At 37.5% G+C, this 288,358-nt stretch overlaps 18 protein-coding genes and 1 long non-coding RNA gene across 30 annotated transcripts; 8 read left to right on the top strand and 11 right to left on the bottom strand.

The window, feature by feature from the left end:
* Nucleotides 1-48,154: 48,154 nt before the first annotated feature.
* On the top strand, nucleotides 48,155-54,678 carry cmss1 (cms1 ribosomal small subunit homolog). The gene is made up of 9 exons (XM_065251734.1): nucleotides 48,155-48,271; nucleotides 48,721-48,854; nucleotides 50,854-50,931; nucleotides 51,156-51,291; nucleotides 51,376-51,435; nucleotides 51,577-51,679; nucleotides 51,772-51,920; nucleotides 52,006-52,094; nucleotides 54,427-54,678. Exons 1-9 carry the CDS (start codon nucleotides 48,223-48,225, stop codon nucleotides 54,508-54,510), a joined length of 882 nt encoding a protein of 293 aa, XP_065107806.1. The 5' UTR covers nucleotides 48,155-48,222; the 3' UTR covers nucleotides 54,511-54,678.
* Nucleotides 54,679-54,814: 136 nt separating this feature from the next.
* tmem30c (transmembrane protein 30C) lies at nucleotides 54,815-60,209 on the top strand. The gene is made up of 7 exons (XM_065251727.2): nucleotides 54,815-55,334; nucleotides 56,029-56,145; nucleotides 57,428-57,535; nucleotides 57,709-57,799; nucleotides 57,882-58,031; nucleotides 58,109-58,321; nucleotides 58,576-60,209. Exons 1-7 carry the CDS (start codon nucleotides 55,137-55,139, stop codon nucleotides 58,761-58,763), a joined length of 1,065 nt encoding a protein of 354 aa, XP_065107799.1. The 5' UTR covers nucleotides 54,815-55,136; the 3' UTR covers nucleotides 58,764-60,209.
* Nucleotides 60,210-62,561: 2,352 nt separating this feature from the next.
* dcbld2 (discoidin, CUB and LCCL domain containing 2) lies at nucleotides 62,562-82,407 on the bottom strand. Of its 2 annotated transcripts, XM_065251710.2 has the most exons (15): nucleotides 82,112-82,407; nucleotides 79,836-80,060; nucleotides 79,054-79,191; nucleotides 74,465-74,516; nucleotides 74,320-74,392; nucleotides 68,548-68,681; nucleotides 67,904-67,944; nucleotides 66,439-66,654; nucleotides 66,188-66,312; nucleotides 65,684-65,831; nucleotides 65,483-65,605; nucleotides 65,300-65,393; nucleotides 65,037-65,083; nucleotides 64,833-64,946; nucleotides 62,562-64,741 (listed from the first exon to the last, which is right to left on the bottom strand). In XM_065251710.2, exons 1-15 carry the CDS (start codon nucleotides 82,215-82,217, stop codon nucleotides 64,368-64,370), a joined length of 2,010 nt encoding a protein of 669 aa, XP_065107782.1. In that variant the 5' UTR covers nucleotides 82,218-82,407; the 3' UTR covers nucleotides 62,562-64,367. The 2 variants fall into 2 exon arrangements, with proteins under 2 accessions (XP_065107782.1, XP_065107781.1); XM_065251709.2 differs by having other exon boundaries at nucleotides 65,483-65,831.
* A 20,638-nt stretch (nucleotides 82,408-103,045) lies between these two features.
* Nucleotides 103,046-105,489, top strand: col8a1a (collagen, type VIII, alpha 1a). The gene is made up of 2 exons (XM_065251708.1): nucleotides 103,046-103,256; nucleotides 103,447-105,489. Exons 1-2 carry the CDS (start codon nucleotides 103,046-103,048, stop codon nucleotides 105,369-105,371), a joined length of 2,136 nt encoding a protein of 711 aa, XP_065107780.1. The 3' UTR covers nucleotides 105,372-105,489.
* A 1,306-nt stretch (nucleotides 105,490-106,795) lies between these two features.
* On the top strand, nucleotides 106,796-108,516 carry jagn1a (jagunal homolog 1a). Its single transcript, XM_065251743.2, has 3 exons — nucleotides 106,796-107,193; nucleotides 107,569-107,676; nucleotides 107,758-108,516. The coding sequence occupies exons 2-3, from the start codon at nucleotides 107,588-107,590 to the stop codon at nucleotides 108,218-108,220; spliced, it is 552 nt and encodes a 183-aa protein (XP_065107815.1). The 5' UTR covers nucleotides 106,796-107,193; nucleotides 107,569-107,587; the 3' UTR covers nucleotides 108,221-108,516.
* A 406-nt stretch (nucleotides 108,517-108,922) lies between these two features.
* Nucleotides 108,923-123,424, top strand: tfg (trafficking from ER to golgi regulator). Of its 3 annotated transcripts, none has more exons than XM_065251726.1 (8): nucleotides 108,923-109,077; nucleotides 110,950-111,137; nucleotides 111,226-111,309; nucleotides 115,593-115,739; nucleotides 115,987-116,106; nucleotides 117,517-117,675; nucleotides 121,244-121,327; nucleotides 122,551-123,424. In XM_065251726.1, exons 2-8 carry the CDS (start codon nucleotides 110,954-110,956, stop codon nucleotides 122,895-122,897), a joined length of 1,125 nt encoding a protein of 374 aa, XP_065107798.1. In that variant the 5' UTR covers nucleotides 108,923-109,077; nucleotides 110,950-110,953; the 3' UTR covers nucleotides 122,898-123,424. The 3 variants fall into 3 exon arrangements, with proteins under 3 accessions (XP_065107798.1, XP_065107796.1, XP_065107797.1); XM_065251724.1 differs by having other exon boundaries at nucleotides 115,957-116,106; XM_065251725.1 differs by having other exon boundaries at nucleotides 108,954-109,077; nucleotides 110,953-111,137; nucleotides 115,957-116,106.
* Nucleotide 123,425: 1 nt separating this feature from the next.
* Nucleotides 123,426-155,824, bottom strand: abi3bpa (ABI family, member 3 (NESH) binding protein a). Of its 3 annotated transcripts, XM_065251699.2 has the most exons (20): nucleotides 155,456-155,824; nucleotides 150,147-150,320; nucleotides 150,005-150,073; nucleotides 149,522-149,654; nucleotides 146,410-146,591; nucleotides 145,934-145,983; nucleotides 145,642-145,711; nucleotides 144,102-144,993; nucleotides 141,110-141,252; nucleotides 138,828-138,896; nucleotides 135,600-135,641; nucleotides 135,352-135,456; nucleotides 135,026-135,115; nucleotides 134,657-134,866; nucleotides 134,295-134,400; nucleotides 132,029-132,108; nucleotides 131,164-131,193; nucleotides 125,744-125,902; nucleotides 125,531-125,653; nucleotides 123,426-125,450 (listed from the first exon to the last, which is right to left on the bottom strand). In XM_065251699.2, the coding sequence occupies exons 1-20, from the start codon at nucleotides 155,520-155,522 to the stop codon at nucleotides 125,335-125,337; spliced, it is 2,910 nt and encodes a 969-aa protein (XP_065107771.1). In that variant the 5' UTR covers nucleotides 155,523-155,824; the 3' UTR covers nucleotides 123,426-125,334. The 3 variants fall into 3 exon arrangements, with proteins under 3 accessions (XP_065107771.1, XP_065107769.1, XP_065107770.1); XM_065251697.1 differs by lacking the exons at nucleotides 144,102-144,993; nucleotides 145,642-145,711; nucleotides 145,934-145,983; ... (3 more) ...; nucleotides 150,147-150,320; nucleotides 155,456-155,824 and adding exons at nucleotides 141,683-141,739; nucleotides 141,910-144,095 and having other exon boundaries at nucleotides 141,110-141,256; XM_065251698.1 differs by lacking the exons at nucleotides 144,102-144,993; nucleotides 145,642-145,711; nucleotides 145,934-145,983; ... (3 more) ...; nucleotides 150,147-150,320; nucleotides 155,456-155,824 and adding an exon at nucleotides 141,910-144,095 and having other exon boundaries at nucleotides 141,110-141,256.
* Nucleotides 155,825-162,864: 7,040 nt separating this feature from the next.
* On the bottom strand, nucleotides 162,865-178,839 carry impg2a (interphotoreceptor matrix proteoglycan 2a). 2 transcript variants are annotated; one of them, XM_065251694.1, is made up of 20 exons: nucleotides 178,135-178,839; nucleotides 177,826-178,050; nucleotides 175,943-176,109; nucleotides 175,767-175,792; nucleotides 175,614-175,640; nucleotides 175,463-175,503; nucleotides 175,156-175,271; nucleotides 173,970-174,131; nucleotides 173,653-173,711; nucleotides 169,709-169,729; nucleotides 168,814-169,004; nucleotides 168,581-168,630; nucleotides 168,335-168,497; nucleotides 167,226-168,232; nucleotides 166,912-167,131; nucleotides 166,558-166,768; nucleotides 166,296-166,484; nucleotides 164,424-164,625; nucleotides 164,200-164,279; nucleotides 162,865-164,108 (listed from the first exon to the last, which is right to left on the bottom strand). In XM_065251694.1, exons 1-20 carry the CDS (start codon nucleotides 178,211-178,213, stop codon nucleotides 164,045-164,047), a joined length of 3,300 nt encoding a protein of 1,099 aa, XP_065107766.1. In that variant the 5' UTR covers nucleotides 178,214-178,839; the 3' UTR covers nucleotides 162,865-164,044. The 2 variants fall into 2 exon arrangements, with proteins under 2 accessions (XP_065107766.1, XP_073668124.1); XM_073812023.1 differs by having other exon boundaries at nucleotides 164,424-164,622.
* Nucleotides 178,840-181,341: 2,502 nt separating this feature from the next.
* On the bottom strand, nucleotides 181,342-191,012 carry LOC135733283 (sentrin-specific protease 7). 2 transcript variants are annotated; one of them, XM_065251696.2, is made up of 21 exons: nucleotides 190,901-191,012; nucleotides 190,473-190,572; nucleotides 190,268-190,360; nucleotides 189,790-189,893; nucleotides 187,779-188,514; nucleotides 187,431-187,686; nucleotides 186,981-187,165; nucleotides 186,738-186,815; nucleotides 186,591-186,624; nucleotides 186,299-186,496; nucleotides 185,894-186,138; nucleotides 184,734-184,873; nucleotides 184,479-184,595; nucleotides 184,215-184,334; nucleotides 184,006-184,098; nucleotides 183,366-183,529; nucleotides 183,235-183,275; nucleotides 183,055-183,098; nucleotides 182,878-182,946; nucleotides 182,626-182,776; nucleotides 181,342-182,520 (listed from the first exon to the last, which is right to left on the bottom strand). In XM_065251696.2, exons 2-21 carry the CDS (start codon nucleotides 190,569-190,571, stop codon nucleotides 182,359-182,361), a joined length of 3,129 nt encoding a protein of 1,042 aa, XP_065107768.1. In that variant the 5' UTR covers nucleotide 190,572; nucleotides 190,901-191,012; the 3' UTR covers nucleotides 181,342-182,358. The 2 variants fall into 2 exon arrangements, with proteins under 2 accessions (XP_065107768.1, XP_065107767.1); XM_065251695.2 differs by having other exon boundaries at nucleotides 181,343-182,520; nucleotides 190,262-190,360.
* A 927-nt stretch (nucleotides 191,013-191,939) lies between these two features.
* LOC135733308 (uncharacterized) lies at nucleotides 191,940-193,446 on the bottom strand. Its single transcript, XR_010526933.2, has 3 exons — nucleotides 193,278-193,446; nucleotides 192,872-192,964; nucleotides 191,940-192,554 (listed from the first exon to the last, which is right to left on the bottom strand). It is a non-coding gene; the product is annotated as an uncharacterized lncRNA (long non-coding RNA).
* A 926-nt stretch (nucleotides 193,447-194,372) lies between these two features.
* On the bottom strand, nucleotides 194,373-200,185 carry LOC135733298 (cyclic AMP receptor-like protein A). Its single transcript, XM_065251729.2, has 13 exons — nucleotides 200,012-200,185; nucleotides 198,525-198,577; nucleotides 198,383-198,437; nucleotides 197,869-197,925; nucleotides 197,727-197,787; nucleotides 197,532-197,619; nucleotides 197,353-197,442; nucleotides 197,231-197,269; nucleotides 196,270-196,348; nucleotides 195,761-195,808; nucleotides 195,585-195,667; nucleotides 195,368-195,509; nucleotides 194,373-195,023 (listed from the first exon to the last, which is right to left on the bottom strand). Exons 1-13 carry the CDS (start codon nucleotides 200,096-200,098, stop codon nucleotides 194,847-194,849), a joined length of 1,059 nt encoding a protein of 352 aa, XP_065107801.1. The 5' UTR covers nucleotides 200,099-200,185; the 3' UTR covers nucleotides 194,373-194,846.
* A 2,078-nt stretch (nucleotides 200,186-202,263) lies between these two features.
* mid1ip1a (MID1 interacting protein 1a) lies at nucleotides 202,264-203,514 on the bottom strand. The gene has a single exon (XM_065251744.2). It carries the CDS (start codon nucleotides 203,419-203,421, stop codon nucleotides 202,960-202,962), a length of 462 nt encoding a protein of 153 aa, XP_065107816.1. The 5' UTR covers nucleotides 203,422-203,514; the 3' UTR covers nucleotides 202,264-202,959.
* A 9,766-nt stretch (nucleotides 203,515-213,280) lies between these two features.
* srpx (sushi-repeat containing protein X-linked) lies at nucleotides 213,281-224,033 on the top strand. The gene is made up of 10 exons (XM_065251717.1): nucleotides 213,281-213,437; nucleotides 217,412-217,459; nucleotides 219,076-219,267; nucleotides 219,755-219,931; nucleotides 220,014-220,140; nucleotides 220,544-220,665; nucleotides 221,123-221,302; nucleotides 222,404-222,537; nucleotides 222,988-223,109; nucleotides 223,399-224,033. The coding sequence occupies exons 1-10, from the start codon at nucleotides 213,371-213,373 to the stop codon at nucleotides 223,574-223,576; spliced, it is 1,347 nt and encodes a 448-aa protein (XP_065107789.1). The 5' UTR covers nucleotides 213,281-213,370; the 3' UTR covers nucleotides 223,577-224,033.
* Nucleotides 224,034-224,250: 217 nt separating this feature from the next.
* On the bottom strand, nucleotides 224,251-248,203 carry sytl5 (synaptotagmin-like 5). 4 transcript variants are annotated; one of them, XM_065251704.1, is made up of 17 exons: nucleotides 248,076-248,203; nucleotides 241,657-241,977; nucleotides 240,319-240,528; nucleotides 239,896-240,011; nucleotides 236,483-236,600; nucleotides 236,036-236,138; nucleotides 235,813-235,942; nucleotides 235,265-235,365; nucleotides 234,898-234,975; nucleotides 233,429-233,494; nucleotides 233,093-233,346; nucleotides 231,665-231,767; nucleotides 231,423-231,584; nucleotides 231,225-231,333; nucleotides 228,637-228,766; nucleotides 228,354-228,562; nucleotides 224,251-227,121 (listed from the first exon to the last, which is right to left on the bottom strand). In XM_065251704.1, the coding sequence occupies exons 2-17, from the start codon at nucleotides 241,779-241,781 to the stop codon at nucleotides 226,979-226,981; spliced, it is 2,157 nt and encodes a 718-aa protein (XP_065107776.1). In that variant the 5' UTR covers nucleotides 241,782-241,977; nucleotides 248,076-248,203; the 3' UTR covers nucleotides 224,251-226,978. The 4 variants fall into 4 exon arrangements, with proteins under 4 accessions (XP_065107776.1, XP_065107778.1, XP_065107777.1 ...); XM_065251706.1 differs by having other exon boundaries at nucleotides 233,093-233,271; XM_065251705.1 differs by lacking the exon at nucleotides 248,076-248,203 and adding an exon at nucleotides 248,002-248,075.
* A 1,862-nt stretch (nucleotides 248,204-250,065) lies between these two features.
* Nucleotides 250,066-252,307, bottom strand: asb11 (ankyrin repeat and SOCS box containing 11). The gene is made up of 7 exons (XM_065251735.1): nucleotides 252,122-252,307; nucleotides 251,838-251,917; nucleotides 251,369-251,476; nucleotides 251,114-251,264; nucleotides 250,892-251,026; nucleotides 250,395-250,580; nucleotides 250,066-250,310 (listed from the first exon to the last, which is right to left on the bottom strand). The coding sequence occupies exons 1-7, from the start codon at nucleotides 252,216-252,218 to the stop codon at nucleotides 250,186-250,188; spliced, it is 882 nt and encodes a 293-aa protein (XP_065107807.1). The 5' UTR covers nucleotides 252,219-252,307; the 3' UTR covers nucleotides 250,066-250,185.
* A 1,285-nt stretch (nucleotides 252,308-253,592) lies between these two features.
* piga (phosphatidylinositol glycan anchor biosynthesis, class A) lies at nucleotides 253,593-258,424 on the bottom strand. The gene is made up of 7 exons (XM_065251713.2): nucleotides 258,266-258,424; nucleotides 257,439-257,775; nucleotides 256,881-257,313; nucleotides 256,008-256,140; nucleotides 255,782-255,914; nucleotides 254,884-255,090; nucleotides 253,593-254,628 (listed from the first exon to the last, which is right to left on the bottom strand). The coding sequence occupies exons 2-7, from the start codon at nucleotides 257,733-257,735 to the stop codon at nucleotides 254,368-254,370; spliced, it is 1,464 nt and encodes a 487-aa protein (XP_065107785.1). The 5' UTR covers nucleotides 257,736-257,775; nucleotides 258,266-258,424; the 3' UTR covers nucleotides 253,593-254,367.
* Nucleotides 258,425-261,815: 3,391 nt separating this feature from the next.
* On the top strand, nucleotides 261,816-265,998 carry LOC135733294 (uncharacterized). Of its 2 annotated transcripts, none has more exons than XM_065251719.1 (11): nucleotides 261,816-261,969; nucleotides 262,251-262,375; nucleotides 262,512-262,556; nucleotides 262,650-262,754; nucleotides 262,854-262,985; nucleotides 263,083-263,187; nucleotides 263,558-263,686; nucleotides 264,035-264,086; nucleotides 264,806-264,829; nucleotides 264,931-264,957; nucleotides 265,103-265,998. In XM_065251719.1, the coding sequence occupies exons 1-11, from the start codon at nucleotides 261,954-261,956 to the stop codon at nucleotides 265,633-265,635; spliced, it is 1,293 nt and encodes a 430-aa protein (XP_065107791.1). In that variant the 5' UTR covers nucleotides 261,816-261,953; the 3' UTR covers nucleotides 265,636-265,998. The 2 variants fall into 2 exon arrangements, with proteins under 2 accessions (XP_065107791.1, XP_073668029.1); XM_073811928.1 differs by having other exon boundaries at nucleotides 264,032-264,086.
* A 3,710-nt stretch (nucleotides 265,999-269,708) lies between these two features.
* Nucleotides 269,709-274,011, top strand: LOC135733305 (uncharacterized). The gene is made up of 9 exons (XM_065251742.2): nucleotides 269,709-269,943; nucleotides 270,075-270,184; nucleotides 270,301-270,348; nucleotides 270,502-270,576; nucleotides 270,769-270,888; nucleotides 271,556-271,675; nucleotides 271,973-272,101; nucleotides 272,475-272,528; nucleotides 273,018-274,011. The coding sequence occupies exons 1-9, from the start codon at nucleotides 269,913-269,915 to the stop codon at nucleotides 273,054-273,056; spliced, it is 726 nt and encodes a 241-aa protein (XP_065107814.1). The 5' UTR covers nucleotides 269,709-269,912; the 3' UTR covers nucleotides 273,057-274,011.
* A 144-nt stretch (nucleotides 274,012-274,155) lies between these two features.
* On the bottom strand, nucleotides 274,156-277,715 carry gja8a (gap junction protein alpha 8 paralog a). The gene has a single exon (XM_065251712.2). The coding sequence runs from the start codon at nucleotides 277,713-277,715 to the stop codon at nucleotides 275,661-275,663; it is 2,055 nt and encodes a 684-aa protein (XP_065107784.1). The 3' UTR covers nucleotides 274,156-275,660.
* Nucleotides 277,716-288,358: the final 10,643 nt, after the last annotated feature.

Here is a 288,358-nt window from a genome sequence, read left to right as displayed (position 1 = left end):
TGAAGCTAGCATGATTAGCATGAAGCTAGCATGATTAGCATGAAGCTAGCATGATGCTAGCATGATTAGCATGAAGCTAGCATGATGCTAGCATGATTAGCATGAAACTAGCATGATTCTAGCATGATTAGCATGAAGCTAGCATGATGCTAGCATGATTAGCATGAAGCTAGCATGAAACTAGCAAGATTAGCATGAAGCTAGCATGAAGCTAGCACGAGGCTTGCATGATTAACATGAAGTTAGCATGAGAATAGCATGATTAGCATGAAGCTAGCATGATTTAACGTGAAGCTAGCATGATTAGCATGATGCTAGCATGATTAGCATTAAGCTAGCACTATTTAGCGTGCAGCTAACAAGATTTAACATGAAGTTAGCATGATTTAGCATGAAGTTAGCAAGATTTATTATGAAATTAGCATAAAGCTAGCATGAAACTAGCATGAAGCTAGTATGACTTAGCATGGAGCTAGCATGAAGCTAACATGACCCAAAGACCCAACCCCCATGTCTCTAAGATGTTCAGATCCAGAGATATAAGGCTTTGTTTATTATGTTGCTAGGGTGCTCAAATTGGTTGCTAGGGGCGTGGTTTAATACCTCAGTAGGAATCCTAAGAGACTGATTGGATGCCTGAGTAAAATGAGCCCACCCCTATGTCTCTATGACACTCTGGTGTAAAGATATCCATCTGGGCTTTTTATAATGGTAGTCTATGGGAGATGTTGCTAGGGTACCCAAAATTGTTGCTAGGGGCGTGGCTAAATAGCTTTGGGGCGATCCTAAGAGACTGATTGGATGACTGAGTAAAATGAGCCCACCCCCATGTCTCTACGACACTCTAAAGTAAAGATATTCCATCTGGGACGCTTTTATTCCCTTATATGGGCATGTTTCCTGCCCCATTATAAGTCAATGGGAAATTTTGGGGGCCTCTTACACCCCAGGGGTATAGCTTACACCCCATTGTGATGTATGTTCTTACAGAGCCTGTCAGCCACCTTAAATGTGGTAAGCCACAAGTTTCTACAAGTTTCTCACTCACAGCTATGACCCGTCAAAGTTTGTCTCAATGTTAAGTCAATGGAAATTTTGGGGTGTTCGAGACCCCCGTTTAGGAATTCGGAAGGTCCCATCAGTTAGAAAAGATATAGCACACTAAGTCAGACCAGTCTGAAGGTCTGTGGAAAATTTGGTGCATGTAGCTTGAAAGCCCTAGGACGAGTTAGTTGCCGAAATTTTGGGGGGAGAAAAAGAATAATAATAATAATAATAAGTTTAATAGCAATAACAATATATTGGCTTTTTCAAAGCCAACATAATAATAATATCTTTGAGGAATAGTAATAGTGATGCTTTGCATAAATGCAAGCACCACTAACTAGATAGGTACATTTCCTGAAGAAAATGTGAGTGGTGCTTGCCGTGGCAAGTTTCGGGGACAATTTATGATTATACTCCAAGCCAAAGGTAAAATGGTCCAACCCCCATGTCTCTACGATGTTCTGATGCGAAGATATAAGGCTTTGTTTATTCCGTTGCTAGGGTGTTCATATTTGGTTGCTAGGGGCGTGGCTTAACACCTCTTGGCATTAACTAGTGATTACCCTTCGAGTCACGAGTAAAACGGTCCAACCCCCGTGTCTCTACGATGTTCTGATGCAGAGATATAAGGCTTTGTTTATTCCGTTGCTAGGGTGCTCAAATTTGGTTGCTAGGGGCGTGGCTTGGGAGTGGCCAATGATTTGGCCAGTGATTACACCCCGAGTCACAAGTAATACGGTCCAACCCCCGTGTCTCTACGATGTTCTGATGTGGAGATATAAGGCTTTGTTTATTCCGTTGCTAGGTGTTCATATTTGGTTGCTAGGGGCGTGGCTTAACACCTCTTGGCTTCCACTAGTGATTACCCTTCGAGTCACGAGTAAAACGGTCCAACCCCCGTGTCTCTACGATGTTCTGATGCGACGTTATAAGGCTTTGTTTATTTGGTTGCTAAGGTGTTCATATTTGGTTGCTAGGGGCGTGGCTTAACACCTCTTGGCATTAACTAGTGATTACCCTTCGAGTCACGAGTAAAACGGTCCAACCCCCGTGTCTCTACGATGTTCTGATGCAGAGATATAAGGCTTTGTTTATTCCGTTGCTAGGGTGCTCAAATTTGGTTGCTAGGGGCGTGGCTTGGGAGTTGCCAATGATGTGCCCAATTGTTACACCCCTAGTCACAAGTAAACCGGTCCAACCCCCGTGTCTCTACGATGTTCTGATGCCGAGATATAACTGTTTGAATTTTATGTTGCTAGGGTGCTCAAAAGTGGTTGCTAGGGGCGTGGCTTAGTTTGTCTTTAAGGATCCTAAGATACTGATTGGATACCTAAGTAAAATGAGCCCACCCCCATGTCTCTATGACACTGTGCTGCAAAGATATCCACCTGGGCATTTTATAATGGCAGTCTATGGGAGATGTTGCTAGGGTGCCCAAAACGGTTGCTAGGGTAACCTTACACCCCATTGTGGGGGACGTCCTGACAGAGTCTAGCACCCTCTTCAATTTTAGTAACCCACATGTTTCTATGAAATCCTCACTTGGACCTGTGACCTGTCAATTTTTTTTGGCAATGTTAGTCTATGGGATTTTCGCCCCATTGACTTTCCATTAGGGCACTTTTGGGCACCTCTTACACCCCAGGGGTACAACTTACACCCCAATGTGATCCATGTTCTTACAGAGCCTACCACCCTCTTCAAATGCTGTAACCCACATTTTTCTACAAAATCCTAGAGTGGAGCTATGACCTGCCAAAGTTCGACGCAATGTAAAGTCAATGGGACGTTTTCGGGAGGTTTTTCGCGCCCCTTTCGGAAATCCTGCACCCGATCGCTTATAAAAGTCATAGCACACCTCTCCTCAATAATCCGGTCGATTTGAGCCCTCTTTCATGGCACTACGCCAAACCGTGCGAGACGAGTTACGCGCCGAAAAAGTGTCCAGAAAAAGAAGAATAATAACTAGATAGGTACATTTCCTGAAGAAAATGTGAGTGGTGCTTGCCGTGGCAAATTTCAGGGGACAATTTATGATTATACTCCAAGCCAAAAGTAAAACGGTCCAACCCCCGTGTCTCTACGATGTTCTGATGCAGAGATATAAGGCTTTGTTTACTCTGTTGCTAGGGTACTGTATTTGGTTGCTAGGGAAAAAATTGGCATCCACTAGTGATTACACTCCGAGATACGAGTCAAACGGTCCAACCCCCGTGTCTCTGCGATGTTCTGATGTGGAGATAAAAGGCTTTGTTTACTCTGTTGCTAGGGTAATGTATTTGGTTGCTAGGGAGAAAATTGGCATCCACTAGTGATTACACTCCGAGTCACGAGTCAAGCGGTCCAAACCCCGTGTCTCTACGATGTTCTGATGCGGAGATATAAGGCTTTGTTTACTCTGTTGCTAGGGTACTGTATTTGGTTGCTAGGGAAAAAAATGGCATCCACTAGTGATTACCCTCCGAGTCACGAGTCAAACGGTCCAACCCCCGTGTCTCTACGATGTTCTGATACGGAGATATAAGGCTTTGTTTACTCTGTTGCTAGGGTACTGTATTTGGTTGCTAGGGAAAAAAATTGCATCCACTAGTGATTACCCTCCGAGTCATGAGTCAAACGGTCCAACCCCCGTGTCTCTACGATGTTCTGATGCGGAGATATAAGGCTTTGTTTACTCTGTTGCTAGGGTACTGTATTTGGTTGCTAGGGAAAAAAATGGCATCCACTAGTGATTACCCTCCGAGTCACGAGTCAAACGGTCCAAACCCCATGTCTCTACGATGTTCTGATGCGGAGATATAAGGCTTTGTTTACTCTGTTGCTAGGGTACTGTATTTGGTTGCTAGGGAAAAAAATGGCATCCACTAGTGATTACCCTCCGAGTCACGAGTCAAACGGTCCAACCCCCATGTCTCTACGATGTTCTGATGTGGAGATATAAGGCTTTGTTTACTCTGTTGCTAGGGTACTGTATTTGGTTGCTAGGGGCGTGGCTTGGGAGTGGCCAATGATGTGCCCAGTGATTACACTCTGAGTCACAAGTAAAACGGTCCAACCCCCGTGTCTCTACGATGTTCTGATGTGGAGATATAAGGCTTTGTTTACTCTGTTGCTAGGGTACTGTATTTGGTTGCTAGGGGCGTGGCTTGGGAGTGGCCAATTATGTGCCCAGTGATTACACTCCGAGTCACAAGTAAAATGGTCCAACCCCCGTGTCTCTACGATGTTCTGATGTGGAGATATAAGGCTTTGTTTACTCTGTTGCTAGGGTACTGTATTTGGTTGCTAGGGGCGTGGCTTGGGAGTGGCCAATTATGTGCCCAGTGATTACACTCCGAGTCACAAGTAAAATGGTCCAACCCCCGTGTCTCTACGATGTTCTGATGCGGAGATATAAGGCTTTGTTTACTCTGTTGCTAGGGTACTGTATTTGGTTGCTAGGGGCGTGGCTTGGGAGTGGCCAATGATGTGCCCAGTGATTACACTCCGAGTCACAAGTAAAACGGTCCAAACCCCGTGTCTCTACGATGTTCTGATGCGGAGATATAAGGCTTTGTTTATTCGGTTGCTAGGGTGCTCAAATTTGGTTGCTAGGGGCGTGGCTCGGGAGTGGCCAATGATGTGCCCAATTGTTACACCCCTAGTCACAAGTAAAACGGTCCAACCCCCGTGTCTCTACGATGTTCTGATGCCGAGATATAACTGTTTGTATTTTATGTTGCTAGGGTGCTCAAAAGTGGTTGCTAGGGGCGTGGCTTAGTAAGTCTGTAAGGATCCTGAGAGACTGATTGGATGCCTGAGTAAAATGAGCCCACCCCCATGTCTCTATGACACTGTGGTGCAAAGATATCCATCCGGGCATTTTATAATGGCAGTCTATGGTATAGGTTGCTAGGGTGCCCAAAATGGTTGCTATGGTAACCTTACACCCCATTGTGGGGGACGTCCTGACAGAGTCTAGCACCCTCTTCAAATTTAGTAACCCACATGTTTCTATGAAATCCTGGCTCGGACCTATGACCCGTCAAAATTTTTGCAATGGTAAGTCTATGGGATTTTGCCCCATTGACTTTTCATTGGGGCACTTTTGGGCACCTCTTACACCCCAGGGGTACAACTTACACCCCATTGTGATCCATGTTCTTACAGAGCCTACCACCCTCTTCAAATGTTGTAACCCACAAGTTTCTACAAAATCCTCGAGCGGAGCTATGACTCGTCAAAGTTGGGCGCAATGTTAAGTCAATGGGATTTTTTGGGTGGTTTTTCGCCCCCCTTTCAGAAATCCTGCACCCGATCGCTTATAAAAGTCATAGCACACCTCTCCTCAATAAGCCGGTCGATTTGAGCCCTAATTTATGGGTCTACGACAAAGCGTGCGGGACGAGTTACGCGCCGAAAAAGTGTCCAGAAAAAGAAGAATAATAATAATAATAACTAGATAGGTACATTTCCTGAAGAAAATGTGAGTGGTGCTTGCCGTGGCAAAATTCTGGGGAACATATATGATTATACTCCAAGCCAAAAGTAAAACAATCCAACTCCCGTGCCTCTACGATGTTCTGATGCGAAGATATTAGGCTTTGTTTACTCTGTTGCTAGGGTACCGTATTTGGTTGCTAGGGAAAAAATTGGCATCCCGTAGTGATTACACTCTGAGTCACGAGTCAAACGGTCCAACCCTCGTGTCTCTACGATGTTCTGATGCGGAGATATAAGGCTTTGTTTACTCTGTTGCTAGGGTACTGTATTTGGTTGCTAGGGAAAAAATTGCCATCCCATAGTGATTACACTCTGAGTCACGAGTCAAACGGTCCAACCCCCGTGTGTCTACGATGATCTAATGCAGAGATATAAGGCTTTGTTTACTCTGTTGCTAGGGTACTGTATTTGGTTGCTAGGGAAAAAATTGGCATCCACTAGTGATTACACTCTGAGTCACGAGTCAAACGGTCCAACCCCCGTGTCTCTACGATGTTCTGATGCTGAGATATAAGGCTTTGTTTACTCTGTTGCTAGGGTACTGTATTTGGTTGCTAGGGAAAAAATTTGCATCCCATAGTGATTACACTCTGAGTCACGAGTCAAACGGTCCAACCCCCGTGTCTCTACGATGTTCTGATGCTGAGATACAAGGCTTTGTTTACTCTGTTGCTAGGGTACTGTATTTGGTTGCTAGGGGCGGGGCTTGGGAGTGGCCAATGATGTGACCAGTTGCTACACTCCGAGTCACAAGTAAAACGGTCCAACCCCCATGTTTCTACGATGTTCTGATGCGAAGATATAAGGCTTTGTTTACTCTGTTGCTAGGGTACTGTATTTGGTTGCTAGGGGCGGGGCTTGGGAGTGGCCAATGATGTGACCAGTTGCTACACTCCGAGTCACAAGTAAAACGGTCCAACCCCCGTGTTTCTACGATGTTCTGATGCGAAGATATAAGGCTTTGTTTACTCTGTTGCTAGGGTACTGTATTTGGTTGCTAGGGGCGGGGTTTGGGAGTGGCCAATGATGTGACCAGTTGCTACACTCCGAGTCACAAGTAAAACGGTCCAACCCCCGTGTTTCTACGATGTTCTGATGCGAAGATATAAGGCTTTGTTTACTCTGTTGCTAGGGTGCTCACATTTGGTTGCTAGGGGCGTGGCTTGGGAGTGGCCAATGATGTGGCCAGTGATTACCCTCCGAGTCACGAGTAAAATGATCCAACCCCCGTTATTCTACGATGTTCTGATGCCTAGATATAACTGTTTGAATTTTATGTTGCTAGGGTGCTTAAAAGTGGTTGCTAGGGGCGTGGCTTAATAGCTCTGGGACTATCCTGATAAATTGATTGGATGTCTGAGTAAAATGAGCCCACCCCCATGTCTCTACGACACTGTGCTGCAAAGATATCCATCTGGGCATTTTATAATGGCAGTCTATGGGAGATGTTGCTAGGGTGCTCAAAAGTGGTTGCTAGGGGCGTGGCTTAATAACTCTGAGATGATCCTGAGAGACTGATTGGATGCCCGAGTAAAATGAGCCCACCCATTTATCTCTACGACACTGTAAAGCAAAGATATCCCATCTGGAACGATTTTATTCCCTTATATGGGCATGTTTCCTGCCCCATTATAAGTCAATGGGAAATTTCGGGTGCCTCTTACACTCCAGAGGTACAACTCACACCCCAATGTAATGTATGTTCTTACAGAGCCTACCACCCTCTTCAAATGTTATAACCCACATGTTTCTACAAAATCCTCGAGCGGTGCTATGACCCGTGAAAGTTCGGCCCAATGTTAAGTCAATGGGATTTTTCGGGTGGTTTTTCGCCCCCCTTTCGGAAATCCTGCACCCGATCTCTTATAAAAGTCATAGCACACCTCTCCTCAATAAACCGGTCAATTTGTGCCCTCTTTCGTGTATCTACAACAAAACGTGCGGGACGAGTTACGCGCCGAAAAAGTGTGCAGACATAAGAATAAGATATAATAAGTATGAGCAATAATAATAGTGATGCCTTGCATAAATGCAAGCACCACTAATAACTAGATAGGTACATTTCCTGAAGAAAATGTGAGTGGTGCTTGCCGTGGCAAATTTCGGGGGACAATATATGATTATACTTCAAGCCAAAAGTAAAACAATTCAACCCACATGTCTCTACGATATTCTGATGCGAAGATATAAGGCTTTGTTTATTCGGTTGCTAGGGTACTGTATTTGGTTGCTAGGGAGAAAATTGGCATCCACTAGTGATTACACTCCGAGTCACGAGTCAAACGGTCCAACCCCCGTGTCTCTACGATGTTCTGATGCCGAGATATAAGGCTTTGTTTACTCTGTTGCTAGGGTACTGTATTTGGTTGCTAGGGAAAAAAATGGCATCCACTAGTGATTACCCTCCGAGTCACGAGTCAAACGGTCCAAACCCCGTGTCTCTACGATGTTCTGATGCGGAGATATAAGGCTTTGTTTACTCTGTTGCTAGGGTACTGTATTTGGTTGCTAGGGAAAAAAATTTGATCCACTAGTGATTACCCTCCGAGTCATGAGTCAAACGGTCCAAACCCCGTGTCTCTACGATGTTCTGATGCGGAGATATAAGGCTTTGTTTACTCTGTTGCTAGGGTACTGTATTTGGTTGCTAGGGAAAAAAATGGCATCCACTAGTGATTACCCTCCGAGTCATGAGTCAAACGGTCCAACCCCCATGTCTCTACGATGTTCTGATGTGGAGATATAAGGCTTTGTTTACTCTGTTGCTAGGGTACTGTATTTGGTTGCTAGGGGCGTGGCTTGGGAGTGGCCAATTATGTGCCCAGTGATTACACTCCGAGTCACAAGTAAAACGGTCCAACCCCCGTGTCTCTACGATGTTCTGATGCGGAGATATAAGGCTTTGTTTACTCTGTTGCTAGGGTACTGTATTTGGTTGCTAGGGGCGTGGCTTGGGAGTGGCCAATTATGTGCCCAGTGATTACACTCCGAGTCACAAGTAAAACGGTCCAACCCCCGTGTCTCTACGATGTTCTGATGCGGAGATATAAGGCTTTGTTTACTCTGTTGCTAGGGTACTGTATTTGGTTGCTAAGGGCGTGGCTTGGGAGTGGCCAATGATGTGCCCAGTGATTACACTCCGAGTCACAAGTAAAACGGTCCAAACCCCGTGTCTCTACGATGTTCTGATGCGGAGATATAAGGCTTTGTTTACTCTGTTGCTAGGGTACTGTATTTGGTTGCTAGGGAAAAAAATGGCATCCACTAGTGATTACCCTCCGAGTCATGAGTCAAACGGTCCAACCCCCATGTCTCTACGATGTTCTGATGTGGAGATATAAGGCCTTGTTTACTCTGTTGCTAGGGTACTGTATTTGGTTGCTAGGGGCGTGGCTTGAGAGTGGCCAATGATGTGCCCAGTGATTACACTCCGAGTCACAAGTAAAACGGTCCAACCCCCGTGTCTCTACGATGTTCTGATGCGGAGATATAAGGCTTTGTTTACTCTGTTGCTAGGGTACTGTATTTGGTTGCTAGGGGCGTGGCTTGGGAGTGGCCAATTATGTGCCCAGTGATTACACTCCGAGTCACAAGTAAAACGGTCCAACCCCCGTGTCTCTACGATGTTCTGATGCGGAGATATAAGGCTTTGTTTACTCTGTTGCTAGGGTACTGTATTTGGTTGCTAGGGGCGTGGCTTGGGAGTGGCCAATGATGTGCCCAGTGATTACACTCCGAGTCACAAGTAAAACGGTCCAAACCCCGTGTCTCTACGATGTTCTGATGCGGAGATATAAGGCTTTGTTTATTCGGTTGCTAGGGTGCTCAAATTTGGTTGCTAGGGGCGTGGCTTGGGAGTGGCCAATGATGTGCCCAATTGTTACACCCCTAGTCACAAGTAAAACGGTCCAACCCCCGTGTCTCTACGATGTTCTGATGCCGAGATATAACTGTTTGTATTTTATGTTGCTAGGGTGCTCAAAAGTGGTTGCTAGGGGCGTGGCTTAGTAAGTCTGTAAGGATCCTGAGAGACTGATTGGATGCCTGAGTAAAATGAGCCCACCCCCATGTCTCTATGACACTGTGGTGCAAAGATATCCATCCAGGCATTTTATAATGGCAGTCTATGGTATAGGTTGCTAGGGTGCCCAAAATGGTTGCTATGGTAACCTTACACCCCATTGTGGGGGACGTCCTGACAGAGTCTAGCACCCTCTTCAAATTTAGTAACCCACATGTTTCTATGAAATCCTGGCTCGGACCTATGACCCGTCAAAATTTTTGCAATGGTAAGTCTATGGGATTTTGCCCCATTGACTTTTCATTGGGGCACTTTTGGGCACCTCTTACACCCCAGGGGTACAACTTACACCCCATTGTGATCCATGTTCTTAAAGAGCCTACCACCCTCTTCAAATGTTATAACCCACATGTTTCTACAAAATCCTCGAGTGGAGCTATGACTCGTCAAAGTTGGGCGCAATGTTAAGTCAATGGGATTTTTTGGGTGGTTTTTCGCCCCCCTTTCGGAAATCCTGCACCCGATCGCTTATAAAAGTCATAGCAGTCCTCTCCTCAATAAGCCGGTCGTTTTGAGCCCTAATTTATGGGTCTACGACAAAGCGTGCGGGACGAGTTACGCGCCAAAAAAGTGTCCAGAAAAAGAAGAATAATAATAATAACTAGATAGGTACATTTCCTGAAGAAAATGTGAAGTGGTGCTTGCCGTGGCAAATTTCGGGGGACAATATATGATTATACTCCAAGCCAAAAGTAAAACAATTCAACCCACATGTCTCTACGATATTCTGATGCGAAGATATAAGGCTTTGTTTATTCGGTTGCTAGGGTACTGTATTTGGTTGCTAGGGAGAAAATTGGCATCCACTAGTGATTACACTCCGAGTCACGAGTCAAACGGTCAAACCCCCGTGTCTCTACGATGTTCTGATGCGGAGATATAAGGCTTTGTTTACTCTGTTGCTAGGGTACTGTATTTGGTTGCTAGGGAAAAAATTGGCATCCACTAGTGATTACACTCCGAGATACGAGTCAAACGGTCCAACCCCCGTGTCTCTGCGATGTTCTGATGTGGAGATAAAAGGCTTTGTTTACTCTGTTGCTAGGGTAATGTATTTGGTTGCTAGGGAGAAAATTGGCATCCACTAGTGATTACACTCCGAGTCACGAGTCAAACGGTCCAAACCCCGTGTCTCTACGATGTTCTGATGCGGAGATATAAGGGCTTGTTTACTCTGTTGCTAGGGTACTGTATTTGGTTGCTAGGGAAAAAATGGCATCCACTAGTGATTACCCTCCGAGTCATGAGTCAAACGGTCCAACCCCCGTGTCTCTACGATGTTCTGATGCGGAGATATAAGGCTTTGTTTACTCTGTTGCTAGGGTACTGTATTTGGTTGCTAAGGAAAAAAATGGCATCCACTAGTGATTACCCTCCGAGTCACGACTCAAACGATCCAACCCCCGTGTCTCTACGATGTTCTGATGCGGAGATATAAGGCTTTGTTTACTCTGTTGCTAGGGTACTGTATTTGGTTGCTAGGGAAAAAATGGCATCCACTAGTGATTACTCTCCGAGTCACGAGTCAAACGGTCCAAACCCCGTGTCTCTACGATGTTCTGATGCGGAGATATAAGGCTTTGTTTACTCTGTTGCTAGGGTACTGTATTTGGTTGCTAGGGAAAAAAATGGCATCCACTAGTGATTACCCTCCGAGTCACGAGTCAAACGGTCCAACCCCCGTGTCTCTACGATGTTCTGATGCGGAGATATAAGGCTCTGTTTACTCTGTTGCTAGGGTACTGTATTTGGTTGCTAGGGAAAAAAATTGCATCCACTAGTGATTACCCTCTGAGTCACGAGTCAAACGGTCCAACCCCCGTGTCTCTACGATGTTCTGATGCGGAGATATAAGGCTTTGTTTACTCTGTTGCTAGGGTACTGTATTTGGTTGCTAGGGAAAAAAATGGCATCCACTAGTGATTACCCTCCGAGTCACGAGTCAAACGGTCCAACCCCCATGTCTCTACGATGTTCTGATGCGGAGATATAAGGCTTTGTTTACTCTGTTGCTAGGGTACTGTATTTGGTTGCTAGGGAAAAAAATTGCATCCACTAGTGATTACCCTCTGAGTCACGAGTCAAACGGTCCAACCCCCGTGTCTCTACGATGTTCTGATGCGGAGATATAAGGCTTTGTTTACTCTGTTGCTAGGGTACTGTATTTGGTTGCTAGGGGAAAAATGGCATCCACTAGTGATTACCCTCCGATTCACGAGTCAAACGGTCCAAACCCCATGTCTCTACGATGTTCTGATGCGGAGATATAAGGCTTTGTTTACTCTGTTGCTAGGGTACTGTATTTGGTTGCTAGGGAAAAAAATGGCATCCCATAATGATTACACTCTGAGTCACGAGTCAAACGGTCCAACCCCCGTGTCTCTACGATGTTCTGATGCGGAGATATAAGGCTTTGTTTACTCTGTTGCTAGGGTACTGTATTTGGTTGCTAGGGAAAAAATTGGCATCCCATAATGATTACACTCTGAGTCACTAGTCAAACGGTCCAACCCCCGTGTCTCTACGATGTTCTGATGCGGAGATATAAGGCTTTGTTTACTCTGTTGCTAGGGTACTGTATTTGGTTGCTAGGGAAAAAATTGGCATCCCATAATGATTACACTCCGAGTCACGAGTCAAACGGTCCAACCCCCGTGTCTCTACGATGTTCTGAAGCGGAGATATAAGGCTTTGTTTACTCTGTTGCTAGGGTACTGTATTTGGTTGCTAGGGAAAAAATTGGCATCCCATAATGATTACACTCTGAGTCACTAGTCAAACGGTCCAACCCCCGTGTCTCTACGATGTTCTGGTGCGGAGATATAAGGCTTTGTTTACTCTGTTGCTAGGGTACTGTATTTGGTTGCTAGGGAAAAAATTGGCATCCCATAATGATTACACTCTGAGTCACTAGTCAAACGGTCCAACCCCCGTGTCTCTACGATGTTCTGGTGCGGAGATATAAGGCTTTGTTTACTCTGTTGCTAGGGTACTGTATTTGGTTGCTAGGGAAAAAAATGGCATCCCATAATGATTACACTCCGAGTCACAAGTCAAAAGGTCCAACCCCCGTGTCTCTACGATGTTCTGGTGCGGAGATATAAGGCTTTGTTTACTCTGTTGCTAGGGTACTGTATTTGGTTGCTAGGGAAAAAATTGGCATCCCATAATGATTACACTCTGAGTCATGAGTAAAACGGTCCAACCCCCGTGTCTCTACGATGTTCTGATGCGGAGATATAAGGCTTTGTTTACTCTGTTGCTAGGGTACTGTATTTGGTTGCTAGGGAAAAAATTGGCATCCCATAATGATTACACTCTGAGTCATGAGTAAAACGGTCCAACCCCCGTGTCTCTACGACATTGTAAAGCGAAGATATCCCATCTGGAACTTTTTTATTCCCTTATATGGGCATGTTTCCTGCCCCATTATAAGTCAATGGGCATTTTCGGGTGCCTCTTACACCCCAGGGGTACAGCTTACACCCCTATGTGATGTATGTTCTTACAGAGTCCATCACCCTCTTCAAATGTTGTAACCTACATGTTTCTACAAAATCCTCAAGCGGAGCTATGACCCGTCAAAGTTCGGCCCAATGTTAAGTCAATGGGATTTTTCGGGTGGTTTTTCGCCCCCCTTTCGAAAATCCTGCACCCGATCTCTTATAAAAGTCATAGCACACCTCTCCTTAATAATCCGGTCGATTTGAGCCCTCTTTCATGGGACTGTGGCAAACCGTGCGGGACGAGTTACGCGCCGAAAAATGTGCAGACATAAGAATAAGATATAACTAGATAGAAAAGTTTGTTGACAAACTTTATGTTGGCTTGACAAAGCGTAGCCTGAACGTTTAAAACGGTTTGATAGAAGTTTAGTTTAGTAGGCTACCTGGCTGTTAGTATGTTTAAGTATGAAGCTAGGCTGATTTAGCATGATGGTAACATGATTAGCATGAAGCTAGAATGATGCTAGCATGATTAGCATGAAGCTAGCATGATTCTAGCATGAGTAACATGAAGCTAACATGATGTTAGCAGGATTAGCATGAAGCTAGCATGATGTTAGCATGATTAGCATGAAGCTAGCATGATGCTAGCATGATTAGCATGAAGTTAACATGAAGCTAGCATGATGCTAACATGAATTAGCATGACGTTAGCATGATGCTAATATGAATTAGCATGAAGCTAGCATGATGCTAACATGAATTAGCATGAAGCTAGCATGATTAGCATGAATTAGCATGAAGCTAGCATGATGCTAACATGAATTAGCATGAAGCTAGCATGATGCTAACATGAATTAGCATGAAGCTAGCATGATGCTAACATGAATTAGCATGAAGCTAGCATGATGCTAACATGAATTAGCATGAAGCTAGCATGATGCTAACATGAATTAGCATGAAGCTAGCATGATGCTAACATGAATTAGCATGAAGCTAGCATGATGCTAACATGAATTAGCATGAAGCTAGCATGATGCTAACATGAATTAGCATGAAGCTAGCGTGATGCTAGCATGATTAGCATGAAGCTAGCATGATGCTAGCATGATTAGCATGAAGCTAGCACGATGCTAGCATGATTAGCATGAAGCTAACATGAATTAGCATGAAGGTAGCATGACGCTAACATGAATTAGCATGAAGCTAGCACGACGCTAACATGAATTAGCATGAAGCTAGCACGACGCTAACATGAATTAGCATGAAGCTAGCACGACGCTAACATGAATTAGCATGAAGCTAGCACGACGCTAACATGATTTACCATGAAGTTAGCAAGATTTATTATGAAATTAGCATAAAGCTAGCATGAAGCTAGTATGACTTAGCATGAAGCTAGCATGAAGCTAACATGAGCAAAAGACCCAACCCCTGTGTCTCTATGATGTTCGGATCCAGAGATATAAGGCTTTGTTTATTATGTTGCTAGGGTGCTTATATTTGGTTGCTAGGGGCGTGGCTTAATAGCTCAATAAGAATCCTAAGAGACTGATTGGATGCCTTAGTAAAATAAGCCCACCCCCATGTCTCTATGACACTGTGCTGCAAAGATATCCATCTGGGCTTTTCATAATGGTAGTCTATGGGAGATGTTGCTAGGGTACCCAAAATTGTTGCTAGGGGCGTGGCTTAATAGCTCTGGGGTGATCCTAAGGGACTGATTGGATGCTTGAGTAAAATGAGCCCACCCCCATGTCTCTAAGACACTCTAAAGTGAAGATATTCCATCTGGGACGCTTTTATTCCCTTTTATGGGCATGTTTCCTGCCCCATTATAAGTCAATGGGAAATTTTGGGGGCCTCTTACACCCCAGGGGTACAGCTTACACCCCATTGTGAGGTATGTTCTTACACAGCCTGTCAGCCTCCTTAAATGTGGTAAGCCACAAGTTTCTACAAGTTTCTCACTCGCAGCTATGACCCGTCAAAGTTTGTCCAATGTTAAGTCAATGGGACTTTCGGAATTTTGATGTCCCGTTTTAGGAATTCTATAAGTCGGATCCCTTTGAAAAGATATAGCCCGCTTCGTCAGACCAGTTTGAATGTCCGTGGAAAATTTGGTGGATGTAGCTTGAAAGCTGTAGGACGAGTTAGCTGCAGAAAAATAGTCTCAGAAGAATAATAATAATAATAATAATAATAAGTTTAAATGCAATATCAGTATGTTGGCTTTGTCAAGCCAACATAATAATAAGTTTAAATGCAATATCAGTATGTTGGCTTTGTCAAGCCAACATAATAAGCTTAGATCGAAGAACAGTATGTTGGCTTTGTCAAGCCAACATAATAATAATAACTAGATAGGTACATTTCCTGAAGAAAATGTGAAGTGGTGCTTGCCGTGGCAAATTTCGGGGGACAATACATGATTATACTCCAAGCCAAAAGTAAAACAATTCAACCCACATGTCTCTACGATATTCTGATGTGAAGATATAAGGCTTTGTTTATTCGGTTGCTAGGGTACTGTATTTGGTTGCTAGGGAGAAAATTGGCATCCACTAGTGATTACACTCCGAGTCACGAGTCAATCGGTCAAACCCCCGTGTCTCTACGATGTTCTGATGCGGAGATATAAGGCTTTGTTTACTCTGTTGCTAGGGTACTGTATTTGGTTGCTAGGGAAAAAAATGACATCCACTAGTGATTACCCTCCGAGTCACGAGTCAAACGGTCCAAACCCCGTGTCTCTACAATGTTCTGATGCGGAGATATAAGGCTTTGTTTACTCTGTTGCTAGGGTACTGTATTTGGTTGCTAGGGAAAAAAATGGCATCCACTAGTGATTACCCTCCGAGTCACGAGTCAAACGGTCCAACCCCCGTGTCTCTACGATGTTCTGATGCGGAGATATAAGGCTTTGTTTACTCTGTTGCTAGGGTACTGTATTTGGTTGCTAGGGAAAAAAATTGCATCCACTAGTGATTACCCTCCGAGTCATGAGTCAAACGGTCCAACCCCCGTGTCTCTACGATGTTCTGATGCGGAGATATAAGGCTTTGTTTACTCTGTTGCTAGGGTACTGTATTTGGTTGCTAGGGGCGTGGCTTGGGAGTGGCCAATGATGTGCCCAGTGATTACATTCCAAGTCACAAGTAAAACGGTCCAACCCCCGTGTCTCTACGATGTTCTGATGCGGAGATATAAGGCTTTGTTTACTCTGTTGCTAGGGTACTGTATTTGGTTGCTAGGGGCGTGGCTTGGGAGTGGCCAATGATGTGCCCAGTGATTACACTCCGAGTCACAAGTAAAACGGTCCAGCCCCCGTGTCTCTACGATGTTCTGATGCGGAGATATAAGGCTTTGTTAACTCTGTTGCTAGGGTACTGTATTTGGTTGCTAGGGGCGTGGCTTGGGAGTGGCCAATGATGTGCCCAGTGATTACACTCCGAGTCACAAGTAAAACGGTCCAACCCCCGTGTCTCTACGATGTTCTGATGCGGAGATATAAGGCTTTGTTTACTCTGTTGCTAGGGTACTGTATTTGGTTGCTAGGGGCGTGGCTTGGGAGTGGCCAATGATGTGCCCAGTGATTACACTCCGAGTCACAAGTAAAACGGTCCAAACCCCGTGTCTCTACGATGTTCTGATGCGGAGATATAAGGCTTTGTTTATTCGGTTGCTAGGGTGCTCAAATTTGGTTGCTAGGGGCGTGGCTTGGAAGTGGCCAATGATGTGCCCAATTGTTACACCCCTAGTCACAAGTAAAACGGTCCAACCCCCGTGTCTCTACGATGTTCTGATGCCGAGATATAACTGTTTGTATTTTATGTTGCTAGGGTGCTCAAAAGTGGTTGCTAGGGGCGTGGCTTAGTACGTCTGTAAGGATCCTGAGAGACTGATTGGATGCCTGAGTAAAATGAGCCCACCCCCATGTCTCTATGACACTGTGGTGCAAAGATATCCATCCGGGCATTTTATAATGGCAGTCTATGGTATTGGTTGCTAGGGTGCCCAAAATGGTTGCTATGGTAACCTTACACCCCATTGTGGAGGACGTCCTGACAGAGTCTAGCACCCTCTTCAAATTTAGTAACCCACATGTTTCTATGAAATCCTGGCTCGGACCTATGACCCGTCAAAATTTTTGCAATGGTAAGTCTATGGGATTTTGCCCCATTGACTTTTCATTGGGGCACTTTTGGGCACCTCTTACACCCCAGGGGTACAACTTACACCCCATTGTGATCCATGTTCTTACAGAGCCTACCACCCTCTTCAAATGTTGTAACCCACATGTTTCTACAAAATCCTCGAGCGGAGCTATGACTCGTCAAAGTTGGGCGCAATGTAAAGTCAATGGGACGTTTTCGGGAGGTTTTTCGCGCCCCTTTCGGAAATCATGCACCCGATCGCTTATAAAAGTCATAGCACACCTCTCCTCAATAATCCGGTCGATTTGAGCCCTTATTTATGGGTCTACGACAAAGCGTGCGGGACGAGTTACGCGCCGAAAAAGTGTCCAGAAAAAGAAGAATAATAATAACTAGATAGGTACATTTCCTGAAGAAAATGTGAGTGGTGCTTGCCGTGGCAAAATTCTGGGGAACATATATGATTATACTCCAAGCCAAAAGTTAAACGATCCAACTCCCATGTCTGTACGATGTTCTGATGTGGAGATATAAGGCTGTGTTTATCCGGTTGCTAGGGTACTGTATTTGGTTGCTAGGGAAAAAATTGGCATCCACTAGTGATTACCCTCCGAGTCATGAGTCAAACGGTCCAACCCCCATGTCTCTACGATGTTCTGATGTGGAGATATAAGGCTTTGTTTACTCTGTTGCTAGGGTACTGTATTTGGTTGCTAGGGGCGTGGCTTGGGAGTGGCCAATGATGTGCCCAGTGATTACACTCCGAGTCACAAGTAAAACGGTCCAACCCCCGTGTCTCTACGATGTTCTGATGCGGAGATATAAGGCTTTGTTTACTCTGTTGCTAGGGTACTGTATTTGTTGCTAGGGGCGTGGCTTGGGAGTGGCCAATTATGTGCCCAGTGATTACACTCCGAGTCACAAGTAAAACGGTCCAACCCCCGTGTCTCTACGATGTTCTGATGCGGAGATATAAGGCTTTGTTTACTCTGTTGCTAGGGTACTGTATTTGGTTGCTAGGGGCGTGGCTTGGGAGTGGCCAATGATGTGCCCAGTGATTACACTCCGAGTCACAAGTAAAACGGTCCAAACCCCGTGTCTCTACGATGTTCTGATGCCGAGATATAAGGCTTTGTTTATTCGGTTGCTAGGGTGCTCAAATTTGGTTGCTAGGGGCGTGGCTTGGGAGTGGCCAATGATGTGCCCAATTGTTACACCCCTAGTCACAAGTAAAACGGTCCAACCCCTGTGTCTCTACGATGTTCTGATGCCGAGATATAACTGTTTGTATTTTATGTTGCTAGGGTGCTCAAAAGTGGTTGCTAGGGGCGTGGCTTAGTAAGTCTGTAAGGATCCTGAGAGACTGATTGGATGCCTGAGTAAAATGAGCCCACCCCCATGTCTCTATGACACTGTGGTGCAAAGATATCCATCCGGGCATTTTATAATGGCAGTCTATGGTATAGGTTGCTAGGGTGCCCAAAATGGTTGCTATGGTAACCTTACACCCCATTGTGGGGGACGTCCTGACAGAGTCTAGCACCCTCTTCAAATTTAGTAACCCACATGTTTCTATGAAATCCTGGCTCGGACCTATGACCCGTCAAAATTTTTGCAATGGTAAGTCTATGGGATTTTGCCCCATTGACTTTTCATTGGGGCACTTTTGGGCACCTCTTACACCCCAGGGGTACAACTTACACCCCATTGTGATCCATGTTCTTACAGAGCCTACCACCCTCTTCAAGTGTTGTAACCCACATGTTTCTACAAAATCCTCGAGCGGAGCTATGACTCGTCAAAGTTGGGCGCAATGTTAAGTCAATGGGATTTTTTGGGTGGTTTTTCGCCCCCCTTTCGGAAATCCTGCACCCGATCGCTTATAAAAGTCATAGCACACCTCTCCTCAATAAGCCGGTCGATTTGAGCCCTAATTTATGGGTCTACGACAAAGCGTGCGGGACGAGTTACGCGCCGAAAAAGTGTCCAGAAAAAGAAGAATAATAATAATAATAATAATAATAATAATAATAAGTATGCAAGATAGTAATAGTGATGCCTTGCATAAATGCAAGCACCACTAATAATATCTTTGAGGAATAGTAATAGTGATGCTTTGCATAAATGCAAGCACCACTAATAAGTATGCAAGATGGTAATAGTGATGCTTTGCATAAATGCAAGCACCACTAATAACTAGATAGGTACATTTCCTGAAGAAAATGTGAAGTGGTGCTTGCCGTGGCAAATTTCGGGGGACAATATATGATTATACTCCAAGCCAAAAGTAAAACAATTCAACCCACATGTCTCTACGATATTCTGATGCGAAGATATAAGGCTTTGTTTATTCGGTTGCTAGGGTACTGTATTTGGTTGCTAGGGAGAAAATTGGCATCCACTAGTGATTACACTCCGAGTCACGAGTCAAACGGTCAAACCCCCGTGTCTCTACGATGTTCTGATGCGGAGATATAAGTCTTTGTTTACTCTGTTGCTAGGGTACTGTATTTGGTTGCTAGGGAAAAAATTGGCATCCACTAGTGATTACACTCCGAGATACGAGTCAAACGGTCCAACCCCCGTGTCTCTGCGATGTTCTGATGTGGAGATAAAAGGCTTTGTTTACTCTGTTGCTAGGGTAATGTATTTGGTTGCTAGGGAGAAAATTGGCATCCACTAGTGATTACACTCCGAGTCACGAGTCAAACGGTCCAAACCCCGTGTCTCTACGATGTTCTGATGCGGAGATATAAGGGTTTGTTTACTCTGTTGCTAGGGTACTGTATTTGGTTGCTAGGGAAAAAAATGGCATCCACTAGTGATTACCCTCCGAGTCACGAGTCAAACGGTCCAAACCCCATGTCTCTACGATGTTCTGATGCGGAGATATAAGGCTTTGTTTACTCTGTTGCTAGGGTACTGTATTTGGTTGCTAGGGAAAAAAATGGCATGCACTAGTGATTACCCTCCGAGTCATGAGTCAAACGGTCCAACCCCCATGTCTCTACGATGTTCTGATGTGGAGATATAAGGCTTTGTTTACTCTGTTGCTAGGGTACTGTATTTGGTTGCTAGGGAAAAAAATGGCATCCACTAGTGATTACCCTCCGAGTCACGAGTCAAACGGTCCAAACCCCATGTCTCTACGATGTTCTGATGCGGAGATATAAGGCTTTGTTTACTCTGTTGCTAGGGTACTGTATTTGGTTGCTAGGGAAAAAAATGGCATGCACTAGTGATTACCCTCCGAGTCATGAGTCAAACGGTCCAACCCCCATGTCTCTACGATGTTCTGATGTGGAGATATAAGGCTTTGTTTACTCTGTTGCTAGGGTACTGTATTTGGTTGCTAGGGTCGTGGCTTGGGAGTGGCCAATGATGTGCCCAGTGATTACACTCTGAGTCACAAGTAAAACGGTCCAACCCCCGTGTCTCTACGATGTTCTGATGCGGAGATATAAGGCTTTGTTTACTCTGTTGCTAGGGTACTGTATTTGGTGGCTAGGGGCGTGGCTTGGGAGTGGCCAATTATGTGCCCAGTGATTACACTCCGAGTCACAAGTAAAACGGTCCAACCCCCGTGTCTCTACGATGTTCTGATGCGGAGATATAAGGCTTTGTTTACTCTGTTGCTAGGGTACTGTATTTGGTTGCTAGGGGCGTGGCTTGGGAGTGGCCAATGATGTGCCCAGTGATTACACTCCGAGTCACAAGTAAAACGGTCCAACCCCCGTGTCTCTACGATGTTCTGATGCGGAGAAATAAGGATTTGTTTATTCGGTTGCTAGGGTGCTCCAATTTGGTTGCTAGGGGCGTGGCTTGGGAGTGGCCAATGATGCGGCCAGTGATTACCCTCCGAGTCACGAGTAAAACGGTCCAACCCCCGTGATTCTACGATGTTCTGATGCAGAGATATAAGGCTTTGTTTATTCGGTTGCTAGGGTGCTCATATTTGGTTGTTAGGGGCGTGGCTTGGGAGTGGCCAATGATGTCGCAAGTTATTACGCTCTGAGTCACAAGTAAAATGGTCCAACCCCACTGTCTCTACGATGTTCTGATGCGGAGAAATAAGGATTTGTTTATTCGGTTGCTAGGGTGCTCCAATTTGGTTGCTAGGGGCGTGGCTTGGGAGTGGCCATTGATGCGGCCAGTGATTACCCTCCGAGTCATGAGTAAAACGGTCCAACCCCCATGATTCCACGATGTTCTGATGTCGAGATATAACTGTTTGAATTTTATGTTGCTAGGGTGCTTAAAAGTGGTTGCTAGGGGCGTGGCTTAATAGCTCTGGGACTATCCTGATAAATTGATTGGATGTCTGAGTAAAATGAGCCCACCCCCATGTCTCTACGACATTGTAAAGCGAAGATATCCCATCTGGAACTTTTTTATTCCCTTATATGGGCATGTTTCCTGCCCCATTATAAGTCAATGGGAATTTTCGGGTGCCTCTTACACCCCAGGGGTGCAGCTTACACCCCAATGTGATGTATGTTCTTACAGAGTCTATCACCCTCTTCAAATGTTGTAACCTACATGTTTCTACAAAATCCTCAAACGGAGCTATGACCCGTCAAAGTTCGGCCCAATGTTAAGTCAATGGGATTTTTCGGTTGGTTTTTCGCCCCCCTTTCGAAAATCCTGCACCCAATCGCTTATAAAAGTCATAGCACACCTATCCTTAATAATCCGGTCGATTTGAGCCCTCTTTCATGGGACTGTGGCAAACCGTGCGGGACGAGTTACGCGCCGAAAAAGTGTGCAGACATAAGAATAAGATATAATAATAATAACTAGATAGGTACATTTCCTGAAGAAAATGTGAAGTGGTGCTTGCCGTGGCAAATTTCGGGGGACAATGTATGATTATACTCCAAGCCAAAAGTAAAACAATTCAACCCACATGTCTCTACGTTATTCTGATGCGAAGATATAAGGCTTTGTTTATTCGGTTGCTAGGGTACTGTATTTGGTTGCTAGGGAGAAAATTGGCATCCACTAGTGATTACACTCCGAGTCACGAGTCAAACGGTCAAACCCTCGTGTCTCTACGATGTTCTGATGCGGAGATATAAGGCTTTGTTTACTCTGTTGCTAGGGTACTGTATTTGGTTGCTAGGGAAAAAATTGGCATCCACTAGTGATTACACTCCGAGATACGAGTCAAACGGTCCAACCCCCGTGTCTCTGCGATGTTCTGATGTGGAGATAAAAGGCTTTGTTTACTCTGTTGCTAGGGTAATGTATTTGGTTGCTAGGGAGAAAATTGGCATCCACTAGTGATTACCCTCCGAGTCATGAGTCAAACGGTCCAACCCCCGTGTCTCTACGATGTTCTGATGCAGAGATATAAGGCTTTGTTTACTCGGTTGCTAGGGTACTGTGTTTGGTTGCTAAGGAAAAAAATGGCATCCACTAGTGATTACCCTCCGAGTCATGAGTCAAACGGTCCAACCCCCGTGTCTCTATGATGTTCTGATGTGGAGATATAAGGCTTTGTTTACTCTGTTGCTAGGGTACTGTATTTGGTTGCTAGGGGCGTGGCTTGGGAGTGGCCAATGATGTGCCCAGTGATTACACTCCGAGTCACAAGTAAAACGGTCCAACCCCCGTGTCTCTACGATGTTCTGATGCGGAGATATAAGGCTTTGTTTACTCTGTTGCTAAGGTACTGTATTTGGTTGCTAGGGGCGTGGCTTGGGAGTGGCCAATTATGTGCCCAGTGATTACACTCCGAGTCACAAGTAAAACGGTCCAACCCCCGTGTCTCTACGATGTTCTGATGCGGCGATATAAGGCTTTGTTTACTCTGTTGCTAGGGTACTGTATTTGGTTGCTAGGGGCGTGGCTTGGGAGTGGCCAATGATGTGCCCAGTGATTACACTCCGAGTCACAAGTAAAACGGTCCAAACCCCGTGTCTCTACGATGTTCTGATGCGGAGATATAAGGCTTTGTTTATTCGGTTGCTAGGGTGCTCAAATTTGGTTGCTAGGGGCGTGGCTTGGGAGTGGCCAATGATGTGCCCAATTGTTACACCCCTAGTCACAAATAAAACGGTCCAACCCCCGTGTCTCTACGATGTTCTGAAGCCGAGATATAACTGTTTGTATTTTATGTTGCTAGGGTGCTCAAAAGTGGTTGCTAGGGGCGTGGCTTAGTAAGTCTGTAAGGATCCTGAGAGACTGATTGGATGCCTGAGTAAAATGAGCCCACCCCCATGTCTCTATGACACTGTGGTGCAAAGATATCCATCCGGGCATTTTATAATGGCAGTCTATGGTATAGGTTGCTAGGGTGCCCAAAATGGTTGCTATGGTAACCTTACACCCCATTGTGGGGGACGTCCTGACAGAGTCTAGCACCCTCTTCAAATTTAGTAACCCACATGTTTCTATGAAATCCTGGCTCGGACCTATGACCCGTCAAAATTTTTGCAATGGTAAGTCTATGGGATTTTGCCCCATTGACTTTTCATTGGGGCACTTTTGGGCACCTCTTACACCCCAGGGGTACAACTTACACCCCATTGTGATCCATGTTCTTACAGAGCCTACCACCCTCTTCAAATGTTGTAACCCACATGTTTCTACAAAATCCTCGAGCGGAGCTATGACTCGTCAAAGTTGGGCGCAATGTTAAGTCAATGGGATTTTTTGGGTGGTTTTTCGCCCCCCTTTCGGAAATCCTGCACCCGATCGCTTATAAAAGTCATAGCACACCTCTCCTCAATAAGCCGGTCGATTTGAGCCCTAATTTATGGGTCTACGACAAAGCGTGCGGGACGAGTTACGCGCCGAAAAAGTGTCCAGAAAAAGAAGAATAATAATAATAATAATAATAAGTATGCAAGATAGTAATAGTGATGCTTTGCATAAATGCAAGCACCACTAACTAGATAGGTACATTTCCTGAAGAAAATGTGAAGTGGTGCTTGCCGTGGCAAAATTCTCGGGACAATATATGATATTCTCCAACCCAAAAGTAAAACGGTCCAACCCCTGTGTCTCTACGATGTTTTGATGCAGAGATAAAAGGCTTTGTTTATTCGGTTGCTAGGGTACTGTATTTGGTTGCTAGGGAAAAAATTGGCATCCACTAGTGATTACACTCCGAGTCACGAGTCAAACGGTCCAACCCCCGTGTCTCTACGATGTTCTGATGCGGAGATATAAGGCTTTGTTTACTCTGTTGCTAGGGTACTGTATTTGGTTGCTAGGGAAAAAATTGGCATCCCATAATGATTACACTCTGAGTCACGAGTCAAACGGTCCAACCCCCGTGTCTCTACGATGTTCTGATGCGGAGATATAAGGCTTTGTTTACTCTGTTGCTAGGGTACTGTATTTGGTTGCTAGGGAAAAAATTGGCATCCCATAATGATTACACTCCGAGTCACGAGTCAAACGGTCCAACCCCCGTGTCTCTACGATGTTCTGATGCAGAGATATAAGGCTTTGTTTACTCTGTTGCTAGGGTACTGTATTTGGTTGCTAGGGAAAAAATTGGCATCCCATAATGATTACACTCCGAGTCACGAGTCAAATGGTCCAACCCCCGTGTCTCTACAATGTTCTGATGCGGAGATATAAGGCTTTGTTTACTCTGTTGCTAGGGTACTGTATTTGGTTGCTAGGGAAAAAATTGGCATCCCATAATGATTACACTCCGAGTCACGAGTCAAACGGTCCAACCCCCGTGTCTCTACGATGTTCTGATGCAGAGATATAAGGCTTTGTTTACTCTGTTGCTAGGGTACTGTATTTGGTTGCTAGGGAAAAAATTGACATCCCATAATGATTACACTCCGAGTCACGAGTCAAACGGTCCAACCCCCGTGTCTCTACGATGTTCTGATGCGGAGATATAAGGCTTTGTTTACTCTGTTGCTAGGGTACTGTATTTGGTTGCTAGGGAAAAAATTGGCATCCCATAATGATTACACTCGGAGTCACGAGTCAAACGGTCCAACCCCCGTGTCTCTACGATGTTCTGATGCAGAGATATAAGGCTTTGTTTACTCTGTTGCTAGGGTACTGTATTTGGTTGCTAGGGAAAAAATTGACATCCCATAATGATTACACTCCGAGTCACGAGTCAAACGGTCCAACCCCGTGTCTCTACGATGTTCTGATGCAGAGATATAAGGCTTTGTTTACTCTGTTGCTAGGGTACTGTATTTGGTTGCTAGGGAAAAAATTGGCATCCCATAATGATTACACTTCGAGTCACGAGTCAAATGGTCCAACCCCCGTGTCTCTACGATGTTCTGATGCGGAGATATAAGGCTTTGTTTACTCTGTTGCTAGGGTACTGTATTTGGTTGCTAGGGAAAAAATTGGCATCCCATAATGATTACACTCCGAGTCACGAGTCAAACGGTCCAACCCCCGTGTCTCTACGATGTTCTGATGCGGAGATATAAGGCTTTGTTTACTCTGTTGCTAGGGTACTGTATTTGGTTGCTAGGGAAAAAATTGGCATCCCATAATGATTACACTCTGAGTCACGAGTCAAACGGTCCAACCCCCGTGTCTCTACGATGTTCTGATGCTGAGATATAAGGCTTTGTTTACTCTGTTGCTAGGGTACTGTATTTGGTTGCTAGGGAAAAAATTGGCATCCCATAATGATTACACTCCGAGTCACGAGTCAAACGGTCCAACCCCCGTGTCTCTATGATGTTCTGATGCGGAGATATAACTGTTTGAATTTTATGTTGCTAGGGTGCTCAAAAGTGGTTGCTAGGGGCGTGGCTTAATACCTATGTAAAGGTGCGTTCCATTCGACCGTAAGTGGACTGCGAAGTGGACTTCACAGGGTATTCCGCCATCTTAAGTGAGATTCCAATCCGAAGGGAGCGAACATGTTCAGTTCGAAGGGCACTGCGCACGGCATAGGGAATCAGGGAACATCGATACATCACTTCACAGGAAGTGGAGAGCGATAATCACCCAACTGTCATTGCGCGCATCACGTGATCACCCGTCGGAACGGTCAGACCGCTATGCAATTATATGACAAGCGTTTAAAAAATATATACACATAGTTAACCAAAGTTTAAAGTTTACTTTCATATTTGCATGACAGTTACAGCAGGGCTTCAATTCTGTTAATAGTCAAGTAATAGCAGCAATAGTCAATTAAAGGGTATAATAAACATACGTTTTTCATTACGTAGTACTCAATGTTTTTTTTATTGTATAGTGTACATATTTGAAATGTGATAGTAAATAAAAATTAAAATATGAATGTAGTCCTATATATATTTATGTTATATCAATCTGCGCGACCCCGTCGTTGACTTTCTTTGATGACGTTTGCAGGCCGTTCCAAATGAGCAGTTATTGTCCGTGAAGTCCACTTCAACTGATATACCGTGCTCAGGGAGTAGGGAGCAGTGAACACTCCGCAGGGACCCTGTCGAATGGAACGCACCTTATGAATCCTGAGAGACTGATTGGATGTCTGAGTAAAATGAGCCCACCCCCGTCTCTATGACACTGTGGTGCAAAGATATCCATCTGGGCATTTTATAATGGCAGTCTATGGGAGATGTTGCTAGGGTGCCCAAAATTGTTGCTAGGGGCGTGGCTTAATAGATCTGAGATGATCCTGAGAGACTGATTGGATGCCCGAGTAAAATGAGCCCACCCACTTATCTCTACAACACTGTAAAGCAAAGATATCCCATCTGGAACAATTTTATTCCCTTATATGGGCGTGTTCCCTGCCCCATTAAAAGTCAATGGGAAATTTTGGGTGCCTCCTACACCCCAGGGGGACAACTTACACCCCAATGTTATGTATGTTGTTACAGAGTCTACCACCCTCTTCAAATGTTGTAACCCACATGTTTCTACAAAATCCTTGAGCGGAGCTATGACTCGTCAAAGTTCGGCCCAATGTTAAGTCAATGGGATTTTTCGGGTGATTTTTTGCCCCCCTTTCGGAAACCCTGCACCCGATCACTTATAAAAGATATAGCCACCATCTCCTCAACAAGCCGGTTGATTTGAGCCCTCTTTCATGGGTCTGCGACAAACCGTGCGGGACGAGTTACGCGCCGAAATTTTGTCCAGAAATAAGAATAAAAATAACTAGATAGTAAAGTTTGAAGACAAACTTTATGTTGGCTTGAGAAAGCGTAGCCTGAACGTTTAAAACGGTTTGACATAAGTTTAGTTTAGTAGGCTATCTGGCTGTTAGTATATTTAAGTATGAAGGTAGCATGATTTACCATGAAGCTAGCATGATGTTAGCATGATTAGCATGAAGCTAGCATGATGCTAGCATGATTAGAATGAAGCTAGCTTGATGCTAGCATGATTAGCATGAAGCTAGCATGATAAGCATGAAGCTAGCATGATGCTAGCATGATTAGCATGAAGCTAGCATGATGCTAGCATAATTAGCATGAAGCTAGCATGATTAGCATGAAGCTAGTATGATGCTAGCATGATTAGCATGAAGCTAGCATGATGCTAGCATGATTAGCATGAAGCTAGCATGATGCTAGCATGATTTGCATGAAGCTAGCATGATGCTAGCATGATTAGCATGAAGCTAGCATGATGCTAGCATGATTAGCATGAAGCTAGCTTGATGCTAGCATGATTAGCATGAAGTTAGCATGATGCTAGCATGATTAGCATGAAGCTAGCATGATGCTAGTATGATTAGCATGAAGCTAGCATGATGCTAGCATGATTAGCATGAAGCTAGCATGATGTTAGCATGATTAGCATGAAGCTAGCATGAAGCTAGCATGATTAGCATGAAGTTAGCATGAAGCTAGCATGATGCTAGCATGATTAGCATGAAGCTAGCATGATGCTAGCATGATTAGCATGAAGCTAGCATGATGTTAGCATGATTAGCATGAAGCTAGCATGAAGTTAGCATGATTAGCATGAAGCTAGCATGAAGTTAGCATGATTAGCATGAAGCTAGCATGAAGCTAGCATGATTAGCAAGAAGCTAGCATGAAGCTAGCATGATTAGCAAGAAGCTAGCATGAAGCTAACATTTATTGCGTTGCTAAGGTACTAAGTTTGGTTGCTAGGGAGAAAATTGGCATCCCATAATGATCACCCTTCAAGCCACAAGTTAAACGGTCCAACCCCCGTGTCTCTACAATGTTCTGAAGCGGAGATATAAGGCTTTGTTTATTCCGTTGCTAGGGTACTAAGTTTGGTTGCTAGGGAGAAAATTGGCATCCCATAATGATCACACTTCAAGCCACAAGTAAAACGGTCCAACCCCCGTGTCTCTATGATGTTCTGAAGCGGAGATATAAGGCTTTGTTTATTCCGTTGCTAGGGTACTAAGTTTGGTTGCTAGGGAAAAAATTGGCATCCCATAATGATTACACTTCAAGCCACAAGAAAAACGGTCCAACCCCTGTGTCTCTACGATGTTCAGATCCAGAGATATAAGGCTTTGTTTATTATGTTGCTAGGGTCTTCATATTTTGTTGCTAGGGCGTGGCTTAATACCTCAATAAGAATCCTAAGAGACTGATTGGATGCCTGAGTAAAATGAGCCCACCCCTATGTCTCTATGACACTCTGGTGCAAAGATATCCATCTGGGCTTTTTATAATGGTAGTCTATGGGAGATGTTGCTAGGGTACCCAAAATTGTTGCTAGGGGCGTGGCTTAATATCTCTGGGGTGATCCTAAGAGACTGATTGGATGCTTGAGTAAAATGAGCCCACCCCCATGTCTCTAAGACACTCTAAAGTGAAGATATTCCATCTGGGACGCTTTTTTCCCCTTTTATGGGCATATTTCCTGCCCCATTATAAGTCAATGGGAAAATTTGGGGGCCTCTTACACCCCAGGGGTACAGCTTACACCCCATTGTGAGGTATGTTCTTACACAGCCTGTCAGCCTCCTTAAATGTGGTAAGCCACAAGTTTCTACAAGTTTCTCACTCGCAGCTTTGACCCGTCAAAGTTTGTCTCAATGTTAAGTCAATGGAAATTTTGGGGTGTTTCAGCGCCCCGTTTAGGAATTCGGAAGGTCCCATCAGTTAGAAAAGATATAGCACACCTCGTCAGATCAGACCGAAAGTCTGTCCAAAGTTTGATGGCTGTAGCTTGAAAGCTCTAGGACGAGTTAGAGTTAGAAATTTTAGTCTCAGAAGAAAAAGAATAATAATAATAACTAGATAGGTACATTTCCTGAAGAAAATGTGAGTGGTGCTTGCCGTGGCAAATTTCGGGGGACAATATATGATTATACTCCAAGCCAAAAGTAAAACAATTCAACCCACATGTCTCTACGATATTCTGATGCGAAGATATAAGGCTTTGTTTATTCGGTTGCTAGGGTACTGTATTTGGTTGCTAGGGAGAAAATTGGCATCCACTAGTAATTACACTCCGAGTCACGAGTCAAACGGTCAAACCCCCGTGTCTCTACGATGTTCTGATGCGGAGATATAAGGCTTTGTTTACTCTGTTGCTAGGGTACTGTATTTGGTTGCTAGGGAAAAAATTGGCATCCACTAGTGATTACACTCCGAGATACGAGTCAAGCGGTCCAACCCCCGTGTCTCTGCGATGTTCTGATGTGGAGATAAAAGGCTTTGTTTACTCTGTTGCTAGGGTACTGTATTTGGTTGCTAGGGAGAAAATTGGCATCCACTAGTGATTACACTCCGAGTCATGAGTCAAACGGTCCAAACCCCGTGTCTCTACGATGTTCTGATGCGGAGATATAAGGGTTTGTTTACTCTGTTGCTAGGGTACTGTATTTGGTTGCTAGGGAAAAAATGGCATCCACTAGTGATTACCCTCCGAGTCATGAGTCAAACGGTCCAACCCCCGTGTTTCTACGATGTTCTGATGCGGAGATATAAGGCTTTGTTTACTCTGTTGCTAGGGTACTGTATTTTGTTGCTAAGGAAAAAAATGGCATCCACTAGTGATTACACTCTCAGTCATGAGTCAAACGGTCCAACCCCCGTGTCTCTACGATGTTCTGATGCGGAGATATAAGGCTTTGTTTACTCTGTTGCTAGGGTACTGTATTTGGTTGCTAGGGAAAAAAATGGCATCCACTAGTGATTACCCTCCGAGTCATGAGTCAGACGGTCCAAACCCCATGTCTCTACGATGTTCTGATGCGGAGATATAAGGCTTTGTTTACTCTGTTGCTAGGGTACTGTATTTGGTTGCTAGGGAAAAAAATGGCATCCACTAGTGATTACCCTCCGAGTCATGAGTCAAACGGTCCAACCCCCATGTCTCTACGATGTTCTGATGTGGAGATATAAGGCTTTGTTTACTCTGTTGCTAGGGTACTGTATTTGGTTGCTAGGGGCGTGGCTTGGGAGTGGCCAATTATGTGCCCAGTGATTACACTCCGAGTCACAAGTAAAACGGTCCAACCCCCGTGTCTCTACGATGTTCTGATGCGGAGATATAAGGCTTTGTTTACTCTGTTGCTAGGGTACTGTATTTGGTTGCTAGGGGCGTGGCTTGGGAGTGGCCAATGATGTGCCCAGTGATTACACTCCGAGTCACAAGTAAAATGGTCCAAACCCCGTGTCTCTACGATGTTCTGATGCGGAGATATAAGGCTTTGTTTATTCGGTTGCTAGGGTGCTCAAATTTGGTTGCTAGGGGCGTGGCTTGGGAGTGGCCAATGATGTGCCCAATTGTTACACCCCTAGTCACAAGTAAAACGGTCCAACCCCCGTGTCTCTACGATGTTCTGATGCCGAGATATAACTGTTTGTATTTTATGTTGCTAGGGTGCTCAAAAGTGGTTGCTAGGGGCGTGGCTTAGTAAGTCTGTAAGGATCCTGAGAGACTGATTGGATGCCTGAGTAAAATGAGCCCACCCCCATGTCTCTATGACACTGTGGTGCAAAGATATCCATCCAGGCATTTTATAATGGCAGTCTATGGTATAGGTTGCTAGGGTGCCCAAAATGGTTGCTATGGTAACCTTACACCCCATTGTGGGGGACGTCCTGACAGAGTCTTGCACCCTCTTCAAATGTAGTAACCCACATGTTTCTATGAAATCCTGGCTCGGACCTATGACCCGTCAAAATTTTTGCAATGGTAAGTCTATGGGATTTTGCCCCATTGACTTTTCATTGGGGCACTTTTGGGCACCTCTTACACCCCAGGGGTACAACTTACACCCCATTGTGATCCATGTTCTTAAAGAGCCTACCACCCTCTTCAAATGTTATAACCCACATGTTTCTACAAAATCCTCGAGCGGAGCTATGACTCGTCAAAGTTGGGCGCAATGTTAAGTCAATGGGATTTTTTGGGTGGTTTTTCGCCCCCCTTTCGGAAATCCTGCACCCGATCGCTTATAAAAGTCATAGCAGTCTTCTCCTCAATAAGCCGGTCGATTTGAGCCCTAATTTATGGGTCTACGACAAAGCGTGCGGGACGAGTTACGCGCCAAAAAAGTGTCCAGAAAAAGAAGAATAATAATAATAACTAGATAGGTACATTTCCTGAAGAAAATGTGAGTGGTGCTTGCCGTGGCAAAATTCTGGGGAACATATATGATTATACTCCAAGCCAAAAGTTAAACGATCCAACTCCCATGTCTGTACGATGTTCTGATGTGGAGATATAAGGCTGTGTTTATCCGGTTGCTAGGGTACTGTATTTGGTTGCTAGGGAAAAAATTGGCATCCACTAGTGATTACCCTCCGAGTCATGAGTCAAACGGTCCAACCCCCATGTCTCTACGATGTTCTGATGTGGAGATATAAGGCTTTGTTTACTCTGTTGCTAGGGTACTGTATTTGGTTGCTAGGGGCGTGGCTTGGGAGTGGCCAATGATGTGCCCAGTGATTACACTCCGAGTCACAAGTAAAACGGTCCAACCCCCGTGTCTCTACGATGTTCTGATGCGGAGATATAAGGCTTTGTTTACTCTGTTGCTAGGGTACTGTATTTGGTTGCTAGGGGCGTGGCTTGGGAGTGGCCAATTATGTGCCCAGTGATTACACTCCGAGTCACAAGTAAAACGGTCCAACCCCCGTGTCTCTACGATGTTCTGATGCGGAGATATAAGGCTTTGTTTACTCTGTTGCTAGGGTACTGTATTTGGTTGCTAGGGGCGTGGCTTGGGAGTGGCCAATGATGTGCCCAGTGATTACACTCCGAGTCACAAGTAAAACGGTTCAAACCCCGTGTCTCTACGATGTTCTGATGCGGAGATATAAGGCTTTGTTTATTCGGTTGCTAGGGTGCTCAAATTTGGTTGCTAGGGGCGTGGCTTGGGAGTGGCCAATGATGTGCCCAATTGTTACACCCCTAGTCACAAGTAAAACGGTCCAACCCCTGTGTCTCTACGATGTTCTGATGCCGAGATATAACTGTTTGTATTTTATGTTGCTAGGGTGCTCAAAAGTGGTTGCTAGGGGCGTGGCTTAGTAAGTCTGTAAGGATCCTGAGAGACTGATTGGATGCCTGAGTAAAATGAGCCCACCCCCATGTCTCTATGACACTGTGGTGCAAAGATATCCATCCGGGCATTTTATAATGGCAGTCTATGGTATAGGTTGCTAGGGTGCCCAAAATGGTTGCTATGGTAACCTTACACCCCATTGTGGGGGACGTCCTGACAGAGTCTAGCACCCTCTTCAAATTTAGTAACCCACATGTTTCTATGAAATCCTGGCTCGGACCTATGACCCGTCAAAATTTTTGCAATGGTAAGTCTATGGGATTTTGCCCCATTGACTTTTCATTGGGGCACTTTTGGGCACCTCTTACACCCCAGGGGTACAACTTACACCCCATTGTGATCCATGTTCTTACAGAGCCTACCACCCTCTTCAAGTGTTGTAACCCACATGTTTCTACAAAATCCTCGAGCGGAGCTATGACTCGTCAAAGTTGGGCGCAATGTTAAGTCAATGGGATTTTTTGGGTGGTTTTTCGCCCCCCTTTCGGAAATCCTGCACCCGTTCGCTTATAAAAGTCATAGCACACCTCTCCTCAATAAGCCGGTCGATTTGAGCCCTAATTTATGGGTCTACGACAAAGCGTGCGGGACGAGTTACGCGCCGAAAAAGTGTCCAGAAAAAGAAGAATAATAATAATAATAATAATAATAATAATAATAAGTATGCAAGATAGTAATAGTGATGCCTTGCATAAATGCAAGCACCACTAATAAGTATGCAAGATAGTAATAGTGATGCTTTGCATAAATGCAAGCACCACTAATAATAATAATAATAATAATAAGTTTAAGTGCAACAACAGTATGTTGGCTTTCTCAAGCCAACATAATAATAATATCCCTGAGCAATAGTAATAGTGATGCCTTGCATAAATGCAAGCACCACTAATAATAAGTATGAGCAATAATAATAGTGATGCCTTGCATAAATGCAAGCACCACTAATAATAATATCCCTGAGCAATAGTAATAGTGATGCTTTGCATAAATGCAAGCACCACTAATAATAATAAGCTTAGATCGAAGAACAGTATGTTGGCTTTCTCAAGCCAACATAATAATGGCTAGTGTGGTGGCAGTGATATATGTAAAGTTACAGTATACCGACATCCATCGGCATAATTTTGTAAAGAAAGAGGAAGAAAATAGTCGCATGAATTAATGTAAATGCCTTCATTTCGCAATAGCTTTTCTATAGTGATTAAGTTTAGCACAAATCTAACCAGCCTATAGACATTAATGATAGACAAACAAATTGACAGGGAGATGGAGCAATTTGAAATGTTACATACCTGTTAAAATGTTCTACATTTAATTTTATCAAATTTTTCTGATTCAAGTTCAACTTCCTGTGGAATGTGTCCTAACCTGAATTAAAAGGGAATTAATCCTCAAATTTTAAATCGTCAGAAAGTAAAGCACAGTCTCCTGGTACTGTGTGTGATTTTATATTATCCTAAAGTAATTAATCAAACTTAAGACACAGCTTCAAAACAATTATGTCTAAACCTGATTACCCATTAGCAAAGATGGCAATATTCTAATCCCATATATACTTCAAGGTGGCTGTATCAGCTGAGCACCTGCCATTTAGATGAATGGGAATGCAAACGGAAAGCTTTGTCAGGTATTATAGACCTTCTTGCTCAAACCCAACAGATTGGAGAAACATATGGAGCTATGAAAAAATCCAGTCAGTCAGTCAGTCAGTCAGTTTGTCAGTCACTTCACTTTATCCAGGTTTAGTTCTGCTCTGTGACTATTTTAAATCCTGCAAATACATGCAAAATATTCACCTGATTGTTATGACAGTGACATCCTCACATAATCTTAAAAATTCAGAGCAGCTTGCGGCTTACAAAATGGTCCTATAACACTACTCAACAAATTTCACTCATATATGTTATATCATAATTCTCTCATTTTTGTGTCATTCTACACATGTATTATGGATTTTCTTCCTCCTAAGACAGAATAAGATGTTAAACAGAATGTCTATGTTGTTCTTTTTAATATGTTGAAGTTAAATGAGACTTAATGGTGCATTGTGTAACTTTTAAAAGGATCTCTTGACAAAAATGCAATATAATATACATATCTATATTATCAGTGGTGTATAAAGACCTTACATAATGAACTGTATTGTTTTTATTACCTTAAAATGAGCCGTTTTTAGCTCCATACACCGCGGGTCCCCTTACATGGAATTCGCCATCATGTTTCTAAAGTAGCCCTAAATGGACAAACTGTTCTACAGAGAGAGTTCCGTCTCTACGTAGTCTGAGACAATAGTCCCTTTCACACATACAGTCTTTACTGGTAATTTACTGGTAAATTGCAGTTAACAGGTCATGTGTGAACAGAACCTTTCAGGTAAATCAGTGCTGCCAATTTACCAGAAAGAGAGGTTGTAAGATTACCAGTAATTTACTGGTAAGCGCTATGTGTGAACACAAAATATAGATTAACGGCATTTAGAACGTACGACATCAGACCGCGCTGACCGTTTCGGGCCAATCATAACGTTTTAATACAGATGATTCGTTTACCCCCGCACTGTTTACGAACGTTGTTACAAACATGCTGCTTGAAAGTCGAGCACACCTGAAGTTTACATCCAAATTTTTTCCCCAAAGTTGTTTAAAACAGCTTACCATCTTCTTGCCGAACCGCCGACATCCTTAGTATGCCCTCTGTAAAGCCTAAAGTGCAAACAGTACTGTTGTTTAAGACGCAGTTTTGGTTTTACGTTGCTTAATGTTGTTTGGTCACGAGCAACTTTGTGACCGCCAGCGTTTACCACAGACGTGAAAGCAACAAAATACAGACCGTGGATATGAACGACGTGGATTGTTATCAAATAAAACACTGAGCTCGCCACGCCCCACAGGTAACTTCTGCTTTCTCAACAAATTTACCATTTTTTTGATACTGATGTGTGAATGATGTCTAACTGCGTGTGTGAACAGCACATTTTTGCATTTACTGCTAAATTCATTCTGGTAAATTCATGGTAATTTACCAGAATTACTGTCTGAAAGAGGCTATTGACATGTTTGTCCTGTGACAACTACCATATGCGTTTTGAAATTGAGGGGTGAGCTGTTGGTGTCGCAATTTTACCACTAGATGAAATTTACACACACCACCTTTAAGGTGACACATTTCTGGATTTTCACAAAGTTTTTGTACTGTCATCAGAGGATCTATTAATGTTTGAGTTTCTATTCTACAGAATATGTAAAAGATAACATACAGTTGCTATCAGAATAAATACCGACTGTGATCGGGGCCCTGACATGATCTTCAGCGAAAGGGCTTCTATCACCCTGAAGGGATTATTTTTGTAATAACGGCTGGGTGGCTGTTTGTCATCCTGCTTGTTACACAGCTGCTTGCCACAAGTAAATATAGATACCCAAAATACATATATCTCTTGATATATTTTATAAGCTTATTTGTAAGAAATGGCAAACTCCTGCAAGGAAAACCTTTTTTCCTAGCAGCTTTAAAGACACACTATGTAGAATTTCACTACTAGAGGTCGCATTTTCAAAACAATAACAAAGGCGAAACTGTTATGAAGGAGAGTTGTACAATTCACCATCCAGAGACATATGGAATTCGTTGATCAAGTTACCAGATGAGGTAATGAATAAATGTTTTATTATACTGTAAAAATGCTGGTTCAACTTAAAAAGTAAATTACCTGGTTGCGGTAAAATTGTTAGTTAATTAAACTATTTTTACACAGGTTTTTTTAAGTTAACAAATTTTTTTTTGTTGAATTAACTCAAAATTTCAAGGCAACAAGATAATTTACATTTTTTAAGTTGAACCAACAAATAATTTTAACAGTACGTTTGATCACATTATTTTATGGCATCGTAATGAATTAGGTACAAGCACAACAGCTGCATGCTAGATGCTGTATAATCTCCACTTTGTCCACACGTGTTGCCATAGCTTCTAGAAGCGGAAACCGAGAATAGCGCAGATACTTCTTTAATGGGCAACAATGACAAGCAATTATTTAAAATAGGAATTTCTATGGACTAACACCTGTAAGTACACAACTGCGTTAAAAATATATCACACTGTGCAAGTGGTTTTTGGTTATTAAATTAAAAAAAATCTGGAATATTTTAGCCTTAAGCCAAGACACATTAAAGTTCAAATAAGATGAAAATCTAATTTATTCTATTAATATTTATACTGAATTTATTTGAATGTGTTAAATTTGCACCTTTCAAGATGACTCGCAGTACCCAGGTGAGGCTGTTTTATTAGTTTCAAGGAGTTATTATTTGGGAATAACAAACTTCAGACATTCGCCCTTGGCCAATAAGAATCAAGTATTCCAGAGCATTGTATAAGTATAGATAATATATAGAAAGGCATTTGATTACCACACTTTTCCATTAAGGTACCATAATTTTAATATGACGTGCATTCATAATGTGTGTAATGGTAAGCCCTGACCTGATACTAAATACAACACATTTACTGTCTTGTAGTACTTTGCGGTTTAGGTTTGATGGGTAATCTTCCTGCAGATCCTCCCTGTGGTACAATTACACTTGGGACTCATTAAAATTAGATGTACTATTATTGTACTGCCTGTTATACGATGTCGCATGCTGGGATCAAGCCAAGGTTTCCGACTCTCTGCACATGCATACGCAACGTATGCACGTCAATGTACGCAAACGCACTTAAACACGCCTGCACACAGACAGGGCTGCAGCTGTGCTTACTTGCTGGATAAAAATCCCCCTGCGAAATGGGCGCTTTTGCACATGACATAGTGTTAGAGGGAAGAGGTTTGGAACAGGGATTGATTTTTGAATTGAAGAGTACAGCGGTGGCTATGCATCATCATCTCCCACCTCTTTCTCTATCTCCCCACCTCTCTGTCTTCCCTGATGTCGGCGTTTAGCGTGTACGTGCGTGTGTTTGAATTGCGTCTCTAGCAGAGAAGCTCAGAGGGAAAGTGGGTCACACTCGACTCGCCTCAAGACTATGACCAGATCTGCCATACACGCGCTTAAACACAGCGCAACGCACCTACACACAAAAATCCACCTTCACATACAGTAAAAAGCACATCATATTGCCCATAATCCTCTAGAGAGGGGATCTCGGTACATCACTGGGAGCCTTGAGTTATTTGAGTGGACAGTTCACCATTCAAAAGAGTAAATTACCCTGCAGCTTTTAAAGGGAGAATAGGACCCAGTTTGTGTGGACTTACCTCTCTCTCTCCTTCTCAACCCCTCCTTATATCAACTGGGTGGATTAAACCAGTGTCTCTTTCATCCTCATTTGGCAGTATGAGCTCTTCTCTGACTCATGCTCTGCCTGGGTTCTGCTGAGCTGTTGGGTATGTAAAATGTGTGCAGGCGAGAGAGCTGCATCACCTGGGAATATAAAAATATACCACATTGTCACTCTATTTTACAGCATTTACCACGTTTAGGACATTTTAATACAGCCATTATATAGTACAGAAATATACACTGAATATAAAAAGAAGCTTTTGACAGGCAAGAAAAATCTCAAATTAGATCTCTAACATAACATCCCAGTTGTTTCTCCTACTGTAGATAGCATTGAGATTACAAAATTGTAAATATAGAGCAAATGGAGATTTTGCTTGGGTCTTCTGCTTCTCAGATATCTTGCCTGGGAAAAGTCCTTGTAATCTCAAATGCCTACAGCTCCAGATAAGATCGCAACAATGTTATAAATTGTGCTCAGATGTGCCAAGATACAACGATCCGAGATTTCAATATAAACACAAATGTGTGACCCTATATGTGAAAAAGTGTCATAATCTAGTTTTGAGTTTAGAAGCATAAATTTTTGACATGGCCTTTCTCTGTCTGTATTTAAAATATTAAGGTTATATTTTCTCAGAATGTCCTTTACATTATGCATGATGATTTTATGTAGACAGTAAACGGTTTACTGTGGTATACTGCAAACGGTAAATCACAAATAAGCTGGGTTTTCATTGGCAAGGTCACATATTTCTTATGTAATAAAGTCTAAGATGACAATATCAGTGCTATACTATAATCCACATAAATTGTATAGCTCAAAGCTATATTACTACTTTATGCAAATCATTTTCAGAGAAACATGTGTGGAAGTTAATACCTATAAATTAAACACAACTGAGATCTCCAATAAAAACTAAAGTGTCAAGTTTTTGATATAAATACACTTTCTCCTGTCAAGTAGCCTATTTATAGACTGAGTTTCTTTATAAAGTATAAACACTATAACTTCAAGGTGCTACCATAACATTGATCCATTTATTTTAATAATAAAGTTTTCCCTTGGGTTTTCAAGAATGGAATATTTTAGCTACTGATAAATCCTTCCTTATATATCCTCACGTGCAAAATGTTTTTATTTTTGTGTTCTTTAGTTTATTTCTAATCATTAATTTACATCATAATTTTATTATCATTAATTTAGTGATTATTTATTATTAGTATAAATTTCATTATTTGATCATTAATTAATATAATTATATTATGGTTTATTAATTTATTCATTCATTTATTATAATTCTATATTTTATGTCTTATTAATTTTTCCTTGCTTATGTATTTTTATTGTCGTTCAATATCATGTTTGTGGGGTTTTATGAGCTGTTTGTCTGTATGAATAGAGATAGATAAGGGGAATGTTTATGGAAGCCCAAGGTTTATGGGATGTTACTGTTATGCAGTTTTGGTATAACAATGCATGCTGAATTTACACTGAGGAGATGAAGTTTGAACATTGAGACATATGCAACTGAGATTTATGTTCAATAAACTCTGTTCTTTTTACAATCATAACTTCGTATCCGGCTTGTGCTGTTCTCTAGCTTTAATCGATCAACCTCTTGACTGACAGAAGACTGTTACTGTTAAATGCTAATTTTGGTCTGCTGAGTAACTGTTATTTTCTGGTGGGATCTGATCCTAAATATTGTCTGGCGTGGAGACCTGATCTAAAACTACTCTACAAAGAAACATGGTTATTTTTGCCCTTTTTATGTTCAAAGTAGTTTTAGGGCTGAGTAATGATTCAGATGTTCCAGATCGATTCGATTTCGATTCACAAGCTATCAAGTCGATCCGATTTTCGATTCTCTGTTCGGTTTTTGCTTCGGATTCTCGGGACGATTTTTATACTCGGTTTCTTGATTCAACTCAATGAATATAGATTTAATACAAATACTATATTTATAAAAAAGAACAGTGAACAGAAATTTACAAGTGGGTAATTAATTAAAAGAAATTAAAAGCCACAACACTACCCAGCAAACATAGGTCGGACGGCAACGTCGCCTCCCCGGCCAAAAGTAGCACAAATGTTGTAATTGGTCCAAAATCAATGTTGTCTCCCCGTCCAAAAATAGTCGTGGCTGAACGGCACAAATGCACAACATGTCCTAAAATGCATTTATATACGCTTGTATACATTTGTATATGTCTATATTTGTCTGAGGTTGCGTGTTATTCAAAATTTTATGTATGGGTTTTATGTATTTACGTCCAGAAGAGGACATTTTTAGACGTGCACGGACCGTGCAGAAAAGACGTGTGATTCATGGTCAGATGACGTCAAAGACGTCGGTTGGATTTTCATTTTGGAACTAATTTTCAAGACGGGACGTGACGGAGGGACGTATTTCAATGGTAATCGGACGTCCAAATGTTTGCTGGGTATCGTCATCGTCTTTCTTGAAAAATCTAAAATGCTTCCATACCTCTGATTTTTTATGTGAAGCTGGCATCAATGTCGACGAAGCACCTGAAACGGCTATTTTAAGCGCTGAATGAATGAAGGACAGGATCTCGCTCCTTGGTAACAACGCGCAAGGCAAAAAAGAGGGTGACATCTAGTGGAAAAGATTAGTAATTAGATTAACGTTAATCTTACGTTCAATGTTTGCAGAAATAAATATGAAAAATACAAAAGATTTGTGGCCTTTGAGAATCGATTTTGAATAGAGCCCGACCGATATATCGACAGACCAATATTATCGCCCGATATTAGGCATTTCCAAACTATCGGTATCAGCATTCATAATGGCCAATAAATTAATATTTTTTTAAAAAATGGACGAAACAGCCTTCAATCATGTCACGAGTGTTGCCGTTTGTCCACCAGAGGGCATTCTACAACCTCCCTGTTGGCAACACTCGTCACACATCCTGCAACCTGACTGCCAGAGTCGGGCAGAGAGAACAACGGTTAAGTGAGTTCATGGTGAGTCACTAGACAATAAAGGAAACAAGTTTCTTTTTAAAATGCATTATCATATTATTTTAGTTAAAACTCATAAATAACTACAAAAAAACTCATGTCAGGGAAATCTGTTAATGTTCAGTTGCGCGTTTCTGAAATAAAAATATATATATATATATTTCGGCCGATATATCGGAATATCGGATTTTAAAGCCATCAAACATTTGTATATGTATCGGCCTTCAAAAGTCTTTATCGGTCGGGCTCTAATTTTGAATCGACCACATAAAAAAACGACTAATCGAAAAATCTATTTTTTTGCCCAGCCCTATTAAACATGTCAAAATAAAATCAACATGGCATGGTTGGTAAAGTCAAATGTTACGGTGATATTTAGATCAGACTTGTTATGTCATCACTCTCACATGCCTACCTATATAGCGGCAGGTACATTTAAAATAATAAAATGTAATTGAATTATGCACGCCATTCTTGCACAACTATTGCATATAGCACTAGTGTCAAGACTAGTGGTGTATGTTTGGCCTTATGCTTAATTAACATTAAATATAAACATTGTGCGTGTTGGTATGAATATTTCCACACCGTAGAGTGCATTGGCCTGGACTAATGAACTACTCTATGTGAGACAGCAGGAGAGAGACGCCATACTCAGTGAATAATTTGTTTATTGATTGCAGCATTTAAATGCAGTATCGATGAAGAGGAATTCACTCTAATGGAAAGGAATGCTTGCCGTATTAAAGACTTACTGCATCTGGAGGAATGCAGAACTGACGAATTTTAATGAATAACGCTTGGAGTGCTTTGGAGAGAAATAGAAAAATAAAGAAAGACGCAGAATACCTAGCCAGTAATTAGCTTAACCAGTACGATTCTTCTGTCTATCTTTGTTGAAGACTGATTCATTAGACAGGACCAATGCCTAACACCAACCAGCAAAAATTCATTCAGTTTTAATGGGGCTTTAGTAAATACTGTATACAATACTGTGCAGAACTCTATCTATATAAGTTTAAATGATCATCTATATAAATTTTTTGCCCTTTTTATAAAGATACAAATAGAAAATGCAGGAAATATGTACATAAAATGTAAAAAAAAAAAAAATGGCTTTTTGTGACAGGTCTAGAGCTCCACGTAGTGTCCCTTGAAATTAAGCACATCTTGAACTCTTTTTTAAAAAGTCTTCAAGTCATTAGATTAGAATCAGAAATTAGGGTGTCATTAAGGTTTAAGACAGCCTGCAGGTTTTTGCTCAAGTGTAAAGAGAGGTCACACTAAATACTTTACACTTTAGCTTATAATTTTATACATGCATTACATATGGTCACTATACGATTGCAAAAACAACAAATCTAATGTTGGCGTGATGGCTAAGACTTTTGCACAGTACTGTACGTCACCGTATGTCATTGTTTTTCCCGCCATCTCTCCCAGTATACCAACAACTGTCTTTCAACCAGCTGCAACTTCACCCTAACAGCCCATTTCAGAGACATCTCTGCCCTCGTATGTATGAAACATGGTGACCAAACATGGCAGCATGTGTCACTGTGGGCGTAACAATCCCGTGCGAGTAACACGCAAGACAACGGAGGCGTTTTCATCGGCCTTTCCCAGCTAAATACTATACGTTATATTTGAATAGAGTTCAAGATCGGCTAAAATGCATTCAAACAGATGTCACGGTGTTGTAGGCGCAAAGCTTTGCTAAATGATGTATGCACTTCAAGCTACTTTCCTTCACTCGGTCTGTTTGAATGCAGGCTTTATAAATGATTTAATGCTCTACGCTCTCTGCTTGATCCGCAAGCCTCTTTCTTACGCACAAAAGATTATATATTACACATACTATGTAATTTATAGATGGTACGTTCACTGCTACTGTATATTAGGTGCAAGAAAAAGTAAAGAGAGGGGCCTGTCGTGCCGTCTAGCGTACCAAGAGATTTGGCTATCATCATTTACAGTTTACTCTGTAGTCATAAGGGTGGAAAGATAGGGGAAACCTCACGGGTCTGTCAAAGAATATGAGGCTGCAGATATTCAATTTAATAGTGAGTTTATGAGTTCCCGCATTTCCGTAGAAACGACTGCCATGGTAGCAGCGAAAGAAGAATCGGTGACAACCTTTCTTTCTATCTCTTCCTGATATCAGATGAGAGGCACAAGAGAAGGAAAGAGCGAAAGAGAGAGAGAGAAAGAATGGGAGCGTGGGTAGAGTCCCATGCTGCCACAGTAGGGGTAAATTATCCATAATCAGGGCATCAGTGTGGATGGGTCCATCGGAACCTAACACTTATACCCCATAATCAGCGCCTCTGTGTCAACCAATCGCTTATAGCCACACAAATTGCCACTATTTGAGCTCCCACACAGCCTATATTACAGATGCGTTTGAGTGTGTGTCCATCTAAGCATAGCAGAGAGGTCGAATTCTTAGAAAAAAAGGATGGGGAAAATAACAGAAGATGATTAGGAAAGAACGATTAGATTGTTGCCTTTCAAAGCCCAGTTAAATCACCTTCCTTCTTTCAGATGGCGACCCGGCAAATTGCCCTCTAATCTTCGAATCATGATCGCAGCGAGGAGGACCCGCAGTGACAACGACAACTCGAAAAATGCAGTCGAGGGTCTGCGAGTGCATCTCGAAATGAATTATGGCTTTTGTTTCATACTCTTCTGCAGTGCTCAAATCTCCAGCCACAATAAACTCTTATCATTTCCAAGTGAGAAGCTCTGACCTGAATTTGTCAGCACTGCATTTTGAGTAAGGACTCTCAGTTCTAAACGTAAACCGCATCCTTTTGTGATGTGCTTAAACTAGAGCTCTCGATACTCTGTTATGCACTCCGTGACCTATTCCTGTTATTTCTCTATGCTCTCTCTGCTTGAGACTTTCCTAACTAACTAATTGTGCTTCTCATTAACTTACATATGGTCTGCATATATAAAAGATACACAATACATAATAGATAATGCCATGCTGATATTAAATAGGCCATTGCAATGCAAGCCATCAAACACATATTCTAACACAGATTGGTGCCATAATAAGGGATGCACTGAATGAGATGCCTTAATGGGGATAAGGGCTTGTTTTGGGCACAGACACATGATAATAGAGATACTGTAGAACAAGCATTCTCAAGAGTACACGTTAGTTTAACCGGTAAATTAGTATAAACGTGATGGTGAAGGTAATAAGCTATTCTCCATTAGCTTTAAGGCTATAAGCGACCCTGTCTGTGAAATTCAGGGTAGTCTTATAATCTGTGAGATTAGGAGCATCAAAGTTTGATTTAAATAATTGACTTCACATTGATTTTAAACTTTGACATGGCCTTACTCTGTCAATACTGAGGACAAGGTTTTATTTTCAGAGAAAGTCCTTTACATTATGTAGGATGATTTTAGTTAATAACAAATTAAAGAATGAAAGCTGGCTTTTCACAGACTGGGTCACAAATTAGAACAACCTCTGCAGGGGCAGAAGGACAAAATGGCACTTTTATCTTTTGTAACAGACACTGATACAGATTTGAATGCATAACACATCAGTCAATCAAAAATTCTTAAACATTAATATTACTAAATATTATTTACTTTAATTTTTTTAAACAAAATAATGAGAAAAAGGAAGGTAATTATGTGGAAATTATGTTTCATATTGTTGATATTTAAGACATAGTTTTTATAGATAAAAACAGGCTTTTATGGTTTACCCCAAATGAACAGCTTTTGCTATAACCACCATAGCTTAACCATGTTATTTATCCGTGAAAATGGTAAAGCAATGGTAATCAATGCAAAAAAATATGTCTTTACTTTTTACTATAATAAAATTAATGTATAATAAAAAATATAAAAGAAAATATACCACAAACTTCAATGTGTCAGTAAATAAAAATACGAATAGGCCTGCTCACTGGAGTCGTTGTTTAGGACCTGATGACGTGCTAAACCATATTGTTGAATTGACTTGGATAAAAAATCAATTGTTTTTGTTTAAAATACAGTAGCAATCGACTTTTAGGGGCGGTTTCCCTGACAGGGTTTATATTATTCCAAGAGTAAACCTTAGTTATATTACGAAATATAAAAAAAAACATTTTTTTACAAACATACCTTACAAAAAGATTACTTGTGTGCATCTTGAAACAAAACGATGGCGCTGGTCTATTTTAATATCCGTGCAAGCCGATTTTAGGACAATTTTAGTCTTGGGCTAACGTTACACTTGAGCCCTTTCCAGGAAACCGCCACTTAACTTACTACATAATTAATTAAGATTACGTGCCACATTTGCTTCACTTTTAAATACACATTTACAGGTTTCTTATTACCTGTCATGCAGCACATGCTGAAACGCGGTTAACACACTGCAGCATGCTGTTTAGTCATGTTAAGGAAATTAGATGCATCGACCTTCAGCTTCGCCGCCAAAACCTCACGTGTTCAAGACAGTTAATGTGCCGCCCGCTGCCCACACTGGTCAGCGTATGACATCAGAGTGCCGCGAGAGTACTTTTAAATCAGCGCTTTTAAATGACTCTCGCGATACTTGCGAACTGTCAGAAGCTCATCGGCAGCGCCGCTTTATCACGCATCTTTCAACTATTTTTACAAGTTGGTTAATAATAATTTATATTATATTGTGGTACAATGGTAGTACTTAATCAGGTTTTTAGCAAACTGGAATGTATCTAACACGGTTGCATCCTACCCCATTGTCATAAAATGCATTAACAATTACAAAATGATAAAATAAATAACTTTTTGTTATATTCTAACATTTCTGTTATCAAGTAATTGTAAAAAAAAGTACAAAGTTAAAATTACGCACTAATATTACAGTTAAAGCACTGCAACTTTGTCAATTCATTTTAGGAACCATATAACAAAAAAAATCATTAAAAATATGTAATTTTTCATAATTAATGTAATTGTAACATTTTCTTGGCTTAAACATTAATATTATTTACATAGCCTATATACCTCATGAAGGCTAAATTACAATACATTTATTTGATTTATCTTATTAGTCTAATTGTTTAATAACAAATTAATTATTTATATTTTATATATTTTGTTTGTGTACATTGATATTTTAGTTTTGTCTTGTCTTTTATCTTTTTTCAAAATAAACAGATTAGGAAATACTAAGAAGGTGAAGGTCTAACTTATTGAAATTTAAATTAGTGAGAGAGGAGAGTGGACTAGAGGTTGCTAAAGACCCAAGTTAATATGCGTTAAATGGTTAAGGGTTGAGTGTAACTCCACAAGGGCTAATTGATAAACTTTCACAATTGTACCCTTGATGAAAGCATTCACCATAGGAGTACACCAGAGGGACTAAATTTACTATACGCCCTGCAGGTAACTATGGATCAAAGCGTTAGCCAAATGACTAATCCTGATGTAGTAACAAGTTGCAGTTTAAAGAATTGATTTGACCACTACATTGAGTTCCCCTGGGTCTAACAGTGTGCTTCAATAACATAGAAAATCACTGCAGCGATCACTGCAATGAAGCCCATAATGCAGTGAATGCATTCCACACTCCATCAGTCTTTTGACCATCACGGCTTGAATCCAACACAGCTTCACAGTCTATTTCGGAGCATGTTGCCATGACGAGAACCTGCTTGTTACTAAGGATTACTTAGGGAGAAAAGAGAAAAGAGAAAAAAGAAAGAAAGAAAGAAAGAAAGAAAGAAAGAAAGAAAGAAAGAAAGAAAGAAAGAAAGAAAGAAAGAAAGAAAGAAAGAAAAAGAAAGAAAAAAGAAAGAAAGAAAGAAAGAAAGAAAGAAAGAAAGAGTGGATAAATACAATGAGAGGAAAGATGTAATTAGAGCAAAATTAGAACACTTAGTCTTTCTATTCCTTGGTGTGCATAAGTGTGCATGTTAATGTATGTTTAAAGGTTGCACTCGAAAGTGCAAGAATCTAAAATATTTCTCCTCATTTCATGGATCAAGCTGAAATTGCGTAATGTTAACTCAAACAAAATAGATCTGCAAATTCTGCACTCAGGTTTTTGACAGAACTTGGTCTAGATTGTAAAATTCTGTAAATTCTTACTGGAAATCAGATCAACAGCATTGAAACAAACTAGAAGGCATCATCTGCCCAGCTGACATTGAACTCCTCAGTAATGATACATGACTTTACAGATTTTCTCTTCAAATCTTTTCCCTCTTCTGTCAACCACAAGTGAGTGTGAGAAAAACTAGGAGAAAACAGGCTGTGAAGATGCTTTCAGTGCTCAATGCTGAAGGGAAACAGAGATTTTTAATTCATGCTAGTAATGAATAAATAATTGCTTGTGAGTTTCTGTGTGTGTTTGTACAGAAGACAGGAGAAATTATAGAGTAAGAGATGACTGTAAAACAAGTATGCCTATGAAGCAAAATTAGAACGAACAAAAAATACATGAACATGAACTCACTAACACATATATGTTAGCATAGTAACCATATCATAGAGTTATTATTTTCATCATATGATGATGTTTACAACAACCCTTTCTCTAATCAAAACCTAACCCTTTAGAAAAATCTCTTGACATTGGATTTACAGCACCATATTGTTTGTCAAATTTATGAGTATTAAAACACTAAGGGCTACTTACTCTCTCTCTCTCTCTCTCTCTCTCTCTCTCTCTCTCTCTCTCTCTCTCTCTCTCTCTCTCTCTCTCTCTCTCTCTCTCTCACACACACACACACACACACACACACACACACACACACACACACACACACACACACACACACACACACACACACACACACACACACACACACACACACACACACACACACACACACACACACACACACAGCAGTTATAATAAAGATAAGCCTTATTATAATTTTATGGAACTTTGTGCCACCTAGTGGTTAAGAGTTACTTCATTTAAATATTTAAATATGTAAAAAAATAATTCCTAATTTATCAGTTACTATACATTACATAAGCTACTTTTAGTCATATTAAATATCTCACGTTTTCCTAAATGTAAGCAGAAAATGAAGAATAAATATAAATATTTTAGTAGTATTTAGTTTTGCATTAGTATGAATTATCGGTTTCTTTTTAGTTTAAAACTAAATGAAAGAGTTTTTTTCAAAAACCGTCTTGCTTGACAGCACATTTATTAATTTATTTTTAAGGAGTTGTTCTTGTACCCGCAGATTCACGTGAAATTTCTTCTAACGCGAATCTGCCGCGCTGAACGTACAAACATGTTATTGCTGTTGTGGTGTTTGAGAAATGGCTGATGATTTAGGAGACGAGTGGTGGACTCAGGGCGACAATTCCGGTAACAATATTAAACATGTCCATTTATACCTTACTGGTAATGTGAACTATACTATGAGTAATGTTAGCTGTGTCATGTATTCTATGTAAAACTACCTGAATTACTCTGTCAATGCATTCCGTAACTACAGCTCTCCTTAATAGGATTTTAGTTGCTCTTTTAAGTCCAGATTAAACTTACAAGATGCGTCGCTTCATAAATGAACACTAGTTACTTTTAACCTGCAACTTTGTGGCATATTGGCTAAACTAATCTTTAGTGAAACAACCTGAGCAAACACGTGTTTGCGCTCTTCGCAGAGCATCATGGGAAATGTAGTCTCATCATTATTCTTAGTTATTATTTCGCTTTAGTTCTAGTAATAATGTTATGGACATCGTGAATGTTATGGACAACATGAATGTGTAACGTACAGTGTTATTTTAACACGTTGCTGTTTTTCCACTAAGGTCCTTCAGAGGTAGAAGAGGACACACAGCCCTCTACAGAGGAGCAGCAGATTAAACCCACATCAAATAAAAGAAAGAGCGAGAAACCGATTCAAGAAAACACAAAGATAAAGAAAAGAAAGGAAACTGTTCAGGTAATACATTTACAGACTGTGATGGGGAAATATGTGACTTATCAAGTCCTACTTGACAGCCATTTAAACATGATTGTTAGTTACTGGTTAGTTGCACCAGGTACTAAGGGTAGAGAGACATTCATTTGAGAGGACACTTGGACCAGAATCTGTGTTGTGCAGCATGATTCATCAATATGTTTTTGTTTATTCTCCCATAAAAGATTTCCATTGTAAAAGTTTTTTTTTTTTTTTACTAAATATGTATTTTCCGCTATTAATAGCATACCAAAATATAGATAGCTTTAAAGAGGATATATCATGAAAATCTGACTTGTGCAATAATTGGGTCCCCAGTGCTTCTTTCAACCTAGAAAATGTGAAAAAGAACAACCCAGGAACTTAGTTTTGGCAAGCATGTGAAAAAATAGGACATTGAAGTCTGGCTCCCCTTGTGATGTCAGAAGGGGATCTGATTATAATAGTACCGCTCCTTAGTCTGCACTATCCAACCACGGCACTGCCATTTAGTGCAGAGATCAGCTCATTTATATTTAAAAAGACACACCCCAAACTGGCACATTTTTGCTCACACCTACAGAGTGGCAATTTTATAATAAATTATCTATATGATATTTTGAACTAGAACTTCACATACGTACTCTGGGGCCACCAAAGATTTAGTTTACATCTTAAAAAAAGTCTCGTGAAATGTACCCTTTAAAGGTGACATAGATTGATTGAACCGAGTATTTATCCTTGTTCTGTGATGTGACATGTAGACAAAAATTTTTTTGTTTGGGTCTGTAATGCCTTAGAAGCTTCCTAAAAACCTCTCTCAGATAGCTCTATTAGGGTGGAGGGTTTTAAACAAGTGGTTTTGTACCTATTTGGCTCCACCTACTGGCTTAACTTGCAATCTCATTACTGATTGGCTGACTTTTCTGCCACTCTAAAAATGTAGCCAATTATTTTAAAGTGGAGGGGCAGTAAGATGCCTGTGATGTCATAAGCATCAGTTTATCAGATTGGGCCGTTTTCTGTCTGACATTTCTAAAAGAGGAATTTCTATGAGACTAAGATGTTTAGCATGTTTAGCACTTTTTGTATGTTTGTAAATGCGGGTAGACTACCATTATTCAACAAAGACAAGGTAAAAATGTTTTTTTTCATTCTCTGTCCCCTTTAAAGCTATCTGCCGTTTACTGAAACTAAATGCAAATCTGCAACTGTGATTTCATTCAGTCTTCTAATGTGTAGAAATCTGACTTGAGCAAGTCTCTTTTCCCACATGGGGAATTGGGGTGTATTAGGAGCATTACAAGACACACAGTGCCCACAGTAAAATAGACAAAATATGCTGGTTTAAATATTACTTGCACAACCTGTAAACAGACTGGTTTGGATGCAACATGTACACCAATTTTACAAATCAATCTGTACAAATTAAACACACATGTGCAGTTGAACATTGATAAAAACACTATGGAACAGAGCCAAGAATGTGAAGTTATTGTACATATGTTGAAGGAAAGACTACAGTATATTAACTTCTAAATGAAATGGATGTTTGATAGAAACTTTAGATTATGTGAGGTAGGAGAGGTGAACAGTATAAAACAGGCAAAGGGTCCTAGCTCCTATGGTGGTGAGTTAATAAGACATCTGCACAAGGTAGATGTGTTAATAGAAGAAGATATGAATGATCTCTTCTCTATCGTTCTATGTTGCACCGGACCGGATCAGTCGATTACTGAATGTGCTTTTCATTCCACCAAGCATGTCATGAAGGGTTTGTGAGGTGTTGACCATGATGGTGAGCAGTTTGGCAATAATTCCCCTCTCTGCCACAGCCTTGAGCATGTCCAAAACCATTCCAATGACAGAGCCTGCCTTCCTGTTGGCCTCTCAAACTTTAAATATGTTTTTCCAACAGTAAAATGTTTTTGAGATGTGTCTTGAGCAAAAACAAAGCATGGCATCTTTAAGTAAAGAGTGTCATACCTGTACTTCTCTGCAGAAAGAATGTTTCATCACACAGGAGACAACAGAGGAAAAGGGTGATAAAGAAACCATCACAAAAAAGAAGAGGCGAAAGGTAAGAAAATGTATGATTGATTATCTTTTAATATATGTGTTGAAAAAATAAGCTCAAATTAATGCGCTGCTTCATTATTGTTTGTTTACTTGAAATAAAAGCCATAATGCTGGAAAGCTTTTTTTGGATTAAATTATAATAGAGGATGAAGTAAAATCTACCCTTTTTAGTTACTGTCTCCACTTCTGATCCTTTAATAACATGCAACCCTTCCATTTGTTTAGAAGAAGAAAACTATCACCGATGTCTTGTCGAGCTCAAAACCTGTGCCTGGATCTCCAGCTGACATTAAGACTCTTCTGAGTAGTCACTATAGCCAGACCCGCTCTGTTATTGAGCAAGAGGACCTGACTCTACCGGGTGAGACAATTAATGTGTGTTTGTGTCTGCATTTGTCTGAGTCTTTATAATGAGTTTAATGTTGTTTGTGCTGTTCTATTTCAGACTCCTGTTTTCTTAGCAGTAATGACCTCACACATAGTCTATCTTCGTACCTTAAGGAAGGTAAAATAGCTCCTAAATCTCATTTTATGAATCGAAATGCCATAGTAATATTGGATGCATTTATATATTTCTATATTATTATATCTTGCAGCAGTGGTCACTATCCTGATACTGTATATATAACTTGTTTTTTTATTACAGTCTGTCCAAAGTGGGCTAAATTACAGAAGCAGCACACCCAGACGGGTTCCATCATGTTGCTCATTGTTTGTGGATCTGCTCTCAGAACCATTGATCTCATTAAGTGAGTTTAGGCCCTTGGTTGCTAAGCTTTCAATAATGCAGAGTTTGTCAATCTCATATCATGTGTTAAATATTTCTCTCTTTGTGTTAAAGGCAGCTAGTTGCATTTAAAGGACAAGCTAAAGTGCTAAAGTTGTTTGCGAGACACATCAAACTGGACGATCATATCAAATTCTTAGCTAAAGGTGTGACCCATATCGGTGTTGGAACTCCAGGGAGAGTCGCTGCTCTGTTAGAGAAAGGTTAGCATGATTTACATTTCTTTTTAAATATGTAATCGTGTCATTTGAACAATTACAAGACTGCAGCTTGATCTTTGTCCTCTAGAGGGTCTGAAAGTGCAGGGATTACGATATCTGATATTGGACTGGAACTTTCGAGATCAGAAGCAAAGGAGAATGGTGGATGTACCAGAGGTAACATTAAAGGAAACACCACAGTTTTTCAATATTTTACTATGTTCTTACCTCAACTTTGACGAATTAATACATATCTTTTTTTTTCAATGCATGCACTTAATCTTTGTACAGCACATTGTGAATGTGTTAGCATTTAGCATAGCCCCATTTATTCCTTAGGATCCAAACAGGGATGAATTTAGAAGCCACCAAACACTTCCATGTTTTCCCTATTTAAAGACTGTTACAAGAGTAGTTACACGAGTAAGTATGGTGGAACAAAATAAAATGAGGCGAATTTTTAAGCGGATAAAAATAAGAAATAAATTGTATGGCGGAAGAGCACTTAGTTTGCAGCACTTCGACCTCGGCGGGCAGTAACATCATCAATCGTGACTACTCCCCCTCTCGCTCAAACTTCCTTCAATATTACTGCGCTTGAGGTTGAAGTCCCTAAAACTCACCACGTCAAACTCAAACAGTCTTTAAGTAGGGAAAACATGGAAGTGTTTGGTGGCTTCTAAATTCATCCCTGTTAGGATCCTAAGTAATGAATGGGCAGGGGCGTCAGTTTGTGTTGAAAAGTGGTGGGGACAAAAAATCAGATGAAAAAACATTACAGCAGGACGGGAAAAATATTGAATAACGGCGCATCAAAAATGGGCATAGGTCAACAACACAAAAATACTCAACAATGTCGACTGCACAAGTAACAGTCCCTGCAACACCACTTTAACCGAACAGTGCCAAAGCACCATACTGTAGATAACAGCAGCACGTTAAGTCAATGATTACTATGAAATTCATTACATATGTAAAAGAAAACACACCATAAGCACACAACGCAGCATATGTGACCCTGGACCACAAAACGTACATTGCAAAAATTATTTTCAAGAAAAAATTTTCTTTGTATTTTTGCCTTGTTTTCAGTAAAAATATCTAAAAATTCTTAAATTAAGATGCTTTTTCTTGAAAAATAAGAAAATAAGTCTAGTTTTTAGATGAAAAATACCAAATTTAAGTGATTTTGTGCATAAAACAAGCAAATAAATCTGCCAATGGGGTAAGCAAAAAACACTAAATTCGCGAATTGGCAGATTTTTTTGCTTGTTTAATACACAAAATCACTTAAATTTGATATTTTTGGTCTAAAAACTAGATTTTTGCACATCAAGAAAAAGCATCTTAATTTAAGAAATTTTTAGATATTTTACTAAAAAAATTTCTTACTTAGTATTTTGTCTTGTTTTCAGTAGAAATATCTTAAAAATTCTTAAATCAAGACGCAATTTCTTCATGAGCAAAATGACTTAAGAAAATAAGTCTAGTTTCTAGACAAAAACTATACAATTTAAGTGAATTTGTGCTTAAAACAAGCAAAAATATCTGCCAATGGGGTGATATTTTCTTATGTCATTTTGCTCATCAAGAAAAGCATCTTGATTTAAGAATTTTTAGATATTTTTACTGAAAACAAGATAAAAATACTAAGTAAGAAAGTCATTTTTGCAGTGTAAGTCGCACAGGTATTGTTTGATTTGTCAGAAAATTTTAACCAAATGCTTTCAAAAAGTGGTGGGGACAAAATCAGCCATTTCAAAAAGTGGTGGGGACATGTCCCCAGTGTAAATGACACCTATGTGAATGGGGCTAAGCTACATAGTAAAACATATTGTAAAATATTGAAAAACTGTGGTATTTTCCTGTAACATGTGCTCTAAAGATGCTCATAAATTTGTTTATAATGACAACTTTACTCTAAGGATTGCCTATGACACACACATATTTAGCGATTAATCAGAAAAAAATCTAATAAAAATCTAACTAAAATATTGCTGATGATAACATGCAAAAAACTAATTTGATCATTTTAATATAGTCACATATATTAATCTCCACAGTGACATGGTTAATGGCCTCATAAAGTAGTTTGACGAATGCAGGTTTTTGCTGTTTAAATATTTTCTCGCGAAGCGGGAAGATGGGGCAGGACATATTGGAGTGCTTGTCCTTTTTTTAAACAGCCAATAAACTTTAATTTACATCACAGCCCTGCAAAGCGTGATTTAGTACTTGCTGTGGCTACAGTAGTCGGTGGCAGGTGGTATTGGGGGAGCATTTCTCTCTCTAGAGACCAAGTATTTAAATGTGTATATTCCCTGCATACAAGATCGTAAATACTTTTGGGTGATTTTCTAGGAAGAGACATTTTAGGAGCACAGGAGTATATCTCACCTCAAATAGATATTCAGTAACTGACAGAAAATGCTTAGGATTTCAGAACGATCTGTATCAGATTAATGTTAAACAATGCATACTGTATATCTGTTTTGTGTTTTTTTTTCAGGTGAAAAAAGACTTATTGAAAATGATGGACCTTGGTGTAGTACAAAGCTGCAGAGAAGGAGCGGTTAAAATAGGACTGTTTTGAGCAGATCGTCTGTCTGTGGTTACTTTCACATTTATGTCATTGTGCTTGTTTGATGTGTATTTGATGTAACTATTGCAACATGTTTTGTGTTATATGTCAGCTGCAGGAGAGAATAATATGATGCCTTCATAATTGTTCTTTTTTTATAAATAAACCCATTTGATTGGACACCTGATTGGTCAATGTGTTTGTCTAGTCCACCAGGAACCCCTCCCACGTAATGCATGATGGACTTTCTCTACTTATTTCGGGAGATTCTGCTTATTGCAGCATCCTGTTACACCACACACAAACTAAAGCACAGAGCACACACACGTTCACTTAGACGTTGCTCCCACACATTACAGCAGCGTCCAGGAATGAGGACACACTTAGTTTTGGAGAAAAGGACTATGTGAAGCACTTAAGAGCTGCAAAGCAGGAAGAACAGCTTTATGTGTGTATGAGTTAAAGTGGTTTTAGTTAATAAGTAACAGTCAACTCGGGTTCAAAGGTTCAGTCGCATGGGATGCTGGGAAAACTTCCTTCGGTGGCAGAGATACAATAAGAACTCCCTGACTGCCATTTTTAAGCGTTCTTAGCTGAATTTCTGCTATTATCTGTTTTAAAAGTTAGAAGTATCTGAAATGGGAAAGAAGCAGGCACATACAGGGCCGCTGTCTAGACGTCCGGATAATTCAGCGTTTAAGCAGCAAAGGTTACCAGCTTGGTCTCCGTCTCTCACAGCACAGACTGTCCTGCCAACTTTCTACATTTTATCTCTGGTGTGTTTGCTACTGGGAATCTGGCTTCTCATCACAGTTGAGAATACGTACCAGCTGAAGGTTAGACATGCTTTTTATCATGGATGTCAATAGGTTTAATCAATAGGTGCAAGACGGGTGAACAAGCAGATCAGGAAGTTGACCAGTCAGGTTTTGTTCCGTTTATGTAAACACTCAAAAGACGCAACCCCCCCAAAAAATTTTATCAGTATGTGTGATCCCTAGGTTCGAACCTATGAGCTTTTTAGCACTGTTAACACAATGCTCTACCACTGCGCACAATGTGGTTGTATTTTGCATTCAGTGTTTTGAAATTTTACCAACAATTTTGTGGTCGAGGGCCACATATGAATGTATAAAAATGTGATGTTTATTCTATTCATTAAGATGATCTTTTTTTGCAAAAGCACATAAATTCTCAAGTGCCACACTTCAGAAAATAAAGCAAATACCTTATTTCATAATAGCTCTTCTATTCATAATTTTACATTTACAATCTAATGCATTCAATAGAATCACATATTTTTATCTATATGTTAATTTTCTGGGAAAATATACATTGAACGTTACTCTATTGTAGTTGCATAAATATATCTGAACTTGGATTTGCGTATAATAGTTTCATGTAAGGAATTTACAGCAATGCAAAATCCAGTCATCAAGGTCTTTAACATAAGAAAGTCAATGAATAGAAGAAAGAATGTTTATATGACATTATCTGCTCAAACTGTTTATTTGTCTTTCTGCTTTACAGGTGGACTACACAAATGCTGGGTCGTGTAAGCAATGCTTTGAGTTACGAAAAAATGCCACCAATGCCAGGACCACCTGCGAGTGCTCAGTCAACTTCAGTGTTCCACATTTCTTTAAGGTGTGTTTAAGTGGGTCTGATTGAAATGTTTAATATACCATATTGAGGAGCAAATAACATTCAACAAATACAGTTACGTCTGCAGCTTTTGCACACTGTCAGAAAAAAAACAGTTAAAAAGGGTCCCTAGCTGTCACTTGGGCAGTAGCATTTCAATAAAGAGTTCAAATAAGTAATTACAAAGGCACATATTAGTACCAAATGTATACATATCTGTACCTAAGTGGGACATATTAGGACTTTTTTAAACAACCCCAAAATGCCCTCCACTTCAAGTGGACTGCTTTACAGATGGTAATACATTAACAATTATTTAACATTAAAGAACAATCTTCACCTTTAAAGGAAAACACCACCGTTTTTCAATATTTTCCTATGTGCTTACCTCAACTTAGATGAATTAATATATACCTATCTTTATTCAATGCGTGCATTTAATCTTTGTACAGCGCGTTCTGAATTTGTTAGCATTTAGCCTAGCCCCATTCATTCCTTAGGATCCAAACAGGGATGAATTTAGAAGCCACCAAACACTTCCATGTTTTCCCTATTTAAAGACTGTTACATGAGTAGTTACACGAGTAAGTATGGTGGCACAAAACAAAACGTGGCGGATAAAAAAATGACAACTATATTGTATGGCGGAAGAGCACTTAGGTTGCAGTACTTCGACCTCAGGCGCAGTAATATTGACAGAAGTTTGAGTGAGAGGGGGAGTAGACAGGTCGCCATACAATATAGTTCTCATTTTTTATCTGATTAAAAAATTGCCACGTTTTATTTTGTGCCACCATACTTACTTGTGTAACTATGTAACCGTCTTTAAATAGGGAAAACATGGAAGTGTTTGGTGGCTTTTTAATTCATCCCTGTTTGGATCCTAAGGAATGAATGGGGCTAGGCTAAATGCTAACACATTTACGACGCGCTGTACAAAGATTAAGTGCACGCATTAAAAGAAGATAGGTGTGTATTAATTTGTCTAAGTTGAGGTAAGAACATCGTAAAATATTATAAAAAGTTGGCGTTATCCTTTAAGGGTCGCTTTAAAAGATGTGCCTCTTTCTCAAATTATTAGGCCTACTTGCTTGTTGGTACTTGTCTCTGGTTTCAAGTCAAAATCAACTTTTTATTAAGAATTAAGATTGTGGATCAAAGGCACAGACAAGATATTCAGATACCTAAAAAAATGAGAAACCATGTGTTCCTCATAATTTGTCCTCAGCTTGTACCCTTTCAGCATGATGTAGTACTATGTCAGATAGCGTATTGTCTCCCTCAGGGTGATGTATTCTTTTACTACGGTCTGAGAAACTTTCATCAGAACCTGCGGAGGTACATGGACTCCCGTGACGATGCACAGATGGTGGGGAGGAAAAAAAACGTGAAGGTGCTCGACGTCTCTTTCACAACCCCTTCTGTTTTCACCCTCTTTCACGCTCGCTCTCTTTCTCATCCCTCCCACTCGCTGATTAAAATAACGTCTGTCTATTTGATCTCTCACTATGCTTCACATTAGTAGTGCTATTATCACATCCAAGATGTTGCTACTTTTTTCCACAGACACCGAGTTCGTACTGCGCTCCATTCGATTACGATGCAAACGGAGTACCCATTGCCCCCTGTGGCGCTGTGGCCAACAGCATGTTCAATGGTGAGATGCATCTGTTGGCGTTATGCTAATAAGCTGTTTTACTTGCTGGTTGTGTTTGCTTATTCATTGTTTTCTCTTTTAGACTCATTTTTAGTGATGTATCATCCTACTAATGGACTGGCAGTGCCGGTTCCACTCTATAGGAAGGGCATCAATTGGTACACAGACAAAAACGTGAAATTTCGTAACCCTCCAACCAACGACACATTTACACTTCAACAGGCCTTTGAAGGTACGCATGATGCTCAACACATGCACATAAAGTGTGCGTGCGTGTTTGCCTAACTGTTCTCTTTCTTTTGTTCTCAGGCACGACTCAACCTTTATTCTGGCAGCGGCCTGTCTATGAGCTGGACCTAAGTGACCCCTTTAATAATGGCTTCATAAATGATGATCTGATTGTATGGATGAGAGAGGCAGCCTTCCCTAATTTTAAAAAGCTTTATGGGGTTCTCAATCGTGTTCACAGTCCGTTTACTGAAGGCCTGCCTGCTGGCAACTACAGCATCTCTATCAATTACAGTATCCTTTGCTTATGGACGGCAATATTGGAAGGCTTACAGTTTGGTGATGGAACATCTGGTGCAGATGTAAACTCACATAATCAATGCAATTACAGCTGTTAAAAAGCAAGAATTAATATATTGTGTGAAGATTTATGCTTAAACGTAAAGTGTGCAGTTTCTGCACCACTGGTTTTACCAAACTATACTATTACTGTATTCATTTTATTTCCACTTTATTTCAAACCACTGATGCCTTAACAGAAACTCCAGATTTTCCTGTTGAGTACTTCAGAGGTCGAAAGGAGCTTGTGGTCTCCATGGTGTCCTGGTATGGGGGGCCGAATTACTTTCTGCCCATAGCATACCTAGTGACCAGTGGACTGACCCTGGTGGCAGCTATCTTACTCACAACGGTGTATGTTAAAGTAGGCAAAAAAGGCAAGAACATGGAGGAATAATTTACAAGGAAAATGCATGTCAAAGTGAGTGGTAATGACAGACTGTACAGAAAAGACTCTTTAACTGAGATGTTAAATGGAGTTGATTGCAGGGTATTTTATTTTAAGGTTTACATATCAGCCTTACACACCATTAAGTTTGGATATTTAACTGTAATTGTTTGCAAAATCTGATGACCAAATCTTATGAAGTGCTACATTTACATGTATTCACTAAGAAGATGCTTTTATACTATCCAAAGTGGCTTACAAATGAGAGAGCATTTAACACTGTTTGATAATACTCAATACAATGCAACTTTCATTTTCAGTGTGACAAAAAAACCCTAAAGGTAACACTATATTCCACAGTATTCCAGCAGGGGGCATCTTTGACAATATATCAAACACTGATTTGAATACACAAACACCAGTAGGCTTTATGCCCAGCTGCACTACTTCCTGCACTACCTTCAGCCAGCTGCTTGTTTCCTGTCTTCCATTATTGGACAAACTGATTCATCCAGGATTAATCAGTTTGTTTGTGACTACTGAGGTCAGGCACACCTGGATTAATCAGTTTGTCCAATAATGGCAGACAGGAAATAAGGAGCTGGCTGAAGTTCAGAAAGTAGTGCAGCTGGGCATAAAGCCTATTCCCTATTAAACACAGTTTTTGATTATTTCACAGTTTACACTGCAATGCTATTTTAATTTAAATGTCAATTTAAAAGAAAATGTTGTATTAGAATGTATTAGTTTACATGCTTTGGTCATATACATTGTTCTGCAACACTCCAAATAGTTTACATTAGTTGGCCAGTGACAAAGGGTACCTATAACACGCTTGTCATCAGTCATGTACTCATATTCACAGTTTCTGCTACACAACAGAAAATCAGGAACATTTTCAAACTGTATAAATTTCTTTGTTCTGATGAATAAAAGGAAGATATTTTGTCAGGTTTGGAGCACCATTTACTTAAATAGAAGGATAAAAATACTATGAAAGTCAATGGTGTTTCAAAACTCTTTGGTTACAAATTGGCTCAAACTATCTTTGATTGTGTTCAGCAGAACAAATAACTTTTAAAAGGGCGAGTCAACCTTTAACCTCCTAAGACCCGAGTTTCGGTTTGTCTTTTTTTCAGATTTCTTCCAGCTATTTGGGGTTAGGAAGAACCATTTAATATAATAACCAAATATTTTTCTTTGAACACGAAGCCGTGTAATTGTCCATGTTTCTGTACAACAGGTTCCAGTTACACTTAAGTATTGTGGTGCAAACAACAAAAATGTGTCTTAGGAGGTTAATCTTAGGTCTATCAAGCTGACACTTAATTCAAAACAGTTTTATACATAGCACTTATCTTGTCATGATCTTATATTAAATTAAAAAGATACAAATTTAATCTGTTTTTTGTACGGTATGTGTGCCAAAAAGTGAATAAAAGTGAATTAAAAACACATTGTTTTTGACATTTGTATTTCAATTTGAAATATTAATGACATTTATTCGTCAGCTACCAAAATATATAGAGATATTCAACTGCAGTTATAATATGCTTTGACATAAGGAAATGTATTTTTATGTGCAGTATCAATTTGATACAGTTAAAAAATAACATTGCTGTATAAGTTAGAGTCAGCATGTGTATTCATTATTTTTATAAAAGGGAAAATCTTACTTTATCCATGTTTAAGTGCTATAATTGGGTCCCCAGTGCTTCTATCAACCTAGAAAATGTGAAAAAGATCAATCCAGTAACTTTGTTTTTGTAAACCATTCTCTGCAAGCATGTGAAAAAAAGGGGTCATTGAAATCTGGCTCTCCTGTGATGTCAGAGGGGGATAATAACGCCGCTTAATCTGCACTATTCAACCACGACACTGCCATTTAATGCAGAGATCAACACATTTGCATTTAAAAGGACATACCCAGAACGGCACATTTTTGCTCACACCTACAAAGTGGCAATTTTAACATGCTATAATAAATTACCTATATTGTATTTTGAGCTAAAACTTAATATACGTACACTGGAGACACCAAAGATTTATTTGACATCATAAAAAAGTCTTGTGAAATGTCCCTTTAACATTTTATTTTTTAATAAAACTTCAATTTAACATTTTAAAACAGTATTTCTATACAATCTACAGTACCAGTCATCCTTAGGAACAGATGTACAGTGACAGGCAGACACAACACACAAACACAGGCTTGTGGATACAGTGCACATAAACACATTACATACATAACTCTGATAAGCAGACATGCACATACACTGAATCAATTATACTTTTAAACTCACAATGACACATACACACATCCATAGTGCCTGTATACACACTAATGAGACAGTATTGTGAACATTATTATGACATTCACAGCTACTAGGCTACACGTAAACTAATGCAAGTACCGAAAAATGACTTGAGTGACATATGACGTGATAGTGTGGTAAATAACAGTGTACATTTTCAAATCTGACTTTGAACATGCAACATCCTGTGCAACATTTGGTCTGATAATATTAGTTAAAATGCAGAGTACACTTCGATTAAATTATACATCAGGTTGTTTGGTCTTCAAGTCAACAATCCAAAACAAAAAATACCCTTACAAGATATATAAAGACAACTTGGCACTGAATAAATCTTGTTATAGGCAAGAATGTTGGCATACTTTAACCTTTGGCCACAAAAGGGTTGCATTTGGCAAGGTTTCCATTAAGACAGTGCAACTATGGAAGCAGTGCATGCTTGATAGATTTACCTCAACGTGTTAGTGGTTTGGAAGTATTCAAAACAAGTCACATCAGCAGGAAATAAATGGATTGCAGCGTGAGGCTTTTGATGTGAAACCCGAAAAATGCTTGGCATGAATTCATATGCAGGAAAATGGACAATGAATGAAGCACCATTGTTGTACCATTGTTATCAGAAGAAAGACCTGTCAAGACTTATATGCTGGATAAAAAATTGTCAGTTTTGATCACTAGCCAGGTTTCAATGGTCAATATTTTACCTTATTTCTACTTAACTGACAGGGTACATACTAAAAAGAGATTTTCTGTTCCAAAACATTTGAGTTACGTTCTAAAATACCTTTGTAAGACATAATGGGGCATTTTCCGGACAAGGTTTAAAATAACAATGATACTGATATATGTTAAAATATCATATAGCAGCTCAAACATGCATTTTAGTCTGGGACTAGGATAAGCCCTGTCCGGGAAACTGCCTTAAAGGGACACTCCACTTTTTTGAAAATTTGCTCATTTTCCAGCTCCCCTAGAGTTAAACATTTGATTCTTACCATTTTGGAATCCATTCAGCCGATCTTGGGGTCTCGCACTACCACTTTTAGCATAGCTTAGCACAGTCCATTGTATCTGATTAGACCATTAGCATTGTGCTAAAAAATAACCAAAGTTTCAATATTTTCCTATTTAAATCTTGAATCTTCTGTAGTTACATCGTGTACCAAGACCGACGGAAAATTAAAAGCTGCGATTTTCTAGGCAGATATGGCTAGGAACTATAATCTCAAACTGGCGTAATAATCAGTTACATGTTACATCAGCAAAGTCACTGATTATTACGCCACAATGAGAATATAGTTCCTAGCCATATCTGCCTAAAAAATCTTAACTTTTAATTTTCCGTCGGTCTTAGTACACGATGTAACTACAGAAGAGTCAAGTTTTAAATAGGAAAACTATCGAAACTCTTTGGTTATTTTTTGCGTGATGCTAATGGTCTAATCAGATTCAACGGATTATGCTAAGCTATGCTAAAAATGCTAGCGCCAGACCCCGAGATCGGCTGAACGGATTCCAAAACGGTAAGAATCAAATGTTTAACTCAAGGGGAGCTGTAAAAGAGCATATTTTCAGAAAAAGTGGAGTGTCCCTTTAATTAGTTGTTCTTAATACACGGATTGATCCAGAACTTACCTAAGGCCAGGCTCACACTACAGGACTCATAAAACCCTGGCTGATAATAAAATCTGGTCGGAGCACACACATACGGAGAATCCGATTTTCTTCTCTTAAAACTTGAACATGCTCATGCTACCAGATTTGAAAATCCTATATTTTATATCATTATTAAGATTATCGTGCCAGAGGAATCGCTTCATGCCCCCTTCACGATGTATACGAATGTAGACTGTGACACATTTGTTATTACTCACCACCAAACTCAGTTTCTCCTCAGTACTTGTTTTTGACGGATGTGATATGTTTTCATGGATGCATTATTCAGGCACTTGCGCTGTTTTCACACTTCACCATCTACGCTGACTACCGGACACGAACAGCCGCTTGTTTGGCAGACGCTGTTTCAAAAAGGTCTGTCATTGTGCAGCATGCGAAAGTAATACACTAACAAATTTGGTGTTAAATAGCACTAAAAGCTCATAATCATAGGGGAACCATTTTAGTCCTATATAGCATTTATGAAGAACCAACCAGGGGATATAGCACCACTATAGCACCAGATATGGTTCTATATAGCACAATATGGTTCTACACAGCTATTACATAGGTGCTATATAGCATTTAACCCTGGAGAACCCACAGGTCAAATTTGGCCAATTTTTATTTATGCTAAGAGAAGGGTTATTGGGTTCTCCAGGGTTAAAATGGTTCCCCTATGTTTAAGAGACAGTGAACCACTCGTGTAGAAACACGAAATGGAATTGAAATAATATGGTCTTCAAATGAGCCAAGTGGAATAGATTTGAGAAAGGTCTTGTCCCACTTACAAATAATGGTTCTGACACACATGTGGTAATCTGAGCCTAACATTGAAACCGATCTAGGTCTTGTACCAGATTTTCTCGGGAAGGTAAAATCAGGGTAAATTTGTGCCAAAAATCCTGTATTGTGAGTCTGGCTTTAGATCATTACCCTTGGACAAAAGTTTAGGCAGCATCACATTAATCAAAAGGCACTCCCAGAATGCATTGCCATGAGCTTGAAAAAACACCCAATATGTGCATGATGCCAGAGAAACAGCGATAATATACACAATAAAAAAGTACCAAAACTATCAACTGTGTCCAGAATTTTTTTGCACTTCTGAGTTTGTGTGCCATATGCTGTTGTGTTCCCCCAAAAGCGATGTAGGTTTTAGAACATAGCTAAAAAACCCAGCACGGGCTACTTTTGGGCAAAGGCGACATAACTACATCAAAACAGAAAACAATAAAAGTGCAAAATGACCAGTGTAACAGAATGTTATCTAAGAAAGTTCTGTGTGAGGGTGTCTATGTTGAAAAAGGAAGAATGTGCCTCGCGATGAGCTGTGTCGACGAATTCGTCACGGCCCTCAGAAAAATATACACAGATTTGTAAGGACTCACAGTTTGATAGCAGAGTCACACATATGCACTCACACACACATCAGACATACATTTAGACACAAAACACAGTAGTGTAACAAGATCTCTGCTGTTCTCACTCTCCTGACTTTCCTGTGTGTTATTTCAGTGATAGGACTTGCACGGCGTACAATTTGAGACAAACGCACACATTCTGATCTGCATTTTTCTTTTAAGGTAGTGTACAGCTGAGGGTTTCTAAAAGGGTTCATTCACCCTAGGCCACGGATAGGTCAGTCTACTTTCTGACATGGTGCATTGTGGGTATTCTGGGGCACCTGGTATAACTGTCCCTCCGTGGGCGTGGCTTGATCAGATGTGTTTTTGGGTGTGTCATATAAGGAATTTGCTGATTGGCTGCTGTCTGTCCGAGCGAGTAATCCCCGCCCTCTGAATGGCAGTGTGCCTCCTGACAGGTGGTTCGCCCTGTCAATCATGATTGGTGTGGCGTATTCAGCGCCAGAGGCAGGAAGAGGCTCAGCATAAGCATGATAATGTTCTGGGGGAATAGGTGCATCGTACTCTGGGTCATCACCCTCTTCGGGTTTAAAGGTTGACCTTTGTCCCAAAGATGCCATGGTACCACTGGCAAGTGGTTGGGCGTATTCTGTTTGAAAGACCAGCAAATTTTGAATGAAAATTTGTTATAAAAACACAAATCTCTTTTTAAATGTATGTATGTGTGTGTGTGTGTGTACCTGCAGGCTCCACCCGTGGTCTTTGGTGACCCACTCCTGCTGTTGAACTATAACGAACACAATCATCTCCATCCAGCTTAGAGGGCAACAACTGTTTCATACTCTTCCACCACACTGAAACACACATGCACACACATTTATTGAGTCATGTAGGTATAAATGCATTACAGCAAATGAATATGGAGTATGCCAGAACAGACGCACCTGTGCGTTCCCAGTGTGGAAGGTCATACGTTGCCTCTGGGCTTTTTCTGTAGGTTTCAATGCAAATGATGAATAAAATATGAGAAGACAATACTGCCTTTTGCGATTAAATATTTTCACATTTTTATTTGATCTCAGTTGTGATGTTCACAAAATTGAGTGTTTGGTATCACCTTGCAAGGCATTGAATATTAAAATGTACTGTAAATAGACAGAATGCTGATTATTTAACTTAAAAGGAGAAGTTGTTTTAGCATACTGACCTGTTCTTCCACAACCACGAGCACAATATTACTAAAACTGGGGTTGTTAGAACTACCACCAGTACGGGCACCAAAACCGCCACGAGAGCCACCTCTGCAAAATTCACAAAGGACATTAATAACATTAATCTAGAGTTAGACTAGATTCAAATTTAAAATTTATTGAATGAAGAAAATTCTCACCATCGTGAGGAGGCATGGTGGTGTTTCGGATGTTGGGCGTACGTGTCGTCCTCTCCTGTAGGGGGGGCACTGTGCTTTTCCAGTGGGGTGGAGGAGGGGCTGGGTGAAATGTTCTTGGCCTCGCTGACCAATAGAAACAAACATGTATAAACTGATTGGACAATTGGATAACATCGCTCACTGCTTTCCGATTAATCTCACCTGCAGGTGGTTGACAGCCCAGCAGCTCCATTTTAAGGGCAATCCTCTGGTGCCACTGGGTGGGGCATATTCGAAGAATCCGCGCTTCGATCGGAGGAATAAAATTGTTCCGCACTTCCTGTAAATAGTGGGTGTTGCCTTGGAAAATCTGTGATGGAGAACACAAGGACACGTTACCTTGACAACAAAGAAAATCTGGCCTCAGGCCAAGGTCTGTCTTATTTACGACCAATCAATGCGCTTCTTGTTAAGTTCCCTGACAACTGATGGACATTCATTATTAATGACCTTAGAGTGCACTTAAATTTCAGAGTCCTTAAATTTAAGGATTGCAAAAGCATTTTTTGCTGAAAGACCGCAATGAGGTCATTCTGCAGTAGTTCCAACACCAGCAGCGTCTGACCTCAACCGCTGCCCTCCATTCAGACACACATACATATACATTCACACAAGAGCAGAATGGCGAGGAAAACAAAGTAACATAATGTGAACAATCATCTATACCTTGTTTTTATCTGATCCCGCTTCTTTATAGGCGTTCCACTGCTGTCCATCATGACTGAAAAACACTTCATAAGCCGACACGTAAAACTGATTTTCTATGAGGGTGGAGCCAGTGGTGGTAATACCTGAAAACAGATTAGACTGAGTAATAAATAAAGACACATGCACGCAGGCACACACTCAGGCACGCACGCACACACACACACACACACACACACACACACACACACACACACACACACACACAGTACCTGTTATTCGTTTCTCTTTCTTTAGGTCAACTTGAATCCATTCTTTCAAATCGCTGTTGGCTGCTGCCCATGGACGTCCCGGAATTTTAAGGCGGGCCCCTGTAGGTCCCCATACAGTGGGTTCCTTCCCATGACCACCCCATTCCCATGAGGAGGAGGCAGTGATCTGAGAGTCACTGACCACCCTTGACTCCAAACCTAAAGTACCGTAACAACCTTACAAAGAATAGAATAAGGTTTCTATTAATGCAAAATCAACCAATAGGATTCCCACACCTTAGTTAACTTCAAATTCATTGACCTTTCAAGGACTTTCCAGGTCCAATACCCTCAAATTCAAGGACTAAATGTTACATTGTTACAGTTCCCTTTCGAGGGAACTCGCGCTACGTCACTGTGGTGCAACCCAGTCTCACCCCATGTCGTCAATATTTGACGACACTTGACCATTCGTCAATATGTGACGCGGAGGGTATACCTTTCGCGTCATTTTTTGACGAACTGGGGACTTCAATACTATTACGTCCGTTGCATTCTCTTCTCCTATTTTCTTACCAATTTCGCGTCGGTTTAGGGTTAGATTTACATAATGACATCCCTACCCAAACCCCAACGCCAGGTGACAACTGTTTCTAACCCCAACGCCAGGTGACAACTGTTTAATTTCGCGTACACTGTTTAATTTCGCGTACACTGTTTAATTTTGCGTAATCTAACCCTAAACCGACGCGAAAATGGTAAGAAAATAGGAGAAGAGAATGCAACGGACGTAATAGTATTGAAGTCCCCAGTTCGTCAAAGGTATACCCTCCGCGTCACATATTGACGAATGGTCAAGTGTCGTCAAATATTGACGACATGGGGTGAGACTGTGTTATGTGGTGACACTTTGGGGACGCCTCCAAGGGTAAGTGCGTCTGAATGTGTATATCAAGTTCAACAAATGGTGAGGCTTAATGACAAAGATAGGGTGAAATATTATGAAATTTATAATATGAAATATATATATGAAATATGGCCAAAGACGACATTACAAGGACGCAGAAAGTATGGCAATTAGACGCAGCACACACGTAACCCGAAACGTTTTCGTTTGTCAAACACAACTATGCAAAAAAGCATTTAGGTATGAATCAACATTTTCATACAGAAGATATAAGCATTTAAAGCGAACAGTTTAGCACGCGTGCTTAAAAAGTCTAGAATTTTTATGATATTATCCTACACTACACAGGGAATTATATGGATTTTTTTCTAGAAAACTTCTTGCATAAAATAGATTCAAGCACTTTCAATGACCTGTATCTATGTATGTATATTTTCAAAAACTTCCCAGGGCCTTGAATTGCCCCCCCCACCTGGTTCACAAACTTTCAAGGATTTCAAGGACCCGTAGAAACCCTGAACCAACTAATACTGGAAAAAAATACACAATTTAAGTTTGATTTAGTGCTGATTTACTCACCGCTCGTCTTGAAAGTAAAAAGGCTGGGGGAGAGATTGCCACTAAAAGAGGAAGAAAGACACACAGCTATCAATCTGTCAACCAATTAATCAATTTGTAGTCTAAGACAAAAACAACCAAATGAAACATAAACTGTGTGTTAGGCAGCAAAAGAAAAAGTTTGTAAATGTAATTCTGCATCATTTGTCATGCCACATTCTTCAACAGAGGCAATAAAAAACCTGATGATGCGATATTTGTTTTCTGTGCTACGTTGTGCATTAGTACTGCTTAATAATGCAACATCGTTGCTGTGTAAAAATCTATGTACGGAAGAATAAACATTTTACAATACAGTGTGAAAATACATACAAAACAAATATAATCAGATGACCAATCAAATTCAAATATTACAATGCCATCATCATCATCACATAGTTTTTGAACAAAAAAGGCTCTAACAATGTACATTATAGGGTGATTTTTAAACTTGTTATATGTAAGAGTTTATTTATAGACAAAACAGTTTCAGTGCCAATGTTACATTTAAATTGAAAAAAATTGTAGAAAAAGAGTGAAAAAGGTGGGTTGGATGCTCTGTAGTACTATAATCAAATACAATTTCCCATGAAGAAATGAGGCAAGAATGCAAATGTGTTACTCACGGCACAGATGTCACATTGTTGGCCAGTGAGCTTTCATAATGTGGGATGCCTTTACTGCTGACCACACTGATTTGCCCCCCCAGAGTGTTGGAGACCACACCCGCATGAACTCCGGCCAGACAGAGCGGAGAAGACTGCGAGAAAGACAGAGATACCATGAGACAGCTGACATTGACTCACTTACAGTACATCAAAACCACAAGCTGTGACATGGCAAGATGAGGTCACATCCTGGAAGCCATATCGCAGACAGGGGTATCATTTTTGCCACTTTGATACAGAATACTTGATGATTCGTGAGTGGAACTTCAGCCAGTTTAAACTTAGTTACACAAACACACATACAGAGTTCAACACAGAACACAAAAGAAAAGAAGGATAAAATAAAGCAATAGTTGTTAGGCATGCCGCGAAGCATTTAAGCTGTTATAAAATGCACTGTAACACCACTGCTTCGCGTGATGTATTGCTTTTATAAAACGGTTACTTCATATGCATAGCAGGATTTCATAAAATAAAACACAGCAAATAAGTTGTAATTATATTAGTACAAATATTACTCTTCCACCAAACAAAGTAGTTTCTCAGCATAGATATGTATAAAGGCTAGATGTCTTACGGCCGAGTCCCTAACGGCATCACTAGGTGGCCATCTTACCACAGGGTGCTCGCTCACTCATAGCATTGAGTTTAATGGTGCAGGTACTTTAAAATGACAATAACTTGCTCAATTTTCTACCGATTTTCAACGTTATTAACGTGGCTATAATTCTGAATGATTTAACATGTTTCATGAATTTTTATTTATTTTTAGTATAGGTATGCAGTCTCGTAGGTACATCTTTGACGTTTATAACAAACCAAACCGTTTGAAAATCGGTAAAAAATTAAGCAAGTTATAGTCATTTAAAAGTACCTGCATCATTAAAACTCTACTTGGACAGTGTAGAGAGGGACTTATATCACGACACTGTGGCAACGTGAGCTACGCGATCTTTTGGTGTTTGAAAAAAATAAAATCCATGAAATTATATTCATATGACATGCCGAAAGTGCTCTGCTTTTCCTTTGCGACAGTGCTGCAGCACTTGTGGCCTCTAGGGGCGCTAGACGTGAAAAATACATGTCTAGCACCCCCTAGTGGCCAAAAAATTCTGCGGTGTGCCTTTTACGTTCATTTAATTTATACATTAACATTTATATTGTGCAAGTGTTGAAGTGTAGATCAAATATTTTTGAAAGCATGCTTAACTCTTTCCCCGTCAGCGTTTTTAGAAAAGTTCCCAGCATCTCTTATGATTTTCAAAAAGTTTACTGCCTTCCAGAGACCTACATTCTTCATTAAATATATAAACATACAATATATCAAATGAAAGAACAGACCCTCCACTTTCAAAAAAAAGTTAAATCATACCTTTATTTATTCCCTTTTTATCACCTCTCAAATTATGAGCAAAAAGCTGACATAATTGCATTTTTGTGAAAGACTTTTGTTAGAGATCAGATTCTGAGTGATGATCAAAACTTACACAGTTTTTGTGGATACTTGTTTAAGTTAAGATCGCCATCTAGTGGATCATAACGGAACTATGGATTGGCTTAAAGACTCCTCAGGGAAGCGGTTTTTTGAGATAACTCAACAATATTTATAGACATTTATCTGTATATCGCCATTAATTGTGCAATTATGGTTAAAATAAAAAAATATGATTAAAAACTGTGGTGTTTATTTTTATAAATCAGTACGTAGCAACATTGGCGCAGTGATACTTAACCTATGTAACGTGGTCTGAACTGTGGGGTTACCGCTTGGGTATTTTATCAAAGCTTAAAATGTGTTTCAACCAATCAGAATGAAGGACCCAAACTGCTGTTTTATAATATATACATAAAGCATCAATTACAGAAATGTGCAACGTTTTCTCTTCATATAAAATTATTGTTTGTTCTATTACAAATACTTTGTGGATTCATTGTAAATGTTTGTCTTAGTAAATTGTTAGGGAGGTGGTTTTCATTTTCAAAAATAACTATATGTGTACAAAACAGTTACAATTGTGAAAGTCAACTCAAAGTCTTATTTATTTTGAATGTTTTTAATGCATTTTGTGCCTATGTTTGACAGTAACAGAGCTTAAAATACTGATTTCTCCATTATGCTGCATGAAAAGGATCAAATATATAAAGCATCAATGACAGACCTAATGTGCATTCTTTTCCCTTTATTGGTTGCATTAGAGCTTTAAAAGCTTTTAAATCACAAAAGAAAAGAAAACGAGAAAAAAATATTTTTTTCTTACTGAAATCACACACACATTTTATAAAATACATCTTCCAAACAGCAAAAATGAGGAACATACACTTACACAGTTGGCACTGAAATCTAAGTAAATTTGCTAGGTATAATAAATGCCCATTTTGATTACACAAACGTGCATGCACGCACGCACGCACGCGCGCGCGCGCGCGCACACACACACACACACACACACACACACACACACACACACACACACACACACACCACACACACCTTTTCTGGCCTTTCTGTGTGGAGTTTGCATGTTCTCCCTGTGTCAGCATATGTATTAACAGTGCTCAGAGTACTCCGGTTTCCTCCCACAGTCCAAAATCAAATTAAAATTGGAGTAATTGGGTAAATTGGAGTAATTGGGTAAACCGGAGATGTCAAATTGCCCTTCCCCCACTGTTTGTATCAATGGACTTGTGTATGGATTAACCAGTTCTCGCCATGAATATGGCCATAGATGCTGGAATAGTGTTAAGAATAAATACACACACGCAAACAGTCGGGGCTTTAAACCACACACACTAGGCAAAGTGTTTGCCTAATAAGGCCCACAAAAAAGCACCACAAACATACACCACTTCCTTTGGGGAAAAAACAACACCACAATCACCACAAACAACCCTGCACTTACACACAAACACATATGCAAGGAGCCCCAACCTAATTCTTAGGGTGTATCTGAGCTGAGAAAAAGACTTGTCAGCTGGTCTTCATTACAAAACCATTTAGCCAAACCTGATCTAACATCTCCCTGAGAAACACGCCGTCATGCACAAATAAATACACGCACACATACATCTATACACCCAGACACAAATACCAACACGCCCCTATGAAACCAAGAGCTTTAAAACTGACACACAGAAACATTTACAATGACTCAACTTCAAAAGAACGTCCGTCTATCCCTAACTGGCATATTCGTAAACCCTACACATAATGGTGAAGGCTGAATCGTGCTCAAAAACAAGAATGTGATCGCACCGACAAGTTCAGATGTGAAATCATGCAAACATTTTAAAGCAAGCAGGAAGTTCTGAGACTGTAATGAAGTCATCAGCGATGACCTAATGTACAAGACAATGTGAGGTCATTGCTCTTAAATCAACACGCCAGTGTTAAATACAACTTCTACTCAGAAAAGTGTTTGATAACCGCAGATGAGAAATAATAATCTTGGCTCAATTCGCAAAAGCGAACTTCAGCCAAATATCAAAATTACCCAATGATTAACTCACCCTTAAAGGATTAGTCAATTTTCTTTAAAAAAATCTAGATAATTTACTCACCACAATGTCATTCAAAATGTTGATGTCTTTCTTTATTTAGTCGAACAAGAAATTATGTTTTTTTTTGGGAAAACATTCCAGGATTTTTCTCATTTTAATAGACTTTAATTGACCCCAACACAAGTTTTAATGCAGTTTAAAATTGCAGTTTCAAGGGACTCTAAGCGATCTCAAACAAGGCATAAGGGTCTTATCTAGCGACACAATTGTCATTTTTTGCAAAAAAAAAAAAAAATGCCCTTTTAAATGCCCACTTCTCATCTTCCTCCAGCTGTGTGTAGCACCAGCGCGACCTCATAACTAGCTTCCACAGTAACTAGCTTCCACAGTAACAACGGCATCTTGGACTTGATTCACAAGAAAGTTTTTTTGCATAGCAAGCTTTGGTTGCCATAGTTACGTTGCGCAGTGACTCTTTCATGAATCGCGGTTATCATGCAGCACTTTTTGGGGCTCAAAGTAAGAAGTTGTTCCCTGATCCCTGTATTCATCATAAAGTTACAATTGTGAAAGTCAACTCTATGAAAGTCAAAGTCTAATTTATTTTGAAAGTTTTTAATGCATTTTGTGCCTACTCTTGACACTAACAGAGCTTAAAATAATACTGATTATTCCATCATGCTGCATAAGAAAGATCAAATATAAAGCATGACAGACCTAATGTGCAATCTTTTCCCTTTATTGGTTGCATTAGAGCTTTAAAAGCAAGAAAACGAGAGAAAAAATATATTTTTCTTTCTGAAACCACACACACATTTCATAAAATACAGCTTCCAAACTTCTAGGTAGCAAACTTGAGGGTGCATACACTTACACAGAAATATAAGTAAAATTGCTAGTTATAATAAATGGCCATTTCGTTCACACACACACGCACACACACACACGCACACACACGACAAGTGGATGTAGACTCAACATGAACATAGCACAGCCACTTGCTGCCTGGCAACGAAATATAAGTTAAATTGCTAGTTATATTAAATGGCCATTGATTACACACACACACACACACACACACACACACACACACACACACACACACACACACACACACACACACACACACACACACACACACACACACACACACGTAATTTAGTATGAACATAGCACAGCCACTTGCTGCTTGGCACCGAAATATAAATGAAGATAACTCCAAATGTGTTTGTCTGAAAGATGATGCACATATGTAGGTGAGAGCAGGAGAGAAAAGTACAATTTTTCAGAAAAACTTAATTTTAAAAGATAATGTTTTAGACAGATATATTTTGCTGTGGTCAATACCTTACAAGTGTGGTCTATCAATACCAAGTGGAATTTTGAACAAATGTAAAAACTACTTCAGTACTGTATAATTTCACATTATAAGAAATAAATGATAATTTTAGGAATTTACTTATCATGGTTGAAAACATCTTTCTGGACTTAGAGGCACAAAACAGTGACGAAATAACATGATCTTTGTCTTGCTAAAGATGCTGTGAAATGCAAATGTAATCAGGGCTTGCAGAAAATAGCTTTGTTTCTTTCGTCCTGCGTTACTTTCGCCCCGGTTCTCCCCTATATCTCAGATTGCTTAAGGGTGAGTAAATCATGGGGTAATTTTGATATTTGGCTGGAGTATCGATTTAATCCACAATAGAAGCCTAGCGGGCAACTGCAAATAATAGTTACAAATAAAGTGAAAAGAAACTGTTTTGAACGTGTAACAATAATACTTAGACATTACATTATGTTAACATGACAGAACTGCTTATGCCTGAGATACCACAAAGATTTTACTGGCATACTTAATGTACATTCTTTCAATACTGCCTATCATCAAAGCACTGTCCGGATAAATTTACAGTAACGCACTTTAATGTAAGTGCTTGAAACATATGAGCTTCACATTTCTGCTTTTAAACCCCCATGCGTGTTTACCAGCAAGGCTTCCATTGTAAGTGCATTACTGTAAATTAGTTTGCCGTCAAAAGAGCGCCACTAGCATCACCAGACAGAACTGCAAATCTAAAGACTATAACTGGTAAAGGGGTAAGAAAAGAGGAAACTAAATCAAAGTGCTTTTGTCACAATGAGACTACAGTATGAGGCCAACAATGATGCTGGAGACAAAGAAAGACGAAAAAACTTGTTAACGTGACACCCACACAATAGTGGCATACTTACATCTCTGTATCCGTGCGGAATGGTTCCCGAAACCTCTCCAAAATCCGTCAGGCATCCCGCAGGACAGAATTTACTGCAAATGTAGGGCAGGACAATGAGACACACTTAAAAATAAAATCATCCAAAAAGCTGTAAGAGTGGATACCTGAACTCTGCTTCAGTGAAGTCCTCTCCTTTCTCCAGGCATGTAATGAGATCTGGAGGGAATGAGAAAACAGAACTCTTTGCTTTCCATGTTTTTGAATCCTCTCAAAATGTGTTTGCTGTCAGATAAAGGGGGACACCAGATGGTTGCTATGGTGACACTATTGATCCTGATGACTTGCATTCTTTCACATGAAGGAAATAGTTTTTGCTTTTTGTATTTGCAATCTACATTATTGGCTAAAATGTTTGTTTGCAAAACTTAAATGGATTTCAGTATTTGCTAGTAGGGCGTTTGTCATCCTTTAGCTGAAATTAATGTTGACAAGGTCAGTGTCACAAATATATACTCACCTAAAGGATTATTAGGAACACCTGTTCAGTTTCTCATTAATGCAAGAGTATTTCACAATCTGCTCAGTTACTGGGATTTTCACACACAACCATTTCTAGGGTTTACAAAGAATGGTGTAAAAGGGACATGGTGTGAAAACATCCAGTATGCAGCAGCCCTGTGGACGAAAATGCCTTGTTGATGCTAGAAGTCAGAGAAGAATGGGCCGACTGATTCAAGCTGATAGAAGAGCAACTTTGACTGAAATAACCACTCGTTACACCCAAGGTATGCAGCAAAGCATTTGTGAAGCCACAACACGCACAACCTTGAGGCGGATGGGCTACAACAGCAGAAGACCCCACCGGGTACCACTCATCCCCACTACAAATAGTAAAAAGAGGCTACAATTTGCACAAGCTCACCAAAATTGGACAGTTGAAGATCTGATGAGTCTCGATTTCTGTTGAGACATTCAGATGGTAGAGTCAGAATTTGGCGTAAACAGAATGAGAACATGGATCCATCATGCCTTGTTACCACTGTGCAGGCTGCTGGTGGTGGTATAATAGTTTTGGGGGTGTTTTCTTGGCACACTTTAAGTGCCAATTGGGCATCATTTAAATGCCACGGCTTACCTGAGCATTGTTTCTGACCATGTCCATCCCTTTATGACCACCATGAACCCATTCTCTGATGGCTACTTCCAGCAGGATAATGCACCATGTAACAAAGCTTGAATCATTTCCAATTGGTTTCTTGAACATGACAAGGAATTTACTGTACTAAAATGGCCCCCACAGTCACCAGATCTCAACCCAATAGAGCATCTTAGGGATGTGGAGCTTTGTGCACTGAATGTGCATCCCACAAATCTCCATCAACTGCAAGATGCTATCCTATCAATATGGGCCAACATTTTTAAAGAATGCTTTCAGCACCTTGTTCAATCAATGCCACGTAGAATTAAGGCAGTTCTGAAGGCGAAAAGGGGTCAAACACAGTATTAGTATGGTGTTCCTAATAATCCTTTAGGTGAGTGTATCTTTGCATATATTTGATTAATGATCCAAAAATAGTGCAGAATCATAAATACCTATTAGAATACTCAACACTGTTTACTACAGGTTTAAAGTCGTCATGAAATTAAAATTAAAAACTTTTTTTTTCAAATGACTTATCTGTGAGCTTCATTAACACAACATTTATGTGCCCTCATAATCTTCAATTAAAACCTCAAATCTCCTCAAAAAGATCTCCCTTTACTTCCGGTCATGAGGAATGGCGTGAGGGCGGGCCCAGGAAAAGAATGCAGCAATTAGCAATTAGCAACAAGACCCAACTTCCAACGATCCAATCAGTTCTCAGTGCACAAAGTCTCACCCTACCCTTTTCTCATTTCAGAAGTTGTATCACTTGGATATATAAGACAATCACTACTTCCGTTACATGGTGACTTTAAATCAGATTTTTAACCTCAGATTGTGAATGTGGTCTTAGATGTGCATTTAGTGGGTGACTCAATACACAGTGTACCAGACTGATGTATTGTATTTCATAAATGTGGATAAAAGCCTCCATATGAATGAACAGATCAATACGAACTAGATGTACATCTGGTACACTTTCAGAAGAGAACATAAGTGGGGCTAGCCTGCACAAACTCATTGTGACAATGCTAGGGAGCATTGGGTGGTTGCCAGGGAATTGCTGGTAAATAAATATATATATCACAGTACAGGATGGTACAAAGTGTATTCCTTAAATCCCTCACTCTGAGCAATAATAAGAGTGCTAGCCGTAGAATATACCAATAATACCTTCACTGTATCTGTGTGCATCTCAGGTTAAAGGTATTTTGTGGTGTTCCTCTACCCATTACTCATACCCACAGCATGGACTCATCTGTCTCTTTCCTGAATCATGGGAAATATAATCTCTTTCTCTCTCTCTCCCTCTCTTAGTACTGGGGTAAACAGGTGTAGATCCCACATGGCACTGTGAACCATTGACCTCAGGCAATCCCAGAGGTCAAAAGGCATGGTTTACAATCTTTACACACAGAAGTGCACAACTGTGATTCCAAAGATTTGCAGTACAATGCAGTACAGAGGTAAAAGTGAGTCAACAGGGGGATTTCAGCAAAACGCCTTATAACAGTGCTTGCTAAGGCAAAACAATTCCACAGACCTGACCTACTATGGAGGAGGGACCTGAGACATATCAAGGGACTCTATGGAAATCACTGTAGCCTGGCTAAGCAAATACCTAGAAACCACACAGAACATCCTCCTAGTAATGCCCTGGCAAGCACCTTGACATCATGGTAATGACATTTTTGTACAGACTGACGTAACCAACATCCGTGACATCATTTCTTAGCACTTTGAATAGCAAATTCTTTCTGCTAAATTCACGGCCGTCATTCATACAGTCTTGGGTCGCACCCTACACCATGAGACCGAGAAAATAACTCAACAACACTAACACCCGTACTGTCAGATGCACATTGCTGAAGTACTCTCATCAGTTTCACATGAGATCTTCAGTCTCATCGGCTATACCCCAGCGTACCGGTTGTCATAGCTGTGTCTCCTGAATCACATCCAAGTCAATGTCAACACTAATGTATACAAACCCACACATCTACAAATAATACAATGATTATAAAAAAACCTACAATAAAAATACTGTGGAGGTTGGAGCCAAAACACAACTAAAGATTATATTTTCCATTTGTGAACTGGTATTTACCAGTGTGTTGTGTTCAAGTGCTTTTGTTGTCATACTATATCATGTGAGTAAATTGCCTGATCGCTCATTACTAGGAGGCTCCTATTGAGGCTGTTTACACTTGGCATTAACATGCGTTTTCGTCGATCGGATCACAAGTGGACGACGTTAATGCCAGGTGTAAACGGTGTTCAAAACGTTTTGAGCTCGTCCACTTTCGACCACTTTCAACCTCATCCAGAGGCAGTCGAAACCACTTTCGATTGGATCGCTTTGGAGTGGCGAAACGCAAATGTGGTTGAATGTGTTCGAACAGCCACACGCGACCGCCTTCTCTCCGCCCATTTATCTAATCTGAGGTATTAAACACAAGTTTTACGTCTTTTTTTGACTTCTGGCGTGAACATACGGTGAACAGCGCTATTTTTAGCCTTTCATTGATAAAACTACTGCGGGTGTTCTCCGTAGTTTCGTTTTGAAAGCGTGAAAGTTGAGCGATCCTATTTCATCAATTGCGCTGAAAATTAAGAGAAAGCTTTAATATATAAACATACAAATCACTGTGCAGCATGTTTACTAGCTAAACAAGCAGTGGACTCCGACATAATATTAGTTTGCGTCCATATAAACTCATAATTACTCCCACTCGCGTTTGAATGACAGCAGAGAGACTCGCCCACCGTCTCACAGACCACCCCCTCACAGTATTCAGGACAGAAGCGGTCGAAAGTGGAAAAAAGAGACGGATTTAAATACCAGGTGTAAACGTTATGTGTCTCTCTTGTCCACTTGTGATCCGATCGATGAAAACACATCTTAATACCAAGTGTAAACAGCCCCAATTGACTGCTAGCTAGCATCTGCTAGCTGGTAGGTAACACCAAACCATAATGGTATTTTTAAAAGTGACACTGAGTGTTAATGCATTATATTAAAATTGTCAATGACACAACATTGTATAGGCTACAAAACTACAAAAAACGTTTAGCAGTGTGCAGTGCTTATCATTTACAACTCTTCAGTTGCTTTCCGCCATTTTGAAAAGGTCAAAGGTTATCTCATCTTGGCAACTCGGGCATCAAAATATTCTACGAGTTTCCCAGTGGAAAATACCACATGAGGGGGTGTTTATGTGCATTTTCAACGTCGGCTTTTGGTATTTACCATAATTACCATAGCACGTGAAGGCAGCATCATACCCGTGTCAATCAGAAGGGACCATGACTTAGCATACTGTATGTGGAGCATGTGCACTAACCGCTGAACCATGGTTTTACTAATAAGTCTGTAAAACTAGAAAGTTATATCAACACCCCTGAATAGCAACTTAGCAAATTTTATAAAGGCAAACTACAGCAAGTTTCAGAAATATTTGACTTAAGTGTTGGGGTTATTAAAGATGTACAGTATCCTGCATAACCATTATTCATAAAGTATACAAACAGCATAGTGATTTCTTTGATTGATTTCTCTCGTCATGTTAGTGTGATATTACATCCTGATGCATAGTTATGAAGTGTTACCTGTGTGCTGACTGGTGCTGTAGGACAGGAAGAGGCCACGGCCCTTGCTGTAGGGTCCGCTCATAAACTGCACTGTGACCTGATGCCCCTCCGACCCTATAACAGCATCTCTCCATTCGCTCTCTCCACAGAATTTCACTGAAGAGACAGGAAGAATATATATATATATATTTGCTGGCAGCATGTTTATTATTGGTGTTCATCGTGTACAATCTCAACCTTTTATGAGCACTATTTATTCATATCACATATATAAGATAAGCTTTTATGAGCTCGCAGTGTATAGTACATTATCCAGGACACCAATATTTTAATGATTTATAAAAGATGAATACTTACTGGATATCTAACATTTTGGAATGGAGATGTAGGATAGTGATTTATCTGTAGTTATACAGCACATCGTGAATGTATATTAGTATTGTTTGTTGATGCCTTAACCATCTGATATAGCGTTTGGACACTGGATAAGGTGTCGTGTGACCTCAGAAATAACAAGCAGATTGTTAATCAATCATAGTTTGTAACTTACACATCTCTTTCCAACATACAAGCTAGTTGGAAACTATTTTTTCTACATTTACCTAAGGTTTTTAGTTTTGAGGGCTGGGGGATGTATTTAGTAATGCAACTTTTAGCTTGTGGTTAAAGTAATGTGCTACAGTGATATCTGCATAGTAAAATAAGAAGCTGCATCCTTAGTTATCCCCCTTAGAGCATTTTTTACAGTGGCCATGTATTAAACCACCACTTCTATAACAAACTTTCCAGGTGTTTCTCACCTATCTCTGTTCGCCCCATTCCGATGCCATTGTACAGTCGCAGGTAAGATACCTGGCAGTTGTTTGTGTTGATGTCGAGATCTGCGATACGCAAAGCAATCGTTTGTCCGGCGGGAACGCTGATCTCCCACTCACACACGGAGCTGGAGGGATAGGACCGAGGGTAACCCAGAGATGCCAGGCTCCCACTACCCACGCCTAGCAATGTGTGTCCACAGCCATCCCCTGAAACACATCCACAAATCCTCAATTAGTCAGTATAGCACTGGTGACAGATAAACCCTTACTTGCAAACAACAATTTGGGTGCTGTGATGGTAACAGATGGTACTACTGTGGTACTTTTATATACAGTATATACCATGGGTCAAGCACCATGATACTGATGGTACACCAAGGTACTTCTAAGAAGGCTATATCATGAATTTTCAACAATGCATGCCTGTAAAAAACCTAGTAATACTACAATATTTTTGAAAAAACACTTTTAGTGGTGTTACACAAATGAACTGGATAATAAGTTATGTTTGCAAATTAACCAATTCATTTTTAATAGATGCACAATATAAAGTCAGTTCTTCCTTAGTTGACACAGGCGCCCTGAAGTAAACACATCTGTGGTTAAATCATTTTCCACTAAGTTTGACAACCACAAACTGCCCAAATAATTTGTCTTATTTTGAGTGGTTTGTAATTATTTGAACAGTTTGTGAAATGTTTTGCTTTAGAAGAATGCTTGCTTTATGTAATGCAATGGCCTGCATGTGGCCTGACTGTGTATATTTGTAATGTTTTTTTTTTTCTTTGTTAATGTTTAATCATAATAGGGAGTGAGAGATAAAGTGGTGAGAGAGAGAGAGATAGAGAGAGCAAGAGTGGGAGATGAGGTCGCGTAGCTGTGCAGCTGCTCGCGCCGCCTGTCACGCGTTTACACACCGAAAGAATCTCAGCTTGCGCTGTTGTTACGTAATCTTGCTGGACAATATTCAAACCCCTGGAGCAAAAACAACAACCTTATCCACACACCTCTAGTCTCCAATGTTTCCTCTTGCTTTACTGAGCCCAGTAACTCTTTAAACTTTTAGGCACATAAGATACTGCGCTCTATTGTTTATAAAGTAATGTAGTAAATAATTCACAGGGTAGGTAGGTACATTTAAAGGTCATTTTCTTTATAGATACGTTCTGTACCTGGACATCTTGACTTGTCTACAACATTGCTATTTTCACCCCCTTACTGCTAATGAATCTTTCATCTTTGTGACAACATGCCCCATACGCAAGTATGCTCTTGGATTTTCTTTTGTTGAGAAAACTAAAACCACTGCTTTTGACTTAGGTTCAAATATGCAAGTCCAATCATGAACTATTATTCACTGTACACATGACCTCACGATAGCACATGAAACACGTGTTTCACAACTTGTGTTGATGAAATGCTTTTAGTCAGCTTTTAGTCACTGGTAACACTGGACAGAGGTTGTCCTGACAGCTCATCTCTCTACATATTTGGAAAAAGAGAGGGGGCAGTGGTCGGCCCATGTAAGGCATTGCATCATTATGTACTTCTGCTGCTCCAGCTGTAATGAACAATGTAACAATGAAACATCTTTGTAAAATTCATTACAGTTTTATTCATCTTGGTTAAGTGTTTTGGCTACTTGCTGGTGTGGTTAAAATCTTGTGTGATCATCAACTCAATTACAATACAGTCCTCAAGTATACTGTAGTATTACTGTAAAAAACTCTTGTAAAATTACTTGTTCCTATAGTGTTTTATACTACAGCATTATTTATTATAGTTAATACTAGATAATAATGTAGTTATACATGAACAAGGTGTAGTAATTATTATAATATAGTCTACTACAATATACTAAATATTAAAGTTTACTATAGCATATGTTTATGTTTCAGTTAAGGAATTCATAGGTAATACAGATACTAGTATATATTAACAAACAGTTAATAAAAGGTAATTCACTAATTAAAGGTAGCCTATAGTAGCCTAGTGTAATTACTACACAGTATGCTAAGATTTACAGTCTAAACGCTAAACAGTAAACACCAAAGTATTGGATTTGACCTTTGTGAAGCTTAAACCAACAACCTTTCAGTCAATAGCCTAGATCTGTGCTGCTACTACCAAACCGCACGACCCCGAGTTTGTTTGTTGCGAAACCGCAATTATAGTCCCAAACCCAAAATACGTGGGAGCATTTTAGACAAGTTTAACCAACTAAAAAAAAACTTTAAGCCCGTGGTAAGATCACATACCCTTCTGCGCCCGCGAGCTTCTGGCACCGAGAAGGAAGATGAAGACGATCAGGATGAAGAGCGCAGCCCCTCCGGTCCCTCTGCCCACCATTACCGACCCGTCCATCCCAGCAGCCTGCAGTCCGAATGCATAATGCAACAGTGTTGCGATCCAGTCACCCGTAAGCGTGTCACAGTCCTGATCAGTGTGTGTATCTCTGTGTGTTTGTATAATCGGGACGGTTTTATTAACGCTTCCTGAAGTGTTCACCGTTAGGACAAACACTGACTCTTCATCCCCCGATCTGTTACACGACTTCCTCAACTTCCGCTCCTCCCACCACACAGCGGCCCCTAGATGGGAATTCTGTGGTATTCCATACATTATTGTGGATAAGCAATGGTTTCGATTTGACTGAAAGATTTTCTAACAACATTGACCAAAATCTTATATTATCATCAACACTTTGTGCAAGCAAAGATGGCATTATGCTAAAACCGATAATCTTACATTTGAACGAAATAACAGGCTATTAATTTCTATAACTTGATAGAAAAATATGAGAATTATTTGAGATTAGTAATAGGGTTGTTTTTGTTGTTATTAAAATATGTCGACCACACTGAACAATTCATCAGAAAACACTGAAAACTGTTTATGGGTTAAAGGGTTTAAATGAAATTTTGAATGTTAATTTTTTAAATTCCCCATTACGTCGATGTAAAAAAAAAACAGTAATCTAGCACACATTCATGATTTTAGCAACTTTTTTAAGTAATCAGATATTGATTCTTTTTGACACTTAATACAAGTAAAAAAATAGCATAAAAACTTTTACAATAAGTTTGCTCGTAAGTAACAATCTTTCATATAGCAAAGCAATACAGTTTTGGTGTGAATGATAGGCTAAACGCCTCACACATACAGTTTGTACATATTGTGCAATAGACTAAATGTGTGAAAGGGCTTTAACTTTTGATTTTTGTTTTCCTTCTCTGAGAGGGTGCTAATCTCTCTCTCTCTCTCTCTCTCTCTCTCTCTCTCTCTCTCTCTCTCTCTCTCTCTCTCTCTCTCTCTCTCTTTCTCTCTCTCTCTCCCTCTCTCTCTAACTAATTACTGTTTTCTCTGTGTCCTTTTGATAGTTGTTTGGTGAATCAGCCATGAGGTCCTTCAGCCAAGGCTCTTATCTTTTATCTTATCAGACAATGCACGCCTACATTCTCTCTCTACTCTTTCTCTCTCACACACACGAGCACGCACGCACGCACGCACGCACGCACGCACGCACGCACACACACACACACACACACACACACACACACACACACACACACACACACACACACACACACACACACACACACACACACACATTTACAAATACACATACTAAAAATAAGAATATTAATTAATATTAATTAGTAACTCAATAATATGCAGAATCCTGTCATTATGTACAATGCTACTCTCTCTTTCTTCTCTCTCTTTTCTCTCTCTTTTCCTTCTCTCTCTGTGTGCGTGTGTGTGTGCGTGTACAACCTCTAACGATTAATTGTCACACTGTACGCCACCTTGTGGTTTATTACCACCCGTCAGCTTGTTAAATCACAAGAATAACACGACTGCCACGCAGTGGAAAGGTGTGGTAGTGCAAGTGGAACAACTGTAACAGACAGACAGACAGACAGACAGACAGACAGACAGACAGACAGACAGACAGACAAAATACAATTATATAAACATGTTGTGCTATACATAAAGATTCTGCAATGTACAAATGCACAATATACACAATATATTGTAAATATACAGAGAAAAATAATAGGGGTGGGTTATAGGCACAAATTGTGTGTGAGTGTTTTATCATTTTACTGTAGGTGATAGGGAAATTGGTGTGGCCCCAGCCGCCCCATAGTTCACCAAAGGTCAGTGGTGCCGCTGATCCTAATGCATTGGCGTTCAGACAATATATATTTGTGCCACTGTATCACTACATCCACTGAACCAATAACGTTGCATTTATCTTTTAATTGTGTAAGAGTGTATTACATGTGTAGCACAGACATATTACACTATTCTATATATATATATATATATATATATATATATATATCAAACACAGATGAACAGACTTCTCATATAGCTTATCAGTATACTCCCAGGATACCAATGAAGTAATTCAGTGAATGCAAAAGTATCAAAACACAATGTTATTAAATGTATAATATGCTACACTTGAAAACGTATTGTCCATTATTTTCATTTAGTATGCTATACTGTCTTGTACACATGCAAATAGCTGCAACCGAGATGTGAAACGAGACCATCTAGTGGACGAATGGATGTTCGGCTTGTTGAAATCTTGGAAAGTGAGTGAGTGAAAATGTAAATTAATTACATTTGAGATTATGTGACCAAATGATTTAAGGGTGGGGGGTGTATATAGACTTTAAAAGGATTAGGTTTAGTGGCAAGGTTGTAATACCACTGTGCTGTATTTAAAGGAATAGAAATGAATTAAAAAATAAAATGTTTGTTGGTGAACACTATACTTTGATAAACTGCTTCCTGATCTCTTAAAGGCACTCCAGCTCATTAGCTGAGAGACAGAACAAGTCTCTGCTGCCTCTCCGACCTCAGCCAAAATTGATCATCTGCACCGTGGTGGCCAACTTACACAGCCTATCAAAACAAAGAGCTCAGCGGAGCAGCACAGAACACGTAGATCAAACAGTTTTGTGTTTCAGCACTGCTCTGCAGCTGGGAGACATGGAGAATATCAGTTGAAATAGACAGCTTTGAGCATCCCATCAAACAGCAAACTAAAGAATCTTGAATGACTAATGTTCTCCTACTGTGTTCATAGCATTTGCCAGTCTTTTAATATTTAGGTATTATCCTAAAAACTTTCATTGCAACTAAATCAGTAATAACATGAATTTTTGATTGAAAATGACCGAAAATGAAGTTTTAATTGACAGTGACAGCATGTCACAGATGTTTAACTTTTATTAAACCCAGAATGTTCTTTTAAATCATCTTTTAATTGTCATCTATTAAACAATGAACCAGAATGGAAGCTCTGTAAAATACAGCGTTTTATAATTTAGTCCAATATTACAATTATAATAGTTAACTGACTAATCATATACCAATCTGAATATAATGGACAATGGTGCACAGGTGTGTAAATAATGTTACTGCATGGTGTGTGTTTACACATCACATGTGTGATTTTGGCATGTTGTTTCAGAAGATTAAGCTTGCAAAAATAATCATGCCTTGTTTCTGTACATTAAATGGCTAGTTCACCCAAAACTGTCATCATTTATCAAGTCATTCCATGAAGTTCTTTCTTTAGGTGAAAAAAATTATGCTTTTATTAATCTATTAAAAACCAAAGTTAATAAACCCCAAATATAAGAGACTGTCATGCATCGTGAAAACTATTTGGTATGTGATCAGACAATGGTCATCAACAGTAAACACAAGGGTGGGCCTTTTTTGCATGCTCTTTACAGACAGTTGGGTGGCCATACATTTTCATTCCCAAAAATAAACACATTTTTGACCGAGGTAGCCAGCAAATGAAGCCAGACATGGTGGGTGATCTTAAGTTTATAAACAACTGTTGCACACATGTGTGCATACATGCACATGCACATGTACAGAGATCTGGAGCTGTTGGTGGCAGGGGTATTGCTGGCTATACAAAAGAGGAACTTAGCAGCCCATCTAGCAATTCCTTATTGTGGCGGTGACATTGTCCCTAAAGCAATGCCATTTAACCAGTTTAAAATTTAAGAGAACTAAAGTCATTAGCTTCATGTTGGGGGGCCCAGCTACCCCTCACCACCCTAGTATGCACCTGTTTGGGAGGTCAGGAGACAAATCTTCTTTTCACGTCATATGGAGAACACACACATGCATAAAGAAAACTAATATAAATATGAAAAAGATAAACATAGGAAGAGACAACACACACATGTGCAAATACACACACTCATGAAAGATTAATAGATGTGAGGTTACAAAAATTACTATTAATAAAAAGCATACTTTACTCCTAAAATTGTCTGTATGAGTCCCACCTGTACCCTTACTGCTAAAACTGACTCTCCATCTGTCAGTCAAACACAGAGTGTGGTCCATCTCATAAGTTTACGTGTCACGGTATGTTCCTCAGATTTAGTGGTTCTGGGGAATTGACTACATCAGGAATTTATATGAGGTCTAAAACACTTAATTATCAGTATTATACAATTCAGATCATCCAAGACGTTCCACATAATATTTTCATTACTTTTAAAGGGTTCAGGAAAGGATTTGTGATCCAAAACACTATGAAAAAGTATGTACAACTGAATGTCAATGATATATTTCACCCAGTTAGTGAAATCCAAGCTCATATCAAATTATGAAACTAGGAGCATCAAAGTTTGATTTTACATTGATATAATTTTAAAGATATCAAGGGCATATTTTTATACTTAAAAAATACTTTTTATAGTATGTAGGATGATTTTATTTAGAAAACAGTAAATAATAAAACAGTGACTTTAGCTGGGTTTAAAAAAAATTTAGAAAGCTTGGTAGACAAAAAAAATTAAAACATATTAGTTCTTTTATTTCAAAACTAAAACTGTATTTTAATAAAACATTTCCTGATAAAATGGCAGGTTAATATTTTAAATACTTAAAATATATGAATAATAATAAATAACCAAATATCAAAATAATGGCATCTGCAAACAAATCATGCTAATGACATAAAATAAACCAAACAGACTATTTCTTTTTGCAGACATGCTTAACCATGTAGACATTGTCACATGCAGTACTTGCGAATAAAGCAGATTCTGATTCTGATTTAATCCATGAATTGTATTTGTGGGGGAGTGGTTTATAGTGTCACTTAGGCCTATGTCTTACTGGTAATAGGAATGTGTAGGAATGTGTAGGAATGAAAGTGGGTATTTAACAAACATTTTCAGGGTAATTAAATCAAAGGCGGAAAAATAACTAAACTGTAAAAGGGGTCAAAGGTCACCTCAGGGGCTTCTTTGATACCCAGTAAATCACTTCTGTATTTGTGCATCCATAGTTTCACAGAGACCCTCAAACTATGCTTAGATTTGGCAATATATCTGAAATAAGTGTATACTGTGAAAAGTGCTATACAAATAAATGTGAATCAAATAAGTCTGCTCTTGTATAACTCAGTGGTACAGCATTCTGTTAGGTCATAAGTTCAAACCCAGGGAACATATACTGATAAAAATTTATATCTTGTACTGTAAGCCTCTGTACTAAAAGCATCTGTCAATGCATAAATGTAAATAAGTCTTCAAATAAAATTGTGAGACCTTTCTCTCCAATTTATTTGAGCTATCTACATTAATGTTATAGCGCCATAGTCTGCCATGTCTATTTTTTATTTTGTGAAGAAAATATTTTTGAAATAAAGTTGATATGTAAATAATATCTTGATTTAGTCTTTTAGCTTTGAAAGAGCAACGTCTAAGCAGCTGGCACTGCAACATTATCAAGGAACAGAAATAAAGATAATGCGTAACCCAGTCATATAAACACACTAACAAAAAGAAGAAAAGGGCTGATAAGAGCAAACACATGACACTGCTGTCTTCTGTAGCCTACTTTACATTCTTTACAGTAGACACACAATTGTAACCTAGTTGTGATTATCAGGTTCAGTCTTTTGGATACACAGGACTGCTATTGCAGTCTAATATTTTTCTAAATTAATTACTATCACTGTCCATCTACTGTCCTTAACTAAACTTTAATAACACGCACACGTACGCATGCATGCATGCATGCACACATGCACGCGCACAGACACAAAGATAGGGAGATTGTTTGTCCCAGGTAAACATGATAGACATTCTCCAAATTTCTGCACCTTAGTGTTACTTAAAATAGTCCTTCTCTTCCAAGTGGCCCCATTTATTATCCACAGTGTGTGCATTTGTATGCCTGTGTGGTTGTGTGTGTGAATTAAAATAATGTGAGTAATGTGTTATTGAAAGCATAATTGACCTAAATGAGTAAAAAGCATAGTTTGTATAACATTCACAGCTTTAGTATGTTTTATGGTTAACATATTTTTTGTGTTAAATATTGTCCCCATTTTTTTTTTTTTTTTTTAAAGTAAAGCTGCTTTGCAACAATGCACAGAAAAGCACAAAAACAATATTGGTCTTATAAACACATTATATGGCATTCCTCTGCAAAACAAACAAATTAATAAAATTACAAAACTTAAAACAACATCTACAGTGCATGTGAAGGTATTATGTCTATTATTGTCAATATGATCATCTTTCAGAAATTGTATATATGTACACACTAAAATAGTGTCTTGTCAAAATACGTACCTGCTGCACATGCGTCTAAAGGGTTTATGATAAAAGAGACGCTTGATACTCGCTTAATCTCATGTGTAATCAAAGTTAAGTGTTAAGTTAGTGTCTTGAGAGTATTTCGTGAACATGAGTGTCTTTTTTATTATAAACCCTTTCGACGCGTGTGCAGCAGGCACGTATTTTGACAAGAAGCATGATGCACATGGTTCACATGACGCAATAAATGACGAGCAACACATATTTTGAATTTGCAACACTCGGAAGTCACCGGCTGCCACTGAACCCTAGCTGTCACTGGGAAGTACATATAAAGATTATATTATACTATATATAACATATTATATTATACACTGTAAAAAGTAAAAAGTTTGATCAACGTTTAATTACTTGAATTGATAACACTTATATTGATAAACACTTATATTGATAAAAATTATAATTTAAGTTGAACTTTTAAAAAATGTGTACAAAAGAATAAGGTCAAAAAGGGACGAGCCAAGGTTAAATTTACCCAATTTTTTTTATATTTGACCCATTTTTTTTTTACCTTTTTTTCTGACAGTGTAAACAGTTATGTTTTAATTTAATTTAAAGCTTATTTTAAGAGTATTCTAGTAGTTTTGTCAGCTAAACGGTACATATTAGGACATTTTAAAAGGGTTCTGTCCAGTGACAGCTTGGGACCTTTTTTTTCTGTAAACTGTTATCTTTTAATTTTATGTAGCTTGCAGCATGGAAATGACACATGTAAGAAACATTCAGAGCACATTAATAATAAAGAGGTCAAATGTAGTTGAAATTTCATGTAGTTAAAAATCTTCTCACATCAAAATGCCAGATCTGTCACACGGTTAGCAAAGCACTGAATCAGTGGAGCTGAGCAAACATCAAACTTCAAATCTGAGGTCAACCATGTATTCAGAGCAGTGCCGCTGCTAGCCATTTTGGTGCCCTAAGCATAATTCCTTTAAAATGCCCCCACCCCGACCTTGAGAATTTTTTTGTTTGTTTTTGCCAGTTTAACTTTTTATTACCAAACATATAACTTAATAGCAGAAAGAAAAATCTTCACAGCTTTAGTCAACAAACACTACACATTTGAAAGTGCAAACTTTTATAGAATAGCAAAATAGAAAAAAATACCAAACTTAAATAAAATAGCAAAATAAAAAAAAATCTATATAATTCAGACATGTTTTTCCCAAGTAAATAAATTACATTAAATAAACATCAATAAGTAAACAAGAATGCTCAAATAAAACAAAGATTTAGAGAACTAAGTGTCACAGGAATGTTTGCTTCATATCATACATGGTGACATTTTATATTTTTATATATTTAACAGTCAGGAATTGTTAGCTACCATGTGCACTGACTGCTGCTAGCGTTAATTTATACTGAGAAAGTATTAACCACCATCACGTCAAAATAAACCACAAAATAAACTACTGCTAATATCTAAAGAAACGTAGTAAAGAAAGTAACAGCTGGCGTCAGTTATTTGTAAAATGCATATGCATAGGTAATGTTTTACAGTAAAATCTCAATTTAGCTTGCACTGAAGTTATAAATTATAACAACATAGTTTGCTAACATTAATGCCAGCACAGCAAGTTCGAGGCGCATTACGATTAGAAGCAGCTGCAGCCCATGCACATTTCCCTTTATTAAGGAATGATTAAACATGATGGACTTACCTGCAAGTGATGCACGGGCATCATCCCGCAGTTTCATCTTTTTTCCGATCATGACTCCTGCTGTCTTTTCGGGGCCATTTCCAATAGTTTACTGTCTGGCCGTTTCTCAATCCGAAGGCTGCCTGCAGCCTACGCGAGGTCGCATATGCAGGCTGCATACGTCATCAAGCCTGGTTTATTTCAGTTAACTGAACATTACATTAGCAAGTCATAAGCATATTACAACAATTTATGATGAACTAAGAATAATAGTCAATTTTATAATCGTTAATATTACGAAATAAGAACGTTTTGATGACGTATGCAGCCTGGAAATGCGACCTCTGGAGGCTGCAGCCTTCGGATTGAGAAACGGTCTCTGTCAAATTTCGGCAGGCGCCCGCGCGATCAACCTGCACGGACCATCAAAGGCTGGGGGGCATACTTTCTATACTAGAGCAATTAAATTATCTCGTTCCCCATTTTTTGTAACATATACATGGAAAAAAAGTGCCTAATAATATTTCTATAGGATAATGAAATTCTATCAGCATTATAATTTTTTTTCATTAGGCTATTATTTTGGTGCCCTTTCAGCACCTGGTGCCCTACGCACAGCGCGTGATGCGCGTTATGGGAGCGGCGGGGCTGATTCAGAGACCACGACATGCTCCAACACAGACATAGTTTCATATGCATGTACTGTATAGAACGAGGCAGACGTGAGGAGTCCCTGGTGTACTGGCGTCTGGTTCTGTGTGGGAGAGGTCATTTATTTTATCATGAATGCCTATAGGGTGTGAAACTACAGCAGAGTTTGCAGCTGTAACTCTGAGTCATATTTCACAATGACTGGGTCTCTGTCTGAGGTAAAAAGGTCAAAAATAGTGCTGGGCAAAAATTAATCGCGATTAATCACATACAAAATAAAAGTGATTTTTTTGCATAAGATATGAGTGTGTGCGGTGTGTTATTATTATGTATATACAAATACACACACATTCATGTATGTATTTAAGAAACATTTACATGTGTATATATATATTTATTTATATTTTTATATATTATATGAATTAAAAAAATTGATATATAAATAAAAAATTCTGAAATGAATATATGTGTGTGTGTTTAAATATACATAATAATTACACACAGTACACACACATATATTATGCAAAAAATCACTTTTATTTTGTATGCCCAGCGCTAGTATCAACAAATAGTTTTTACAAAATTATGTGAAAGTTATGTTTTGTCATTAAAAGGATTGTTAATTCTTATTGGTTGTGTTGGTTCCTGTGATCCCCATACAAAGTCATACATCAGAATGTAAACAGTTTTTCAACATGGGTCAGTTTTTACAATGAATTCAATAACATGTTCCAATTTTTTGTCAAAGTATTTGGAGATACATGTGGTTGGGTCTGTCTATCCCCCCTTAATGAAACTTGGCAGCCATTTGGTTCCACGTGAACCTTAAGGCCACACACAATCAGCCACATATCCATGCAAACACTAAGTCACAAGCTTAGAAAGTGTGTGTTGGTTTTAACATTATCATGCTATCTGCATTTCTAAATTTCTTTGTCAAAATATAATCTGATGGTTTTGTTATTTATCTAGGGTCAAGCAAAATGGCTCCAGCTCTACTGGCATTAGGTTTTCACACATGTATGAGCACGGACACATAGACAGGGATATCATACAGGGTGATGAGGGCCTCAAACTCCCAGAGGCAAAGGTAGCTTACAGCAATGAAAGAAATTGCAGGACTGTGAGCACTAAGGGGTTTATTTTTTGGTCCATTATAGGGCCATGTATCATACTGTAAATGCAAAAATGGAACCCATTCAGTATGAAGATATACAGACCGGTGATTTCCACAATGATGATGTCATCTTCCCCACGACAGGGCTCAGTGCTGGAATGTTACAGGCTATTGACTTGAAGCAAAGGGTTCTGGGTAGTGTGTACGCAGGATTAGGAAGGTGTAATAGGTGAGACATCTGCCCCACACACTCACAGTAAACTCAGCTAAACACACAACCCGCCCACTGCACACAGTAACCACGCTCACACATTGCAAGTAAAACATGATGGCACCAATAAATGCCACTGTATGGCAGTAGATGGGCAGACAGTGACTGTATGTGACACGATAGTGAGAGAGTAACACAATAATGTCATTAACACAATAAAGTACGTCATTAATGTCTTACTGTCATCCCTTAATATAGCTCAACCAGACACAACACCTAAACATATCACTTTCATACCATTTAGTACTGGCATCATGTAAATAAAACTTCATACAGTACAGAGTATCAAATGGTATTTACATAAAACAGATTATTTATTATATTTAATACATTATTTTATATATATTTTATTTGTAATTATTGCATTTTTATATTATTATTTTTATTTTTCCTAAATTAATTTTTTTAATAAAAGGGTGATGTTACACTGTCAGAAAATGATCACTGGGGTAAACCCTTTTATAAAGTAGGGGTGCGCGTGGCAAAAACTAATGCGGGGTTAGTTGTAACACGGACTGTTTACATTGTTGCACAAGGTTAAGCATTTTGTTTTTCTGGTATTTTTTTCACGCTGCCAAAAGATGATTTCCCGCAAATTATTGGAAATGTGTAATGTTTCTCCAGAGAGTAATTGATGAACGAGTGTTTTGGTGTCTTGTAAATTTTTTCATCATATGTTTTTTTCGTTTTCTAAGTTGAATGTGTAAGATACCAAATCCAATGCTATGTCATATTAATCAGAGTCTTGTTGACTAAAACATAGCATAGTTTTGAAATATGTCTGCAGCTCTTAGCAACTTTTTGGTGGGCTTGAAAATATTTTGACCCAGCGGGGTTAATTGTAACGCTGTGTTACAACTAACCCCTCAGCACTTACGATATGAAAACCACTAATGTTAGCGTAATTCTTGCCGTTGTTTTAAATAGGCTGCACATGAATGATTGCTGGCTTGCAACAAAATAAATGTGCCTGTCTCATCAAAAATCGTGTCAAATGTATTTTTGTTCATATCTTTAATATTCGAATAAGGTCACGTCAAAGATTGAAATCATAATGAAATGAATGGCTAAAATCAGACTTTGATGCTCATTATCTCAGAATTTGATTTTGAAACTGTATATAGTTATTACAGACTGGCTCACATAAAAAAGTTTTGTCATAATTATGCTGCTTTTTCTCTCATATTTAGACATTTGTGTCAATTTATAATTGAAGTATTGTTAGAAAAGGGCTGGATGAATGAATACAGTGTGGATACCTGTTTATTATAGACAGATATATAAACAATATCCACTTCAAGTATATAGACAAAATAGTATTGAAATATTTGCCTGCAAACTTAATTTTTAGCAAGTGTTACAACTAACCCCCTTCCTGTTAAAATTAACCCCACCTATGGGGTAAGTTGTAACGTATGCACTTCTGTCACGTTTGGTGTAATTGTCCAAGAATGGTAAGTACTAGAAACAAACTTCAAATGTTCATTTGTAGCAGAGATGTCTGTGTTGCTAGTTCATACTAATACTTCAGAGGTAAGCATTGGTACCAAAGAGTGCATATTAATACATCAAAGGTACATACTGGTACCAAATGGATACATATCTGTACTTAAATGTTACATATAAGGACCTTTATACTGTAAAGGGTACTCCTCAGTGACAGCTTGGGACCACTTTTGTCTATTTTTCTGACAGTGTTTGACAGAATGCCATAAGTGACATTTAGACAAGCATTGCTCATAGATGAGGTGCAGTTTATATTGGAGGCGACCTTTAAATAAAGACGACCTTTATTTGAACAATTTTGAGTCTAAAAGTTGCTGTGATTGCAGATTTTAGACAGGACATTCACATTACAATAAACAATAAATTAAAACAATAACATTTTGGATGAGATGTCTGATGGGATTTGGCAAGGTTTAAAAACTTTAAAGAAGTATATATATATGGTTGTAGCTGTACAGAACAATAGTCTATGAACAAAAGTAACCTTTCACATACTAGTCCGATGAGGATAAAGTATGTAGGCGTTAGCAAGTGTGTGTGTACCTGTCCGATATGAAATTATTTTATAAACAACCACTGGGACTGCTAAATCTTACTGGTGACAGCTTTAGCTCCCCATGGCGTTGGTTTACGAAGTCCCAGAAGGAGCAGCCAATCTCAACTGCTAGAACAGACTCGGGTCAGGTCAGCATCATAGTACCAAAGGGGGAGTCAGACCTCACACACTCTCATTTAAAAACACAAGCACACACAAACACATTGAAAACATGCCAGTGTATGATTAGTAGTTCATTATATTTTTGCCTGAACCACCTGCCTTGGAGTGATTTTAATGAAGTGTGCAGTGTTGCATGCATGTAAAACTACAGGATGACGAAACCGTTCTGACCTCTGTGGATTGGCGTCTCACGACATGTTACCGTGGTAATGATTGCATTCTGCATTCCGAGCCCACAATACAGCACACAACCACTGTGGGAATGTAGTAATTTTACAACCAATGTCGACAACAATCTAGACCCTGCCACCTTGACAACCTGGCTTACTAACACATTTAAATAATCGTAAACTAAACAAATATTTACATGAGTATTAAGCTAACCAGATGGGATAGTAAACTACAGTTTTGAAGAGATTTATAGCTAACTTCATGTGGAAAAGCTAAAGGACTTGCTAACAGAATAATGTTATAATGAAATGGTGATTTTGAATTCTTCAAAAGCATTTCTTAATTTATTAATTTAATTAAAATAACTTAATCTGACTAGTATCTTAAACTAGACAAATCAGGTTAAACAAATAAAGAAAAATTTTCAACCCAAAATTTTTCTCAACAAGATTCAAATTGTATTTTCATCAAGCTTCTCAGAAGAAAGCAGTGGCGGCTCGTGACTCTTCATCCGAGAGGCGCAAATTTAAAATATGTGTTTGAAGTGTCATGTGTGTTGTTTGCGTTTTCAAAATATGTGTTTGTTGCATCATGTGAACCATGTGCATCACGTGTTTTGTCAAAATAAGTGCCTGCTGCACATGCGCCAAAACCGTTTATGATAAAAGAGACGCTCACATTCACAAAATACAGGCAAGACACTCCCTTAACAGAAAACTCTGATTATGCATAAGATTATGCAAGTTTTTAGTCATATTAATAGTACTTCTTTGAGGTAACTTGTAGGCATGCTTTTGTACAAAAGCACATAATATGGTATCTTGTGAGTCCAGTTAATGGTATCACAGTTGCAAATTCTGAAAGCTTTAATGTTTAGTAAGGTAAGCACTGGGGCAATTCATGATTGGTTAATAAACAATTCACTGTTACATTATAAACCCTGTAACCCTGTTTTATAAAAGATGCTAAGCCACCTCCAATAATTTAAGTGTGAAACGTTGCTTTGGAGTGAGTATAAAAAAGATTCATACTGCATTGAGCACAGTATGAAAGTCCCAGTGGGTGCAGGTGCAGGGCTGTAAGCATATTATTTAACATCTTACATTAGAGGATGGATATTGCAAACAGGCTAATACCATGCATGCCATCGATCTATGTACTCAGTTGTAAAATAAATAACTGCTGTATTTATATGCCGCAAACAAAGGCCTCCTCCTTCTCAAACTTTTTCTGGGACCAAACCGTGAAACAGATGCCAGGACATTGTGTGATTAGCAAACATGCTTACAACTAATTGAGTTTTGTGTTTTTGTGAGAAAGTGTGTGAATGTGCGCAGTGCCAAGAAGCATGCAGGCCTTAAAAACCGTCATGGTGGATTTGAAACCTAAGTGATTGTGATCAAACTTGAAGACCGGGTAAACACATGAGTTAATGAATTTTGGAATCATCAACTTTAATGTACCCAAGTCAAGTCACAAGCATCCTTAGAGAAATGCAAATTTATGTTTTCAAACCCAAACTTACTGAAAATCTATTTTTGTTTTGATCAGCAGCTGCCATTGTAATGGTTAATGAAGTGTTGGTTAAACTTATTCAAGACATTAAATGCATAGAAAAAATAGATTAGTGATTAATTTCTGTTGATTTTGTTTACAGACTGAAGGCTAAGAAAACAAACTAGTTTCACATGGTGGCGTCATGGTGGACACAGTCTACCCCCACCTTATTCCTTGCAGCATCATAATTCACTGTTCATTAACACTGGGTTGAAGGCACATCACTCTCTTTCCCGCACTGATAGAGGCTCTCTCTAAAAAATATGATGATGTAGTGATGAGTGTTTCAGTCCACTGTCTAAAATTTTATTACAAGGAAATGTTGAATTGAAATAAAATGCTTTTTCGTGTTTTTTTTTTTTCAATATTTTTAATGACGGCATGCATTCAAGATGGCTTGGATTCAACAAATTTGTGCAGATCTATGCTGTTACATCATGATTTGAGAATGCTCAATAAAATATCTTGTGTGCATCAATAGAAGCAATTAAATCTGACCTGCTACAAACAAGTTGACATGGTCTATAACAAATTAGCTTGATTATTTAATATTTCTTATTCATTTTATTTTAATGACATAACTTTGTTTTAAATTATATAAAATATATCATATATTTGTATGTATAATCCTCTGTTTAAATTAAATTTTCAATAATTAATAATCATAAATATTTTCAATTTCATAATATTATTTTCAATACAATGTGGTCCTGGACAGTCTGTCAGTTCACCGTCAAATCACATTCTATTAATAGCCTTCATTTTAATATTTATTTATTACATATTTTTTATATTAGCTTTTATGTATGGTATTAAAATGTAACATTTTAAACAATGATAAAACATATCAACAAGTAAAAAAATCTACAAGTAAAACAAAAAAGTTGTTATATCAAAAAGTAGACTATATCAGAAAAGTAGCCTTCCAGATTGTTTCATCCTTTGTGGTAGCCCTTGCTCACAAAAAGATTGGAGACCCCTGTCCTAGACTATCTGTAAAAAAAAAAAAATTTCCATTTATAACTCTAACAGTGAGCCCTACCTCAGGTGACTAACCACTGAACAGGAAAACCTATAAAAATCTTGTACCACAGTAAGGGTGTAGCTGTCCTCACTAGACAGTGATTTTGGAAAAACTTCTAAAATCACTACATCTTTATACTGTCACATCTACTGTATCAATCTGTCTATCTGTCTCTAGTTTCCCTCCCTTCTCTCTGGCTCCACCCTGCTGTGGATAAAAGCTGGTCATCTGCAGTCAGTTACTTGTTTTACTTCAGTCAGCATTGGTCAGTTGGTTAAATTGTGTTTGTGTTAGGGTCTTTCTGTGTGCACGCTTGAAAATCCTTGAGATTATCCTATCTACGGCAATTTACCAAGGAAAGGTAAGAAATTTATACTTTTTTTAGCATTTCATTAGTCTATTAGTGCTTTTATTATTAGTGATGCACTCGGCAGTTTGCAAAAATATTGTAAAATGAATGAACTAGACAATTAAAAATGAGAAAATAGTTAAAGGCCTTTACCTAAAACTGGCATAGAGTTCCTTTGGTGTTATTAATGTTATGTGTGCATGTGATTGTCATGCTTTATAAGTGTTTGAGAGAGGAAGTCTCTATCCAAAATTAAAACAAGATTTTATAAGAAACTAACTCTATAGGTGGCAAAAGGCAAAGATGTGAATGTGTTGAATTCCAGGATGAAACACTTCCTATCTTAGGGCTCTCATTCAAATAGCTGACATCTGATGAATTTTACAGTAAATGTCTTTTGTCTCATATTATTATTACTATTAATTTTATTTTTAGATTTTTTTAAGCTCTTATATCTGTTTTTTCATATCCGTGCTCTGTATTTTGCATGATTTATTTAATATATTTTAAATTATATGCATTGTATTATATGTTCAAGTAAAATTCCCCATTACCGTTATGGTATGATTTCTGTGTTGCTTTTAAAACAATACGTTGTTTTTAGGGCCTACAGAGGAAAAAAAAACTTTTTTCTAACTGTGGCTGTACAGAAGTATTTCATAATGTACACTGCCCAATAAATAAAAGATAAATAAATACAGTTTTTTCAGTGTTTATGTAGCACAAGAAGTGTTTTAAAGTATTATTATTATTAAATTATTACTCAGGAGATGCCATACAGATTTATAGATTTATTTTATTATACAGTTCACAGACTCTAATGTCCAGTGCTAAAAGAAAACCAGCTTCATGTCATGTTAAAGGGGTAGCGGAGGATTTTCTTAAATTTCAGAAAAGAACCGCCCTCTCCACTTTTTTTAAAAATGCAATTGCGCAACACTCCTGATTGACAACTAGGAGGACCAATAGTCTTGATGATCCACCCGGAAAAAGAAAATCCTGCTCAATACCTTTAACAGAGATATAATTTTAATGCAGCTTTAGGTTTTGGTGTGCTGTGCCCAAGAACAATTTGCAAACTCCACCTTCCGTTGTGGCAGTTATTTACTGTAGGGTCTTTGCATGCATGTGTGATTGTGATATTGTACATCTGGTGTGTGTTATTTTAAATATGAGTTGTGAGGAAAAGACAAAACACACATTTATTTGAGGCACAATATGATGTGACTTGTAAAAGACACCCATGCAGAACAAATGTGACTGTGACTGTCAATCTAAGTTATAGTTGTAGCTTGCACAATTCTGTGATTGATGGTTGATTTTTGTTTCTTTGTGGCACTTTAGAAACTACATTATACAGTTTTATTGCTGAAATGATGTATCAGCAAGGCCAGGTAATAGCTGATATTTTGTCATTTTGAAATATGTATGCTCTTTCAAAGCTATGCAGCTGTATATGTACACCATAGAGTGTATATAATATTTGTATGATGGTCACCCATATCTGCAGATCACTTGTTGAAATGTGCCTTTGATGTACATCTTCACTCGCTCTCTTTTCTCATATTGACATTCTTCCTCTCTTACTGATACTAGCAAGCCCATGCTGTGTTTCTCACTCTTATTAACGCTAAGTTGTTAAAATGCTTCTAAGTAACCCAACGAATACAGTGAATAAGGAGCCTGTTTGAGCTTAAAGAGTGAATGTTTGTTTTCCAGCTGGACGGCTGAGCTGTGAATCCTATGGCCAATTTAGATAGATTAGATTAAAGGAGACACGAACTGTGTACATCACAAAGCCACATTCAAATGGCATATAGATTATTTAAGTATTCACGTACTCGTGTAAACACAAGCATGCAGACCCATGTGATTTCTTCTTTCTTTCCTTCAGATTATCATGATTTCATTATATTGGTATAAATAATCAAGATTCAGGAACAGCTCAATTTTAGGCCACCTGTAAGATCTTCCAGTGTGAGTGTATTTGTAACAAGCAGCAAACTTTCAGTGTTGCAAACATTTAGTTCTTTGAAGTATCACAATAAAACCTAACACTTCCTGCATCATGACCTCTTCTTATGGTTTGCTCTAACCCTCTCATTCTCTTCCCATGGAAAGATAGAAAAGAGGTTTTGTCACTGATGATTTATATGTTGTAAAGATGTAAAAGGAAATGCTGTGTGAAACAGAATAGACCGAAAGACAGTTGAAAAGAATGAGGTAATATCCAACAAAGAGCAAGGAAGGAGTTTTTGTAAACACTGTTCCTCAGCCAGTTGTGTTGCATGAGTTTGTGTATAACTCAACTTATTTGCTGAGGTGTTCATTGTATAAACTGTGTCTACTTACGGAAGCAATGCTTGAGATTCCAGATGAACATTACACAAATAGCACGGAAGACTTTGATTTTACTAGGGTCAAAGGTCGAAGGAACAGGCTAAATATAGATGCTTAAGAAAGTCATGCCATATAAACTTAAATTGAATGTTTGATTAAGTAATTAAATGGATTTGAATTTTTTAAGTGAGTAAGGATGCAGTAATTTATTTAGGAATTTTGAAAGGTATATTAAGATGATAGTTTAAAGGTGTGGATTTGCTTTAACCAGGACTAGGCCTTAGTTTAAATAGGAAATATAACTAGTTTTAACAAACATGCCTTACTAAAATCATTAGTTCATTTTGCATTTTGAGGCAAAACTAAGGGCACTGATGTATTTTAAGATATGTCAGTGCAAGTTTTTTTTCAGTTTGAACAGTTCTTACATTTATTTTAGTCTAGGACTAGTCTAATCCCTGTCTTGAAAAGTATTGAGATCATAGTTTAAACTTTGTCTTTGTTGGACAAAATAACATAAATAACATATTCATATAACATGTAATATAGTAGGTAATATAGTAGACAGTGTTTAAAACATTACTGTAATGGAGCACTAATGCAAATGCTAATGCTTAGCATAAGGTGTCTAGTCTTGGTCATAGGTATTGTAAGTGGTTTAAAAGTGTCAATCTGTGTGAACTAAAGTGACTTTTGAGTAGTATTGATCAAGACTAATTACAGACATTTAAGTAGCTCCATTTTCCAGTTATAGTGTACCGTATGCAGAATTCCAAAGAATAATTTTCCTGATCTAATTAAATGGGATGCATGGAATGATACAGTCATACAGTTGAGGCTATTGTCTGATTTGAATGTCACAATTCTTTTAAAATACTGAGTCAGTATAAAGAATTGTACTGTATAAAGCATGTGAGAAAGCAACAGAGAAAAGTAACCATCACATTTTGTTATCTTTCCAGTAAACCTTTAGACTTAATCCTCATTTGAGCTTACTGAAGATTTCGCCATCTATTTTCTTCCAGATTTTAGGGATCTGAGTTAGTTGCATTATTTACGTTTAAGTACGGTTGCATTTAGATTGTGGGTATTTTCATATTGTTTTGATGTAAATGCAGTGATCAGAGGAAATAACTTTCCTCATCTTAATATTACAACACAGCAGACACAACCTACAAATATTCAATTATAATTCTGTCACCAGCTACATGCACAAACTATGTGACATGCATATTTGTGTGTCTGAGGGCATTGTGTACTATAAAAATAACTTGATAGATTTATGACATGTCACTTAAGTCTATAAAACCTAATTAGTTTAACTACATTTTTAGTGTTTTTAAATAATAAATAATAAATAATTATAAATATGAATAAAATGGAAGGCGGGGCAACTGTCCAAAAATTTGCAGTTTAAGACAACAAGACAAATTATTAAAAATATGATACTTTGGCATTATTTCGTGTTTGAAATCTTTTTTATAAGCAAATTTCACAAATATCAGCATCATCCAGTGAATCCCAGGTAGTCTTCATGGCTGAATGAAAAGTTTGTAAATTTCTCTCAAATACTTTAAAATAGCTACTTTAATGTAATGAGTAGGCTGGTACACTTTCTGTGTCAGGTGGTACAACTAGAAACATTTTATTAAACACATTCTAACTGTATTTATAAAGTAAAGTATATTTATGAATTTATCATCACAGGCAAAAGTTTATACCAGCATCCAAACAGAAGTCTTTTAAATGTAAATTCATTACAGAGGTCCGGTGGTGCAACCAGAAAGTCAAAGTGTGCAACTGATATGAATGCCCCTAAGAATTAATAAAACAATAAGCTATAATTTTAATAAGCCAATAATTCAGCTGGGTTGTCTATAATTGGTATTATTTCAAAGTGATTATTTAAGTGTTAACTATAGCTCTCAAATGTTTATGGTAAAGTTGTTGAACACTTTCCAACTATTTTCAGGATTATAATTTTCAAATAAACAAACAATCAGCATGACACAGTGAGATCTTTGAAAGTGGGAAACGGTGTTTAGTTGTTTGAAACTACGTATCAAACCTTTAAAACAACAGTGTCATAACTTCAGAGAAAAAACTTAACCTTTGGACAGAATTTCTGCATCTATATATCTACATGTCAAAAGAGCGGAAACTTAGACGGCCTTGCATATCTGTGTGAAAAACTCCAGCAGCCTGAGAAAGGCAAAAGGTCAACACAGTCACTTGATGATCAATATGATGCAGTCTTTGATTGATTCCATCAAAGCTGTTATTGTTACTTTAAAAAGTAAAGCATCTGAATACGTTTAGAAATGTTATCGACAATCAGCAAGAAATATTTGGATTTGGACTTTTAACATCTTAAAACCTGAAGCTTAAACACACCTATATACACACAGATGAACACACAAAGTTCATGTTTACTGTCTGGTTTTCCAGCATATCCCTAAAAGGTACATTCCTGGAAAGTTCTTCCGGTTGGGAATAACAGGCATTCTTTAAATATATCTAATCCTCTGGATGTACATACTTTACATTACATTCAAACAACACATACTGTAAATGTACACATTGATTCTTAATTGTTTTTGTTTTAATTAAATCTTAAACTTTTAAGTAAAGGTGTAATGTTTGTATGTAATGATTTTTTTACCTGCTTAAAGCTATGTGACAAGTGGTATTTTGCACTTTTATGTACTTTTTCCATTAAAGTAGTTCAATATTTTATGTACCTTTTGAGACTTTAATCAAATTGTTTCTCAGAATTTGTTCTCTTTTAAGTAATTACACATGACACATTCATTTAGTCTGTTTTTAGACATTGAATTCCAAGCCCCACATTATTGCCTCTGGCATTATTGTTTCAAAAACTATAATTGGAAAAAGCCAGCAATTATTAAGTTAAATGTCAACAATAATTGATAGATAATGTGCTTTAATTTGTTTTGAAGGCTACATATTCTGCTTCTTAAAAATCATTAGAAATAAACTGTAACTTCTCCCTATAACCAGCTTTGCATAAAGGTTACAGAGACCTTATGATATGGTTACATTATCAATGGTGGTACTGATCCTGCCATATGTGACAATTATGTACAATAAAATAAAATTAATAATTGATATTTTAAACAAAAGTAGGTTGAATGAATAATTAATTCATTGTTTTTTTTTCACAAGCCATGGCCATGGCTGCTTTCCTGGTAGCTTTGGTCCAAACGGCTTTATTGCCATCAGCTATTGGAGGTGCATATTATGGACATCATCCTCAGCAACACCAACCTATACCACAGATGCATCACATGGGCATGGGAAAGGACATACCACACATGCCATATCCACACTACAGAAAAGACATACCTATGCACCTAAACAAAGGCAAGGATAACAAAGGTATGTACAACTGCTGATTGCAGGACTATCATTATTTTAATTTTTTAGTTACATTTTATTTCTGCTTTTTGAAGTATTTGTTGATGAAAAGTAGAAAAAATTAAAGTTCCAGCAAAAATATTTAGAAATCAATTATCCAATTATCCTTTATTTTCTTCCTGATTCTGACAATTACTTTTCACTTACAAAGGTGAGACCATTCCCAGAGGTGATCAGAGTGCTAAAGGAGAGGCTGGACCTCAAGGCCCACCTGGCCCACCTGGTCCCCGGGGATCTCCTGGGCCTCAAGGTAATGGCATGGCAGGGCCCCCTGGAAAGCTGGGACCTCCTGGTCCTCCAGGAATTCCTGGACTTGGTAAGCCAGGGATGCCAGGTATGCCAGGAAAGCCAGGGGGTATTGGGCAGCCTGGACAGCAAGGTGAACAAGGTCCCAGAGGTGAAGATGGACAACCAGGCATGACTGGGCCAACTGGCCCTCCTGGACCACCAGGCCTACCAGGAATAGGAAAGCCTGGTGGACAAGGATTACCAGGACAGCCAGGGGCTAAAGGAGAGCCAGGACATAAGGGCTTACCAGGCCTCCAAGGGTTACCTGGACCCAAAGGAGATAGAGGAATTGGACTACCAGGCCCTCAGGGGCCCAGAGGGCCAGCTGGGCCACCAGGGCTCCCAGGCCAGGCAGGATTACCAGGAGTGGGTAGACCTGGTCTACCCGGTGTGTCAGGTCCACCAGGTTTGCCAGGAAAACAAGGACAGCCTGGGGAGCCAGGTCCACAAGGTCAGCCTGGTGAACAGGGTACCCAAGGACTACAAGGGATTCCTGGTATTGGAAGGCCAGGAGAAATTGGAAAACCAGGTCAGCCTGGTCCACCTGGACACAAAGGATTAACAGGACCACCGGGGTTACCTGGGAAACCTGGTGTACCTGGATTTGGCAAACCTGGATACCCTGGCCCCAAGGGTGACAAAGGGATGGGAGGACCACCTGGTGCACCAGGACCAAAAGGAGACAAAGGTTATGATGGTCAACCAGGCACGATCGGTCCACCAGGTGAAACTGGTCCCCCAGGTGCACCAGGCCCCATGGGACCCTCAGGTGGAATTGGTGCCCCAGGACAAAAAGGAGAGGGAGGTGCAGTAGGGGCCAAGGGAGATCAGGGACCTATTGGGCAACCAGGACCGCCAGGATTTGCTGGTCAACCAGGTCTGCAAGGTGAGGATGGAGAACCTGGCCCAAGAGGACTACCAGGACCTATTGGCCCCAAAGGAGATGGGGGAAACAATGGGGAACCTGGTGCCCCAGGTTCACCTGGCCTGCCGGGTCTGAGGGGAGAACATGGTCAGCCTGGTCCAGAAGGACCACAAGGGCCCAAAGGCATTCCAGGACTTACAGGACCTGGAGGACCAATTGGACCTCCAGGACCTCCTGGGTCAAAGGGAGAGGTTGGTCCACCAGGTCAAGCTGGTCCACCTGGTGAAGGCAACACTGGTGCTCCTGGTCCTTCTGGTCCTATAGGTCTACCTGGCCCAATTGGTCCCCCAGGTCAGCCAGGAACTGCAGGTCCCCCAGGGCCTCCTGGACCTCCAGGTCCACCGGTTTCCCCTGACCTGATGGGTGTTCTTCCTGAGATGGGCCCAGCCCTTGATGGTGTAAAAGCTGGTGGGTACAAAAAAGGAAAGTATGCAGGTGGAGCTGACATGATGGGAGCTAATGGTTTGGAGATGCCTGCTTTCACTGCCCAGCTGACCACACCATTCCCTCCAGTTGGAACACCTATAGTGCTTGACAAATTATTGTATAACGGACGACAAAATTACAATCCTCAGACAGGTGTGTTTACCTGTGATCTCCCAGGCATCTACTACTTTGCCTATCATGTGCACTGCAAGGGTGCCAATGTCTGGGTGGGTCTCTACAGAAATGGGGAGCCACTCATGTATACATATGATGAATACACAAAGGGATTCCTTGATCAAGCATCGGGGAGTGCTGTGATTCCATTACAACCAGGAGACACAGTTTACTTACAGTTACCATCTGACCAGGCAGCTGGATTTTATGCAGGACAGTATGTCCACTCATCCTTCTCTGGCTTTTTACTATACCCTATGTAGAAAGCGTAAGTGAAAATAAGTCAAAAGAGAAAAAGAGAAGCAAAGACTTGGATTAAAATATTTGACTTTTCTAAAAATGTCAGTATTTCTAAATACATTATTACAGGAAAGAATGCAACACAACCATATCCATGTACAGGCTATTTATATGCAATGCAAATTAATGTGTCTATGCTAATATGACTACCTGCACAAAGACTTTTACAAACCATAACAAAAACACCACATTTAAGCAGAGATTTTTTTTAATGATTGTATTTGTTATGTATTTATGTTTTTGTTTCATTGATGGCATCCCACATGACTAAAAATGCATCAGACTGTTTAAACACTTTATTTTTGGCATAGTGACATCTTACCAATATCTTTGTCTAGAATTAAACATTTCACACTAAGGTTTTTTTGTACTTTTTCAATGATAGGTTATTTATAATGCTAATGGTGTTCCATGTAATGTTGTTGCACACGCCTTTTAAACAGCAGGTTTTAAGTGTTTGTATGTATGTGAGCATGCATGCTCAGTCTGTAATAATCTGTGAATGTTTTAAAATAGATTTTTTTTTCAAAATGATGATTACAGTGAACTGTAAACACTCATTTGAATAAAATGTCTTGTGTTACAATAATTTATTCATTTAAAATTATTTTAAATTATAGACAAAAGGAAAAGGTTAAAAATAAAAAGCATGACAATATTTACGTTAGGTCTTACATAAAATAATTTAAGTCTCAGAGTAAAAACCACTTTCACTTATTTCATCTTCACCCTATTCTTAACTGAAAATTCATTTTCCTTTTAATTTAATTTAATTTAATTTAATTTAATTTTGTAACTACTGATTGTGTGTAACATTGGTATTCTTTTCCAACAACAGATAACATGTTTTCATTTAACGCCAATTTATTATACTATTATTTGTTGACTGTTTTTCTGTTTCTTTTTTTTTAAATAAAGGTGGCTTACATCTATAATTATATGTTAAATTATTGTGCTTTAATAATGTAACAAGTAGCCTACATTACATTACATTACACATTCCTTCCAAACATGATATGGAGAATTACTCATTGACAATTATGCCAAATAATATGGTAGAATACACTCTAAAATGTCTTTTAAAAAAGTCCCTTTTCATGGTTAGATTTTTAAAAATTAGATTATTGACATAATTATTTTTAAATAGTTACCTAGATATTAAAAATGAAGGCTCTTTTATTATGGGGTAGTCTGATTCATAAAATCATAGTGACTGTCAATAATACCACAAAATAATTATTAATACAATAAAACAGTGGTAATTATCGTGTGGTTTTAAGTTCCACATACTTTCATGCACCATATTTACACACATTTATATATCTCATTTAAACTAGCCTATACATTCTGAGATAAAACCTACAAAAGCTGTCAGCTTTTTTGACTTTCTTAACCTTAAACTGTCATGAAACAAATATAAACCACGCATTCGCACTCTGCTCAGTGATGCTGAGGAAGAGCATTTGTGGCTAGAAGGGATACAGCAAACTCCGCGATCTCGTGAAATCTCGCCGGATGAGCGCTGTTTAATCACACAACCCCAAACCAAAAAGTGTAAACATAACCCTGACCGAACATCTCGCGAGATTTCGGAATTGTTGTATCCCTTTTAGCCAAAATCAAGATGCGCAGACTGGAATGCTGCGCTGACGAATCAGATCTCGCGGTGGGCGGAGACATCGCATTGTTCTGCGCATGAGCGGTTTATGTTGCTAGTATTGATAGTAGAGGCTTTTTGTTCAGCATTATCTCGATTTCGTCCATATTTCTACAATCGATAGTACGGTAAGGTATTTATAGAAAGATGCATCGCATGAAAGCAAATTACCATTGTTATTAATTACTTAAGCATGTTTCTTGATCCGTCTGCCATCGTTAGTAAATGTAGGCTATCCATCCATCAGGAAGCCGGGTGGCAAGGCTGTTTTTATGTTCTTCATAAAAATATTCTTTTTTTCCAGTTTCATTCACGTTGCATGTTTAAGGATTTGTGATAAATGTATTCTATGAACGGTAAAATCGGGTTTAGTTATTATTTCTACATTGCTGCATACTTTTAGGATTTGATTGTTTCAGTTTCTATCATAATAAAATGCCTGTTATTAAATTAAATTATAAACTGCTATGGTCATCTGTTAGTAAATCTTTGTATGGTATTAGGAATCATCTGGAAATTGCCATGGCATCACGCGCAGGCCCAAGAGCGGCAGGTACTGATGGGAGTGATTTTAAACACAGAGAGAAAGTAGCGTCTCACTATCAGATGAGGTAACTACAATTTTATACTGTTACAAATCACTGCAGTAAATGTTTATCAGAGTATACGTTAAAAATATGAATGTCTTGCAGTGCTTCCCTGAAATCAGAGCTAAAGAAGCTCACCGTCGTCCATCTCTTCATATGGTTGCTGGTGGCAGCGCAGGTGGCTGTCAGTCATCTCAATCTGGTGTCACATGACCTGGTGGCCTTGCCCTATCAGTGGGAGTATCCATACCTTTTAAGTCTTCTGCCCTCCTTGATCGGAGCACTGGCCATGCCAAAGAACAACATTAGCTACCTGGTAATCTCCATGATCAGTGCTGGTTTGTTCTCAGTGGCACCTCTTATTTTTGGTGCGATGGAAATGTTTCCTCTGGCTCAGCAGCTGTACCGACATGGCAAGGCCTATCGATTTATCTTTGGATTCTCTGCTGTCTCTGTGATGTATCTGATCATGGTGATAGCTATTCAGGTGCATGCATGGCAAATCTATTATAGCAAGAAGCTACTGGATGCTTGGTTCGACTCAACACAAGAAAAGAAGAAGAAATAAATGCATTGTTGTTGGGGGACTTGATTTACCCATAAGAAGCATCTCTATTTCTCTCCCAGTTTTTACTGTACAATGCATGTGAATATTTATATGTTAAATATATTTGTGAGCAATAAAGCATACCTTAATGTTACCATTTACTTTCACATATGTTTAAATGTAAATGTTTCCAATTATATGTTTTATTATACTTAACATTATATTTAAATTAAAATAGTTTAACTTGAAATTGTTTCTTCTGGATGTATAATTCACATAATTTATGATGCTTTATAAATAAATGATTTCTTTATATATCTCTGTGTAATGTATTTTATACTGATAATTTTACCATTTTAAACACCCTCAGAGCAAGACCAATATAGTTAAACCACTTCACATCACTATACTAAGCTTTAATGATTAATGGGTGGTTTCCTGGACAGGGATTAACTTAAGCCAGGACTAGGCCTTAGTTTAATTAGGAAATATAACTATTTTTAACAAACATGTCTTACTAAAACATTACTAGTGTGCATTTTAAGGCAAAACAAAGGCTACTAATGATCAGTGCAAGTTGTTTTCAGTTTGGACATCTCTTACATTTATTTTAGTCTAGGACTAGTCTAATTCCTGTCCTGGAAACCGCCCCATAGAATTTAGGTTTAGTAACTTATAACTGCATTCAGAAGGCGTATAGGCCAAATCATCCACTTTCTAAAGAGATGCCAAGCTGGATATACATACCGCGCATGCGCGTTTGTGGTTTTGCCACGTACAGGTCGCTGTGAGGCGTTTCCGATAGTCAGTCAGCCTTGTCTCAGCTGAAGTCTAGGACATACAGGCTGCTGCTGGGATCACAACGTCCAAATCATCAGGTAAATCCACTAGACTTGTATAAATATTTTATATTCTCAAATGGTTACAAAAGAGGTTTTAAGCGCGCCGTTAAAAACGAATCATTAGCAGTTAGCTGGTTGTCAAACACGCTAGCATTAGCTTAGCCTCTGGGAAACTAGGGCAAGCTGAAAAGAGCCATTCTCCACAAATGTCAGTTTTATAAAATGAAAATAGAGGATTATTTATTAATGTGCGTTAAAATAAGGTGTATGGACGCTTTCATCTTTTGTTTTAAATTTAAAAAAATTAAATTCTTAAACCGCAGACCCTTATTTGACAGGAAGTTGCTGCATCATCAGGTGAATTAGGCCTGATGCGATGTTTTCAGTGGATCACTTTTTGGCAGTAGCGTTGAACGTCGTGATGGAGAAGTGGGCTGGTGTTTCCAACCAAAACAGCAAAACACACATCTTGAGGATTAAACAATTGCTTCAGTTGTTTATTTTCATTCAGTTTAAACAAGACTTGAGGTTTGACAAGTTAGCGGAAGAAAGAAATAGCGCAGAACAAGACAGACATCAGCCGTTTTCAGTATTTTTTCTATGAATTTGTTTACCATTCCTACAAAGACTTAAAAATAATAAATTTAAGATTTTGACAAGTTAAACAGAACTGAAATAATTGTACCTACTGCATTAGATTGACAAGCAAACATTTACTTGTTATATAAACATTTACTAATAATTTCCTTTAACTTACCATTTTCTTGATCCATCCAACAAGGATTTTCTTAAATCACAGAGCTGTTGTTATGATTAAATTAAATGTATTTTATTGGCAGAGGTTAAGTACAGATCTGCCTTCATCCAATGCATTACTATGCTGAAGGTTAAGATTATCAGAGGAAGAGAGAGAGATAGTCTGTATTGTTCAGATAAGTTTGTCCTTGATTGATTAAATGGATACACATTCCAATCATTGTATTGGGATCAAAACCCAAAATGGGTCTCTCTTTGTTACAGGCAGTTTTTCAACAAGGCCAAAGTCTTAGTTTGCAAAGATTGTGGGTCTGCCAAATCATCCTATATCTTGTGACCCTTAGACTTTTATAGCATGTCCCACTGCTGTACAGTAGCAGATTGCAGATGACCTAATTAGTATGAGGCTTTGCACTGCCTTCATTCTCATTCATTTTACATAAATATGTAGTAGAATTTGTACATAAGGGTGAACAACATTTCTCTACATAAGCTCTTACTGTTTGCTGCTTGATATTGTTGCAGTCATAAGATCTTTGTGTGGGACCTTCAGAGAATAAAATAAGTTATTATTCATGGCCTTGGCGTGTTTATATCTAACACAAGCAGGAGAACCAGCTGTGGGTAAAGACGCTTATTGAGTTACAACTATCACATTTCATTGTTCAACTGTTGTGTGACATGTGGTCTGAGCAGGAATGGCTTAGGAAGTTATGTGTTTTGACAAAAGATATTAACTGATGACTTTATGAATCAAGTTATTGATTTTATTTGGATAGGCCTTATCTATGTAAGTGCGCACATGTATTTACCAAAGTTTTTACGGATTCAGCTCTTGCGGTGTGTTTGGTTTCAGTAAGCTGCTGTGTGATGTATCAGATGTCACCTAAAATTGTAGAATATGCATTAAATAGTGATGAATAGCCTGCTACTAAGTAGTATAAATAAGTAAAAGGTCAATAAATTAGCCACTATTTGTCCTTTTGTAAAATTTTTGTAAACTTTACGCATAATGAGTCTCTTAATTTATGCATATTTGTGTATTTATCATTTGCTGTTGTATCTCAACCCTCCTTCTTTTTAAAATGGTATTGGCTTATGAAAAAAATACTGACACTAGTAGCATAATAGTAAACATACTTTTTATTCCAGCAGTATGAATGGCCAGCTGGACTTGAGTGGGAAGCTGATCATTAAAGCTCAGCTGGGGGATGATATCCGCCGGATTCCCATTCATAATGAAGACATCACTTATGATGAGCTCCTGCTGATGATGCAGCGTGTCTTTCGTGGGCAGCTACAGAGCAGCGATGAGGTCACCATTAAATATAAGGATGAAGGTCAGTTGTAAGCTTTAAAATGTGCATGTCAATCAAACAGATCTAGAAAGTTTGATAACTTGTGATTTATTTGTCTGTTTTCTTGCAGATGATGACCATATCACCATCTTTGACAGTTCTGATTTGTCCTTTGCAATCCAGTGCAGTAGAATATTGAAACTCACTCTTTTTGGTAAGAAACCAACAGTGCTTATAGGCAGTTACACAATTTACAGCGTTGTTTGGTACAATGGTGCTATCACGTGATGATAGGTTTGTTGGGATGTTTTAATGGATCACTTTTTGGCAGTTCTACTATTGAACATCATGCTGGCTTGATGAAAAATAATGTCTTGTGTTTTTTTTACAATGAAGCACCTTTTCTTACAATGAAAGAAGCCATAATTTAACTGGCTTCAGTTGTTTTTATTCGGTTTTAAACAACACTTGAGAGTTTACGTCCTAATGACAAGATCAAAGAATAAAGGGGTATTGCAAAACCATTTCAAGATAGAGATGCCTTCCAAAGCTGTATTCAAATAGATATAGTTTTAAAAAGGTTAGTGCACAGTAACACGCTTATCGTCAGTAACATTGTTCTCAGAGTTAAGGTCATTGAGCATGTGTAGGTTTACATTACCTGTTGGGGTGTCATATTCCTAAAAAACACTACAGTGCTCATGGTGTCTCTGGACGGAATAACAGAAAGGGATACAGGACTAAAAGAACTAAGGAGTCCATAATCATGATGCACTTGGGTGAATTTTTACTTTTTAATGTAAAAGAGACATATCGAATTAAGCTTTTTGATTCCACACTGTCTCTTTGTGACCCATTAAACAGTAATCTGTAACATTTGGGTTAAAACAGACCTTCTGTAAGAAGATAATCCCACGTTAGCTTCAATTGTGTAATATTCCTGAGTTAATCTCTTTAATCCTAAAAATGCTGAATTTGGTAATTTTTTATCCAACCAGTAGAGGTCCTTTTTTCTTATGGGATAAATCGGATGAAGATTTTAGTGTCCAGCAGAGGGCATAGAAGAACAAGATTTAATTGGGTCATGTGTTTGGATGTTGAGGTTGGTGTACAATCAGTCTGAATGTTTAGCTATGTAGATAATGTTATCAACTTACATTGTAGTTGTGATTTTAAGGGAAATTGAGCTCATACCTACAAAAATGTTTTTGAGAGTGTAGTTGCTTCAAAGTAATCACAAATAGGTCTCCTTAAAATGAAAGGTCCTAAGAAATCTCAAGCAGTGTTTTTAGATTTCACATTTTTCAATTCAGTGGTGTTTTTAAGAAAGTTTTAAATTGCCAGTCAGGTCCAATTTTTAAGCTTCCTAATATTGTTAAGGAGTCATTTTCTCAAAATATAAATGTAATATTATCCCATTTCTCAGAGAACCCCAAACGATTTGTGCGAAGCCGTTCAAAGATTCAACCTGCCTAAACCCCAGCCTACTCTGTTCTGATTGGTCAACTGGCACAGTCTCCGCACAGTCCAACAATAGTTCAACATGCATTGACCTAGTGTTAACATGACTTACTGAGAAGACATTAGCGACATTAAAACGCATGATTCATCATTAAACCAAGTAATAAAAATGGAAACAGAAACTAACATTTTTACACTCATGTAAGCAAGGTATGTAAGCTAACCAGGACACAGCTAAACAGTGACTGCAACATGCATTAGCCAACTGCTAGCACAACTTTCTGACAACGCATTAAGAGTTTGAAAACCGACATCAATACACATCATTCATCATTAATCCAAGCAATAAAACAACGACAAACACTAACATTTTTGCAAGTATGTAAGCTAACCGGGCCACAGCTAAACAGTAACGTAAACAGTAACTGCAACATGCGTTAGCCAGCTGCTAGTGCAACTTTCTGACAACACATTAAGAGTTTGAAAACCAACATCAATGCACATTCCTTGATTAATCCAAGCAATTAAAATGACGACAGACACTAACATTTTTACATTAATTTAAGAAAGAATGTAAACTAACTGGCCACAGCTAAACAGTAACAATAACACAATAACTAGCGGAAGTGTTTTTGGGGAGGTCAGGGTTTTCGTTTCTCACGGGCAAGACTAAAGGCGAAGATTACCCGAAGTGTTGCCTCCCTCATACGTAAGCAGACAACAGGCAGCAGATTTGAAAATATTTTGACTCATTTCAGTGATTCAGAGTCAATTCCTACTTAAGAAGCAAATCATTTTATTAATCGTGCACTTTTTGGTTTAACTACCGTATATACCCGAATATAAGACGACCCTGAATATAAAACGACCCCCCATTTTCCAGACTTATTTTTGGGAAAAAAAAGATTTTGTGGAAAATTCTAGTGATACTTCATTGGAAAAACATTTTAATACCATTCATTAAATTTTGGATTAATTTGTCACAAAATAAAGTGCACTCTGTCAATGAATGAGTACATAAATGAATGAATAAGTGACAAAAATGAATAACCTTTCCACAAAAATGCAAAAATTTTGTCGCTAGAAAATAACCATCTGCTTTTAATCAAACACATCTAACCTATCGTGTTGGCGCCCTCTACTGTTTTCCTTTGATTTTGTCTATATCGCAAATATAAGACGACCCCCCCATTTTTCAGTCTATTTTTAGTACAAAAACCTTGTCTTATATTCGGGTATATAGGGTACTTTGCACATCATTTACATTGATGGACACACTGCAATACAGGTAATTGTCAATATTGGATCTGTCTGGCACTATAAGTGTCCTAAGTGCCCACGTTTTACATTAATTTTTGAAAAGAAAGCATCACTCACTCCGTTTTGCCATTCTCTCTTCTATCCGTGTTAAAACTTAGACTGAACTTTTTAAGGAATTAAAGTCATTCAGTATACGGTATACATATACTTATTGTGGTCTGAACATTTGCAATATTTCAGAAATTTTGATATATCTTGCAGCCCTACATTTGGGTTTTAAATCTGAAAAGTTGTCATTGGATTTAATAGCACTAAGCACTACGCTACAGAAACTGGCATAATATTATGGAATAGAGAAGTTATCTGAAAGGTAGGGTTAGCTCAGTGGTTCTCAATCTTTTTCAGCGTGCGGCTCCTCTTGTGTAGGGTGCATCTCTTTGTGGCCCCCCAATAAAAATGTATGTCATAAAACATTATAAAGCTAAAAATTTGAATTAAACAAAACATATTAAGTTATAGAATGTATTGCTGTTGGTAAGTAGCCTTATTTTTAATGAAAAATTTATGTATTTTATAAAATGTCATAAAACTAGGGCTCTGGCACAATCTCACGGCGCCCAGTTTAAGAACCACTGGGTTAGCTTGTAAATTAGAAACAATACAAATTGCAGGCTCATTATTTTTGCTTTATTTGGCCGTCAGTCTGGTTTTAATCATATAGTGGGCTATGCAGAAAAAGTCTGCACTCCACACCAGTACGTGGCACAAGCATATATTCCAAGAGAAGAGAATGGACCAAAGTATGTTGCTCGGTTAACGTCACGCTCTTTGTGATTTACCCGTGTTTGGCCCGTGCAGGTACATCTGCACTGCAATGTAAGCGCCAGTGCTCAGCATGTGCCGATTACTCTTCAAATGTGTCGTAAATGCTATGTTTTGATTCATGCACTATTTTACAAAGTGATTTATATGGCAAGTCTAGCCAAAATCTATGGTTGCAGTCTGTTTCGGTGTAACAAAAGCCAGTTATTTATATTACAGACAATCTGGGCAAGACCCTAATAAATTTCACATGCTAAATAAACCGTATGCACCAACTGGTAGCAGTGGGAAACAAAAAAGTAATTACTTTGGTTTATTCGACAGTATGTGTGCAATATGGCCAAAGCCTTTATACACCAGCCAAATGATGTCATGTCCTGTGTTTGCATATGTAACCCTGCCCTTTGTTGCAAAGTTTCCCTAGTTAAAAAGAGCGATTTGGAAATAATGAAAGTAAAAGGATGAAATGGAGAGATTTAAACAGTAAAGCTCAAATGCGCTGGTTCATAGTTGTGTAACGTCACGTGCATGTATGCGTCCCAAACGTGTGACTGGCGCCCAGGGCCTGGCTTGGACGGCTTCATGGGCTTGTGCGATTTCTGAACTGGAACAGGCTGGAATGGTTCAAGCAGCAGCCGGTCTCACACATATGGACTTTGGGAAGAACATTGTGGGGTCAAACACAAAGCCAAAACTCTGGAATATTTCATCATAGCCTGGTTATTGAAATAATCTTAATTAATTTGTTGACAAAATCCTAGTAAAACATTATTAGATGTAGCTGGATTTGCGCTACGTAGAGTGCTGTGGCGAAAATGGAAACCAAATGGAGAAAACACATGGTTAGCATAGCTCAATATGAAGGAGGTGTGATTTATTATGTTGTTACTGATTAGGAAATGGTGTAGACGTCTCACAGTTAAAGTGTTAACAGTCGTCGTCGTGTTCTTGCAGTGAATGGGCAGCCTCGGCCACTGGAGTCGTCTCAAGTCAAGCACCTGCGTAGAGAGCTGATCCATTTGAGAAATAAAGTCAACAGCCTTCTGGACAGCCTGGAGCCGCCCTCAGAGTCTATCCCAGAGAGCACCCACCCAGAAACTGGTATACACACCAACTCTTCTCCAGTGTTTTTCATACTCAGTATTGTATTTAAACACTGTATTTTTTTCACAGTAAAGCTCAGTTAGTTTATGAAAGTAGGTCAACGTTAAATGAGTCATTCAACCCAGTGTTTTAAGCTTGTGTGGGTTTCTGTATGTCTTCAAAATGTGTCAACATAAGGTGAACACTATCTTGTTTTAATGTTTGTGTGTAACAGAATATGTGAATGACGCGGTTGATTCAACAGTAAAGCAGGCCCCTCCAGTGAGTGCTGCTAGCATGTCTGCATTTGACCCACTGAAGAACCAAGAAGAGATCAACAAGAATGTCATTTCCGCATTCGGTCTGTCTGAGGAACATGCCCCAGGTACATGCCCATAGTAGTTCATGTGTTAGCAAAGTTCGTAGAACGTCTGCTTTTTATTTGTTTGTTACAGAGTTTTAAGGGTGGGTACGACTTTTTAATTTAGTAATTTTCACAGTGATGTTTCCCATGGTAACAGAGGTTTCTGATTAACTCATTTAATGAAAGTAAAATCATTGTAATACATTACCTCATTGGAGTTTATATGAAACTATTAGATCAGTGATATAAAACTAATAAAAATTTAATATAATTGTATTTTGGCAAAACAGCATTTATTAAACTAAACCTCTTTGATACAGAAATGTGAGCCTTTCTGTGAAACCCAGGCTTGGGTCTCTTACCCCCGGTTTCACAGAAAGGGCTTAAAGAGATATTTCACCGCAAAATTAATTCTGTCATCATTTACTAACCCCCATGTTGTTCTAAACCTGTATACGTTTCTGTTTTCTGATGAACACAAAAGAAAATATTTTTATAAATGATGATAAGCACACAGCTGATTGTAACTATTGACTTCCATAGTAGGAAAACAAATATTATGCAGGTATTGTGATAAATAATGAAGAAGATATTTTTGAAGATGGTAAGCACACAGCTGACTGTACCCATTGAATTCCATCGTATTTGTTTTTCCTACTATGGAAGTCAATGGTTACAATCAGCTGTGTGCTTACCATCATTTATCAAAATATAAGAAATATAAAAAAAATGTATACAGGTTTAGAACAACATGGGGCTGAGTAAAGAATGACACATTTTTTTGTTCATTTTTGGGTGAACTATTCCTTAAGGGCTAGTCTTAGACTAAAACACGTTTGAGCTGTCTCAACTGAAAATAACTTGCACTGACAGATCTTAAAATGTGCCGGTGCGAATGATTTGTATCAAGATACACACCAGTATCATCTTTTCTACGGCATGTTTATAAAAGATGATTAAACATCTTAATTTGACTAAGGCCTAGCCCTGGATTTAGCTAAGCCTTGTCTGTAAAACCAGGCCATAATCTATTTCTGATATAAGGAGCTTCAAAGTTTGATTTCAGTCATTTACTTCATTTTAATTTCAAATCTTTGACATTGGCGTCCTCAGTTATTTTACAGATATCAAGGTTATTTTGCACAGAATGTTCTTTACTTTGTGTAGGATGATTTTAAAAGTAAATTGCAAAGAGAGGGTGGGTTTTAAGCAACAACTATATTATTATTATTATTATTATTTAATAAGTGTTTTGTAATTGGTGCAATCGTTTTGGTGGTTTGTAGCAACTTGCTGTTTTCACAGGTTTGTTGTGTGTGTATCTGCTGATTTATAGCATCGTAAAACGTGTCACCAAATTAGATTTTTGTGCTGCAGCTGCTTGTGTTATATTGAAAGAGTATGACCACCTGTTTCTCTCTTGTGTTTTAGTTCCAGCTGTAGCCGCCACTGCTGCTGCAGAGGAGCGCTCTGCTACTCCAGACAGTATTGCCTCTTCATCTTCAGCAGCACCCCCCTCTGCTGTGGCTCCCCAGGGCCCCCCACCTTACTCAGGGGTCCAACAAACTCACTCTACTACTACTATGGATGGTAAATCTACCACTTGCTTTTATGGTATTTAATCTCCTATGAAAAGTTGATAGTGGTTGGGAAGGAAATTGGGGCAGTTTTTTAGATCCAACAGTTCAGCTGTAGTGGAAGATGTTCTCAATGAGTTTTCTGTGAAGTCCTATAGGTTGGTGGAAGCATCATAAACCTGTGCTTATGTACATTTCTCTTGCAGTCATATATGTACGCACCAAAAAACACAGATTTGCAGATTATTTGTGACCTTGGACCACATAACCAGTCAGAAAATGCATTGCATGGGTCAAAAATATCTATTTTTGTTTTATGCCAAAAATCTTTAGTATATTATGTAAAGATCATGTTCCATGAAGATATTTTGTAAATTTCCTACTATAAATGAAGGGTTTGGTTCCAAAACGCAATAAATCCATTTTGACTAATTTCGGTTAAACGTGTTTTCTATACCAAGAAAGTGACCAGATGAAAACCACTATTTTCTGTTACAAACTTTCACATAGCATCTTAAGGTTATAATAACAATAATAATTCAAATCCATAATTAGATTTTCAAAGATTTATTATAAAAACAGATAATTTTTCCACAAAATGCTATAAGTCCATGAAAAGTTTTTTTCCCCCAAAATGCTATAAATTTATTGAATCAATATATAAATGTGCATTCATCTTTGCCATGTTATATTAAATTAGTTGACTAGTGTATACACTGATAAAAAACATTAATGCATTAATGAAAACACTTACTTTGTCATATTAAGAACACTGTCATTGCTGCGGTTATACTTGGGATGTCGTCGCTGAACTTTTTTGACAACGTTCAGCTGTAAAATGTTTTGGTCCTGCATGATTTTCGTTGACTTTGAGCAAAAAATTGAAGTTTTTCATAAGATCCTCTGGGGTCAATGTGTTGCTGCGATGCTGTCAGGAGAACAAGCAACAGCTGGCATTTTTCCGTCTCCCGAGTGCCTCTCCCATAAATTATTTAATTTTGATGGCTTAGGTTTCTTCCCCCCCACAGAAAACTACCACAGGTTTATCAATGCCAACAAAAGTTTTTGTTTTTGTTTGTTTGTTGATCACGAAGTACGAAGTAGATGAGGGAAAACTAGGAATCTGTGTGTATTCAACGCGCCACCATTATTGTTTACAATGCTTGAAATGGTGCGCTGTGATTTGTTGAGCGGATTTTTATGCATACTGCAGAGAAGGAGGGCTGGCGTTTATCGCGTTGTGGGAAAAAAGGGAGAAAAGATGACGGAATAACATGGTGGAAATTGGATTTTATGTAAAATTAATATTTACTTTTTATACTGACCAGATACAATACTGATTTTGGCGGTAAAATCCGTTTATTGCGTTTTGGAACCAAACTCTTCAAATATATCAAAAGTTTATTTTTGTGAGTGGATGCAGTAAAATCGCAATCAAAATTGGCCAGAAACTCGCATACAAGCTTTGCTTTTCCCCCGTTCATTACGGTGCATTCACACGGGGCGTAAGCGTTAACGCTTAACGGAAGTCTTGTCTGAAGTGTGGCCAACAGCCAATCACAGTGGCCGCTACACATGCTCCGTTTTTCCATAAACTTAATTGGCTGGCTCTGCCTAGGTTATTTGCATAAGGCGATCTGATTGGCTGACGCATGCATTGCCGCTTGAAAAGTTGAGAAATGTTCAACTTCTGCCGCGAGCAACGGCACTGACGCGGCGCCGACGGATCCACAATTCAGTTTGGCAACGCATGACATCACCCATTAAAAGTGAATGGGAAGCGTTAACGCTGACGCCCCGTGTGAATGCCCCGTTAGGGATTTCCATTCATGTTTGGTTGTTGTAAAAGCTTATAACTTCCCTCATTCATTCATCAAGTTCATTACAGCATTAAGCCAATAGAGAGCACTAAAACAAACTTTTTTCTTTAATATGCGTTGCTGTATACGGACTTTATTGGACTTTGAACTTTAAATGCGATTTTTTTCAATATTTATATTTTTTGCACTGTCAACTTCCCGATTTTTGGCATATTTTCCTTTCCTAACAAACCATACATCAATGGAATGCTTACGACTGGTTTTGTGGTCCAGGGTCACATTTGTTAGTATGTAATGGTTGTTTGCAAATTAGGAGTAAGATGCAGTGGTCAAAGGATGATAGGAAATACTCTTCAGTTATCATACTAAAACCCACATCTTTTAAAACATTGTTGCAGGAGCAATACACGTGCAACTGCTGTAAAAAAAATTGTGTCTCGCTTCATTAGCAAACATTTTTCATAAAAGTGTGTCAAGTTAATGACTATTATAAAAATCCATCTAAAACCCATCCGCTCCTGTCTGCTTTTTATAGCTTTTTTTCAACGTAAAACATGTTTTGCACAAGCAGCCCTCTAGGAATGATTATAAAGGGCTTCTACCTAATTGTTTCAACCCACCGACTAATGGGTTTTAAAAATGTGCAGTCGTGCAAATCCCTTTTGCAGATGTCTTCTGTTTAAGGTGAGTCAGAGAAAAATGAACAGAGGACCAAATGGCAAGTCTTTGTAGTAGATTGAGAGCATAATGTTTTTCCTCTCATGCCTTTGGATTTGTTCACCCCATTTTTCGTTCCAAAGAACTTCCATGTCATCCCGGTGGACATGAGAAATTGTGCAGGACTGTTTTGGATTTGGCAGGCCATACAGTTTGGCAGAAAAATGACACACCTGCGCACGTTCTCTCACGCTTACACACAAACGCCACAGGACATCTCTGCAGGTTATGTGTCTGCAGTGCGAACGCACCTTGCACATGAGGCTCGCAGGAAAAATGTCAAGCAAAAGATAAATTAACAAGAAATCAAATAGCCTACAAGGCTTTGTAGTGAGTTCAGAATGTAATGTTATTCTGCGCTCATCCTTTGGATTTGTTCTCCCCCCACCTCTCATACCAAAGATCTTACACATCAGCTCAAAGCACATGAGAAATTGTGCAGAACTATTCTGGGTTTGGCAGATTATGCAGATGGTTTCCATGGTTGCAGGAGCTATGATTTCTTTTGCTGTCGCACAGTGACACACACAGCCTTTTCATATTAGTCTCTTGGTGAAATACAAACAAACAGTATGAGAACCTTAGTATTCAGGTTTCGTTTGAGTTTCTTGGATTTTGGTCAGACGTTTCTTCTCACCTTCAGTCAGACACAGATGGTCAACAGACTCGGATGGTTCATCTCTTGCTTGTTCAGTCTTATCGTGGGGTTTTTTGTTATCCAATATGTGTTTCCAATCAGCTCATTTAAGAGCATCAGCAAATCAACAGCCAATACAAATTATATTGCCAGATATTTAATACTAAATGTGTCGCGGCACAAAGTGGGATATCAGAGATCAGGTTATTTATGGCTTTCTGTTGTCCCAGCTCTTCTTTTAAACGTTTGATGGTGAAACTAAGTAACAGTGGGATATCCTCGCTAGAATTAACAGCTGTGTACGGGTCCTTTGATGTGAAGTTTTTTGTTTTGTTTAATGTGATTCCTAATACTTGGGAATAATGTTTATGTTGCAAACCCATAAATATGTTTTATGCCTCTAACAGGTCAGATGTATCAGCAGTATCAAGCTCCGGGTGGATACCCTCCGCCAGCCGGACCGCAGCAGCAGTATGGGATGCAGTACCCTGGTAACTCTTATTCAAAGCACATGACTTCAAACATTAGAGCTCATTGCTCGTATCAAATCTGTCGAAACCATTGGCAAACAAGCGTAGCACAGCTGTCTTTTTGTATATTTGACGCACAAAACATCAGCTCTACGTCAGGTGGCCTTTCTGTGTTGAGTATTCATGTTCTCCGTGTGTCTGCATGGGTTTCAGGGTTCCCACGGTCCTTGAAATCCTTAAAAGTTTGTGAATCTGGGGGAAATATTTCAAGACCCTGGGAAGTTTTTGAAAATATACATTCATAGATACAGGTCATTGAAAGTTCTTGAATCTATTTTATGCAAGAAGTTTTCTGTAAAAAAAATCCATATTATTTCCTGTGTAGTGTAGGATAATATCATAAAATTTCTAGACTTTTTAAGCACACGTGCAAAACTGTTCGCTTTAAATGCTTATATCTTCTGTATGCGAATGTTGATTCATACCAAAATGCTTTTTTGCATAGTTGTGTTTGACACATGAAAACGTTTCTGGGTACGTATGTAATTGTTGTTCATTGGAAGGGAACGAGGCGCTGCGTCTCCTTTGCCATATTTCCTGCGTCCCTGTAACGCCGTCTTTGGAAATATTTCAGATATCAATATACTTCCTGGCTCCCGCGTCACCCTGTTGTTGTCGTTAAGCCTCACCATTGGTTGAATTTGATATACACATTCAGACGCTCTTACCCTTGGAGGCGTCCTCAAAATGTCACCGCAGTGACGCAGCGCAAGTTCCCTCAAAAGGGAACTGTAACAATGTATCTTAAAAGGTAACACGATGTAACTTGCTCTCACTTGAAATGTGTCCCCACATTTAGTTCTCGAATTTGAGGGTATTGGACCTGAAAAGTCCTTGAAAGGTCTTTGAAGTTGAAGTTAACTAAGGTGTGGGAACCCTGGGGTTTATTTCGGGTACTCTGGTTTCCTCCCACAGGCCAAAAACATGCAGGGATGTGTTACCAATAGAGTTCAATGGTAACAACGACCATAGTTAGCTAACAATGCTTTTGGGAAATGCAACCCTGGTTAGGTAAATTGGAGATGCCAAATCGCCTCTTACCCAAATGTGTGTTATATACCCATAGATGCTGGAATGGCGTGAAAAATAATCAAACAAAACTTTTTCTATCTTTCCTATCTGTGTGTTCTAATGCTTGCATACATCAGCAAGCTTCATTATAGTTTGTATTTTGTCTTTTTCAGCTGGTTATACCCCTCAGCCTGGAGCTCCTCAGGCTCCTGCCCCGCAACAACAATTCCAGAATTACCCCACCCCTACCTCTCAGGCTGCTGGTGCTCCTGGGTCTGCCCCTGGGTTTTCTGGCCAGTCACAACCTCCTGCTCCTCAAGGATCCACCCAGTACCCACCTGGAGCATTTCCAGCTCAAAACTACACATCACAGGCTGCAGGGGGTTATCAACCCCAACCCCGCCCTGGATACACCCCACCATCTGGTGCCACCCCTCCTCCTGGAGGTTCCAACCCCTATGCCCGAAACCGTCCACCTTACGGCCAGGGCTACACCCAGCCAGGTCCTGGGTATCGGTAAAGGCCCTATAACATCCCGACATCACCTGTGAGAGTTTAATCTCGCTAGGAGCTTTCTCTGTCTCCAACACATCCACCCCCAAAATTTCTGTGTTTGACAACCTAATATCGTGTTTGTGTTTGTTTGTTCTTTGTGTTTATTTTGGTGAATGTTTGGAAGTGGATGAATGAGATTGTGTGTGTTTGCACACATAGGAGACCAAACAGAGTAGTAGTTGGACAGCTGTGCGTATGTTGTGTGGGAAGTGTGAGAGAGAGGGTGTGCGGTTTTTTGTGTTTGTTTCATTTTGTCACCGGTCTCCTCGTTGGTGTTATTTTGTCATAAACCTTGAGTCTGTTTAAACACTAGAAAATGACCATAATCGAATGAAGTGATATTTGTTTAGTTTTCTTTAATATTTTCCTTTCCTTTTTCAAATGTCATGGTTTTTACTAACCCCCGGCCGGCCTCTTGTGCATTAAAGCCTGTCGTTTCTGTACAAACTGTAACATTGTTTTCAGGAGGTGAATAAAGACTTTGAGACTTAACTGATGAGAAGCTTATTTTTTTATTGGAAAGGATGAATGTTCATCTGCTGAATGAATTTTTAAAAACCATTTATATAGCAACATGAGGACAAATTATATCAGATATTTTCATAGACTGACAGTTTTTGTATCATAAACAAGATGCTTGTGCTTTCATTTGTAAAACAAATTCATTTAAACCTTACAAAAACATAAAACAAGTTTCATGAAATTCGACATATAAAAGTTTTCTCTGGAAATCATTGAATTATTCATTAAACTTATGTACAAAACAATAGATATTCCTAACTGATGTTGCACTCCTGATATTGATCTGTAGTATACATACAATTGCATAAAAAATTGAATATTTAATAAAAAAAAATTGTTTTTAAATCCTCTAAAAATTAACATTGTGGGTAAGCTGTTATGTTTGGAACATTCCTTTAAGTTGTGCAACAGTGCAAGTTAAGCTTTAACACTACTATTTATGCATGCTGTTGATTACCAAAGAAAACTATTGGCTGGTTTCTCAACACAAAAAAAAGTGTACTTTCACTGCACCTACAACAGAAGTCTTGGAGCATGACGTACTAAGAGAATAAACATTAAAAACAGATTTCATAAACATATACAGAATGGGGCGGTTTCTCGGGCAGGGCTTATGCTAGTCCCAGACTAAAATGCATGTTTGAGCTGCCATAATTTGAAAACACCTTGCATTGACACACCTTAACATACAGTACACTCGCCTAAAGGATTATTAGGGACACCATACTAATACTGTGTTGGACCCCCTTTTGCCTTCAGAACTGCCTTTGTTCAACATGCTGAAAGCATTCTTAAGAAATGCTGGAAGTAGCCATCAGAGGATGGGTACATGGTGGTCATTAAGCGATGGACATGGTCAGAAACAATGCCCAGGTAGGCCGTGGCATTTAAACGATGCGCAATTGGCACTAAGGGGCCTAAAGTGTGCCAAAAAACATCCCCCACACCATTACACCACCAGCAGCAGCCTGCACAGTGGTAATAAGGCATGACGGATCCATGTTCTCATTCTGTTTACGCCAAATTCTGACTCTACCATCTGAATGTCTCAACAGAAATCTAATTTTTGAAAAACACTTTGAAAAAGGGTGTCGGGCTGACTACCAAAACACACTTGTAGCCAATCAGCAGTAAGGGGCGTGTCTTCTAACCGACATCATTGCCTGAGTTGCGTATGTGTGGGGCGGATCTATCGAAAGAAGGTTCAGATTTTATTGGAGAAGGGGCGTGTTTGTTTAGGTGATTTTAAATGTCAACATTGGCTTTCAGAGATCATGCACCCCGCCTTTAAGTATTTATTTTAAGCTGGTTTAAGCAAAGTTGTTATTTTTTTTTAACAATACATGCTACTGTTACATGAACTAAAAATGAACGATACTTCTAAAGCATTTGTTCATTTGCAAAAAAATTTTTATAATCTAAAGTTGTGTATGTTAACATTAGTTAATGCATAATAAACTAACATGAACAACTGAACAACATTAACTAATATTAACAAAGATTAATAAATGCTGAAAAAATATATTGCTCACTGTTAACATTACTAATGGTAACCAATGCGAACTTATTGTAAGGCAATACCCTTAAACCTCTGTTTCAGTGGTTGGGTAACCATTTTTTGGCATATTCAACATTTTGATAAATAATATACACATTCTGCTTTAGCCTTTCAGGGAGCCTGCTACCCTATATACTCAAAAATCAAACTCTTTACTCTTAATAGAAACACATTCATCTCTCTGTACCTTTGAGCGCTGCGTAAGATTATAAATAATGTTATATGTGCCTGATAAAAAAAACATTCCCTGTACACATTATGTAACAAAACCATTTCTTCTATTTTTCCTGGTGGTCTTGTTTTCCATCTGGTCCTCCGAGTCCTACCACTTTCCTGGAATGGGTATTCCACACTCATACCAGGCCACGTAGTTGATAAGGGAATTTCCTCCAATTTCACCAAATCTGACAGGTTCCTGACGCACAGCCCGGAAATAGCCTAGATTGGACAAGAGAAATCAAATCAATTGTCCTGGTGTGAAATTGTCTGTTTGTGTTTAAAATGCTATCGGTTGAAACCTTGTCTGGGTGGTAACTCGTTTGGTGAAAGAGGACCTCCAGTTCGTCCATCCAGGTACGAGTCAACAAACTGACAGTGGTCCTCTCCTAACCCTGCCTGATCTCCAATGCTGTAAAACTTTCCTAAAGACAGAGAAAATGAAACAACATTTCAGTGACATAGCACCAGTAGATGGTATATAAATGCCGGGTGAGTCTGTGAATGGTAATGACCTTTGAGAGAGTCACTTAGGTAGATCTTGTATCTAAGAGAGTTGCACAACTGGATACCCACAAATTTGCGGTACCAGGTTCGCTTTATGAACTGCCTCCCATTGCATTCGGTGTAGGAATCCGCCTTGAATGGAAATGATGACCAAATTGCAGTTTTACCTGTAGGGGACAATGTAAATTAAAGGAACAGTTCACCCAAAAATTAATATTAGCCCATATTTTTCTCACCCTCAAGTCATTCTAGATGTATGTGAATTTCTTCTTTCAGCCAAACACAGTCAGAGTTTTATTAAAGGGACACTCCACTATTTCCAGGCGCTGGGTAATATCATTGCGCCTCCTGCAGCCATGTTACGATAGCAACTTCAGAATGAAAGTATAGTTCCTAGGCGGGTGATTCTCACGAAACCATTGGAACACCACGGCACTAATGATTTTAGATATAAAATGTGTAATATAGTAATATTAAAAAGCCTCAGAATTAACACAATACTGTGTTCTAGCTTGCACAATGTGTGATTTTAACATAAGAATATACAATTTGTCAATTTTATCTAATTTTCTGCTTAAATTCTCATTACCGCAATGCGTCCGGCTATGTTTGAACATGCGTTATGTTGTAATTTAAACAAATTAACACAAAAATATTTAGAAAAAAAATAAATTGATGTTTTGCTAGACTACTTTAGATGACAGAAAAATAATTTACTGAATATTCATGTATAATAATAATGAAGAAAAATTAGGAAAATGTTGTGTCCGTGCCTGATGTTCTCATCCTCCGCAACACTTTTTGAGAACAGTTTAAGCACACATACATAATTTTAATAAAGTTTGATTTTGAGTGACCAAGCACATGGACCAGTTACTTCAAGATGGCTACCAGGTAAGATCATCTCTTTATATCTTTCCAGTTAAATTTGAAATATTCTCTTGTCAGAATGCTTACACAACATTTTGATTATCATTACCGAAACAGGTAGTTTTCTACATTTCGAAAAAATTTTGATTTACAATTTTTTTATGAAAATGTTCTTTATTAAAGTCTAATTATATGCACTGAATAAAAAATGAGCAAAGCCTTCATGGCTTCTTTATTTTTAGCAAAACATACTGGGGTACCTCATCCTCCGCAACACCATTCTCATATACCGCAATTATTTAATAGCAGTTGCGGTAAAGAGAACTTCTGTTTCGGAAATGAGAATTTAAGCATATTGTTTATTACTTTTAAATATATCTTATGAATTAAATACAAATTTAAAATGTAATAACTGTTGATATTTTGCTTTATGATGCTTCATTGTAGACAATCAGCAAGTGAGAAAAAAACTTAAGCAAAGGCCAGTTTGACAAAGTTCAGGGAGAAACTTTACAACAACCCAGAATGGCTCGAGGAGCACAGAAGGAAGGAGAGAAAGAGGTTAGGTTTGGAGATATTACTAGCAGGTGTATTTAGCAAAAAACACACTACAGTGTTAGGAAATGTACATGGCACACACACACAACACAACGCAACAAGTCTATAATATATTATGATGTGTACATACATTTTTTTCTTCCAATGTTGTGAGACATGCTAATTTAATGTAATGCTTTCTTTCCACTTTCAGGTATCAAAGACAACCTAGCGATGGCACGCCACGCGTCTAGGCGCTGCAACAGCAGTTGCTTCACAAGATCCACAAAGTTGGATCCCATGTGTGCCTGCATCTCAGCTCCCTGCGACCGCACAACGCGCGCTGTCTGCAGCGTCAGATTGCTGCGTGGGGGCGAGGGACAAAGGGAGACTACCTCCTTTCTGCGCAGTGCGTGAGTCACAGACACCAGAGAGGATGGCCTATAAGCGCCCAGCGCTGTTACAGAAAGCGGGTTTTTGCACAATTCATTAGGACTGTGCATTAACCCTTTCCGCTGTCTTCGCAGCATGTGGGTTGTGTTCGAGAGTGGGGGGGGGGGCGTGTTGTAGACGCTTATGTGAGGACGGGCCCTGAGGCGAGCAACACAAAACCAACTGAAGAGAAGAATGCTCTGTTTTTGACAAAATAACAATCTTTATTACATTTAACAGACAAACATTTCAACATAAAGTCCCTGCGTCGCCCGCAACAGCCAGGGGGACATCCAACGAGACTCTCATTCTTTTCCGCCGCTCAGCGTTCTCTTCTTCACAGCACTCTTGTCAGGAACACGGCTTCGTTCCGGACGGCAGTCCCCCAGGACCCGGTTTCTTGCATCATATACTGGAGGATTTGTGCCAGGGACTCTTGCGATGCACCACCGGTTCTGGTCCATGAGACACAGGGTGGTGAGGTAGGAAGTGGCTCATAGCCTTAGAGCTTTTCACCGCTTCCGAGAAATGCTCCGTGATTGTGGCCACCGTGTCCCCAAACAGGCCGGATAGAGAAACGGGCGTGACTGTGCATGAGCACCATGAGTGGTCTTCGTGGCCCTTAGCGTGAAATTCGTAGCCATCCTCAGATCCCTGAAGGTATTTAGATCCGTGCTGCCTTCATCCAGAGCCTTAAGCACCTGCGCCTAAAAGATCTGTAGGATCGCCCAGCGCGGGTATGCTTTTTCGGACAGGTGTGCTGTCATGAGGCTTCACTATCCTCAAAGCTGTGCCACACCATCCAAGGAAGTGGACAAGGGGCAGAGGTGAGCAGCCACAGCGTCCTTGATGGGGGGAATACACAGGTAGCCTACCTAAGAAAAAAAATGGGGGGAGGGGTAGCCCACGCTTTGGTGACTTTTCTCCGAGCGGCAGCGGGGCGGCCCGAGTGAAGAAAACAAAAGTCAAGCTTGCTTCTCTGGGGATCTTGTGGGGTGCTCCACTCAATCTCCAAGTCCTGCAAGGCTTTGAAGAGAATGCGCACCAGTTCCTTGTAGAAGGAGGGCTGTGTGGCTGATGCACCACGTGGAGCCTGGTCCCAGTCTCCGTCCAACGCTCTCAGAGACATCTCATCTTCCTCCGCTGGAAACCCAAAGGAAACAGACATGGCAGCTCCCGGTTCAGGACACAGGCTCTCGGCGACAAACTGAAGTGGTGAGAGAGGGGAGGACAACCACCTGCGGCTCTTTGCCGGCAGTGGGACACTGCAGTAAGAAACATCAAAGGGCGATGTTGAGCCGGGTCCTGAGCACCTTCATCGGGAGATCCTCACAATAAGGGACACCCTGAGCCAACAATTGCCGCCTTTAGGTGGAGAAGCCCCAAGCAGAGCACACAGAGTGGGTCCATCAGACCTCCGCACCACAAGCAGATTTGCGACATCACGGAACATAGAGAGGGCTGCTTACATTTTAACCTGAATTCAATTTTGCTGCCTTTGAAGTCTGTCCTAAAGCATTTCTCATTGTCATTGTCTCATAAGGCAGCGAGTCAACAAGTCAGCTGTCTAAGCTTTCGGACACAGCCTCTCTCTCTCTCGCGCGTATTAATGGAAACAGATACAGAATGATAAAAGGTCAGAAGACCAAATCATATCCAGCAAGGAAATATTTTTCATCTTATTTACACAAATGTTTTTTGATATCCAGCTGACATTGGCTGCAGCCTTCAGAGCTCGCATTTGTAGGCAGCATATGTCATCAAGACCATCTTATTTCAGTATGTTAAATGCATAAATGGGGACTTAAATATGACACAAAGGGATATTAATATAGGCCTTCCTGTTCTCATGTTTTTTCTATAATATTTTTTTCAAAGACTACACAATAAAACAGTTTTGAACTTCAACGCATGATGCTGTAAATATTATCAGTTTTTTCTACTTTATAATTTGTTTTTAACAAAATCTCAGGCTAGTATATGTATTCTCATTACCGAAATAATTAACCTCATTTCCGAAACCTATGTATCATTACCGCAACAGATACTTATTAAATGTTAATTTCATTAATAGAAGCATAATACTTTGATTTTAAACGCATGTGCAGAATCTCCAAATTATGTTCTTTCAGGTTTGTCATGTCATTTTGAAAATGTGTCAGGTTTCTTCGAAATATAAAAAAAAATAGTTGCAAATTGTGGAAGGTGTTGCGGTATATGAGCTAAATAAAACAAAATAAAAAAACCGTTAAATTTAAAATAAATATTATTTCAGAATTTCAATTTACTGTGCATGACTATTAATAATCCATTTTTAAAAATGTGAAATTATATTAGCTTTTCTAACAGTGTTGATGTTTTCTGACTGTTGCGGTAATGAGATTTTTTAGGACTTACTTTTGAAATTATGTTACAAAAAGTGTTAAATGATAAGTAAAAGTTTTTAAATTAACGTTCCCATATACTTCAGACTTTGTTTCTAATGTCTGGTGGAAAAAAAAGTAAATTTAAGCTATTTTTACATTTTCATGCTTGACATTTTTACAACCAAGTTTTCGTGAGAATCACCCAGGCATATCTTCCTAGAAAATCGCAACTTTTAATTTTCCGTCAGTCTTAGTACACAATGTAACAACAGAAGAGTCAAGTTTTAAATAGGAAAAATATCGAAACTCTTTTGGTTATTTTTTAGCGCGATGCTAATGGTCTAATCAGATTCAATGGATTATGCTAAGCTATGCTAAAAGTGGTACAGACAGACCTGGAGATCAGCTTTGGATTCCAAAACGGTAAAAATCTAATTTTTAACTCTAGGGGAGCTGGAAAATAAGCATATTTTCAAAAAAAAAGTGGAGTTTCCCTTTGAATAAAATCCTGGTTTTTCCCAGCTTTGTAATGACATTGGATAGTGCCCCATTTTTAAATCGCCAAAAAGTGCAACCTTCCAACAAAAACAAATCCATATGGTTATTAAATGTTTTTTTTAAATGAAGCGATTGATTTTGTATGGAAAATAATATTTCAAACTTTCAAACTATGATGGCTTTAAGCATCAGCTTGAAACACGTTCACAAACGTGTTGAGTCAGAAGGCTGACCTCTGACCTCACCCGGTCTCACTTCACTTCGAAAGACATTTAAAGGGCACTTATTTCATTGCTAAATAAACAACGTTATTTTATGTATTTGGTATAATACAATGTGTTCACGTGGTTTATGGGTCAAAAAACACATTCTTTTTCACATACCGTACATTTCCACACTTGCACACCAAAGGAAATGTAAAATTGTGAATCGGACGACGGGTGCTCTTTAATTACCGCATGGATTAGTTTTTCATATATGGGTGCACTTCACTTTTTCGAGTGTTAGAAATGGGGCACTTTTCAATGCCATTAAAAAGCCAAGAAGAGTCAAAATATTATTTAATACAACTACAAATGTGTTCAGCTGAAACAAAAGTCATATACATCTAGGCTTGAGGGTAAGTAAAACATGGGCTGATTTTCATTTTGGGGTGATTTATTTTAAAACACAAGTACATTAGTCAATATTGTTTCTACGACCATTTCTATGACCAAAGTTCTCACCTGTGGGGATCTCACTTACGCGCGGATCAGCTGCAATACAAAGAAAACCAAATCACAATCATAGAAAATATCTATAACACATCTGTTTGCTTTGAGGCTGTCCCTGTAAAAGCTGACAAGAGTAAACCATTAGCAGATGTAAGCTATTAAAATGTACAGCCTTCTCAACTAGGAAAAATACCGAAATGGACCTTCTCCATAATACCGGAGACCTTCACCTGTCACTTTTACTTTTCAAATAAATATATATTCAAGTACAGTTCTGCAATGACAAAATACTCCTGAAATGCCAAAGCTCCAGAAAGATTCCCTTGGGTGTCTGAGCTATCATGATGTACAATTTTCCAGCGCTCGTGTCAGGATCCGTGTGGTTTTTATTATGTTTTGGCAGCCTGGCCTAAGTGGTACTTTTACCTGAATGACTGCAACACATGCAGAAATGCGAACATATTGAAACTATTAGTTAAATATTGGGTATATTACTCTCCCTGCTGACAGTAGTTTGAATGCTAATTATACAAACATTTCAGAAACAGTTCATTGCCAATTTCATTGAACTGTGAACTTGATCTTCATTTTTAATGACTCTGCCTGATTTTATTTTTTAACGAATGAACAACAAATGTACTTCCAGGTGTAAAGTGCACTGAAGTTCAACCTGACTTCATGATAACGTGTCTTTTTAAATGTTATACCTTCTGCTAAACATCTCCTTCTGTGCTCAATGAAAGGAAGCAAAAATACAGGTACAAAAACACATAAGAATTAATAAATGATGAAAATGTTTTTTGATATTTTTGGTATAGCGTTCTTGAGACAACTAACCTTAAAATGTGTAGATTTTAAAAAATGTGCTTCTGCTTACCTGACTCAGTACTGAAGGTGACTGGGTCACTTGACGGGCCTGTACCAAGTTCATTCTTAGGTATCACTTTGAATTCATAGCTGAAAGAGAACTGGAGTCAACTGATCAGACTCAATATTAAGCTGCTCAGGAGCGCCTGTAGCAGTTTGAAATAGTGATAGACCGATATATTGTAGTTGCCGGGACAGAGGTGAGGCCATTTAGAGACCTCTTTGAACTGATTGGTTGGATTACATTGACCATGTTCCTCCCAAACTTAGTTAAAGGTGCAGTGTGTAGATTTTAACGGCATCTAGTGGTGAGATGGCGACTTCCATGTAAGGGGACCCGCAGTTTATGTAGATAAAAATGGCTCATTCTGAGGTAATAAAAACAATACAGTTCATTATATAAGGTCTTTATACACCCCTGATAATATAGTTATTTGTATTATATTGCATTTTTCTCAATAGATCTTCCTAAAATTTACACACTGCACCTTTAAATAAACTTCATTAAATTTTATTGCTCCTTAAATAAGTTAAATAAATAAATAATAACTAAAATAACCAACCATTCACTTTTCACATGATATTTTGGTGTGCAGCAGTCTTATTTAAAGAGCACCTATTCCATTTCTAAAAAAACAACATTATTTTGTGTATTTGGTATAATACAATGTGTTCGAGTGGTTTATGGTTAAAAAACACATTATTTTCCACATACCGTAAATTTTTTTAGCTCCAGATTTCACTTTCTTCCTGAAACGCACGGACTGCTCTATGTTCAGCTAATCTGTACGTTTTGATTTGTCTGAAAACCTCTGATGTCAGCCAGAAATGTGACGCTCCTTACCATGTTTGAAAGATTCGGTCACAATGCAATGCTAACAGGAGTTAACTTACAGGCTGTGAGTCCGAAGCAGGAGGAATTATGATAATGTCGGTCTTTACTGCATCACCAATCTCAGGAAGTAAACTGTTGCCTACGATCCGTATGTTTGTTGTAGTTTAAGAAAAGAGATTTACGTTGGAGATGATAACTTGCGTGATCGTTTACTTTGGGGTATGTACCATTTGCATATCATTAACATACTAATACACACCTGGACACCAAAGAAAATGTAAAATCATGAATTGGACCATAGGTGCTCTTTAAAGGTGACATAGAATGATTGAACGGAGTATTTATCCTTGTTCTGTGATGTGACATGTAGACAAAAATTTTTTGTTTGGGTCTGTAATGCCTTAGAAGCTTTATAAAAACCTCTCTCAGAGGCTGTTTACACTTGGCATTAACATGCGTTTTCGTTGATCTGATCACAAGTGGACGACGTTAATGCCAGGACAGAAGTGGTCGAAAGTGGACAAAAGAGACGGATTTAAATACCAGGTGTAAACGTAATGTGTCTCTCTCGTCCACTTGTGATCTGATCGATGAAAACACATCTTAATACCAAGTGTAAACAGCCCCTCAGATAGCTCTATTAGGGTGGGGGATTTTAAACAAGTGGTTTTGCACCTATTTGGCTCCCCCTACTGGCTTAACTTGCAATCTCATTACTGATTGGCTGACTTTGCTGCCACTCAAATAATGTAGCCAATTATTTTAAAGTGGAGGGGCAGGGAGATGCCTGTGATGTCATAAGCATCAGTTTTTCAGATTGGGCCGTTTTCTGGCTGACATTTCTAAAAGAGGAATATCTAGGACACTGAGATGTTTAGCATGTTTAGCACTTTTTGTATGTTTGTGAATGCGGGTAGACTACCATTATTCAACAAAGACAAGGTCAAAATGGTTTTTCATTCTCTGTCCCCTTTAAACAAAACAGTGAGCTGTCAGATACTAATTTCATGTCTTGTTCATATTTTTCAACTACTATGGTGTATTCATAAACATTATGCAGGATAATTCTTTTTTTGTGTTATTTCAGCCTCGTATTGGCCAATCGACCACATTGCTTTCTCAATATCGGAATTGGCACTGGCCATTAAAAACCCCATAGCGCTTGACCACTTGTTTGAAACCCAAGGAACACACAATTAGATAAAATACTTTAAATGAACCTAAAGTTGCTATGTAACATACATAAAAATCAAGTAAATAAAAACAGACAGTCCACTCTACATGTATAAAACCCGTAGAACCAACATTATGGAGGAGCCCTAATAAAAACAGCTTCATTAAGTGATAAAACAATTAACTATTATAAAAAGTATTATTCAAACCAATTCTTGAAAGATCCCCACTGTCATGTAGACATATTTGTGTGTTTTTGTGTTCATACCTGCTTTTTGGTGTCAGATTCTCCAGTGATGTATGTGTTTGATTTGTTGTCACAATAGACTTCTCCTTTCCACCTGGACCCTCGGTGGTGGTTACAACATCATATTCTATAGAGACAACACAAAGTCTTTTGAATCTGTAATCAATAATACAAAAAATTGCTCTTTGGCCATCTTTGACAGTTGAAATTTGATTTCAATCTTTACCTTTAATATTTGACATGACCTTACTCAAAAAGTTTTTTATGATTTTATCACATAAATAACATTTAGATGGACTTTCACATGCCAAAACAGACCAAAAGTAAAAGGGATTTCTATTTTATACTGTACAGCTGTCACATTGCAATAACATCTGCAGTACCTGTGGTCTCATTGTCAGTTTTTTCCCAGTCAAGGATGACGAAGGATGGGCATCCCTCCACTGTCACCACAGTAAGGTTAGAGGGAGGGGTCTTGGGTGGACCAGTGACATTGATGTACCCCACCTCCTCTTCGGGAAAGTAACTGAGAGAATTGGTGACTGAGCAGGGCTCCTCTGGACGTTTGTCAGTTTTATAGACCACATGAGGAGCTGAAAACACAATACAGGCAATCAGATGTCCAACGGTCATCGACTCTCTCCATTGCTTACCCAATCACAAACGACTTTCTTAAAACACTTTGCATTAGGAAAAAATTCCAAACATGTCAGTTCAGGTTTTGTGAGAAATAGTGCTGCTGCAGCTTTTACCTATGAAACGTTCTTTTCCCATTGCATCTGTTTTAGAAACAGGAACAGGGCTGAACACAGAGGAGTTATCGCCTGTGTCAAAACGACTCCCTAAAATTCAAAGACAAATTAAACACCAAGAAGAATATCAATGCATTTCAAAGGGTACTCAATATTACATTTGACCATACAGTGACCGACCATACAGTGACCAACAATGCATTCAATGTATACATCTCTTAACGCAGTGCTTTACCAACCAAGCTACAGTACAGTGGAGTGAAAAATGTTATCTTCAATTTTAAATAAACTTACAAATCACAAAGTAATATTAAAGCATACAGTACCATTAAAATAATGTGGTGTCTCCTGATAAGTTGGTTTTTCAGTAGTGGGTGGAGCTAAAGGCTTTAATGGCAGTTTGTCTAACTGCTTCAGATCAATATCAGTTTCTGAAGGATAACAGGGAAAAGGATTGGTTAGGTGTCCATGGAATACATCATTAAGATTTCTTCCATAATATTTAGCAAAGACAACAGTATATTTGGCTTTTATTGTCCCAGGGATCTTTATTAGTCATGACTGGTGTGCTCACTCTTGTTTGTACTTTCTGGCACCTGGTTCGTATTCTGCTTCACTGTAAAAGAGAAGGGCAGATTAATGAAAGATAACTTTAAGCACTGCAGTGCTTAAAGAGGTAACTGTACAATAAGGTTGTATTGGTTAATATTAGTTAATGGATTAGGTAACATAATGAGTAACAAAACAATTATTAATCTTAGATCTTGATAATTTCAGCATTTACTAATATGTTTTTAAAATCAAAAGTTGTATTTGTTACCATTAGTTAAAGGGATAGTTCACCCAAAAATGAAAATTCTGTCATTATTTACCTGAATCTGATTAGACCATTAGCATTGTGCTAAAAAATAACCAAAGAGTTTCAATGCTTTTCCTATTTAAAACTTGATTCTTCTGTATCGTGTACTAAGACCGATGGAAAGTAAAAAATTGGCCAATGTGGCTAGGAACTATACTTTCATTCTGGCGTAATAATCAAGGACTTTGCTGGTAGTGATATTACGCACTGCCTAAAAATAGTCCCCTTGGTTACTTTCAATTATAGGGATGCACCGAATCCAGGATTCGGATTCGGCCGAATACTGGGCTTTTTGGCGGGGTTCGGGTTCGGCCGAATCTTAGATTTTTTTTTCACCGAACCGAACCCTAAGCTTGCACTACGCTGGTCGACGTCACGTGGCCGTTGATTACACACATCAGGTGCTGACAGGGAGATAAGTGTTTTTTTTCCGGTGAGCCTTAGGGGCGTTTCACATTTAACGCATCGCACCGCATCGCTTTCATTGTGCTTTGCAGTCGGGCTATCAAAATGCATCCCCGCCCTGCCCGTCGGGCTATCTTGACTTATAGGGAGGAACAAATATATTTAAATGCCTATGTATCTTCTCACAGATTTGGATGGGTAATTGTGGTGCACGAAATTCAGGCATTGGGTATTTAAATTGCGTTTGAGCGCCCTCGAGTTTTAATTTCACTTTCGCGATCGGGTGAAGCCGCAGTACAGGAAGCAATCTGTACTGATTTGTCATGGATTTTTGTGCAAATATTCCAACTTCGTCCTGTCAGTCATTACTATCCTCACGTAAAAAAATTAAATCTCTCGCAGCAAGCTTTAAAGTGAAATAGATTGTACGGTCAGTGAAGAGAGTGACTCTGTGCAGAATCGCTCTTAAAGCGACAGTAGCCCCTGTTTTTCTGATCGAAAAAATTATCCAATCTGATCCAAACTGGATGATCCAAACTGTGAGTTTTGTGACCCACTGAACCACTTTTAAATGGTGGGTAGAACTGGTGTGGGGATGAGAAGGAACAGTTGGTTTAATCCAGTTTTTTGTTTGTTAAAAAACCAACAGCATCAAAACAACAACAAGAATAGCAGATTAAACATTGTGGTTAGAGGCCCTATTGGCTATGTATTGGCAAAATTTCGGGATACCAAAAACTGAAGAGTGCCTGCCCAAAGGGCTACCAGGGATTTTGAAATTTTGCGAGCCCTGTAATGGAATAATGATGCGAGTAGGATTCGGTATTCGGTTTCGGATTCGGCCGAATCTTAAAAAGTGGATTCGGTGCATCGATACTTTCAATAGCAGGGGACTATTTTCAGGCGCTGCGGAATTATTTTCTGTCGGTCTTAGTACACAATGTAACTACAGAAGAGTCAAGTTTTAAATAGGAAAAATATCGAAACTCTTTGGTTATTTTTTTGCGCGATGCTAATGGTCTAATAATCATATTCAATGGATTATGCTAAGCTATGCTAAAAGTGGTACCACCAGACCCAAAGATCAGCTGAATGGATTCCAAAACGGTAAAAATCAAATGTTTAACTCTAGGGGAGCTGGAAAATGAGCATATTTTTTAATAGAGTTGAGTGTCCCTTTAACAATACAACCAAAAAACAAAATTTTGCAGTGACTATCCTTCTAAGTACATGTTTGACGTGTTGTATATTTTCACTTTAAAATCAGCCTGCACAGCTCATCACACATTATTACTATACAAGGCCAGAAACACTGAAACCAGAGGCTATCATTTAGAAGTGAAAGTAAAGTTCTGTATAACATTCACATGGATGGAATTACAAAAACATTGCATTTGAGGCCAATGTCCGCACAGGCAGGATACTGTGTGAGCCAAATGGCATGAGTTAATGCTGGCCAAACTGTCAGGACTGTAAGTTATCCACAAAGGGACAAATGCTTTGATGGAGCACAGAACTACATGACCATAATGCTGGGTACTCAAAACAAAAGCATAGGACAATACGGATCAAAGCACCAATAAATCAATTCAAACGTAATTATTTCCAACATCACAACTGTCTAAAGGCCCATTATATAACATTTTCCAAAATATTCTAATTTTTACCAGGCATCCAATTTAGAAAGAAATAGACAGTTTTCAAGAAAAGTCGGATGGCCAATTTTAGATTTTCTTTTTAGTTTTTTTAAAAGTATTTTCACGAGTGCCAAATGCATGAGTAAAGTAGTCTATCTAATAAAAGTCAGACTTGATGAGCAAGTGAGTCAGGGCTGAGGGATTTGGCTCTTCATTGTTTAGTTTTAAGATTGTCTTTGCTTGGGAGAGAATGATGGACTCAGTGAGTGAGAAAGAGAATATAAAGTGGGTTCTCATCAGTGGTTGGCCTGGTTTTATCAATGGTTGACTTGTCATGTTGTTCCACAGAACTTTAAAATTTACTTTGACACGAACAGCACATAAATGTTTTATTTGGACTAGAAAATCAAAAAATACAGCTGCAAGGGAATCTGCCTCTGCACAGGAGATGTTTTCTACCAAACAGGCGGATATATCTCTAACATCTTTTTAAAACTTTATCCAAGCACTTTGTACAACTGGCTTTTCAGGTTTTTCAGGACAGAAACAAAAAAACCTGCTTTATATATTCAAGAAAAGATAGCAATACCAGACTTTGAATTCATTTCTTTGTCTCCAAAATCACACTGAAATAATATTAGACATAATAAACAAGATAAAAATAAATCATTTTACAATATAATTTTTACATCTACATCCCTGAAGGAGTTGCATGTTTCTAACACTACAAAGATTAAAATTAAACCATGCATGCACCACAGACAGAAAGGAGAGAGATGTGCTGTTAGTACTTAAAGAATGACTTTGTACTTTCCTGATCAGTGGCTGGAAACATTTCAAACAAACTGACAACAGATTTCTGAGGAACAAAAGTCTCTCTTTAAGGTCAAGATTAATTTACCTATATCCTTTCTGGGCACCTTACTAGGTTTGGGCCTCCGAAGGCCTTTGTGATGTTCACCACTGGGTACTGTCCAAAAAAACAAAACAGCTGTTATGGGCACAGAACGGGCAATAGACACAACAACAGTACTCTAAATGTTGCATTACTGCTAAAACATATCTGGAATACTTAAAAAATGACATGTCTACAAAAATGGTGCTAAATAGCACTAAAAAGTCATAGGGCAAACAATTTAATTGCTATATAATATAGCACCTGTATGTAAAACCATAAGTGGTGCTGCTACGACTATTATGGTGCATCAGCAGCAACATAAACAAATGGCTTTTGTGGACTAAACACAACTTCCAGGAAAATAAAAGTACAAAAATACAAACCGGAAGTTCACTTTGGTTCAGGCTCGTAACCACAAAGCATGTGCGTCTGATAAAAGCATCTGTATCATGACTATAGCAGCACTTATGGTTTTACATACTGTAGGTGCTAGCACTTTAAGTGGTTCACCTATGATTACAAGCCAGTAAACCACTTTTTGTGCTATTTAGCAGTACCATTTTTTAGAATGTCTTAAAATGTTTGTATTTGATTTTATTTTATCAATATTTGATAAAGAATCCAAGGACGAAAAAACAACATGATCTCACGGCAAGCTGTGTTATAGTTACGAAAAATTTGATTAATTTATTCTTGTCCATGGCACAAATTTAGCTCTTTTTTAATGCCTTGAGCATGAATGTCTTTTCCGTGTTAGTCACATAAATTTCTATAATTAGTTTTTGTGTCTGTGGCACAACTTGCTTTTTTGTATCACTTTATGGATTGTTTTCTCATTTTTTTTCTATTTTTAAATCATTGTCGCTTAGGGTTAGACTTGGGATTTGGGTTCGGATGTATTTTTATGTATTGGTTTCTACATGTTTTTCTTCCGCTTTTAAAACTATTCTCACCTGGAGTTGGGGTTTGGGTTAAGATGTTTATAAATGTAAAAGAAAGTGATTCTAGCCCCAAGCGGCAATGGTAAGAAAATAGAAAAAAACTATGAGAAAACAATACATAAAATTCCACGAAAAAGAAAGCCGTGCCACGGACACAAAAAACTATTTATAGAAATGTGTGCAAATGGCACGAAAAATGCTGAATTTCATGCCATGGACACGAATAATTTATCAAATTTTCTGTGACTCTAACACGACTTTCCGTAATATCAGTCTGGGAAAAAGTAAATGGCTTAAAGGGATAGTTTACCAAAAAATGAAAATTCTGTCATCTTTTACTCACTCACAAGTTGTTTCACACTTGAATACATTTCTTTGTTCTGCTAAACACAAAGGAAGATATTTTTGAAAAAATGTAACCAAGCAGATCCGGGGCACCATTCACTTCCATAGAATTATTTTTTACTACTACTTTTACTACTATTGAAGTCAATGGCGCCCCAGATCTGAATGGAATTTCATTTTTGGGCAAACTATCCATTTAGGTGACAAAAATACTACATTGAAGATTTCTCAACTATTAAGTGTCATAGGGCTAATCAGCTGCTGTGCAGAATTAAATGGCAGCCTGAAGAGAAAATGATGAAAAACAGACTTCTGGCGGAAAGAAAGGGATATTGTGTGTCTTTCCCCTGCAGATAACACATGAATCATGTCAACAGATCCTGTGAGCCCTTAAAAAATTCAATACAAAACCCACCCAAAAAAGCATGTGCAATAAACAGTGACCCAAATACATAATCAATCTTACTCACAGGGTAAAATTTTTGCCGGCCTTAGTAATCGTAGTATAATGATTTTTTTTTAAAGTTAATTATATCTATGATTATTATACTTTATTCATATATTATTAGTAAATGTAGTTGTTTATTTAATATATAAACAGAAATATGTGCAGCACATAAAATTTATGGAGCCACGCATTGGTCGATTAATTGTGAAATGGCACATCTAACAAAATTGTTTTTCTATTTTCATTTCGGTGACTCAACACCATCAATGCATCAACAAAGGAAATTTGGGATTTATGGCCATAAAAGACTTATGGTCAAGTTTTCTCTAAAGTAATTGAGTCCATTACTCACATCACTTATGTCAGCCAGAACAGAAAAAATAGCTTTACTTGTCAGCTTTATTTAGTTGAGCTTGGCGAGTGTTAATTCTGGGCCCTGTTTTCAGGCAGACAGACATAATGAACAAAAGCCTGATTTGAATGCATTAAAAGAATTCTGGAAAGTTTGTGAAGTCATATAAGAGAAAAACAGGGTTTGAAGGTTTTTATACCTCTTTTCCTGTTATTGGTGGAGTTGCGTTGTATTGAGGAATTAATAGGCTGATTTGGAGATACACGACCATTAAGCCTTGGTTTGTGTGTCACATTTCCTGCCAAGGGCCGGGGCACAGAAGAAGAATTGCGGAAGTTACCTCTGCCTAGACAAACACAAACAAAGTCAGCCATGGAGAATAAATTGTAATTAAAGGTTATAGGTTAAATGTTTAATCTGGTTGATTAAGCTGTAAGGAGCTCTCCAAAAACAAACAGATCTAAAATGAAAGGTGAAGGACAATGGTGGGTGTAGCATCAAGACAGTGACAACAGTGGACATTAAGAGTGGATGAAGTAGTCGGGCAGGTGAATGCATGGCATGGTGTGATGTCAGAGCGGGTGCTATGGGTGATGGTTTAAAGAACGATTGTGGGGCGGTGGTGCATTGCAGAATGACATACGGAAATGATGGTGATGTTTGGTGACAATCCAGCTTTGTAACAATCATGATGTTTATTGTGTACAATGAAGCTTTTATGTGGTTAACACGGATAGGTGACAAACAGCATGGTTGAGAAATTAAACTTTACCCTGGGTCCTATTGGCCACCTCATTTGTAAGGGGTTTGTCCTTTGACTGGCTGGGAACTAGGTAACATACACAGGCAGCCTTATGTAATCTCATACAGCATGGAAAATGTTAACAGATCATTTTAGCTTTGCTGTTCTCTTCAGTTTCAATATAAATGTTAGCCCAAAGTTATATTTACTAAATCTTGTTTTCTAGTTACAGCTGTATGAGTAGGGGGAGAATTTACCCGCTTGTCCATTTGGTTGATCCATCCTTACTGTTACCTTCTCTGTCACAGATGAATCCTGAACAGCATCAGGTTTGGTGAAAATCTTTGACTTTGTAGGCTTCAGTTCCAGATTTTTTGAGGTACCTGGCAACTGTTCTGTAGGGTTAGGTGTTGGAATTTCAATCTGGGATTCAGTTTTTGGGGTGGATTTAGCAGTTTTGGTCATGTTTCGATGATGTTTAGGAGTTTGGGTAATATTTGGGTAGTGTTTAACAGGTTTGGTCATGTTTGGGTGATGTTTAGCAGTTTCGGTAATGTTAAGGTGTTTAGCGGTTTCGGTAACGTTCAGGTAGTGTTTACCAGTTTCTGTAACATGTGGGTAGAGTTTAACGGTTTTGTTAATATCTGGGTAGTGTCTGGCAGGTTTGGTATCATCTGGGTGGTATTTAGGAAGTTCTGTAATATCTGGGTAATGTTTAGTGGCTTTGGTAATATCTGGGTACGGTTTAGATCCTTCTGTAACATCTGGGTAGTGTTTAGCTCCTTCGATAACGTCTGGGTAGTGTTTAGCACTTTCTGTAACATGTGGGTAGAGTTTAGCTCCTTGGGTAACTTCTGGGTAATGTTTAACATTTTCGGTAACATCTGGGTAGTGTTTAGCACCTTCGGTAACTTCTGGGTAGTGTTTAGCACTTTCTGTAACAACTTTGTAATGTTTAACATTTTCGGTAACATCTGGGTAGTGTTTAGCTCCTTCGGTAACGTCTGGGTAGTGTTTAGCACTTTCTGTAACAACTTTATAATGTTTAACATTTTCGGTAACATCTGGGAAGTGTTTAGCTCCTTCGGTAACGTCTTGGTAGTGTTTAGCACTTTCTGTAACAACTTTATAATGTTTAACATTTTCGGTAACATCTGGGAAGTGTTTAGCTCCTTCGGTAACGTCTGGGTAATGTTTAGCACTTTCTGTAACAACTTTATAATGTTTAACATTTTCGGTAACATCTGGGAAGTGTTTAGCTCCTTCGGTAACGTCTGGGTAATGTTTAGCACTTTCTGTAACAACTTTGTAATGTTTAACATTTTCGGTAACATCTGGGTAGTGTTTAGCACCTTCGATAACGTCTGGGTAGTGTTTAGCACTTTCTGTAACAACTTTGTAATGTTTAACATTTTCGGTAACATCTGGGTAGTGTTTAGCTCCTTCGGTAACGTCTGGGTATTGTTTAGCACTTTCTGTAACAACTTTGTAATGTTTAACATTTTCGGTAACATCTGGGTAGTGTTTAGCTCCTTCGGTAACGTCTGGGTAGTGTTTAGCACTTTCTGTAACAACTTTATAATGTTTAACATTTTCGGTAACATCTGGGTAGTGTTTAGCTCCTTCGGTAACGTCTGGGTATTGTTTAGCACTGTCTGTAACATGTGGGTAGAGTTTAGCTTCTTGGGTAACTTCTGGGTACTGTTTAGCACTTTCTGTAACAACTGTGTAATGTTTAACATTTTTGGTAACATCTGGGTAGTGATTAGCACCTTCTGTAATGTCTGGGTAGTATTTTTCAGTAATAGCTGTGTAATATTTGGCACTTTCGATAATATCTGGGTAGTATTTAGTCCCTTTAATAGTGTCTGGGTAGTGTTTAGCGTTTTCTGTAATATCTGGGTTGTATTTAGGACTTCCAGTAATACCTATGTAGTGTTTAGCAGTTTCAGAAACATCTGGGTTGTGTTTAGCTCCTGCGGTAATGTCTGGGAAGTGTTTAGCTCTTTCAGTAATATTTATGTTGTGATTAGCCATTTCTGTAATATCTGGGTGATATTTAATGGTGTTAACATGCTGTTTTGCCGTGCTGGAATGTTGTGTTGAGGTGCTGGGTCGGGGCTGATACCATAATGTGGGGAGTAGTTGTATAGGATATGAAGTTGGTTTCAGTTTAGTCAAGTTGTCAGTTGTGTGATGAGGATGTGTCGAATATTTAGAAATGGGTGGCTTAGTACTGGATATGGATTCTTTGTTAGTTTCAATTGCCTGCCTTGAAACAAAGACATTCTTTTTATTGGCTACAGTACTGGAAGGAGTCGAAAGTGTACTTTGTGGAGAATGGCCAACTGTAGTGTTTAGCTGTTGTTGAGAGAGTGTACTTGTGCTGGACTGATAGAGAGAAGTGGTTTGATGGAAATGATAAGAGTCAGTGGTTTGGTGTTTGGACGTGCCTCGTAGATGAAGGATTGGTCTCGGTGGCCGCAGCTTGGGCCGAATTTCTCCCGTATTGCGATTATCTTGACTTATGGTGTCTGGTTCCTTAGGAGGGGAGGGGCGGACAGTTCGGTGTGGGACTTTGCTTGTAGTGTGTTGTTGGGTAAGTGGTGGTTTTGTTGGTGGGGGATTTGTTTGTGGTGGTATTGGGTCAGATGTTGTTACAATAAACTGCTGCTGGGCTGCAATCATTTGCTGTCTGGTTGTATATTGTTGCTCTTTAGTTAACACCTGTGTTGTGGTGGTTTGTTCTTGAGTTGTACTAGTTGTTTGTTCTTGAGTTGTACTAGTGGTTTCTTCTTGAGTTGAACTAGTTGTTTGTTCTTGAGTTGTACTAGTTGTTTGTTCTTGAGTTGTACTAGTTGTTTGTTTTTGAGTTGTACTAGTGGTCTCTTCTTGAGTGGTACTAGTGGTTTGTTCTTGAGTTGTACTTGTGGTTTGTTCTTGAGTTGTACTAGTGGGTTCTTCTTGAGTTGTACTAGTGGGTTCTTCTTGAGTTGTACTAGTGGGTTCTTCTTGAGTTGTACTAGTGGGTTCTACTTGAGTTGTACTAGTGGGCTCTTCTTGAGTTGTACTAGTGGGCTCTTCTTGAGTTGTACTAGGTTGATGGGTTGTAGTAGGTTGATAGGTTGTAGTTGGTTGGTGCTCCGTTGTTAATGCTTGTTGTGTTATGGTTATAGGTTGGTCTGGTGTGGTACTGGGCTGACTGGTAAGCTCTTTATGTTCCACTGTGCTTGTGATCTGTGGTGTGGATAGAGTAATAGATGTGTGGGGGAATTCAGGGGTCTGGGTGGATGTGGGCAGATCATCAAGAAAGATAGGATCTGTTGTGATCTTCTCTGCTTCTGTTAAAATAAAGAGATAGAAAACAGATTACAGATGCTTTTTGTATTAGAGTATAAGAATTGAAAGACATAGTTGGAGTTAAGCACTGAAATAAGGAGACATTATTTCATAATTTGGATTTGAGAGTTGCCTAATGTCAACTAGTCTACCAAAATAAAGAGCAAGACGATGTCGGCACAGTTCCTCCAATTTGACACAGTCAGCCCCATTGGAAAGTAATCTTTGCCATATGGAATTGTGATACACAAGAAGAATGTTTATTTGGAATTTATCCTGAAAACTACTGTGACAGGGGACCTTTAAATGTACAAGAGTCAAAGAAAAACATATGGCAACATGGTGTGCAGGATCAAGGATATATTATCGAGACAGACCATTTATAAGAGTAAAAACAGGTGTATGTGATTGTTGCGCATTAGAGCGAAAACCACACATATGTATTTCCCACATGATAACTCACAAGCTGCTTAGTGAGATCATATGGAAACAATGCAGCAATGCGCTGTTTGAAACTGTTTAAAAAAATACTGCTATGTGGTATACATTATGCGTATTATGCATGAAGCAAAATACATTTAGCTAAAATTCCATTTCGCTTATGTAATGTTATGCTTGGCTTTAACGGATATAAAGGTTATTCACATTACCTGTAGTTGTCTGTACCTCTGGTAAAACAGTGCGTGCGAGTAAAGGAGCTGGTTTGGCTTGGGTGGTGTTCTTTGAAAGAGAGAGAGAGAGAGAGAGAGCGAGAGAGAGAGAGAGAGAGAGAGAGAGAGAGAGAGAGAGAGAGAGAGAGAGAGAGAGAGAGAGAGAGAGAGAGAGAGAGAGAGAGAGAGAGAGAGAGAGAGACACTTGTCACTAAAGCTATATACTGCTATAAGCTACAGTATGAGATGCAGAAGCTATTAAAAGGAGAATTATGCAAAGCCATATGCTCACCTTAAGCTTTGCTTGGTTCAGTTCTTCGAATGGCTTATGCGTAATTTCATCTGTACAAGTAAAACTAAGTAAGTACTCTAGTTCAGTTTCTTTTGTTAATTTTGTTTTTAAAATTTTACTCATACAAACTGTTCAGCAAGAGTGTAGGACTATACAATTTATGTGGATAGCAGATGTCAGTTCATTTGATAAAATTTAAGGAGTTTACTGTGGTGAAATCACTGACTCTACATAACAGACTTTGGTATTTAGACAAATGGGATCAAGATTGAAAAAACATTATTTAGAGCAACACTCAAGAAATGCATTTGGAACGCCACATCAAACCTTGTCTCTGGTACTTTAAAAAGGAAAAAAATAAATAAATAAAGTTTAAGTACGTGCTTAGCACTGTAAGAAGTACAAACAAACATATTATGCTGCTGGCTCCTGCATTGAGTCGTGAGAAAAAAGGAAGGATTTGTGACGGGACACACCTGCTGTGTTATGAATGACCGATGGGCTCCAGGCTCCACTGGTGGCTCCAATGTCCGGGCGAACCTCAAACTCATACTGAGCATCTGGTTTGAGGTTGTCTATGACCATGCTGGTGGTTGGACAGGTTTGGTACTTCCAGGTATTACTGGGTTCTTTCTCCCTGTAGCGCACTGTAAACTGTCTGAGTGGAGAAAAATAATCACAGGCTCGAAAAATTACATCTAGATTTTTAATTCCTGCTAAAAACATCAGGGTGATTGCAAAAGAATAGTGTTAAAAATTTAAGGTAAGCCTCCTACTGTGGGGGTAAATCAGTTTTTTTATGTTAATATATTTTAAGACAAGACATTCAACAACATTGCTGAGTATTTTCTCCATAAAATTCGAGTCATAGATATTAGTTATGGACGCCGCATAGATTGACGCTGAAACGATTGCAGCACAGCTGCTTTAGCTGCACATACTGCTCACACATGCAGAGTGATTGCTGTAACCTGTTAACATTACCAATTTAAGATTAATCCTGCAAATACGCAGTTAATGTTTGCATTGTAATACCGAACTTAGCAGTTATTTGTCTGAAACTGCCGAATGTAGCATCTATTTACATATATATCTATGGTCCGATGTGGTGCGAAAGAGTAGAGGCAGGGACTAATTTGCATTACTTTTTAATTTGGTTGGAGTTGTGCTATTGAGTAAAGGCGGGGACTAATTCGCAAATTAATAATTCTGTATACTAAATGAGGCAAGGGTGTAAAGTTACATTTCAGCATGAAGCATGAAGAAATTACTATCACAGGTAAAACTTTTACATATGATACTATGATGTTCAAAGTTGAGTTTTAACTGGTGCTACAGTGATGTCACAGAGGGAAAATGTTTGGTTCGCCAAATAAACTTTAAATTAAAGGTTCTTCAAAGAACCATTTCTTTGTTACCTTTTTATAATATGAATGAACCTTTTATCTAACTTATAGGTTCTGCGGACGTTAAAGGTTCTTTATGAAACCATACAGCCAAAAATGGTTCTTCTACGGCATTGTTTGGTACCTTACATTTTACAAGTTTTGGGTAACTCATGCACTTTTTGTTCTACGATATATAATCTTAAATCGTGCAACTTGTTTCCACTAATATAATCATGCAACTTTTCTAAGCAATCCCACTTAAAGGTGCAGTGTGTAAAGTTTAGCGGCATACAGTGGTGAGATTGTGAATTGCAACCAACGGCTCAGTCCACTGCTCACCCCTAGCTTTTAAAACGCATAGAGAAGCTATGGTAGCCGCCACTGGAAAAACATGTAAATGACGGAGACAACGTAGTGAAAAAGTTTGTCCGTTAAAGGTAGGGTAACACATTTTGCCACTTAGCAATAAAATAACGATCCGACCCTCAAGTCAAATCGCCATCCAAAGTCACGCCTCTTTCAAAACACATGAACACGCACAGATCAGACGGTCACATCTCATATCTCATTCACCAGTGAGAAAATTTTGCAGTACAAAGTGAATAACACTTCAAAAATAACCTACATAAACAACTGGTTTACATCAGAATTAGTTTAAGCACATTTTCGGTTGTGTAGACGTAGTAACTAAATCGTTACGCTAATCCGTAAACAAACACAACTTTCATAAGCAACACAATGTTTCATCAAAGTAGAATATCTGAATCCATCTCAATACAAACATATCGCGTACCTACCTTACCAAAATAAACAGTGCAACGACCCTTTCAGACCCTTTGCCTCCTGCAGCTGTTTGCATCTCGTGGTAAAGCAGTAAAGTTGCCAATGTTAATTTGGGTTTTTGTTCTTTGCTGATCCAGGCAGTTTTTTCTGTTGTTGTTATAAAACATGTCTTTCGTTTTGAGGCTCCTGTACAGGTTGTCAATTCAGCAGAAAAGTTTGCATTCTCGCTGTTTACAGACGGGAGGTGAGCGCACGTGAATGCGCCGATGACGTTTGGTGTTTGCGTGGACTAGCTGCGCGGTGGGCATTCAAATTACGCTTACGAATGAGGGACAAACAAGGTAACGTCCGTTCGGACCGAAATCTATGATTGGTTGAACATTTTTTGGTCCTACGCCTTTCACAGATGACATACATTTCTACAAATACATTTAAACATCTTAACATAGTGATTGCTATCAGGATGTGAGGAGACTTTTAACCAGCATAACTAAAAATGTTTCAGGATCAAATGTGTTACCCTACCTTTAAGTGCTTCTGTAGAAACATGGTGGCACAAAGTCTAATTCTAAGGTGATAAAAACATAACAATTCATTATAAAAAGGTCTTTATAGACCCCTGATAATATAGTTTAGTATATTATTTTGCATTTCTGTCAAGAGATTTTTCAAAAAATTACACACTGCACCTTTAAATAAAAAAGCTTGATCTTCTATTAGATCACCAAAATTCACGGTCAACAGCATACAGTAGAAACGCCCTGGTGAACATTTTCCACACTGCATGTGAAAAAAAGACTGCAGCTGTTGTTTTTTTCAGTCTTTGCCAGTGTGTCTCTGGCAAGAGGTTTTTTTATGGAGTACTAGGATCACATTTGGTTTAATTGGTTTCCACTAGCCTTTCCAATATGTGTTTGTTCTGGTTACGACCAAATCTCCTCACGCAGATAGTAAATCACCTTTATGATAGGAAGCATCCAACAATCCCAAGTGCAACTTAATTGACAGTAAATAATTTAAAATGCTAAAAAGTTAGTGTCTGTGAAAGTTTTGTTTTAGAAGCTCCATTTGGGGAAAATATCACTAAGTCCGTATAAAACATGAGAACTGGAAAGTCCCACCAGCCATACATGTGCAAGATGTTTTTTTAAACATCTGCTTACTTCTTCAATGTGTTTTTGCTATTTATTAACTTCCCTCAGGTTGTATTGTATGTATATTGTTTAAAGACTTTTGTTTGATCAGGTTGTCTGCTTTCATTTTAATACAGTATTCTCAGGACTCTCTAGACATCTGTACATATTTCTGCATCTGCTTTGGGTCTCTTGTCAGTAAAAAATGGCACACCTTCAGTGAAGGTCAAAAGCAAACTGACCAAACCAAGACACAGACCATTGAGATGCACACAAACACATACCCATCATCAAAACAATCATCCATATTGGTATCCATAAAGGGTGATGTGAATAAAGTCCCCCATGACAGCAGCACTGAGGTCTCTGTAACCGACCCGATCATAATGTTTAATGGTTTCTGCAGATCCACTTTGCCTAGGGATCACAAGTCAAATATCAGCCAAAATTATGTCTAAAGATGCCAGAAGCAGTTTTTTTATTTAAACAACTGGTCCCAAGATCATTTTTAGTAAATGTCAGTTCACTCAGGTGTCCTAGCAGAGTAACCACATGTGTAATTCATCAGATTATCTATAGGCACGATCCCCATAAGTTTGACATCTAGAATGTATTCACATGCTTTGTGAAAAGTGTTGCTTAAAAAGTCTGTTCATGCTAGATTTCTTTGAAATGTCACTAAGTTAGCTATTTTGTATCAAATTCATCTTTAAATGTGGCTTGAAGGGTTAAAACTTTGATTTTAGTTGAGGTATAGTATGGCTTACCTGCACACTCCTTCTTTGGTTTATCAGGATTCACTGACTGCACCGCAATCAGATATTTGGGTTCAGCATCTACAGGATACAGGATAATCATTTAAATAAATAAACTACGCATTAGAAACAGGACTAAACAGAAAGTTTATACCTATCTCAGTTTCATAGAATTCTCCATTTCCAGGTAGGTGGATCAACTGTTTGGAGAACATAGTGCTGCCATAACCCAGGATGTATCCATCCAATCTGCTGTTATCTAGGGGCCGGATAAACTTGAATACGATGGTGTCTTCAAAAGCACTGATATGCACTTTCAAGTTTTGTCCTATAGGACAAAAACACATTCACATACTTTAAAAGCTAAATCAATTGGGAACTCTTCTGTGACAAAATGTTTTTTATACTACAGGGCTCGAAAGTGCGACCAATTTGGCCGAGGTCGAAATGCTACAAACTAAGGGTGTGTCTCAATCAGCTCCCTTGTTCAGTTAGAGCACTGATCAGGGAGTCGGCCATTTTAAGGGCTGACTCAATCACAAAATCCTCCCAGTCCACTGGAACGTTCCCTAAAAATTCCCACAATGCAACGCAAAAATCAGTGAGCATCGATGGTACCCATTATGTTCCCTTACCGGAAATCTGGTGACCTTTTCTGAAGCTCGGCAACCGAAAATACAACTCAATACAACTCAATAAACTTTATGAAATGTGACAGAACTTTTATAATTTAAAAAAAAAATGTTTATATTAGTTTTAAATATAAACACACATCGCTACACAGTAAGGGACCACAATCTACTCAATATTTAAAATAATATTTTTTTTAATTGTAAAAAATATATCGTCGCTGCCCGATGAAACTCACGTATGTCCAAAACGGTTACTTTTCAGGAAGTGAAAAAAACACCGTATTTCAAAAGCAGTTGAATGTAGCGTTGTCATACTTGGTACGGCATCTTTACATGATTTCATATTTTCCAACTTTCAGTCAATATTAAAGTTTATTCAATTTTAAAGTTTTCACATTATGTAGGATACATTGATGTAAAAAAAACAATAAATTACAAAAAACTGATTATAAAGTATATATGTCACATTATAGTTATGTGAGCTTATGCATGAATATACCGCATATTCTTGCCAGTGTAATGATAGAATCCACATTTGGCCAAAATTGAGTTTAAATGGACATACGTGCGTATTTTACAGTAACGGTGGTTGATACGCGTTCTTCCGATCATTAATTAGAATGGCCCTGTTGCGTTTCATATTGACAGATGAATACGCTCAGTTTATTAAATAGCCTAGCCTACGTCTTAGTTTATTAAATACACTTAGTTTATTTAATATTAATTATACATTTATTAAATGTCTCTTGCAAACTATGAAGGGACAATGAATCAATACACTGACATGGTAATGCTAGACAGATACTTTGTTTGCACAGTCCTACCGTAATTTTGTCACTCCTAGACGTACGTCTGGCGTCAGGGGGGAAACGTTTACCTCGATAAAGGAAAGTCATTGTCTCACCAGGCTAAGTTTATTCGGCTATCCAGTGCTGAGCTTTGATGAAACTTCGCGAGACAGGAGAGATGCTTCCACAGGGAAGGAGATACACGGTGTGATTGACAGCTTTGACACCAAATGGATATACGTGAAAATCAGATGACATAATTTCACAACTTTTCATGGGCCATTTAGATATGTGAAGCATACTGTATACGGAAATGGACCTGGACATTCAATCTGTCGAAAAATCTCAAAATCGGCAAAATGGACATACGTGGTTTTCCGGTTGTTGTTGAGTAACAGCTGTGAGTGATCACAATGCGCTTAAGCAGCCACGTGACAGAAAAATAAGTGAACAGTGTCCCAATGTCAAGTGAGCCAGGGTCCTTACCAGTGCCGAACATGTGTACACGATATAATGATTCACGACCTCGGAAGCTAGGGAACGAATTGAGACACAGGGTAAATGTTTGGATCCTAAGGAATGAATGGGGCTAGGCTAAATGCTAACACATTCACGCTGTAAAGAGATTAAGTGCACGCATTTAAAAAAAGATAGGTATGTGTTAATTTGTCTAAGTTGAGGTAAGAACATAATAAAATATCGAAAAATGGTGGTGTTTTCCTTTAAAGTGCATGCAAACTATACATTTCATACGTTACATCATTACATTCCATCCCAGAAAATTGCACCTGTGACTTTTGTTTCACTAGTGCCATATTTGACGAGAGAGACTGCTGACTAGAATTGTTTACTTTGCAAATCACTTAATATAATGCTCTACCTTACTACAACCATCCTAATCATTAATGCTAAATGTTATTTATATTTTATGGTATTACACTGCAAAACTTTTCACATACATTATAACTTAAAACTGTAATATTTTAAGAATGTTATTGTGACTAATGCCGTACTACGTCCTTCAAAATTTGCTAATAGCTAATTGTTTTAAATGTGTCAGAAAAAGTAGCCTATATAGCCTATACCGTCATTATCGTTTTATTAAGGTGACAACAATCTTACAAACAGTTATTTTAACAATAAAAAAACTAATACACATAAGAAGCAAAAGGCGCTAAACACCGTCAAAAATAAGATAACGTTAATGATATTAGCCAAATGCTCTCGACACATATTATGTTCATCAAATACCTTCGTTTCAAATGCGCTTAATCCCAGGCTCATATCATTCAAAATGTTTGTTGTCAGAATGTGCTAAACGCCACATTGATATATCAGCAAAGTCCTTAAAGTGCACAGTGCAGGAAGAAGATGTGAAACAACATTGGATCACATTCAAAGTTGCGTCCCTTGTGGGTACTTGAACCCGAATGTGGCAGCCACATGTCTCGCAGCGCCCCCTAACGTGGGCTTTTGTTTATTCTTTTTTACATTTTGAATATTGACTTTTATCAATTGCAATGTTTCCAGTTGGACCCTTAGTGATTTAACAACTGTTTACCATTTGTCTTTTCCAAAGAAGTGGATACTTTGGAGGTTCTTGCCAAATAAGCTTGCAAGTACTTTTTTGCAGTGAAAGGCAGTTAAATTTGTTAATACCAATGACATGACTAAAGTGACTTTCACAATGCATTTTAGTTACTGACCTTTTCGTTACATGACTGAACCCTGACACAATTTTTACAGTTAATGATGATTTGAATTTTTTTTTACATGTGGTTGTTTAATAGTGCAATGAATATAATGATTAGATAAGACATTATTAGATTAAAAGTGAAACATGATTTGGCTCAATAGTGAGCCTTTCAAAAACTGAGGTCTCCTTTTAATTTTTCCACAAGTTACAGTAGTAACATATTTCATTTTCAAATATTTACTAGTAAACTATACAGCCAAACCTATTGTATACACACAGACACAGTGATGTATTATACATGACTTCAGCTAGATCTATTATCACAAATGTGATTTGTATCTAAAAGGGTTTTGCCAAGAGATTTGGAATTACAGTGTTGTAAGATTTTCTCTCTCAAAGTACATCTAACAGTGAGCACCTACGGTATATGCCTGCCAGAAGAGCTGTCTCATACACAATGATTAAATTCAGTTTGCTAAAAATCTGTTTGTTAACTATGACAACAAAACACAAGCAAAGAAGCCCCTTATAAATGTGGTTGGCCCTTCTGAAAAATAAATGATTAAATGATGTCCTGTGCCAAGGTTGTTACTGCTGTGAGGGAAACCCCTGGCATTAAACACAGAGCTCTACAGCACACAAACAGTTTCTTCCTAATATCCATACTGCTCTCTGTGGGATTCCCAGATGAATCAAATAAACCGCTGCGCTTAAGGGATTCTAGAGATAGCACTTGCATAAAAGAATAAAACATGCGGTTTGTAAATGCGTGTGTGTAAACTTCTAAGAAAATACAAAGAAAGGATGCCTGCAGGAGAGGAAAATCACAAATTAGATTATGTATCTCGATGGTTTCTCCTGCGATTAAATGAAAAACAAATGGAGATGTCTCCTGATTCTCAAATTTGTCTCTTGAGGAAAAGGCTCCAGTTACTGCAAATGTTTCTTACAACAATGTCACAATAAACTTTGATTTGCCAAAATATGTAATCTAAAGTCAGAGACTGTTCATCTAAATCAGCCAAAATCACATTGTCTGAGAGATGTTGTCCACATTTCTTTATAGATTTATACTCCAACAGCATGTCAATAACTTTCACAAGTTATTGCTTCTTTTTTATTTTCCCTAAGGGCTTTAAGGTGAAATACTGAGAATTGGATATGAAATGCAATTTGCAATCCATTTTACTTCAGACACTTATTAAAATCTATTGACATTTGTTATTATTGCAATAATCTATATTAAATCTCTGTGTTACATGCATTAAATACTGACTTTACTTTGTACAAAAGTGATCAAACAGTTTCCTGTGTGGCCTCAGTGAAGTTAGCCAAATAAGAAAATCTAAACAGGTTGTGTTATAAAAGATTAACCTCTAAAAATAACATTTTCCTTTGGGGAAATGTGTACAACATATGAAGATGATGATCGGATAACACAATGATCTCCGTGGAAACAAGAGGACATCACAGAAACAGATGAGTAGCCTGGAGCAAATTAGTCAAGGGTCAGATTTTTTACATTAAGATTCCACCTCACACCGAAAAAAGAGGTCAATGTTTAATAATCTCTCTTGTGGGCAGGTGTCAGAGTAAATTCTTTGAACAGCAAGCAAGCCAAGACAAACTTTCGTTGTGAGCCGCAGAGGAAAGCACCACCCATAGCAGCTAACATATTTAATATATTATTTATATGCTATATTGGGTTTATTTCAGCTAACTTGTAATAGGCAATGATCCATTCTGTTCTTACATGCATCTTACACAGCACACAAACCAAACGGGAGTATTGGGCCAAAACAAATCCAGTTACTGGCACAGCAAACAGTGTGTGAAGTCATTTTTTGAAATTACACACTAAAGTAAACTGAAAGTAAATTAGTACAGATCCAACCTCTGGCTTTATTCCATGTACTGAAGATTTGCATGCACTCCAAATATTTTTTGTAAATATCCATCCTCAAGAGATTTTAAGGTTTTAACTGGAAACAGACAAACGCGCACACATACACACCAGCTTGCTAATGACTTTGTGTTAGCTTGAACTTATAAAGACAATGCACAAAAATTATTTTCTAATTTTTTTTTTTGCAGCATCACAAGAATCTATAATTTATATCCAATATCTTTTTTATTTCACATGCAAATAAACCTTCAAAGTGTTCATAAAGTTCAACGTATAGATTATATACACTATTAAAAATATTTGTAATAATAGTCATATGCATTATAGCAAATGATTGCATGAGAAAAAATAAAAGCTGAGCTTGCATCCTCTAACCAACTATACATACATGCATACCAGACTTTCAACCTCAATAAGATCACAATAGTTTTAGTTTTGTACCTTTAGATAAGGTTGCAGAGGTCAGTATCAGCAGCATGATCCCGCTGAGGAAAAGGAAGACTTGCATGTTGTCCTTCTTCTCGGAGTAAAGCCAATACAGAGTTCCTATAATCCTATACAGTTTGTCTTTCTTCAGTCATGTGCTCTCTCCTCTTTTTAAATGACCTCGGATGAGTTCATGTCAACACACAGAAAATGTGAAAGTTCATTGGGTAGAGAAGAGTTTGTATGTTTGAAAATACTTCGGTTGATGAGCCTGTAAGAGATTTTTGTACGACTGAAGCATCTATACTGAATTATTAACAGGAGGGAGGGACCCTATGATGTCACACTGTTATTGTTAATCCCTTAGCTTATCTCTCTCGTTCTCTCTCCCTCTCTCTCGCCCCTTCAATCACTGACATTTCAGCCATTTCTGTTTTTCTTCTTATACTCTAATTTTTTTTTTTTTTACTTTTCAGCATGTGAGATCACCTATTTAAGTTGGTGTGATAAATCATGAGCAGAAAATCATTGAACGTACTAATGTTTGTAGAAATGTATCCTAGTAACTGGGTGTTCCAAACATGCACTATACAGCCACATCACCTGTCACTCATTCATCAAACTAATTCTACTTAACCACAACTAAAGGAGAAAATCACGTCACACCATATGAGCAATACGAGTGTGAAACTAAAATCCCTCAATAGCACTTGTTGAAATCCACAAAGAACGAACTGAACATCTAAACACACTGTCGTTTTAGAGTTATAAAATTCCACATGATTTTCTAAAACCAAAAATTGGTTTTTAAAACAAAGCTTAGAATGTTCAGTATTTTCTCTATTAAACTTTTAAATGAATTCTAAATGGGGTTTTTAGAAGGGCTGTAGACAGCATGGAAATTTGTACGTGTTTTACAAGTTGGCTAATTTGTATACATTTCTATGAAGTGAATACAAAAACATACAATTATTCGAAAAAGATAAAAAAGTAAACCCCACCCCTAACCCTAACAGCAAAAGAGCAAAAGCAAACCATACAAAAATAGTTAAATGTAGTCGTACAAATTATTGCAAATTAACAAATTAAGTAAAACTATTTTAACTTGTTTTTATAAGTTATGTTAACTTATCAAAAGTCAAAACTTAAAAACCAAGTTTACTCTAAAAATGTCTGGCTTATTTTTGACGCATGTTGGGTAATCATTGGACAAAACACATTGCTGGGTTAAAATTTACCCAATGCTGGGTTGTTTTAACCTAACTGAGGGGTCATTTTAACCCATAGTTGCATAACAACAACCCAACATTGGGTGATTTTTAACCCATCATGTTCTGTCCAATATTTACCCAACATGGGTCAAAAAATAACCCCGACAATTTTAAAGAGTTGTTTTACACAGGGTTCCCAAGGGTCCTTGAAATCATTGAAAGTTTGTGAATCTGGGTGCAAAAATTTAAGGCCCTGGGAAGTTTTTGAAAATATGCAAGATACAGGTAATTGAAAGTGCTTGAATTTATTTTTTGCAAGAAGTTTCCTGGATTTATGAAAATAAACACCACAGTCTTTAATCATATTTTTAATTTGTAAACAATTGCACAATAATGGCGATATCCAGATACATGTCAATAAATGTTGTTTGAGTCATCTAATCAATAAAGTGAAAACGCTCCGTTTTTTTGTTGTTGTTGTTGTTTGAAAGCGGGGGGTCTGCTCTTTCATTTGATATTTTATGTTTATTTAAAGAAGATAATTTTTCTGCAAGGCATTAAACTAAAACTGGCTGGCAACTTAAAAAAAAACGCTGACGGGGAAAGAGTTAAGCATGCTTCCAAGCATATTTGATCATCACTTCAACATTTGCACGATATAAATGTTAATGTATATATTAGATTTATAAAAATAAACACCACAGTCTTAAATCATATTTTCATTGTGTCTTTGCTGCATCTGTGTTGGTTGGGAACTACACTCTGTTTCAGTCACACTTGATTCTGAGGAACTACTTTGTTTGGCGGAAGAGTAATAATTTTACTAATATAATTACAGCTTATTTGTGTTTTATTTTATAAAATCCTGCTAATGTTATGCATATGAAGTAACCGTTTTATAAAAGCAATAACCCCCGCGAAGCAGTGGGGTTAAAGTGCATTTTATAACAGTGGGGCTAATCACACCAAAAGAGCTTTAAACGCTTGGAAACGCAAGGCGCTTGGCCCATATAAACAGCACGTAAGCGCTCCCTGCCCATAGAATATCATTCAAAAAAGGCGCGTGCAACGACCATAAACGCTTTTGGTGTGATTAGCCCCTGAGGGGGGCTCCGCTTCACGTCATGCCTAACAACGCCCCTTAGCTGTTATAAAATGCACTGGTAACCCACTGCTTCTTAGGGCTTATTGCTTTATTATTCCCTGCTTTTTTGCATGGTTTTGTATGACACATGAAAACGTCTCTGGTTACGTATGTAACTGTTGTTCCCTGAGAAGGGAACGAGACGCTGTGTATACCTTGCCATACTTCCTGCGTCCCTGTCATGCCGTCTTTGGCAATATTTCATATAGCGATATACTTCATGCAGAATTTTTTACAGTCTTAAACACTATTGATTTTTTTTATTTAATTCTTGAGTTAAAACGATTAACATTTACATTTATGCATTTAGTAGATGCTTTTATCCAAAGTGACTTACAAAGATAAGGAAACAATCAAGCGTTTATCACAGGGAGGGAATAACACAAGAAGTGCTTATATCAAGTTACACATTACAAGTTTTCACGATTCCAAGACGATACTAGTACTGTTCACCAGATGACTAATCGCTGTCTGATTAACTCGAATTTCCCCACTATTTATCAAACTTATTCACAAATAACCATTACAACTGTTTACAGCTACATTAACTATGTAACATATTTGTTTTATATAAGTTATAACTAAAGCAGACACACAGTATGATTTTGGCCATGATCTAGCTGTCTGAGCCAAAAAAATGTAAATGCTTAAAGATTCCTATAATCCTAGACCAAAATATGTAGTCTTTTATCACTAGTTTGACATGTTTACCGGCAGCCCATCAATGACCGTTATGATCAAACTTTTCCTGGGATAAAATCCTGCCAGTGTCAGATGTTTAAAGACGCAGTCCTGCAGTGAGGCTTCTCCTATGTCAACATAAAACTACGTAAAACTCTGCATGTGTCTGCTTTATTGTGTAACGAAGTCTGACAGTAATGACAAATGAGATTTCACAGTGTGACGTGGCTTAACTCGAATCTGGAAACAGTCTGGCATGCAAGAATCATTAAGGACTATAAAAATCATGCACTGTGTCAAGCTAATATGACCAGATTTTAGTTATTGGTGTTTTAGTCTGTGGTGACAAGATGCTATTTGGTTATAGATCTTTGTGGATTTGTTTCACCACAAATAATAAAAAATGCACCGCAGACGTATCATAATAAAAATGCCAGCTGAATCAGATGTACACACACAAATCTCTGACCTTTATCAGGAAGGGTTAAAAGAAGCTTTTAAAGCTATTTCCCAAAAGATATATTAAAACAATGAACTATGAACTGACCAGTTTTTATCGATTGTTGAAAGGTAGAATCATCTCAACTGTGACACAAGTTTATTTTTATAACACAGAACTACTTTGTGTTTTCCAGTTGGGGGAAATAATGTTGACATATGATATATTGCTGCTAGATTTATGTTTAAAAAGCGAAAACCACAGGAGCAAAATACAGTGCCATATTTTCCACGCCTTTTGTAAAAAACCTGCATCATCTGGATACCATAGCCCAAAATGTGCTAAAATACTAACTGAAGCATTTAATTTTTTGCACAATATGCAAAAAATGTGTGCACTTTTATCTATTTGCATTGACAGCATCCTCTTCTGTATATGGCTTTGTTCACACTGCAGGTCTTAATGCTCAGTTCAGATTTTTTTGTGCTGTTGTTTACAGTATCATTTAAATCAGTCTTATGTGTGAACCGTATATGCATGCATGCACAGAAGATGACGTGACATTAGATGCAGCACAATGTGTTTGCGAAATAAACATTGATGTTGCTCATAAAAGTCAGATGAAATCTGAAGTCAGACTTAGTTTGCATTGTAATATATCAGTTATGTATCCGGATTTGTGTTGTTCAGACTGTCAAAAAAAAAAATCAGATATGGGTCACATGTGGGCAAAAAAGTCGGATTTGGGCCACTTTCGCCTGCAGTGTGAACGTAGCGTGAATGGAGAAAAACGGAACTAAACAGTCATGCATCAATAACAAAACAAAACCGTAAGCAGATGAATAAAACAAAGATGTTGACAAAGGGTTTGCACAAACTAATTACATTTTCATCAAGCGAAGCAGGAGATGTCAAGGATGTGCTATTTTGAAATGATTCATTTTGTTTATGTTTTTACATGCAACAAACTTTAGTAAATAGAGTCAAAGGCCACTGCACTGAATGTTATGGTGACTCCATACAGTACATGCACAAAAAATGACCTTGGGAGAAGTTGGAAAAAAGGTAATTCTGTGAAAAATCATCTAAATTAAAATGACAGTTGTTTTGATATTTTATCTAATGCAATGACATTTACACAGTTTTAGTTGTGGTCTCTCTTTCCAATACGTAACGATGAGCCAAGTACTTTTCTGCAGCCGAATAGCTGCATCTGGGTTTAAATTACCTGATATTAACTCACCAAAATCTCCACACATTGTTTCAGGGCTGGCGTAACTCTGCTGTTGGCAGTGGCCAGATGTTTAGGAATGAATCCTTAAGATGTCAAGGAAACATGGATCACCTCTCACTTTCTTTTTCTCTGGTTTCTGTCTTCCCTGTCTTTGTTTTATGTGCCAGTCTCTAAAGCCGATGTGAAGAGTCAAAAAGAACAGCAATCAAGTCAAAGTTGAAATGATGCCTGATTGCATTGATCTCTATTGGGTCACGAAAACTCTGGAGTCATTGAAGCGAGACAAAGCTTTCTATTAATCGAGGGTACAGCTAATGTGAAGGATTGTATGTGCCAAATGTGTAAAAGTCCAGAATTTATAAATCTTCTAGATACTTTTTGGATTTCTGGAAATCTATTTCTGGTACATATCCTTTAACTGTAATCAAGCAGTTCCTCTATAAAACTGAGACTCAGCAGGTCAGATAGGACGTTAGCACATGACATCATGAATAAGATTAAAGCACAAATCTCTGTTTTATGTGACGGACGAGTGCTGATGACTACGTGCGTTTTGTTCTGCAGCTGCGATTGGCTCGAAGAGCGAGTTGCGTTGAACCAAACGAACTTTGCGCACATGTTTCTGCAGAAAAGTTGGGTCAGATCGAAAACGAAAATATAAACAGACATGCATACCAATAACAGCAAACCAAACAAATGAACCAAACTATGAGCAGATGAAGAAAGACAAAGGTGTTGACAATATTTGTTTGCACGAAGCAACTCTGTGTCAGGAAGAACATAAAGTACATACAGCCAATACGAGAGAACGTGCCGGGACGCACGAGGATGAAATTGATTCGGTCATTTGTGGTCGTAGGTCCACCATGCGGCTGGAGTACATCTGTTATCAGTGGTGTGAAAATGTTGTGAGCGTTTTTTTTGCTCGAGCCTCTTCACAGGAAGAAAAAGTGAGTAAGAGCAGCTGTTGGCAACACATGTGTGTGAGGATTCAGTTGAATTCTCCTCAGGAGGGTAATTCATTATTCAGAACGCCAGAAACGTCAAAGCGTGCACTGTCATTAAGGACTGTAATTTAAAAACATTGTACAAACATGCCCTTAAGCAGAACGTTTATCAAATTTATCACTAAATACGGACTTATAGCACAAACCTCCTTTGTGGCTTCTCGGCTACTCTTAACCATACAGTAGGTTATATTGTCTCATACATAATGCTTTGATATACAACAGTAAGTTCTGATCCTCTGATATGATTGGCTGAGCTGTGATGACATCATTGATATGCTTTACTATTTGTATCACTTCGCTCATCTACGTCTGCGTGTCAGTCCAGATCAGAGTATGAACACTGTGGAGCAGATCAAAGTTCTCATTCTCTAGTCAAAATAGTTATCGGAGATCCAAAAATGTAAAAGCCAGAATGGAGAGATTCTAGACAAGCCAAACTTCTGCCCGCTGGTATTAAATTGTCAAAGAAATGTGAGAAAGAAAAAACAACAATTTTGGCTGCAAAGAAATACAAGTAGACCAAACACAATTATCTATGCAAATGTTATGTGTTACATAACACGCTTGCAAGTCAACAACAGACTTTCATACTTACAATGCAAAAAGAAATGCAGCATGAAGTTAAAACAACTTGGTTTTGAAATTCAATTCAACATACTATTTTAAGGAATAGTTGACATAACTTATAAAAACAAGTTGCAATTGTTTAACTTAATTTAAGTTAAAGAAGCATACAAATAGGCTATATGTGGACTTGAAACAAATGCTGCATATTTTTTACAGTGTACCTTCATACTTAAAAATGAACTCAAAATCCTGACCCATATGGCAAAAAAAAAACATTTATTTGAGCAAAAAATATGTTTTAAATATATTAAAAAGCTTAATAATTTCTATATATAAATATATTTAGTTTTAACCTTTAAATTTCAACATATACTTCAAAATGGATTTCACCCACATTCCAGAAAAATTCAAAAGTTCATTTTCTTTTTATGCAACGTGAATATAAATGCTGTAAAATATACTTATTAAAATAATTTTAAATATTTTTCAAAATATACAAAAAATAAATATTTTGAAATTTATTTACATTTATGTTTGAATAAAAATTGGGGGGACAGGACTAGCACACATAAGAAAGATACTCTTTAGAAAATAAAAAATAACAGTGGGTCTACTTTGAACATTATAGTATATATATATATATAAGATACACCAATTCAAGGCTTCAAGTACAATTTAACATCATCAAAACACCATGAACACGCTTTGCAATATTAAAAACACATGCACTGCCCCCTACAGGTTAGACTGATGTGCAACTGTAATAAGTTATGGGAAGGGGTTAAAAATGATACAAATACAGTGTACAAGGGATTCACATGAAATGCATATAATTAGGGTTTAATACACGTGCTGCAGAAATAACACATTTTGCATCTTAATCGCAAGACCTTAATTCTGCTTTATCAATTAGCTGGTGTCTATCTAAAGTGACTTACAGTACACACAATTTTGGCTGCCCTAGAAAAACTTATAGTTAAAAGTGTTTGCCTTGTAATCTGCGCTGTAATCTCTGCTTTGACTAATTGCAGTGAGCTTTCGTAATCCTAATTAAGTGATGCATGGGAGCCCAACTAGTCCTGACATCAGAGTACACCATTTACTCAAAATCTGTAAAAAAGTCTAAAAGTGTTCAGTATCAAAAGGTTTTATTTTTTTATTGCACTCACACATACATAAAATGACAGTTTGTCTATGCATAATATATTTATTCATATGACACAAAACCATATACATTTTTAAATCTATAAATTAAAGTGCGAATAAATGTTTGTTCCATACAATTAAAATAAATAGGGTTAAGGGCTCCACTAATAAAATGCACAATAAATGTCCATATTTTTAATATGAATTTATAAGAACAGGCATTTAACAGGCATGTTCAACAGAAAATAAATAAAGAACATTGAAAGGTAATGACATCATTTCAGTTTTAGGGTAAACTCTGTAACTGATCAAATTAGAAATTCTGTAAATATAGCTGTAAAAAAATAAAAGAATCTAAACAAAGTGGTGTCTGAACTAAATAATAGAAATGTAAGATTTTAAAAATGTAGCTGCAATATGAGGAAAATGACAAAAAGGGGAACCGGTTATAAAATAATGAATGGGAGTAATCACAAGAAAAATAAAACTATATGGCAAAATTAAGATGGAGCAACCTGAAAATTGTTTATTTTTAGTATAATTTTGATAAAGTATAATCTTAGTAAAATCTTGATAAAGAAGATTTTTTGTCCACTGCCTCATAGAAAAAAGCTGCCAAAAGCTGAGGGAATTGCCAAAGTCAAGTAAAGTCTCTTTAAATGCAAAATTGACAAAACCCATTCCCTAAAGGGCAGGAGTAAGAAGCAGTGAAACACTAAACGTTACAATAGAATAAACATTATATAACAACAACAATAATAATAGTGATTCAAGTAATTTCCAGAAAGTGGGTGGGCCCTGTGTTTGGGCAGGCCTTTATCTTTAAAAACACTAAAGGCTGAATGGCTCAGAGCTTGGGCCACAGCCAGAAGAAAACAGACTAGAAGGCACTAACAGTTTTAACCAAAAACAAGAATACAATGACCCAAAGGGAAAACATATACCCAATTAAACAAGGGAAGTGCAAACAAAACCAAAGATAGTACTAAAGGAATATAATAGAGATTTTACTGTTTTTTTAAACCTTCTTTTATGACAGGTCAGTAGATCATTTTATTTTGCATAAGCACGAAAACAAAGAAAGAAGAAAGAGATTGAATAAAGTTTCAACTAGTTGCAACAGGAAACAAAAACATGTTTACGTTTATGCAATTCTCAGGAAATTCTTGGCTTTAGCTTGTGGCACTCAGTTGTGCTGTCTGTGTGGAGGAACTTTCTCTTTGATTGTCAATAGCTCTGATCAAATAAAAACAACATGAGGAGTTGTGAGCGGTGAAAACACTCAAAAGTACTATAGGTCAAACAAATTACTTTCAATAACACTCACGTTTGATGCTGCCGCACAAAGTCTGCAAACTGACGATCTCTGGCGTAGAGTTCAAGGATGCGGATGCGATCTTGAATCTCCTGTGGAATTGGAAGAAAATACCAAAAACATTGTTACACATTTGCACTGTCACACAAACTTTTACAAGCATCAAGTGAGTGTGGCCCACCTATACAAAATACATACAAATAACTTTAGCTTTGTGCACAAACACAGACTCATACCTCCTTGGTGAGCTCACTGTTCTCATAAATATGGCGTATCTCTTCACTGCTAAATTCTGTGGAGGCCTCAGCACTGCCACTGCTGTGAACTGGGGGGTCAGGGTACCGCCGGTAGTAATGGCTGTAACCTGTTGTTAAATCACTCTCGAACATCGGGTTATACTTGGTGGCCCTGTCTAGAAATGGAAAACTATCATCTCTTCTACATACAAACACACACACACATAAAAAAAGCTTGGTTACAACAGCCATTGTTATAATGGCAATGATGCATTTCCATGTATCTTTTTGACAGATGCTTTTATGCAAAGTGACTTACAGTGCATACAGTATACATTATCAGTATGTATATTCCCTCAAACCCATGATATTTGCTGAGTAAACTTTAAGCAGGGTCTGTATGTGATGTACAGTAATATATGGGTACTTTAGGGGGTGGTTTCCCGGACAGGGACTATCTTAAGCCAGGACTACCTTAGTTTAATTAGGAAATATAACTAGTTTTAACAAACATGCCTTACTAAAAGTATTACTTGTGTGCATTTTGAGGCACTGATATATTTAAAGTGTTTGCTACACTGAAAAAAATTATTCATTCAATTTACTCTAATTTATTTAAGCTACATTTAAACAAAAAAATTGAAAGGCAAAACAAAACAAAAAACCTTTGTTTAAATGTATCTTAAATAAATTGATTGCAACCACTTACCTTTAAAAAATGTTGTTTACAGATTGGACAGCCCAGTCATTTATTTTAGTCTAAAACTAGTCTAATCCCTGTCCGAGAAATCGCCCTAGGTGTATAGTATTGGAATGCACCCATTTTTATCATTTCAATTCTTTCACAGCCAGCATTTTTTCGAAAAGTTGCCAGCCAGTGCAAGCATTTTTATGATTTTCACAAAAGTTGAATGCCTTCCAGAAAAAAAAGTATATATAAGCAAACAATATTTTAAATGAAAGAACAGGCCCTCTGCTTTTAAACAAAAAGCAACAGTTTTATCCTATCTTCATTTGTTATCTTTTTAACACCCCTCAAATATGGGTAGCTCTCTTTAGAAATATCAAATTTTGAACAAAAAGCTGAGATAATTGCATTTTTGTTAGAGATCAGATTCGGAACAATGATCAAAAGATACACAGAGCATTTACTGCATTTGGATCCGTATATGCTGTGGTGTTTTATAACATGGGTAAGAGTGCCATCTAGTGCATAATAGCGGAAATAAGGATTGTCATAAAAACTCGTCATTGGTAAAGAGAGAAGAAACAGATTGAAAAAAGTTTGAACTAGTTGCAACACTTAATTGACATGATAACTCATTAATGGCAGGGAAAGAGTTAAAGGGATAATTCAACCCAAAATCAAAATTGCCCCATCTCACCCCCAAGCCATCCAAGATACATATGTCCATCATCTTTCAGACAAACACATTATCAGTTATTTTAGGAAACATTCTAGCTCTTTCAAGCTTTAAAACAGTTGAAAATTGGGTCATCTTCCTTCAAGCCCTAAGAATGTGCATCCATCGTTCACAAAAGTAATCCACACGGCTCCAGGGGAATAACTAAAGGCCTTCTGAGGGTAATCAATGCGATTTTGTAATTTTGTTTTTTGAGAAATATACATATTTAAAACTTTAAATGTTGAACTTAACAGGAAAACTTTGAAGGATGGATGCACATTCTTTGGGCTTGAAGGAATTAACCAATTTTCAACTGTTATAAAGCTTGGAAGAGCTAGGACATTTTCTAAAAAAAAATGAAAATGTGTTCATCTGAAAAATGATGTATAACGAATGGCTTGTGTGTGAGTAAATGACGTCATTTTTATTTTTGGGCGAACTATCACTTTCATATTGTTTGACTTACCGTATTGGTTCCTCCAGTTCATCCTTGTCATACTGATCTCTCAGAGTTCTTGCTAAAAAGAAGATAACTCCTGATGCCACCAGCAGGAAACCAGCAACAGATGCTATAGCAATGCCAACAACGAGTGGCTCGGATACATATTCTTCACAATGTTCCCCCCTGTACCACCAGTTCTCTCCCACACGACATCTACAGAGCACACACGCATATAAACATATGTCACATCACGTCTAAAAAGCACCAAATAACCATATAATCAAACCTGCAGATGGCTCCTTGATCTGGAATGATGTCACATTTCCCATCATTTAAGCAGAAGTCAAGCTGAAGTTCACAGATGCTCTGGCAGGGAAGCCCATCCACACTGAAATATCCAGCACTACACACACATTCTCCTTCACCTGACCAGCGGTTCACAGTACATTCTGCATACTCATTACATGCCTGAAACTTGCATGGGTCTGCATTTTCACCTAAAACAACACAAGGTTGTGTTATTTGTTGGTTAATTGGTACATTGTAGCTGAAGTTACTAAAGTTCGAAGTACGTTCGACCATGCGCATATGTTAGCATACACGTTAAAAACAGACTTTACTCCAGGCAAACTTGTCTTACCTGATTCTACATCCAAAGAATATTTGTCAATGGCGAGGTTCATGGTCTGGTAAGCAGTGTTGCAGAAGTCCTCTAAAATGAGGTAAACAGCAGTTGTGACTCCTTGAGGAACTGGTTTTGCAAACTTCATACGGCTGTTCACGACAATACTTCCATTCCTGAAGTTTAGGATCTCCAGGTTCTCAAAGTTACTGAGGTTTGACTGAAGATAGGGCACCAGCTGAGGAACAAGATCAATAATAGTTATTTCTTATAATTGAGTAAATGAATTAATGAATGTTTGAGAGCAAATGTGAAAAGAGGAAGCACACTACCAGTTCAATAAAGCGCTGCTCCAAGGCTTTGTACTCTGGAGAGCTCTTATTGAACAGATCCTCAGAGAACATCATGTTGGTAACACGAAGACTGAAGAAGACCATCAAAGCTCGCCCCGGGTTTGTTGGCAGGGCAATGCTGGAAATATCATCGCCTTTAATAACACCAGGAATGCCACTACCATCTTCCTCCTCATAATGTATCCCATTATAATCCAGGGATGTGCTCATCACTCCTGAATTGACAGTAGGCGTTAACTCAACATTTGCTGGTGTCATCATAGTGATGATGGTGAAGGGTGATTCTTTTTCTGGTGAAAGAGATGTTGGGTAGATCGGGTCTGCTGGTTTAACAGTGACCAACAAAATCTCATCATTTGTTAGATCTTCCTTTGAAAACTGTGTAGGTGAAGCAACTACAAAATAGTTTCCTTCCTTTTCATCAACTTCCCCTGATTTCTGTTGTGTTATCACAACTAAAGATTCTTCACCCTTTTGTGTTTCTGTAGGAACAACTACATCCTTGTTGTCTTCCTCTGGACTCTCTTCTTCCTTAGGTAATATGTGGTACACCTCAGATTCTGGGTTAGTTTTCGTCTCCTCTTCTTTTACACGTGGTGTGGAAGGTGTATCAAGACCAACTTGAATGTCTCCATCTTCTCCAGGTTCATTTGTAACTAATCCAGATACTTCTACAGGCAATATGTGGTCTTCTATTACCTTTGTAATTGTGGTAATGGTGGTGAATTCATACTCCTCTAACAGGGATGTGTCTACATCTATCAAAACATCTATGCCATCTTCTTTCTTTCCAGATGGCTTTTTTGCTTCAGTAGGAAGGTCAGTCACCCAGTCCTCTGCTGTGCCACCAGATCCAGAGAAAAGGTCAAAATCAGCCATTTTGATGTCACTGTCTTGTTTGGCATCAATAAAGGGATCATCAGCTACACCATTTATAGTAGGAGTGCTGGGTGTTGACAAAGACACCAACCCCTTGTCTTCAATGTCTGAAATAAAGAACATATAACCATCTTTACATGATTCTACCATCACCATTTTAGTGTATATCCCTGAACATACTGTACTATTCTTTCCCTCATGTAAATTACCGTTGGGATCATCAGTGATAGGTGGTGCCTCCCCATCTATAGTTATGACTTCATGCTTTCCCATAAATTCCTGTTCTATTCCCAATGTAGGATGTATGGTGAAGACCTCCTTGCCCACCTCTCCAGACAAAGTGGGTGTTTTTTCAATACTCTGAATATCAGCCTAGATGATTAACAAAATAAGGAGCTGATTCTAGTTGATATACTGCACGCTTCATTGTCAGCTTTACAGAAATATGAATTCACCTTGTGCCCAGGGTCAGTTGCAGAATTGGCTTCCTCTGTAGATGTTTCCTCTAAAAACAAACACACATTAAATCAGGGGCGTTGCTAGACATAAAGCTCTACTTGGGCACAGGCCCCCCATTTTTTGCTGACTTTGTTTTGAAAGCCTGCTGTGTGCAAGAAGTCTGCAACTGATCATTCCATACTTAAATGTACCATATACCAGTGTAAACTACAAACAGGTAGAGCAGTACCATTCAAGGCATCAGTGATGTAAGAGTGGGGGTTTATCATGGTGTACTGGATGGTGGGCTGCGGAGAGTCACCATAGGTGCCCTCTACCATGTTTGACTGGATGTTAATGAAGTCCAGTGTCTCACTGCTGATCTCCTCACTGCTGGTCTGGAGGAACACAACATATTCCACCAGCACTGATTTTTCACCACTGCAGTGAGAAAATAACACATTAATATATGATTGCACACTCTTAAAACAGATGTTATTGGCACATTTTGTGTACTTTTAAACACACCTTGTGTTGTCCCTTTGATTTATTTTAACACAAAATGACATGGGGCAGTTTCCCAGAGGTTAAGTTTAAGATGTTCCTTAAGTTTAAATGGCGTTGTAAACAAACATCTTGGTAATGCAACCACAAAAACTGCAGCTATAATGAGAAACATACAGAGCTCTGAACAATCTTACTATATACAAGAAACCCTGCATATTAGCACAACACTGCTTATTTAAAGCTCAGACCCAAAGGTAGTGGCATGTGCTGTAGTTTCTTTTTTTTTAATCCATTTTCAAATGTCCATGGTGAAATTTGTTAATGGAATATAAAACCTTGAAATTAGGGAATGTTAGCCGTTGTGATTGCTTTCCGTAGTGCAAGAAATTTTAATCGACCTTGCCTCACAGACCGTCCTTAACTAAAATATTGCTATTTTAGCTTATTATTCACTCTAGGAAGACAATACACTAGGCACATTTTATCATTAAAATCCCATTCAACATTAATGGTGATCTTAAGGGGGGGGGGGGGAATTCTTTTTTAAGAGTGCATTAAAATCCATATACAAAATGCAACTCACATATTTTCTCACTCTTTAACCTATATTAAGTAAACAAAACAAACAAGTGACTAACCTTATGAGATCCTGCTTTGGCCTACAGGGAGAAAATGAAATGCAGCTTATGAGTTCAAATACAAGTACACTTTGAGAGCACTGTATAGTACATTCAGTGCTCATTTATTCATTTACTCATTCACATTTAAAGGGGACATTCCACAAGAAGTTTTTAAGATATTAAATAAATCTTTGATGTCCCCAGAGTACATATTTGAAGTTTTAGCTCAAAATACCATATAGGTAATTTATTGTGGCATGTTAAAATAGGCACTTTATGGGTCTGAGCAAAAATGCATCGTTTTTGTGTGTATCCCTTTAAATCCAAATGAGCTGCTCAGGTGGGCTGAGTCTTAAGCGCTCACGCTGTAGACAAGGCATTGCATTCACTCACGAAAGAAGTTAGTAAGAGATTTTCAGCATTATATATTTAAACAAGTTTAAAAAGTCAATCATATGTTTTATGCATACTAAATACATGATTATCAGCAGATGGGAAACATTCTGGATTAAAAATAAAGACTTTAAGGTCTCATGCTGCCAGTGTTTTAAACAGCCATAATGATTTTCAGCATGTTACAATAAAATCCTCTTCCACAAGCACTCAGAAGTTTACTTTTTGACCAAACCACATGAGCACATTTAAATGATCTGTAGTAAAACAACACGTTTAATGCATAAACTTTAGAGAAACAGATCAAATGACATGTTTTAGTTTATTGTGATTGAACACATTCGCGTTTCTGTCAGTCTCTCTATCTTGTAACTCCTCGTATTCATTTGAAACTTCAGAGAAACATTAAACAACATATTTATGCTTATTGTGTATGATAGTGAATACGCATTGTTCTCTCATTCTGTCTGGTGCAGTGCATTAATCCTCGTGTTATAAACTTCAGAGAAACATATTAAACAACATACTTGAAAGCGAACTGTCGCGTTGCTCTCTCTCTCGTTCGTTTGCTCACTTGCTCTCTCTCACTCACTCGCTCTCTCTCATGCACTAAGGTAACATTAACCCTCATCTTCAATCTTTAGAAAGATTATTAAAACTACTACAAGTTATAAGATTGTAGGCTCCTGTTTGTCTTTGAGGGAATACAAACGCGTCGTGCTGTCAGTCATTCTTTTTCTCTGTCTATCGCACTCGTGAGGCCGTTCATGGTTGTATAGCGCAGTTGAAGGGGCGGTATCATTATAATGAGATCCTCTACCTATGTCATGGGGGGAGCGAAATCCGAATGACCTATATATTCACATGCTTGCAGAGAAAGCCTTACCAAAACAAAGTTACAGGGTTGCTATTTTTCATGTTTTCTGGGTTTGTAGAAGCACTGGGGACCCAATTATAGCACTTAATGGAAAAAGTCTGATTTTCATGGAATGTCCCCTTTAACATTTTACAGAGTACTATAAATATTGGCAGTACAGACTGTTATGTTTTACATGTAAATTAATGTACAATAAATTTCAGGTGCAAGGTGCAATGTGTAACATTTATAAGGACCTCTTGACAGAAATCTGTCTATAACTACAGTGCCCTCCATAAGTATTGGAACAGAGGCACATTTTGTGTTATTTTAGCTGTTTACCAAAATGTATTCCAGTTACAGTCATATTATTACTATTGGCTTACAGTGAACACTCTCAGCTTTATTGTGAGGGTATTCACATCCAAATTGGCTAAAGGATTTAGGAATTACAGCCGTTTAATATGGAGCTCCCCCTTTTTAAAGGGGTCAAAAATAACGGGACAGTTGACTTAAAAGCTGTTTTATGGACAGGTATTGTCTATTTTTAAATAATTTCCTCATGAATGACAGATGTTAAAGGTCTGGAGTTGATTTTAAGTGTGGCAATTGCATTTGAAAGCTGTGGGTGTGAACCCAAATCATTTGATTCAGGGACATCGCCATGCAAGTGATACAGACCATATTTAGGTTTCAAAAACACAACAAATCCATCAGAGATATAGCAGGAACATTAAGAGTGGCCAGATCAACAATATGGTACATCCTGACTAAAAAACAACACACTGGTGAGCTCAGCACCATAAAAATCCTGTATGTCTATATAGGACAAAAGTGGTGGATGATCGCATTATCATCTGAATCTACAAAAATGTACGGCAGGGCATGACATTAACACCCGACCACGCGCCAAATGCGGGTGGATTTTGCAATTGGCGGGTAACACTGTCAATCTACCAGCCAAATTGGCGGATAGCCAATGCGAATCAGTGATGCGCGGGTCATTGTATAAACAACCCACTCCCGACCGACATTTTCAACTAACCCGCCAGTGGTTGTGTCGAAGTCTGTTCCCCCTATGTTCCCCCTATTTGTCCCTTCAGTGTAGTGTTTTTATGGCGTTTTTATCACGTTATAGGTTTTATTATTTATATATTTAAAGTTTTAATGGCTACTGAGATGTATATGTGTGCATTTCTGTAATGTATCTGTATTGTTCTTAATGGTAAGGCAATTATTTTTACAGTATGAATCATATTATATGTATACTATTTATTTAATTATGTATGCAAACATTACATTTTTAAAACAACCAGTAAAGGAAAAAAAGAGAAAAAGACAGGCTATATTTTAAAAGAAATACCCTAATAGAAAACTGTCAAATGTATGAAATATTTAATAAAAAAATGATATTATGCCTTTTTAGTATAACCAATTCAAATCTTTAATCGTTCTAAATGTAACGTGATGAAAACGCTATAAAAGCACTACACTAAAGGGAAACATAGGGGGAACTGAGTTCGACACAACACCGTAATTGTTCAAAATAGTTTTTAAACTCGACCGACTGACCGCGGCCTGAATATCATTAAAATATTTTTGGATGACTCGTAACCGGCACCCGCTCATTTCTTATCAACCTGCTCATATCACTGATGCAAATTGAGTGATTCATTGAGAGGATGCGACTGCTGTTTCGCAACGTTCATGCGACTGGAAAGAAGATGAGGCACTTCTCTGACTACGTTTGGATGTGCGAGTAAGTATTAAATTGTTGGTGAGATGGGATGAGAATGCAATGCTGACATATGCTACTGTACAATCACAGTTGCACAGATGTGTAGTGCTGCTGTGACGGATCAGAACTCTTGAAGTGTAAACTTTAGAGAGAGTTGCGCTACTATGCCTTATACTGTAGTACATTAACATACATTTTGCGAATATAGTAATGAAAAACAACGTATGTGCGCAGTTTGTGCCCCCTCTGTCTCTGTGTGCGTGCGCGGGTTTAAGGGGACTCAATAGGGCACATCGGAGAGACGCGTTCCTAAAAGCATGTTTACATAAAATCTTTCTGCTCTTGACAGGGCACATATAAACAAAATGATCTCAAAAGTATTAATTTTCTAATAAAACATTTCTTTATGTCTTGTGTATGTATAAAGAGTCAAAAACCAGTCTGTGCTGGTCTTAAAGAGACAGTAACCTCAATTAACCTACTTAAGTCTGTGTCATTAATGTTAATGAAACACCCTAAGACAAAGAGAAATTCACTTTTGTAGCTCTAAAAAAAAATTATATTTAATTCATACAATAAAGACAGTGTTATAATTCACTATTCGGGCAAAAAAAAAACTGGCTGGTAAAAAGTCTCTGTGGCAGGTGGATTTCTAAATCCACCTGCCACAGTGGCTGGTGGTCAAAAAAGTTAACTTCAGGCCCTGATGTAGGGTATGTAGAAAATAAAGAGTTTTTTGAACGATAAACCATGCAAGCACATTGTATTATACCAACTACACAAAATAACGTTGTTTTTTAGCAATGAAATAGGTGCACTTTAAACTTTTTTGATTTCTTCTATTGTTATTATGTATATTAATGTATTGCATACTGTAGGAAGATTGTTGTACAAAGTATTTTGCTATACTGTGTATGGTTATTTACATGACAAAAAAAAGTTAAACTACTCAAAAAAATAACAAGGCTAACATACCTTATATCCAGTACTGATACACTCTTGAATTCAGTTAGTTTCTTTAAAGCAGTTGAAATCTATAAACATAATATATACACATACTGTATTAAACATAAATCAATTCAAATTTATTTACAGTATACAGTGCTTAATACAGTGCTATATGAGCTTCAAATGAATGTATAAAGAAAACACAGAAACAGGAAAATTATCAGAAATACAGAAAATAATATACTTTGTATTAATGCAAATGTTTGACCCTATAAAAGATTGTAGTCTACTTCTATGCATGTTTTTTTTTATGTAAGAACTAGTAGCATGTGTGTGTGTTGTACCTTCTCTGTGAACTGTTGGGTGAGATTGTGTCGCTCAGTGCTGGTGGGATCAGACAGCTGTTCGCTCCACGGCTCTCCTGCCAGTAACAACGTCAGCTCCACATTCTGCTCAACCAGAGGACGTGGAGATAAAGGAGCAGGCTCTTCAATCTCATTAGTAATCTACCACATGAAGCAAACACAAATTAACATTGGTCAGCAGGTGATCATGATTCTGTTCTTTTTGTGTTTACCATTTATGCATCAGAATTGACTGGGCAGAAAGATTTTCATTAAATAATGACTAAAGTTAGATGGTTAATTAATCGGCTCAGCTATATTTTCCCTTTAATCAAGATACCACCATTCTTAAAGGCAGGGTGCATGATCTCTGAAAACCAATGTTGATATTTAAAATCACCTAAACAAACATGCTCCTACCCCAATAGAATCTGGACCTTCTTTGATAGACCCGCCCCACACATACGCATTCCAGGCAACGATGTCGGTTAGTAGCATAGACTGTAAAAAAAGATGGACAACGCCTGTTCGCTCTCTTCCATTGGTAAAAAGAGAAGCCGCCAGAGTCCCGATATGGCGCTGACATCTTGGGTCTTGAGTCCGCACAGTAGCGATTTCAGGACCAGTCATGCGCAGTAGTGAGCAGGAAGTAAAGCAGCGAAATCAAGACCCCGCCCTCGCTCTCGCAGAATGCGCATATCACACGATATCACAGCTGATATCTGTGATATCATGACGTGACACCACCGTTTTTATATCATTAAATAACTAACTAAACGCCAACTTATTTTAAAAACAAACATTTGAATTTGCATCAGTGTGATAAAAACTACAATAAATGACAGAAACCAGCTTCGGAAAAAAGATAATTGAAGTGTAATTAATTTTTTTAGTTGGTCTCAAGTCCCATTGAATAACATGGGGAGGCGGGGTTTATGACCTATACTGGGACCAGTCACTGGGGGGCGATCGAGATGTTTTGGCTTCACTTTTCAGGGCTTGTGCGGCACGCTTGGTTAGTAGACATGCCCCCTACTGCTGATTGGCTACAAGTGTGTTTTGGTAGTCGGCCTGACTCCCTTTCCAAAGTGTTTCCAAAAATTACGCACACCACCTTTAACAAATTTCGAATTTTTTTATCTTTATCCATAATCACAACATTTGTTTCAGGTTGCCTATCACCAACCTCAGCATCCAGCTCAGTCGTCATGACTACAGATGGTGTTTCCACTGTAACTTCCATCACACTCTGAGTGATGACGTTATCTGGAACTGATGCAGTCACCACCTTATTGGCTTCTGCTGTATTAAAGATATTGTACGATAGGTATGTACACATTACAGTTGTTTTAATCTACTTGAACTGCACAACTATTACTAAAAACTAGGATGCATAAACTGTTTAAGTTAAGTTTGGGCCAAAAAAGCTGTTTTTGTTGTTGCCACTTCAACTGTCTGGCACAAACAGTAACACACAATCATGGATGACAGACCTGCTGGTGCACTGTCTGGGTCTTGAGAAGAATCCTCAGGGCTGAAAAAAAATAGACAATTACAGTAAAATGCCACAGTGGCACTAAATAATCTAAGATAAGAATTGTGCATTAAATCAGATAGAAAGGATGTTATGAGTACTGTATATACCTGCATAATGAAGTTAAAGATAATTCACTGAGAGAAAAAAAGTAGACCCAAGTTAAAAATTAAGACTCGTTCAATGTGTATAGATATTAAACAGACTAGGAAGTGGGTGTATGTGAAATAAATGTGTTCACTATGTAGAGTGTTTTGTTGCACCTTTTCAGTCGGGTCTGATAAAGTCTCTGCAATAAAAACGTACAAACAGATTTAAAGCACAGTCAGACAGTATTTTTATATGCATATTCTCCACAAATGAAATTTTATTTAAATTTAAATTATAAGCTAACACAATTATCACACATTTTAAGAATAGGTCATGCTACGTAGCCTACTTTTTGGACAAGTGCTAGGTGTTCCTTCGATTGGCTAAAAGCAGAGCCGATGTCCTGTATGGTGACTGTACCATCCTGGCATTGACTCATCCAGCTCTGGTACTCTTTCTGATTGGGGAGACGATCCCAGAAGATTTTAAAGGCTTCCCATACAGTTTCCTGACAAACTGTAGTGTACAAAAAATTGCATAAGTCCAACAAACTACAGAACTGTGGAAACCAATGGGAAGAAAAGGGGTGCACTTTAAAAACAATTGATAAACAACATGAAGTATTATTAAGGAGACAACACAAAGTAAGAACGATTCAAAAACTTTACACAGCAAAGAAAATAGTACTGTATTATTTGTAACATTTTAAAAACAGCAATGTTGCTAAAGTTAAAATAGTGAAGAACAAAAACAATACAGTGGTCCCAAAAATTTATTAACAATGAATTATATATCATTTCCCTCATTTAGAGCTTTTCCCAAACCATATTGTTTGTAAGCATCTTGTCAAAGTGTAGTGTGATTTCAAAATTTTAAATTTTAAATGTCAAATAATGTGAAGTGTTGTGCATGTTAAATTAATGTCACATCTCAGTTATTTAGACAAAAGCATTGATCTTCTTTCCACAGAAAACACTCAGTTGGTCCACATGACATTTAATTCTGAACAGACTGAAACCGAGCACTTGGTGTCTCAGTGACACACTTCCACAAGAATGACAGCTTGCCTGTCCTCATATCTTTAATCTCAGCCATGGATATAATAGCTCTGACATCACTGGCCACAATCCAGTTAACAGACTTTTGACTGCACCAAGCTGCCTTCTAATTTGTCTTTGGAGAAATCATAAGGGAGCTGTGAAAGTTTGTCTTGTTCTTTCCCCTGTAAACGAGACCTCAGAGTGGATCTGACTATTGAATATAAGCCAGATGCTAATGAGATCATGTTGTTGTAACTTACTCTGGAAAACTGTGTTTGCACTACTTGGCGAGTCTTGGTCTGAGACCTCTCAGGAGCAAACAACGGTGGTCTTTGTCTCAGTCGCATTACTAAGTATCTTGGTCTATTGTCTCAGACAAGAACGCAGTCAATTTCTAATTTGCTACAGGTAATAATTATGTCAACTACGGTTTGGCATTACCTCCACCATTACAAACAATTTGCAAGAGTTCCAGGTCTCCTGGCGGTTGGAGATTGGACATTTTCTCCATTTCAAATGATTAATTTGGAATTGATTTAGACAGTTTTGTGCTCAACATGGTCTGGAGTTGCACCACTGGTATAAACTCAATAAAACACTGTTTTACACCTCTACCTTTTAACCCATTACATTAAGTAGTGAACACACACAGGACAGTGGGCAACCATCACTGTAGCACCAGGAGGACGATATACCTCTATTGCTTCCTGATGGTCAAACCAGAGACCTACAGGTTAATAGCCGGACTCCAAAATATTCCACAATATTACAAAACTGTTCATTTTGTTTTATTTGGTAATATATTTCCCTTTACTGAGTTCACTAAAGATGGTACAAAATGTGTTTATTCTTATCAGAGAACATCATGTTCATACAGGGTACTGACCATATGTCATTGCACAGAGACAACTCCTTCTTTTATTAGAACCTGGCACTTGAGTTGGCCTCTTATAAGCTTCAAATCATTTCATCTCATTCACAAATCAAACACAAACCCATTCAACCCCACTGCGAAGCACAATGCATAACACACAATAAACCTTCTCGAACCTAGAAAGAACACAATGTACAACACCATATGCCTCCCTTATCCAATACGAAAGAAACATGAATAACAGTTCTTGCTCTTGAATGAAAACCCAGAGTTAATCTTCTTTTATAAAGATGTAAAAATAATGTCTTAACCTCTCACCTCTGAGCTGGAAGTAATTGAGATGATTTCTAATGACTTGCTGTACAGTTTCTCGACTGCAGAGCCGTACTCCACTGGAAAGGAGAACATTACGCTTCTTTCTTGGCAAGAGCCCTCGATCTCCATGCTTCTCCGAAAGCATTTGAAACAAGCGTGAAATTTCATCATTTCGTGAGTGTTTATCTGAATTTTGAAGCGTGGGAAACCAATTCCAGACAACCTCCTCTGAAAAACCAATACACATGAACAGTACTTACTGATACCATCACACTCATCCCACATAAAAAATACTTGAACAATGATCCATACCTGTAGCAATATCCAGTGGGGTTATTACAGATATACAGGCCAAAAAACAGATGCTGTACATCCATATGAGCTGCCACATATCGAGAGGTACTTCCTGTGGCTTGAGACACAAGCTGTTGCATGAAAGCCAGCGCTTCACTTTGGAAAATGTGGTTTAGATACCCCCCAAACTTTTACATACCTGTGCATACCCGTTACAAGATATCTGGTGAATCCAGTGTATTGTTATGGATTAAGGGCTATACAGCCAGATCATCAAAGTCAGGCACAGGTAACGCAGGGGCTCGGACTCCTGTTAATGCAGGTAAACAGATGGAAAGGGATTTCTCTCTCTCTCTCTAATCTTGTTTAGTAATCTTGTAGAGCAGCTCATCAAGAAGTAACTGGAGGCAACCATAAGTGCAGAAAAATACAGGGAGGAAAAGAATGGTCAAGGCCAAAACAAGAAAACAAACAGGATCACAAAATTACTGGAAAATGGGATACTTTGGCGATTACATAACCACTTCTCAGCTGAACTTGGATAAGGGTTAATGACAAAACAAGTCCCTAAAATGTATTTTTTATTTATTGAACAATATTTCAGTCAATTTGAATGTTTTTTGCACAATATTTTTAACCCATATTCAGCAAAATGTCAGGTGGTACAACTAATCACTATTTGCCAGATACGTTTGAATGCATTCCCTATGTCATGCAGGTTGTTTATTTTGTTTGATAGTGGTATTTAAAATTATAATCCTAAAAACAGTTTGATGGTGTAAAACTTTACTATAAAACTAACATTTGAGAACTACAGTCTTGTTCAAAATAATAGCAGTACAATGTGACTAACCAGAATAATCAAGGTTTTTAGTATATTTTTTATTGCTACGTGGCAAACAAGTTACCAGTAGGTTCAGTAGATTCTCAGAAAACAAATGAGACCCAGCATTCATGATATGCACGCTCTTAAGGCTGTGCAATTGGGCAAGTAGTTGAATTAGTTGAAAGGGGTGTGTTAAAAAAAATAGCAGTGTGGCATTCAATAACTGAGGTCATCAATTTTGTGAAGAAACAGGTGTGAATCAGGTGGCCCCTATTTAAGGATGAAGCCAACACTTGTTGAACATGCATTTGAAAGCTGAGGAAAATGGGTCGTTCAAGACATTGTTCAGAAGAACAGCGTACTTTGATTAAAAAGTTGATTGGAGAGGGGAAAACCTATAAAGAGGTGCAAAAAATGATAGGCTGTTCAGCTAAAATGATCTCCAATGCCTTAAAATGGAGAGCAAAACCAGAGAGACGTGGAAGAAAACGGAAGACAACCATCAAAATGGATAGAAGAATAACCAGAATGGCAAAGGCTCAGCCAATGATCACCTCCAGGATGATCAAAGACAGTCTGGAGTTACCTGTAAGTACTGTGACAGTTAGAAGACGTCTGTGTGAAGCTAATCTATTTTCAAGAATCCCCCGCAAAGTCCCTCTGTTAAAAATAAGGCATGTGCAGAAGAGGTTACAATTTGCCAAAGAACACATCAACTGGCCTAAAGAGAAATGGAGGAACATTTTGTGGACTGATGAGAGTAAAATTGTTCTTTTTGGGTCCAAGGGCCACAGGCAGTTTGTGAGACGACCCCCAAACTCTGAAATCAAGCCACAGTACACAGTGAAGACAGTGAAGCATGGAGCATGATATGGGCATGTTTCTCCTACTATGGTGTTGGGCCTATTTATCGCATACCAGGGATCATGGATCAGTTTGCATATGTTAAAATACTTGAAGAGGTCATGTTGCCCTATGCTGAAGAGGACATGCCCTTGAAATGGTTGTTTCAACAAGACAATGACCCAAAACACACTAGTAAACGGGCAAAGTCTTGGTTCCAAACCAACAAAATTAATGTTATGGAGTGGCCAGCCCAATCTCCAGACCTTAATCCAATTGAGAACTTGTGGGGTGATATCAAAAATGCTGTTTCTGAAGCAAAACCAAGAAATGTGAATGAATTGTGGAATGTTGTTAAAGAATCATGGAGTGGAATAACAGCTGAGAGGTGCCACAAGTTGGTTGACTCCATGCCACACAGATGTCAAGCAGTTTTAAAAAACTGTGGTCATACAACTAAATATTAGTTTAGTGATTCACAGGATTGCTAAATCCCAGAAAAAAAATGTTTTTACAAAATAGTTTTGAGTTTGTACAGTCAAAGGTAGACACTGCTATTTTTTTGAACACACCCCTTTCAACTAATTGCCCAATTGCACAGCCTTAAGAGCGTGCATATCATGAATGCTGGGTCTTGTTTGTTTTCTGAGAATCTACTGAACCTACTGGTAACTTGTTTGCCACGTAGGAATAAAAAAATATACTAAAAACCTTGATTATTCTGGTTAGTCACATTGTACTGCTATTATTTTGAACAAGACTGTATATATTAAGAACCATATTTTTTATGTATAATAACAAGTATAGACAACCTTAGCTTTCATTTATTAAAACTAACAAAATTATTCGCTTTTTAAAATTTATTTACATTTAATAGACTTTTTGGATTCTGGTATTAGCTTTTGTCTGTGATATCAAATTCATAAATATTTTTAAAATGCGTTTGTAAAATAGTATTTTTTTCTAGTTTTAAATTGGTTGCACCACCTGACACAGAAAGGGTACTGGCCTACCCATTACATCATAGTAGCTATTTTTTCAACATTTGAGAGAAATCTTCAAACTTTTCATTCAGCCATATAGACCACCTGGGATTCACTGAATGATGTGATATCATGTTTACTGTTTATACTTGTTAACTTGTTAATAAAAGGTCAATGACTGTGGTTGTACTACCCTGACATTTAAGAACATTCGAATTGTTGGACAACAAACATCCAAACAAATACTGATATTTGTGAATTTTTTTATGTTTGATTACAAAATAATGCAAAGTATCTTTATTTTTGAATTTGTAATAATTTAAACACAATTTTAACAGTTATATTGTACTGACATTTGCTTCGCCTGCCATTTTACAAGTTTGAGATATAAATACACATTTTTCTTTTGTTAACTACTTGTTTTCAAACTAAATTGGTTTTATAGAATAAAGTGGCACAAAAATATGCATGTCATGTAACTGACCCACAGTATAATTGTTTGACCCTTAAAAACCATAACAAACTGTATATCAAGTGAATCAAGAAAAACACAAAAAATCATAAAAAAAAAAAAAGTTTAATTCCTGCCAAATTTTTTTTATGATATTAATGTATATGTAGAGAGACAGATAAAAATTTTTTTTAAAGCATTTGGATATTTCACCCAAAAATGGGTAATTTACTCACCCTAAGGTTGTTACAAAACTGTATACATTTCTTTGTTCTGCTGAACACAAAGGAAGATATTTTTAGCAATTTTGTAAGCAAATATCTTTAAGTTTTTAAACAAATATCTTCCTTTGTGTTCATCAATCAAAGAAATGTATACAAGTTTGTTACAACCAGAGGTTGAGTTAATGATATTGATGCAGAATTTTTATTTTTTGGTGAACTGTCCCTTTAAAAGTTTTTTTGTCTCATAAATTTTCTTCATGAAAAACTGACTAATACTTAAAACTACCATCTGTATCAAATTAACCATCTTTTCAAACAAACAAACAGCAAAACACTGTAAACAGAACAGAATGCTGGGATTAATGGAACAAAGTGGGTGGTCTCTTAATCTATCTAATCTAATTCTAACTGTCTAATAAGCATAAACCATACATCCATACACACTCCCTATGGCAAAATCTTTTTTCTCTACTCCTTTAAAAAAATGGCCAATCACAACACCAACTTACACCACACCCAACTGCTCGTCCAAACATGTGCTTTAGGCTTTTTGCTCAGATCTTCTACCACATTTGTTCAGTACAACCAACCCACTGGTGGGAGAGAGTGCAAACACATGAGGTAACAAACAATGACATGGACTTGTTCGCTCACACACACACACACGCACGCACGCACACACATACTTGTCCCTGACATCAAAAGGCGCAGAAATACAAAACGAGTTATATGCCACTTTATGTAAATAAATGGTCCTTCTTGTCTGAGGAAAAATTCAAGTGTTCTGATTTATTTCCTTATTAATTTTTCCAAGCAATGTATACAAAAACATTTATATAAACAGTTCAAAAACACATAAAATATAAATATATCTAGCATAAAACAATGCACATCTAAACACTATACACTACTAAATCACGTTTCCATCGACTGTAAACTTTCATTTCCTATTGAGCCTTGCTGAAATCGGTACAGGTGTAGTATAAGGTCTCGAATCTCATCCCTCTTCCCTCGCACCTGTTGTCGTGGAAACCAGCGTTCTAATCTCAGCGGCAGGTCGAAGTGTACCACGGGGTCCTGAAAGGAAAAAAGCACTCGAATTTAATGTATTTCTGGGGTTTACAACACAGTAACACACATACTATCTTTGATCAACTGGTATTAGGAATAGTATAGGTATACCTGTAAAAAGCTTTCTGCATATTGTAGCAGGTAAAGGCCACAGTCACTGCTGTTGTCCTGCAGAGGGACTTTACAGTGTGAACCTACCATGCGTTCAGCACTAAAGTCACGCGAACCACCTTTCTTTGCCTCCCACTCCATCTGAAGATATCTTAAAAAATACTCATACTTAAATACAACAGATAAAAAATTCACACATCATACATTACACAACACAGACATCATGACTGTAGTCATAGTGCAAACACTTACTCGCGCAAGACTTTGAAGACACGCTCGTGAACCGATAACTTCAGGGAGTCCATGACCAGTATACACGGTCTGGAATATAGTGCAAATAAAGATACAGCATGAAACATGTTAGTTCAGTCTGAGATGTGGCCTGGCTCGCAATGCATTTGCTACTTTACGATTATAAAAAGAACGCACCTTTGGCAGATTGTTTTTCTCACACAGTTATTTTCTGTGCAGTCCTACAGCGAAAGAGGCAAAGGTTTTGCTGTTACTTTGCTTGGGGACATGATATCAAATCAATCAAAAATCAAATCAATCCAATATTTCTGACGAAATAGAACCCTGTCAGTTTTTATTTTGTTTATGGTGACTTACCGGAGGATCATGACATTTACTGGGCTTTACGTGGCTGTCATCTAGATAAAGAAAAACAATGTTTAGACTCAAGACACGGCACTCAACATTTCCAGCTTCTGGTGGGTCATGTATTAAAATTGTCATGTTACCTGCATCTTTATCCTCATCATTGTTGGATCTGTTGTCTGGCTGGATCTCAGACGCACACGAATCCTCCCCATCATCAACCTGCCTTGAGCCCCGGGCATCCCAATTTACATACTGTGGCTCTTCCAGCCCAGGGAAACAGATTACCACCAAATACCAGTGAGACCTGATGAAAAAAAAAACATGATGACAGATACATAAATAAAATGCAAACCTAGCTAGTGCTTGCTTCATGTAGAGACACATACATGCAAATAAAACTTACTCTTGAATATCAAAAAAGGAGCGCTGCCCGGACTCAAAAAATATGTAAAAGTCAAGGTGCTCTTTGGATAGGAAAAAAGTAGTATAGAAAAAACAAAGAAAAACTCCAAAGCACTATCTAAAAAAGTAAAAAGCTTTTATTAATATGGCTTGGTTATAATAAATGTATTAAAAATTATGGACATGGTAAATCCGACGCGTTTCGGCAAACAAGCCTTCGTCAGGGAGTAAAAGACGAAGGCTTGTTTGCCAAAACGCGTCGGATTTACCATGTCCATAATTTTTAATAGGTTTATAATGACCAAGCCATATTAATAAAGGTTTTTTACTTTTTAAGAGAGTGCCTTGGAGTTTTTTTTTGTTTTTGCTAAAACTTACTCTTGGTTGACCGGCACAAACAGGAAGTCTTTGTCAAAGATGTCTACGTGGCGGGTCCATGTCTTCACACGCTGATGCCTTCTGACCTGAGCTCTGAAAACACATATCAATCCATCAGTCATAAATGTATATCATGAAATTGTACCTTCTATGTTATTACTGACTAAATGAAATGTATAAAGTTAAAATGTATATGAATAAACACTCACGGTATGCTTGTGCTGTCTTCATTTGCATTGTCTCTGCGTGTAAGTTGTTTATAGAAAAAACTGCTGAAAACATGTGATCTGTCGACAGATGACTTTGGGGCTTTTTGCACCAACAAATACCTAAAAGACACATATGCATGATTTTTTTTACATTTGTTAAAGCAAACTTTTTTTTAACCAAAATAAGCTGCAAAACAACCAGACTTTATGGCAATAGCCACTCCAGTGCTTATAGTACTATATAACTTGTAAAACCAGCCTTACTTGAGGTAGAAGTCGATGATGACGTCATTAAGAAACTCCCCACTGTCTAAACACTCCAAATCCTCTGTTGTCACACTTAGAGCCCCTTTAGATGGTGGAGGGGGGAACTGAATCAACCTAAAGACAGTTTTATAAATCAGGGCTGAGGTGCAGAAAATATGTTAATACTAAAAGATGTTATCAAACTGATTTTAAATCAGTTTTTATAGTATGATTTCACTTGACAGAACAGAGGGAAAAACCAAACTTCTATACCTGCGTGTAGGACCGCAATGGGTGTACGGGGTCCATTCTGGCCCGAGTGCGGGTTCCATGGAAACACTATAGGAACCCCCAGATCTTCTGTGGCACAATGTGTGGACCGGTTTCAGCTGAACATCATCATCCTCCTGACACTGGAAACACAAACACAAACTTTAAAAGGGCCGTAATAATGAACAACAGGAGATTAAGAATTGAAAATGTGAAGCAGATTTCAAGGAAGTAAACAGAAAGCCACAAATGCAGCAGAAAAAAATGGCTTAAAGGGGACTTTAAAAAGACTTTTTAAAGATGTCAAATAAATCTTTGGTGTCTCAGAGTATGTATGTGAAGTTTTAGCTCAAAACATACCATAATTTATTAGGCTATAGCATGTTAAAATTTCCACTTTGTAGTTGTGAGCAAAAATGTGCCGTTTTGGGTGTGTTCTTTTTAATGCAAATAAGCTGATCATCACTGCACTAAATGCCATTGCCGTGGTTGGATAGTGCAAATTCAGGGGTGGAATTATCCCCTTCTGACATCAAAAGGGGAGCCACATTTCAATGACCTAATTTTTCACATGCTTGCAGAGAATGGTTAACCAAAACTAAGTTACTGGGTTGTTCTTTTACACATTTTCTAGGTTGATAGAAGCACTGGGGACCCAATTATAGCACTTAAACATGGAAAAAGTCAGATTTTCATGATATGTCCCCATAAAAGGGATGGTTCACCCAAAAATGAAAATAACATGTATGTACTTTTTCTGATAAACACAAAAGAAGATATTTTGATAAATGATGGTAAGCACACAGCTTATTGTATAACCATTGACTTCCATAGTAGGAAAACAAATACGGTGGAATTCAATGGGGACCATCAACTGTGTGCTTACCATCATTTAGTAAAATATATTCTTCATCATTTATCACAATTCTTCCTTAATATTGGTTTTCCTACTATGGAAGTCAATGGTTACGGCAGCTGTGTGCTTACTATCATATCAAAATATCTTTTGTGTTTATCAAAAAAAAATAAAAAATCTCATACAGGTTTAGAGCAACATGAGGGTGAGTAAATGATGACAGATTTTTAATTTTTGGGTATACTATCCCTTTAAGAAACAAACATCTGATGTCACACAAGACCTAAAATGTTGTCTCAACCCTTACGGCAGATGCAGCTGTATCTGCAGCAGTGCTGGTTTGTGCATCAGACTTGGACGTCAGCAGCTGGAGCAGGTGCGTTTCCTGAGAGCTCTGCAGCAGTGTCAGACTTTCTGAATATGTGAGAGGGTAAATAAGCTCTGGATTGCCTTGATTTAGAGCCACCAGCTCCATTAATGAAGTAAAGAATGCCGTCTCAAAGTCATCAACAGGCTCAGCCAAACACAGCATTACAAACGTGCTGCCTTCAGCTGTACACACAACACAAGAGAAAATATCATTGTAAGTATACAAAAAGACATTTAATTCCTGCATAAATATGTTTATCAACAATGTAACACTATAGTTACTGTAACACAAAAATGTATCTAGTTACTTATTTTATCTAGGTAGTTAAGATAGGTAGATGACCTGGGCATATTCCTGGCTGGATATCGGAAAGGTCTTTGTGCAGTTGACGGGCCTGAGCGTCAGCCAGCGATAGGAGTAGCAAAGGAGGGGGCTGGATCTCATCATCCTTAACCAGTTCACACCCCTTCAACTCATTCCCTTTCAACACACTGTATTTACGAACGTTTTCCATCTCTAAACAAATGATCACTGACGAATCTACAGGTTAAGAGAGAAAGTTTACAAAATAAATTCAAGGTTAACAGTACATACTGAATGTAAACTTTTATTATGTAATGCAGTATACATTTACCCTTAAATGAAATGGTGATTTTCTGAGTTGTGATCTGAATAAAAGAATTTAATAAACATTTGAGATACTCATGCACCAAACACAAATTTAAATTTTGTCATTTTTATTAATCAGTGCCTATTCTATCATCTTTCATATTGTCATCACCTCCATTTTTGCATTGGATATGACATCAACCCCACCCATGTGAAGAGAAGACAGTTGTATCTCAATCATACTAGAGCACTGAAAACACCAATAAGCATCAGTTAATGCATGCTTTGACCAATAACAGACTTTAAATTTAACCGGAAAAAGATTTTAATGGTATGTCTCCAAATAATGTTTAAAGCCAATGTATTATGATCTTTAAATTATTTAACGTATAGTGCAGTTTGTCTTCATACCAACCTGTGTAAGCAGTTCTGCGATTTGTGATCGACACTCAGTCATTGCTATCTGCTCATAAACACTTGCTGGTTTTTCATGTGTAGGTATGTCTTTAATGCCCTCTGGTGGCTGGATGTTTCCAAACAAATCTTCCTTTTCATTCTCTTTTCCCTCTTCCTCATCCTCCTCTTCACTAGACAGAACAACTGGCAGAGGTAAAAAAGAAAGAGTGATTGGCTTCAAATAGCCATTGCACTTCCCATAGCAATACAACAAATGTGTAGAACAAAACTTTTAAAGAGTTTAAGAGTACATTAACTGTGATTAACACATGTAAACAACTATTTCCTACTGTCAATTTAATGAAAAACACGTAAGATGTCATAGAAAATTCATAAGAGAAATAATAAATAAACTTCTTACGCAACTAAACATAACCAGAATGTTATTGTGACAACACTAATCACTTACTGGTTTCAGTTGAGAGGCCCTGACAAGACTGTCCACCTGCACTCACAGAGGCGGAGTCTGAGCCGGAAACCAAGCGACATCTTTTGAGCGGGACCTCCCCATCAGCCCCAACCGAGAGACGTAAGACGCTACCCCGCAACCCGTCCAACTCCTGTATCACCTCTCCATTCTTGCGTTTGTGTTTTTCCTTCTCATATTCTCCGGTATCCTCTGTGCACTCTTTTGGATCATCCTCTTCTACCATACTGGCTAGATGCTGCAAAAAATCAGTTGTTGATCCAAGAGATAAGGTGTAAAATAGTTTTTACAAACACTAAGTATTCTGAATGCTTTACCAGTGGGTCTTACCTCACTACCACATTCATTCTCTTCGAGGCTACACTGCTCTGCTAATGATGACGGGGAGCCACGTCCAAATTCGGACCTAGAAGAAACCACTTCCTCGGACTCTGAAGATGCTTCTTTTTCTTCAAATGTAGATGGTTTGACTTGTTCAAACAAATCAACAGTAATTTCAACACATTGCGATCCTTCGGGAATTAATGCTTCCTTTTCTTCAAATGCACATGGTTTGATTTTTTCAGACAAATCGTCATTAATTTCAACACATTGTGATCCTTCCGGAATTAATGCTTCATTTTCTTCAAATGTAGATGGTTTGATTTCTTCAGGCAGATCATCATTAATTTCAACACATTGTGGAGAGTCACTTTGTCTGGGTGAAGAAGAGTTACTTGATTTTTTTTCAGACAGCTCTGGTAGTTTCAGTGAAGAGTTTATTTGTACGATTGGTGAAGTTTTGATCTTTATTTGATCTCTGGATGAACATGATTTATTTTTATTACAAGGGATTGATGGTGAAGTGTCTTTTGCTCCAGCGGGGTCTGATCTACGTCTTAGTGTCACACTGGTTCTCCTCGTATCGTTGAGGTCACTTGTTGAGGTCTGATCACCCCGCCTCTCTCTTGCTGACCTTTTGCGTTCTGATTGGTTCTTTAATTTGAAACTCTTTCCGCTACCTCTTAGCAAGCTTTGACCCCTCTCTGTCTGGAGGACATCTTTTAATACAACCTTGATCTGACGCCTGTAGAAACAATAAATAATTAGGACTTCTGCTAACACAAACAAGAAAATTACCATGGTTTCTTGTGATCATTAGTGCTTTGAACAGACCCTTAACCTTACATAATAAACTACAATGCATTGTGGAATCAAGCACCAATAACATTATCCTAAAAAAATACCCAAATCTAATTGATTTATACTTATTTGAAGTAATATTTAGGTTTCTCTTACATACATTTACAAAATATCATTAATTCTTCACACCATAGCTCTAAAAAAGGACTATATTTTCTTGTGCATCCACAAACCTTAAACCTTTCAATGTTTATTTACATAATTTGTTTACTAATGGCACATTAGCAGTTTTAGTTCACTAGCCAGCATGCACAGATGGTTCATGAGTGATAAGCATGAACAGTGGTACATATGAGGAGCTCAGATGCTAAACGCCACCTCTGTCAAAATTGAGATAATTATATTGGCCGAATGCTCTCGGCACGTTAATACGTTGATGAAGTACTTTTGCTTCAATCCCGCTTAATCCCAGCCTCATGCCATTCAGAAAAATACTGGTTTGTTGGCAAAATCCATTAATAAAAAATAAAACAGCTCATATTTACAAGAAAACATGTCAGACACACTTAGAGGGTTTTGCATCTGAGCTCTTCATATGTTAAAGACAGATAAGAAAAGTGCATCACTTACAACTTCATTACAGGCAATACAGTCTCACTGTGTCTGTGTCTGTGTGTGTGTGCATGCAAATGTGCTCATTGCCTAATGAGAACACAACCTCTGACAGGAAACAGGTGTGTAATAAAGAGCGTTAAACGTTTAGAACAGTCAAAAGATAATGCATCTAATGTCACAATGTAACAAATAAGCAAGTTCAAATTTTTTGCATTTTACCAAAACCCACCCAGCTAGGGATGCATAACGATTAATCGCGATTAATCTATAGCAGAATAAAAGCTATGTTTACATCATATATGTGTGTGATCAGTATATAATAACTTTGTATGGATAAATGCACATAACTGCATGTATATATTTAAGAAATGTTTACATGTGTATATACATTTGTATATTTATGTATAATTTATATTATATATAAATATAAATACTTAATATATATAAAAAAAAATTCTTAAAATTATAAGTGCATGTGTGCATATTTATATATACATAATTATTATACACAGTTTACAAACATATATGATGTAAACAAAAACTTTTATTTTGCTATCGATTAATCATGATTAATCGTTATGCGTCCCTACACCCAGCACATTACCTTTGAATATCCTTCCATGTTATGCACACTTGATCATTGGAAGTTTGTAATCTGGTATCTGATTGATCGGATGTACCATTTGATGCCAGCTGTGTCCAATGGATCTAATGCAGATATTTAAAAACAGGTAATACAGGTAAACAAAAATTTTATGAGATCTTATTTATTGTGAAAATAATTTGTATAAACAAATTTTATACAGGAGAACATTTTCTATTAATTTCTTACTATTTCACTAAATTTATTTATTTATTAAATAATACTAAAAGACCTTAATAAATCTTTAATAACTGGTTATTAACCCACAAGTGATGTAACGGTTTACATGGCATTAAAACCAGTGAGCAATACCAGCAACTTTTATAATCCATTTATTATTGACATTCTTTACAACTGAGTTTAAAGTGTAACAATACATCATATTCACTGAATAATAGTTATATTGTAAAACATCATTTTTAACCCATCTTACGGTCACATTGGAGTTGTTCTTTTTCCGATCTTTAGACATCTTTGTATCCTCATCTTCGGATGTGGAACATCTCCTAGTGATCTTAAGTGGATTTTCAGTCTGGGACACATGTACATGGTTAAAATGTTGATTTTTAATGATATGCTGGATTTTTGGTATAACTGATGACGTGCTCAACAATATCAATATTGTTGTTTATGTATGGACTTACCTGACAGCTGTCACGTTTGACAACTGGCGAGATGGTCAGAGCTCTCCTCCGCTCCAGAGTGTCAGACACGAGGCTGTTGCGAGTTTTTTCATGTGGCATTCTGCAAACAAAGGTTTAAATCCCTCGTTTAGATCACAGACACAAAACATGGGATTAGAAGCAGTGTGTACTATTGTAACCAAATTTAGGACAGCTGACTTAGCAGTGGATTCTGCACTAAACTCTTACTGAAATTATTTTATTAATTAATAATTAAAACATTGTCATCTTGTAAATTTGTATTACACGTATCAGCTGATCTTAACGCGCGCTCTGTAAAACAATCAAAACATGCACACATGCGAAATTTAAAAAGTTCCTAATTTCTGGCTAACGTAAACTCAATGCCTAAGTCTGCTATCGTGTGGTTTCAATATTTATACACCTACTTTAAATCCCAGGGTCAGGGCAAACTGTAGATCATGATAAATGAAAATAATTCCGCAACAGAACCGAAAGTGAGCACATGAACATTTGGATTATAACCCTCCAACTAAAAACTTCCGCTAGTCACCGGAAGTCACGTGCTATTCTCTTTTGGAAAATGTTACGTAAAAAAAGACTACATGCGCCATCTAGTGGCGTGAGGAGCATGTACACTGCATATAACGCTAGTGATCTCGAAGGAGGATAATGCTGAACGTATTTGAACATCCAAACACCTAACATTTCATTTTAAACGTATTTTCAATTAATAAGAAGTGTGTCCTATTTTAAAGTTTCATATGCTTTGGGAAGACCTACTTTTTCATTAAAATAACAAAAACATACACATTTGTACATATACTAATATTAAACAATTACATTATTATGTACACAGTACAATAGAAAATAAATCACATAAGATAAGAAGGAAAAATGAAAGCAGGTGGATGAATAAAATAGAGGCCAATTAAATTAAATATCAAATAAAAACATTGTAAAGTTCACATAAGTTTCGGGTATTTAAATATTTCTTATTAACAGAATTTTTAATACTGCTCATGCAGAGCCTTATCTCAGACTACAAAATCATAAAATTAGGTTTCTCGTTTGTAAACGTATAATTATGAATATGAAATTTGGTAAAAAGTCAAATATAAATGAATTAAGTAAAAGCATTTTTTTTTCTTTGGGATAATTGGTCAATCCAAATTTAATATTATAAGGGAGAGAGGCTTTGAGCACAGAATATTCTAAATAATAAATTATTGTACCTTACATTGAGAAGACCTATACTGAAACAAGGGATTTGTACAGTATGGGAAATAATATATAATATAATATAATATAATATAATATAATATAATATAATATAATATAATATAATATAATATAATATAATATAATATAGTTACAGCTATAATATAATAAGTTACAGCTTTGACAAGCTACTAAGCAAGAATAAGAATCTAAATAAGAATCAGAGGAACACAAGAAACAAAATGATTGGTGTTTCACAATTTTATTGGTTGCATTGGTCATTACATAAGGTTATATAAAGTAATTTTTTGTTTTGTTTCATTTATATGCAGTTAGTTAAACAAATGGAGATAATAAATAAAACAGCTGCAGGTAAACATCAGATCTGAACCGCCACTAAAACAGAGGTTGATGAACAGACCTTCACATACTGCAGTTGAGCAGAAACAGATTGGCCCCCTAAAATCAAAAAGCCATGCAGAGCAAAACTGGTTAGGTTTCAGAATTCTGTCTCACATTCTGCTTAGGCACGTATAAAATCCCTGATGTGGGTGCAGCTTATACCAATTGTTTGATGATGTTCAATGTTTTTTCTAATGATTAGGGTTTATTAGGTCTTGCTGCTTAAGCATTTCAAAAAGCCCTTTTGAAACATCAGCCTCATATAACGTGCTTGTTAGCAGGGATGCAGAGTTTTATCAGCAGTGATGACACCTGTTTCAGATTTGCTTCTGCATGGCCTTTAACCTCAGGAACCACATTTCTGTATAGCTGTCATTGCCGGTGCAGTTGAGCCAGCAGCACCCTCAGGCTCTGGAGCTGACATTAATGCTGCATCCCCTGCATAGAGCTTCTTTTTACCTAAGATCACATAAACATGTCAGACAACATTACTGACATTTTATACGCTATCTGCACATTCCATAATCAACAAAGTACTTTGACTCATTCCTCTGAGGTTAAATGGTAATAAACACCTTGTATTCTTTCAGATAGGCTACTTAAGTCCTGAGGCAATCCTTAAAACTCATACTGTACAATAAAATAATTTATCACATTATGTCTTAAGTGATTGAACTGATAAGAAAGTGCACTTGTTAATTTTACATGATGAAGACCTTGTTATAGCTGTAAGAGTGTGAGTGGTATAATGATGTTATATGGTAAAAACAACTTACTTTTAGCCAGTTCACATGGTGTGAGCACAGGTTGTTCATTCTGCTCTCCCTGTCTAAGGGCTGCGCTGATTTTGCGCACCACGTAGGCACCGGCTGTAGGGTGACAACATTGTAGAGTCATACAGAGTCAATAAATTGATTTACATTAAAATGTTCATTCGTTTATTTATTTCCATAGCGTTTTCCACAATTTTACATATTTGCAAATCAGCTTTACAGTACTAGTAAGACAGTATGAGACATAAGGAAAACCAAACTATACGGAATTTCACAAAAGTTTACCGACTATAATAGACAATAGTGTAAATAAAAGTATTATACTTGTTACATAATATTTATAATATGGGACACCGTCTTTTACATTTGATCTTGTAAACAGGAAGTAACGAGTCCTATGGTGTCTTACCTTTTATCAAAAGTCATACCATGGCGTACAAAATGTACAGTTTCTACAGTCCCTGTAGACAACTGGTGGATTGGCCTTAAAAATCACTTGTCTGCAGGTTGAAAATAATGCTGATGTGTTGTAAGGTCTGTACACGGAAGCGCCCTGACAACAACAGCTGCTGGGTTCTGGCTAGAAGGGATACAGCTACACACAAATCTCGCGAGATGTTGGTACATTGAGAATTAGGTTTGGGGTAGGATTGTAATGAAATCATCGGTTCTTACAAGATAGGATAAAGCTACGACCTAAATCACGTGAAATGTTGGGTTTAGGGTTAGGTTTTGGGCTAGGAGTAAGATAAAACAGCGCTTATCTGGCGAGATTTCACGAGATTTTGCCGTAGTTCCTTCTAGCCACAACTCAGATGCTGCTGTTATGAGATTGCATTACGTATGCTTTAAGTCGCGTTTCTCATCGCACTCGTCAACGATTGGCGCACTTATCAGAGCTGATTAGCTATCCACCAATCTCTGTTAAATGCGTTTGATGACATAACCCACAACCGCCAATCAGAAACACAGTAAGAATTATTTTTGTCATAACAGTGTTCACGCTTCTCCACTAGGTTGCAATATATGTGGCCTTATGCAACTGCAGCATTTGTTAAATTCAGCAAAAGTCTGTCGAGAATGCCCCTGCCAGTTCAAACGAAGTTTTTAACACAGATTTAAATCTTTTTTTATAACTCTCTTGTGAAGCAGTTAATACGATAAACATTTTCAATCATAAATGTGACCCTGCAGGTGAAAACTCGACTAAAGTCTCAAAATCTAATTATGATATAGCGAGCATTAAAGTTTGATTTTAATCACTGATTTAACTCTAATTAATTTTATTTTTTAATAAAAATTTAATAAAAATTCATTTGAATTTAATACAGATTCCTTCTATTAAACATATCAAAGTTATATTTTACAGAATGTTCTGTAGGATGATTTTATGTAGAAACCAGTAATTTTTCACAAGTAGGATCATAAATCAACATGTAACACTAAATCTGAAGTTCATCGTTATAGTGCTTGCTCTTTTTCACAGACTCACAGAAACACAAAATACAGGTTATTACATTTTTATTTAAAATGTGTTGAATCTGCAACCAATACAAAAATATAGCAACATTTTCATAAATATAATAATAAAACATGCACAAATATCATGACAACACGGAAAATCTCTGAATGAATATCGATTCTGAAATATGCAGTTGAACAATATAAAAAAGCAAGTCTTATATACAAGGCATTTCATTGTGAGGTGGTAGACAGCTTGTTTTAAAAGCTCAGCATTAATACAATACAAATAACTTACTGTCACTTAAGGACAAAAACATCTTGTCATTGAAGGCATAGATAAACAGTAGTTTTATCACCTTCTTCCCGTTTTTAAACTGTAGTAATACACACTTAAAATAAAGTGTCGACATAAACACTATTTGAACACTAAATGAAATTATTTAAAGGCAAGGAGTGTATATACTGTATACACATACTATACACACATACTGTACATATAAAGACAAACCACTTCCTAAACATTCTCCCAGGGTCCCCTGTCTTTCAGAATCATATCCGGGCTGTAAAAGAGGACATTGCTGTCCTCATCATCAGAAGCAGAGAGTGTCTCGAGGTCATGTGTATATCTTACACTCGCTGGATGGTACTCTCCAATTCTTGTGCTGTCACACAGCCGAGACTGGATCGCCATCTTAATAAACACATATGAGGAAAACATATGAGGACCTCAGATGCAAAAGTAGCTAAACACCACCTTCCTCAAAAATGAGATGTATTTGATGGCACGTATTATACATTCATCAAATACTTTCGCTTCAAAACCGCTTAATCTCAGCCCTTTTAGTAATACTGGTTTGTTGACAGAATTAATTAGGAGTCTGATAAAAATGCTCATTTACAACATAACATGTCAACAAATCTCAATTGCAACTGAGTTCTTCATATACAACTACCAGTAATTGCAAAACACAGACAATTAAATTGTAGCTTGCTGAAATGCATCAGATTGAAATGCATGAGATAAGTGAACCGTACCTTAATTCCCGTTGTACTTAGTTGACTCCAGGTGTCCCTACCGAAAACGAGAGCATTGGCAAGCCCATGTAAGGGTGCACTGAGCACATGCAGTAAAGTCAAAGAAAACACAGGGTCTCCTGGGTAAGCAGCATTATGAAGTCTGGAAAAATACACACAAAGATCAGATGCACATCCAAAGATGCATGGATAAGAATTGACTAGAAAAAGCAGTTACCTATTTATAAGGGGGAAGATAGATACAAGCAGATAGACAGAGGGATACCACTTTAATGGCCTGATCTCTTCAGCTAGACATATCTGCAGGAGGAAGTATTAACACAGAATGTATTTAAAGTATTTATGTTACATCCGTGTTCATCAACACATGCACAATCTCACACAAACACTTACCTTCCTCCTCTCTCTTTCCGGGTTAAAGGTGCCTATCCAGGAACGCATCTGAAATGCACAGTTCAGAACTTTATACAAATCTGAGCATGCATTTGTTCTCTTAAGATGACTTTACAATGTAATGCTTATCTAAGTGGCACCGATCTTACACCCAAAATCACAAATTCCATCCACTCATCATGGGCTCCTGTCATATTTTAATGTACAATGATAAACATACCACCAAAAGTATGTTTAACGCAGTCAACAACACAAGAAGAGGTGCATGTGTTTACAGGTGTGTGCACATGCACGTACATTAAAGAATTTATCATGTAAATCAGTGTCTTCCTAAACTGCATATCATGCTTATGTTTAGGAATGTTGCCTTTAGCTTATCGTGTTACGTCCGTGTGAATGAGAACACGGACGAGAAAGAGATAAACAGACAAGAGCTTTGTTTAAGGTCAGCTTCAGGAAGTTTTGAGATTATTGCAGTTTTTTATCAGATGTATGTCTGATTTACTTACCCTCTCATTGGCCACACAGATGATTCGAGCATAACAGCAGATCATGAGGAAAATCAGGACAAACAGAGGGATGTACCATCTGCAAACAAAAATGGATACATTTATAAATAAAGGTTTTGGAATCAGGCACAGAAATATCACTTTATTATTAAATGTTTTGCATATGCAAGTTTCTATTGCAATCTTTCAAAACCTGTTCCTTTGGTTCAACTTATAACACACATAAATCTGTCAAAAGTGTGTTATGTACTGTGCAAAAGTCTTAGACCACCATGCTACCATTAGATGTGTTGTTTTTGCAAATGTATAGTGATCATATATAATTATTTCTCAGTCTCTTTATTATAATACAACCAGACAATACAGGAAATCTGTATGTTACATTAAAAACAGTATAAGCTGAAGTGTCAAGTATTTAGGGTAAGATCCCCTTCGACTTGAGCAATTAAATCCTAATTTCTAATTCTAATTGAATGAATTCAGGGACTTCAGTCTCCTCAAAAAAGCTCAAGATGTGTTTCGTGTCAAGAGAGTTCACACTAAATACTGACTGATGCCTGAAGAAGACATTTAGTCCTGAAAATTGTTTTGTCTTTAAATTTGTGTATATATTTCCTGTATTTTCTGTTTGTATCTTAATAAAAAGAGTGAATAATACATATGGATAGACATTAAAACTTTGCTAAGACCACAACGCTGGTGATGGTGGCCTAAAACTTTTGCACAGTACTGTTAGTACTACTACAAATCCAACAATTACCTTCATATTTGAATCAGTATGTACCATCAAAACATTCACTATAAACTCTCCGGAAGAGAACGGAAATTCCTAAGATTCATGTTGTATGAGTTATGTGAGTTTCTCTGAAATATGATGCAACTCATAACATAGTTTCATTTGTTTGTCACAGGAATCGTTCGATGACACATCATACACTCCCACACACACTTGTATACTTACATGCCAAACCTCCAGGCAACATGATCGTCAGTGATCCAACTACGGGAAAGAGAGAGATACAAAGCATTGATGACTGGGATTACAGTACATAACATAATATTAAAAGGTCAGAGGTCATTTACCACCAAGCTCCAGCAGGACCATAGTATCCAGCCAAAAGAGGGAGGATGGACATGAGCAAAGGAACCCCCCATGCCACCACATGGTACAGTCTGGGGAAAACATTTAGATATTAGGAAAGTTGTGTCTGTGAGTATACATTGTAATGACCATCAGCATCTGTGTGTGTGTGTTGTCTCACATCTCATAATGTTCAGTTCTAATTTCTTTCACCAGGTTCAGGTAAAGATTGATAGTAATAAGACAGACCCAGACCAGAGCACTCCAATCTGATAAACCCACCAAAAAACACTGATTAATAATTAAGTGATTGTTACCTAATATTAACTGTAAAATGTACTATATCTATTGTATATGAAGTTATAAATACTATTACCAAAATATGTGAGCCACCAGGCCTGAAAGTCACATAGAGAACCCTCCGGATGAGACTCTCCCTACAAATGAAAGAACAGAACAGACTGTAATCTTAAGGAAGGATTACATAACTGCACTGCATAATTATTAATGCAACTCACCATAACATATGCAACACTGTCGAAAAATGCAGCTACTGTCAGACTGACTACCATTTTCTAGAAAACCGAAAAAAGAAAGATGAAAAAAGTAATGAAGAGAACAAGATACATTTGTCTACAGGGCTCCAGACTAGGAGTGAAAAGCACGATGGCCACCAACTGAAAATTTTAGGGGCGCAACGAGAAAATTTAGGGGCACTTACTGTAAATCAACATGCTAAACAAATATTCACATTTCTACTAATTTCCACTGTATTACTAATAAATACTTTAATGATAGATGCAGAAAGTACAATGTGCTGTTTTCAAATTCAGTGTCACATCACAAAAAAGGCCAAATTTACTGGTCGCACATGTGCGACTGGATGTAAAATTCAGTGGCACACTCTCAAATTTTGGTGGCAAAATGCCACCATTTGGTGGCAGTCTGGAGCCCTGGTCTATATGAATAAATGATTAACATGAACATATGAATAACTGAACATAAAATTTACAATTTCTTTTTTCACTGTACCTGAGCCAAAGAGTTGTATCGGCGCAGCAGCCATATCACAAAGAGCATGAAAAAGCTGCAGTATAAACAGAAAAAAATTTGCTTAAAATAGTTAAGGTCACTTTTCAATAAAGAGGTAACAAACAATAAGAAGTTAACTTACCATGCCACCAGTGAAAATGTCCCTGTGGCTTTTTTGACTTTAAGAATCACATCCTGAAAATACGTAAACAAATATCCTTAACATAAACTTAAAATGACAGTAAAGTCTAGTGTCTTGCCTTAAATTATGCAAATTTTCTTATCTTAACAAGATAGAAATAATTATCTTTAAAATGTCTTGAAATTTCAACCACACCTCTCTCAGCGACTGTACTGACTTTTATCACCATACATTTTTCATCTTGCATCAAAATTGTATTGTATTTAACATAATTGTATACATTTGAAAATTAGAGATGGGTAACCGTAAGTGTACCTAAAATAAAAGAGTTTAATATACAGGTTTGTTGCTCTTAATTTCTTTTTATTAATTATCCACTTGTAAACTTATGTTCACTGTCCTTTTTTATAAATATAGTATTTGTATTTAAACTATATTCATTAAGTCGAATCGAGCATAAAAATCTATCCGAGAATCGGAATCGAAAGGAGAATCGATTTGATAGCTTGCGAGTCGAAATCGAATCGATCTGGAACATCTGCATCGATACCCAGCCCTATTCAAATACACTGTTAACAGTATTTTGCACTTTTAATCTTTCTTTTTTTTAAATAACTTCTTTAAATTATTTGTGTGTGTGTGTGAGTGAGAGAGTGAGTGAGAGAGAGATATAAATCAGTTTTGTCATCATATTTTGAAATTGACAGTCAATGTTAATACTGAAGCTTTATTTGTGTATACAGTATTTATAGATTATACTTTGGGTTAATGCACAATTGTATTTAGTGATCTATTATATTTTTAAATGTTATTGTGATATAATATCATATGTCATTTTGGCAATTTTGTAGTGTAATACTTTCAGGAAATAATGTTTATGTTTTTGTTGTGTAATTGTTGTTGGTTTGAGTGTTTGTTGATGTATTGAAAGTTGTATTGATGTATTTTTTTCTAACTCTGTTTCTATGTATTTTCTCAAGGGGTTTTTCCTAAGTAAAAAAAATCAAATGTATTTTATTTCCCCCTCTGAATTATACTACCATTTAAAAACAATACTACACAAAATGTTTATTATTAGAAGGCAAAATGTGACCCTGTTTGTGAAAGATCTTAATATATTTTTAATGTTGTCTTAGCAAGAACATGTCAAAGATTGAAATCATATAGAAAATTAATGGTTGTAATAAAATATTGATAAAAAATTATTATGAGAACTTAGCCTGGGTCACAATTTATTTAGCTGCTCAAGCTGTAAATATTAAATTATCAGTCTACGGTCTGCTTATTTTCTTCTGCCTTGACTCGTTTTTGACGTACATGACACATATTCACCAAACAAATACATAACAGCAAACTATATTTGTCTCTTTAGTGGAAAAGTACCAGTGAGCATCCTTATGACTGAAAATGGTGATGTCATGTTTTGGTTAGCATGAAGGCTAACAAAAAAAGCATTGCAGTAGTTTTCATAAAACATTGACACTTACACATCGTGAGTCGTCCGGTCCTGTATTGAAGAAGGTACAGCGGGTGCTGTTGATGTTTTCACCCTGAACCAGGTGCCCATTTTCCATTATTATTCTTTCTTTTCACTAAATGCTGCCTCTGTGTTAACTGAACACATGATCACATAACAGCCACATTTACATGTACGGCGTGCCTAAAGGGACAAACGATGTAAATACGAAACGCGAATGAGTTTCTCACAGGGCGTTCTCAATCCGAAGGCTGCAGCCTCCGGAGGTCGCATTTCTAGGCTGCAAACATAATCAAGAGAGTGTGTTATTTCAAAATATTAAACAGTATTAAGTTGACTTTTATTCTTATTATTTGTTAATTGTTGTAATGCTTATGATTTGCGAATGTAATGCTCATTTCACTTAAATAAACCAGGCTTTTTTAAAGGGATAGTTCACCCAAAAATAAAAATTCTGTCATAATTTACTCACTGTCATGTTGTTACAAACCTGCATAAATTTCTTTGTTCTGATGAACACAGAGGAAGAAATTTTGAGAAATGTTTGTAACCAAACCGTTTGTGGACCCCATTCACTTCCATAGTAGGGAAAGAGAATACTATGGAAGTAAATGGGGTCCACAAATGGTTTGATCACAAACATTTATCAAATTATCTTCCTTTGTGTTCATCAGAACAAAGAAATTTATGCGGGTTTGTAACAACATGAAAGTGAGTAAATGATGACAGAATTTTCATTTTTGGGTGAACTATCCCTTTAAGAAACGACCACAATTACAGGAAGTTGCAGCGTCTGACATTACTGCAATTTATTGCATTAATGACAATGTGAGATTGGGTTGCATTCTTTTATGATTAAGAAAATGATACTGCTTTTTATACAATTTTATTGTCATTTCAATAGTGTACTAATTCTGAATTATATTACTCAGCAGCATATCATTTTACACCTGATTAACTTCATTTTTTCCCTGATGTGTAGGAACCGGATGTTACAGTTTTGTTGCCAAACTATTTATTTAGGTTTAGGTTCAAATTACAAGAATCTTTGTATCGTAAACAATGACACATTATGCAATAAGAACATTCTTTCGTGGTTTTCCTTCTTGTTTACTTCATGTTAAAAAGTGTTTCTTACTTAGTTATTCATAAGTATTTATACTTATTCACAGTGTTGGGGAAAGTTACTTTTAAAAGTAATGCATTACAATATTAGGTTACTCCTCAAACAAGTAACTAATTGCGTTACTTGGTTACTTTTCGGTTAAAGTAATACTTACGTTACTTTAAAGTTACTTTTGCGTTACTTTTTTTACTTGGCTGAGGCTTAATCTCTTTCAGGCCTTACTGGTATTTTTATGACTGAGAAGCTCTGCATTCAGAAATTGCATATTTCCATCACAAAAATGTCAGGCTCTGGCCTGCCACATCCGTTTCTGACTCAAACTTTTCCCACTTAGACACGCACACATAGAATTTGCGTAATTCTACATGACTACGTTCAGTTTAATTCAGTACATTATTATTTTAAATTAAAATAATTAAACTGAAAAGTAACTTGCATTACTTTTTTTAAAAAGTAACTTAAATATTAATGTGTACATTTAAAAAGTAATGTGTTACTTTACTCGTTACTTCAGAAACGTAATATTATTATGTAATGCACATTACTTGTAATGCCTTACCCCCAACACTGCTTATTCAGCCTACATTGTAAAAAATCCTTGTCACACTTACATTTTTAAGTTTAATCGATTAAAACTTTCTTGAGTTGCTATAAATGATAAAAAATACAATTGAAATGACTTAAGCTAATTCAACTTGATTTTTATAATTTATAGCAACTCCTCACAATTATCAAGAAAGTTTAAATGAATTGTAAATTCAAGTTGATTAAACTTAAAAATTTAAGTGAAAGAATATTTTTAACAATAAGGAAGTAGACAGGAATGCCCCAGTTTTAGCTTTACAAAACAATTTTTTACAAAAACTATATTTATAACTTAGCCATTTATAATTAAGATAATAATAAATTATCTTAAGTTATTTGTGTTGGGGTATGTCTATAAAAAAGTAAAGCTATCAAAAAATTTAGAAACCACTAAACCAACAGATAATTATTATTTTATATTCATGTCTACAGAAATCTTGGACTAATAACTTTGCAAGTACTAAATAGGAAGGTATCTAATTTGGGATCAGGAGAGTTTGTAAATATACTGATTGTAGATTGTTGAACATGAAAACACAAATAAGATTAAGTGAAATACAAAAGTTTATTTTGTTATAAAAACAATTCAATTCAAAATAAAACATATCCTATGAACAATCAATCATACATGCCTAACAGCACAGTATGACAGAACCTCATGGAGCTCATCATGATACACACACAGTGATTCTCAGAGCAGTCCACGTCATTGATTCAGAAGATGATTGACAGATAGTTCAAAGTCCAGTAACAGGTGAAGTTCTCGTGGGTTCTTCATCTACAGAACTTCATCTACAGAACGTTCACATACACAAATGATCAAATGCTCAGCTCCTAACGTTACCAGCAGAAACACACTTTGTGTGTATTCTGTAATGTACAGGAACATCATACGGTAAGACAACACTTTCATCTCATGCAATAAAGAAAATAAAACATTTAATTATACATAATACATAAATAGGTTTAAATACCAAGGTAAGGTGTGGCAACCAGCCACTTGAACGGAGATTTTAAAACTGTCAGTGCAAATAAAATTAAGACAGGAAGCAGCCCTTAAAACACATCAGTGATCAACACCATACACAATACTATAACAAAACCACTTTCCTATCATGGTTTGCCTGACAGTGTAACTTTAGTGTTTTGGCAGTCGCTTCAGGTTCTTCCCTGAATGTGATAGGCTACAGGTCCTCTTAGGTCAAAATAGTTCATCATATCCTAATTGGTTTGAGTCACGATGCAGTTCATTGTCCCCATCCAGCAATGCCAATCTCCTGCTTGTATCTGTTGGTCAGGTTGTTGGCTTGACATGTAAGTTTGGACAGCACCCCATGCAAACCTTTCAGGTGGAACTGCAGGAGTTGCTCCAGGTCCATGTTGTTCTCCGGATCGGTGCGCTCGGGCTCCTGCGCAGGAGTGTCCTTTGCTTTGCGCCTTTGCTCCTCTGCGCGCATGACGCCCCACTCGATGTTGTTTCGGATGGACTTGAGCTGGCTGTAATAGCTGTACATGTCCGCCTCGACATCCCTCAGATAGCTGGCAGGATCGTTGGTTAACTTCTGCATCTCGATCTCCTGGTCCAGCGGTACATCTCTCAGTAAGCTGGGCACCATGACCGTCTCGTCCATGTTGTTGACCGCGCCGATGAAACGGTTCATAGCGGTAAAGAGCGCGTTTTTCTGGCTGAGGGGCTCGGACATCTGCATCTTGACTGTTGTGAGGTTAAACTCTCTTTACCTGGAGAGGTGTTCTTCTTATCTCGGTGTGCTTAGCTTCCTTCTAGAGCGTTACATTCCTTTAGTCTTTTATATTGTCCATTTTAGACTGGGCGTGACCGAAACCTGTCGGTCCGGTTTGGGATACAGGTCGGACACAACCAGATTCCAGTGGTAAGACACAAAACCTCAACACAGCCCATAGATACACAGGGAGCGGCACAGTGTGCATAAAGACGTTGATTGGTTTCGTAATTAATTACGTTACATACAAACGTAATAAGATCAATAAAAAATATGTCGTGACTCGTGCATGAATGCACTGTAAAAAATCTGTAGAAATTACAGAATTACTGTGTATTACTGGCATTTAGCTGCCAGTAACTTACTGTAAATTTTACATTTATGTTATTTACTGGCAACCGTTTGTTCAAAGTTAAATAAACATGAAATATTTTTAGTCTTTATCTTATACAGTAAGTTACTGGCAGCTGCATAATTACAGCACATTTTTTGTGTAGTCATATATTTTCCACTGACTAACTTAAAGTTGAACTACATAACTTTTAGGCATGACATTCCCTTACGAAAATTAACCACTAGTAGAGTAAAAAAAAAAATCATAGTAAAACCATGCGACCACAAAATAACCATGGTTTTGTAAACAACATTAAACCATGGTTACTGTAGTAAAACCATGGTTTTGCTAATAGTAATCAAAACACCAAAAAAAACATTACTACACTCTTATCACAAAAACATGGTTAATTTCACAATGAATGCTATTAGTAAAAAGTTTAGGCTAGGCTAAATTAATGACACATAATAGGTGTGGACCATATAAAGCATGCTAAGACTATGTTGTATTTCAACAAAAATGCTGGGTTGTTTTTAACTCATGAATGGGTAAAATGGACATCCCAACTAACCTTGAAGATGTAAACAGTATCTGACCCAACCGTGGGTTAAAACAACCCAGTATGTTTAGATTGTGAGAGTGAAAAAGGAAGGTGGATGGGACTTGTTAAATTACATTTTATCTTTAATAACATTATACCCTTTTATAACATTATACCTATTTAAAATACCCTTTAAATAACGTAAATGAGATTCATCCATTAAAATTCATGTTTAAGTTATGTTATATGTTGTATTTAATATTGCTAATATTTGTTGGAAGCGATTTTAATGCCACATAGGCATAAAGTACTTTGCATGGTTAAAGCAACTTGTACACACTTAAAAAACCTGTCTGAACTCCTGAAATATTTTACTTGTTTTCATGATCACTTCATGAGATGTCTCTTTAAAATGGGTTTTGGGGGCATGTTTCTGTTTTCCCTTTAAAGTGCCTGAAACTGTCCATTATATCTCTGTAGAATGAATCTGAATGCCCAGAAGGGATTAGGTTTGCTGTTTGACAAATTAACACAAGAAAAACCTAATCCGTATTCAGGTGCAAATGACCAACGACCCATAATGTGGGTTTACAGGATGGCTGTAAAAGTATCTTTTACACACACAAATACACCGTTTTCAAATTCACTCATTTAATATTAGCCTTTTTTGTATTATATTTGTCAAGATTTATACAGTACATACAAACACACAGGTTAATAAGCATAACTAGGGTATCAAACATTGTTTAGATGAGATAAGATCAAACTAAGGTTTCAGTTTAAAGAATTGTTCATGCCCTAAACCATACAAAGGGAAGCTGAGAAGTTTGTGGAATGACTAGAATGTCTCGGAAGAGTCAGAAACTTGTTCTTCTGGTCTGCCTCTCATCTCCACCCTTGTTCTAGGACCTTCACAACCTCACCCTGTCAACCTCTCGCCCTCTGTCTCCATTATAAATGTGTGCTTTAAATAATGTCTTTGTTTCAAAACATGACCTTGTTTTCTTATAGCTGGTCCACATTTAACTTTAACTTTATTGTTGAAAGTTTCACTCACAGTCTTAACCAACACCTGACATCCTATAAGATGCTGGTGCTTCTCAATGATCTCACTACAATCTGATACAGGTCAAACGGTCAGGTAGTAAAAGGTCACAAAGAAGCTCCACATTCATGTTAAAACACACACACACACACACCTTATGATATGATCAGTAGTCATAACATGCACGGTTGTTCTCAACTGTCAGTTGATTTTGTCGCACTGCTTTGTTTTATACATTTGTTACTTGAAAACCTTAAGTTACAAAATGACCATTCGTAGCCATTTAACTAAATTGTATCTTTGTTTTAACTGAGTGCAATTATATATACCACAGGCCTGTTGGCTGCTTTATTCTGTTCGTTTGAGAAATGTATCACGGGTGTTGATTATTTTTCTATAAAATGCATATCTAACCTGTCAAATGTCTTAAAATAGCCACCAGAGCAATGTTTGTGGTAACCGTGGTATAAGCGGAATAATTGACTCCAGTCCTTTGAATTATTTGAAAATAATGCACACCCGTGGTGTAATGGCACGACCTTGGTTGTGCATTATTTTCAAATAATTAGATGACCTGTCGTCAATTATTTCTTATGTTACTCCGCTAATATATAGAAATCCTTCTTCATTTAATGTATTCATTTTGCAGAAACTTTAAGGGACTTGCTGTGTATTCATGGTATACATTGTATGTTCTTTGTGATTGTATCCAAAGCAGTAGGCGCAGAACAGCGGGCCTGCTTGTAGATGTGGACTGTAAGGAATCTTTTGCAGTAAATAATCCACCTATAACAAGACATGTCAGGCATTTTATGATACAGGAAGCAGAGGTTTTATGTCAGCCTTCAGGTATGTCAAGCTCATGGTGGTAACATAAATAATTATGAAAAACAGATCAGACATATTAAGCCGTGTCCTGCAATATAATGCAATTGTCATGTATAAAGCATTGTATAATTATCATACTTTGCACACATTTTAGTAACACTATCACCACTTCCCTTCATTAGAGTATTAGTAAGATTTTTCTTGTAGCCCTTACAGCAGTTTTTTGAGAAATGCAATTGTGATTTGGCCACAAGAGAGCTCCATTGTCCGCTTCAGTTCATCTGTTCAGAGAAAACAAAATCTAATAAATGTTACTACCATATATTGTTTCCACCATTGTTCAATAAAAAATAAAGCTTATTTAATGTGTCAAATTATACTGCTGACTTATTTCCCCACTTCAGGTAAATCCTGTAATTTCTAGCCTGCTATACCTTATTCATTTTGGGGAACACGTTGATGTCATGATATATTACCCCTGCTATGATGGACAAATTAAGGGATAGAAGGCTAGAAACTACGATACTTACCTGTTGTATGGTAGAAAGCACTAAGAATTTGACACGTATGACCAAGAAAACCAATAGATAAAGTTTACTCTATAAAGATGAGTTCAACGGAGCCCTCTTGTGGTCAAATCACGCAATGGCGTTTAAGGTTGATAAAGAAAAATATGATCAATATGTCCAGGCATTGTTTATAAAATAACAATGATGTGATCAAGAACACATCTCTGAGTTGAAAAGATAAAAGTATTATAAAGTACATTAAATAACAAGCTGTACTTTTGCTTTGTCGGGAACATCCTACAACCCAGATCTTTGACAGACACTTAAAGGGATAGTTCACCCAAAAATGAAAACTCTGTCATCATTTATTCACCGTTCGTGGACCCCATTGACTTCCATAGTATAGGAAAATCCGAACAAAGATATGAATGGGAAATACTGTCATATTGAAATATTAATCCCTTACCCTGACACCAGTCTTTTTTATCCAAGATCTAATTATGTCTTGCCATATAATCACTAAAGTAATAACTTTACTGTAAATGAAAATGAGGGCTTAACATAAAGGACTGCCCGGTGGCCCGGGGCAAGCGTGAGAGACGTTCGGGCCAGTAAAAAGTATTGTCACTTCCGATTGTCCGATCGGGCCAGTGCTTCACCCTCAGTCACTAAAATATATTTCATCAATGTATATTATTTAATATCTTGGAAGCAGACATTTACTTGGGTAAACACGAGGAAAGAAACAATGCAATATTTTGCACAATTTGCTGTCAGTTTACAGGTAAAGCAGAAAAGTTGGGATTATATTTTATAATTATAATTATATTTGACTTTTGAATTATTATTTTTAAATATGTGACACTGACATTTTTGTGTTGGGGCCAGTGAAAATTTTGGCAGGGCAAGTGAAAACCTGAACCACTGTATAAAAAATTATTTGCGTTGAGTCCTGAAAATACAGGCAAGTTTTAGAAAATTATTTGAAGCATGCATTTCAATGTCAGTTTTCTTGATCAGTATCAACTATTCTTTCTTATGAATACATTTACACCAACAGCTAGAATGCCAAAAATTTCAAAATGTTGGAACAGCTAAAAACAGCATTTCACACAAGCTGAGTACAAAAATATTTAAAATAAGAAAATGTTAAATATTTCACAACTGGAAACTTTATATCAGGAGTATAGAATATATCATAACTATAATTAATTTTTTTTTAATAATAATTAAGGGCCAAATAAAGTAATGTAATATTACATTTGACAGAAACACGAACAGATTGAAAATGAGATGGCAGGATCATTCTCTGTCGGATGGGTGGGGTTTAATAACAAAGACTCTACCTCAGCAGGCCCCGCCCACTAAACTGCTCACAGGTTTTGTTTCTCATCCATCAAAGTCAGTGTGTTTACTAGCAAGTGATGCAAAATGAAAAAAGCCAGGTCCCCAATGCAAAGCAATGTTGTTCTGTTTCAACAGCATCACAAAGTAAAGTGGAATCCAAAAAATCAATTCAGAGTAAAAATAATGAAGCTAAGTCAAACTGTGGAGGTCAAATATTCTCCTGATAGAACGTCAGCTTAAAAAAGAAAGAAAAGAAATGAAACACCAAGCACTAATATTGACTCAAGGGGCAAAATTGCAAAAGTAAAGAAATGTACCAAAGTTCAGTGCACAGATTCTACGACAGTGACAGATCGAGTTGATACTTGGAGAGGTTACACAAGAGACCAATCCAGGTCAAGTCCAGTTTAAATTCAAGAGACAAGTACCAAGCCACTAGAGAACAAGCCAGACAAGGTTAAACAATCCAGTAGGAACAATACAAAAGTCACAGAAAAACAGATAAACTTTTTTTAGCTACTATGTAAAATCCAAAACATTGCCAAACAGGAAAAGGACAACAATGACACAGAGGAAAACCCTCATGCACCAAAGAAGTCAAAACAGAGGTGATCAGATGTGAGAAGTGACACACAGAGAAACAATCACCAGCTCAGATAAACAGCACTGTGACAATAAAAAAACGTCAGCATTCATTCCCACACAGAGTGAGGGGCAGACCTGGAACGAGGGGGCTTATCAAATGTCTCCTGACAGAAAAGGAAGAAGAGAGAGAAAAACAGAAAAGTGGGTCAGCAGGAGAGGAAAAGGAAGACTGCAATACTGGACAGAATAGTAAGAGTGAGGAAGAAAAGTAAAGAAGAGCAAAGTGGAGATGTGGTTAAAACAGAAGAGAATAAGTCAGAAAAGAAAGAGCTGAAAGAGAGAAACATGAGGAACAAGAAAATGCGAATTATGAAACTAGCAGAGGAAGATGAGGAGGGTACTTAAAATGAAACAAAGAGGAGGAAGAGAAGGATAATGAGAAAGGAGACAGTAAGCGCAGTGAGGATAAAGTTGATTAAAATGAATGAAGAGGGTAAAGAAGAGATAGAGAGGGATGAAAATGAGAGAAGGAGGTGGAAGAGATCCATAAGAAAACAGATGCAGAGTATAAGAGCAAAAAACTGAGAGCAGTAATGATTGTTCGACAGAAGAGAAAGAAAAATCTGACAAGGTTGAAGCTAATAAGAGACCTGATGAAGAGGAGGAAGCTAATAAGACAGGTGAGGAAGGTGAGAATATGTCTGAGAAAGAGCGTGAAAGAAGGGAGTCTGCAAGAGAAGAACATGAATATCAGAAGGTGCGAGGAAAAGAGTGAGGAAGTGGATGTGCAGGAAATGAAAGTAATAAAGAAAACCAAGAGGATAAAAGTGAACTTAAAGAAGATGAAAAATCCGGCAAAAGAGAAACAAGGTAGAACAGAATAAGGAAGAGGCAAGTGGAGAGGAGGAGGACGGTGAAGAACAAGAGGAGAGAGAGGATGAAGAGAAATGATAAAGAACAGACAAACAAGAAAGTTCAGTGCCGGTCCTAGATGCTGGGGGGCCCTAAGCAAAGCTTTGTGAGGGGCCCTCTGTCAGTGCATTCAGACCCTTATAGCATAGCACACATACATCTCGGAGACGTCTATTTGATGTCTGCGTTTACATCTGCAAGATGTCTTATTTAAATTGTTTTCTCATCTGCAATACGTCTGTGAGACGTCTCCTAAAAGATGTCATATAGACATATTGAAGATGTCTGCAAGACGTTTTTGATTTAGAATGTATGTAAAGCAGCTCTTTTCCTTTATAAGATGTTTTTACACACCAGATGTATTCCAGATCTCCAGATCTTTACCAGACATCTCACAGACGTACATGTGCTATCTGGGTAAAACCCAGTCAATGTTGCTGTTAGTTAGTTGTTAACTAACCACATAGTGTATTATCTTATAGCTGTATAATATTCCCATATGCACATTACTTTGAAACCCTGACTGATAAACTTGCTGATTATAACATGAAACATGTATTTGCTGATAAGTTGTTTTGATTTAAAATGTGTTGTGAGAAGCACTAAAAAATTAACCTGATCTAAATGAATGTAATGAATCAAATTAAATTAAATATAAATACATACTGTTAATACACAGGGGTTAAATTGGGATTTGTTATGTGGGGGGGGGCTCTGTGGGGAGGGGCATTCAATGACATTCTGGACCTCTGATAGGATTTGATAAGTTTCAGCTTTAAAAGAGCATTTCACCCGTAGAAACATTAATCTTTATTGAAAGTGTTATATTTGTAGTCGAAATGTAACATACATTTAGAATTTGGTGCCTATTTTACAGAGAAAAGGGGTGTTTGTAGTCTCATTCCCTCAACAAAGACATTGCACTTCCTTCTTTCAATGATGCAAAATGATGATTTTTACATCATTGAAAGAAGGATGTGCAACACTGAAATCTGTATTTCTCCTGTCTCAGCGGCAACTGAGGAAATGATGCATGACCATTCAAAAACATGACTGGAGTTCTAACTATACAAAGCTTAATGCAAATGGGTGAAGTGTCCCTTTAAAGCTGTCACAGAGGTTGACCCCAAATATTTAAAAAATAGTGTCTGATTTTAAATATTGCAAATCTATGAGTTTGACACCCTATATCCATTTGTTGCACATGTCATTATGCACAACTGATCAAACTTTAAAGGAAGTTAAAAGAATCAATCTCCTTGAATAATTCTAGGCATAAGATGCCCAAAAAGACTCAATTAACAAGATAAGGTACAACACACAGTACTGTATCAGCAACATGTCTTAGAAATTAGCCATAGAGATTCCCTATGCTGGTCAGCAGCTACAATCATATAGTTAGGTTTGATTTGTGTAATCAAAATACATTATTTTATTATCTATACAATGAGTTATATCCAGTGTTATCCAATTAACATACTGTAATTAAACGAGTGACATATACTTTAATCCTTTACAAATTTCAAGTCTTCTATTAAGTTTTCTCGACGTGGGCACCATTCTTACCTCTCTCTCTCTCTCTCTCTCTCTCTCTCTCTCTCTCTCTCTCTCTCTCTCTCTCTCTCTCTCTCTCTCTCTCTCTCTCTCTCTCTCTCTCTCTCTCTCTCTCTCTCGTCAAATTATCCTGCACGAGAGCGCGTTCTTGAAGTTCAAAGGAAAAAGCGCGTGTTTTCGCGGCAATTGCGTCACCCAATTCGCGTCATTTGAATCGCCCCATGCTAGGACGCGTGTCTTTACATTGACTTAATCTGCTCGCGCAAATCCTTTATCTTGTTCCCTTGCTTCACGTTTTTTTCCCTTTATTCTGCTCCAGACGGATAGCTTTGTCTTTGTTTTAAATCAATGGTGGGCATATAATATGCGCATCGTTACCAAATCACTCTTCTGCGTCATGCACGCGGCCGTTTCTAAATTTGAAGGCTGCAACCTCCGGATCATGTCGCATATGCGCGCTGCATACGTCATCAAGCCTGATTTATTTAAGTTAAATAAGCATTTCATTTGCAAGTCATAAGCATAATATAACAATTAACCATTAACTAAGAATAATAGTCAACATTATAATTGTTAATATTCTAAAATACGTTTTTATGACGCATATGCAGCCTACAAATGTGACCTCTGAAGGCTGCAGCCTTCGGATTGAGAAACTGCCTGCATGTTGTCCGAGTACATATCAGTGATTTAAGAAATCATTAAGTATTTTTAAAAACCCGCACAAATTCGGAAGTTTGCAAATTATTTAAATTATAGCGTCTTGTTTTCATTAAACATAATAATAATTTTTCTTTGATATAATGGTTTTAAATAATTCTGAGATCAAGGGGGCCCTCTAGTGGTGCGGGGCCCTATGCAAATTGCATACTTTGCGTATAGGAAAGACCGGCACTGAGAAAGTTAGAGTTATAAACAAGAGTGAAGAAGATTAAGAGGGAGGGTAGAGATGAAGAGAGTAAAGAAATAGAAGCTGAGGAGAAGGAAGAAGAAGCTCAGGAAAAGATTGAGGATAAAAGTAAAAAGAAGCACAAAAACAGAGATCCACAGCCCCTACGCTCCCTGCAAGTAAACAAGGCATCAAACAGACAAATGCACAGGGAGAGCCTGAAGACAGGATAAAGAGATCAACAGAATCTTCATGGAAAGGGATGAGCAGCCAGTGCTCATTGAGCTTTGATACGATGTCTAACTACAATTTCTGAATCTTAAAGGTGGGGTGCATGATCTCTGAAAGCCAATGTTGACCTCTGAAATCACCTAAACAAACACGTCCCCACCCCAATAGAATCTAGACTTTCTTTTGATAAACCTGCCCCACACATACGCAACCCAGGCAACGATGTTGGTTAGTAGACATGCCCCTCACTGCTGATTGGCTACAAGTGTGTTTTGGTACTCGGCCGACTTCTTTTTCCAAAGTGTTTTTTCAAAAATCATGAACCCTGCTTTTAAATGATCCCAAAGGTCATGTTAATACCTGATGTAAAAATCTGATCCGATCAAAACCAAGCAGATCCTTATTATGCTGTATTTAACATTGCCCGTTGCCCTAAATTTCTGGTGTAAATGGGGTCACATAAAACCTAGCAAAGCCCCTTAAAAGTAATGATTCATGAGTGTTCAGTTAAGCTGCCCATTATCCATTGATCATTATAATGATATTTATTTGTGTACATTTTAAAGTGTAAGGTCTGTACATTCTGTTTAATTGTGTAGTAGCCATATATACACAATTTGTATTATGGTTTCGTGTTAATTTTGCTAAAGAATGTACAGTGTGTAGCTAAGTGTTTCTATTATGAAGAGGGTTTAATAATAATAATAAATTAACAAATAAATACAATCCTCTGTCACTGCGTTTTAATTTTTCGAGTGTTTTTTATTTTATTTTACTAGAACATCATAGTTTGTCTCACATGTGCCATTGCAAAGTAACCAAAGATGTAGTAGCCTACTTTTTACATAATATGAACATTTTATATTGCATGTGTCTACTTAAAAATGTGTGCATGTGCTGTCTTTCTTTCAAATAAATGCCCATTTAATGATTTGTATCTAATACAATGATATCCGTTCATTTTACATATTTTAAAACTTAAACTTTCAAGGCCGTTTACGACGTTCGGACAGTACACGCGCAGGTCTGTGTGCGCGCGCTCTCGTAGTTCTCTACGGCAGGAGGCGGGTCTCGGGCTCGTGCTCTGACTTTAATACAGGAATGCACCGGAGGTCTCCAGCAGCTCCTGTACTTCCTAAAGATGGACACCTGGATGTGTGTTTATGTGATAGTGTTACTACTGTTGTCCGAGAGCTTCGCGTATGACGGTAAGACATTCATCCAGAATCGTCGGTTTGAGTCGCGCGCTTTGATTTGTCAAAATATTTTCAGCAAAACTTGTTAAAGTAATTCAAAGTACTGCAAAAGTAGATAAAGTAGTTGTTCATTTGAGAGTTTTCAGTTGTTGTTTCTACAACAAGCTGTAATGTATGAGGCACAGTAGATTTAAACAAAGCTATGAGTGTTTACGTGGACGCTTTGGGGGCTAAAGTTAGGGGCTAAAGAGAGGGGTTTCAATACCCTTAACCTAGAGGGAAAATAAAGACACTGGACTCTTTCATACAGTTTTTGTAAAATGATTTGTCACTGTGCACATCTGCTCAACAGAGATGACAAAAAAGTTATTTGAAACTATAGCCCTTGTAAAGTAATGAGCGACAGATAAATAATGTAAGTTCTCCTGGAAGTGGGTCAGCTGTGTTGAGATGTGTGCTTATTTGGCTGAAATGGTGCAGGAACTAAAAGAAAAAATCTGCTAGTAAGCCCAAACATCACTTCTTGCTTTCAAGGCTAAATTCTGTCATCATTCAGCCTCTTCTGGCTTGTGTCATTTTAAATCAGTATTACACACAAGTGAAGAATATTGCAGATTATTTTTATATATAAATACATACCACCAGGGGCTGTCAAGCTTAAAAAAAGAATAATAATAAAATAATCCACCAGAAGCTTGCCAATAGGATAAGAGAAATAATATTGTTTTTCTTTATTAATAAGATTGTTTTACCCCACTGGGGTAAAAGACACAGGGAAAATTATATATATATATATATATATATATATATATATATATATATATATTATTGCAGTGTATGATGTGTAATATTCCAGTATTGTAAACATTCTTTAAAATATCTTGTAATACACATATTTATAGTATTTATTTAGACATTTGTAATTGTCTGTGTACACACTGTGACAGTTTGTGTATACAATCCTTTTCGCTGTTCATTTTCAATCACATTCCCCCTTTGCACCGCAGCACCTTCAAGCCTATGGTTTCTTGGCCAAGTTTTTTGTGTATTAATTCAAAAAGCGAAGTGTCTCGCTTGGACTCGCTTGAACACGTTTGCGCTTTCTGTATTTCCTTTGCTGTTGGAAGCACAATTTAGGCAGATTACTGGGACCACACTATAGATGCAGGTTGTATTGTGGTGGATGAACTATTTTGTCTAGCCTATATATTCCCATTTCGTCTAAATCTATGATTTTCAGAACATCAAACTGCAGGAAATTACTAAGTTTTGACTTGCGATAAGTAGTTGACATAACTCATAAAAACAAGTTGAAATGATTAAATGTAATTAGTTAAGTTAAAGTAACATAAAAATATATGTTGATTTTATATTATTTTTTACAGAAAAATTGTGCTTGTATGAAGTTGTGGTTCATGCACTTGTGGACCATTGTGGTGCATTTAGAAGGACAACAAAACCTTGGGTCAGATGGTGTGTTTATGTACGCATGTAAACTGAGCGCCAGTTAAAGAAAGTATCATTGTTTTATTGTTTATTCACAAAGACTGGGTGGCTGTTTGTGTTGTGCGTTTAATAGTCTTGTGAACACAAACACAGGTTTTTACGTGATATACACATAAGACGGAATAAACACTGTCCTAACCTGAACCAGCATGTGCATTTGCTTTTGTGCATCTATGCATCACTTTCCAATATTCAGTAAGCTTAAGTTAATTGTTTTGTGCATCAATAGCGGTTTTATTTTTTGTATGAGATGCATACAATAGAAAAAGGCCATTGGAGGACAATTTGGTGTTATGTTGCTTTATTATTTAAATATGTGACAACAGTGACATAATTTTAAACTTAAATAGTTGGATAGAGCCTTGCCTGAATAGCCGTAAGTATGAAGGTTATTTGAACTTCATCTAGCATTCATCTAGCAGTTTAAAGAGAGATTGCTATGGTGTTTTGGGTGGTTGGTAGATGGATAGAGAGAGAGCATGTATACACACTTGAATTCAAGAGTCTGAGCCAGTCTTTAAACATTCGGTCTCCGTAAATCTATGGGATTTCTTGGATTTTGGTAGACATAGCTGGAAAGCTCTAGGAGTAGCTATAAAATCCTACACCTAAGTTTGTACAATAGCAGTGTGTTGGTTATCTGTGATGCTAGAAATGTTGCAGATGATGAACAGGGGGAGCCTGAGGGATCTTTTATGTTCAGCATTGATGACTAATGACTCTTCCAGCCAGGAGTGAGTGGTTTATATTTGTAAGTTGCGAAACGTTTTGTGATCCCCCAGGATTGAGAGTATAAATGGTTTGGTAGAAGTCAAATTTTCTGTAAGTGGAAAATCCCTCCTTCAAAGTATGCTGTGTATGTATCTATGTGTATGTATGTGTGAATCTGTGCCAAGTCTGTGAGTATTCAGAGTTACACAACGTTCTGCTGAGCTAAACAAAATGGAACAGGAAAACTCCTCTGCCAACTCGTTCAAACACATACACCTACGCACAGACACACATACATATGGAGTGTTTTCCATGATAAAAGTTGGAAAACTGCAGTCCTGTCATTATTTGCCTTTAGCTCAGCATTAACATTCTGTCTGTCTGTCTCTCTCTCTCTCTCTCTCTCTCTCTCTCTCTCTCTCTCTCTCTCTCTCTCTCTTTCTGTGTGTGTTCTGGTATGTGCTTTACTGGTATATGTAGTTTACTTCCGGTGTCTTCGTAAACCAAATGTCTTAAAAACATACTAAATTGTAAATTTTTATAATTTAATAATGTCAAAAGTTTCCTGTGAGGGTTAGATTTGAGGTTAGCGGACGGGGGTAGAAAATACAGTTCAAATACAATATAAAGTCATTACATCTATGGGAGTCCCTGTAGACCACATAGCACAAGTGTGTGTGTGTGTGTACTTTTATATGTGGTCTACGAGGACTTGTCCCATCATAATATGCATAATGACGTGTATTCAGACTATAAAGCCTATAAAAATTTCTCTAATTTCTGTATTTATCATATATTTATGAGAATATCTCTTTTCATATTCAAATAATAAAAACCTTTGTGGTTTGTAGCTGCATGAAAGTGATTAAATGATGACAGAATTATCATTTTTTTTCGGTGAACTGTTCCTTGGTGAATCTCTTGAGTTCTTGTTATTGCATCAGAGCGAGCTTTGATCAGACTTGCTGTATGATCTGCCATCTACTTCCACACATGCAAGAGCAAAAAGAACAGAACCAAAGAGAATAGAGGAAAGAAGCAAACCAGCGGCGATTTATATGCGCAGAATGCACGCTCTTGTTTTTTGTGTTTGATCCGTGTCTAGGAGGGCGACCTGTGGGTAATAGGGTTTTCCATGATTATTTGAATGGGTTTAAAGGGCTCATATTTAATTTCACTTGAGCACTGATGGTGTGTTTTCAGATTGCAGTAAGTATGAGACACTGAATTAGATGGAATAGAGCACACAAACGTGTTTCCTTTGGAGGCCATTTATGTTTTTCTGCAGTACGGTGACTGCTGAGTAAATTACACGGTGACTTCTGCGAAGTAGCCTCGGACGTTCAGTGTAAATAAGCTAAAATTTGCAACTACTAATCTGGTCTCTGAATGAAGCCATGCCAACATCTATTCCATCTATTCCTACCGTGCCAGTTTTCTAATATAATAATAGATGTTATTTTTGTGGCATGCTATTTTTACTGCTTCTTTGCATGACACACTGTAATTCACTTCACTACCTGCAGGAGGCGTTGTTGCATTTGATGCCGTATTGTAGTCATAAATGCAATAAGCCCATGTTCAGGACAATCCATATTCATTTCATCCACTCTCAGACTGAACATACGAATCGAAAATATTACAACAAAACATTCTGGAGCAAAATGAAGTTTAACATTGTTTTATCCGAGTGACCCAGGATGCTTAGATTGTAATACAGTTGAATCTGAGATTGTTTCTTGCTTGTGCTGTCCTCAACTATTTTACAGGCTCTGGATACTGGCCGTACACAGATGATGAAGATGTGCGATACACAGGTGAACACTTAAACACACTTTCACACCCATACTGATCCACAAACACCAACAACATGAATCCAGTGTTCACTCCAAAAACCACCTTTACCGCATCTTTACTGTGCTATCTGAATGCAAACCTTTAGCTACGCCTCTATCTGCCTGCTCAGATCTCTAACTGCTTCCTCTTATTTTCTGCCTGTGTATCTTTGTTCATATTTCCTTCATGCCGGGTTGAATGATGGCAGCTGTCAAGGTAAGTACATGAAGTATAACACCACGCGTTTATATGAAGAGCTCAGATGCAAAAACTTTTAAGTACGTCTGACATGTTTTCTTGTAAATGAGCATTTCTTATCAGGCTCTTAGATTTAAAGCCCCGCTAACCTAAAAAATGCACTTTTAAATGTGTTTCTAGCAAAAAATGAGTTGGCAGTGTGTGTGCAGAAACATCTTGTAATAATACAAATCCATCTATTCTTAATTGTATAATCTCCTTTAAACCGCAACAGTCAAACAGGCTGTTGGGGATCCGCTTTCAATGTGATGTCACATTGATTACACCCCACCCATGAACGCTTACAGACGCATTATGAGCGCGTAGTTCAACCTTCTGCCACAGAGACACATGTTTTGATGTAGTCAAAAGCACATGTATATGCGCTCTACCTCCTACTTTGCATACAGGGAACTGAAGCTTTCTTTGCATTTAAAGAAACATACACAAAAACAGTGCGTTTTTGCCACCAATGGCCATGTTTAACATCGTATAATGAAAGATCTGTGGTGTATTTTGAGCTGAAACTTTAAAGACACATTCTGTGGATACCAGAGACTATTTTTATATTGCTGAAAACAAATATGTTAGGGGTCCTTTAAGTTGGGTAATTTCACTTTAATGGCAATGATTAGGCTATTAGTCAGTTATTGAAATGCCTTTTTTTTTACAAATGTCACTTTTGTGTCACGCTATTTCATTGGCATTAAACAATTTTGACTGTGTTTCACTGCAAAACCCTCAATCTCAAGTCACTCTTCACTAAAAGTAAAAGATAAAACTCATGCACCTTGTTGTTCATCTTCTCTTCCATGTACTTAGAGGACTTTGCTGCGGATTCTGCCACAAAACAGGTTTTCTGAAAGACCTGATGCTGGAATTAGTGAAAGTATTTGATGAATGTATAATACGTGCCAAGGGCATGATGATCAGTCATCATCTATTATTATCTTTGATGGAGGTGGCGTTTAGCCTCTTTGCATCTGAGCTCTTCATATGCTAGTATAAAATGTTTTGGTGTATTAGATCAGTGGTTTTCAAACTGGTGGCCGCAAGATGGTGCCAGGGGGGCCCCAGTTTTATGGCATTTTATGAAATACATTAATTTATCATGAATTCTGTGTAATTAAACCTAAAAAAAAATAATGCTACTAACCAAAAGCACTACTTTTTTGTATAATTTAATGTTTTTTTTATTAAAACGTTGAGTTTTAGAACAGTTTTTTGTCACAAATTTTCTTTGGGGGGCCGCGAAGGAATGCACCGTACACAAGGAGGGGCCGCATGCTGAAAGTATTAGATGACAGTAGGTCTTGTTTGTATATTCATGATGGTATGATGGTGTATGTCCCTTTATCAGGTGTGCCATGGTGCGCCCCGGTAAAGGTCAAACATGGGCACGTCAGCTGCCAGACGCCACGTGGAGAGCGTTACAAGAACGTACTGGGAACCCGGTGCAAGATCCGATGTAAGACGGGCTATGAGATGCACGGCAGCAGCGAGATCTTATGCATGAACAGCAAGCAGTGGTCAGGAAACTACGCTTGCAGAGGTCTGACCACCATTGACTCAACCTGTTATAAAATCATGTGTATATAACATGTATACAACCTAAATATAAGATTAACCTGTGGATGCTGATATTATTTAGTCTCTGAAATAGGAAATGCAGATGTTTTCACAAGTTTTAACAGATTCATTTTAACAATGTTTCATTCCTGGAATCAAATGGAATTGATAAGTTTCCTCAATTTTTCATTTATAGGTCAGACAAACAGATATTCATCTGAATATGCTCCACAATATGTTTATTTAGATATTTCTATAGACCTATAGAAGCAAATCTGTATGAAATTTAGTTTTAACTGAGCAAAAGAAACCATTTAAATTTATTGGTTGGTTTTGAATAGCTCAAACAACACAACATTTAGCACAACCCGATGCATGCCAATCAGCAAACGTATATCAATTGCACTGACGGCAGTAATTGTCCATTCAGAATCCATTTCAACCAAGGCATGAATTAATTATGTTTGCAGAGGTCCGCTGTCCTAAACTGACCATGCCGTCTAATGGAGGATATAAGTGTTCGGACGGGTCTTACTTTAACTCACGCTGTCAGTTCTTCTGCTCGCCGGGGTACACCATGCGTGGAGACCACAGCGTCACCTGCCAGAGTAGCAGAACGTGGAGCGGGGGCAACAGTGTGTGTCTGGGTGGGTGAAACAGTCATTCAACACTATATTTTCACATACACAAAATCAATAGCTGCTGCAACTATTGCGTTTTCTGTATCAGACATGGATCCTCCTGCTATTAAGTGTCCTAATGTAAAGGAGAAGACAGCTGAACCTGGAAAACTGACAGCCAAGGTCACATGGGACACGCCAGAGGGCAAAGACACAGCAGATGGCATCTTAACAGAGTCAGTGTAGCACACAAACACCAGTTTATAATGCGACAATACATTAGCATGTGTGCACATATGTGAACCTGTCTGTGAAATCCAAGTCTCATAATCAAATTTTAAGATTAGGAGCATCAAAATTTCAGTATAATTTCAATCTTTGACATGACCTTCCTCAGTAAATTTTCAAGAAATCAAGGTTATATTTTCACAAAATGTTCTTTACATTATGTAGGAGACATGTTTATATGAAACATATTATATTATAATATGACTATGTTAATTCATCATTTTAGCCAGCACCAAACAAGTAGGATATTCAAACTGGTCTAAATGTTTTTCATGAGGTTGCACATTTAAATCAATTTTTTCACTTGTCAGTGTTGTGTGGACGAGACTGAAATTGTTTCTCTGTGTGTAGTGTTGCATTGAAAGGAAAGCCTCCAGGCACTCACTTCCCAGAAGGGAATCATAAATTATCTTACACTGTTTTTGACCGGGCTGGGAACAAAGCGACCTGCCGATTCAATGTCCGAGTGAAAGGTAAGTCATGTATGATGCTCTTTAAAGGAAAACACCACTGTTTTTCAATATTTTACTATGTTCTTACCTCAACCTAGACAAATGAATACATACCTATTTTTATTCAATGCGTGCACTTCATCTTTGCACAGCGTGTAATGAATGTGTTAGCATTTAGCCTAGCCCAATTCATTCCTTAGGATCCAAACAGGGATGAATTTAGAAGCCACCAAACACTTCCATGTTTTCCCTATTTAAAGACTGTTACATGAGTATTTACGCGAGTAAGTATGGTGGGACAAAATAAAACGTGGTGATTTTTTAAGAGGATAAAAATTGTGGTGTTTTCCTTTAATTTATGAGTAGATGGGAAGCAAAAAAACAGGAGGCTACGGAAATTGAACTACTGATGCAAAAATGCAGCTTAAGTTTTGAATGTTTGCATCCAGAGGACGTGTAGTTATGATGTGTCTTGCAGTGCGTCGCTGTACTCCTCTCTCTATCCCTGACAACGGCTGGATGAAATGCGACAGCGCGGGTGATAATTACGGGGCCACGTGCGAATTTCGCTGTCTGGGTGGTTATGAGCTGAGGGGAAGCGCTGCCAGGGTCTGTCAGTTTAACATGGAGTGGTCTGGCCTGGAGACTTCATGTGTTGGTATGTATCACACGTTAACACCTGATAAACAAATACATCAGCTATGCAAGAGATGCTTTCATTATTCCTAATACTGTATGTTCTCATGTCGGATTAAGTAGTATTAAGTAACAATTTTGTTATGCCAGCTCAACCCCCTTGACCTAAATGATTTACTTGAAGTTCCGCCAGAGATTTTAAGTAAATATTTCAAAAATGTTATACCAAATTACACGTTTATTTTTCATCCATTTTAAAGTTTTTATCAGTAGTATTTTACTTTTGTTGTTTCCACCTGTTATTGGACCTTTATCTGGTAATTTTCTATTATTGGTACATAAAACGTATCTGTCCATTTTGCATGGGTTCTCAGTAATGGTCACACAACATGCAGATTAAACAAATAAATTATATATTTTAGTTAGTAAGTGCTTATTTAGATTTTTTTTTTTTTGATTAATGGGATAGTTCACCCAAAAGTGAAAATGAATTTCTTTTTTTTTGATGAACACAAAAGAAGATATTTTGATAAATGATGGTAAGCACACAGCTGATGGTAACCATTGACTTCCATAGAAGGAAAAACAGATATCATGTGGGTACTGTCAACTGTGTGCTAACCATCATTTATCAAAATATCTTCTTTGTCATTTTTCACAATACTTCTATAATATTTGTTTTCCTACTATGGAAGTCAATGGTTACAATCAGCTGTGTGCTAACCATCATTTATCAAAATATCTTCTTTGTCATTTTTCACAATGCTTCTATAATATTTGTTTTCCTACTATGGAAGACAATAGTTACAATCAGCTGTGTGCCTCATTTATCAAAATATCTTCTTTTGTGTTTATCAGAAAAAAATTATTCATACAGGTTTAAAACAACATGAGAATGAGAAAATTACTACAGAATTTTCATTTTGGGGTGAACTGTCCCTTTAATTCACGAACCCGCTGCAATTCCCCCACCAACCACCAGGGATTTGCAAACACCAGTTTTTGGGAAACCCTACCTTGTGCAATAAAATACAAGCTTATTATGAGTAAACCCCACAATCCATACATAATTGTCCTTATGGTTAGTTTATCACTCTCTGACTATCGTTTACATTATTAACAGCAATGAATATTAATGTTGGTGTGAGGTCCGCTGCCGCTCTATTGGATCAGTTCTATGAGAAACGGCGACTTTTGATAATCTCCGCCCCCTCGGCTGCCAATCACTACTACAGATTCCAAATGACAAATTTACAGGTAAGTCGATTCTCTATTTCTTTATATTTTATTTTTTTCGCATAAAAGAAAAAAGGGGTGATAGATGTTGCTGTGTGTTGGTGTGAGCCAATAAAGAGCATTTTATTGAACAAATGTTTGTATATTATGATCCTATACGTAATGTTTTGGTCAATTCACCCAGAGAATGGGTGAATAGAAATGTTTTTATATCTTGTAAACGTTTATTTGGTCAACCTTTTGGTGTGCATTAGCATATAGATGGATTCAAAGCTTAAAGGCATGGACTAAAAGTCACAAAATTTCCATTTTAATGTAATCCTCAAGGAACAGGAATAGATAAGGAATCATAACACAAGTCATCTACAATAAAAGCGATAGAAATTAAAAAATCTTATACAATTGCAGCTTATGCCATAAACAAGTGCAGATGCACGGATGAAATGTGTTGTGTGTGTGTGTGTGGTTCAGCATGCACAGTGTGGTCTGGACCTGAGACATGTGACGGTGATCGAACTGGTGGGGGTGTATCCAGCTCAGATTGGTCGTATCAGGCATAGACTTATTCCTCCAGGATTGTCCCTACAACTCAGGTACTCCCAATAGGTTGCTTGACCAACAGCATTGCATTAATATTGCTTTAAACATATTCTTTATCTTTCTATAATGCATAAATATGTATGCACAGATCCACATCAACATTGCATTTTTAATCTCTTGTTTTTGCTGACAAGCAACCACTAGTATTTCCTTCTGGAACGGCAAACTTAGTTATGCTTACTGCATGGACTTAAATTTGGAGTTTATTGGCTAATTATTTTGGCCCGTCTGTAGGTGTGTAACTGAATCTGACCTAAATGTGTGTGTTTTGTATTTGTACAGGTTGCTACTCCAGCTGTCTCAGAACTCATTTAACATGGTTCTGCTGGATAAACAGGGTGTGGATAAGCAGCGCTACACTTTCCCAATCACAGCAGCAGAGATCTTTACCACCATCGATACCCTTCCTCTGCGTACCGAGGAGGCCTTGCTACAGAAAGAGGCTGGACACAACTGCTAGATACACACACAAACAAACGACATTCTGCATCATTTATAAGCTTGTTTACCCATGGGGATCTCAATTTAGGTCCCCAAGGTGACACAAGTCCTCACGAGTCTGTGTGCATTCAGGTTGAAATCCCCCACCAGGATACAAAAACAAGTATACACGCACACATACAGTTTTTGATTTTTTTTCTACTGGGTACAAAGCTGAGAGTGTCTGGAGCTCCTAAATCTGATCACACATTGAAAACATAAACAAATACACATGCATTTGTATAAACACATTTGTATAAACAAACACACATTTTTAAAATCGAATGCATGAGTGAGTCTCTGTTGTTGTCTTTTTTTATAATGCTCTGCTCTATTATATGTCTTATGTCTCTATTTATGTCAAAGTGGAGAGTCTGCATCTCTCAAGAAATACTGCCAATGTTATGTTAAAGTAATAAAGGCTTTTTAATGATTGAGATCATGGGGCTCACTTTCTTAAAATGCCAGTCTTGTTTATTTTACTTTGCTGAATAAATTTGCGTGCGGAAAAGCTTTTTCCTACCCACAGTAGCCTAAATATAAGTCACATTCTCATCAGTACTGTATATGTGAAAAAAGTAGACATGCATATTAAAACAGATCAATTTAGTTTTCTGCTTAGAAAAGAGAAAGAAGTCTTTGGAAGCAACAACAGGTGGTTAATAACAGTTTATTATCTTTCCTAAGGAGATGTAAGTACAGTACAGACCAGTACATGGGTTTTCGAAAATCTTTTGGATGAAGATGTAAACTGCATCAAGCATACTGTGGATCTAACAGCTTTAGACATTTTTGGACATTGTTATACATGTAACAATGGAGGTCACACTTTGACATTGATAAAGTCTACATGCCACAAAATTTGGTATAACACCTGCTATCACTTTATTATTATTAAGTCTCATATATCATGTTGTATATGTTCTTAAGGTCTAATAGATTTGTAATTGATGCTTAAAAATAACGGGCTTTACATTGTACACATTATGCATTCATAGAGTCCACACAGTGACATCACAAAATGGATCACCACAAAATTCCGTACTGGGACTGTTTTTGTGCTTCTAGTGCATTATCCTAAGGCATTTTTTTTCATCTAAAATATAGAATCTATTTCAACTTTGATTGATAGTTTTAGCATTAGATGTATTTTTGTTTTTATGAACATGTTTTGAAACAAACATGTTGACATTTTCTGCATTAGCTTGAATGTCATTAAAATCTATGATGATGTAGAGGTAACATTTGCATGCTGAATTGTAATTTGTCTTCATCAGACAGTAAGGTAACAGGATTTCATAACAAAAAATATTTGTAAAATATCCATCTACCTAACTATCATTTTACCATAACTATGACCTGGAGATAATTTAATATAAAGAACCACATTGTCTTCAAAAATGTTTTTTTTTTAGCTTTGCAACACAACCAGGACAAATCTGAGGTAATACATACACACCTCAGGATGTCTACAGATGTTTGTGCATCTTTGTATACATGTGCTCATGGAAATGCTTGTTATTAGGTTGGGAATCACTGGTATGAATTAACATCTATATTCACTTCTTTTTTATGTGGACATTAAACTTAGTTTTTTAGCTATTACAGTTTACTTTTTGATTGTATATAAATTATGCATTGACCTAATGATACAGTATGTTTATCCTTCTCACAGATTTGCGCTACATGTCAAAAATATTCATATAAAAAACTGAATTAATAATAAATCTTGCTGTGAGAATATTGAAACAGTATTATAATGTTAACTACGACAATACTTTATTAAAGGTGCAATGTGGGACTTAGTGGTGAGATTGTGAATTGCAACCAAGGACTCAGTCCACAGCTCACCCCTCCCTTTTGAAACGCATAATGAAGCTACTTTAGACGCCAAAGGACAAACACACCAACGTCAGAAACAATGTGGTAACAAAACACAATCTATAGGACAGTTTGTCTGTTGTGCGCTACTGTAGAAACATGGCGGCACGAAATGGCGACTTTCATGTAAGTATGTGTATATAGATAAAAGGCTCATTCTAAGGTAAAAACTATATATGTCATTTTGTAAGGTCTCTACATCACTGGTAATAGTCAGTGTTGGGTGTAACGCACTTTTGTGCATTAAGTACTAATTTTACTTTTCAGAAGTAACAAGTAAAGTAACATATTTCTTTCTAAATGTACACATAAATATTTAATTTACTTTAAAAAAGTAATGCAAGTTACTTTTCAGTTTAATTGTTCGATTTAACGTAAGTATTACTTTCCATGAAAAGAAACTAAGTAACACCATCAAGTTACTTTTTGGCAAAGTAACTTAATATTGTAATGCATTACTTTTAAAAGTAACTTTCCCCAACACTGATAATAGCTATGTATATAACATTGCATTTCTGTCAAGAGATCCTTTTAAAAGTCCCACATTGCACCTTTAAATAAATTTTCTTCGCCTCAACTTTTGGTCATTAACATTTATGTATTTAGCAAATGCTACACTGAAAAAAATATCTGGTTGAACATGATTGAATTTAGTTTTATTAAAATGTTTTTATTAAATAAAATTTGTATCTACATAATTTAATTATGCACACCAGTTCAACATGATTGAATCAAGTTTTCTTAGAATGAAATTTATTTTAATGTTAATTTAATTTTAAGAAAACTTGATTTAATCATGTGCAACCGATGTCCAGAAGTTTTTTTTAATCGGTGTATAATCCAAACTTTCAGTGCATTTAAGCTATACATATTATCAGTAGGCTATCTGCATACCCTGGGAAACAAACCCATGATCATGGCATTGTTGGCACCAGTCACAACCAGCTTGTAAACAGGAACACAATCCTAATCATATTCAGCACTGTTTGTTGTATGTTTTGTCTGCAGATGCTATTTATTTTTGTGCATGTGTAAAGAAGTGCCTAGTGCTTTGTTCTTTCTAGACAATAATGTGATTCAAATGTTTACTGTGCTCTTTTGAACAGTCCTCAAGTTACACCCGATGTTAATGTGTGTGTATATGATTATCTAGATTACATGAATATTCCATAAACACAGTTGTCTTTTACATCTGGATTTAAGTCAGTGTTAATGCCAGGAATGAATGTGGTCTAAGATCGGGTAAATCTAATCACAGAAAATAGCTCCAAATTACCCAAACTAATGTAAACACCAGATGTACCAGTAGGGCCTATACAGACGTACGTACAGTATGCAACAAATGTGTTTTAAGAATTTAGTATGAAATTCACACTAATGGAATGAGAATGTGAATAATGCCTAAGAACATTAAAAGCGTTTTAAAGTGTCTAGTGATGATCAGATTTAATGCGTATTGCCAGAGAAACACTCTCTGTGTGTATTTTTTGTGTCATTTTCTTTAAGTCTTTCTTTTGGCCATGCTGGATCGCAGCATCAGCGTGCACTCCTGAGGGACTTCGGGGTTGTCAATCATGCGTTGCCATAGCCGCTGCTCCTCCCCGTAAGCATCGTTCCAGTCCACTTCCTTCCCGTAACTCAAACCTGCGGATCATAAATAGCTCGGTTAATAAACTATGTTGCTTAAAAGTACCGTGAATTACTTTTTTTTGTTAAGTATACTATGTAAACATTAGCACAAAGCTCTCTTCCCAGACAATTTGTGACCCTGTCTGTGAAATCCAGGCTAAAGTATCAATCTAAATATGAGATTAAAGTTTGATTTCATTTATTGATTTCACATTCATTTCAATCTTTGACATGACCTTATTCAGTCAATATAAAAGATAGATTATATTTTCACAACATTTTCTTTAAATTTACATAAAATCAGTAGCTGGCTCACATTTATGGAAAGCAAGCTGCAAAAATGGGCCATTCAGAAAATGTCACTGTTATGAACTATAAGTGCATACACATACAACTGTCCACATTTACATATCAATAGCTCATTTCACATGCAAAGGCCAATCATTACAGAGGTCATTTATTTATAGCTGTGTTAAAAGCATGGTAGTAGCCTGTTTAATGGTAAGGATCAAAGAAAGGAATATTATATAATTGGTCAAATAAATCTAAATTCAGGTGTTACATATGTCTGACTAACAATATAAGTGACGATAGACTATAAATACTACAAAAGTGTAGAAAATTGCCCATTTAATGCACAATCATCAAAGAGAAACAAAATACTTAACTGAGTAAGGAAACAAATGCGACCCTGGACCACAAAACCAGTAATTAGGGTCCATTTTTGGAAATTGAGATTTATACATCATCTAAAACTGCATAAACACTTTTTCAATGATGTGGTTTGAGATACACTATTTGAAAATCTGGAAACTGAGAGTGCAAAAAATCAAAATATTGAGAAATTTGCCTTTAAAGTTGTCAAAATGAAGTCCTTAGAACTGCACCCTCACAGAAATAAAAGTTTTAATATATTTACGGTTATGACAAAATATATTTTTATGGAACATGTTTTTTGGCTTATTATAACTGTGTGACTTATGACTAATTTTGTGGTCCAGGGTCACAAATGAGTTATCATTATCAATAGTAAATGACTTTGTCAAATGTGTTTCCACATCATCAAGCATGATGGTTTGGAAAATGAGAAAATTTAGAAAATCAGAAAGTACAAAAAAGTGGAAATCATCCTAATTTTAATAATCAGAAAACATTTCACGGTCAAGCATGTGCTTGAATCTTTCATGCCGATGTGAAGACAGAATGCAAATGAACGATCTGATATGAAGAAAAATTAAATGACTAACCTGTCCCGGCCCCGAGCCGTACCCCACCTAAGAAAACGTTGCTGGAGAGTGGTTCTCTGTCCCACACGGTGAGCTCAAGACACACGTTGTCCAGATCACTGTGCTGCAGGCCGCAGTATGTGAATGTGTGATTCCAGCGTGGGTTTACTGTGCGCTTCACCACGGCCGTCTTGTGCTTTGTGCTTTTTTTGTCATCGGGAAGGAGGTATCTGAAAGGCAAAATGGGAAAGTAAGTACGTTATCTATTTCTCAGCAAGCCATCACAGTAAAGCCATCTGCTCACCCTTTGACGAACGGATCGGATGAACCTCCTTTTACTGCTGTTAAGTTTTTGGCCTCCTTAACCAACAACTCCACCATTCCACCTTTAGGAAGAGTGATGAATTTCTTTCCTTTAAGAAATCCCTTTTTTACTAACAGAGAGAAATACAGAGTTAGAAAAAATTCCCTCATCATTTATTCATCCTCATTTTATAAGAAGATATTTTAAGGAATGTTTGTACCAAAACCAATCATAAGCCCCATTCACTTCTATAGTATTTTGCCTCTTATTGGTTTGTTTACAAACATTCCTCAGAATATCTTCCTTTGTGTTAATCAGAACACAGAGATTTATAAAGGTTTGTAACAACATGAGAGTGGTTAAACAATGACAATATTTACATTTTTGGGGGAACTATCCCTTTGATATAGACAGTGAACAGAAAAGGCTTGTGACGTGACGTTAATTATTTTGTGTTTGTATGGTTCAATTAAATGTAAAAGGGTAAAAATTTCAAAATTAATTTGCAAATTACTTGCATACATTCTCTTTTTTTAAGGACTGTTGGAAACTTTTTAGGAAGACCAGGAGACTTGGATTTCCTTGAGCAGTAGTCTTTATTGAAGAAAGCGTTCTTCAAATCAGAGCATAGAGCTCGGGGCGCTGCAGTAACCAAGTCTGACTATGGGTATACATGCATTACATTTAAGGCCATTTAAAGGGGGCAGTCCCTTCAGATGGAAACAATGCCTTCAAATTACAATATAAACATGAAACAAAGGTTATAGTCAAGCAAGAAAGGGCAGCTGTAAACGCATCCCAGATCATCCCCCATTAAGCATGTAAACATAATAGCCCGACTAAAACAGCTTCTTCATCATGATAAAGAAAGTGTCACACATTTGCCCTTTACAAACAAAAGGTCACCAATTTGCCCAATGGCTTGCCCTATTAGCTTTAATTACCTTTCTTGTTTAGGTGAACAAATAGATATGATGATAATTAATAAAAAAAAACAATGACTTCAAATTATATTTCATCAGGACCAAGTCTAAAATTTCTGGTTTTATTTCATTTTGAAAGAATATTTGGAGGATAATTTTTACATCATTTGTCAAAAATTATTTAAAAAAACAGCTCTTTTCAACATCACAAAAATAATACAAAAACACTAAATTTACATTTAGAAATAACTAATAAAATGATATTTTATTTTTTATGATTACGCTAACATGACATCAAGGTGTATAAAATATTTAATATTTCTCATTCTTTGGTGCAATTGACATTTTCAGGTCCATTCAGTCTTAGCTTTCTTAAAAATGATGCAAATGTAATTTTTTATTGCATACAATTAACATATATACACTATGTGCATTGAAATAAACCTGATGTGTGCTTTTAAAGCAAGTTTAAAAAAAAGATTTTTGAATTTCTCATCTTGCCAACCGTTTTGTCACTGAACCATTTACAGTCTGACAGTGGTGACTTAAAAAAATAGTTCACTTAGATATGAACACAAACTAATAATTTTTAAAATTAAGATGCTGTCATGTTACTGAATCGTCTTATATGAAAGTCAACATGGTGTAATTCCAAAAAGCACATATGTGACCCTAGACCAAATAGCAGCACGGGTATATTTGTAGCAATAGCCAACAATACGTTGTATGCTTCAAAACTATCGATTTTGTTTGCCAAAAATCATTAGGATATTAAGTAAAGATCATGTTCCATAAAGATATTTAGTAAATTTCCTACCATAAATAATATATAAAAATGTGTTTAGCTATAGCATTAGTAATATGTGTGGCTAAGGACTTCATCTGGACAACTTTAAAGGTGATTTTATCAATATTTAGATTTTTTTGGAACCCTCAGATTCTAGATTTTCAAATAGTTGTATCTCGGCAAAATATTGTACATCAATGAAAAACGTATTAATTAATCTTGATTCAGATGATGCATACATAAAAAAGATCCTTATGACTGGTTTTGTGGTCCAGGGTCACATAAAGTACATGTATTTTTAGGGTGATCCAGAAGTCTTGAGTGTGTTAATATGTGTCTTCTAAAGGGGATTAATACGTTTGTGACATTTCCAGTTATTGATGTGCCACCATATTTAAACTGACAAAGGTGATCTGTATGTTTTTATTGATACGCGATGTACTGTATCGCAAAATAAGCTCAAAATATTAGTTTTTCTAACAAAATTTTTTCACTTCAGTAGACGTTTACCTGTATTAACCCATTGGAGTTATTTGGATTACTTTAATGACGGATAGATGTGCATTGTGGAGTTTTACCATGTTGGATTATATATATAGAGATAACATGATTTGATCATACAATTATTTGTATAAATTAAAATAATGTATTTAAATTAACAGAAGAAGTCATAAACATATGCCACAGCATGAGTGTTTTGTGTGAATTTTCCTATTTTCTTTTTGCAATAAGAATATTAAATCCCATCCACAACGACTGCTATTTTATTGCTTTTCCAATACAGATCAGCTTTAAGAAAAAGCCATATAGATCATAGTAATCTATTCCCAAAAATGAAAACGAAATGAGCTTTTGAAAGAGCAATTTCTAAATCATACCTTGCACTTGGTCCACAGGCAGGGAGGCATTTCTCTCTGCAGGAATGTACTTCAAAACCACTGTCAGTTCGCCTTTATAATGCATCACTGAATCTACATAGGGATCATTCTGATACACACAGACCACAATATCACTGTTCACGACACACAATAACACACTGTCTATCACTTAATGTTTTGTGTGTGTGTTCAGCTTACCCTGGGCTGCAGTGCAAACCATTCCTCTAAATTCGAGTCAAACTCCCAAGAGTCAAAGGGAATTTCTGCCTCTCCTAGGAAGGTGTTCTGGCCGAAGCGATCGTGATGCCACACAGACACCTGCAGTGTGCGCGTCTCTAGCTGAGAGTGACTGACCACATACTACACAGAGAGAGACCTGAAAATCAATATCTCATTTGCAGGTTCATCCTGATACAATGCAGAAAGAAAGGTTTTCTTACCCTTAGGTTCTCATTGAACACTGGGTTAGTAGTGTTGCTTTTGATACTGGTTTTCCTCTTACTTTGACGGGATTTGTCTGGCAAAAGATACGTTTTAACATACCTGTAAAACACACACACAATTTAGCATTTAAAAATGTGTTATCCAAATATATATAAATAAAAAGTGTATGCAACTTTGCTCTTTATTCAAATATTTTATTAAAGATGCATAAAAAAAATGTTGTATGCATGTTGCATTGGTGTGTTTGGAGTATAAAGTGAAGCCCAGCTTTGACACGATTTTAAGGAAACTTGGCAAAAAACATACAACACATATACAGTTTATTAAGACATAGCCCAGGAGAATAATGAATAAATACAAATATTTCCACAAAAGTATTAAAGAGCACCTATTTCATTGCTAAAAAACAATGTATTTTGTGTATTTGGTATAATACAATGTGTTCGCATGGTTTATGGTTTAAAAACACATACCACAAGCTAATCTGTGCATTGTGATTGGCCTGAATACCTCTGACGTCATCCGGAAATATGACGCTCCTTACCATGTTTGAAAGATTCGCTCACAATGCAATGCTAACAGAGCTAATTTACAGGCTTTGAGTCAAATCAGGAGGAATTATGATAATGTTGATGTTGTCCATGTCAACAGGCCCAGGAAGTAAACTGTTGCCTACAATTCATGTGTTTGTTGTAGTCCAAAAAAAGAGATTTACGTTGGAGACGATAACTAGTGTCATTGTTTACTTTGGGGTTTGTACCTGTTGCATATCGTAACATGTACTAATACACACTTACACACCAAAGGAAATGTAAAATCGTGAATCAGACCATAGTTGCTCTTTAAAGGTTCCTTTCAATAGCAGAGGACTATTTTCAGGCACTACTTAATGCACCTGCTGTAGCCAAGGTACAGCAGCAAAGTCATTGGTTATTACGCCTGATTGAGAGAATAGTTCCTAGCCATATCGGCCCAGAAAATACCAACTTTTAATTTTCCGTCGGCTTTAGTACACAATGTAACTACAGAAGAGTCAAGTTTTGAATAGGAAAAATATCGAAACTCTTTGGTTATTTTTAGTGTAAAGCTAATGGACTAATCAGATTCAACGGATTATGCTAAACTATGCTAAAAGTGGTAGCGCCAGACCCGGAGATCAGCTGAATGGATTCCAAAACAGCTTTTTGTTTTCTAAGCATTTTTTGTAAATTCGAATAAAATCCGTTTGGTGTCTCAGAAACTATACAACTTATCTTTTTTAAAATTTAATACACAAAAACATAATATTAATTGCAATTAAAAATGATTCATAATCTTTTAACAGCCCTATTAATTATACGTCTAAGTGCAGGGATGCTCTACCGGGGTTGAAAGTGAAGTGTATAGTGGAACATACAGATGTGTGTGTGTGTGTGTGGTCTTACGGATCTGTGCGCTGTTTCCTCTCATCCCCGGTTGCTAGGCAGCGGCACTCGCGGACGAGCACATTGAGTGCCCCTGTTTTATAGCTGTAGGAGATGTTAAGCAGGATCTCCCCGGATACCCGTATGTTGCCGTAGTCTCCCGTTTCGCTGTACACACTCATCATACTGTTGATACTGGTCTGGAGAGCAGACAGAATAAGTGTTGGGTTGTCCATCTGTCTCAAGCTTACGTTTGAGTGTATGTGTGACGGCCTCTTCAGTGATACAGAAAAATCAAAGCCATCAGAGCAAGACAGACACGCATCAGACCACACGCATAAACCCACGAACACTCACAGTGTCAGCGTCTGAGTCAGGTACATTAAGGAAACCCCACTTTCTCTCCGAGGCAGGTGTAGAAGACTAGACCACCAAAAGAAAGAAAGAGAAGAAGGAAGATTGATAGCACGAAGGCAAGCCAGGAAAGTGTTTGAAAACGAGCAGAAATGAGAGAAGCATGGATCATGTGAATGAATAAAGATTGCCGATGTCAAAAAGAAGCAATTGGAAATGTTTTAAAGGAGAAGTTCACCCTGAAATGGAGATTTTGTTATTCTTTACTCAGCGTCATGTCACATGAAACCCAATGGTTTTTACCTTTCATGAAATTTGAGGCTCTATCATACACCCGGCGCAATGCAGTGCAATGCGAGACGCAAATGCCTTTTGCTAATTTCAACCCGGCGCAATGATCATTTTTACGTTTAGCGCCACGTTGTTTAAATAGCAAATGCATTTGCGCCCAATTTTACGCCCATGGTCGTTCTGGTCACCTTTAGACAATGTGCTAAGATCGTTAAAATAGGGCCCTTGGTGTTCCAGTAGCTCAACTGGCAGAGCATTATGTTAGCCGAGCATAGGTTGTGGGTTTGATCCCCAGGGAACACACATATACTAATAAATGCATGAGATAAAATGTATTTTAAATGCACTAAGTATCTGCAAAATGCATCAATGTACAATTGCTTTGTTTCATAATTTCAGAACCTGGGTTTTCAGGCTCTTGCGGATTGAAAGCTTTTCTGCAAATAACAACTTAACGCTTGGAACACAGCCTCAGTGCCGTATTGAATGCTTTAATGGTGCTTCATTGATCTTAATAGGCCCAGTCTCCACTCACATTCACAGCATGAACATTCTGCCCGACATCCACAGAAGAAAGCAAATACAGGTTTTGAACTACAAATGGTTTAGTAAACGATGATATAATTGTGATTTTTCTGCAACCATCTTGAAGGTCTTTCATTTTGCATAAGTGTGACATGTCTTTGTTTTTGGTGAAAGTCTGTCTATGATTGTTTGTTTCGTTTCTCCCTCATTTCCTTTCCATTCAGCACTCTTCACATCTGCCGGTGTGGCGTAATGACTCATCATCAGGCTTTTAGACACTGTGTGCGAGATCAGGAAAAGGCCACTTGTCTTCCTAATCGTCTGAATTTTTATCCTTACCTTTGTTGCGTCTTAATGCACCACCTGTGTCTGTATGCGTGGGCAAGAAAAGCTGAGATATGGCATTGATGCACATTTACATTGCAGTATAAATGAATGTGTAGGTCTGCCAGGTGAGTCAACAAATTAAGTGTAACTGGAGATTTAGCCAGAGAGAAATGCTAATATCCATAAAACACACAAACATACATCTAAACAAACACTACACACCGTTGTGATGAACAAGCACATCTGCACAGAACACACGCTGGAGCGAAACACATTATGTGCCTATAATTATGGTGTAAATGTGATTTTGACTGTGTAAACCATTATACCATTGATTGTGCCATGCTGTCGCTCCGGTTGGTTTTGTAATGTGCCGATAACAAAGCATCGATGTCCTCATCCGAGTCCTACAGCACAAATATTAATTCAGCAAATATTACACAGAGAAACTCACACCCTTAGAAGAATGATTTTCATAGTAAAAATGTAGGAAGTTGGCTCAATATTTTAACCCTTACCTATTATTATATTAGACTGTGCTATACATGTTTTATGGCAATATAAATCTAACATGAACTTGTTAAATTACCACTATATATCCAGAACTGTCATTTCAACCCATGCTAGAAATCAATATTATATCTTGCCAACTGGAATAAACTGCAGCTGAGAAATGATTTTGGAGATGACATATACCTCATCGTTGAGCCCTGGTACTGAACGGCAGCGATTAACCAATGGGTCTTCACTGAAGTCCTCCCCGGCAATACTGAGGTCAACCTCTGAGCGACTGCGATCTGTCATCACAAAGAAAAAAGAAATTTTAACCAAATTAATGTTTTGGCTATTATCTGTTATCTTATAATGCATTATTTAAATGCAATATGATTGTTTTGATCTGTGACATATTAATGTATCAAAGGTGTCAAGGTAGTGTTTAGAGCAGTGGTCTCCAACATGGTGCCCGCGGGAGTCTGTGAGGTGCCTGCCAAAGCACATTCTATTAATAGTCTCAATTGTAATATTTATTTATTTATACTTTTATGTATGTTAACATTTGAAACAACAATAAAACATATCAACAAGTAAAAAAAATAAGTAAAAACAAAAATGTTTTGAATTTCAAAAAGTAGCCCTCCAGCTTGTTTTATCCATTGTGGTAGCCCTTGCTCACAAAAAGGTTGGAGACCCCTGGTTTAGAGTATTAGTATAGTGTATATGTCAAATTGTTGCCATGGTGATACCTGATGAGAGGGAGGCCCTGGATACGGCGATGGAGGGTGTTCTAGAATGTGTTTGTCTCCGCCCATCCGTAATTTTTTCAGGACCGCTGTCACTACTTTGTATACTAGTCACGCTCTCTGCCCCGTCCGGCTGAACAAACACACAGACAGCATTAAACACGAATTGTCATGCATATTGTGTACATCTGTCTACCCAGGAATGCAAATGTGCCATCATGCGTACCCTGTTTCTACCCTCCATTTGGGTGGGCATTTGGGGTGTTTGTGCTCGCATGTTATTGGGTGTTGTTGGCAATCCTGATGATTCCACTGCAAGTGCTTTCTTCCTAATGCACAGACAGCCATAATGAGGAAGAGCTTACAGCATACTACACATAATATACTGCCTAGTATTTTTTAAATGGAAAGTAATGCAACAAGAATATGATTTACACAAGCAATAAGAGCATTGTAATCCAGTTTGGGTTCTCCCTTGCAGTGCAATTGAATAAAGAGTCCAGAAAATACATTGGGAATGGAATGCATTTTTGGATACATCATACTGCACATTTGAGCAAACATGCATATTATATTCTGCAGAATTGCAAAAAGGAGTGTGGTAAAATGCTTTTTTTGAACAAAACTGTAGTCTGAAACAAATATTTGACAGACTGTAAATGTCACCCCTCACCCTTTTCTGATCTTTCCTGTGCTTTTCTGTGATTGAGGTGTGCCTGGTATCTCAAGCTGGGGTGTGGCTGTTCTCTCCAACTCTGATGGAGAGGGTTGCCTCTGGGTGGAACCTCCATCTCCAAATAAAATGACAAATTTGTTAAAAAAATGAACGGAAGCAATCCAAAACTCTAAAAATGGCAGGGTTATTTTTTACCCAAATTGGGTAAATATTTGATAAAACACACCACTGGGTTAAAATTGACCCAATGGTGGGTTGTTTTACCCAACTGCTGGATTATTATAACCCATGGTTGCATAACAACAACCCTTCATTGGGTCAAAAATAACCCAGCCATATTTCACCCAAAAATGAAAATTCTGTCATCATTTACTCACTCTTATGTTGTTACAAACCTGTATAAATTTCTTTATACTGATGAACACAAAATAAGATATTTATTAAAGCAACACCAAAGAGTTTTTTTTACCTTAAAATAGCGCTTCCAAAACAGTTTCAGTCGTTCATCCACTCTAAACAGGGTGAACAGCACTTTCACATTCGCTTTGCAGCCCTCTATCGGCCAAAACCGCACTAAAGAAGTTTCCAACCGTCGGGTAGCGGTCCTGTAGTCCGAGTGAATACTACAAAAACTTGCTTTATGGCAGACCTACAATCCAATCAGAGCCAGCTATGCTTCAGTATTTATGACAGTGGGTAATGGACAATTACGCTTCTAACCTGTAGGGGGAGCAAAGAGCAAAAACTCTTTGGTGTTGCTTTAAAGAATACTATGGAAATCAATGGGGCTTCTGATCGGTTTGGTTAAAAACATTCCTGAAAATATCAACAGGTTTGTAAGTGTGCAAATGATGACACAATTAAAAACATTTTGGTGAACTGTCCCTTTAAGTACAACTTGAATTGCTTCTATCCTAAAAAATATCCTTTTAAAAGAAAACACCATAGTTTTTCAATATTTTACTATGTTCTTACCTCAACTTAGACAAATTAATACATATCTATAATTTTTTCAATGCGCGCACTTAATCTTTGTACAGCGCATCATTAATGTGTTAGCATTTAGCCTAGCCACATTCATTCCTTAGGATCCAAACAGGAACGAATTTAGAAGCCACTAAACACTTCCATGTTTTTCCATGACTAGATGTCGCCTTGGCAGTTCATTGGACCAAATGCATCAAATAGAGCCGCCATCTTAAAACAGGGGAGCCCCGCATCAGCGTCATTGTAGGCAATGGTGTAACGGAAATAAAATCACCATAAATCGTCATGAATGCGATTTTCTTGGTTTTCTTTTCAACCTGATCTCACAAATTTCCGTGAAATAGTCACGCATTATTTTGCTCAGTTTTGCGTTACATTGTCACGTATTTCCACCAAATTACGTCCCCCTGCCACGACTTCCTTTTCCGTGACAGTTTCACGTATTGGTTACTCAACTGTGTTTCCTATTTTTAAACAATTGTTGCTTCGGTTTGGGGTTAGATTTGCTGTTTGCGTTAGGATGTCACTTAAAGTATTGGTTTATACAATTTTTTCATATGCTTTTTAAACCATCGTCAATAGTGCTGCACAATTAATCGCATCGCAATCGCAATCGCGATGTCAGCCTGTGCGATTATATGACAGCAAAATGTTGCAATTATATTAAATAAATAAATGTGTGGACTTGTTTACACAAACTTTCTGATAACAGTTTGATGATTTTTCTTGCTGTTTAAAAAAAGAAAGAAAAACGAACAAAAAAGGCAGTGCACGTGTGGCATGCACGTGTGTGGCATGCGTTGTCACTTGTGTGTGCGCAGCGCAGAAATACCAAAGCGAAGATGGATGCAGAGGAGATTGACAGTGATCTGGTAGCTAAAAAAAAAACTCAACGTCTATTGTATGGCGGTATTTGGATTTTGGATTACTGACACTGCAGTTGCTACATCACGTGGCAATACGAAAACATTTCTAGTTTTACAAATACACATTTTAGCATTATCACTAAACTGTGTGTGGATTTTCCTTAAAACCCATCAAGTTGACTCATGATACCATTTATTATAATCGCAACCGCACATCGCAATATTAGCAGCAATAACCGCAATGGGAAAAATTACCCAAATCGTGCAGCCCTAATCGTCAATTGACATTAGGGTTAGAGTTGTGTAAGGATGTCATTTTATGTAACAGAAAGTTGTTCTAACCCCAAACCGAAACGACAATTGTAAGAAAATAGGAAAAACAGTTGAGTAACCAATACGTGAAACTGTCATGGAAAAGAAATTCATGGCAGGGGCACGTAATATGGTGGAAATACGTGACAATGTCACGCAAAACTGAGCAAAATAATGCGTGACTATTTCACATATTTTGTGAGATCAGGCTGTTTCTTTTGGTTCGTTTCAACAGTCAGACATGTATTTAGCATTGCGTCCAGAACAAAATAATAGTTTTGATATTATGAAAATCTACTTTTTCTAACTATAATGCATAGTTCTAGTAGGCCTAACATCCATACGCAGCACCAAAGTCCGGCATCGTCCATGAATTTGAAGTACAGGCGGAGATAGCAGCTTTACCTAGCTACTTCCTATGACAAGACCCCTGTTCCAAGATGGCGGCGGTTTTGACGCATGCTTAGAACCCCAAGGTGACATCTATTGTATATATCTATGGTCAGGAGTGATGATGTTACTGCGCACCGAGGTTGAAGTGCTGCAAACTAAGTGCTCTTCCACCAAAAAAATAAAAAATAAAATAAATAAGTGCTCTTCCACCATACAATATAGTTCTCATTTTTTATCTGCTTAAAAAATCGCCATGTTTTATATTGTGCCACCATACTTACTCGTGTAACTACTCATGTAACAGTCTTTGAATAGAGAAAACATGAAAGTGTTTTGTGGCTTCTAAATTCATCCCTGTTTGGATCCTAATAAATGAATGTGGCTAGGCTAAATGCTAACACATTCACGTCACGCTGTACAAAGATTAAGTGCACGCATTGAAAAAAGATAGATGCATTAATTTGTCCAAGTTGAGGTAAGAAAATAGGAAAATGTTAAAAAACTGTGGTGTTTTCCTTTAAGAAACAAGTTAGAAAATATACAAATACAAACACTGTGTATTAATTATCCCTAAACCATTGTACTCTTGGAAATGGAAACAAATTTTCAAAAAACTTAATTTTAAACTCATTAAAATAAAAGGAAGGAGATAGTCTTACCCCAGTTATATTGTCTTATTAAAAATTAATTACAGCTTATCTCAAAAATCGAACTATCTTAGTTCTTCTCATTAAAAGGAAAAGGAACTCATTAAAAGGAAGGCTTAAGTTAATACTTTTCAATACTTTAGGGCTTACATAGATAAGTCTTACTAAAAATTAATTAAAGCTCAAGCATCTTAGTTGGTCTCACCTGCTGGACTGTTGAGAATAGACTGTTTGACTACATCACTGCTGGGTATGCCGGCATGTTGAAACCTTTTTGATCTTTCTTCCTGAAACCATTCTCCTGTAACTACCTTCAGTTCCCTAAAGAAGCCAGTTACAGAAAAACAGCACAGTTTAAGCACCAGAACTGACACACAGTTTAATTGGCTCCCCATATGCAAATGCCGTTTCCTCTACTGTGTCAAAGTATTTCCTATTAAATCAAACAGGTGGGGCAAACAGCTAACAGCCTTTATTTACAAACATTCCACCAAATCTATTGCAAGTCGCTGGCAGGTGGTATTAGGGGGAAGAGCCATTATCATTCTAGAGTGAATGTTTTGGGGCAAAATTTATATATTATCTCCATCACGGGCCAGTGAGCGTTCAGATGTTCTCGGTGACTCACGCAGTCTTTGCACACACGGTGCATTTGCAGTGTTTGCTGTCTGAAGGCGTAGCTGTGCAGAAATTGCAGACGCGCCGATGACAGTTGGTACACACATTACCCCTCTGCAGGATGAGACCCAGAGCCCGCAGACACACGACGCACTCACGCTGATCTGCAGAACTGCGGCGCCCGACTCGCTTTAGTTCCAAAAGTTCATTTTTTAACTTTCTGTAGAGAAACAAAAAACAGCATAAATAATAATTAACCCAATGACCTTGTCATAGACTAGCAGACTTCATTCTAGCATTTGCCACCCAATTAGCAAACTGGATTTTCTTTATGTTGTTGTAGGACACCTACTGTCCCCAGGTGTGCTACATCACTTCTTATAGACGCTGAATGTGTTAATCTAAAGATGGCAAACCTCTCATAGTTTTCAAGAACTTCAGCATCCATCTGGGGAAGCCCTACACTGCAGCACTTCCCACCTAATTCGATTTTACTCACCTTACCAACTCAACCAGCTTGACCTCATCTACACATAACTGCACCACTGATAATGCTTTTGTTTCCCCTTTAACATTTCATTGCATTCAATATACACAATCCTAAATGTTTAACACCCACTCTTCTGCCAGTTTCATCAAGGTGCAACCTATGCTCTCTATTAAACGCATCTCATTTGCTGTTTCATTCTCTCTTCTCTACCCTATGAACTTTCATCCTTGGTTGTAAACACCACCACTGACACTTTATGCTCAATCAATGCTAACATCGTGTCATGAAAACCTTTGTGCCCTCTCCTGGGCCAGCTCACACTAATCCTCCAGCCACCTCTTTATCTGATGTCCTCTGTGAACGCCATAAGCTCTGGGACAAACTGGCAAAAAAATTCTTCTGTAAACAAGTCACCTCCTCTGTCCTCCTCCTTCCAGTAACCTTTACAGCTTTTTACAGAGAAAACTACATCAATCAGCAGTCCGTTTTTGCCAGGACATCAACCATTCCACATCCAAAACACTACTTTTCTCTGTGCTTGGTGAGGAAGTCTCCAAATTTATGTCCAGCCACCTGCCCTCTCAATCCAATACCTTCCCATATCATACAGGCCTTATTAAACACACTAAAGATGTATCTTTCTGAATATACTTGACAGGAACATGTTAGATGTTTCTGTCAAGAGACTTCTCATTTCTCTCTCTCTCTCTTAAAGACATGAAAAGTCTTTAAAAATTGTTAAATCTTTGTAACTTTAGCACTTCTCATATTTTTGCCATCCTAAGATAAATGTGTAAGTTGTAAGTCGCTTTGGAATAAAAGCAACGCCTAAAATAATTAGAAATTAAAAGACGCTACCTGATGCGTTTCTCCTCTCGTTTACGGAGCTTCTCGTCTTTCTGGAGGACATTGAGGATCATCTGTCTTTCATGCTCCAGGAGGAAAGACAGATTGAGGGAGTCGTTTGTCTTCGCCATGATCATTTGAAAACGGGCTTACATGGGTCAACGAACACCCAGCCAATCAAACTGGCTGCCAACAAATCCTTCATGAATGCCACTCGAAATCTTCAGTCCCCTACGTATTCACAAAATACGTATCCTTCAGATACCATTCATCAATCAGCAATCTTGATCCTGTTGGTCACAGCATTGTTGAATTCTTCATTTATTCCGCAGACTGTAAGCATAAAGTACAAACAGTATGTAAATCATAATAATTTTCCTTAATAGTTTAAAGGGGACATATCTTGAAAATCTGACTTTTTCCAAGTTTAAGTGTTATAATTGGGTCCCCAGTGCTTCCATCAACCTAGAAAATGTAAAAAAGATCAACCCAGTAACTTAGTTTTGGTAAACCATTCTTTGCAAGCATGTGAAAAAAAAGCTTGTTGAAATTTGGCTCCCCCTGTGATGTCAGAAGGGGATAATTCCGCCCCTTAATCAGAACTATCCACAGCACTGCCATTTAGGGCAGAGATCAGCTCATTTGCATTTAAAAGAACACACCCACAAACGGCACATTTTTGCTCACACCTACAAAGTGGAAACTTTAACATGCTATAATAAATAATCTATATGGTATTTTGTGCTAAAACTTCACATACGTAATCTGGAGATGCCAAATATGTATTTGACATCTTAAAAGTCTTGTGAAATGTCCCCTTTAAAGTAAAAGAGTGTATTTCTTAACTTTCATAACATTTGTATTGTACTTAAATCAAAGTTCATTCAAAGATAAAAACAGTTTGAGTTTAAATAAATCCCAAAAGTCTTCACTGGTTTAGTATATGAACGTTATGGATCATAATGGTCTTGGTGAATAGACTGAATAGACAGTCCAGATGCTACCATGAGAGCCGAGCCAAACAGCCACTAATAAGTCTCCATTTAGCTTTATTTAAAGTGACAATACAGTAACTGCGGTGGCAGTCTGCCAACAGCAATCTGGGGTGAAGTGCATTGCTCAAGTGCACAAGAGTAATAGAGTTAGACACTAATCACTGTACATCATGCATACTTGGGAGTGAAGCATCAACCTCTGTGTTAATAGCTGACATTTTCCACAAAAAAAGACTGAAACTGTTTAAATTAAGTTAAATTTATGGAAAACCTACAGTAGGTTAACAGTACACTGTAGGGAACAGTGAGTTGGGTAAAACATTGGGTAAAAGGGTTCACCTTAAAGTGTGGTACACACTATGGCTGTGTCCAAAATAGCCCCCTTAAATAGTGCACTATTAAGTGGAACATCCGTTTTTAGTGGTGTCCGAAATCATAGTGGACATTATTGAGTGCACTCATTCAACCCCACCATGCACCGCAATAATGAGTGTACAACCGATGTACACTAACAGCTAGCCACTAGTCGCCCACTGAGTCTCGCCCTGAATGAATTAATGCGTCTCGGCGGAAGATGGTATCCACACTACAGTGCTTCCGGCGAGCTCAAGTGTCCGAATTCACTCATTCGAGTGAACTATATTAGTGGCGTAATGTAGGGAATAGTGAAAAAGGGCATAGGGGATATTTCAGACACAGCCAATTTGTTTAAATAATGCAGAAAATTAAATGAGAAAGGACCAAACCATGTTATTACATGGAAACTGTAGATTTTTATACCTAAATAAGGTTTGCCACTTTGTGGGGCATGTTATGATTATGGTCATTAAAACTATTGATCAGTCATCGGGCAATGAACATTTGATGTTTAAAACTGGCTACCTTTCATCCTATGTTGATTTTAGACTGAAATGTTCTCTCTTGAAGAACATAAAATTTGGCCCAAATTCAACTGATCTAATAAAGAAGTAATGAGACACAGATTTGGCGAAAAGCACAGGAATTTCAGTCATCTTTGCTTGCAAGCTCAAAGAAAAACAAAGCACTGTCCTAAATGCTGTGCATAAATACCAAAGGATGTCCTTTATTTTCTATTTGTAGCAGTTATTTATAGGTTATAGACAACAAAAATCATCTTTTACCTATAAATATTTGTAGGATCTGGATTAATAATGTATGCACATTTGAGCATATTTTATATCAATTCTGTAGCAGGTTTGTTTAAAACTGATAGTGTCAAATGAGTAGAAGATACTGTATGTGTGTATGGCACGTTTCCTTATCTCTATCTAACAGTATGTGATACACTAAGTCTGATGGGCCAAGCAACATAATCACAACCTTCGAAAGCTGTTTTTCACACCATCACTTACACTTAGGAAAGTGTCTGCCTTTGGTGACACAATGCACACAAACAGGTGAATAATAATTTTTTTATTCTAAATATAAAAATAAGTATTGTTTAATATTGTTAATATTACTATATAATTTATATATTATATATATATAATAGTGTATAATGTTTAATTGGCTCTCTGTTGTACGTATGGCATTTAAGTATCTTCGTGTCTAACTGAGGTTCCTTTCACATTTCGTGTCTGACTCACCAGGAAGATGTGAAGCAATATTAATTAAAATTTTCCACCCAACCAATGTTTATAGTGACACACAAACAGATACAAGCACCATCACTGGAAGAGTATCTTAAGTGTCTCCACGGATAGAAAAGACAGTATGACAGTTAAAAAGCTTTACTGTCATCATCTTCAGAAAACTGTTATATGTGTTGTTCGCATATATGTTTCTTATATACTACTGAAGTAAGGAAAAACTGTGGGAAAATACCAACTGCTGATATCCTTTAATGAAAAATATAAAACTTCCAAGGTTACAGAAGGTGTGGTATCTCCTTGGATCCCACCCTAAGTACACGCACCGAAGTGTACACACTGCCATGTGTAAACACACACTCATACAGTGTTATCTCATAAAGATACTCATCATACTTTTAAAAATATATATTATATTTTATCTAATCAACGTCTGAAAATACAAAACAAAAGATTAAAGTACTCAATGACTGAATGACATTTAACAAAACTAATAACACTATTAGTTTATTGATGTAGTAAGCTCTAGTCTACTAAACATGTTGACATCAACAAATACTAAGACAGATTCATGTAGTGGATTGGACAAAGCCCCAAATCCGACACATTCACACCAACAACACCTGTCTTAATGGAGATTAGACTCATGAATCTTTAATATGCCTTTCAACGGCTACTTTAACATCATTAAAAGGGACACTGAGCTATAAAATGTCAAATTAGCTAGCTCTTGGATAGTAAAGTAGTAGTTGGCAGTGGCACATATAGGTTTTTAATGCCTGTTATTTGTAAGTAGAGAGACTAGAGGCCACATAGTCTATATAATCTAAATTGAATCTTTAATCTGCCTGGTTTGTTTATCAGTCTGTCACTAAGGTATCTAGTTCCCATATTCTTAATGTTACGTAGTTCTTCTCCAGCTGTGCCCCTTTGAATCTTTAATGCATCCTTTTTTAAACACACACACTCTCAGATCAATAGAAAATGTCAGTTATGGGACGGTAAGACGTGGTGTTTAAAAGGAAATCAGTAGAGGCGGCTGATCTGTACGGTCAAGCAGGGACAAGCCATTTATATTGAGTTACAACAGTTAGATTCGATCCAGAATCTGATTGTGTGAAATTGCTTTAGTAGAATCTGAGTGTGAACATGACAGCTTTTTTGCTTATTAAAGTTTTCTCACTTAGGACCAGTTCATAATAAAAAGTGGAAAAGGTCTTTAAAAACGACCTTTGTTGTTTAATTAGACTATACAACTGTCTGGTTACAGTCTTAGTTTTTAGATTTTCTGACAAGCAATTAGGACCCTGCTGCTATAATAACACGAAAAGTATCCCATGAAATACCATGGTAATAAATATTGTGGGGTTTTATTATTATGGTGGACCAGCACTGTGCAAAGCACTTCCTTTTGCCTTCACTAATATAAAGATATGAACTCAAACATTTTTCATCAAATTCTTTTGAGGCCAAATTATCTGAGCTATGCTGCAAATTTATAGCTTTATTGTTTTTCAACAATTATTTCATTCGTGTCCATTTTATCTGTCCTCTCTGCAACAAAACAGATTAAACTGAGCACAATATTAAATTCATTACGTGTGCCGAGTAATGAAAGAGCAACCTCTAAATTATAAAATTCTCATCTGGGCGGTTAAACTGATTTGCTGTCCCAACTTTCTTTTGATTATCCTCATTTTGGTATAAATAAACATTGTTTTCGTAAAATACACTCTGTTTTGGTGACGTTCAAAGCAAACAAAAGATTATACATGACACCAGTTTAACATATAACTAGCAGCGTGCAATACACAGTGTGTCTCTTGTTATGTCACCTTTGTTATAGGACAAACAATTAGAGCTTAATCTGGATGTATAACTCGTATTCATCCACCTGTGCGAGTGGGCAAAAAGGTCAGTCTGTTGAATAGGGCACAGAATTAAAGGTTGCGGTCATGTCATTTACACCCTTAAGCACTATTCGGACGGGATTAGTTTTCCAAACAACGTTTGAGTTTCAACGTTTCCCCCAGGACGTCTGTGATTTTATGTATCGATTCGGACGGGATTAAAATTCTCAGGCTATTCCAGAGATGGGAGTGTCTGTTTCCTTATTTGGGCGTTGCAGAGCACGTGCTCTGGAAACGCGTGTTTGTAATGTTTAATATTTTGCTTTAAATGTAAAATTATGACAGAACATGTAATTTATTAATTTAATTTTTACAAATCAAAATAAAATATACAAATCCTACTAAAGTAACGTTAGCCTACGTGTTTTATATAACTGTCTGCTTATAATAAACCCAAAGAAATGAAGAAATAATGCAATAACAATTTATTATCTTTAATAATTAACATTAACATTCCGGAGTTGAACAACTTTGAACGGAGTTTCTTATAACGTTAATGATATTACAGTGGCCAGTCTTAACAGTGTTTGATATTCAGCTCGTCTTGATTTAATTATTTTATTTTTCCGAATGCGAAAAAAACATCCATATCTGAATGAACAGGACTCAGGAAATACAATATACGCGCATAAGTAAGACCTTACGGCAGATCACGGTGGCCAAAACACGAAATGAACAGCGTTTTCAAAAGATATTGCGGGCAAACACAGACATTTGCATCCGGACGGGATTAAATTTCTCAGAGGACCTCTGAGTTCGGCGAAAAACAGTAGGTAAATTGCTCTGGAATTCTTACGGAGGTCGTCAGAGAAAAACACAGACATGGCCGATTCGGACGGGACTAAAAACACAGAGGACCTCTGAGAAGCACCATTTTCTCAGAGGTCCCCCTGTAAAACTAATCCCGTCCGAATAGGGCTTACACGGCAATAATAAAAAAATCTCTAAGCTAGCATACCACCTTTAAAGAGGGTGGGGGAACGAAATGAGAGATAACACTTCATAGGTCACATACTAAGTCGGTTTGTCATGCAATACGTCACAATATCCCTAGACAGCTTTCCGCTGGATGCCACACTAATAACTAAACAGTGCATGCCTGGCAACTGCTGAAAGCTTTACCCATATGAATGAGCAAGTCACAAACCATCTCAACAAAATCATTACCATTGAACAGCAATGGTCTTGTATGAAGATCTTTGTTGGTTTTAAAGTTGACAACTAGGAGAATTATTAATTAAACTGAGTATTTCATATCCTCCAAATAAAAAAATCTATATCATAATATTGTTTAAATAGCAAAAGACACAATAATTAAACAAAATGTCAAAAGGACTCAAAATAACACTGGGACACAGCTTTTTCCACAAAAGTGCAAAAAAACAACCCTTTCCAAAACAACCGTACATAAAAAGCAATAGAAACATTTACTGGAAGTGGGACAACTAGCCCCGGTTACTCTTGTTAATTTACTGTACAAACACTGATATCTCTGTGAAGTGAACGCCTAACATCTCCCAAACCAGTTATCAGCGTTACATTTTTAAACTGTCTAAACAATTAGCAATACAAATATTAATTCTCTCCAGTCTTGAAAATATGAAACCTCTACTGCATTGCACCTGTTCATACACCTGAGACCACACGACATTACATGTAGTGCCACCAAACAGCAGGACACAGGTTGTTAGAAGTAAAATCTTCTAATTCTGACTTTTTCAGGCTTGAGACTATCTTCTTTAAAGATAAAGTAAACGAGCTATAAAGAAAAAGACTTTACACATTTATACAAACGTCTTCTGTTGAAATGAGACATAATGGCAACACTGAAGTTTAACTCACCTTAAACCTATGTATGGCACAACAAACAGAGAGCACTGATGAATAAACATCAGGATATGAAACTGAGATCTTACCTGCCGCAGCGCGCGTTCATGAGTCTTCTGTAAACTGCAGTGCTCTGTTATACGGTCGCGTGCTATGACTGTGTTCATTACAGCCTCTGCTGCTCGAGCTGATCGCGAGGCAAACCCCCCCACGCACGCACGCGCCCCTAGAGACGAGCATGTCGTGGGCGGAGCCTGTGCTCCCACGGATTCCCCGTGACCGTGTACACACACACACACACACACACGAGAGAGAGAGAGAGAGAGAGAGAGAGAGAGAGAGAGAGAGAGAGAGAGAGAGAGAGAGAGAGAGAGAGAGAGAGAACCATTGTCACCACAAAGAACCAAAAAGGTTCTAAGATGGCATCTTGAAGCACCTTTCTTTTTAAGAGTGTAGATAGATAGATAGATAGATAGATAGATAGATAGATAGATAGATAGATAGATAGATAGATAGATAGATAGATAGATAGATAGATAGATAGATAGATAGATAGATAGGTTTGTTGTATTTTTAATGTTTAATTTTAGTATAACTTTATATTGTTTAATGAATACCCTGGGCCAATGGGCTTGAAGTCTCAGTGTGTAAAATAGACAAATTGTTGCCATTGTCTCACTTATGTTACAAAGCTGCCATCTGCTGTGTACTACAGGTAATGCTGGACTACAAAGTATTGAATATAACATTATACTTTACTCTTCATTTACCATTAAAACTTTACTACATAGTAAAATAACAACCCAAATTGTATTATTAATATTAGTATTCACTAAACTGCTAAATCTTACCATAATACATATTGAAGTACATAAATACTACAGTATTTATTAGTTTATAACCTTGAAGTTAATACTAAATAATACTGTAGCATACAATTAATGGTGTATTAATAGACCCTTTTACTGTTTGTACACAATGATGACGTGGCAACGTATGCGTGCGCATTTTGGCAACGGAAATATTATGGCAAGAATCTGCAGTGAAGCAACACAGACAGAGAATTTTATTTGAAAAAGTTGACTTATTAACTTTGTCAACGTTAGCAGATGGCCAAAATTAAAGTGGCCAGATATACTTATATTAGTATATTATATTAGTGCAACCAAACGCAACACGTTAGAACCACTGGGGAACAACACCACTTTGTTGCCAAAATGCGCGCGCAGGCTATTTGATCACGTGGGCTGTTAAAGGGTCTATAGCAATAATATACACCACATTTTACTACAGTTAATTATAAAATGCATTTTTTTCATGTGTTGAAATAATAGATTTTATTATGTAATGTTTAAAAAAATATTGATAAAATGTAACATACAATGTATTCTTTGTGTGTGTGTGTGTGTGTGTGTGTGTGTGTGTGTGTGTGTGTGTGTGTGTGTGTGTGTGTGTGTGTGTGTGTGTGTGTGTGTGTGTGTGTGTGTGTGTGTGTGTGTGTGTGTGTGTGTGTGTGTGTGTGTGTGTGTGTGTGTGTGTGTGTGTGTGTGTGTGTGTGTGTGTGTGTGTGTGTGTGGTGGGGGGATATATGTAGTACACATTAGTGTATAATTCCATGTTTATTGTGCTTTAAACTAGGGCACTGGGGTAAGTTAGGGCAATGGAACCAAGTTTGTACAGTATAAAATGCATTGCGTTTATGGAACTGTAAATTTCATATGCCAAAATGTGTGTGCACTATAAATGGCTGGGTTATTTTTGACCCATAATGGGTAAATATTGGACAGAACACATGCTGGGTTAAAAATGACTCCATGCTGGGTTAAAAATAACCCAATGTTGAGTTGTTGTTATGCAACCATGAAATATAATAACACAGCCGTTGGTTTAAAACAACCCAGCATCGAGTCAATTTTAACCCAGCAGTGTGTTCTGTTCAGTATTTACCCATTATGGGTCAAAATAACACAGCCATTTTAAGGGTGTGTGTGTGTGTGTGCATGCAAAAAATTAACAACAAACGTGTTTGAATGTAGAAAAATATTTATTACAAAAAAAACACAAAGCTTTAGTCTTCTCTTTCACAAAGGTTATTTACAAATAAGAAATGTGTATTTTAAAAAGCACACAAGATTATTGTACTGTACGAGTTATGCTACGACAAAAACAGGGTTGTATGTATATGCACATGTGTGTGTTTTAATGGTAGAGAAGGTAATTGTGTATGGTATGTGGTAAGCGGAGCATCTTGGTTTTATTTAATCTTTTCTGACCCAGGGAACGGCGAATACACCATCTGCACAGTTGAGACAGGGAGCACGGGCCTGCAAAACAGCACATAAGACAGAATGAGTATCACAGCGCATAGAGGCATTTGGAGGGCTTATGGGAAATGTGGTTATATTTACCTGCAGTTTGCAGGAGATGTTTAATGTTCTGATCTGTAGTCAAGTCCACTGGTTTCTTTCCCTCAGCGTTTCTTGATGTCCTATCAGCACCATGTTCTAACAGAAGTTCCACCTCCTTTGCCCCACTGACCCTGGTTGCAGCATGTAAAGGTGTGTCGAGACCCCGACCACACTGCACATCAGCACCTGAAAACACAGAAAGTTCATTATTATGAAATTTTAATCATATATATAAAATGTTTTTGTATTTTATTATTTTCATTACATTTGCATGATGCATCTGTGCATTCATCCAAAATGCATTAAAGGTATACATTATATCATGATGTGTGTGTTCCCTAGGATCAAACCTTTGTGCTGCGCTTACAATGCTTTACCAATTGAGCTACAGGAACACATTAAACTTATACATTAACTACTAAAATTTAAATATCATGGAAGAATTGGTTGCTAAATCTGTAAGAATGTCTTGGATTATGTGTGTGTGTGATTCTGACCTGAGATCAGGAGACTTTGTACACACTCTGTGTTCTTGTATTCACATGCACAGTACAGCGGTGTTCCTATGTTGGGCACCTCCATGTCAACATTCACACCATGAGAGAGCAGCAGTTCAACACATGCTGTGTGACCTAAAATATGTTCAAATAGGACATCTATTTAATGCACAATGGATTAAAAATTTAAATGTACATGGATTACTCGCATATAACACACACCTCTCTGTGCTGCTTCGTGAAGAGGTGACCTCAGCAGATGAGCCGGATGGTGGACGGAGCTGTACATTAAAATAAGGCTGACGAGGGTGGGGTTTCCACTACAGCATGCACTAAAGAGAGGAGTGGTTCCGTCAATAGAAACTGCCTTCGCCTAAAGACATATAGACATTGTTAATGCAAAAAAGTCAATGAAAACCTTATTTAAAAATAAAGGACAATGTTGAATAAATAAAGAGATAGTTATACTGTACATACATCAGCTCCATGCTCCAGAAGAAGTTTAGCACAGGTAAAATGGCCTCCAACACATGCTTCATGAAGTGGAGTGATTCCATCTAATGTAGCCATGTCCACACTGTACCCCTATTCACATGCAAACATTGAACATTTATTTAATTCATAATCATACATTTAAAAATGAATACAGAAATTATACCCCAGAAAGTATTAAGCAACACTTAAAATGATTTCATGCATTTGCATTAAATAACATATCAAACAAATGTGGCATGTGCATACAAATAACTCTAGACCTTTTCTCTGAATTTACTCCTCTAAACAATTTTTCTAAACTTTTTTGGATAAATATTCTCCTTGAAAAGTGTGCTTATATTTTTTAAAGATAAATGCCTACGTAATGCAGCAACTTAACACATTTTTAAATGCTTATCCATTTAACCAACAATATTAACAAAACTAAATACTACGTTTTTATCATCAGTACCTGTGAAAGGAGTCTTCGCAGGGGCAGCAATCTTCCTTGCAATGCAGCATCATGTAGAGGTGTTCTATCATCCCAGGAACCTAACAAAGCACACACCGTTACCATCTAAAGTTGAACATATGATGCATTTCATATATATTTTATAAATGTTTAAGTATTGCAACACTGAGACTATCAACTACAGTGTTGAAACAATCACTTTTTAAGTACATTTATATTTGTTGTTTGTGCCTCTTCAAAAAAAATACATTCGAAAAGAAATGAAACCGAATTGGAGGACTCACCTGCCATCAGTGTATTGCACACTTGTCCTCCATACACATGAAACCTCCAATCCCATGGTTTACTCCAGACACTGACTTCTGCATGAATCACAGCCATCTTAAAAGCTCAGAATAAAACAACTGAGGGAGCTCACAAGCAGAGAGTCACTGAAACAATGAAGCACAGTAGTTTATATGGCCTTCAGATTGTAAGAATGTACCTCCCACCATTATCAGGGATATGTGCATACACCCCCACCTAAAGTAACTCCAAAAGGTGAGTGACCCCCACATAAGCAAATAACAGCCCCTTTAAAGTGTGAAAAGGGTCGGAGATACCCTACATACTTTAAAAACAACAAGCACTTTGTTTTTTACAGCATAAATTCAACCTTGATGGCCTAATATAAGACGACAGTCCACTTAACTCAAACCATTTAAGGAAACCGGTTGCCTTAAACCATTTAAGTTTTAAAACACATACATTTAAGCACTTTGAACTTGAGTCATGTGCAATTATGCACTTAAATTTAAGTAGTGTGAACTTAAATATAAGTGCATAACTGCATATGACTCAATTTGTTTAAGTTTACAGTACTTAAATGAATTTGTTTTAAAACTTAAATGGTTTAATGCAACCGGTTTCCTTAAATGGTTTGAGTTGAGTTAACTTTTAGGTTCTACGGTGCATTTACGGGAGAAACATACTTAAACACGAACTAAAATGTAAACATATAATACTCATATATATGACTCAGTCTATGATAACACAGCTACAGTCATTTTTTTTTTTGTAATTTACAGTTTTTTGCATAAAATCATCCTACATGATGTAAACATCATTTTGTGAAAATGTATTCTTAATATTTTTTTTTTAAATTGACTGAATAAGGTTATGTCAACGAATTAATATAAAGTTGAGTGAAATCATCCTTTTTTAAAAAATTAGAAGATGAGACTTCAGTCTGGATTTCACAGACAGGGTCACATATGTACAACTAAGCCAATACAAGAATGTAAAAATAAAGGCAATGAACCACGTACCAATGTAACTGCACATGCAAATGGGATCTAGTATCTGTCTCTCCAGCAAAACATGATTTACATGCAGTGTTATGCAGAAACAGGTTAAGCTGTACAGAAAGGCTGTTGAATATGTACATGTGCGTGAAAGCAACCCAAAAGGCGATAAGTGTTTGCAAACGGCTCCTGGTTTTAGCCTTGAATGAGTTAGGGTGTGAATTATCCGCCCTGTGTGGGTGTTACAAGAAGATTCCTGAGCTAGAGAGACCCTGACTGATATCTACAACAATAACATTTACTTCACCACAACATGCCTCATTTATACTCTTTTTCAAGCAAGTCAAAGCAAATTTAAGTTTTTCATGCATGTTTATAATCTTTATATGTGGACTAAATAATGAAAGCACAAATCATAGCAAAATTTAGCTACTTAAGGAAACACAAAATAAGAGAAAAAGAATGTAGCGTACAAGCTTGTTATCAATATTTATTGTAGATTATGTAAAAAAAAAACAATTCAGGCAGTAAGAAAGCTTGTCACAGTCAATCACATTTATAAATATTAACATAAAAGGGAAGTATAAAATAATGGTGTACCATACACAAAACCAGTTTGAAAGAGTCCTAAATTTAAAGCAAGAGTGGACGGCTATTAAAAGCTTCATAGACACCTGAGGTTATTATTTTATTCAGAAATGTAAACAGGTTAGTTGTGCACATCTGTACTTACTTTATTTGCATCCTGCCTTTACCAGTAAAGGTAAAAATAAGACTAATATAAAGGAAATGTTCACCTCGAAAGAAACTTGTGTTTTCTGCACACTCTCATGTTATATCAAACCAAATAAGATGTTTCTTTTCTGAAACAATACAAACCATAATATTTAGGGAAATATTCACATATAATACTATAAATATGTACCTTTTAACTTATAATCTGATAATTCACTGACTTTCCAGCATCAGAGAATTGCTGTTACTAGATCAGTGATTTATATTCAAGAAGCGGATCAGTCCAATTCATGTAATTCATCCTATTTGCAACCTGGATTGAAAGGATTATTAAAAGCATCTTAACAGAATGCTTCATTTGAAAATTTCCTATAAACTGTCGTTGAATGTAAAATATCTGAATAAAAAAATCCTATTTTGTTTAACAAAAAAAAATACATACAGTATAGGGGTTTGGAGTGACAAACCATTTTCGGTGAACTACAATAAGGTAATGTTAGATCATAGGTCAGTTAGGACACAGAGGTTGGGTTTGCTATTTTACTTTTCGTCTTACTAAAGTTCTGCCCCAAACGACTGTGGGGGCCAGATGCATCTACAGCAACATCAATCAGGTGATCTGGGCGAAGCCACTGCAAAAACAGCAGGAAAAGGAAGTCAAGAACAGCAAAAATGGAAAAAACTAATCCAGCTACAGGCCCACAGTGATTCTGCAATCTGTGTAATCGATCAGGCAGTGACAGAACTGGCTCCCTGCATACACGGTTATACACCTACAACACAAACATAAAGAGAAGACAAATAACATAAACATAGGAAAGATTAGGAAAAAAAATTATAGAAATTGATACTTGGGCCATAATGATAACTTGTCATAAAACAAATGATCAATAAATCAGTAATATAATAGACTTTTGATTGATAATTGGCTGATTTAAACATTTTTGTAAAATGGTACAGATAATAATTTACCAAGTAATAGGGAAATAATAAACTAACCACCAGTACATGATATCACTAAAGCTGACCTTTTCTGTGCGATCAGCAACATTTCTCCAGGTGTAGAGGGTTCGGACCTTACGGTGGATGGTAGCAGGAGACGCCACATTTCCTGTGCGGATGTTTGCAATAACAGTTTCTAGCCCATCACAGATTGATCGAACTGTTGGTTCACACAGTGTCATTAACTCGTTGGGTAGGACCTCAGGTATACCTCCAACCCGAGTGCTTACCACCTACACAAACACAGACAAAGAAATGATCACCATCAATATCTGTGGAATAAAGAATTAAATATCCTATACAGGATTGTGCTCCTATATAGCTCACTTGTACAGCATTGCACTAGCAGCACAAAAGGTCATGAGTTTGAAACCAGAGAACACATATAATGATAAAATAAAAGTTGCTTTGGATAAAAGCATATGCCAAATGAATAAATGTAAAAAAAAATCCACATGGTCCAACCATTAAACTAAGGAAAGTTGCAAGGTAACCAAGTAAAATCAACTAAGTGTCTATAAATGGGTGTTAAAGGTGCATTGTGTGACTTTTAGAAGAATATCTTGATAGAAATGCAATATAATATACATAAACTATTATCAGTGGTACACCTTACTTAATGAACTGTATTGTTTTTATTGCCTTAGAAGGAGCTGTTTTTATCTACAAACACTGTGTCTCCCATTTACATGGAAGTCGTCATCATGTTTTTACAGTAGCCCTAAATGGACAAACTGTTCTACATAGCAAGTTTCGTCCCTACGCTGTCTCAGATGACGACATGTTTGTCCTCTGGCAGCTACCATAGCTTCTCATTTCTTTTTTGAAATTGGTTGCAATTCTCAATCTCACCACTACACGCCGCTAAAACACATTACACCTTTAACTAATCAACTAGTTTACATTCATAGAAAAAACACATACCTGCAGCCCACAACTGGCTCCCTCCACTATTGCCATACAGAAGGCCTCAGTAAGAGAAGTGTTGAGAAATATATGACCCTGAACAAGAACATCTCTCACATCTTTATGATCCAGAGCACCTAGTAGACGAACCCTATATTTACACAAAAATTGTGTACAGTATAAAGAAAGCATAGGCAGACTCATTTAGAAAAGCATTTTCTGGCTTTCCAGCTAGCTTTCTTACCTATCATGTAGCTGATACTTTTCTCGAACTTCTTCCAGAACGATTCTTTTGGGTCCCTCTCCACCAATCAGAAAGCAGAGATCTGGGTGCTTTCCACATAGTTCAGGAATGATGCCACTTAGTAAATCAATCCCTAAAAACAACCAACAATCACATACGGTAAATTAACTGCATATCAAATACAAATAGGACAGTGTATTTTATTATGGGAAAATTGTGTTGAGCCGGTATAATCGTATATCACAGCAGTTGCACGTAGAACATACATAGTAATCTTGTGTCTTAGTGTAGATGTGTGACAACGTTAAGGGCCGATATGTTTGGAATTCAAGAAAAGTGAAAATATCTTGAATCTCAAGTTCTCGAGTTATATGAGAAACACATTGCAGATATTTGAGATGCCTTGTGTGATTACAAGTGACGCCAAGCCAAATTCTTTTGTAAGTTCAAGTTTCACAGAACAAACTGTAAAATGTTTAACATGAAATGCTTTTAATGATCTTAAAAATTGTAAAAAAAAAAATAATCTGAAAATGTATGTTTAAACGTTGAAAAAACTTTGGTACACAAAATATATTTGTGCCAACATATTTCTTTCGTTAAACAGAAACCAAAATATTTATAAAAAATATGTATGAAATTGATTACTTTGACTCAATAATAAAGAAAAAGCACTCAGTAAGATCCCAGAAAAGCTGGAAACTTTTTAGTACTGTTTAAATATCTCAGTGTGACACCCCAAAAAGATAAAATGATAAGACTTTACAATAAGGTTGTATCTGTTAACAATTTGTAAATGCATTAGCTAACATGAACTAACAATGAACAATACTTCGACAGCATTTATTAATATTAATTCATGTTTATAAATACCTTTTCTGTAAACCAATCTACTAATGACCACAATGGTGATCTTGCTGTTATCACGCCGACAGGGATCAGGGGTGAAGTCAGTGGGGTCCACCGCATTCGGGATGACAGAGACAATCTCTGGGGCAAGGGCGGCCCGCAGAACAGTGTTCTCTTTACTAGTGTATGACACACACACAATATGACTTGTGTCACATAATGAGACGTTCAGCAGTTTATTAGTCAGTACGGAGCTCAGGTCGGCAAATCCGAAGAGAGAGTGATCTGTAAATACAGTATTGAGTCCCATTGTTTTGGCATGGAAAAGAGCATCATGGCCCATTGCAGAAAATGAGCTGTGAGCGTGCACGATTGTGATGCGTTCACGCACAAACACGCACCTAAGCAGTGGCAAACTGAGGAAGCAGGTGGTGGCTGTAGACTGATTATACATGACCTGAAAAAAAGACAAAATTATCAGTTTCCGGTGAAGGCTGAAAATTTTTACTGTAAACTCATCGCAATGTAAACACAAATATGATTCTACATTTTTAACGTCACTTAGCATATTACAAAACAAACCTGCAGGGGTAGGTAATACACCTTCAGTCCATTGGTCAGATAGCGAACTCCTCGGCGGTCTCCATAACCATGTGTTGCTATGACAACCTTATGTCCTTTTTCTATGAGGCACTGTGAGAGCTGGTAGATGTGACTCTCTACACCCCCCATGTTTGGGTAGAAAAAGTCTGAAACCATACATATTCTGTGCTTTAAACTTTCCTCTTTATCCGAGTGTCTGCATGTGCTGGAGGAGTGTGTAACCAGGGACTGGGGTGTTTTAGGAGTGTGACCTCCCCTCCTACGTCCCATGGTCATGACAAATCTTCAATGCTCTTTCAATACAATACAGATGCACCTGCCAAAATAAAAATTACTTTTAGCTCAAGCTAAATATTATTAAAACTAACCAAACAAATAAAAAGATACAAATTTCTTGTACAAACGTTTCTACAATTTGTTTAGAAGAGTCACTTTAAACAAGCAATAGACATTTTGTAGTAAAAGTCGTCAATAAACGTAGTACACATGCTAACTTGTAAGATAATATATTCAGGTATTATACTTCAGACACAAGATCATAAGTGACAAGCAGAAGTTATTTGCAAAGATAATTCCTGCTTGCGGTAGGAAAGGATCTTCGCTTGTTTACGGATTCTTGTGTAAGTTAATGTTTAACGGATGACAAGATTATGTGAATTCAACTTTCACACAACACAGTAAGGTAAATTTAACACATCTTATTCAGATATATTATAGTTCTTTTAGGCCTTATATTGAGCGATAAATACAGAGTTTATTTATGTTATATTTACATAAAGTTAAACAAAAAAGCTGAAAGGACTCACCCAGCCATTCCCTAACTGAAAATGGATGTATCTGAATCCTTAAAAGACAAATAGAACCAAATTGTAAATATGTGCTAGACGTCAGTAAATCTTTAGCAGGTAAAATGCTTCGTTTAATGTTTATGTACGCTAAACAACACATCATAGTGTCTACTTCCGTGATGAGTTGCGTTTCTTCATGATGTACAATCATTTAATACGTTTGAAGATGCTGCTCCCTATAGGACTGGATGAAACGGGTACTGTTTACATTATGTGCCTCATGAAACCATATGATAAGGTGACTAGATTTTTTAAACGAAAACCGGGGACATTTCCTAGTTCAATGGTCAAAATATCATTAAAATCTCATTTGTTGTTATCTATGAATTTAAATATGGGGACAAAACATTTACTTAGTATTTTTGTATTGTTTTGAGTACAAATATCAAAAAATTCTTAAATCAAGATGCACTTTCTTCATAAGAAAAATCCCCTAAGAAAAAATCTAGATTTAAGACAAAAAATATTAAACTGAAGTGAATTTGTGCTGAAAACAAGCAAAAAAAAAAATGGGGTAAGATTTTTTTGCTTGTTTTAAGCACGAATTTGATATTTTTGGTCTAAAAACTAGACTTATTTTCTTAGGTCATTTTGCTCATCAAGGAAATGAATCCTGTTTTAAGAATTTTTTATTATTTGTACTGAAAACAAAAACAAAAATGCTAAGAAAGTGTTTCTATTTAATTAATGTTAATTGAACAATTTCTGTAGCATAAATCTATTTTTTTCCTTTTTTATTCTGTACACAAATATGACATACCTTTTCAAAACTTACTTCTACTTCAGCTGATTTCATAGCATTGTAAAGGTGAAGAACAGAAGGAATAATGCAAAATGTAAACATATTTAGTTTACACAAAACAAATGCTCAGTACCATGCTGTGTTCAGTTCACTTCATTGGTTTATTACTTTAATTTACTAGTAGTTACCTTAACCTCCGATAACTTTGACTGTTTTCATATCTTATGATAACTTGATTGATGATAACTTGATTACGCTTTCTCATGTGTCTCCATAGGGGGTTTTAAGCATGCGTCAAAACCGCCGGCATCTTGAACGAACGAACAAAAAAAATCCTTGAAAATCGCATTCATGACGATTTATGGTGATTTTATTTCCGTTACACCATTGCCTAGAATGACGCTGATACAGGGCTCCCATGGTTTAAGATGGTGGCTCCATTTGACACATTCGTTCCAATGAATTGCCGTAGCCAAGGCGACATCTAGTGTACATATTTATGGCCCTTTCCCAAATGGCACACTCCGGACTTGTGGTCCTCCTCAGAGTCCACACTTTGATGACATCATGTAGTGCAGACTTTAGGGACCCTTGATGCGAGTCCACGTGGGTGCAACGGGAGTCGTATTTTGGGACAGACTCGAGCGTCACGCCGGAAATAGGAAGAGAAGTTTCCTGTCAGTGTGAACACCTCCCTTCCGTCGTCTGATTGGTGTGATTGCTCTTTCACAAGCTCTTCTGGGTTGGTAAAGTGCGCAAAGCCTGCTGCAGTGCAGGCCTCGCAAAAAGACTGCATCAAGGGGGCACAGGGGGCGCTGATGAGCACACTTCGGAGTGTAAAAACTACAGATGAGACACCCTACGGACTCGTAGACTAAGCTAGCATGCGCAATTTAAGGCCATGAGACCGAAAGTCTACGGCTGTGACGTGTCCGAAACCGCACATTGTTCAGTAGGTACTGAATGAGATGAAGAAATTACTTACTGACTGTTAAAACAGTAGGTACTCTATAGTATGAATCCTAGTAGTATGAATGGGATTCAGACATACTACATCCGCCATGTTGATACATCACGTGACATACGTTGTCATCACGTCATGTCCTACAGTCAGAAATCGCTGCTTTCGCCTTTCTTCTCCGTTGCATAACTCCACTCCTGATGCATTTTGGGATAGTAAAGTGTCCATTGGATGCACGCTTCGAAATCTAACCGGAAGTAGTAGGTCATCCGGGTACTTTTCGCATACAGTTTTTGGAATACTACGTATTCGGACATACTACTCGCCTCGCCTACTGCTTTTCGCCTACTATATGGTATGGAAGTAGGTGGTTTCGGATGCAGCACGCATGAAGTGTGCCATTTGGGACAAGGCCTATGATGTGTCTCGTAGTAAATTCTTCTTCGCTAAATCAGTGGCGTGCAACTAAGAAATTAGTGTAGCTCGGTCTGGTACTACAAAGGCTACATGCTGATCGGGGTTTTCAGTGGTTTTACTGGTTGTTTTGGACGTGCTGTAAAATAGGGACATTTCTGGGGACTGCTCCAATCGGGGACAGAACACCAAAAAACGGGACTGTGGTGTTTTTCCCCAGTGGTTCTAACGTGTTATCAAGTTAGCAAGTAAACTCAGAAAGTTTATTAAAACGTCTGGTTGTGGCGTTTGGTTGCACTAATATATACTAATATATGTAAATATGTATCTGGCCAGTTTATATTTGGCCATCTGCTAACGTCTTCTATCTGCTCCACTATAGTACACAGATGTGATAGCTGTGTTGAAAAAGTTGATAAGTTAAGGCAACCTGTAACCCGTAAATCATGACTTCAAAACCACGACTCACGACTTTGAACTGGGAGAATGAAAGGGAAATTACACAAATTTGACACCGGGAGAATGAAAAGGGACGTGTTTTTAAATTGACCAAATTAAATTTGTTAAATTCTTTATATCTTTCATGCTCTGTGGCAGGCAAGGTGGACATATATTTACTCGACATGTTAAAGCAACACTATGTCGTTTTTTTACCTTAAAATAATGTCTCTAAAATTATTTAAGTGATAGAACAACTTTTAACTGGACAAATTGTACTGTTGCTGCAACCTAAGCAGCCTCCTAGCTGCTACAAGCACACTCTGAAAGTGGCGGTGGAGGGTAGAAAACACAGCCCCTCCCATCCCCCTGCCTGCAGAAGAGTGTCTGATACCAGACACTGTTGCGCTTTTCAACCACATGGGGGAGCTGTAAGTCATTTTTACATGGAAACTACATAGTGTTGCTTTAAATCTAAGTGATTTCTTAAGTTATTTACCCCTGCCGGCAATGTACGAACTTTGCTTTGTTCCGCTATTTTGTATGGAACTCTATGGGAAGTCTAATTTGTTTTCCCCTAAAAGTGGGCGTGAACTTTAGAGACATTCTATGACGTTGCACCGGTTGTGGAGGACGGTGACGTGCTTTCCGTTTTCCCCACAGTTAAAGAGTAAAAAATTTAAAAAGACAGGGCAAAATTACTTGTGAAATATCATTATGATACATAGTGCATCAAAATGCAGTGTTTGTCTAAAAGAATACAGAGGTTTTAAGGTTTTATGCACCATTTTCACGTGGTTGAGGTGTCAATTTAATTTGTATCAAACTAACATTTTTGAAAATAGCATTTTTATCAATGCGAAAATATACGTGAGAACGACTTTAAGAACGATTAACACACAAAAGTCATTCAGCTCATGTTTTAAAACTGAGGTTGCTGACTGTTGTAAGTTCAGGAAGTGTTTGTCTGGTTTCAGTTCTGTCCATAAGGGTGTTGTCAACAACATTCTTTTCTTTCGACTGCAGTGACAGTCAAAGAACACCAGCTCTTGTTGGATTAAAATCATATGGATTAGAATATTTTAAGGAATATGGCATATTCAGACGGTAATACAAATTTTCCATTTTTAATTTGATAGATATGTTGTTTGTGTTTTTATCATTTACATTTGGGGTGCATTGAAAATAATAGCTTAGTTTCCTTATCTATTGTTTGTGTGGCAGGCACATAAAAGTCTAACAAATGTTTGCAGCAGCAGCATTCTTTATACCATTTTACAACGTGTCAATGTTTAATATCTAATCTAGTAGCTAACACCCTGTTTCCAATAATAAATTGTTTTTGTGTAACTATGTCATGTGTACCAAGTTTTCTAATATTTTTGCAGAATCTCAAAACACTGGATTTAGCTTAAGTGAAACCAGTCTGAAGAAAGCACATATAAAGGTTCTGAATACATATAGTAGTTCATGCCCTTTTGTCAAACCAGCTTTGAGTCTTCAGCCATGTCAGGTAATAAACTGTAGTCTACACAGTTTAATTTTTATTCCAGACAGTTCTCTTTTTTTATATATATAAAATCACAGTTTTCAGCTAGGAATTTTTTGGAGGGGGTGACATAATTTGTCATGACTTTCTTTCTTCACAGGAGATTTCTAAAACATTCAAGAAACTTGAAAGAGCCTGTCAACAGGTAAACATACAATTTTATGCATACATGGCATGTAACATATTATGAATAAGATCTGAGTATTTTCTTAACATGAAAGTAAAAATATTGTTGCAGGGGTTCAACAAATTTGTAAGAAATCATCAAAAAGACAGTTCATCTCTTGATGAATCAAAGAACATCATCAGGGAACTGGCAGCTGAACTTGACAGAGTGGTACAGGTAAATATGCATTAGTATTAAATGTTTTTCAGTTTAAGTTATGTTTTAAATCATCTGCTTTATTAATATCTGAACTTGAAATCTTGCACATCCCTACAGTTTAGTAATGTCTCCAAGATGGCTGGAAATATAAAAAGTAAAGAAACTAAGGATGAACAACAGTACTATATTTTGCATTGGGCTGAAGAGATAGAGTCAATAATACAAAGTAAACATGTGGAAGAGGAGAAGGTTTGGTTCCTCATTTCTTCACAAGTAACTTTTTAACTGTTTTTCTTTTACTGAATTTACTTTGTTTAGTTATACTTTGGTTTTTGTTTTGATGAAGACATACACACCTTCCGAGAAGAGCACCGTGGAGAGTAAAATGAAATGGAAGAAAGCTAAAGGAATCTTGTCTGATTGGGCTTGGAGACTAAAAGATAAGAAAGAGGTATGTGTGTCTTGTAGGTATGTAAAATTGCATTAACATGTAATCGATAGGGAATGAGATAAAGCATATTTGGCGTGCTGTCCGAGGGGAGGGCTCCGAGCTCAGAATTTTAGGCCAAACCCAGAGTATTCCCCATTTTCTTTAAATGGGATAGATGAAACTAACTGAGAGTGAGGTGATGGGGTGGAGGAGGGATGCTGCAAAACTGTTAAGGGACAGAGGTGATGGACGGCTATTTATAGGCACCCCTTTGGGCTGAATGGTTAGATTACATGACCATGCTCCTCCCGGACTTAATTAAATAAACTTCATTTAATTTGAATTTATGATGTCTGAATAATGTCTTGCTGTTGTTCTTTTTTGTATATAGAACTCAGTATGTCCAAAAGAAGAAGAAACACTTAAGGATCTTCACAAACAATGCAAGCAGGGAGAGATCAGCATACTTCCAGTGATGGACTGGATGATGTGGACTGTCCTACAGTCAGAAAGCTTTGAGGTAAAGGCTAGAAATGTTCATAGATGAATGCAATTAAAGTATATGTATTAGGTATAAAACACCATTTCTCATATGTTCTTAACTTTTCATTTAGTTGTTCAACTCACAAGATCTAAATTATTTTCCCATCAGATAATACATACATTGTTTTGTTTGAAATAAAAAAGTTACTGAGCAAGTACCATAGCATGTTTCATTATTGATTTATAAGGTGAGATGTTGGATACATTTTTGCAGGAAATGTAGTAACCTGCAATTTTATGTGTAAAACATACAACTGGCAATTTCCAAAATTAATTAAATTTACATTGTTAAAGTACTTAGAAGGGTTTTTCTTTTAAATTGAAGGAATCTTCCCCTAGACAGTGGATAAAGAATAAACAGAGATCCAAAAATACAGGTGAGGTTTTTATGCAACAAGTTTACTCTCTGCGTTCAGGCTAGCAGCGACTAGTAGTAGCAGTGCCACGTGATCTCATTAATTTCAATGGAAGCTTGGCAACTTCAGGCGACACAACAGTGACCGTTGGGTACCGGATGGGCCTTGTCCAGTCACGCAACAAAGTTGATGAGCGACTTTTGAAAGTGACTACTAATGAGAGTGAAGCAGTTGAGTTTACGTCATCCGTCTTTCGTCAGTTACTGGAATGGACCTCTTCAATGAGGTTGATAGGAGGCGTTTCTAAATCTGGTTGTCATAAACAAATGTGTACCGTCCATTCCAGTAACTGGCGAGAGATGGATGACGTGAACTTCACCCCTCTCATTGTAGTCGCTCCAGAAAGTCGCTCATCATTTGCATAAAGATAAACTTTTCTCAACTTTGTCACATTGCTGGACCCGTCCTTTCCATGCCCAATGGTCACTGTGATTCGTATCTCCGGAAGTTACCAAGCTTCCATTGAAATAAATGAGATCATGTTGTTCTGCTAGTCAATGATTTCCAGGAAAAATTTTACAGTCTTGCATAGCTATTTAGAAGTGTTGAATCTTTGAAATGTTGGTACATCTTTATAGGCAGAGACAGTGTCATTTGTTGGGTTACTTATTATTTAAAAGTGCATTTTCAAAACACTACTCTTTAGTTTGTTAAAATGTGGTTTTATGTTTTTTATCTAGTTGGATTGCCTATTCCCAATTCAGGTACTTTCTCTATTCTTATTAATGCTTCAGTCAAACATTTGCTTATAACATTTTTGTAATAAATGTTGTTGACAGTTTGCCATTTGATTTTTCATTTGTAGTTTGGGATTGGATCAGAAAGTCAACAGGTACACCTCAATTGATATTATTGTTAACTGAATTAAAGCTTTAATATTATAAATGCACTGAACAAGGGTAAAGGTGTTCTGTAAGTACAGTCATGTAACAGTTCCAGACTTGTTTAAAAATCCCTTTTTCTTTTTGTTCTTGTAGCTTTTGTAGTTCTGGATCCAAACACAGCCAACCCAGATCTCCTAGACTGTAAAGATGGAAAATCTGTAAGAGCAAATAACTTTAATCCAGAACGCAATAACTGGGATGGTTTCCAAAGAAATCATTCTAAATTTGATGGCTGGACTTGTGTTCAAGCTAAAGAGGGTTATAACACAGGTCGCCATTACTGGGAGGTAAACGTAAAGAAAAAATGTGAGTGGCGCGTGGGTGTTGTGAAGGACTCAGCCCCCCGAAAAGGATTTCTCACTATGAATCCAAAAACAGGTTACTGGAATCTGCGTCTGCAACTGGGAACTATAATTGCTCTGACTGAACCAGTCACTAAACTTGCCAACGTGCCAACACCCTCTAAAATAGGAGTTTATCTGGACATAGAGGAGGGTCAGGTCTCTTTCTATGATGCAGAGAAAAGAAGACATATTTATACATTTATCACAGACTTTAATGGGACTGAAAACATTTACCCAATGTTTGGCACTATTGAGACAGACAGAGCATTGGTGATTCTATAAAGAAACATAAGCATACACTATCAATAAAGGTACAAAGCTGTCACTGGGGCAGTACCCTTTAAAAAAAAAAGGTCCTAATATGTACCATTTAGGTACAAATGTGCATCTTTGAACTGCCAATATGCACTCTTTGGGTGCAAAGGTGTACCTTTTTGAAAGGTTACTGTCCCAGTGACAATTTTGTACCTTTATTTCTGAGAGTGTATTTACACACACCACCATGTTGATGATGACCACAATTGAAGCCTGTACCAACCAGATTGCAAAGGCTGTTACTTAGTCATTAATTTGATAATAAGCATAATTAAGAGTAATTAATGCTATGAAAATCAATCAAAGTAATAAAATGTATACTAAAATGTTTTCTGTAGCTTCTTTGATCAACTGGGAAAGACAGTATAAACTGAATTAAATGTTTCATTTGTTGGTTCATTAAAGAAGTTAATGGTTCACATACAATCTGTATGTGGACTCAGGACTTCTTTATTCACTGGCATAGTCCAAGTAACTTCCACTTCCATTATGTTTTTGACATGGTCCTGCCTTCTTGTCAGAGTTTTTGCTCCTTGTGGCAGGATCATGACAGCATGTGTTCACTGTCAGAAAAAAAGGTTTAAAATTGTACATTTTCTGTCACTGAGGTGGTACCCTCAAAGGTTCAGTTTTGTACCTTTTATGGCTACACAACACATTGAAATGTTGTACCTTTTGGGGTACAATATTATACCTTAAGGTCGGACCTATTGTGTACCTTTTAAGGACCAATTTTGTACCAAATAAATGTTAGTGGTACAAAACATTTAAACTGTACCTTTAAAGGTACAAAAAAGGGGTCCTTAAGGTATAATATTGTACCCCAAAAGATACAACATTTCAATGTGTTGTATACTCATAAAAGGTACAAAACTGAACCTTTGAGGGTACCACCCCAGTGACAGAAAAGGTATAATTTAAAAAAAAAATTCTGACAGTGTTTTGTGTGGTAGTACATGGCCATGGGGTGCTTCGCAATATGCTTCCTCGCCCCTTGTTCCTACATCCTACAACCCGGAAACCGATCGAACTCTGCCATCTTGTAGGACATCTCAATTATTTAATTGCACAGTGAGGAGGAGAGAAACAAGGAGTTAGGAGGCTTTCTGAGGAGTCATGAAACATTTTTAGTGGGCCACTGATTGACTGGTTAATTTGGCCCAAAAGCTTTCCTAAATGTGTTTGTTTGCACATTGTGGCACTAATGCAGCTAAATATACTATCATCCCAGACTGTATTAAAAGTAATCAGATCTATTTTTAATTGAAAGCACTCACTGTCAGTTGGTGAGGACGGCTTATTTGCATAAGGTACGCGCATGAAAACAGCGCTTTTTGGTTCCCACCCAAATGGAGCATTTTTGACATATGCTATAACAAATGATCTGTGAGGTATTTTGAGCTAAAACTTCACAGACACATTCTAGGCACACCTGAGATATTTCATCTTGAAAAATATGCATAATATGCAGAGGAGGGACCAAGTCATTGTTGTACAAGTCACAAATAAGTCTCAAATCTTTGCATTCAATTTTCGAGTCAAGTCCCGAGTCAAAACGGACAAGTCCCAAGTCAAGACAGGCAAGTCCAAGTTGAGTTGCAAGTCATGAACTTTATGCTTCAAGTCTTAAACAAGTCATTAGTGCTCTTTGTCCAAATCTGTATCATTATTAATAATTATAAATTTATATTAATTTATAGAATATGTTCAAAACAGCAGTTTAATTTTATACGAGATGGGTGACCTTAGTAGAACTACTTGTTCAATTTAGGGATTGTGCCAGCAGTGAAGAAAATCACAATTTTATTAGTAACAAAATATACTTTCGGGTTACAAGCCCTGCACTCTTCGCGGGTCTGATATGAACCATGCATACAGAACACAGAAGTTTAAGATCCTTTACATTAAAATATTGTACATATATAAAATGAACACTTTTCAAATGGAAAGTTTAAGAGAAACTGAAGGAAACTGAAGGCAGCTAAGTTAGTAGAAAAACCATCAGGACACCAACAGGCTGATGAGTAGGCTAATTAACTTGGACAGAGGATTTAAATGTTGTTAAGTCAAATGTGCATTGTTAACTCTCCGGATTTTATGTTCCAGCACTGCTCCACTCGTTCATTTCTCCACATGGACTGTTTGTTTACAGTGTCGCGTGAGCTAGGTTCGACTTCATCTGGCGATACGCAGTTCGCTTGGTGATATCAAAGTACCAGAGCAATTCAAATAAAAGCATAATTATGCGTGTTATTTCTCAAATCGCTCTTGCGGTACTTTGATGTCATTCGCCCATCTGTTCTTGAGGCACCACACACCAGTCTGGTTTCCAGTCACTTTTGCATCGTCGCGGTAATTGGATTTAATACGCTGCTCGGATCACACAACGGGTCAAGTGCACGCTGCAGGGACCCATCTAGAGTGATAATGACTCTGATCTGTTTATGAAGTCACAGGGCTCAAGTCCAAGTCAAGTCTTGAGTCTGTCTAAGTTGAATCTCAAGTCTTTTTTAATTTTGTCAAGTCAAGTCGCAAGTCATCAAATTTGTCCAGTCGAGTTGCAAGTCATGTGACTTGAGTCATCCCTGATGATAATATGTGCCCTTTAAGTCAACATTTATTTTACATTAAATTGGATTTAGTTGCATAAAATGTTCATAATTTGCCCTGTTTTCACACAATTTTCAAAGTGGGAATATTTTTGCAAAGTAAAAAAATGGAAATCAATATTTCTCAGAAATATATTAGAACTAACTCAGAACGCTTTCACACTGCCCTGCTAAAAATAACAATACACACCATCACAAAAATTCTATTTTTTGGGAATTTTATTGGATCTAATGGAATATTTTATTGGTTCTAATGAAATATGGCCCAAAACACACTACAGTGTATTGGTCTTTGTTGGTCTCTAATGTTTTCAGGAATGGTTTTATTGTTTTTCTCAGCAGGTTGGTGAGTTTTTATTGTTATTCTTCTTTTACAAAACATTTATGAAGCTAGACGGTTTTATTGGACGCATGTCGGTGACATGATTACGGTGCTTTACTTCTGTTTCTGTTTGTTTAATAGTCTGACTAGTTGGTAAACTGAACTCTTGAATAAATACCTCACTGAAAATAACAAATGTTTTGGTTTCTAGGTAATCTACATGTTGTTTATTTTGCTTGTTAAATGAATAAACTACTTTTAAAGGACTTTGTTGTTATTTATTCTTAGCAGAGTTCAAGGGAAGCTAAGTGATGACCAAAATACACAATATAAAAATACACAATAAAAAATACAATGCGACAGGAATAGTCCACATATTAAATCCTACTCTATAAATTGAATAGCCTAATTACTGTTGGTCTTTGTTTTAATAGATACTATATGGTAGAGTTGGGGAAGTCCATACTAAGTTATTATGTTTGAATGATACCACTAAATTTCCTTTTGGTTAATCTAACCAAAAGGAAATTTAGAGGTATCATTTTGTTTAGACATACCTACAGGAGTGCGTAAGAGAAAAACAATCCACATGATCACCTTACTCATCTAATTACTGTCATTTTAGATTCTCTTTTTACAGGTTCATGGACTATCCCTATCCGACTTTCTGATTGTTGACTTGTGTTTTGTGGGGTGTAAATATTTAATATTAAGGTGGTCTGAGGAGCTGAAAGGATCTAGAAATATATCTGCGCAAGTGCCAAATATCAACAAAAATGAACGGCATTAATAAAATAAAAGAGCTGGTAAGTTGCAGCACTTGTCTGTCTCACCCAGTTACACTCATAAGCTTTGTGGGAGACCAAAATGTATAGTGTACTAAAGAAAATACCTGTCTTATATCTGTTTTTTGTTCCGTGAAAATTCCGTATTCAGGGGAAGGAAGCAAAACACGTGAAATAATTTGCAGTAAGGAAATTTATTGAGACATTCCCAAAACATGAAAAGAAACTTCAATATGACTGCACCACTCTGACTTTCAATTCATGATTTCTGGTAAGCGTACTGCTGCAGCCGGTTTTCTTGTAAATCACGTGACCATTTAAAAAAGCGCCTCCTTGTTCCTGTTCACAGTGCCTTTCCGCGCACAGTGCACATAACCAAAGTGGATACGAGTTCGTCTTGTTATCCATAAATAAATGTTGGTTATTATTTTTGGAAAATCGTGCACATGTCAACGTTAGCGTCAAATCATTAGGACAGATGGATTTCGGCGCTGATTAAGCCTGGAATAAGGCGTCAATACTGTAAATATGCGGATTTTATTTGGGAGCTTGCAGAAAGGTAAATGAATTCATTCCTATTAGGTTTGTATATGCATAAGCCAGTATCCGATTTTGTAATTGGCTTCAGCTGATTGTGTAATATCCACCATTTACTCGATTAACACGATGTGTTTAAATGCTATTGCAAAGGACAAGATGCCATGTTTTTATGGGAAGGCAATGTTTCACAGAAGAATGGTCAGACAAATTGTGATTGCTCCTCTGAAGACTTCAATAAACCGAAGTTGTCTTATGCATTTGTAAGTATAAGCATTCATGCAACTTAAGTATATAGCTTTTTTTGTCTTTGTTGCAATAACTACAATATATAGCCACCAAAGAAAGACGTTGTTATATGTGTACTTTTTTTTTAAAGGTAAACAGGATGAAAGTTACAATTTGCTCGAAGAATAAACTGCAACAGGTAAAATAAATGAATGAATGCCCTAAATAAGCCTAAAGCCTATAAGTCGACCCCAAATAAAAGAAGAAATGTATTTAATCTGAAATTATTCTAAAGCTATAAAGACATGCACTGATTTCATTATAAATATATATACACTGTATTTCTACACAGAAACAAAGCATTACCTTGGACTCCAGTAAACACATCATAATAGACCTAGCAACACAGTTGGATAGAATCACAAAGGTAAATTGCCTTTTTACCCAGATGTTTCAAACAATAAATAGAACAAGTATGTACAAGTTTAGATCTAGTCATTGTGTCCCAACAAATGCCATTTTGATTAGATATCATTTAGCTAGAGCTTATCAGTCATGATCCCTATTCATCATTCTTGTCTAGACACACATGAGTAAAACAAGATTCTCTGTTTTTCAGGTGTCTGGAATATCTTTAGCTTCCATTCTGGTTGATGACTTGTGTTTAAAGGATTGTACAAGTTTTATATTCAGGTGGTCTGAGAAACTGAAATGTTTGAAGTCAACAAACAAGGCCAAGGTACAGTATGATATAAAAATGAATCAAGTAACATTCAAAATGCATTTTCCAGATTAATTCTTGTTATGCTGCAAATTCCAGGGAACGTGATTGACATTATGTATTTAGGAACTGTAACATTGTTTACATTTTTAATGATATACACAATTCAGATGAAAAGACAAAGTAGTCTACTAAGGAAGACACAAAGTGGTTGTCTTGCAGGCACAGATTCACTAGAGACTTCAGTGGAATGAGTCACATGCATTTGTTTGCATGCAAATCATATTCTACATTTTTCCATCATGGTTTTTTTTTTAGAAAGGAAACAGAATGAGAAGGAAACAAAATGCATAACATTTCCATTAGTCATAGTTGTTTGGAAGGAATATTCTTAGTTATACTTATTGAACTTGAGCTGCATAAGGTTTATGGTGTTTATAATAATTTTATAGTTCTTAAATTGATATTAGTCTACTAATGCTGATTTACTATATGATGGATAATGTAATGTTAAATTATTTGTGTCAACAGTATAAAAGAGCATCTTTTACTGTAAAATATCAGAACTGTGATCACACATGTGCCCAAATGTTTACTTTAAAATATGTCTGAATGTATACTTCATTAAATTGTATTGTAGATGTATGTGGTAGGTAATGTTGTTTTACTTTTTGAATCTTATTAGGTTTACTCTACTGCAAGATTTAGATGTTCAGAAGGTATGAAATTCTATACAGATCAAACATTGACTGAAGATCATAAAGATTTGCTGTGGTGGATTCATATTTTGCAGTCAATTCCCAAGGTCAGTGGAAGGAGCAGTGTTAAATGAACATGGACAGAAATGATTTAATTCCTAATGGGGCAGTTTCCCAGACAGGGTTTAGATTAATCCAGGACTTGGCCTTAGTTGTAGGTAGGAGACATTAAGTAGTTTTTACAAACGTAACAATAATGCAATAAATGATACTGATATTTAAATTTATCAGAGCAAGATGCCTCTATATGTTTTAGTTGCTAGTCTATATAGTTTAAATGTATGTTATTGTTATTATTTGAGCCTTTTGTCATATTGTGTGATTTTAATTGCATGTTTTTTTAGTCTTCGGTGTGTCAAGAAGGATCTGCTAGAGTTGAGTTGCTAAATCTCTACAGTCAGTGGAAAAAAGGACAGTTGAAAAACATGCTTCCTATCATGGACTTCATTATGAGAGCATTACTTAAAGAAAAGGTATGATACTGACATCATGTTTTCATGGACTCTTGTTTGTGTATGTATTAAACTACCATTCAAATTACTGTCAAATGGGGACAATTTCTTGGACAGGGTTTAGATTAATTTAGGACTAGGCTGTAGTTACATTAGAACATTTAAGTAGTTTTTACAAACACACCTTACAAAAAAACAATACTGGTATGCATCTTGAGACAAAACTAATATATGTTAAGATTTGTCAATGCAATATATTTTTTAATTAAGGAAGCTCAAACATGCATTTTATTCGGATACTAGGATAAACCCTGTCGGAGAGAAACCTCCTCTTATTGTTGAGTGAAGCACACTGAAGTAATTCAATTAAAATCTCTTATCTCTGTGATTTTAGGGTTCAATATTGAAACAGATGCTTCAACACAGATCATCACAGAAGTGGAGACAGGTGGGACACTGTTTTTTTACTTGTCTACTATAGTTGGCTTATATTGAAGGTGAAGCAATTTAGGTAGCACTTTACAATAAGGTTGCATTTGTTAAGGTTTATTAAGTTAGTTAACATGAACTAAAAATGAACAATACTTCTATAGCATTTATTAATCTCAGTATAATTTCAACATTTACTAATATTTTTTTTAACAAAAGTTGAATCTGGTAACAGCTAAGGCACAATGAACTAACATAAACAAGAAATGAGCAACTGCATTTATATTATTACATTAACAAAGGTTATAAATGCTGTAAAATATATGGTTCATTGTTAGTTCATGTTAGCTTATGTTACTTAATTGATCCTTATTGTAAAGGGTTACAGCAATTTTTTCATTTCTGCCTGTCTTGTAAAAGTAACTATTTGCTTACAAAACAAAATACTGTTTTTATAAAACTCTGTGTTTTTCTGATGAAGCATTCTCTTTCTCTCCATATTTTACAGATGAGAATATGGATATCTGACTGCATACCTACAGATTAATGTGTTTGATGTGATTGTTTATGATTGCATTCACTTGTATATCACTTGTAATAACATTTTTGATTGCTTTTATTGACTGAAGATAAGCACTTTATTTTTTTATTTTTATTAAAACTTTCACATTGTATGCACCGTAATCAAGTTTGTTTTACAAAAAATACCCAGCTTTTTCGCCACAATCTGCAACCAAGAACATAAATGTTAAAGATAAAGAGTTTACGTCATCCCAGAAAGGTTGTCTTTTGAGGTTAACTGTTAAAGGAATGGAGTCAGCTGCTAAATGATCTTAGAATACATGCTGATGTGTTTGAATTGTCAAAGCTTTTTGCTATACATCCTGTGGTGGCTACTGAGCTGTTGGTTGCTAGATGATGCAAAAACTCCTTTTGCAGCTTTAAATGCTGCTTTAAATGATTTTATCTTTGTGTTCAGAAAACAGACTTGCAAAAATGAAATGAAACCAAATTATGAAATGTGTATAATGTTGTGCTGTAAATGAGATCCAATATTCATCGAGTAATATCTGAAGCTGTTCTAAGTGACACAGATTATGTGAACATAATTTTGTGCAGTTACCCTGAAACCCTTGTGGGTTTGTGATCATGCTTTGTTTGGGCTTGTTGAGCTTGTCTCACAAAAAAGCTTTCAGTTTCTCAATTGCATAATCTGTAAACATTACAGCCTTATGTCTTTGTGATCATGCTTTGTTCGTTTGTGTGTGATGATGCAGTTGTAGTAAAGGTCAGGTTGGTCAAGTGTGCTGTCTGTCTAGTTAGTCTATGTAAAAGTCAAAAGCTGTTTTAGCCAGTGAATACATGTTTTGTCATATAAGTCTTTTTTTATTTTCCCATATCCTGTTTATGACTCATTTGTTCTACTTTTACTTTCAGTTTTGACAGTTCTTATGTGTGTTTTTGAGAATGGGACTTTTTAAATAAACCCTTTAGGCAACTTAGGTAACAACTTTAGGCTTTATTTGAATGTCCCATACTTGTTACTAACAAGCTTAACAAATTGTATTAATAAGCTTAGCGCAGTACAAAAAACTTGATCTTTATACATTTGACCACTAGAGGGCATAGTTTAATTTCCTTTTTAGTTTGATGATTATGCACTTACATTATTAACAATAATTTTCTGCAAATACAGTTCGGTCAGTTAGGTCTGTAAATGTTTAAGATAATGTGAAAATGTTTCATGCTCGTCAATTATAATTATAAAAGTGAACTGAAGAACAGACAACGAGAGAAACATTTATTTGAGGTCATCTATTGTCAGATAAAATCTTTACATAGAATCCAGTAAACAATGATTGTAGATGGTAAAGAGGTTAGTATTAACCCTATTAACTTATATTACACTATTTAATGGATCAAATCACATAAAGTGTCTTCCAAAAAAAAAAAAATCTAAGATTTTGGTTTTAAATGTATATTTGCTGTATCAAGAAGACCTTAGGCTGTTAGAAATGCATGTTGGTCGGTCAACACATTTTATAAATTAACTAAATGCAGACAGTGTACAAACAAACCACAAAAAATGTCAACTCTGTCATGGACAAATTCAAAGTATCACATTTTCATTGAATAGTGATTAAATGTTGATTTGCAGAAAGTTAATGCCTCCCTATTTCATGGGAAAAGTCTTTTGATAAGAATGAAATTACTGCAAAAACATTAATTGCCCAATACAACATGCAATAGTTGCACATTTCTTTTTAAATAAAATCAACAAATATGTTTAGAAAAAATTTAAACTGGCACTTATGTATTTATTAAGAAATCAAGAAATCACACACAAGGTTTAAGGGCGTTTAACTTTTATGAAGAGGACACCAAAGGCACTTTATGGTGATTTTGATCCTAATAAATACTGAACCTGCTACCTGTCAGTCATCCTTTTGGTTTCCATCAACCAAGAACTATAAAAATGAATGTTTCATTGGTATTTGTGACTTACAAGATTTATAACCATGACAAATTTGTTATTATGGCCCAAGATTAAAACAACACATATGCATATAACAATAAATAGCAAATGTATAAATAAACATAATCATTTAAAACATTCAAAGCACAAACTTAGAATGTGAGTTTTTTTGTTCCCTTTCGAGGGAACTTGCGCTGTGTCGCCACAGTGACGCTTTTAGTGTCCGGATGTTTATATCGAATTCAACCAATGGTGCAGCGTGACATAACTGGAGGGGTGACGCGGGAAGCAGGAAGTAAACAAGATGACCTAAAAAAGCCCTCGCTATCTGAAATATTGCAGAAGAAGGCTTAGGTTTGCAGGAAGGGAGACGCAGCGTCTCGTTCCCTTCTCAGGGAAGACGTTTTCTGTGACAGCCCTGTATATTATCTTAAACTTGTATGAATCATATGTTAAAGGCCATTGTCCTAAAAAAGACCATTTCTACCATTAAGAAAGCAGCTGGTGTTTATAGTTTAACCATGTTCAAATTAAACATTTATTATTTTATTTCATCTTATTTTTACTTTTTGGGTAAAATATCTGTTTCTTATGATAATGTACTTGGGAATTGTGAAATCAAAGATTGTCTTCTGTATGTTCCTTGGTTAAGTTGTTTTTTTATTTATTGGTCATTTATATTGTAAGATCATCTGATCTGGCTCTAATGCTCCCTTTGCTAAGGCGACTTAAAGATCTGGTTTCGTCGAGCCTCTCTGCTGTTTCCAATTCAAGAGCTACAAAAGAAACATCCATCATCTCATCAAAGGCCTCCAAAGCTTTTGATTCCTGTAAACTCTCGTTCCCAAAGCCTCCACTTCCAACTAAATCTTCCTTACATGATCCATCACAAGCCCCAGAGCCCTTGACCTCCTCTGGATCCCCCATGTCCGATAACACACCCTCTTTTTCCAATGGTTTAACCTGTTCTGAGTTCACATCATTTGTACCCATATTGACTGCAGTCTCCACAGCTCTATCCTCATCTATATTTACCAATATTTTTAAAGCTACATCTTTACCTGTACCCATTACATCATCTACAGCCCCGCCCACTTCTGTGTCTACTCCATCCCATTCTTTATCTTCTACATCCCAATGTGATTCATCTATGTTCCCACTTAACTCCATGTCACATACAGTTTCCAATTCTTTTAACGCTACAGCCTCCCCTAAAGCCTGTTGATCTCCTGCACTCCCAGATATGTTGGACGCCTCCAGATCCCCACTTACATTTCCATTTACTAAAGATTTAATCTCCTGTAAAGTATACTTGTTTATAAAAGGATCTATCTCACAAAGCTCTCCGTCTTTATCACGCGTCTCAAGTTCTGGCTCTTCCACCACGTCAGGTAAACCCCTCTCCTTAAAGGTGTCCTCTCCAACTCCCTCAGTTGTTTGTAAAGTTTGCTCCTCTTTGGCTTCTGAAAAGTTTGTCGGCTCACCCTCAACTAAGCTGATCTCCCTCACTGATTTTTCCTCTCTGCTGGGCAATTCCAAACTCTGCCCAAGTGATATCAAATATGTTTCCTCCACACTTTCCCTCTCTGATCGTTCCTCGAATACTTCATGTAAAGCAGTCAAAGCCTTTAAGCCGTCCACCTCATCTCCCTGACGACCAGGCTCCTCAGGTTTCTCATGTGGTAGCTCTGGGACCACCTCTGTCAGCTGAATGAGAGATTGCTGAGTTTCATCACAAATCACTTTCCTCTCTACAGGGGGCGCTGTTGGCACAATTGCCTCCTGACTGCTTTTTTGTTCTTTATTAATTTGAGGTAAGAAGAGTTGACCCTCTTCCATACCAACCTCAGCTAGTGGATATATGTGTGCAACCTCATCCTTTATCTCTTCTTCAAGACGTCTATACCCTTTGGCTTTTTTAACCGGAGGAGTTAGGAGAAATGGTGGACTCCTCTCAGGTCTCTCAAGATGCTCCAGCTGCATTGAAGATGACGACCGACGGAATGCAAAGCGGATCTTCTTCAAGCCAAGGTGACTGATCTCCACAAAGTTAAGAAACAGTGAGACGCAAGCTACAGCGAGCATGAAAATTATAAAGATGGTCTTTTCGGTTGGCCGGGAGACGTAACAGTCCACCGTGTTGGGACACGGCCAGCGACTGCACTTGTACAGGGGCAGGATACGAAACCCATACAGAACGTACTGTCCGACCATGAAGCCAACCTCAAACAGAGCTTTAAAGATAATATGAGAAATGTATGTGAAAAGCAGGGTGCCTTCAAGTCTGAACTTCTTGCTACTCTTCATATTGGTCTCCTTGGCAGTGCGAACGCTTCCTTGATCGGTTGGTAGAGGGAGACGCTCCTCGCCCAGTTCCTGTTGGTGGGAAATCTCAGCTTCTTCACGTTCCTTGCGTTTCTCCTCCATGTGAATGTAATGGACAGCATGGCCAACATATACAAGCGAGGGCGTGGATACAAAAATGATCTGTAATACCCAGAGACGAATGTGAGAGATTGGAAAGGCCTCATCGTAACACACATTCTCACACCCGGGCTGCTGTGTGTTACACACATAATCCGACTGCTCATCTCCCCAGACAAACTCGGCTGCTGTGCCCAAAATCAGAATGCGGAAAATAAAAAGCACCGTGAGCCACACACGGCCAATCACTGTGGAGTGTTCATTTACTTCCTCCAAAATATTACCCAAGAAGCTCCAGTCTCCCATGGTTGTGTATTAGCTGTACAAAAAAGAGAAAGAATAATAAAAATTAACTGGATTTTTGTATGTAACTGATTTATTGTAAAAAACTGATGCATCATGTGTGACCCAGTCTGCTATATAATATCTTTAGTATAGGTTAATGATCAGGAAAATCAATGTGATATCAAACTTTAATGTTCCTAATATCATAGCATGTGTACATAGTTTCTAATACTCAATAAACATCAGGAAATCTTTGTAAAACTGCCAAAACACAACATCATTGCGGCTCAGTATAAGTCATCTTGACATAAAAGAACAACTTTTAATGAAAAAAACTTCTCAGAGCCTACTGAAATGAATTTGAGCCCAAACAGTCACCTTTGTACAATGTCGGGTCCAGTGCAGCTCGGTCGCAGCCGTCCGTCGCTCCTGATACCCTACAGGGCAAATTGAACTTTCTTTCCCCGAGTCACCCAGACTCAGTCCTCGTCCTTGACGCACCACTGAGCAGATGTGAGTGGATGGGCTATGATGGCTGCTTTTCATGCTTGCCGTTGAGTATAAGCTGCTAACTAGATGCCCTTTATGCACCAGACCACGAGTGTTGTTGCAGAAGACAATAGGATCAACAGACCCGCCAGAGAGGCCACAGGACACGAACCCAGAGAACATATTAAAAACTGGGACATGAGGTCCAAAGCAATGACCCTATCATGACACTTTTTAAAACTGATGGAAAGCTATGAAATTAACGTTAGGAATTAAGTTTAAGTTGTGCTTATAGTTTCATCAAGTTGTTGAAATGAATGTTGACAAGGCAAGAGAAATAGAGTTAAATATGAAAGTGATGTTAATGTTAATGTAAATTATTTTTAATTAACATCACATATTTAACTATATATATATATATATATATATATATATATATATATATATATATATATATATATATATATATATATATATATATATATATATATATATATATATATATATACTGTGTTTTTCCAATTGTATAGTGATCATATATAATTATTTCTCTGTCTCTTTATTAGAATACAACCAGAAATTAATGTAAATGTGTATATTAAAAACAGTATAAAAGTATAAGTTGAAGTGAAGTGTCAAGTATTTAAGGTAAACTCCCCTTCCACTTGAGCAATAGCAGGCAGCTGCAGGATCTCTTTAACCTATAAATTAAATCCTAATTTCTAATTCTAATTGAATGAATTCAGGACTTCAGTCTCTTCAAAAAAGCTCAAGATGTGTTTCTGCCAAGAGAGGTCACACTAAATACTCACTGATGCCTGAAGAAGACATTTATTTCTGAAAATTGTTTTTAATTTTGTGTACATATTTCCTATATTTTCTGTTTGTATCTTAATAAAAAGAGTGAAAAATAAATATGGATGGATATGGACATTAAAACTTTGTTAAAACAACAAAGCTGGTGGTGGTGGCCTAAGACTTTTGCACAATACTGTACAGTATATATTATTGAAAAGCGTATTCAAGGTATTCTTTATCTGATAAACATACAGTCACTTTATTGGCTGTATAGCTGTATAAGTAAGATACAGAAAAAATGTGGTCTTTAAACCAAAACAATTTGTTATGTGTGTGACAACAGCAGTATATCAAAATGCAAACAGCTTTAGGAAATGGTGATAATAAAATATGTGGACACACACATATGCAGGAAAACTTGGGTGTTGGAGGTAAATGTAATGGTTTTGTGATAAAGTGGTTACAGTGTAGTGCAATGGCATATTTATGATGTCGAGCAGGAAGCTCAAACACGCATACACACATGAATAAACTACAACAATGCCCTGTTAAAAACCTTCCTGTACAGCCGAATCATTGGCCAGATGCTTTCTGTCAATGTTGGTTCACACCAAAAATTCTTTTCTCCAAATGCCAGTATTTAAAGGTCATGGGATTTATTGTAGGTGTTATATGTGACATAAAATCATATGAAGTAAAGGTGAGATTAGTTGTTTTTGAGTTAACATGTTTATATCCTACATGCAGCAGTTTTATGCTGGTAAAAGGCAGTGGTGACTAAAGAGCGCTTGCAACAGTTGGCAAGGCCCTATCAGACCTGGTAGATGTTTATTTAAAATTCAGGATTGTTTGGCACTTATCTAAACTGTTGAATTATTGTTGTCAGGGAAAACATTTTGGGCTGCGGTTTTCTTTGGGAAGGAAAAAACATGACTGACAGTCAATGGGCAATGTTTTATGCAACATAGACATAGTGTTTATTACAAATAACACAAATCATTTTCCTATTCTGCACAATATCTCTCACATACACATTTGTCTGGCTGCTGTGTACATTAGGACCAAATATCAAAATAGAGGAAAGACACAATTAAGTGTGAGCAGATTCATAAAAAAAACTGGACAGTCCATGTTACGGTACTCGAGTTGTCTTTTTAGATATTTGTGCTTTGTTATACTGTATGTGTGCCATAAAAACTATATATCAACATTTCACTGGATACAGTATAAAAATGCGTATAATGACATCATAATGAAGTAGTTTTGTGACTTTGTTTTTAAGGCCATATGACAAAAATATTATCAGAAGAAACATACATTTTAAAACCATTTTATTAAATAACACCCCTTTCAAATTAACACTATTTAATTTATAACATTATGGCTAAATGGTGTATCATAGGTACTGTCAGGAAAAAACAATTACGGTCTCAAGCTGTCACTGGGGAAGTATTGTTTAAAAAGGTCCTACGTCAATCAGGTGTGTAAACATTTGGTACCAATGTGTATCATTGAGGTACTAGTATGCACTCTTTGGTACCAATACCTTTGAAGTACCACCAGTGTAAACTTTTTAGGTGCAAAGTGTACTTTATAAAGGGGTACCACTTCAGTGACAGCTAGGGAAAATTTTTGACAATTTTATTTGACTGTGTAAAGTGAAAATCCCAATACAGGGGTTTGTGTGTTGATACAGTGAACATTATCAGGATAAGCCACACAGGGTTGCTGTTGAATAGTGACAGGATGATACAGAAAGACATGATGTCATTCTACAGCATTGAGTCTATGGTGCATGTGAAGTCAGGCGTGAGCTCACAATGTGCCAATGCAGCAGACACTCGTGTAGCTATATTCAAATCTTGATTTGCTCACAATATATTTCCTGCACACTTTAAAAACCAGATTTGTAGTCAAAATTGATTAACCTTAAGTTGGTATAATTAACTGTTTTTGCAACACATTAACACATAGAAATGGTCCTATATTTTAATTAGGGGAATCGTCACTGTGGTTGTGCACCACCAAAATGTTTCTCTGGTGATATTCTTACCTTAGTTTGGGTTAAATATTTATTTAACCCCCGTGCATTGTTCAAATTCATTACCCTTTCGTGTTGTTTGTGGATGAAAACATCCACTAAATTAAACGGCTGTAAAAATGTATAAGATTAACTTCATTTTTCAATTTGGTTTGCATAAATTTGTTAATCAACCTCAGTCCTGTTCAAAACTAAATGTTTACATAAAATCCACGATTTTAACTCTTTAATTGCCAAGTTCATAAGTGATGTCACTGATTTGGGAAAAAACACAAAATTAATGATTTTTAAATATAAAAAGTGATTGTGGACTGTTTTTTTTACCTTTATCAAAGTCTTGGGCAAAGATTTGTAAAAACATTTTTTAAAGCATTTTTAGTTTTTGCATCAGAGTTTATTTTTTCTCCCTAATTTACTGTTCATTGCTGTTTTTGCCCCATTGACTTCCATTATAACTACATGTTTTGATTGCAAAGCCATGACACCATATTATAATGAACTATTGATTGTTGGTCGTTTCTCCTTTTGCAAAGAGATAAACTTAGTCATTTTTACTGTTGATCACCATGGACCCTTTAGTAGGCCTGTGCAAAAACAAAGCTTAATTTCTGGTTTGAAAAAAAAAATTAAATAAAAATATTCACCTGATACATTTACAGCCGTTTAATTTAGTGGATGTTTTCATCCATGAACAGCACAAAAGGTTAGTAAATTTGTCCACGGTGTATTGTTGGGTTTTTAAAAAAATTCAAAGCATTAAGACTCAAATGAAAATGTCCCCAGCAACCCATAAGGGTTAAAGTAGTGTATACAGTGCACTTAAAAAAGTTAAAACAACTTGGCTTTGCAAGTCAATTCAACCTACAGTTTTAATTTTTATTTATTTTAAATTTAAAGTCATTTCTCAGTCATGTTTAACATGATTTAGGTAGACTTCAAAGGGTCTTCAACCCTAAAAAGAGGATGATGATGAAGCTAAGGACAAGACAGACAATACAATACTGTATAAAGATTTTAATAAGCACCCCTACAAGTGTAAAAGACAGACATAGTCATATTTGTCCCGTGTTAAGAATGATGTATTTTGTAAACTGTTAAACAAAAAAACATTCCTTTCTATGAACCCATAACCCTGTTCACACCTCCATTGCGCCTCTAAATTTCTCTTCATTATTCCCAAACTGAGTCTCATTTCCTGTGGGAACTTTATATTCAGTCCTTTCCAAAGATTGTTTAAATATTTTACCAGAATATACAAAAGAATTTTGGTCACTTCCCAACCATCCACACACATATACACAATGTTCTTACCAAACACATAAATCCAAGCAGGCATCAGCCTATGTCAGCTTAAACTTTTGATCGTTGTGTGCATTTGAATGATTATGTGGCATGTTAAGTTTAGATTTTTTTCAATGTTTATGGGTGTATGACCATACAGAAAAAAATATATTTTAAAATATAATCTTTAAATATATTTCCAAATGTTTGTAGAAATTTTCTGTTGTCTGTATGGGGCAGGTAACTGTGGCGTAGGGTCATTGTGTCAGCCGACTGGCAGTGGTCATAAAGAACACCTCAATAGGCGTGAAGCCTGGCGCTGCCCGGCTGCAATTGTGTGTGAGAGGAAAAAATGTTGATTTTGGACGGTGGTGAAAGACGTGGCCCTCTCCGATCAGACCTGACACACCCTCACCTCTGTTGACCTGCAGATTGGCCAACGTACTTTACTGACCCTACTGAAAATGGATGATGTAACAACAATACCTTTTCAAGTATATCTATCTGTATATCTAAAAAAAAAATAGATGAGAAACACCAATCTACAGGTAAAGTAATTGAAAGCGGTGAAAACCTGTACTGGGAACATAGACTCCACAACACAACTGTGAGACAGGGAACTTGAGCGGCATACGTACCCAGCAGATACAAGCTTCCGTTTCCTCAAATTGAAATTCAAGACGTCTATTGAACACAGAGTGATTTCCCATGGAAGTTTAGTGGCACAAAGAGTTCAAAAGTAAGCTGCCGATATGGGTGGGAACTGAATATTAAGAGTCTATGTTGAATCATTACTGTATTACAACTTACATGTAGTCTATAATAAGTATAACAGGTTTTGACTTATTAAGGTAAAAATGTAAGGGTTACATATTTAGAAGCAATTAACTAAGTAAAAATATAAAGAAAATACATTAAAATAACTTAAAGTCAAAATAAAATTGATTTGTTTCTGAATATTGTATTTTTTTTTACAAATGACTTATCTGTGAGCTTCATTGTTTAAAAAAAATTATGTGGCCTCATAATCTTTAAACAAAAACGCAAATTTCCTCCCCTCCTCAGAACAATCTCTCTATAATTCTGGTCATATGGTATGGAAGGTGGGCGGGGTCCGGTAAAAGATTCAGCGATTAGCAATTAGCAACATGACCTAACTTCAAACAATCCAATAAATTCTCTATGAACGAAAAATAAAAATTCATTTCAGAAGCCGTTTCACTCGGATATACCATGGGGAAATAAGACAATTGCTACATCTGTTTTATGGGGACTTTAATGACAAACAAGTTATAAACATCTTTATGTTTGTAATGTTCACACACAGCCACACTTTATAAGTTAATTTTCAATTTGTACTTTTTTAATCAAAACCAAAATCCATCCAACCACATATTCTTTAAAAATGATCTAAAATGACCATATGGGCTTTTTAAATAAATTAAATGTTTTTTAAATGTTGGTGTTTTTATAGTAATGCCAAAGAACTGTACACATGACAAATATAAAATATAGCTCTCAAAGTTATGATTTCTGTAAAATGCTGCCACATACAGTATATAGCCTACTGTATTCATTAAATTTAGCTCATTTTTAAAGGTGATAAAAATATTACTTTCAGGTCAGTTTGTAATAATTACAGCTTTTCTCAGTTGCTTTGGTGCATATCTCCAATCATTTTTAAAATTTGCTAAATAATAAGTGCATTTTTTCAAAACTATTTGCACAAACTGCACAACATCATGGATGTCCTGCAAAAGCATATAACTTGTTCGAAATCCTTAGTTCATCTCTCAAAAGTAAAATTTTCAGTGAACAATATAGCATCAAATGATAAGTCCTTGTGTCATTGTTCATGAACATCAAAATGTTAAGTCATGTTGTCAATATAGCAAGTGTACCCATTTATGTGTGTCGGTATATTTCACATTTTTTCTATATATAAAATTACACATAGTGGGTTTGAAAAAAACATATTTAACAGTACAAATACTTTGTTAGAATACAAAATTAGAAAGGTTCACTGTAAGAAATGCCAAATTTTATTGTAACTCAAAATGTTATGATTCACTTGACACATGTCTCCAAAGCGTAAAAAAAAAACTGTAACATAGCATTCCCAAGTTATAAATTAGCGCTAACAGAAAAAATACTTGTCTGAAATGGCAAGAGGAGAGAGGTCAGCCAAACTAATATGATCCAACTGTAAACCGCTAAGAGCTCTTGTTCACATGTTCTCTCACCCTCATATATTATGTACAACCTACTGTAAGCAAACAAACAAACAAACATAGAAACTGGCAAAGCTTATTTGTAGAGGTCAAAAAAGGAAACGATTGATTGTTCTCTTTAACCTGAAAGGAAGTATACACTAGACTTCCTGTAACTGAAGCACTATAGTCATGCTAGGAAGCCAGTGCTCAGATGATGCTAAAACAATAGATGAAGTTAAAGATAAAAAAAAACGAGAGGAGAGAGAATGAAGAACAAAATAAACAAGAGAAAGTAGTGAATGAACACAATGAGTCAGGGTTTGTGGGAAAAACAATGGGAAACTGTCAATCCCACTGAAAAGTACGGAGATTTTTATGAGACAAAAACTGAGATATAAATGTCATTTTCTACATGACATAAAAAATGTGAGGGTGCTTGCCTATAGACCAATTTAGAGTAGACGTCACAGTTACGTCACTGCAAGCTGCGCGCGCAATGCGGTTGCAGAAAAACAGTGGAAATGAATTAGACACGAGTGAAAAGAGCAAGATAACTCACTGGAAAATGTCCGGTTGTACTGTTAAGTGTCAGAATAAGAATGCCAAAAAAGATGGCTTTCATTTTTATAGAATACCATCGTCGAAGACATCATTTGAAGATAAACGTAGGTGTTTATGATTACAATAAGCCCTTAAACGGACAGAATGGAGCAAGGAAATCATCTGGAAATCTTTTAATAATTAGAATAGAAAATAAGTAGAGAAGATGTCCGGTGTTCTGTCGAAGTCTGTTCCCTCCATGTGTTTCTTATAGCGTTTTTATCACGTTACAATTATAATTTATTAAGGAAGAAATAATAGAAAACAGGAAAATTATGAAATATTTAATAAACGCTATTATATATAATACATGATATTATTGCTTTTACATGTACTTTAGCGATTCAGACTGTAAAAATATTTGATTTAGCAAAAAAGAACAATACATATACATTACATACATGCATATCAGTAGCCAAGCCATTTAAACTTTTTATCTATCTAAAAAAATAAACGGAACGTGATTAAAACGCTATAAGAAACATGTATTAAAGGGAAACATATAGGAATCAGACTTCGACAGAACCCCGGATCCATAAAAATCACGGTTTAATGTTAAAACACTTCACAACCCTACTGCGGAGCAGTCACTTTCTGCAACCAGTTTGGCTCCGCCCACAAAAAACGTCATCTCTGTTTGCAAACACGAAATTGGTCTATAGGGTTAAGTTATATAAGGGTTACAATATTATTAGTAAATGTTAACACAACACATATTAATAAATGAGTAGATGAAAGGTGAAAAAAAATTAATGAAGAGTTACATTAAAGAAAAAGAAACCATAAATTGCTAAGTTTATAAATGATTTCATCTCACTATTTGACCCTGATGATGGAAAACGTTCTCCTGCTCTGTTTCCCACCCTTTAGCTTTTTTGCCATGCATATTCCTCCCATACCCCTAATTTAATTTCGACAATTTCAACCCAACAAACATAGGTGTTCATTAATGACTCCACATTCTGGGTTTATTTTTCATTCTCATAAGGGGTTTTCAAAGTTGTTTAGTCCTTGAAGTTAACAGTTTTATGTTTTATATTGTTCAGACTTTTACCAGGGCTTAAAGGGACACTCCACTTTTTTTAAATGCTCATTTAGTGCCAGACCCAGAGATCGGCTGAATGGATTTCAAAATGGTAAAAATCAAATGTTTAACTCTATGGGAGCTGAAAATGACCATATTTTCAAAATAAGTGTAGTGTCCCTTTAAAAGTAATTAATTCCGTTTTTTAACTTTGCGGATAATGTTCCTATTTGCATACTTATAAGACAAATGACGTTGATGAATGTAACTCGCTAGTCTATCAGTGGAAATAGCATGATGTTAATTCAACAATATGACAAATAATATGGTGTTTACACCAGTTAAAATGCCTGCTGTAATGATTCGTCTTTTCTCTCAGACATTTGAAGTTTCTTGGTCTGTAAAATGTTCATAAATATTTCATTTGGTAAGCACTGAATCAGTTTTTGATTGTCTTGTGTGTTGCTAAACAAGGGGTGTTACATAGCCTATCTTACCACAATGTAAAAAACGCTGATGTCCACAGTTAAAACACTAAATAAATGTTTTTCATATGTGTAAGATCAGACATTCATTATATGGGCTTAAAAGCAGATGGTTATACCTTTTATAAATGCAATAAAAGCAATAAGAGGCTGTGAATAAGTCAAGACTGAAGGGTGTTTGTAAAATTTAGTAAAGTCTTTCAGAGAAAATTCTTGAGCATCCAAAAATATTAAGAAAATTCAGGTTTGAATGATATTTAATCAAAAAAAGAAAAAATGATTTTATTAAGTGAATAACTGATTACTTGAATCATGGAATTTTACAAAATAACAAAAAAGTAACATAAGAATAATCACATTTTCTGAATCTAGCCCATTTCAGTAATCTACCACACCCGTTGTTTTTTATCAAGTATAAACCTACATCCTGAGCCATAAATGAAGGTTAATTATCAGGACACATTAAACTGCAGGGCCTGCCACAGCTGCTGGGTGATCTATGAACCCATAATGGAATTAATGTAACCACTAATAAAATTAACTAAAGCATACATCTCTACAGTACATACATACAGTACACACACATGGTTTACTGCATACTGAATGTCATCATATCTAGGGTCACTGTTTGAAGGTGGCTTGTCACATCACATATAATCCCTGTCCTGCATTATTCTGTGTGATTGTGTCTGACCAATGAAATACTGAAATTTTAGTAACTATTTTAGGTTACTTGTTTTTTCTCTGTACTAGACAGTGTGTTCATATGTAGTCAAAAGTAAAGTTATTACAGCCCATAGCAACTCTGCTGTCCCTTACACCAAATGAACAGTGTGAATGACTTTATTTGTGAACACATACACATAGCAAAAGAGAAACCCATCCTTGATAGGATTTATATATACGTACAAACACACATGTACCCTGCAGCAAGGAGGATTCAAATCTAAAAGATTCCCAGTACACGTACTCAAACACATAGAGTCACATGCACAGTACACGCAAATGCACAGAGACCCTTGAGGAAGGAGGAATGAAACCTAAAAGTAATTCATTATATAAAGCTGTGACTATCCAATTCATTCATTGGTGTTGTAATTGGCAATCCAGGGCTGTGTAATGACAAGGAAGTAACCTTACAATCCTTATCTGTGTATAAGGTGTGAAAATGTGTGTGGAGTTTTACAAATCACTGTGTGTAATGTTTTGCAAAAAGGGTGAAGCAAACATTGTGTGTAATGTTGTGCAAATCTGTGGAGGTGTTTTGCTCATTTGAGTAGAATTTTGCAAATGTTGTGGGAATTTACATTTTAGTGTGTAAACAATCGTAAAAAACTGTAGTACCCCAAAGGTAAATAGTTGGTAAGAGTGCATATTAGTACCTCAAATGTATATATTGGTGTCAAATGTATACACATCTGTATTTAAAATGGTACATATTATGACCTTTTTAAAAGGTACTGCCTCCATGGCATGTAGCTTGGGACAATTTTTGACCATTTGTTCTGACAGTGTAGTAGTTGCTTAATGCCTGGAGTCACAAGAGCTCACCGTAAAGTTTCTAAACCCTGAATATAGCTTAAGTTCCTCAGATATAATTTAAGTCCATCAGTCAGAACAAAAATGGTAAAAAAAAACATGGTTCCTAGCTGTCACTTGGTTGGTTCCCTTTTAAAAAAGTACACCTTTGCACATAAAAAGTTCATATTAGTACCCGAAGGTACATACTGGTA

The sequence above is a fragment of the Paramisgurnus dabryanus genome, chromosome 15 (assembly GCF_030506205.2).
Source record: "Paramisgurnus dabryanus chromosome 15, PD_genome_1.1, whole genome shotgun sequence".
In the NCBI taxonomy this organism is placed as follows: Eukaryota; Metazoa; Chordata; class Actinopteri; order Cypriniformes; family Cobitidae; genus Paramisgurnus; species Paramisgurnus dabryanus.
Note: the sequence above shows the minus strand (reverse complement) of the source record. Positions and strands in the feature narration are given on the sequence as shown.

Bases quoted from the DNA above. Each gene is read 5' to 3' on its own strand.
- LOC135733298 (XM_065251729.2), bottom strand. From the start codon at position 200,098: ATGGAAAATGGGCACCTGGTTCAGGGTGAAAACATCAACAGCACCCGC. The intron at 197,443-197,531 runs GTGAGACAACAC...TGTTTTCCCCAG, and splicing joins AGAACTGAACATTATGAGAT to ACTGTACCATGTGGTGGCAT. The intron at 195,809-196,269 runs GTAAGTAAATCA...TGTGCATTTCAG, and splicing joins TCTGTGTGGCCAATGAGAGG to ATGCGTTCCTGGATAGGCAC.
- LOC135733283 (XM_065251695.2), bottom strand. From the start codon at position 190,571: ATGCCACATGAAAAAACTCGCAACAGCCTCGTGTCTGACACTCTGGAG. The intron at 184,596-184,733 runs GTATAGAAGTTT...AACTGTCTTTAG, and splicing joins CATTGCGGTCCTACACGCAG to GTTGATTCAGTTCCCCCCTC. The intron at 182,777-182,877 runs GTAAGTGTTTGC...GTATTTTTTAAG, and splicing joins GTCTTCAAAGTCTTGCGCGA to ATATCTTCAGATGGAGTGGG.
- mid1ip1a (XM_065251744.2), bottom strand. From the start codon at position 203,421: ATGCAGATGTCCGAGCCCCTCAGCCAGAAAAACGCGCTCTTTACCGCT.
- LOC135733305 (XM_065251742.2), top strand. From the start codon at position 269,913: ATGCGGATTTTATTTGGGAGCTTGCAGAAAG. The intron at 270,185-270,300 runs GTAAGTATAAGC...TTTTTTTTAAAG, and splicing joins CGAAGTTGTCTTATGCATTT to GTAAACAGGATGAAAGTTAC. The intron at 270,889-271,555 runs GTACAGTATGAT...GAATCTTATTAG, and splicing joins AGTCAACAAACAAGGCCAAG to GTTTACTCTACTGCAAGATT.
- jagn1a (XM_065251743.2), top strand. From the start codon at position 107,588: ATGGCATCACGCGCAGGCCCAAGAGCGGCAGGTACTGATGGGAGTGAT. The intron at 107,677-107,757 runs GTAACTACAATT...AATGTCTTGCAG, and splicing joins GCGTCTCACTATCAGATGAG to TGCTTCCCTGAAATCAGAGC.
- tmem30c (XM_065251727.2), top strand. From the start codon at position 55,137: ATGGGAAAGAAGCAGGCACATACAGGGCCGCTGTCTAGACGTCCGGAT. The intron at 56,146-57,427 runs GTGTGTTTAAGT...TGTCTCCCTCAG, and splicing joins GTGTTCCACATTTCTTTAAG to GGTGATGTATTCTTTTACTA. The intron at 57,536-57,708 runs GTGCTCGACGTC...TTTTTTCCACAG, and splicing joins GGAGGAAAAAAAACGTGAAG to ACACCGAGTTCGTACTGCGC.
- cmss1 (XM_065251734.1), top strand. From the start codon at position 48,223: ATGGCTGATGATTTAGGAGACGAGTGGTGGACTCAGGGCGACAATTCC. The intron at 48,855-50,853 runs GTAATACATTTA...ACTTCTCTGCAG, and splicing joins AAAGAAAGGAAACTGTTCAG to AAAGAATGTTTCATCACACA. The intron at 51,292-51,375 runs GTGAGACAATTA...GTTCTATTTCAG, and splicing joins AGAGGACCTGACTCTACCGG to ACTCCTGTTTTCTTAGCAGT.
- impg2a (XM_065251694.1), bottom strand. From the start codon at position 178,213: ATGTGGCAGCTCATATGGATGTACAGCATCTGTTTTTTGGCCTGTATA. The intron at 174,132-175,155 runs GTTGGTGATAGG...TTCATGTGGTAG, and splicing joins CGACTGAGCTGGATGCTGAG to ATTACTAATGAGATTGAAGA. The intron at 169,730-173,652 runs GTATGTTAGCCT...TTCTCCCTGTAG, and splicing joins GTATCAGTACTGGATATAAG to GCCAAAGCAGGATCTCATAA.
- col8a1a (XM_065251708.1), top strand. From the start codon at position 103,046: ATGGCCATGGCTGCTTTCCTGGTAGCTTTGGTCCAAACGGCTTTATTG. The intron at 103,257-103,446 runs GTATGTACAACT...TCACTTACAAAG, and splicing joins CAAAGGCAAGGATAACAAAG to GTGAGACCATTCCCAGAGGT.
- sytl5 (XM_065251704.1), bottom strand. From the start codon at position 241,781: ATGATCATGGCGAAGACAAACGACTCCCTCAATCTGTCTTTCCTCCTG. The intron at 235,943-236,035 runs GTACGCATGATG...GTGTTTGTTCAG, and splicing joins AAATGGAGGGTAGAAACAGG to CCGGACGGGGCAGAGAGCGT. The intron at 234,976-235,264 runs GTATATGTCATC...TTTGTGCTGTAG, and splicing joins TACCAGGGCTCAACGATGAG to GACTCGGATGAGGACATCGA.
- srpx (XM_065251717.1), top strand. From the start codon at position 213,371: ATGGACACCTGGATGTGTGTTTATGTGATAGTGTTACTACTGTTGTCC. The intron at 219,268-219,754 runs GTCTGACCACCA...TTATGTTTGCAG, and splicing joins AGGAAACTACGCTTGCAGAG to AGGTCCGCTGTCCTAAACTG. The intron at 222,538-222,987 runs GTAAGTCGATTC...TGTGTGGTTCAG, and splicing joins TCCAAATGACAAATTTACAG to CATGCACAGTGTGGTCTGGA.
- tfg (XM_065251724.1), top strand. From the start codon at position 110,954: ATGAATGGCCAGCTGGACTTGAGTGGGAAGCTGATCATTAAAGCTCAG. The intron at 111,310-115,592 runs GTAAGAAACCAA...GTGTTCTTGCAG, and splicing joins ATTGAAACTCACTCTTTTTG to TGAATGGGCAGCCTCGGCCA. The intron at 117,676-121,243 runs GTAAATCTACCA...TGCCTCTAACAG, and splicing joins CTCTACTACTACTATGGATG to GTCAGATGTATCAGCAGTAT.
- gja8a (XM_065251712.2), bottom strand. From the start codon at position 277,715: ATGGGAGACTGGAGCTTCTTGGGTAATATTTTGGAGGAAGTAAATGAA.
- LOC135733294 (XM_073811928.1), top strand. The intron at 262,376-262,511 runs GTAATAAACTGT...CTTTCTTCACAG, and splicing joins TGAGTCTTCAGCCATGTCAG to GAGATTTCTAAAACATTCAA. The intron at 264,958-265,102 runs GTACACCTCAAT...TTGTTCTTGTAG, and splicing joins TTGGATCAGAAAGTCAACAG to CTTTTGTAGTTCTGGATCCA.
- abi3bpa (XM_065251697.1), bottom strand. From the start codon at position 143,689: ATGGCTAATCACAACATAAATATTACTGAAAGAGCTAAACACTTCCCA. The intron at 135,642-138,827 runs GTAAATTAATCT...TCTCTTTTACAG, and splicing joins GGTGCCCAGAAAGGATATAG to TGAAGCAGAATACGAACCAG. The intron at 135,116-135,351 runs GTACTGTATGCT...TTTGAATTTTAG, and splicing joins GACACCACATTATTTTAATG to GGAGTCGTTTTGACACAGGC.
- dcbld2 (XM_065251709.2), bottom strand. From the start codon at position 82,217: ATGGACGGGTCGGTAATGGTGGGCAGAGGGACCGGAGGGGCTGCGCTC. The intron at 79,192-79,835 runs GTGAGAAACACC...CTGTCTCTTCAG, and splicing joins AATGGGGCGAACAGAGATAG to TGAAATTCTGTGGAGAGAGC. The intron at 66,313-66,438 runs GTACTGTGTGTG...ATCTGTTTTCAG, and splicing joins GAAAGAGAAACGAATAACAG to GTATTACCACCACTGGCTCC.
- asb11 (XM_065251735.1), bottom strand. From the start codon at position 252,218: ATGGCTGTGATTCATGCAGAAGTCAGTGTCTGGAGTAAACCATGGGAT. The intron at 251,477-251,837 runs GTACTGATGATA...GCATGTGAATAG, and splicing joins TGCGAAGACTCCTTTCACAG to GGGTACAGTGTGGACATGGC. The intron at 251,265-251,368 runs GTATGTACAGTA...ATATGTCTTTAG, and splicing joins TTCTGGAGCATGGAGCTGAT to GCGAAGGCAGTTTCTATTGA.
- piga (XM_065251713.2), bottom strand. From the start codon at position 257,735: ATGACCATGGGACGTAGGAGGGGAGGTCACACTCCTAAAACACCCCAG. The intron at 257,314-257,438 runs GTTTGTTTTGTA...TCTTTTTTTCAG, and splicing joins TGTATTACCTACCCCTGCAG to GTCATGTATAATCAGTCTAC. The intron at 254,629-254,883 runs GTCAGCTTTAGT...TTTGTGTTGTAG, and splicing joins TTGCTGATCGCACAGAAAAG to GTGTATAACCGTGTATGCAG.